The 285,399-nt window shown below is 37.5% G+C and overlaps 20 protein-coding genes, 1 long non-coding RNA gene and 2 pseudogenes across 51 annotated transcripts in view; 13 read left to right on the top strand and 10 right to left on the bottom strand.

Annotated features, from left to right (window-relative positions):
- LOC144660113 (uncharacterized) overlaps positions 1–10,507 on the top strand; it is a 24,129-nt gene extending 13,622 nt beyond the window's left edge. For 10 of the 12 annotated variants that reach the window (XM_078521143.1, XM_078521286.1, XM_078520920.1 and 7 more), the window contains 2 exons: positions 7,577–7,914; positions 9,228–10,507. In XM_078521143.1, coding sequence (XP_078377269.1) covers positions 7,596–7,914; positions 9,228–10,153 — 1,245 coding nt within the window. In that variant the 5' untranslated portion in view covers positions 7,577–7,595 and the 3' untranslated portion in view covers positions 10,154–10,507. Of the gene's footprint in view, positions 1–6,704; positions 6,791–7,576; positions 7,915–9,227 lie in introns of all 12 variants that reach the window. The other 2 variants (XM_078520703.1, XM_078520786.1) reach the window with 1 other exon arrangement.
- Positions 10,508–17,043: 6,536 nt separating this feature from the next.
- Positions 17,044–29,702, bottom strand: LOC144655507 (epithelial sodium channel subunit alpha-like). 4 transcript variants are annotated; one of them, XM_078515930.1, is made up of 14 exons: positions 26,183–26,269; positions 25,414–25,492; positions 23,730–24,029; positions 22,973–23,090; positions 22,325–22,649; positions 21,785–21,918; positions 21,187–21,350; positions 20,751–20,861; positions 20,380–20,494; positions 20,206–20,284; positions 20,002–20,059; positions 19,524–19,588; positions 18,574–18,649; positions 17,044–18,262 (listed from the first exon to the last, which is right to left on the bottom strand). In XM_078515930.1, exons 3-14 carry the CDS (start codon positions 23,994–23,996, stop codon positions 18,092–18,094), a joined length of 1,683 nt encoding a protein of 560 aa, XP_078372056.1. In that variant the 5' UTR covers positions 23,997–24,029; positions 25,414–25,492; positions 26,183–26,269; the 3' UTR covers positions 17,044–18,091. The 4 variants fall into 4 exon arrangements, with proteins under 4 accessions (XP_078372056.1, XP_078371907.1, XP_078371991.1 ...); XM_078515781.1 differs by lacking the exons at positions 25,414–25,492; positions 26,183–26,269 and adding an exon at positions 29,554–29,702; XM_078515865.1 differs by lacking the exons at positions 25,414–25,492; positions 26,183–26,269 and adding an exon at positions 28,098–28,454.
- A 2,143-nt stretch (positions 29,703–31,845) lies between these two features.
- LOC144656687 (epithelial sodium channel subunit alpha-like) lies at positions 31,846–41,217 on the bottom strand. 2 transcript variants are annotated; one of them, XM_078517023.1, is made up of 13 exons: positions 40,626–41,217; positions 39,905–40,210; positions 38,685–38,799; positions 38,112–38,364; positions 37,889–38,019; positions 37,449–37,612; positions 36,864–36,974; positions 36,505–36,616; positions 36,330–36,408; positions 36,160–36,217; positions 35,821–35,885; positions 34,751–34,826; positions 31,846–33,012 (listed from the first exon to the last, which is right to left on the bottom strand). In XM_078517023.1, the coding sequence occupies exons 2-13, from the start codon at positions 40,178–40,180 to the stop codon at positions 32,851–32,853; spliced, it is 1,602 nt and encodes a 533-aa protein (XP_078373149.1). In that variant the 5' UTR covers positions 40,181–40,210; positions 40,626–41,217; the 3' UTR covers positions 31,846–32,850. The 2 variants fall into 2 exon arrangements, with proteins under 2 accessions (XP_078373149.1, XP_078373085.1); XM_078516959.1 differs by having other exon boundaries at positions 39,905–40,207.
- Positions 41,218–41,918: 701 nt separating this feature from the next.
- Positions 41,919–55,300, bottom strand: LOC144658189 (epithelial sodium channel subunit alpha-like). Its single transcript, XM_078518594.1, has 13 exons — positions 55,283–55,300; positions 53,982–54,252; positions 53,146–53,215; positions 51,598–51,781; positions 51,072–51,208; positions 50,390–50,553; positions 50,165–50,275; positions 49,655–49,769; positions 48,812–48,890; positions 48,466–48,523; positions 45,592–45,635; positions 45,013–45,088; positions 41,919–43,643 (listed from the first exon to the last, which is right to left on the bottom strand). Exons 2-13 carry the CDS (start codon positions 54,225–54,227, stop codon positions 43,482–43,484), a joined length of 1,446 nt encoding a protein of 481 aa, XP_078374720.1. The 5' UTR covers positions 54,228–54,252; positions 55,283–55,300; the 3' UTR covers positions 41,919–43,481.
- A 1,592-nt stretch (positions 55,301–56,892) lies between these two features.
- Positions 56,893–57,891, top strand: LOC144644412 (uncharacterized; annotated as a pseudogene).
- A 2,916-nt stretch (positions 57,892–60,807) lies between these two features.
- LOC144656304 (epithelial sodium channel subunit alpha-like) lies at positions 60,808–73,847 on the top strand. Its single transcript, XM_078516567.1, has 12 exons — positions 60,808–61,100; positions 61,707–61,824; positions 62,192–62,498; positions 62,800–62,933; positions 63,343–63,506; positions 64,053–64,163; positions 66,214–66,328; positions 67,716–67,794; positions 68,274–68,331; positions 70,266–70,327; positions 71,380–71,455; positions 72,241–73,847. The coding sequence occupies exons 1-12, from the start codon at positions 60,858–60,860 to the stop codon at positions 72,418–72,420; spliced, it is 1,647 nt and encodes a 548-aa protein (XP_078372693.1). The 5' UTR covers positions 60,808–60,857; the 3' UTR covers positions 72,421–73,847.
- Positions 73,412–80,229, bottom strand: LOC144627932 (acid-sensing ion channel 2-like). Its single transcript, XM_078485991.1, has 8 exons — positions 80,176–80,229; positions 80,045–80,085; positions 78,596–78,871; positions 77,758–77,827; positions 76,413–76,597; positions 75,951–76,087; positions 75,203–75,366; positions 73,412–74,553 (listed from the first exon to the last, which is right to left on the bottom strand). The coding sequence occupies exons 5-8, from the start codon at positions 76,556–76,558 to the stop codon at positions 74,341–74,343; spliced, it is 660 nt and encodes a 219-aa protein (XP_078342117.1). The 5' UTR covers positions 76,559–76,597; positions 77,758–77,827; positions 78,596–78,871; positions 80,045–80,085; positions 80,176–80,229; the 3' UTR covers positions 73,412–74,340.
- Positions 80,230–80,742: 513 nt separating this feature from the next.
- LOC144656202 (epithelial sodium channel subunit alpha-like) lies at positions 80,743–94,340 on the top strand. Its single transcript, XM_078516478.1, has 14 exons — positions 80,743–80,830; positions 81,098–81,179; positions 85,517–85,843; positions 86,501–86,618; positions 86,799–87,108; positions 87,429–87,562; positions 88,136–88,299; positions 88,967–89,080; positions 89,732–89,846; positions 90,167–90,245; positions 91,007–91,064; positions 92,222–92,283; positions 93,017–93,092; positions 93,710–94,340. The coding sequence occupies exons 3-14, from the start codon at positions 85,601–85,603 to the stop codon at positions 93,887–93,889; spliced, it is 1,653 nt and encodes a 550-aa protein (XP_078372604.1). The 5' UTR covers positions 80,743–80,830; positions 81,098–81,179; positions 85,517–85,600; the 3' UTR covers positions 93,890–94,340.
- A 397-nt stretch (positions 94,341–94,737) lies between these two features.
- On the bottom strand, positions 94,738–140,671 carry LOC144655786 (epithelial sodium channel subunit alpha-like). 3 transcript variants are annotated; one of them, XM_078516032.1, is made up of 13 exons: positions 140,628–140,671; positions 107,910–108,202; positions 107,341–107,446; positions 106,592–106,913; positions 105,904–106,037; positions 100,766–100,929; positions 100,221–100,334; positions 98,910–99,021; positions 97,890–97,968; positions 97,314–97,371; positions 96,811–96,875; positions 96,288–96,363; positions 94,738–95,657 (listed from the first exon to the last, which is right to left on the bottom strand). In XM_078516032.1, exons 1-13 carry the CDS (start codon positions 140,632–140,634, stop codon positions 95,451–95,453), a joined length of 1,737 nt encoding a protein of 578 aa, XP_078372158.1. In that variant the 5' UTR covers positions 140,635–140,671; the 3' UTR covers positions 94,738–95,450. The 3 variants fall into 3 exon arrangements, with proteins under 3 accessions (XP_078372158.1, XP_078372217.1, XP_078372293.1); XM_078516091.1 differs by lacking the exon at positions 140,628–140,671 and adding an exon at positions 110,287–110,377; XM_078516167.1 differs by lacking the exon at positions 140,628–140,671 and adding an exon at positions 110,165–110,248.
- On the top strand, positions 118,521–134,931 carry LOC144657452 (acid-sensing ion channel 1C-like). The gene is made up of 13 exons (XM_078517826.1): positions 118,521–118,572; positions 122,363–122,636; positions 123,456–123,567; positions 124,250–124,457; positions 125,819–125,943; positions 126,280–126,443; positions 127,084–127,191; positions 127,963–128,074; positions 128,856–128,928; positions 130,805–130,862; positions 131,845–131,903; positions 132,265–132,340; positions 133,871–134,931. Exons 2-13 carry the CDS (start codon positions 122,376–122,378, stop codon positions 134,045–134,047), a joined length of 1,533 nt encoding a protein of 510 aa, XP_078373952.1. The 5' UTR covers positions 118,521–118,572; positions 122,363–122,375; the 3' UTR covers positions 134,048–134,931.
- Positions 137,848–153,865, top strand: LOC144657234 (epithelial sodium channel subunit alpha-like). 3 transcript variants are annotated; one of them, XM_078517658.1, is made up of 13 exons: positions 137,848–137,893; positions 141,864–142,168; positions 143,722–143,824; positions 145,782–145,992; positions 146,737–146,867; positions 149,139–149,302; positions 149,655–149,762; positions 150,601–150,712; positions 151,158–151,230; positions 151,602–151,659; positions 152,557–152,615; positions 152,775–152,850; positions 153,179–153,865. In XM_078517658.1, the coding sequence occupies exons 2-13, from the start codon at positions 141,908–141,910 to the stop codon at positions 153,362–153,364; spliced, it is 1,542 nt and encodes a 513-aa protein (XP_078373784.1). In that variant the 5' UTR covers positions 137,848–137,893; positions 141,864–141,907; the 3' UTR covers positions 153,365–153,865. The 3 variants fall into 3 exon arrangements, with proteins under 3 accessions (XP_078373784.1, XP_078373858.1, XP_078373707.1); XM_078517732.1 differs by having other exon boundaries at positions 145,779–145,992; positions 152,775–152,790; XM_078517581.1 differs by having other exon boundaries at positions 145,779–145,992.
- Positions 153,866–156,331: 2,466 nt separating this feature from the next.
- LOC144655200 (uncharacterized) lies at positions 156,332–171,628 on the bottom strand. 2 transcript variants are annotated; one of them, XM_078515454.1, is made up of 10 exons: positions 171,260–171,628; positions 165,074–165,435; positions 164,841–164,990; positions 164,285–164,405; positions 163,661–163,785; positions 163,351–163,473; positions 162,515–162,637; positions 162,190–162,312; positions 157,922–158,269; positions 156,332–157,146 (listed from the first exon to the last, which is right to left on the bottom strand). In XM_078515454.1, the coding sequence occupies exons 2-10, from the start codon at positions 165,399–165,401 to the stop codon at positions 156,821–156,823; spliced, it is 1,767 nt and encodes a 588-aa protein (XP_078371580.1). In that variant the 5' UTR covers positions 165,402–165,435; positions 171,260–171,628; the 3' UTR covers positions 156,332–156,820. The 2 variants fall into 2 exon arrangements, 1 of the variants encoding a protein (XP_078371580.1); XR_013571067.1 differs by lacking the exon at positions 156,332–157,146 and adding an exon at positions 158,475–158,600 and having other exon boundaries at positions 158,154–158,269.
- A 7,409-nt stretch (positions 171,629–179,037) lies between these two features.
- On the bottom strand, positions 179,038–179,394 carry LOC144644396 (uncharacterized). Its single transcript, XM_078503875.1, has one exon. It carries the CDS (start codon positions 179,392–179,394, stop codon positions 179,038–179,040), a length of 357 nt encoding a protein of 118 aa, XP_078360001.1.
- Positions 179,395–180,072: 678 nt separating this feature from the next.
- On the top strand, positions 180,073–181,667 carry LOC144647976 (adenosine receptor A3-like; annotated as a pseudogene).
- A 5,092-nt stretch (positions 181,668–186,759) lies between these two features.
- LOC144647965 (adenosine receptor A3-like) lies at positions 186,760–188,681 on the top strand. Its single transcript, XM_078507633.1, has one exon. It carries the CDS (start codon positions 187,581–187,583, stop codon positions 188,601–188,603), a length of 1,023 nt encoding a protein of 340 aa, XP_078363759.1. The 5' UTR covers positions 186,760–187,580; the 3' UTR covers positions 188,604–188,681.
- Positions 188,682–194,782: 6,101 nt separating this feature from the next.
- Positions 194,783–196,098, top strand: LOC144647955 (adenosine receptor A3-like). Its single transcript, XM_078507624.1, has one exon. It carries the CDS (start codon positions 195,008–195,010, stop codon positions 195,968–195,970), a length of 963 nt encoding a protein of 320 aa, XP_078363750.1. The 5' UTR covers positions 194,783–195,007; the 3' UTR covers positions 195,971–196,098.
- A 1,471-nt stretch (positions 196,099–197,569) lies between these two features.
- On the top strand, positions 197,570–198,838 carry LOC144647945 (adenosine receptor A3-like). The gene has a single exon (XM_078507616.1). The coding sequence runs from the start codon at positions 197,574–197,576 to the stop codon at positions 198,609–198,611; it is 1,038 nt and encodes a 345-aa protein (XP_078363742.1). The 5' UTR covers positions 197,570–197,573; the 3' UTR covers positions 198,612–198,838.
- Positions 198,839–202,906: 4,068 nt separating this feature from the next.
- On the bottom strand, positions 202,907–220,363 carry LOC144655046 (degenerin-like protein asic-1). Of its 2 annotated transcripts, XM_078515295.1 has the most exons (14): positions 220,278–220,363; positions 218,141–218,432; positions 214,892–215,027; positions 214,238–214,495; positions 213,042–213,177; positions 212,841–212,944; positions 210,143–210,306; positions 209,073–209,183; positions 208,363–208,483; positions 208,075–208,153; positions 206,958–207,015; positions 205,957–206,018; positions 204,851–204,926; positions 202,907–203,244 (listed from the first exon to the last, which is right to left on the bottom strand). In XM_078515295.1, the coding sequence occupies exons 1-14, from the start codon at positions 220,286–220,288 to the stop codon at positions 203,083–203,085; spliced, it is 1,770 nt and encodes a 589-aa protein (XP_078371421.1). In that variant the 5' UTR covers positions 220,289–220,363; the 3' UTR covers positions 202,907–203,082. The 2 variants fall into 2 exon arrangements, with proteins under 2 accessions (XP_078371421.1, XP_078371480.1); XM_078515354.1 differs by lacking the exon at positions 204,851–204,926 and having other exon boundaries at positions 203,158–203,244.
- Positions 213,057–218,353, top strand: LOC144632595 (uncharacterized). Its single transcript, XR_013566923.1, has 3 exons — positions 213,057–213,382; positions 214,686–214,745; positions 218,217–218,353. It is a non-coding gene; the product is annotated as an uncharacterized LOC144632595 (long non-coding RNA).
- Positions 220,364–242,053: 21,690 nt separating the features above from the next.
- LOC144652293 (histamine H2 receptor-like) lies at positions 242,054–253,779 on the top strand. Of its 9 annotated transcripts, XM_078512367.1 has the most exons (3): positions 249,615–249,723; positions 251,473–251,548; positions 251,915–253,779. In XM_078512367.1, the coding sequence occupies exon 3, from the start codon at positions 252,252–252,254 to the stop codon at positions 253,239–253,241; it is 990 nt and encodes a 329-aa protein (XP_078368493.1). In that variant the 5' UTR covers positions 249,615–249,723; positions 251,473–251,548; positions 251,915–252,251; the 3' UTR covers positions 253,242–253,779. The 9 variants fall into 9 exon arrangements, with proteins under 9 accessions (XP_078368508.1, XP_078368515.1, XP_078368461.1 ...); XM_078512382.1 differs by lacking the exons at positions 249,615–249,723; positions 251,473–251,548 and adding an exon at positions 242,054–242,158; XM_078512389.1 differs by lacking the exons at positions 249,615–249,723; positions 251,473–251,548 and adding an exon at positions 242,077–242,154.
- A 5,709-nt stretch (positions 253,780–259,488) lies between these two features.
- Positions 259,489–274,519, bottom strand: LOC144652278 (cartilage oligomeric matrix protein-like). 2 transcript variants are annotated; one of them, XM_078512319.1, is made up of 19 exons: positions 274,368–274,519; positions 273,651–274,222; positions 273,365–273,458; positions 271,554–271,681; positions 271,079–271,267; positions 270,477–270,581; positions 269,669–269,779; positions 268,581–268,716; positions 267,224–267,339; positions 266,452–266,504; positions 265,580–265,665; positions 264,604–264,699; positions 263,681–263,859; positions 263,300–263,348; positions 262,432–262,628; positions 261,183–261,257; positions 261,012–261,109; positions 260,525–260,664; positions 259,489–260,436 (listed from the first exon to the last, which is right to left on the bottom strand). In XM_078512319.1, the coding sequence occupies exons 1-19, from the start codon at positions 274,441–274,443 to the stop codon at positions 260,387–260,389; spliced, it is 2,550 nt and encodes an 849-aa protein (XP_078368445.1). In that variant the 5' UTR covers positions 274,444–274,519; the 3' UTR covers positions 259,489–260,386. The 2 variants fall into 2 exon arrangements, with proteins under 2 accessions (XP_078368445.1, XP_078368454.1); XM_078512328.1 differs by having other exon boundaries at positions 271,554–271,678.
- Positions 274,520–276,564: 2,045 nt separating this feature from the next.
- LOC144628840 (protein JTB-like) lies at positions 276,565–281,179 on the top strand. Its single transcript, XM_078486974.1, has 6 exons — positions 276,565–276,648; positions 276,721–276,854; positions 277,621–277,712; positions 278,320–278,399; positions 278,660–278,708; positions 279,426–281,179. The coding sequence occupies exons 1-6, from the start codon at positions 276,581–276,583 to the stop codon at positions 279,540–279,542; spliced, it is 540 nt and encodes a 179-aa protein (XP_078343100.1). The 5' UTR covers positions 276,565–276,580; the 3' UTR covers positions 279,543–281,179.
- Positions 280,021–285,399, bottom strand: part of LOC144667115 (protein HTATIP2-like) — a 10,349-nt gene continuing 4,970 nt past the window's right edge. Inside the window, exons 5-6 of the mRNA XM_078528538.1 lie at positions 285,049–285,151; positions 280,021–282,501 (exon numbers count right to left, since the gene is read on the bottom strand). Of these exons, the coding sequence (XP_078384664.1) occupies positions 282,338–282,501; positions 285,049–285,151 (267 nt within the window). The 3' untranslated portion in view covers positions 280,021–282,337. The remainder of the gene's footprint in view (positions 282,502–285,048; positions 285,152–285,399) is intronic.

The raw sequence follows: 285,399 nt of genomic DNA, 5'->3' as shown, positions 1-285,399 counted from the left end.
TCAAAAGTTTTCAACTGTGCGATCGCCTCTTCTGACAATAAAATCATTGTTTGATTGTTTTCTTTAGCAATTTTTTTATGTTGAAAAGTTTGTAAAGGTGGCCCAATAAACCTTTTAAATTTTTTTTTCCCACTTGTTATCAAAACTCCATTTCTTCCTCGGCCCATCTTTGTGTATATTTCAATGTCTGCAAATGTTCAATTGACATGAAGCCGCGAGCGGCATGCAAATTTGTGCGTGGGTGTCGGGGGTTTACCCGAATAATATTTTTAGACGTTGTAATATCATGACTCATCGCCAATAACAAAACACCGGCTGTGAAAAAAGCGTCGCGTGACGTGACAGTCAAGGGCTTGTTTGAACATGTCAAGGGCTTGCCTGAACATGGTATGCAAATTTTGTTTTTTTCCGCGTGGGTAAACAAAGTCGGGAAATTTACCGTGACTCATTAACACTTGTCAAAAAACGAACTCCAGCTGCGATAAAAGCGGTTACTTCTGAGGTGTTATTCATTTGACTCACCTATTACTACTCAAGCACTAAAAAATATGGGCAAATAACACTAAACACTAAACGTATATGGCACGTTTTGTGGTCATCATTTCGGACTCAAGGACATTGTTTTTCGGGCTACGTTCAATAACTATAGTGATGTCAGCTAAGCAATGCATACCTGAAAATAATTACGAGCCGCGGTCGATCGAGTTCTTCCACTTTTCAGAAAGGCCGATATTTCGACTAGTCAACTAGTCTTCTACAGCCCTTCTTCTCTGGCCCTGTAGAAGACTAGTTGACTAGTCGAAATATTGGCCAAATAAATTGTCCAATACAAGTGTCGTCGTACTAGCCGTGCATTTAAGGTGGCTCGATACAGTTTTTTCTGGGCCATACCTACAATTTGCAATTGGCCTTTAAACGATCTTCCCTGACTCGGATCGATATGAAAATTACACCATATATTGGCTTTAGATTGAAGTTTTCTTTAATATATATTTTAAGGTTATCGATATTTCCATGGCAACGATAAACAGAAAATCGCCAAATCAGTAAAACCTGATTTTTGCGTGAATCAGATTTGCCGCTTAAAAACTAATACCAGCATCTTAAACTATGATATACTGCAAATCAAATATTCAAGACTTAAAAAATTCTGTATGTTTGATTTCGAGTAAATCGCAAAAATGTTTCAAATTGTACTTTTTGCGTAGCAGTAATAAATGAGCCGAGACACAAACACTGCGTAGACGAAGTAATCTCAAATAACGCCAAAATGTGTATTAAAGTAATCTTTCGAAGTCGTGAAAGTTTTGTTGAGTTTCCACAACGCAATTCTGAGAATTTGTTTTTTTCTTGCGGCCACTCGTATTGTAATTTTCAGGTAATTTTCGGTTTTAAGCACTTTTTGAAAAATCTATAAAACGGCTCGATAGATTTTCTTTAAACTTTAAGCACGGAAGCTCGATTATGTAAACAATTTAATCGCAAAGTTTTATTATCATTGATTCACTGGAACGTTTTCTAATTAAACGATAAAGTAGGCCTTCGAATGAACGAAAATCTTGCGTTACAATTCACGGATTATAAAATCATGCTAAAATATTCAAATTAATGTACATGTGCACTACATTCCTTCGTGATGCATACATTTTTATTGACTTACTTTTATGCAAATTTCGCCCTCATTTTCTGTTGTTTTCGAACATGCCGGCCGTAAAAAAATCTCTTAAACGTAAAAGACGTTTAATAGACGAAATTAATCCGAAAAGGAAATGTCAGGGCGCAAATGTGGAAAATGATAAAGAAAGTGGCAAGGCTTGTCGGAGAGGATACAGGAATTCAAAACAGCTACTTGAATGTAAGAGGAAACGTTTAACAAGCCTCAGGGGAAAGCGGTGGGAGGCACCGACAAAGCCCTCTCAGAGTTTTCAAGTTGGTGATGGCCCTGTGCTCCGCTCTTCTAGTGTGCAAACTGTCGAAGCTCTTGATGAAAATTACATTGTAAATTTGATGCTATTACGCGATGGTTTACGCCAGTGCGTACAATGCAAAGAGGGCCCTCTCTTTCTCGATGATGTTTCTAAGCCACCTATACGGGTTGGCCTTGGAGTGGTTTTGCAGGTGAGGTGCAGGAACTGTAACAAAGAAAGCGCAATCAAAACATTTCACACGCATAGAACTGGAACGCGTGGACCAGAGGCAGTGACCTTAAATTCCAAAGCAGCACTAGCGATGCTCCATACTGGTCAAGGATATACTCATCTTAACGCAGATTTGTCTATTCTGGGCATCGGCTCGCTGTCAAGCGCGACATACAAGAAACGCGAGCGGGAGGTTGGTTCAGCAGTTGAATCTGTTTGTAAAGAAAGCTGTGAACGTTTCAGGGAAAAGGAAAGAGCAGAGTGTTCTACAGTTGACAAGGATGGGGATGCCTTGATATCTGTGGCGTATGACGGGGCGTGGCAAAAGCGCGGGAAAGCCCGGGATTCTAGCACAGGATTTGGTACAGTTATTGGAGAGTCCTCTGGAAAGGTACTGCACTATGGGGTGAAATCAACATGTTGCCGAAAATGCGAAAATGCTACTGGCACATCTAAGCCACTACCACATGACTGCAGAAGAAATCATTGCGGTTCTTCAAAGAGTATGGAACCCGAAATTGCCGTGGAGTGCTTCAACCGTGCGCCCACTTACGGTGTAAAGTATTCGACATATACCGGGGATGAAGATGCGACCACTGAGAATCATGTGAAATATCGCGTTTGCTATGAAACGAGCAAGAAAACCGACAAGAACCATGTCACCAGAACTCTAGGGAGTCGGTTATATAGTGCACAAAAGACTGTAAAGAGTCTTACCTCTGTGGTAATTAATTACATTACCAAGCTTTTTTCATATCTAATTTCCCAAAGTCAAGGAGATCCAGGCAAAATAAAAAATGGGCTGAATACGTTTGTGTGCAACGCTTTCGGTGACCATCGTGAATGCGATCCTAAGTGGTGTGGGCATCTAAAAGATCCCGCTAACTACAGCTACAAAGATCTTCCAGGCGGTAAACCTCTTTCCGGAGAAAACCTTCGTGCAGCCATTGAGTCTGCTATAAAACCTTTTGAAACCGAAGAGTGGTGTCAAAAGTTGGCTAACTGTGGTTCAAGTCAAGCCAACGAATGTGTGAACAGCGTCGTTGCAACAAAAGCACCGAAAATAAGACACTACGGGGGCTCAGAGAGCTTGAATTATCGTGTAGCTTCCGGAGTATCTCAGTTCAATGAAGGACATGACTATCTGAACCAGACAGCCAACGAACTAAGATTAGAGGAGTCAAATCTCACTACAATGTACGTGAAAAAGGAATCGCGAAAACGAAAGAAAGCCCGAGAAAGGAAACAGTCATTCAGAGTAAAGAGAAGAAAAAAGGAACTAAAGAAGGCCAAGACAAGAAAGAAGGAGCGACTAGAGGGGAAAGAAGGAAGCACGTATGAAAGTGGGATTGGAGTAACGGAAGAAGGGAAAGTTCTAAAGCCCCGGTCAAACGGTCATGATAGTTGATGATAGTTGATGAGAGTTCCAACTATCACGCGCGTTTGAACACAAACTATCATGCACTATCATCAACTATCATGCAGTTTGGACGTGCTCAAATTTGACATGATAGTTGATGATAGTTTTTACCGTTTAATCGCGGGTATGATAGCGCATGATAGTTTATCGGTCAGTGGTTCAGTCAAAGACGGGCTCAATCCAAGATTCATGGCTGCCGCAAAGGAAATTCTATCGTTCGGTGAAGAAGAAAATCGAAATTTAGATTAATATTTGGACTATAGTGAAGCTGAAAACGAGAAAGTGAGTGGGAAGAAGAAGAGTAAAAACAGCGTCCAGAAAGCACTGAAAATATCACTGCCAGAAGCAAGAGATGGTGTGAAAGCATCGGAAACAAGGAAAAAACATGAAAACATTTCTACACCGAGTGTTAGTGAAGTTGAGAACGAAAAAAGCAAAAATGAAATGCGCGAGCGCATTGCGTGATTTCAACAAACTATCGTCAACTATCACGGAGCGTTTGATCGCAAACATGATAGTCAATATGATAGTGAATGATAGTTGGAAGCAGCGAACTATCATCAACTATCATGACCGTTTGATCGAGGCTTAACGAAAGGAATTATTGACGGATTGTTGAGTAGCGTGACTGAAAAAGAGTTTCAAGAGATATCGACTTGCGTAGAAGAAGAATCATCATCGACAAAGAAAAGTTCTAAATTGAACACAGAGTTCAAGTGCTATACCTTTGATTTGGAAACCACAGGTCTCAAACGAGACAGCGAAATATTACAAATCGCGTGTGTCTCAGTACAAGACAGCACAGATTGTTTCAATGAATATTCCGTCCCAGATGGTGATATCTCCCCTCAAGCATCTTCCGTGAACAAGCTTCAAGTTTCTTATTCTGCAGGTAAAAAGGTTCTTCTAAAGGAGAACAAAGTTGTAGCTACCGGCGTTTCCAGTCAAGATGTTTAAACGAATTTTGTGAGCTACCTGGAAAAAATTTCAAAAAACAGTGGCGGGAACAAAATCGTTCTCATAGCCCACAACGGAGCTTTTGACTTCCCAGTCTTCATGAACTCTTTGTCGAAGTTTTCGCTTCTAGACCGATTGAAAACACTAGACCTCTCCTTTCTGGACAGTCTGAAGGCTATTAGAAGCCTGGATGTTTTTAAAAATGCAAAAACCAGTTTGAGCCTCTCGATTATTTTTAACAGTCTTTTTGCCAAAGAATTCAACGCGCATGATGCGCTTGCAGACTGCAAGGCGTTGTCAGAGATTTTGTGGGCAATCGTTCCAGACATGAATGTCAAGAATTTTGAAAATTACATAACTACCACTGAGGAACTGAAAAGGACCATCGACGCCAGGGAAAATTTTCGTGGAAATCTTATATCATTGCAAGCTTTGCCCAGCTCAAAGTCGATGAAAGAGAAAATAGCCAATGCTGGCATCGGATTCCACCAATTAAAAAAAGTTTTTTCAAAGTACGGTTCAAAAGGACTATTAGCTCTGCTCTCTTTGCCAACAGAAGGACTGTCGAAAAGGAATGCCAAAGCTCCACCACGGGCAACAAAGCACAGAAAGGTGCGGGGAAAAAAACTTAATTTTTTCCAGGAGAAAGCGAAAATGCCGAAATAATTATATTACGTTTTGGTTTAGCAAGCTGGTAAAATGTTTTACAGTTGTCAAACTGAGAGCAAAAGATAGATCATAATGTCAAGGAAACAATAGAACAGACGACTTCAACGAAATGTATTCAAATGAAATGTATTCATAATAACTAATCTCGGTGGAATGTAGTAGAATTGAATTATTTAGCATAATTTGCAAAGCGTGTTTTGTAACGCAAGATTTTCGTCCATACGAAGGCCTACTTTATCGTTAAATGTAAAAAGGTTCCAGTGAATCAATGATAATAAAACTTTGCGATTAAATTGTTTACATAATCGAGCTTCCGTGCTTAAAGTTTAAAGAAAATCTATCGAGCCGTTTTATAGATTTTTCAAAAAGTGCTTAAAACCGAAAATTACCTGAAAATTACAATACGAGTGGCCGCAAGAAAAAAACAAATTCTCAGAATTGCGTTGTGGAAACTCAACAAAACTTTCACGACTTCGAAAGATTACTTTAATACACATTTTGGCGTTATTTGAGATTACTTCGTCTACGCAGTGTTTGTGTCTCGGCTCATTTATTATTGCTACGCAAAAAGTACAATTTGAAACATTTTTGCGATTTACTCGAAATCAAACATACAGAATTTTTTAAGTCTTGAATATTTGATTTGCAGTACATCATAGTTTAAGATGCTGGTATTAGTTTTTAAGCGGCAAATCTGATTCACGCAAAAATCAGGTTTTACTGATTTGGCGATTTTCTGTTTATCGTTGCCATGGAAATATCGATTACCTTAAAATATATATTAAAGAAAACTTCAATCTAAAGCCAATATATGGTGTAATTTTCATATCGATCCGAGTCAGGGAAGATCGTTTAAAGGCCAATTGCAAATTGTAGGTATGGCCCAGAAAAAACTGTATCGAGCCACCTTAAAATTACTGATTTATACACCTCGAGTGAGTTCTAGTACATGCATCTCCAAGCTACGTGAGATCCGACAAAGAATTGTGCCATAGTCTTCCTAACGTTGTGTGGCTCTCTGCATTTAATCGTCCCACATAAGGTTTTAGTTTTTCAGTTATATTCTAGATACGTTTGTTTTGGAATGAATGGACGTTTTTGTAGTTCATACAAAAACACACTCTATATGATTGATATTGGTGAAAGTCTAAAATATGTCATGCAAGAAGGCTACTATTACAGCAAATTACAAGGACGCGCGTGCGAGGCAGGCACTAGTTTACCTTATTTTTACTTATTTTCGCGGTCACTAAAGGTCGCGGGGGACAGGTTCCGCTCATCAGTATGCATTTATAAAGAGTATGCACGAAGTGCGACGGCTGATACCGAAAATGCGCGAAATATTCACGAACAGGCTCCGTAATGTTTCTGTATCAATAATTGCACTTGCAAAGCGCTGTCTCATAAAATACACTATTTTGCAACGCATTGTTCTTTCTGCATAAAGTGTTGACAATAGCCCGTGGCTTAAAATTGGCAAAATTACCATAAACATATTTTTGTATTCGTGTTTCCTTGGGAAGCCTTCGGAAGCGTAAAAACAAGCAATTTTGTGTCCAAGAATTCAGCGACGATATAGAATTTCATGAGTCGACATGGAAGGGAGGTAAACTATGTGTATGGTAGATTGTCATATCTGACGCAAAATTTTTATATAGGCTTTCAAAGGGAAGATACGAGGCTTCAAACTCTAACATTGACAATTTTACTCTCTTAAAAGCTTATAACTTTTTATTAAAGATGGAATCAAAAAAGAAACATTAGAGGTTTTGATGGAGCAGTGAGTGGTGAAATCAACTTGCTTTGTGTTCTTCTCGAGGAGCAAACTTGGACAAAAAATCACGTTATATACTTATTTTATTCATTGAAAAAAATAGTACTGGTGAACTCCCATTATTCCCAAAATATCTGTCAAGTCATAGTTAATAGAGGGAAGTGGTTAGGAATCCTGGCAAAGTTCTTTGTTGTATGTTTTTGTTCGCTGTTTTGGAGTTTGACCCTGCACAAAACCTGACAAAATACAATAGGTGGTTACGTGTGTTCATGCAACTAACCAATAGAAACGTTGCGGTTACGTAATTCATGCATAGTGTATGAGCACAAACCTTCCAACATAAATCCTGGCCTCTTTGTTTGCTCCTTTGATGTTTGCCGGGCTTCTTAACCATTTCCCTCTAACAACTATGGTCAAGTTTTAGCGAAATCAACTTCCGTAAAGGCCCAAGCTTAAAAAATAAAGCTTGCCAAAATTTTGCCAAGGAGTTTTTATCACCTGAACAGTTTGCGAGATGGAGTTTTTTACAGCTTCTATTGAATAAACCTACTGTTGGCATTTAAACGGTTTTTAAACTCTTAAAATATTTTTTTTTATTCGATTTTCTCTGATCAACAGTCACGTCTTGTAAAGCAAAATGGAACCAGAAATCAAGAGATTCTACGCGTGGATTGGCCCAAGTAACGGTTATGCCGCTATTAACTGGCAGGCGAATCCACCCTTTTCTGGATATGATTGGGTCGGAATCTACGAGAACGATGGGAAAGGAGATGATGACTACCTGACTTGGCAATGGGTTAGTAAAGGTTCCCCTTATGTCACTAGCAACATCATCGCTAGTTTTCAAAACGTCAGATATTTCATCTGGGAGGCAGCTGCGGAAGGTTCAACAAAAGGCGCCCCACTTGTGTCACTTGATGAAGTCACCCCGGCATCACTACTTGCTTCCATTTCAGGTACGATATAACGTCTGACAACACGGTTGCAATACATACGATATTATCTTGAATATTTCAGTTCCTTATATAAACATATTAATATATGGATGAATTATGGATGAATAATGAAATAGTTTTAAATCTAAGTTAGTTAATGGTTTTTAATATTTTATTGTATTAGTTTTATTGCGGGCCCAAGAGAGGCCCGCAACCCTAATCTTGACAGTGACCAGCGGATTGCGTTTTACGCGTGCGCGCCACGTTTATAAACCGAAAAGAGAAGCGGAAGTTGAAAATTTTTGTTCTTCCACTAAGCACGATCGGAATGCTAAATTGTGTCAATCACGACAGTTTGTCGTAACACCGGAAGAGAAAAATCTGTTCTCCAAGAACGAATGCGAAAAATAAGTTAATCTCACAACAGCTTGTCACATAAGATCTAAACCTTCTGTCACATGGAAGGCGTTATGTGTTGCTTATTGTCGAGAAATTCGTTATAACACTGACAACATAGCGAGTTAACCGACTGAGAAAAATTCGCATCCCGATCAGTTCACACCGCGTGCTCGATTACAATTCCCAAATCGACAATCAAAAGATAACTTTTGATCGGTTCGCGGCAATAAGCAAAATTATTAACATGCATTCCCGTTACTCGGAATAATTGTCTTTTGTCCATTTTATCATTTATTTATCGACACAGATAAATTACGGGAAAGCGAATGATTCCAACAACGGTTATTGTCGAGAAATTCGTTATAACACTTACAACATAGCGAGTTTACTAGCCTGCGAAAACAGCCGCCTCTCATGCTCCGTAACAAGCGGATCGGAGCATGAGAGGCGGCTGTTTTCGCAGACTACGAGTTTACCGACTGAGAAAAATCACATCTCAATTCACACTGCACCGCAAAAATCCTTGCGTGACGCGTTACTCAGAATAACTGTCTTTTGTCCATTTTATCATTTCAGTCATTAATTTATCGGCACTGCCTACCGGTACCTTGTCTATGTGCGTCAAGGCCCGCACTTTTTAACCTGTGGTTACCACTAGTTTAGTTTTTAACATTTTTAACATTCATTTTAGGTTTAACGTTTGGTGTGATATCTCTAGATTTTTACCGACCTAATTAAATGTAGATGTAGATGTATGCGAGTAACACTTTCAGTTCAATTGGCTATAGTCTGAGTTCCCCTAATAATTGCAAAGCGATTTGGTAAGGAAATTCTGTTTTCCACCCTTCACATTCCAACCAGTCAAGGCCGAACTTAGTGATCTCAGGGGGCCTCTTCGTGGACAGATACATGACAATACTTGGCTTCTCTTTCAGGAGGGTACAAGGAAGTAATGCGTTCAAGTGGCTTGGATCTCGAAGGCCAAGTTAATGCTCAAGGGGAATACACGTTGCATCCTGGTTGCTGGGTAACCTGCTCTTCAGGTGGCTATGCAGAACTCAATTGGACAGCCGCAAAATCGCCAGACTCTTACGACTGGGTTGCACTTTACTCTGATGTTGACAAAAGCAACGATGATTATATCTCGGGTGCATGGCAGTGGGCTGAAAACAGTTCTCCATACGTCACTTCGCAGGGATATTCACCTGGCATGCACGCAAGGTACATCAAGGCGGGAAGTCCATATATTGCCCTCAGACGCTCCAAGCCCATCGCTAAAGGCTATTTTGACCTACAAAGCATGTACACACCAACGGATAGGCGACTCGTGAAAGCCACTGCCGCTGCGGACTTACAAAAGATCTTGAAAATCATGGCAGACCAACTTCAAAAGGCTGTAAATTGGGAGCCTTCTGTCTTTTCTCCAGGCCTTTGGCCGTTTCCAGAAAACCTGCTGTTCAAGAATCTCTCCTATGCCGAAATCGACGTCATTCGGCAAAAGCTCTATCCATCGCAATACTATGATGTCATCATGGTTTACTATGAAACCTACAGGATGGCAATCCAGATTGCCGATGATGGCGAACGCAATGCAAAACGTCACGCCTTCTGGCAGATATCAATGATGCAGAAATTTGGCCTGGACTTTGCCAAAGCAATTGGTAATGCCCATGAGATAGGACGCCCTGGTACAAAGGAAGACAACAGAGTGGATGACCTCAACAATGCAGCTGCTCTCAAGTATGCAAGTGAACACCCTGGAGTTGATCCTGCCACAGCTGCTAACACGATGTGGTCCGAAAGTTTGCTTTCCGATTACAATGATAAAGTTGCTCCTGAACATACCAAAGATGAATTGTAACTTTTTATTAGATTAAGAAAATCATTAGTTTTGATGAGATAAAATGATTAAAATGATTAGTTCCATAGCCTGTTTAAAATGAAACATTTGTGAATTTTGTGAACTTTTAAAGACATTTAGTCTGTTTTTAGTCTTTGAAGCAGTTTTACTCTTCGTCATTTTAGTTTTTTAAGCTTTTACATTTTTACTAACGTTTTATAGGATACATATTTTATCGCTGGCCCTGCGAGCGAGCTAGTGAAGAAAATCCTGCAATCTGATTGTTAATAACCAGCCATTTTCAGGGCAATAACGCATATATTTTGGATGAATTTGTAACCAGGTGGACTCTTAATAAAAGTAAATAAAACGTTATACTGGTTTAATTTTTTTAGTATAAAATATCCTTTGAATTCTGACGTTGCGAAATCAAGTGAATTCTCCAAGTAAATAAGTCAAAATTTGCACTCGTGTATAATTTTTTTTTTTCAAAAGACATAAAGTTTTCAACGCGCGTTTCATTCGTGTTCTTAACTTGTCCGCGCCTGACTGAAATGCAGTGCCTTATAGTATAAAACGTTAACGAGCTAGAGAGTGTAACAATAATGACTTTTTTGTTTCAAATTATCTTAATGGCTAGGATGAAATTGGATTGCAACTAGAAAAAACGCTATGTATGTATCTCAGGTTTTCGCCAGGTTTTCGCTTGAACTCGTGAAAAGCCCGAGTTCAAGCCTAGCCAGAAACCTTAACTTGAGTGGGCTTGGTGTCAACCATGGTATGGGGACCTTCATTCTCATTCACATAGCCATTCTTTTCTCTTAGTCGGATTGGCATGAGAAAACGGAAGGCTCTGGGGACATAGGATTTTTGAATTAATTGGGATGTTTTTGATTGGCTGTCTGAAACAAAGAATTCCTAAACGGCAGTCGAAAACGTGACGACTTTCTAATACATTCTTTTGAAACTTCATGACTACATACATGAAGACCGGAAGTCCTAGAATCTAGGACTGGAAATCCTTTGTCCCCAGAGCCCTTCGTTTCCTCGTGCCAAGGCTCAGCCGGCTAAGAGAAACGAAAGGGCTATGGGAACGAGAATGGGGGACCTTGCCCAGGCACTGGGCTATCTGCTGGTTTCCAGCTGGCGGGTAAACGTTGTACTGTCGTGAATTGTAATAACAGTTGTCGTGATTTGTAATAGCCGTCGCAAATTGTAATAACATACTGCCGTAATTTGTAATACTATGAGCTGTTGTAAATTGTAAAAACACATTGCCGTGTTTTGTAATAATTCTATAAAGACCTATAAAATGCAGGTCCGTAACCAGACCTTTGCCATTCGCTGTTTTCACCGTTCCCATAATACATCTTGTTTACCCCCCAAAATTTTTGCATAAGCATTGTTTTCAATTTCTCTTGGGATTTACAGTGACGTGCAATCGTCCCCAGAGAAATTGAAAACAATGCTTATGCAAAAATTTTGGGGGGTTATTTAAATAAAACAAGATGTATTATGGGATCGTGAAAAAAGCGAATAGATGAGGCAAAATCTTGCTAGTGGGTTTTGGGGGCATGCCCTCCAGAAAATTTGAAATCTAGAAGCTATGAATATCTTTCAGAGACATTTTTCATGAGGTATTTCTTGAGAAAAATATTTTGTTTTTAATTTTGGGTAAAAATTTAGACGAGGCAAGTGCCTCGTCTTGCCTCTTGCTAGTTATAGCCTTGAAATGAGAATTAGGAAATCAATCATTGAGAAATCTCATTTTCGTTATCTTAGGAATAACAGTATGGGGTGATATAAATTTATTTTACCGCTTGATATCGTCATGAGGGCTATCCAACATTATTAATCTTCTTACCGGAACAAATTTGCAGCAAAGCAAAGAAAAACGTGAGTTTTCATTGTGATTTCTCAAGTCGGTCCCTAACAAGTCATTAGTCTTTATTTTTTAAGGTGGATAATGGGTCTTATTTCAAATATTATATTCTTTTTGGAATGATTGTCTAGTGTAAAGTCACTCCCTTTTTTATCTTCCTTTGGTTTTTATCCTTCTTTAAAGGGACTGTGTCACGGATGAGTTAAGTTTATTTTAAGTTTTGCCAAACAATTGCTATGAAACTTTTATGTTTGCAAAGCAATTACTCCTATGCATCCAAATGACAAAACCATAGCTCCATTGCAACCAAATGTCTCCCAGACGTTATAATTGCCCCCGCAGGGTTTTGGCCCAGAGGCCAAAACCCGAGGAGGCATCATTGTAATCCGCGCGAATATAGAGTACCGTATATATAGTATATACCAGGAAAATTCTCGATTTGATCAATAGTCTCAGGAGTTGTAAAATGCCGACAAGCTGAAAGCTCGCAAGTAGGTATCGGGAGTTGTAAAATGCCGACATACGGTGATTGGTCAATGATGACGCAAGTAAACGATGATTGGGTAATGATGACAGCCCAAGCATGAGCACGTGCACGGATGACAACAAGCAAACAAACGACGCTTCTAAACGTTGATTGCAGTTGAGCAGAATTTTGAAAAAGATAATTTGAGGTTTTATTCGAGGCCTATTCATTTCACAATGTCTAAAAGCCGAAAGCAATGCAATTGTTGAAAAGACTTCGCGATAATTAACTAAGTAACTCGCAGAGAAGTAAGAAAATCCACATTTTTTACATCTGAGTGGCCGAAGTAGAAATATGTCTAGGAACACGTACGAACATATCAAGCCATATCTTCAAATTACGATAAGCAAGCCTTAGTCTAAAACCGCGATTTACCAAGCGCAAACTACTTGAACGGAGAAAAGCCTTGATCAGTCTATCTCCGGACGAGATTTACAAGAAACTTAAAAAAAAGATCTCGAGATAATTGTTTAAGACTCGCGGCAGGCGAAACCGGAAACCAGAAGCGAGCGACTTTTAGAAAGTCAAGCGTTTTCATTGTCAAAGGTGTATCCTTTCCTTTTAAAAAGTTGATCGTTGTCATGAAGCGTGATTTACGATAAGAAAGCCTTTGTCCAACTGACCGTGATTTACCAGGCACAAACTACTTAAATGGAGAAAACTTATGCGGCATCAAGAAAAAAAATTCAAAAGAGATCTCGAGATGCATTGTGATTATTTAAAACTCGCGGCAGGCGTGTTAGATTCGAGCCCGCAAAGCGGCCCATTCAAAGCGACGACGTCGCGAAAACGAGCCACGCAAGTCGCGATAGGTCGACCGTGTTAAATTAATAAAGACGACGGACTTTTTCTAAAGTCTAGCTTGAGTCTAGCTGAGATCCCCCACCACAGCAAAACATGACAAAATGATGTCAAGATGCTGTTGCGTTCTTGTAATTAAATGATTTACCGTATCATAATTAATAATCATCCAAAATAGAAAATTAATTTCTAATGAAATGTCTGAATTGTAGAAAAGGATGAACAGCAGAGAAAAACCGATAAACATCGTCGAAACTTCGGGGGCAACCTAGTGTCAGCTATTTCTAGTTTAAAGTTACAAGCAAACGAGACTAACTTTGAAAACTGTTCAGCCCAACAATATTTCAAAAACCCATATTGCAATCCGATTCAATCTTTATCACTATTAGCCATCCGTACCTTCTTTTGTATTTGCTGCGTTATTGAAATGTTCCTTCACTGTTTTAGGGGGTTATTATTATATTTCACCGAATTTGATGGTCATTTCCGATGCCTAATTCTGGCAAAAATCCATGACATAGTCCCTTTTATCAAACTAGAGTGATTTCACTAAACCCGTGAAATACTTATTACACTTTTTGGTACTATTAGACACTTATTCCATTGTTTTCTTTTGTTTATTACGCACTGACTGGTAGATAGTGTTTCACGGGTTAAATGAAATCACTCTAATGCACATTTTTATTAAAAAAAAATGCCGGAACCTCTTATTGACTCACTTCGCTATGAAATGCTTGCAATTAATAGGTTAACAGATTTCCAGAGTTAAATGGCAAAATAAAATATGATAATACTCTGGTTATTACAAAACACGGCAATGTGCTATTACAATTTACGACAGCTCAGAGTATTACAAATTACGACAGCATGTTATTACAATTTTCGATAGGTGCATTATTACAATTTACGACAACTGTTATTACAATTTACGACAGGTATTACAGGGTTCTCTGTAAAGAAGGCACCCTGCCGGTGTTGCAGCTGCCAGCTGGGCCCCGGCGGTGACAACCTTCTAGCCTGGGCGGAGGGCTAGGGCGTTGGGCGCCAGGTTCGCGGAAAATCGATCAGGTATTTGGGGCCCAAAAGCTACCGACTGGCGCCCACAACACCTGGGTTGCACTTTGGCTGCATGTCTGGGCCCCCGACTAGTGAATTTGGCTTCCTGGAGCCTTTCTGGGCCTGATATCTCAGAGATTTTGCAGAGCGCCCGAGTTCAAGCCTAGACAGCAACCTTATTTTGAGGGGGCTTGGTGTCAACCATGATCTTGCCCGGGCACTGGGCTAGCTGCTGGTGTCCAGCTGGCGGGTAGCCGTCAAAAGCTGGTGGAGGGGAGGATATCACTTTTAAAAGCTGGGTATAGCTAGGTTCTGGCCTCTTTGAGCAATTTTGTGTGAACTTTGAATGCGCCTGTGTAGTCTGTGAATATTTTGAATGAAACCGGTTCAGGGTTCTCTGTGTAGAAGGCACCCTGCCGGTGTTGCAGCTGCCAGCTGGGCTCCTGGGGTGACAACCGTCTAGCCTGGGGGGAGGGCTAGGGTCTTGTACTAGCCCGGGCTGTTTTGGGCGTTGGGCGCCAGGTTCTTGGAAAATCGATCAGATGTTGGGGGCCGAAAAGCTACCGACTGGCGCCCCCCCACACCTGGATTGCACTTTGGCTGCATTTGGCTTCCCGGAGCCTTTCTGGGCCTGATACCGTATTTATTCGATTAAGCGCCCAACCTCGAATAAGCGCCTACCTCGAATAAGCGCCCACCCTGAAGGTAGGAAAAGTTAATAAGCGCCCAGCCTCGAATAAGCGCCCACCCCCACCCTCCTAAAATGAGGGCACAAGAGGAATTTTGATTATTGTTGAAGTTGAGATTAAAATTGACTAAGTACTACTAAGAGACTATCTCAAAGACCGAGAATTTTTTTTTTACTGAAACTTTGAATGACCATTTAAAATTCAGCTTTCGTACACCTTCACGTTTAGTTATTATACATCGTTTTCTTGCAAAATAAACGTACAACTTGCTAAAAAATGGTGAAAATTTAATAAGCGCCCAGCCTCGAATAAGCGCCCACCTCGAATAAGCGCCCACCCTCAAGGTCAAAAAATTTAATAAGCGCCCAGGGCGCTTAATCGAATAAATACGGTAATTATTGGGGGCCCAAATGCTACCGACTTGCGTCCCCAACACCAGGCATCAGGCCCAATAATAAAACTGGGCCTGATAATCAGGCCCAGAAAGGCTCCAGGAAGCCAAATTCACTAGCCGGGGGCCCAGACATGCAGCCAAAGTGCAATCCGGGTGTTGGGGGCGCCAGTCGGTAGCTGTGGGCCCTCAATATTGCCGTTACCGATCAGGTTTGGTTTGTAACCGGCGTTGGAGAGACTGGTCTATAAAATAGAGGTCCCATAATAAAATTAGAGTTTCGTTTATGCGCTAATTTTTTTAAATAATCCCAGACGTTTCGGGACTTCTGTGCCTTCATCAGTGAAAAATTGCTGTTCAAAAGCCTGTGAAGGGGAGGATGTACTAGCCCGGGCTGTTTTGTACAAACATTAATTTGCCGCAGTGCGTGGAGCCCTAAAATGTTTGTCACAGAGCCCGGAACCGGATTTATTGTAGGGCGTGGAGCCCTGGAACCTTAAACCTTGACTGTTGCGTATGGTAAAGAGTTGACATAACAAATTCTTGAAATATTTCGAACACTGTATTAGTGAAGCGTAAAACACCGTTCACAATAGAACTTGTGAATACGTTTCGACTGAGAGCTTTCGGCCTTCTGTGATTTAAACCAATAAGTAAGCCCTAGTTTTTTTGCCATTTTTAAACTGAAGACTTAGGCCTAACGTTCTCGGTGGAAACGTCGTTTGTTACTTCATTTTACGATCTTCTTGGTGGGTTGGCATTATTTTGTATCGATTTCTATTTTTCTGACGTCATGAGAAAATTATAAGATCCAAAATATATGTGATCCAAGACGCGGGCTTTTTGACGTCATAACCAGTGAGTAACCATGTCATCTCGTAGAGTGAGCTACCTGGGTATTTGCGATTGTTTACCGTGTGATCTGCTTACTATTTGATAAAGTTATCCATTGCCAATAACTGAATGCGTGATGTGACATGTACCATTCAATACTATAAAAGCTGTTTTATTTATATTTAACAAATAAAAAAGCCTTGGCCGTGCTTTGTTCTGTTATAAAGCACGCAAGGAAGTGACGAGAGCACGAAAGAAGTGTAGGGTGAAACACAAGCCGCAGGCGAGTGTTTCTCCCTACTTCTTGAGTGCTATCGTCACTTCCTTGAGTGCTTGATAACAGAACAAAGCACGGCCAAGGCTTTTTTCATTTGTTTTATAATAAAGTTTTACTTAAAACTTTAGAGAAATTGGATTTAAACAAGAATTAATCTCAGGATGCGCGCGCGGAATGGCGTGACAGATCGTACGCCAAATTCTTTTTTTTCAAACACGCGTCTGAATTTTTGAAATAAAAGCACGTTAAGCACTCCTTGAGGTCTTATCATTAATTTTTGATAGATCTGAACCACTCAAACCTTGAAAATTCTCCTCGGTTTGCTAAAACAGCAAGATTTGAAATGATCCACGAGCTGCACGCGCACGCAAACGGTAAAAGATAACGAGAGCACTCGTAAGCAGCGTGCTTTATACTCTCATAAAGCACGCTGTTTAAACCAATCAGAACGCTCGTTAGATTGTCACTTTATTATAAATTACAATAAAGAATCTCAACACATCTTGCCTTACAATGAGAGGCATCGTATCGCTTCAACTCCCTAAAGTTTGGTTTTGGTCAATTGCAACAACATTTTGAGATCTTTCTGGTGATTCAGCAATAAAACAGCAAACACGAACAATTTCATTTTTGGCATTTGAATTCTCCACCGACATGGTTCCCTCCGAGCAGAAACTAATTTTCACGTTTTGCAAAATTATATTATTTAAATAAATGATCCTTAAGTCAAAGTGCGCAATGTCCAAACATCGTTTGTTCTTGTAACTGAACTTTTGTCGGTAACAGAATATTTCATATCCATTTTTAAATTCTATGGAGTTGTGTCGGTACGAGGCGTTTCACTGTCACTTGTCATTTTTTTAAATCTTAGCAACATGTCCCACATGCAAATAAATAGACACAACCTATGTTGGCCAGCTTATTTGTATATCTCCTCTACAATAGCCATTGGCACTGAGTAACTTTTCCGATTTTGGTATAATTACGTCTTTAGCTTAGTATATTCTATATTTCTAGTTCAGGTTGAAAAGTTATGTTTGATGCTTTTAAATTTTGGCAAGGAAAAAAATCTGTTCATATCTTTCTTTGATGGCATTAACGAATATCAAAATTCAAGCACAATTAATTATACGTGTACCTATCAGTTTCTTAAGCCTGTCTCCTAAAACTCATAAGGAAATTAAAACGAAACAACTTATAAAAAATCTTTTAAAAAATAATTATCAATTAACTTATCTAAGGCACTCGCAATTATCTTAACTCAGCTCTGCGAAAAATTGGTTTTTCCCTACTTAACTTATATATTTCAATCTTTACGTTTTCTTATTTGAACCATTAAAGTCGTTTAGTAATTTTCTTCCGTGTATAGTATTGGATAATCTGTCTTATTACACTTCTACAAAATAATAAATTAATTAGCGCATGCTTGCTTCCACGATATTATTCTGCTATGAACAAATAAATTAGAAACTCCATAGTGTATTTAGTTCCATCGCGTTCCTTCTAGATCCGCTGCGGAATCTGATTTGCCTTTGGTGTTTTCTTGGCTCTGCACGTTTTAAGCGTTGCGAGGAAGAGTAACATGAAAAGCTCCAAGAACTCAGCCGCAGTCAGCACAGAGAACCCAATCCACAGACCCAACTGGCCACCAATGTCGGACACAAAATCTTCAATCTGTTGATGAAAAATTCAAGTCTCAAAATTAAGTTCGGTATTTTTGGTCATTTTGAGCATTCGCGGTCTTATTTTTCAAACTTTTAATTACAGCTCTTTAACAAAAGGCATCAAGAGAAGTTGAGATGTAGAGCTGATAGGGTGCACACCTTCCACGTAGACGAGATTTTTCAATCAAAACTTCCATTCAGGTATAAATTACTAGCTTGTAATTCGAAGGATACTCCAAGGAGGTGGGTCGCTAGGATTGGAATCCAAAAATATGTCTTATATGCTTGTTGGGTTTTGTGATTTAACAAAGAAAGGCATACCTCATAGGATCGCTGTTCTGTTATCACCTCCAAGTTAAGCTCCTCATAGAAAACTTGCAACTTGCAAACATTTTTTCTACGTGATTAAATAAAAAAATAGGCGTGATTCATGTTAAAAACTTCTGATAATATATAAAAACGTAAATAAAAAAACATAATTAAAGAAAAACACCATTTACTAATTATTCCACAGCAGGTGATGGCCAGGAAAGAAAAGCAAATATGACGTTTGTGGAATATATTGAGGCGCCGAAGAAGAATGGACATCGATCGGGACAGGAGGGAAACCTCTTTACAGTCAAACCGGATGTTCTTTTGATGGGAACTTTGAAATGTTGCGGCCCAATGTTCCAATATTGATTGACAGTTTGCTCGTCGCAACTTGCAACTTTAAACTCAAATTTGCCTGAGCAAGTTGCCAAGTTCTGGCTTTCATTTTGCCGTATAAAACATTTTTATACGGCATTTTTAAGTGCAATTCCAAGTTTGGCGATTTCATCTAAGCCTGTCGCTAATTTATCGCAGTTTGTTGATAAGCAGTCGACCATAGGACAATTATTTCATCCTTCTTTGAGACAGAAGTGGAATAGTTATGTTTCATACGGGCAAAATGAAAACCGGAACTTGGCAACTTGCTCAGGCAAATTTGAATTGAAAGTTGCAAGTTGCGACGAGCAAACTGTCAATCAATATTGGAACATTGCGCCGCAACATTGCAAAGTTCCCATCAAAAGAACATCCGGTTTGACTGTAAAGAAAACATTTCGTCTATTAATTCGGCCAGCCGCGTCGGCCATACGGGATAAACCACAGTGGCAAACTATGACATGAATTCGTATTATAATAGTCCGCTCCGTCCGTGAGGTTCCAGTGTATTTAGAATATTATATGGCATATAGCAACGAACTTCAAGGCGTCCTTAGTGGAAACGTTATATCAATATTGTTTACCTGTGAGATTCATCCTTGCTAAGTAAAATTTTGTTTTCCTTCCTTAAATTATCCGTATAGATTGGCTAAAATGCAAGAAAAAAGAGCAACAAAATGAATGACGAAGAAAAGAAACAAATTAATCGATATCGTCATCTTGTGTTAAGATCATGTGAAACATATAGAATTGCATTCACTTTAAGATCATATTCAAAAACACAGAGTTGCTAGATCTTCTGAAACAGTGCATGCAGTAAGGGGTTTCGTTCTAGTTTCACGAAATTTTCCTACTGAATTTTACAATTAATAAATTCCCCAATTACGTTATGAAACCAAAACTTTGTCTCGGCGATTAAGCTTATGGTATTAAACACAGTTAAAGATAGAGAATGTGTTAGAGATATTAAAGAAAGCAATGTCACCTAAGTTTTGTAGGATCTTGACATTAATATCAAAAGAAACTTTACCAGAAAAGCCATATTTTTTTAACAAACTTTACCTCGTAATTCTCTGACGGCCAAATAGCGAACGAAGTACTCATCTTAAAACCCTGCTCACTGGTCAGTACATGTCAAAATAAAGAATTTCAGCGTTAGTTTACGTAATGCTATTCCTTCTGTCCGGCTTGTATTTAATAAATCAGCGAGCAAGAGTGTCAGTGATAAAGTAAATGTCTCTGCAATTGCAATTGCCTTTTGTTTACCTGCAGGGTGGTGGACAAGAATCGGTGCAATTCAACTTGTTTTCTCTGAACTTCTTTTGGACTTTGCTGAGACATTTGACTGCCAAAAAAATGAACAAAAAGTAAACCTTGAGAAATTAAAGGGATTTTAAAAAATGTAAATAAAACTGAATATAAGCATTGTGAAATGTTTACCTGTTTGTTTGTCTGTCACGCTGCAGATGCCATACACGGAGCTTCCTGGAAATCTGTACTCCATACATCCACACTTTTCAAGTTCATTGTACGCCAAACAGGATTCTTTACAAGCCTGAAAATACAATGAAAGGCTTCAATTGATATACGTAACAGCTACTGCAAGCAAGAGGGTAATAAAATGTAGGAAATACGAGGAGAGGGAATTACGAACAATTTTTTTTGAGAATGTTCATATCTACACAACAGGTTTGTTCACTTTAATTGTTTTGTTACTAAATTATGCATGGGATTTTTCTAACTATTGGAATTATTTACCATTTTAAGTCTATTTGCAAATATATACGTACAAGTTCGTAAAAAATGCTTACCGTTGAAGAGTAGACTGCTCCAAAGTGTTTTGTATACAAGTTAGATTCATCTTTGGAGACAGTTTGTAAACATCGCTTGCTCTCGAAGGGATCCTCTCGATTTATCATTTCCTTAAAACAAATAAAAGAGTTAGTTTCGTACAAAAGGCTTCCAAAAAAGTCTACTCTAGCAGCATCAATGATTTCCCACCACCAAATGCATGAATAGTTAATAGTACGTTGTCGGAAAACTTCAGGAAAAATGGGCAGCGAAATTCCCAATTGCTTAATTGAAGGGAAGCTGCAGTTAGGAAGCGCTCCATGCAAGATCCTCACTGTGACATAAACAACGTTAACCTGTGCTTTTTAAGCAGTCCGTGCAATAATAATTAAAAAGAAAAATTTCTATAGCGCAATTTATCAGATGCTCTTCACAATGCTCACAGGCAACCCTTACCTTTCTCAGACCAATCATTGTGGCGTATCCCGGAGCCAAACTGACTCCTCTCTCCAGCGGAAATGGCATCTGGCCCTGAGTGGAGATGTCCATTTTGATTCCTGCCTCTGGACTCAAAACACCGATGTATTCTTCTTGTTCAACGTTAAGCTCTAAGTTAAGTCCTGTATGAATGACACAAACGTGTATAAGTTAAGGCTTGTTTTCACTGGGTATAAGCCCAAGCATAAGCGCATAAGAAGAATTCATTCCATTCTTACGCTTTCCCCACTCGGCATAAACATTGAAGCGAGAGTACAAGAAAACAAAATTGCATGTTCTTCTTGTGCTTATGCTTATGCCTTTGCCACGTCACGACAAGCAAAAAGGATAGCTTTGTTCGTTCCTTCTTATTGCTGATACTTGCACTCGTCAGTAGTAAAAACAGCCCTTTATGATATGCACGGGTTGAAGTAGGTGCCAGGACAATTTGAATACACACAGAAAAAGTGCCCGCTGAAACACTGCCCTGGTTTAAATCAATCAGATGAGAATATTATCAGTGGCAGTATTATTTGCTTTAAATTGAAGATACTAAAAGTCAAATACTTAGACGAACCGTGTGATGGTCCTGGTTTGTTGGATTTCAGAATGGGTGCACTTGATCCTGTGGTTGTTTTTCCACCATTGAAAACATAACAGTTTCCATACTTGTAATGCCAAAAACTGCTCCAAAACGGCGAGGTGTAATTTCTGAAACAAAAAGAAAGGTAAATACCATATAAAAGCAGATGTCTTCTACAGATGAGCTACACTGTAACGGTTGTTTTTTTCTTGTTTAGTAGGGAAAAAGGAGATTGGAAATGAGCACTACATAGAGTTTTTAATGGGAAAAGTTCGTGCACCTTAAATTATTGCCTGCAACGGTAATTGCAGGACTACTTAACGAAGCGTTTGCATAGATTCTCGTTCTTTGCTTGTAAAGGACTAACGGGTGGCGTGACTATTAAAGACAAATCAGATTATCCAACCTCCTTAGTTAACAAAACCCTGTTAATGAAGACTGAGTTGTAGGTAGCTTTAGGTAGGCATTTGCCAAAACGTCTTAACGTTATACTAAGTAGATCCAGCTTTACAACAATAATAAATAATAACTTACCGACATGGTACGCCTCTGTATGTGCACGACAACACCATGTCCTCAAAACGATGACCCATGTTACCAAGAATTCCCTCGTCTTCCATAGCCATAAGCACGGACATGTGCTCGCTCTTGAGAAAAAGTGGATCTTTCTTAGATGGATCCTGAAATTCCCTATCGTCCTCATCTTCCCAGAAGTCATCATCATCTTCAGAATCATCGTTGTCATCATTATCATCATCATTAGAGAAAATGTCAAGAGTTGGCGGAGCGGTGCTTACAGAGGTTGGGTCATCATTGGCTCTTCGGTTTCTCCCGTGCAATTGTCTTGATGCATTTCTAGCTAGAGAAGAAAAAAAGTAAAATAGCTGGAACTCGCTGAGCCATTTATAAAACCATCTTTGTTTCATAGTAGTGATTCAGTGGCATTTATGGTTATTATTCTTTCTTTTAAACTAACCAGTGTTTTCTTAAAATTTTTATTGCGATGCTTTTTCTTCAATAAACTTATCCTTCGAACATGAGGTTTTTGCAACAAATCAGAAAATGACCCTTGTCAAGCAAACATGGAAACCTAAAACAATTATGACTCCGTTTTCAAACTAGACAACGATGTCATACCTTAAAGTCAGGAATATACCCAGGAATATATGTGTCTGCACTTACCAAGTTCACTTGCAAACACTTCTTCTAGAAATCCCGCGTTTCTTTGCGCCGCCGTTTGAAGTGAACTTCGTTTGATAGCATTAAAGTTGCAGAAAGTTACTGTTGGAAATGGAAGACTCTGTGGAAAAAAATATATTTCTCAGTTTTGTGTAAGCATGATGTCGATCTAGTTTGCTAGCATTCTTAGATTTATAATTAACCAGACATGCTTACATCCACGATCGTCGAACAAAACACTGTACGAACTATAGTTAGAATAGTTATTAGAGACAATAATACATTTGCGTCACAAATGTGTGCTGTCTTTTTTTTCCCATCTATATCAAATCGGTACCTCTTGTAGTGTATGCATGAATGAGTCTTTATTAAAATTAGAATCAACAGAAGTTTGGCTTTACAATCGAGGTAATATATTAAAAGTAGGCTGAATACAATTCATTTCGACCAAGATAATATATAAAAATAAGGGGGAAAAAAGGTGGTGGGGTCGAATCCCACTTTTATGCCGTGCCGAGCAATATTCAACTCATGCACCGGCTATTTTACATCAGTAAGGAAAAGAAAACCAGGGCATTAAAGCCTAGAAATTATAAAACTAAACGAATTCATTTTTAGTGTACAATGCACGCCATTATATTGTATCATTGTAGAATTCCTCATTCATTGCCATAGCGTGGGGCGCGTTCTTCATTTACAGCTGTGAGTGGAATCTAATGGTACTGGCTTCTACGGATTTAACTGTAAATTGATGCCATACCGTGGATGTTTCTACGGTCACTAATGTAGTGAGTGGACGTCTTTGGTACTTTCTGAACAGAGTGTGTACTTGAAGAGTCATGATCATCACTGCAGCAAGTAAAAGCAGTGTCCAGAACGCCGCCCGAGTCCAGTGTGTCGCGGCCATTATCCTTCCCAGGCCATGCGCGGATGTGTAGTCACAGAAGTCCTTGATGAGGGACCAAAGCTTGGTAGCTTTGTCATGTTTTTGTATTCCATCCTGGCTAACTGCGTCTTGCATTTCCATCTTGTGTATAATCGCTAAGTCATTTAAATTGTCCTGATGTATGAGGAAGAAAATATATTTTTAAGTAAGAATAATGTCACAGTTCCACTTAAAGTATAGGTTAGCTGAGGCTGCCTTTCAAGGTTGCCACTTCGTCGCTACTATTTTCAGCAAGGTTCATCTAACCAAAAGTACGTGAAAAAACAACTGACTTAGCTTATACGGCGGCCTAAACTGAAGTATTTTTTGTCAATTCTATCTGATAAACCGCTTTTCGAAAATAAGCCAGCCAATTCAAATAACTATTTAAAGCCTAAAGCCACTGAAACAGGGAATCAGGAAGCCTTTACCTAGTGTACGTTTTCAGACGAATTCAAACTTACCTACTTTCATAGGATCAACATATAATCCGACTTGGCCTTGACGTATTTTAAATTTTTCAATTCGTGTTTAAATAAAACGTTTCCACTTTTATACTCGGCAGATCAGATCGTAAATATTTTGCGTACCTCTCTTAACGTGTTTCGTTTAGAGCCAGCCGAGATCGGGCAATTATTTATCAACTTGCGAGCTCGAAACACGTCAAAGCGCTATTTCGAAACTACTGTGTGAGAAATTTTAAGCCTAGGCCCATATGTTCTCGGCTGGAATAATGTAAAGAACAATTGTTAAAACAATTGCACCATAATATTATTATTTTTTTAATACATTTCATTCCAAAGATACTTCCCTATAGCTTCGTCCTTGCATAAGGAGTAGTTGATCATGAGGTATTTGCTGTCTCGACCCCAAAGCGTCAAATAGTAAATGGTATGGGAAATTATAAGAAGCTTTACATTTTTCCTATGAAAATTTTATGCTCGAAAAGTGCCAGCGTATTGTGCATCATCGTTAAATTATTAAACCAAATGCAGAAATATGTTTTTTAAAAACATGTATACCATAATGTTTAAAGCAATTAAAAAGTAAAAAAGTGGCAATACCCTTTCAAATGCAAAACTGTCCAATTTTAACAGAGTTTGAATTAGATACCATTATCATGGAAAACAGTTTCCGTGATAATTTCCTTATTTCTTCGTGATCAAAAAGTATAATAATTATAATAATAAAGATATTTTAGCAGGGAGCCCACGTCACAAAAAGGTGGTTTTCAGTGGGGCCCTGCAAATTATATTTTCAGTAAGTACTAATAAGGGTTCTCCAGGAAGTATTTTCTATTATATCGTTGTTAAGCATAACACACTCTCAGCTGTACAGTTTTCAGTAGTTTCGCTGTAGGTTGAATAAAGAACACAGGTCGGTATTTTTCATTTCCAATAATTGAAACTGAAAACAAAATTCGTTTCATGATTAAAAAGTTGAAATCAAAATGGAGTATTTTTTGAGAATATTTAATTGAGAAACAGTTTATAACTAGGAAATTAAAATTAATACATACTGTTGAAATATCTGGATCTGTCTCTGCCTTTGTCTTTCTTTAGACATTTAAGCAACTATTGCTGTTTTTGCGAATTTCACTAAATGAAAAAAAAATTAAGACTCAAGAAAGGAAGATACCTTGTTTTCGCCATCCTTGTCTATGCCGTTATTTTCCCTTCTTCGAAGTTCCGTTCATCAGTATTTTCATAGTTAGTAGAGGGGATTAACTATGGTATTTTACGAAACACATTATTGTGCGTGTAGAGCGAAAGAGGTAATTCGAAGTACTCGTAGAAGAGATCATTTAAAGCAGTAACATATAGCTAGGTATTGGGTGAAAAATAATTAAGAGAGTCAGTTTATTATCAAGGCGTACATTGACGTGTAAAACCCTTCAAAAGAAAACTCCTACAATACATAAAGCAATAGATATCCTTGGTAGAAAGGCCATGAATGTAAGGTAACCCCTTTTTTGGCCCAGTCCAAAATAATAGTTATTTTTCTTTAATTAAGTGAAGGGGAAACGAATATTGCTGCTTCGTAATGCTCTGTAGTGCTATTAACTTATATTTTGGCCTGAACGAATATCCCACTTGAAATCCTCGGGAGTCAGTCCATCAGAGCCAAATTTGAATTCCTTTTCATTAAAATAGCCGAGCAAAGTTTCCGCCAAAACGTAGGATATAAAAAGTACAAACTACAGTTGTCGCTGCAATAGTGCGGATGCTTCGAAGAAAGCAACCATTGCTAAACTTCTTCAATCCTGCTCAATGTATTTTTACTCATACCTTTCTTTAAACGTCCTCTTCACTCAGTAGTCCTTACTATAAGCAATTGCTCGCGCATCTGCGCTTTCGACCGATTTTACCACATTAAACATTTCTTCGATCTTTTTATCAAAGCCTTTTCAAGAAAAATAGATTGCTACTGATTGGTTATTGAACTAATAGGAAATACGGGAAAACACTTGCCAAGACTGAAATAGACTACTGGACTGGACTGTGGACTGGTGGAATTAGTGTTAGCTAATTTGACTGCCCTCTATTGGTTGCAAAGTTAACAAATCTTTCAAATTTTGGTGATCAAGTAATGGATTGACAAGCTTTTGATAATCATGAATTAAATAAATTTCATTTGTGACAAAACATTTCAGAGTCGTATCGCATATTTACGGAAACGCATATTGTCTGTTTAGTCAAAAGCGGATGGCCTGATTTCCGACACACCTTCAGACATCACGTTTTGATCGGCACAAATATTTGCTAAGTATCTTGACTTTCCAGACTGTTAATACTCGAGAAATACAACTTCATACGATTTTTTTTTTTAATATCGAATCTCGGGTTATTTCCCCGTGTAAGAAACTGTAATTCACGACTTTTTTATCACACCGCGCACGGCCTATTTGTAAGTCAAACGCTGTTAAGGAATTGATCGAAATTCGATGTGTCAGATGACGAGAAGCTACAAATAAGTAAAATTACATAGGCTTTAGATAAACATGGCAAATTTGCATTTCGCGCTTCTTTTTTATGAATGAGTTCCACAATGGCACCTAGTAACAATCAAAAAAGCAAATACATGAATGAGGCGTAACTTCTTCAAAATAAAGCGCGGAAAATTTAAAATTAAACCAACTAAAGAATTACGCCGCATCACTAGAGCGACACTATACACCGTTGCCGCAACAAAACACATATTCTATGACCAACTTCCCTGAGTTATTTTCAGGCACTCTTTAATTTTTATAAATAGAGTACAAAATGTTGCGTTGGTCATTTGCAACGTTTTGACATAATTTCTCGTCAGGCCAAAGTAATTCTAAATGGTTGTATATAAGCAGAAATTCCACTAGCTAGACTCTAAAAAATCGTTAGTGCCATTCCAAACTGTCTTATTTCACAGCTGCATGTTTATTATTTAGACGGCCAAGGATGTTAACTTCATTAAGGAGGAGAACGTGCAGATATTCTGCCGCGGTTTCCGTGATTCCATATCGGGTTCCAATATTCATCGCCCTTTCAAGGTAGCAATTTACTAATTTTCGCTAATGTGTTTTACTTCACTTTAATTCAAAGCCAAAAAAGTAGATTGTACTAATTTGAAACTTTGTGTAAGAAAAAAAAAACATAATTTGGAATCACGAAAGCAAAATACAGGTTTATAAGATTTTGGAATTTCGTGATGTCTTTTGAAAATTGTTCAAAATAAGCATGACATAAACGATGAAATGTTCTCGATTATTTACTTTATCAAGTGTCAAAAGGCCTCAGAAAGCAATATTTAAATAAAGATAGTTACAATTTTTTTTATTAAGAGTGCTCATATTGTATTCATAGTAATCTCTAAAGATCTCCAAGACAACGATAATAGCAATCTTTTGTCTTAATAAAGCATGTTGACGTACTTTTATTCTGTTAATTTTAGCAAGTATAATAAGATTATTGATGGACTGAAAAACATAAGGTTTCTCCGTTCATATGCAAATTACATTTCTGGGCAAAGAAATAGGAAGCGTTTATTAAACTCGATAAAACTAATCTCCCAAGCAACCCACACAGACGTAAAATCAGTAATATAAGAAATTAAGCCAGAAAAATGAGAAAACAAATGAAGGTAGCTAAAATATACCTTTCGAAATAAGTAACTTAGTATATGTCAAATTGGTTTTTCTTCCGCAGTCTCATAAATAAAAGCACTTACCTGTGATAATTTACTCAGTTGAAATGTCCATGTTGCCGTCTTTGCTTGCAACGGCAAATCAGAAGACGAAATAACATTCGCAAACCTACACGATTGGAACTGTAGCTATAAACAGTGGTTCAGGTAAATGCCAGCACTTAACGTTGGCATGTTAGAAAATTTGTTTACGATAGGCTGAAGTGTTAACAATCACTAAGCCTCGTCGATCTTAGTAATTCTCCCAGGCGTAGCTTCCGACGGAGCAAATAAAGCAGTAAGTCATTTTGTTTAAAGAGAATTTTCTAGCCTAGAAACCACCAGATTACACCAAAATAACTCATCACGCGATAGCTTATAATAACTGTGCGTTGTGACAAGCTCTGACAAAGTGGTGCCTATATTTCATATAAAGGCTTAATCATATTGATAGGGGGTTAATTTTAAACGCTTCATTGACAACAAATCGGCGTTATTTGACCCCACAGCCTTCACTGATAGCGGGTCCGTTTTACCATTTTCCTAGCAGATAATTGAAAGCAAAAGATCAGCGAAGTGGAGAGTGGAGTCGAGAGCAAGTGGTATATACTGCTGAAGTTTAGGAAACTAAATTTTTGCCAGTCTTAATTTAGCTCAAAGTCACTACGCGGAACTAATTTTATGTTAAATAATTGACGACAAAAACATTGTTCAATAAACTACTTTCCTGATACATACCACATCAAATTGCTGTAATTGAGCATAGAAATTTGCTTTAATGTGTGCGAATACGGAATGTTCTTTTTGATAGCGTATTAAAGCAATTAGACACTGTTAAATGACACATTTACGATAGGACACTGAGAACTCAATATTACGCTAATTCACACAGGACAATATAATTATCGTAAAAAATTCAATAGCTTGAACAGCACGAGAACTAGACACCATTTCTTTTTTTTGTGTGAAAAGTAACCAAAAACATTACGAGTTGCTTGAATGGTATGTGGTAATGACAACTACTACAACGAAATGACAACAGACCTGATATTCAGATATAAATATGTGGTAAGAAGAGAAAAAAAACTTTAATTTTTATTCTATCGGCAGCGAAATTTCAGTATAAAGAAACAAATAGAACGTTTTTATGTAAGGACACCTTAGAATTCAAAACGTAGGTATCTCTCCAAAAATTGCGAGAAAACGTAGAAAAGTAACGTCCAAATGTGTCATCTAGCCCTCTATATTTTAACCACCTGTCCTATTAGAGAATTTAACGTAAAACAGTAAATCTGTGTTATCTACTGTTGCTTAAGAAAATAATACAGTTCAGGCAGATTTGGTGAGGGTAGCTAACGGTGGCAATTCGCAGACATGCAAAAAGCGAACACATATCCTCAGGATAGAGTTACCTGTAATAGATAGTAATTAACTACATGTTATACATGAGACTGATTTCTTGTGTAGCATTGATCTTACCCGAAATGAGGGTTTTCGTTACCTTGTAGATATATTTTCCTTCTTGCATCAAGGCGTTTTGGTGCAATCACTAAGTAAAGCGGGTACTACGTGAAAATGCGTTTTTCATTATCTGACGATTCGGCTTCACTATAACAAAGTGTTCGATTGAGTGACTGTCAGCATAATTCATCATTGGGTTTAACATCGATCGATTGCGTGATTAATAGCTGACAATTGTCAGAACAGTTGGATATATCTATTGTTAAACCCTTCAGGACAAATATAATTATATTGATTTGATATGCCACCAAATTGTCTGAACTGACTTAATAAAAACTATCGCAAGCAGTTTTTAATCTTAATTTAAAATATTTTTATCTTGTGATCAGAAATGGTTAATGACGATCGCAAATAACTTTTAAAAAACAAGTACCATGCAAATGTAGTTCTTTTAGACGTTAAATATGGTTAGTATCGGGTAATGATGGCAAGTAATAAAGCATTTGAAAGAGAAATGTGTTAGACAGTCTGGCAGCCCTTAACTCAAAAAAGTAAACTTTCTTACATTTAACATGGTCGCTTTATTGGTCACAACAAACCTTACAACGCATCGGTGACCAGGCTTAAAACTGTCTTTTTGCTCTGTTTATGAAGACAAAAACGGCTTATAAGTTTCCATTTTCGGGTTCGAACACTGACACACGAGCAATACTCCAGCGTTATTGTACTTGAAGTAGTGACGTAATAACATTTTTTCGTTGCAGCGTGGCTGCTTATGTTCCATGATCCTGCACTCCTCAAAAGTAACTGCAAAAATTGGGGCTATCATCACTGCACCAGATATTTACAAGAAAAAATACACTGCGGCCGTCAGACAGGGCTTGCAAAATTGCATGCCAACTTTAACGGAATGTTTAGTTACTTCGCTTTTCAAAATCTTGCAAAATAATATATAGATTTAGGCACGCCTAAAAGCGGAGCTCCCCATTTATTTAATTTTCACTGGAGCTTAAAATGTTTTCATTCTAGTGAATAAGCGGCCAAAGTACTAATGTTTATGGCGGTTTATAGGTTCAAGACAAATTTAAATAGCTCACGGTTAAACCGAATGTCAGCAGTACGACAAAAATAATAATCTTAAAGCGGGGCAAAATCATTACTCATGGCACGAAAAATTACTTTAGAGTACAGTAAATTATCTGCTTTCTAGCAATAGAAAATAGTTTCGCGATCCTGTAAAAGTTTCGCAGCAGTTTAGTAGACTCCAAAATATCCATTACATTGATATAGGATATATTCACGTGAATCGCTGAGTCTGTCGGATTAGCTCAATCGGTAAGGTGCCAGTCTGCGGATCGGAAGGTCGTGAGTTCAAATCCCAGAGCGTCAAGTATTTTTTTCTTTCTTTTTTTTGTTTTTTGTTTTTGTTTTTTACCCCGTAGCAATAAAATGGTTTGTTTATTATATCAAACCGATTTAGCTTTCGATACTCCTTCATGTACGATGCTGGCTTTACAGATAGACACGAAAGTCATCGATCGATTATGGCTCTCAATGTCCACTTTTTTGGCGGTCGATTACTTTCTACACATAATTTTCAGCCACATTTTGTTTCATTGCTTCTTGTTTTACTTTTCAAACCTCTTTAAATTTTAAAGGCCGCCTTTATACGGCCGCCTTTATACGGCCTTCTTGCTTCACTATTTTTTACCATCAAACTATGGCGGCCATGTTGCGCGACTCCGTACGTACGACGTACGCGCCCGCGAACCATGCCGCTATCCATGTTGACCATGAAAACTCATTTCGATAGTGTTCCTTCTTTCATGCGTATGGGGCTCTGCTCTGCAAACCTTAGAGCTCCGCTATGAAGTGTAAATCTAAACGTTAATCTTCTTAGGAGACCTCTCCATGAAACAAAAGTTCACTTTAAGGGGCTCAAAAGGTCACGTCGGTGAGTTGGTAGAGTTTTTCCAAGACTTAATTAAACTTCAGAATTTGAACGTAATCGTCGATACCTGCGAATATTTAAACTGAAAACAATTTAGGAAGGGACTCAGTGCCAACAATTTTTCAAGTGAAAAAAAAGTTTCCATAATGTGGTTTTGACAAGCTATGCCGTTGTTATGGCAATTATTACAAGGGAACAATATTTATTAACCAATGAGTGAGCCTCAAAACGTTAAAGCATCGATGTTACGTTAGGGCATCTATTCGTTAAGTACAGGGACTCGAGGGCTACAAGATGGGCCACCTTTAATAACTTGCATTCTGAACGTGTTCAAGAAATATGAGTGTTGACTGAATGAAATAATAACCATGGCACGGGTGATGGAAACTTCTCCCATTTAACGCATTTATTATTGACAGGTGATGAAGACATATCATTAAATTTACAATTTGCGTGAATTAAAATTGTTGCTATTTAAGTTCTAGAGAAGGTTAACTGACAAGTCAACTGACAAATAAGAGACACATTACTGGTAGAGTGCCTTTTTAACTAACTGCTCGAGAACGAAAAAAACACTTCTCCTTCAAGATATCGCGATGCCGGGTAACGGTTGGTAAGATTTGTGCAAGACTAAATGGATGACATTATCATCAGTAACCATTTGAGAGCTGCTTGGCACACTCAGTTGCCATTATCATCAAGTATCTTTGGCAACCGTTTGAGAGCTTCTTCGCACACTCGGTTGCCCGGCATCCCTATGCCAATGTCATTCGAAACTGTCATCTGCAGCAGTCTGTTTTCTCCCTCACACTATAGCGAAACAAACCTTAATCAACTAAATGTAAAACGATACAAAGGAACAACTGAAAATTAGTGGCCTTAGTAATTTTGACAAGAACAGATAAGAACATTTGCCAATTGAGACGAAATCACACAAGTTTTTAAAGGAAAACCCATAAAAGTCAGTTTTTCTTTTTTAGATTAAACTATGCTGGGCCCGTAACGACACATTTATGTCCTTATTTTTCTAGAAGAATATTCATTTCTGATCCTATTTACCAAAACTGTGCTACTATTTTCTAGCTGCTTCATTACGTACAACTCGTTTCCCGGTCCTGTTCTCTCTTTTAAAGCGGCTAACTGGAGATTGATTTTGAACCATACCTATACGCACGTCTTCTTTTAGCAGCAGTGAGTGTTAATAGCTCAATGAATAACCCGGCTTAGTACTTCTATCAGATATAATTTACAGAATTTTTTTTCTACAGAACAAAAGCTAAATTCGTGCAAAAGTAAAATATGGAAGTCCGTATCAACTTCATGTTAGGGTTAGCCATTACACAGCTGCATGGATTTATGGTCGGATGTTTCTCCTCTCATCTCATCTCATTCCTGTGGATTTTCTACCGACGTTTTCTTGGTTGAGCATTTTTTGATGACCAAATGACACAACAACATGATAAGCTCCAAGAACTCGGCTACGGTCAGTACAGAAAACCCAATCCACAGACCCAACTGGCCACCAATATCGGACACAAAGGCGGTAAGCTGTTAAAAAAATAACTGTAAGAATTCACGAACTTATAAAGCGAGAGTATTTACAGTTTACGATCATTCATTTGACGTTTGGACTGAAAACTGTCTGGGATTCAATGATATGTTTGTTGGGCATCACAAAAAAAGAACTAAAGTCAACGTAAAAATATTGACAAGGAAGTGTGCCTACCCTTAAATATATCGTTAGAAAAATATGATCAGACTGTTTTGCTGTTTATTTGACGTCAATTCGTTTTTGGTAGGGTAACGTGTGGTAAGCCTAGCCACCTCTGAGGTGCTTAGCCGTCAGAGCCCTACCAAGCGCCTGTGCCAATTCTGTTTACCGCAAAAATTTGGGGCAGATATTATTAAGCTTCCTTTTAAAGTAAACATCTTAAAGACGGCACTACTTCACTACTGCAGGAAGCAAAATATATCAACAGCTGATATTTAACATTACGTAATTTGGAAACAGTAAATTAATTACGTAACGTAAAACATCAGCTACAATACTGATATTTTGCTTTACCTGCAAGATAATGTATGTTTTCATTTGAAATTTTTACACGAATTTTGGGGGTGAATAGAATTGGCAAAGATTGCTGGCACGGCTTTTTTCTTATAAGCACCAAGAAGAATAAGTAGGCTTATAACATGCTACCTAAGCACTTTACATAATTAGGCCAATATTACTCGAGAAGGCTATTTTTTATTTTGGTTGTCTCGTGTAAAAAAAACAAAACCAGTTCAAATTGTGCGGCTTATGTTTTCTTGCTTAAAATAAATTTGAATGAATGGTAAATGTCAAATCATTTTCTTCACATTTTTCAGCTTTATAGTAGTCCTTTAGCTAACGATCTCTGCCAACAACACGAGGAATCTTCGGCTTCATTCTTGATTTCAGTTTTGTGCCATCGATGGAGCCAATGTTCGCGGGACAAGTTATGTCAAATAGCTGAAAACTCGAATCTCTTTTAGTCAATGTTACAGACTGTCAATATTTGAGAAAACAAACTTAACGAAAATGTATAGACGTCTGGTTCTTACAGGAAGAGACAAGATGGCGGATTGCCTAATAAATCTCGATCTAGTTTTTGAATAGATGGCAAAATAGTTTATTTTTCGCTTTAATTTACTTCCTTGCATGTTTACTTGGGAAATAATAAAGGAAACGTATTTTTTTTTCAAAAATGCACGTCAACTGAACGAACGATATTTTTAATTTGCTAGATTGATCCTTCTTTACGCTTGAGCACCAAACCAACAGACACCGCCAAGCAAGTTCAAGTTCACGTCATGACGTCATTACCAATCAGAGGCTTCTTGTGCAAAGAGTTTGTTTTACAACAGCAACTTCAACGTAAACAAATAAAATTCCGCCAAAATTCCTGATCGATTTTTTTTTTTGCTACGACAATGATTGCTTGAAGGTGCAACCTGTCCATAGAATCCTCTTTCCGTATTTATAGAATCTAGGTAACAAATAAGGCAACGAAGAGCTCACGTTTCAGTGGCAGCTGAAGCAACAAACAAGAACTGTTTTTACGGTCTCCAGATTTATGCTTGGCCATCATAAATAGCCCTCCCTCCCCCTCCACCCTCTCCCTTCCGTTCCCTACAGCTCCCAAGCATTTTGTTGGGTTTCACCAAATGCATGACCGCAAATGAATGACTCTTTCCGAAGGTCGAAAAGAGACACCCGTATAGATAAGTGTCCGGCCCAAGAACACAACACATGAACAGAACTCACCTCATAAGAACGCTGCTCTGAAATGAACTCGATGTCAAGATCCTCGTAGAAAACTTGTAGTTTTAAAACATTCTTTCTGTGTATCCAAGAAAGATTACCGTCACTAGTTTTAAAACAAATACCTTATTTTCCTACTTTATCAAAGTAACAGATATCTTGAGATTACAGTACGTCAGTCACGGAAAGCTCCACCAACATATAATTTTAACATTTTAAAGCAATACCAGCCTATAATACCATTATTTTAAAAGAAGCCTAAAATTTTAGCCTTTCCCTCGCTCATAGTGTCGCCCCTCTTTCCTCAACCCCGTTTATGCCCTTCATTAAAATGCAAACAGGCTACTTTTATGTTATTTTTTTTTGCTCACGCAGCTTTGTTTAGTTGCTTTCATCACAACTGGAGATGATAAGTATACTATTCTGCACTGCAACAGTTATGGCATTGCATTAAGTTTGGATTAAGATTGGGGATAAAATTCGGCGACGCGACAAGAGTCGCAGCGCAAGCTAAGTACATTATGGTGGCTGGGTGGTTAAGGTTGTACCAGCCGTAACATCCTCAAGCGGAATGAACACCCACAGCAGACTCCTAAAGCCAAAGATATTCTACAAACAACTAGCTGAATACTTATTGCACTTGGTATATTTCCTTCGCCGTTGCACTTGAAGAATGTCAATTTATTCATAATCTGTGCTATTTATATGAAATGTCGATAATTTATGCAGTGCGAATAGTATAGTCACAAAGAGCAACATTCTGTATTACGTTTTATAGCCTGAGAAACTCAATTGGTGAATGAAATCAATGGAAATCCAATAGTTTCTTTTATATGCCCGTTGAAACATTTTTATACTTAAAAGCTTGTTTACGCCAACATATTAGTTAACCCAGGTTTTAACCAAAAGAAGAAAAGTAGAAGTCTCAATTTCAAATGCGGTTGAAATGCATGAACGTCCGATTGGGTTTCATTTTGTTCAAAACTCTCAAATTAACATGTCTCCGCATACTAAAAAGGGTTTAAAACCGGCTCTAGCTAAACATTTTTTATCGTATTTAAGCTTTGGTTTACCTGTGAGATCCTGATTCGGTGAAGAGATATTTATTCTTCTTTTCGACGCTTTCTTGATAAAAAGGCTAATAGTAGAAAGAAAACACACAAAATGATACTAAATCGCCATAAAAGAGAATTTGGTATAGGGATACAATTCTGTAGGTCACGTAATCTTGCCCTCCGTCCCTCAAATGCCGCTGGTCAAGACAATTTTAAAATTGAGTTAAATAATCTTTCCGCCGGACGGGCCAGCTGACATATGGATAAGGGAATCAAAGAATATAGTAATAACATGTTATTCGCTAAAACAAAATTCTGCAAAACACACATACATTGTTTGGTGCTATAGAACAGTACCTCATATTTTTCGGAAGGCCAGATTGCGAACGAGGAACTTATTTTAAACTCTTCCAGTCTATAAAAGAATATAACATTAGTCTTCTAAATTACACTAAAATACTGTACATTTTATTTCAGACAATACGTAATTATCAAACGGGAACAATAATAGCGTTCTGTTTGTTTACCTGCATGGTGGGGGACACGACTTGGTGCAGTTTAATTTGTTGTCTTTAAACATGGTCTGGACCTTACTGAGACACTTCACTGTAAAACAAATATGATTTATAAACAAAAATTAAACAGAAAATTGATATAAAATGAGAGAATTTAACTGAGGCAGAAATTTTACAAGCAAATTACGTGATTTGATGTCTGTCACACTGCAGATCTTTTGTCCCTTAGCAGGAAATCTGTATTCCATACAGCCGCATGTTTCTAACTGATTGTACGCCAAGCAGGATTCTTTACAAGCCTTAAAGCAAAATAAAATGAAGTATTTTTAATTATTATTAATTTTTACTTGCACTTGTAGGAACCTTTCTACTAATAGTATCGGAATCAACTATATAATTTAATTATTTGTGAAGCAAAGTTTCCAAAACTTCGAATCGAACGCGTATGAAAGGTTTCGGAAGTTAGCACGACTCGCACTAAACATAAACAATAACCGTCTATTAAAATTAAACAAAACTGAATACATTAAAAATTTGTTTTCTTACCGTGGATGAATAGGAAACATTAAACAAGCGCGTGTATAAGTTATTTTCATCTCGATCGACTGTCTCGAGGCAGCGCTTGTTCTTAAATGGGTCCTTTCTCTCCATGATGACCTAAAAACGAATAGGCAAAATTTAATATCTTCAAAGCGAACTTTCCTGCTGGGGGAAATCGATAAAGCATGCATTTCTTTGTCAGTAGATAAAGTACAGTAGTAATTTACATTTAATAGCAAAAAAAAATAAGCTTAGGAAGGAACGAAAATTGCGTAAGAATATAACTAGTACATGAAACTATAGTTGGAAAGGAAAATTTGAAGTATGTAGGTTAATTTCCTCAACAGACCGGCACCTAACTAAGTTTTCCGAGAATGAAGCAAGCGACTAGGCATGGGTGGGGAGAGGCACTACCTAAGTACCCAACATCGGAAGTACCCTCGAAGACCTCAATATATAATTCCATGTAGTATAAGATTTCGTTATATTATTTTTATGAAAAATCATGTGCCCCTAGCTCTAAGGTGCTATCTACGGCACACAGAGTGAAGAGCCATAGTGGGTTTATACAACGAAAAAGACAACTTATACCTTTCTCATACCAATCTTTGTAGCATATCCCGGAGCCAAACTGACTCCCTTTTCCAGTGGAAATGGCATCTCGCCCTGAGCAGAAATGTCTACTCTGATTCCTGCCTCTGGAGTCAGTGGACCAATGTATTCTTCTTGTTCAATATTAATTTCGAGATTGAGACCTTTTGAAGTAATTGAAAAACAAAATAGTGTACATAACAGTAAAAGACATATCAGTGCATACCTTCGCCATCATCATGAACCTTGAGAAAGGAAATTACAAACTTCGAAACAAAGAAAATATAAAACAGCACAATTTTTAACGAAAAACACACATTTCAATTTCTCATAATATCGAAAGTCCATTGCAGTCTAAAGAAAGGCAGTTAATTCAATACTTTTACCGTTAAAATTAATTTAAAGGCACGCACATGCTGTTTTGTAATCTTTTAATCTACCTTGTGATGGCCCAGGATTGTTCGTCTTTAAAACGCTCACTTCTGTGCCATAAACCTCCCCACTGTTGAACACAAAGCAGTTTCCATACTTGTAATGCCAAAATGAAGTCCAAAACCATGTCGAATAGTTTCTAGAAAAAGAGTAATTCTGTTGAATTTCATACGAATAGCAAAAAATGCACGTATCTTATAAAAGGGAATAGCTAAATTGTCCATAACCTACCTACACGACACTCCCCTATAAGTACAAGACAACACCATTTCATCAAACTGATGGCCCAGCAAAGATAGAATATCTACATTTTCTCTTGCTAAATACGCAGCCATTTCCTCGCCTTGTAGAAATCTAGAGTCAAGTGCATCAGGATCCTCATAGTTGTCGTCTTCCCAGATTTCGCTCGTGTAGTTGTTGTCTGAAGAACTTTCATCGGGTTTGGATGTAGAATTATTCTGCGGTTTCTCACCTTCTGATCCGTCTGTAAAAGAAGAGAAAGGTCCATATTAATGCTTGTTGTTGGTTACACGAATGATTCTGCTAGATTACGTATCCATAGTTCAGGAAATGGTAAATGTTGGCCACCTTGGACTAAATAGGGTGGAGAGAAAAGTGATGAGTCTTGATATTGTTAATCAGTAGGAATGTTTAAAATGCAATTCAGCTAGTAACTTGAAATATTTGGATTTTAGGTATTTTTTTAAATTGCAGAGTTTTTAGGTTAAAGCATTGTCTTCGCCTATTTGTTTGACCTTTATATAGAATAAGTGATCCAAATTTAAGATTTATATAATTACTTACTTCGGTTGTGTAAATCTGTGACGATGGCCGTCAAATTCTTGTTCTTGTTTCCTTGAATTGAGAAGTTTTTAAGGGCATTGTAATTGCAGAACGTTACCACTGGAAAATCCAGACTCTGCAAAATGAATACAGAAACAACTGAAATGTAAATGTTCTGCATGAAGATCATTATTAACTGATGGTTAGTCAATCAACCACGGAAAAGACAGGGAAATTCCGCAGACCGAAGGACAATTTTAGACAATTTCATCTAAATAATTTCTATTGATTCTCGCTTTCATTGAAACCAAGGTTACCATAAGCGGTCGAGTGGCGTAATATTTAATGAAAAACCGTTAAATCAGCGCCAGAAATTTAAACAGAATTACTTTATCCAAATCTATTGGATCATCTATTGCCAAAGCACTTTAACTTTATTTATTAATGTTTTTTTTTCGAGAGGATCAAATGAAAATGGACTTTGGCGTGTACGAGTTTGAGGAGTTTTTGAGGAGTCTTTTGGAAGCAGTCGCTTTTTCGAGGATTTGTGCGTAGGTTTTGTTCTTACCGTGTTACCGTTTGGAGGCGTTGTTTTGGCCGATTAAACGTGCTTTCTATTTGAGGTGTTTTGCGTTACCGCTCACGAACAATTTTGCCATGTTGGGGGAACAGACAAAAGGAGCTAATTAGAAATGTTTTGTTATTGACCACCAACATAGCGGCAATGACGTCATTTGCAAAGCAAGAATACAGAAACTTCTTTTGATAAAACACCTGAGGGAAAATTCCAATATTCTGGGGAAACCGCGGGCTACAGGATGGCCGGGATCTACTGCAGTATCAGTTTAACATATCCAGAGACGTAACAGACAAAACTTGCTCCAACAGTAGACTTTACGCTAAGAATGTTACCAAACGGGATGTTTGTATAACCGGCGCCCCACCACCGGGCGGGGGGTGCCAGAACATAACCGAAACACTTTTTATAGTTATGATTTCACGGACAGTAAACACAAGAGCAGGTATTAGCTTGGACAAAAGCATTAGCCTGGCAAAACAATATTTCTGCGTTGGATTTTCTATTTTTTTTTTGACAGCTAAGCTTGTAGACAATTTTTCTCCTAACACAAAAGCTAGTCATACAGTCTCAAACTAGTTTAGCTTGACAGTGAACAAATAGTTTCTTAAGGAAGGCAGATTTTCGCCTTGGTCTTTCGTTGGCTTATGTTTTACGGACTTACCGTCTCTTTTTTGACAGTAACTAAGGTTGTTAGTGGTCGACTTTGATACTGTTGAAACAAAGTGTTGACTTGAATACAAAGCATGGTGACTGCTCCAATAAAAAGTAAGCTCCAAAATACTGTTCTAATCCAGTGTTTGACAGCAGATATCCGCCCCAGGCCGTGCGCAGATGTGTAGTCGCAAAAATCCCGGATAAGTGAACAGAAGGTAGTTTGGGTTCCATTTGTCTCTTTCTCTTGGATTTTCACTTCAGACGTTTCCATGGCAACTTTCATAGAATGTGGTCCAAGCCGATGTGGTTACTGCTTTACAAAGGAAATCGTTTTAAATTAAGGAAATAAAAATAACGACTTAAAAATTCCAAACCCATCTTCTAGAAAGCCAACCGCTAAGTTCTTTTCATCATGTAGAAACAATTTTTTTACTCGAAGAACGTTTATAAACATCTTCGCGTCATCGCCTCTTGGCCCGTTTGCATAGATATGGTAATGATATAATAAGAGGTCGAATTAAGTATCACAAATTAAAGTTATCATGTATCATCACACCTTTTTGACAACGGAGACTTAAAGTTGTATAATGTAACAAAATTCTCATTTTCATTGTTATGAGGAAAAACTTCAATCACATTTAAACGTTTTACCGTAACCTTTGAAAAACAAAGTTCACTGAAAATGGATCGATGCCATGATTAAGAATCTATTGTAAAACTGTATTTACCTTAAACTGCTACTTTTTTTCCTCGAGGATTTGTGACGACCTCACATTTCATAAAGTGAAGAGCGGCGAATTTCATGAGTCATCCCTACCTTTAAGTCAATGATAATTTAGAGCAATAATGACATCATTGACCTTATTAGACTCACAGCGAGATCTTTGTAGTTAATATATTAATATTTCAATGTGCAATCACCGGCTTTTTCAAACATTCTGCCTGCTATAAATAAATAATAAAGTACTGCCGGTATCAATAAAATGAAAGGGTACAGACTAAACACTCTTCCTCGTCGATTTTGGCATATTAATTGTTAAAGCAGCAATTTCAAACATTTACATGATAAAAAATAAGTTATATCTCACCTTTTCAGGCCATAGAAAGTAGAAAATAGTTGAAGCGGGCTAGCGGCTAAGTGAAGGTTGTTTACCAAGTGAATGTTGTTTGCCGAGAGAATTGTTTTGACTTTGTGTACAAGAACGGAAACTCCACTTCAATAGTCCTATGGTTGTAGCAAGAGTTATAGCGGGTATTGGAATCATACCAAGTTCAATATACTTATCTTTATTAAATGTATAGTGTGTTTCATCAGATTATTTGAATTTCAGCAGGAACTATATAATCAGAAATCTACCCTTTGGAGAATTAAATTAAATTTCGCACAATGCGAATGACCCTTGCATTGTTTTGTACTCCCATTTTTTTATACCCACTTAACTTCTCTCAATTAATTAGAATTTTGTTCAAGCATTCATGGGAAAATGGTAGGCGTTTACTTTAGCTAGTTACTCCTGATAATTTTTGTCCTGCCGCATTTATTCGTTATTGAAACATTCATGAATTGAAGATAATCACTGTTTTTCTTTAAAAAGAAAAAAAAAACGGTAAAACGTTCAGCCCCCACTGTGAAAAAACAAAACAAAACATAAAAACACACCAATTCTGTAGAATTTTCTCTCGCATGCTGATTAATCCGAAAAATATCAATTTATTGCGTCTTTCGTCAAAGATTAAATTAACGAAAAGGAAAGCATCACGCTATTCAGTGACACTGTTTAGTCAACAGAGTCAATACCTATTTTCGATTAACTGATTAATTTGCGCAAAAAGTAGGGAGACGTCACGGATTGGACTTGGCAGATTTCTTCTATATTTTAACAGTTTGATAAAAATTTGATAAGTGGTACTGAAAGCCAATTTCTGCATGCTGACTCTGTTTTTTTTTTTCTTTGTTTGAAGTTACGGTCAACTCTACGTAGATATTTGTAATTCCCACACGTGCAACACAATGCAATACAGCACATTACAAATATGACTTTATTAGCTGACAAAAATTTCCAGCACTGACAACTTTAACGTCAAGGAAAAGTCTATCTTTCCAACCTGGCCGCTACACAAAAGCATGCCTTACTACGTTAAGAAATATTCAAGGAGACAGACATTTCTACGCTTTCACTTTAAAATGCAATGGTTCGCCAAAACTGTGCTTCGAGAGCTTTGTGCAAACGATTAACCAAGCATATCTGAGCTGGCGTTATATGACCAAAATTTTATAAGCATGTATACTATCAGTTCTATAGCTATCTGTTTTGTGAACCATGCAGATTAAATACAGTGGTACCCCTTTCTACAGACGCCCGCTTAATACGGATACCCCGACACTGCCGACATTTTGGCATGCCTCTTGGTGTCCGTATTAACTGTACAACATTGGTATCCGAAAGCCCACCATTCCAAAGTAGGCATTTCATCTATGTAGCTATTCATTCCATAAATGCATTTATTTAGTAAGTCATGTATCTGTTTCGAAAAAAATTGTCCTGAAAAAGCAAAAAAGCCTATGCGACAATACCTACACATATGAAAGCATCAATACACGCAATGCAAGCTTTCTCCTTCTGTAACGCTAAATCACCACGAAATTTGATCAAGCGATAGTTTACTAACACTTCCCAAGATACCTTTCGCTTTGATGCTTTTGCAGGACAAGCTTTGTCGAAACAGCTATGTTCAGTAGCTTACTATTTATACTACTTATTGCGTCACAATTCCCTCCTTTCGTTATATTGCGCACTTATTTTCTTATATGGGCTTCCAGTTACCGTATTTATTCGATTAAGCGCCCTGGGCGCTTATTAAATTTTTGAACCTTGAGAGTGGGCGCTTATTCGAGGTGGGCACTTATTCGAGGCTGGTAGCTTATTAAATTTTCGCGATTTTCAGCAAATAGTAAGTTTATTTTGTAACAAAACAATAAATAATAGCAAAACGTAAAGATGTACCAAAGCAGAATTTTAACTGTTCATTAAAAGTTTAATCGAATAAATACGTATGTCAAAAATCTGCAAAGAATTTACTTGCTCCAAAAACGTGCTGTCCGCTTGTTTATATTTAGGCCACAAATACCACGTTTATACGTTTTCCTTCGAAAATCCGCATAATTATGTTATGTTCTAACTGTAATCTCTCATTCATGTCTACACGGTTAATTTAATTTTTTGTAATGTTTATCAGGTGTTGAAACTTCGTTTTCATGCTCATGTAATTACTTTATAGTTTTTTCTGTTTTAGGGAATATTCAGTGCGATTTAAAGCCAGGTTCCAACTTGTCGCACAACAATATTGCATTGCAAGTAGAATATCGTTAACGGGCGTATTACCATTAGACATGACTTTGTGTATGTTGCCGTAACTTACAGCACGGGTGGTGATACGCGCAATGACGCTTTTCCATTTGTAACACAACGCTGTTGCGCGACAAGTTGCAATAAAATGTTGCCCGTATTACTTGCTCTTTAGTGGTTAGTGAAAGTTACTAGTTGAACGTTATCCAGTATGATTGCCCACTTTTTGGCATTAAGTCAATCTGGAGTAACCATGGTAACTTGCTTCCTCTTTGTGCATTTGGTGACTACAAAGTGGCATAGTGACATTAAAAACTCCAAGAACTCGGCTACTGTCAACATAGAGAATCCAATCCACAAACCCAACTGACCTCCAAAGTCTGAAACGAAATCTTCGAGCTGTGAAAATAAAAAAAGCTTATTAACATAAACTTCAAAAGTTGACACTATTATCAAGACCATGAGGCACTTAGTGATTCTCTTTACAAGCAGAAAAATTGAAAAAAAAGCTTGGAGAAAAATGCCTATCAAAATACGGTTGCCTTAAATTTCGTAAACAGTCACATATCATACAAAATTAACCCCAGAGAAATTTTAGATAAAGACACAGTTTGGAGGCATTTGCTTTAATTTTAGCAGTTATAATTACGATGAATCGCTAATTATTTCGCAGCGCACAAACGCAGGAATGAAAATAACGCTTCAGGAAAGAAGGAAATTCCAGAGGGTTAGTTCATAGAACTATGCAACATGGAGGAATCAACCAGAATGAAAAATATGCTAGTTATGCAACGCTTTCGAGTGGTATACTATAAAACATCCCGCGCGGAGTCCTTGAAATCACTTGTATTTTCTTCTTATACCAAGAAAATACAAGTGACAAGTGGGATATTCAATAGTATACCACGAGAAAGTGTTGTGTAACTATTTTATACCACGCCATAGAAAGAACGCTTAAAAAATTTCGTTCCTGAAAAAGATCGCAGCGCACGATGAGAAGGCTGGGTTAAATACCATCTTATATACAACGGCTTTCATGTATTCTGATTGGCTGTATTTTCTATGGCATGGTATAAAAAGATTAATTGATCTAGAATAAAAGATTGATAACTCATACTGGCCGTTGAAGTTTCAGTTTTTTTTTTCTTGCTTCTTTTCAGGGGACAAGTCACTGCAACGTGTCCCCATTAATTTTCTTGTGTATGTGCACTACATGTTCCATCGTGTGTACCCACATTAAATATTTCCACGTCGATTAAAGCCGTACGCTGCCATTTTAAGTGGAGCGGGACATCTGGCGGGGGGAGGGGGGGGGGGGGGAGGCTGAACACCTCATTACCGCAAGGAATTCAGCAAATATATCGCAAAACCGCAAAAAATTCGGTAGATATCGCAATTTCGTAGTAAGCTTGCGTAGCTGACGAAATTGTTGACGGGGGGACAAGAAGCGATGCAAAAAATTGTAGATAAAAAATGACTGACAAAATTAGGCTGTTTCAGCTTGGTTCCGAAACGACCCTAAACGGCTAAATACGGTCGGACAAAGGTGAAGGATAAGTTTTAATAGCGACTATCGTCGACCAAAACGCTAAGAAAACGCATCCCGTAGGTTTGGAGAATACCGCAATACCGCAATTCAAGATAAAAATTACCGAAATACCGCGTGAAAAATCGGCCAATACCGCAATACCCCAAACCCCAATGTTCCCCTCTAAGTGCTCATGCACGACTTGCAATTTTAGCTTCAATTTAATAACAGCTTTCTTACCTTATAGGAAGCATGCTCAGCAATAACCTCTACGTCAAAGTCTTCGTAGAAAACGTACAGCTTCAACTTATTGATCCTGTATTGAAACGATTTGAACATAATTTACAGTCTGGTGCGTTACTTGCATATAAACTGAATTGGAAGAGTAGAGAAATACCCATTCAAACTCCTGTGAAAGGCACAATTTGTGCAAATGAATTAACCGTTTATGAAACTCAAACTAAAAACTCCATTGGAATGAAAATAATAAATTCATTCCTGATCAACGTGATTTAGGTAAATTATTGTTTTATTTATCGGTCAATTTCATGCCCTAAAAAATCATTCGCACCTACTCTCCCACTTTACATTCATATTTTAACCAACTGAAACACGAGTAAACCGCTATGCAAAACTTTGACAGTGTGCCAATTACACACTAGACTGTCCACAGCCTCTTAATGTTTAAACACGAGCGAAGCAAGCACAAGTGCCACTCGCGCCGGCGTCCAAGTCTCTCGCGATTCTTTTTCCGCGCTTAACGATCGAAGAAAAATACGAGAAAATCGAGGGCTGTGTACAATCTAATTAAACTCTAACCTGCCATAGTCCGATTCATTGAAATTGTCCCAGTCGTTGTACTCCTGAAGATTTAAAAACAGAAATTCATGTTTCCATTCCTGACAATTATTCAATATTATCTGAATAAATTAATGATATCAAATATTGCTATTCTAAAAGAGTATAGCACCTTAAAAATAATCATCAACGCCGGAAGCTAAGCTTGAATAGCTTAAGGTGGCTCCGTAGTTATTCCGGGCGTATTCATCAGTGACATACTTTGCGTCATATCTTTTTCGGCTTTAACGCGATGGCTTTGAAACTTTGGGAAGACTTTCATGTATCATTTGGCAATAACATGATAAAGTTTGATTGCAATGAAGAAATATATTTAAAATGCTATTGGCGTTTAACTGGACCCATGTTTTTGAACAAAATTGAATCCCAAAAAAAAATTTGCCGATAAATTTTTGCTAAATTTCTGGAATGAGCAAATATTGACTTAACACATGAGATAGCCAATTTTCAAGAAAATCGTTGGAGTAGAAATGAAAAACTACTGGGAAATATTAAACTCATCTAAACAAAACTCTTAAAATTTACTGTAATTTTATACAATTGCCGCTTCTTCACGAAATAATCTACAAACCCAATATTTTGCGAAAAGCCTCCCATAAACTTGCTAAATAAAAGTGCCTAACCGATTGTCGATCGAGCTAACCGTTAAAAAGCATTCGCAAGTCGTGTAGGTCTCTGTAAACATTATAAAATGATCGAAAATCCTCGCGGACGTCCAAGGTTGCGTTCTGCATTTATTTTCGAAAATTATACCGCAGTTTTCTCTCAAACTCCAATCACGTAAACTTCAGGGTACTACAAAAAATTTTGCATCGACTATTGCTGCTGTGCCGTGCTGTAATTTGGAGAATTGGCGTTGGGATTGTAAGCTACTCTGCAACTGTTCTCTGGCGAAGCGAACGAGCAGTTTTGTTTATATCATTATGAATACGAAATGAGCACGTGTGACATTCATGACAAGAATCCGCACCTCCAAAAGGGGGGGGGGGGGGGGGGGGCGGAGTCCATGATTTGCGCGTCAACGGCCCAGGGAGGAGAAGAAAGGAGCAGTTTCGTTTTAGTTTTTCCTTAATTTGTTTGTGTTCAGTTGAACCGCACAAATTTGAACTCGGTTATTTCGAGATCTCTGTTATTTTAAACTTAAACCCATTTCCCTTGGATTCGCCCTTCAGTCATTTACTATCGGCTTCTTCGAACTCCGCTAATCATCAAGCTATGTTTTGTTTTCCTTGACGGTGCAAAAGTTGTAAAATCTGATATAAAAAATGTAAATTTGAACGTTTGAGAAATTGTAAATACACTTCGATTATTAGTATAAAAAAGCTGAAATCCTAAAATTGACTAGTCCCCTCGTTTAATACTAACGCACCTCATGTTACTCCAATTCGAAAAATATCTTCCCTCCTCTCCTGGGATGGTCTGCGTGCATATAAATGGCACCCCATTTTAAAGGTGCGAATTCTTGTCATGAATGTCACACGTGCTCATTTCGTATTCATAATGATATAAACAAAACTGCTCGCTCGCTTCGCCAGAGAACAGTTGCAGAGTAGCTTACAATCCCAACGCCAATTCTCCAAATTACAGCACGGCACAGCAGCAATAGTCGATGCAAAATTTTTTGTAGTACCCTGAAGTTTACGTGATTGGAGTTTGAGAGAAAACTGCGGTATAATTTTCGAAAATAAATGCAGAACGCAACCTTGGAGGTCCGCGAGGATTTTCGATTATTTTATAATGTTTACAGAGACCTACAGAACTTGCGAATACTTTTTAACGGTTAGCTCGATCGACAATCGGTTAGGCACTTTTATTTAGCAAGTTTATGGGAGGCTCTTCGCAAAATATTGGGTTTGTAGATTATTTCGTGAAGAAGCGGCAATTGTATAAAATTACAGTAAATTTTAAGAGTTTTATTTAGATGAGTTTAATATTTCCCAGTAGTTCTTCATTTCTACTCCAACGATTTTCTTGAAAATTGGCTATCTCATGTGTTAAGTCAATATTAGCTTATTCCAGAAATTTAGCAAAAATTTATCGGCAAATTTTTTTTTGGGATTCAATTTTGTTCAAAAACATGGGTCCAGTTAAACGCCAATAGGATTTTAAATATATTTCTTCATTGCAATCAAACGTTATCATGTTATTGCCAAATGATACATGAAAGTCTTCCCAAAGTTTCAAAGCCATCGCGTTAAAGCCGAAAAAGATATGACGCAAAATATGTCACTGATGAATACGCCCGCAATAACTACGGAGCCACCTTAAAATAACAAAATAAGACTTGAAGACAAGGAAATCAATTTCAAACAAAAAATGCTTTCCATTTAGTCAACTGAATTTGTTTTGTGATCGGGTTTAAAGTGGCGTGAATCTGTTTTGGCTCTCTCTCTCTCACTCATACTTTGATGAATTAACACTACCGCTATTTATAGTTATTGTCTTGCGTCTTGAGCAATTATCGGTGAACACGATAATATGTTCATTTACGATACATAACAGATTGCCGTAACAACAGTATGAACTGTTTAAGACACCCTTAATGTTATCTCTTCGTTAAGTAAAAACACGCTCGATAATCCAATTTTTATTATCGATTTGTTATCAGCATGCTAAGATGGAACGTTTGCAAAGTTTAAAAAGAAATACGGAATGGAATAACAATTTACAATTTAAGGTGGGTCCAAACCCTTTCCAGCAGTTACATGAAACATAAGTAGCGCGAGGTCATAAACATAGCTTTTGTATGCATGGGCACGATTAATTGACCAATAGTTAGATTTACACCGACTTTCTTTGAAATTGCATTTCATTTCCATACCGTTCGCTTCATACCTTGTATATCTCAGACGGCCAAGCAGCAAATGAAGTACTCCTTTTAAAGTCGACTGATCTGAAAACAAGATTGAATCACATTTCTCAAAACACGATATTAAATATATGCGATGTTTGATCGCATTCCCTTCATACATTTTTCATATTTTAACCATTGCATTGAGTCTTAAAAACAGTGCGTGATTAAAAAAGCGTAAATTGCGATTTTAATTGTCTAAAAATTTTTTTAATACGATTAAATCATATCATAACAACATATTGGTTTCCTTTGCAAGAGGAAAAGTGGTTATCCAGTAAACACTAACACAGAGATACACTCTCTTGTAATTTCTGGCACAAATCGTACCTGCAAGGTGGCGGACACATATCTGAGCAGTTTAGTTTGTTTTCGTTGTACTGGTTCTGTATTTCTCTCACACATTTCACTGTATAGTCAAGAAAAATACATTTCATAATTTAAACGTAATACATGTACTGTGAAAAATACAAGACCCTGGTTTGGTAAAATTGGAAGGCTCTGCAAAGGTGGCCTATACCATTAGCTACTGTAAGGTAAATGTGACGTCCAGATTGGAAAAGCAACATGGCTCACTGATGCCAGCGCTTGACGGCCGTCTGTAGCTAAAGGAGTATTTCTTCTTCCCCTCCCCTTCACTTGAGCATTTTGTTGCTCGTACCCAATCAAACTCCTGGTAGATAAAGGCAGTGTAGGAATAGCTCCTTGTCCAAGAACACTGGAATGAACGACCCCGGCCAGCTCTCAAACTCGCACCGTTAAACCATTTTAAAAAGCCTTCACGCCTGTCGACATTGGAATGTGCGGAAATGGTAGCCCATCTTATTGACTAGAGTGTCTGGCTCAAAATCCAGAAGCCAGAGGCTCGTGTTGTGTTATTGTTGTTGCTGCTGTTGTTGTTGACGACGACGACGACGACGACGACGACGACGACGACGACGACGACGACGACGACGACGATGATGATGATGATGATGATGATGATGATGATGATGATGATGACGACGACGATGGTGACGGTGATGACGATGATGAATGTCGTCGCCGTCGCCTGGTAGTAATTTACCTCAAGCTGGAAATTTTAGAATGAGTATGACACGTGAACAATATTTATACAAAAGGTATTATATTCCATTAGTACAACCAAGAACTGAGAGAAGACAAGACACTTACTTTGTGTATGATTCTTAAGACTGCATACTGCCTCGTTCTCATCATGAGGGAATCTGTATTCCATGCAGCCACATTCACACCATTGGCTCCCAGCCAAGCAAGACTCTTTGCAGGACTGAAGTTAAGATATTAAACACAGAAAGTGAACTAAAGTGTGACTAACAAAAAATGATTTATTAATTGATTAATTGATTGATTGACTTTTTGACTGGTCCATAGATCGAATGGTTAAGTGTAGTGGGGTGCAATACAGTGCGCTGTGCCGTGGTGCGGAGTGGTCTGGTGAGTGTGACTCTGGGTTGGGTTTGAACCTGAATGCAAATTTTTCACATGGATATTGTCAATCTATCTAGCCGGGTTGGAAGCGGTTTTCGTGTAGACGCTAACAGAAGATTGACTGAAGAAAAGTCATCGATTGGGATGATTCAACCCGGGATCGTGTAACTGAGATGCCCTAAGTGATCGAGTAACAGTAACTCCAAGTAAATGAACAGTTTTCCGATTCCTTACCGTCAAGGAGTAAGTCGTGTTGAACATTTTAGTGTACACGTTATATTTATCCGTTGAAGTTTCTTTTGAACATCGGTAGGTGCCCCCAGGATCTGCTCGTTTTATCAAAATCTATAACATAATGCAACACTAATTAATTTTTAAACAAACTGGTAGAGATGTTCAAAAGGTTTACTCAAAAAAATGTATCAAACAATACCCTCCACGGGCCTTTTTTAACTATACCCTCTTAAGGCCAATCATTGTGGCATATCCTGGAGCGAGACTCATTCCTTTCTCTAGAGGAAATGGCATCTCTCCCTGATCGGAGATGTCTATTCTGATTCCTGCCTCTTCAGTCAGCTCTCCAAAGTATTCATCTTGTTCAATATTCAGCTCTATGGCTAACCCTTAAGAAACCAGTTAAAAATATAACAATTAGATGAAGTTTTACTTCGTTCCTCTGTTATTGATAAGGCCTAATTAATTTTTGTCGTTATAAAGAAGTTACACTGGCGAAGCCAATTGCATGACTCAGCTAGGCTTGCAAACAATACATTTCAGCTGAACCTAATGATGATGCAGAGGAACGCTGGATTACATGTGCGTGTGGAATGCCGTATGATGATGATCAGTTGTTAGTTTTTCATCAGCTAGAAGCTTCTTTCATCAAGTTAATAATAATAAAAATAGTATAGCGATGATGGTGATGATGATGTTGATGTTGATGACGATGTTGATGATGTTGATGTTGACGTTGACGTTGACGATGATGATGACGATGACGATGACGATGACGACGACGATGATGATGATGATGATGATGACGATGACGACGATGATGATGATGATTAAAATAAATAACGCACCTTTTCCATTCAAATATGATCAAAATATGAGATTTAATTTGAAGTTTGGCTTCTTTTACCATGTGACAGTCCGGGCTTGCTCGATTTGAGAACGCGCGGCTTGGTTCCGTTGTCCAGTTTTCTACCACTGTTAAAGATGAAACAGTTTCCAAACTTGTAATGCCAGAACTTAGTCCAGAACCACGAGCTTTCGTTTCTGTAAACAAACGTAATTTTCAGCTTATTAGTACTAGTGCATCTTCTTATTCGTTAATGCAACTTGTTGGATATGTTGCGTTATCTAAACATCACTTTAAACAAAATCGAAATTTCAAATAAAATTTGTTGCCTTCAAGATATTAATTGTAGAAGGGTTGTTACGATTTTTGCAATAATAATTATTTTTCGATAATTTTCCAAAACTCACACAAAATCAAGTGATGTTTCCACAGTTGAATAATTAAAAAGAGCACATGTTCACAAAAAGACAGACGATCAACACTATCAAAGCGAAAGAGGTAAAAAAAGTAAAAAACATAAACCATTTCTTAACGAAACTAGTTAATATAATATTTGTATGAAAGATTCATTTTTTTTTACACCTACCGACAGGAGCGTCCATTGAAAGTACAAGACTTTACCATGTCCTTGAACTGATGACCCATCGTAGAAAGATATTCGTTATCTTCTGCTGCTAAGTATGCCAAGATCTCCTCTTTTTTGAAATATTCCGCGTCGTACCGCCCATCGAAGGACTCAGAGCTTGCTTCTGATAAATAATCGAAATCACCTTGAAAAAATACACAACAAAAAAATGATAAAACATGCGGGGGACTTACGCGCTCACCTCCCGCCAAAGTGGCCCAAGTTCGAATCCTGACCCGACGTAAAATTTGGGTCAAGTTTGTTGTTGGTTCTCGTCCCTGCTCCGAGGGTTTTTCCCTGGTTCCCTCCCTCCAAAAGAGCCATCATTCAAATTTCCAATTTGATCTTTGATGTACGTACCCTTTCTAATGAGCTCGTGGGAGCTCTTCCGTGTAACGTGGGTAAATGAGTACCTTTTACTTTTTCTTACATTTGCAAATGTTTCTTTACATGTGTTACAAGAACTACATTTCTGTTCCATACATTTCAACGCAGTGGTCACCTCATTATTATTGAGGGGGAGCAGGCACGGGTTAGATTCCGGCCCGGTACCATATGTGGGTTGAGTTTGTTGTTGGTTCTCGTCCTTGCTCCGAGGTTTTTTCTCCGGTTTTCCTTACCCCACAAAAACCAACACTTCCAAATTTCAATTCGATCTGGAATCAGTGGGATCAAGACGAGCCACCTGGTGGAAGGTCCCACTGTAAATTCCCATTTATTTTATTATTATTTATTATTTTATTATTGCAGAAAGGTAAACAAATGTAAAGAAAACTGTCAATTTACCACTTCAGTGGACACGCACGCATCTTATACAAAGTACTAATACAGAGGAAACTTAAAATTTTAGGAAAGTATAAACATGTTAAAGAATCCCAGCTGTCAGGACTCTCTTCAGTGGACTATAAAAATATGACGTTGACTGTACGTGTCAACTGATTTTTCGCAAGTAGGTTAAAAAATAGTTTACTTCACTCGATCCATGCATTTTTATCCCGTAACAAAAAACAATAAAACCTGTTATATTGATTTTATGTCTTTATACTCTGAAAACTGAAAATATCAATCGATTAACCGACAGATCTCAGGAGCATTTATGGTCATATTTAGCCGGAATATAAAGAAAATTCAATGGAAAATAGGGGGCCATCCTATGGAATGCTGTTTCGTCGTATAATACAGGATCCCAATTTTCGGTTTTCTATCAAAAAGTGAAAAATGACAATTATATTAAGGAGCTTAATTTCAATGCTCAGTCGGTTCAGTCGCTCCCTAGGCATTACAATGACTTTAAATGTTACTGATTGTTATGTAATTAATTATTTTTATAGTACATACGATCCAATTTAGTATATAAGTATTTAGTTGTAATTTAGAAATCTATTACTTTATAAGTATTTTGTAATATTAAGTATAATACACGATCCCACAAGCATTGTGCTTTAAACCCTATCGTGTGCAAATAAAGGTTTTTGTTGTTGTTGACATCATCCTTAATTAAATGCTTACTTTTGTTGTATAGAAACGAACTTTTAATCATGTTAACATTGCAGATTGTGACTTCTGGAAAAAACAAGCTCTGTAGAACATAAATTAACAAAATATCAATTCCAGTAGGACAGACAAATAAAGCTATTTGGACTCCATTTTTCATGAAATATATCAAAAACGAGAGAAGTGTTTCATTATAGTACATTTCCAAACATCGAGAAAAAAATTGAAAATACGACGTGCAGCGGATTATTTTTGACGAACTTTTGAGGTGTTTGGAAATTTGATAAAACACTCTCTCGAGTATTTGATAACTCTTCTCAATCAAAACTAAAAGCAGATATACTATATAGGGAGAAAACGAAGAAATAGAATCGTAAAAAAATATATATGTTAATTTAAATCGCATATTCAGGGACCGCGGCGCCGAAGTTTTGATTCCCTTTGTTTTAATTTCATGAGTTTGAGAAAAAAAAGAAAATACTCATGTTCAGGTTGATATCCCAATCACTGGTCAATCGAGGTTTAATTTGGCGTTCTTTGAAAGTTTGTCTACGAACCTTCCTCGGTGATGGAAATAAAAAAGAGTAGGAGAGAAAAAAAATAGATGGAGTAAGGCAAAAAAGAAAGAAAATGTTCGGTATGGATAAAGAATCAAATACTTTGAACATAAACGGAATTCAGTGGAAACCCGATTCCTCGAGCTCTCGATTTTTTCGAACCAATTTTTTGTCTCCACTGGAGGTTTAATCCCTACATTAACACGTTTGAAAGGTTATCTGGAAGGTGGTTCATTTTTTTGGTTAAGGACAGTAAAACAGGTTGAAATAATATCTTGCTGACATAAATCTTACCGTCTTTGATTCCATTGTTATTAGAGTGGCAAGGGGTCGACTTTGAAATTTCCAAAGCAGGAGAGATACTTCAAATGAAAGCATCCCTACTGCTACCACAAAAAGAAAACTCCAGATAACTGTTCTCGCCCGGTTTTTCACTGGCAGAATTCGTCCCAATCCATGGGCGGACGTGTCATTGCAAAATTCTTCGACGATTGAGCAAGCAGACTTGCTGTTACTCATTTTTTCGTTCTGCGTATCCATAACAAATTCTTTCAGATTACTCTGACTTCACTAGAAAAAAAAAATATATTACTTCTTTAAAGTTTACATTGCATTTGTAAACTAAGCTCTTAAAAGTAACTGGGGTTTATGTGATCTACCTAGCTACAGCTATGATATAAAGAATATAGAATCATTAAATAATAAAAGAATTGACTAAAATAAATGACACTGTCAAATGTGAGGTCAGACCTGCAACAATGTGATTTTATGGCAGTTTATAGGTATCTGTGTTCAGAAATATAAAATTGTTTTGCGAACTAGACCACAGGCAAGAAATGTTGTTGCTGGGGTAAAACTCTGAACTAGACTTCCCTATTCATCGTGATAAATAGTCTGAAAATTCAAAGTTCCGTTTCAGAATTTGCCCATTGTAGCATGCAGAAAGTGCAGAAGTTACAGTAAGTTACAAAACTTTCGCACAGGCTAAGTGAAAGTGTATTTTTTTTTATAAGCATGCAGTTTGGTTGAAGACTTTTAATACAAACGGAAGGATTGATGACTTCCAGACATGGTTGAGTATATCGAAACTCGACATAAAAAAATCCTTCGCGTAAGAGCTATGCAGAGAAGTGATTAAGACATTCGTGCACAGAAGGCACTAACCTCTACAGAGGTTTCTGCTGAAACATGTTTTCTCACATCTTCACGTTCTGTTGTCACTATTTTTCTTAATTATCATTTTGCATGTCTACTTATATTATTCAACTTTCAACGCTTTTTATATCATTTAACTGAAGATGACAGAGGTTTATGTTGACACATGTTCTCTCACATTTTCACGTTCTGTTGTCACTATTTTTTTTGATAAAATATTCTTCGCAAAAATTTGATGGAACGCAATTTCATAGAGAATGGCGTAGCTCAATTAAAATTTAATTTTTTATCGGTCAGAAAATTTTTTATAGAACATCGTTAAAGCATCTTCTTTCCCAAGTCTTTGGCTAACAATTCTTTTTCGCAAAATTTTGTTGAATGTTGAAGGCGTTGAATAAAGTGAAACTGAATTTTATAAATAATCTCATTCTGCACTTTACCTTTCGATGTTTTTCAGATCTCTGCAGACAGTGAAGATCACCTGCGCCAGAAAAAAACACTTTAATTTTAGATAGGTGATCAAGATATATTGTTTAATACCAAAACTTATAATGAAGTTACATGGTATTTACCTGTTTGTGATCACATAGTTTGAGGTAAACTCGTCAAAAAAACGAACAACATTGTGTTATGCACTGTACCAAAATATAAATTACTTTTATAATGGTAGCAAGACCACTTTAGTGCCTTTGGTGAATATTTGGAAAAATAACAAAGAACGAATAAACAATCTTGAATAGGCCACTGTCAGTGACATATGTTGTTTCCCAGCTTATAACACGCAAAACTTGCTTATTTAAAAAAAAAAAAAAAAAAAAACACCTGTTTTCTTCTTAAAGAAATCTCCAATAGTTTAGACACTCAGTACTAGAAATAAACCTCAGAACGATGTATTTTACTTTTTTTAATAATAACGTATTTTTAATTAAATTTATACACAATTGCGTTTGTTGAAGTTTGTTTCACAATCGGAAAGGCATCAAAGATGCAAGTGTAATTAAACTATTTTAGTTCAGTTTTTTAACGGTTTTTGTTTGAATAACAAAGCAAGTTTTAACATATGAATGTACTGAACAAAGCACTGGATTTCAGTTTCTCTAGCCCACTGAGTGCCGAGGTTGCGAGACCGCATATTTTAAAAGGCAATCTTGGTATAATAGTGTTTGTAAGCCTTATGTAATTTAACAGCAGTTGAGAGTGTATTTGTAATGAATACGAAATGTCAGATCTAAGAATTATAAAATTATACAATATAAGTGAGGTATGATCAAAGAGTGACGAAAAGAGAATGAAGAAGAAAGACCATGAACGCGCCTGAAACATTAGTCGAAAGATAATATTTTAGCAGTATCAATTTTTTTAGAATAAAAATCAGCGAAAATAAATGACGTTTCGATGAATCGCGGTTCATCATTATCAAATTCTAAAAAAGTCAGATTCTGATGAGTTCAATATATATTAAGAGTGCGTGTGAAAATCTCGTTGCATAAGATTAAAGACTATACAATGTGAATTGTATAGAGTGTTAATTACGAACTAAATAGTTTTGCTTTAATGTAGTCAGATTGAGTGTTCAGTTTAGGTTTTAACTCCTGGATAAAGAGCATTTCGAAGATCAAGCATTCGAATTTCCCGCGACATTTCTTCAAGATTGTAAATTGCTTGTTAAGATCTTTGTTACTCTGGTTGTGGGCGTCACGCAGGTGGTTTCCAATAGCTGAGTGCTTATGTTCATCAATGCGTTGGAAAAGGTGTCGGCGAGTGTAGCCTACATAATCCGCATCACACGAATCACATTTAAATTTGTAAACAACACATTGTTGATTAATAAGCGGCGGTTTGGCCTCTGCTACATTGATGTCGTCGGCAATTTTCTTGCTTGTGAAAACTGGGCGTAGATCGCTGTTTATTTTCTTGGTAACTTATCCTCGCTTTCTAGTTTCTCCTCGATCGCACACATGAATGTGTTCGCCATGAGTGGCCCAAGGGGTGACCCCATCGCTACTCCATCAATTTGTTAAAAATTGATGGAGAAATTGATGGAGTAGCGATGGGGTCACCCCTTGGGCCACTCATGGCGAACACATTCATGTGTGCGATCGAGGAGAAACTAGAAAGCGAGGATAAGTTACCATCGTTTTATAAGAGATACGTGGATGACACTTTAGCCGCGGTTAAAGATATTCCAACTGCCACAGCTTTCCTGTCAACATTAAACGAGGCACACCCAGCAATCAGCTTCACGATGGAAGTTGCAAACAACAACAAACTACCTTTCATTGGAATGGAGCTCATAAAGATCGGAAAACAGCTGAAAACAGGTGTCTACAGGAAAGCAACAAACAAGGGCCTTCTTCTCCACTATCAAAGTCATGTTGATGCTCGCTAGAAACGATCCCTTCTGATGACTATGTTAAACCGTGCCCACCGTCTCTCGTCCTCACCAGATCTATTTGCTGAAGAATGTGAAACCTTGAGAGGGATCTTCTTGAAACTAAAGTACCCAGAGAAGCTCGTTAATTCCACCATAACTCCATTCACCGAGTCGCGAAGTCAACAGCAAGTTCGCGATGTTCAAGCAAATGCACCCGTTCGGATTATTCTGCCATTCAAAGACCAAAGATCAGCAGACGTTGTACGAAGACAGCTGTCCGATCTTGGCAAGAAAATAAACAGCGATCTACGCCCAGTTTTCACAAGCAAGAAAATTGCCGACGACATCAATGTAGCAGAGGCCAAACCGCCGCTTATAAATCAACAATGTGTTGTTTACAAATTTAAATGTGTTTCGTGTGATGCGGATTATGTAGGCTACACTCGCCGACACCTTTTCCAACGCATTGATGAACATAAGCACTCAGCTATTGGAAACCACCTGCGTGACGCCCACAACCAGAGTAACAAAGATCTTAACAAGCAATTTACAATCTTGAAGAAATGTCGCGGGAAATTCGAATGCTTGATCTTCGAAATGCTCTTTATCCAGGAGTTAAAACCTAAACTGAACACTCAATCTGACTCCATTAAAGCAAAACTATTTAGCTCGTAATTAACACTCTATACAATTCACATTGTATAGTCTTTAATCTTATGCAACGAGATTTTCACACGCACTCTTAATATATATTGAACTCATCAGAATCTGACTTTTTTAGAATTTGATAATGATGAACCGCGATTCATCGAAACGTCATTTATTTTCGCTGATTTTTATTCTAAATTGTATAACGAAAGCCTCCGTTATTAGAATCAATTTTTTCGAATAGATATTCATGATATTTGAAGAGGTTCTCATAACAATAATAACAATTAAAACAATAAACTTTATTTCACATTGTATAATTTTACTTGTATTTTCACCTCCTCAATTAGCATCGCTATTCGATGCTGGAGGCGAAGACAAAATGATATTACCACAGAGATAACATGTATAACAATAATTGAAAATAGTCCATATGCCAACTTTTGCTAAAGAACACCCCCGTAGGTATAATACGCGAAAACTTCTATTTATGAAGTTGGAAAAAATTAAATTAAAGTTCTGCTATGCGTGCAGCTTTTCCTTTGAACAATTTACTCAATTAACTGAAGTAATCCTCAAAGAAAAGGGTGGGAGGGTAATTAAATCGCAATTTGCAATCTTATGGGAAATTTTAAAAGGCTAAAACTAATAAACTATTTTCAAATGAGCTATAGTGTTCAAGGATAATCAACAGTCTCTTGAGGATCTTGCGTTGGAAGTGTAAAGGTGTGCCTAACGTTTTGTTTGAAATAACTCGCTGTTTGTGAGCTGAAATTCAAATCCTCGTGTTATAACACACTGCATTTCACAACTATTTTAATTTGGTTTCACAAATTTACTGTCGCTTTCTTTGTAGATCGCATTCAGTGATTATCCTTGTTTGCCATATAATCCAAAAAGGGTGCGTTATTCCAAAAGTCATTCAAATATTTAACTAGTCTTTACCTTTTACTCTTTCACATATTTTTGCAAGCGCAAATGTTTAAAATCTAAACTGTAATCGTATATAAACTTTCTTTTTATTTTAGGTGTGTATTTCTTTCATCGCCTGCATCAATATCGCTGTGAGTTTTAACGCCAACGCCACAATGGAAATATATCAAAAGATCCAATTTGGGAAGTGCCCAAATCAAATAGAACCGAAAAGAAACGAGTACTTTCGGCTTTAATCATGTCAATCATAATATTAATGTAATACATGCCAGAAGCTTAAGGTTTCTCAAGTTATTCACTACAATCTTTGTTACCTACGACTTATAGAAAGTAACTTCTCGGTGGCATTCGTGGCAATGAACCTGAACAAAACATCAAACTGGCCTATAATCAGTTAGCCATTTTTATACTCGCCACCTTTAGTGATCCTCACTTCTGGTCATTGCTGAGTACTACAAACTCAAACCAAAATCATGAAATCTGTAACTTTTACAAAAAGCTTGTTTATACCTAATAGATTTTATGGAACTAATGTTACCGAACTGTATAAATTTAAACAACGGCAAAGAAATTAGACTTCGGATTTTAGTTTTTACAAAAGAAAAGTATATTTGTAATAAATATGTATTTTTTTAAACAATCCATCAAATAAATAACTGAAATGACATGAAGAACTACTGCAAGAACTGTTAAGAACTGAAGGGTTGCCTTAGTTTTATTAATGCGGGCGTGCCCGACAAGTTTTTCGCCGTCAACAGAAGGTCTAAATTGTCCTAGCGATGACGACGTGAGAGTTTATTGTTATTTATCTTATTTTTAACCCTAGAGAAAATAATGTTTTCATTTACAAAACAATAATACCACATAGAGGGTATGGTCACAAGAGGCTGTCTTAGAATTTCAAAGGTTGTTTTTTCTTTTCTTTTGCAATTCTAAAGAATTGTTTTGTAAAGATATTTCGCAGAGTGAGTAAGGTTTTCACGAGCCCCCGCTATGTATCTGATCGTGATTATTTTTCAAAATAAGGCACACATGCATACGTGTGGTAGTTACATTGATTTTAAAAGTGAATTTGATTAAAAACATAATTTGTATCATACCTACCAACAGCTTGAAAGGACTGTGTCACGGATTTTTCAAGATTTTTAAACTGCCAAAATTTATATTTGTCGTTTGTTTTATTTAGAATGCTATATAAGAGCACTGAAACTATTAAAGAGCATCTTTGGCTGCGGATGGCACGGATGGAAACGGATTGCAATTTAAAAAAGTTCGGCTAATGTTTTCAAGTTGTTTCCGTGTGTGTTCAAAATATCGATATTTATAGCCGTAGCTTGATTTCTTTCAGCATATTTAAGTTATTCCTTTAGATGCTCAAAGATAATGTTTATTTACGGTTAAGTTGCCTACCACTAATTTCAGAACAGTTTAGACCAAAATCTGCGAAATCCCTGTGACACAGTCCCTGCTGAATGGTTTTTATTGTTTGTCGAAACGACATAATGAAATAAAAACAATTTATGAGTGCACGCAATGTCTTATTCACTTTATGGCCTCCCTAAATGCATTTGGAAAAAATATTTAGTTCTGAATAAAGGATTTTAACGTGAGAAACAGCACGCTTTCTGAAGGGTTTTATAACTATTTTTTCTGGTCGAGAAAATGTATTATTTTCTTTCCCTAGCGAACTAATTTAATTTAAATACAACAGTCATCATATTCAAACAAAGATTATGATCTCTAAATAACTACCCATCAATTATTAGAATAAAAATCATTTGTAATTAAAGTACCCACACGCACTCCGGAACTGTGAAAGTAAATACCCATCCAATTTTTAATAAGATCAGCAAAAATATTTGCAACTGCAAGATCAGCACCGTATCATAAATTTGAATTAATAAAGCTTACAGCTCAAAACAACCAATCAGGGGTTGTAAAATTATATTTTTTGAAGTAGTTTCCATTTATTCCAGTGTCAAATCCACAAATCCAAAAGACCTAAAGAGCTTTCGCTTCGTAGAGATCGACGTCTGTTTTTTTTAAAAGGACAAGTGAAAATGGCAAACGTTGCAGAGCAAGAAGACCGCCACTCTGTATCCTTTTTGCTTCGCAATTTTTTGGGGTACACTACAATGCATGGAGCGGGAAGAATTGTAGCATCTCGCCAGTGGACCAGGAAAATCTTCTGGATTATTTCAATAATGGCTACGCTGGCTGTTTTAACATGGCAGGTGCACACTCTGTACAGACTTTACCAGAATCGACCGCTCTCTACTCATGTAGCAATAGAGCATGACACGGTAATGAGCGAATGAATTTCCTTTTTACCCTTTTTCTTTAGGGGATTTTACTCTGCAACCATGGAACATATTTTAAACGCATATTTTGTCGGAATTGTTTTGTGTGTGTATGGGTGTCTGCTCGTCTTTCTAGCTCTTTTTGTTATTGTTTTCTTAAAATTTTGACCAGAAGGAGTTTCACGATAAACACCAATTCATTAGCATTATGTCAACATGAAAATTGGCTTCCAAGCAAAAATCTAAGTATGGTCAAAGAAGATCATCCTTTCTCTTCCCGGTTATTAATCGTTTGGAAGCTATTTGTCTTCGATAGCGGACACCTCCATAAAACGGATCCTCTTCCCTGTCTTTTTGATGTCAGTATTAAAGGGGTTCGTTTGTAATTACATCCTAAAGCTTTTTACCAGTCAGCAATCAGCAAATGCCTCAACAATGCCAGAGGCAAAAGAACAAAAGATGTAGCCTTACATGTTTTAAAATTTTGTATCAACAGTAGGTATTGTTTTTTAAATCATCTCTATTAAAGCGTCATAGAACTAATAGAAAGTGGCACTACAAAAACACATGAGACTAAACAATTGCTAATATGCCTTATTTTGTCTTCAGAGTTTATTTTTCCCTGCAATAACAATTTGTGGCATGAATGCTTTGAGAGCCGATGAAGTGGAAAGGTTCTTTTCAGAATCACTGAGACGTGAGATTGAGGAAAGATCTACAATGAACTGTAAGTTTAGATATCCCTTACAAAATCGACACCAGTACAAATGCCAATACATATGTTAAATGTTATAGTTGCAAAAGGTTGTCTCAGTATGTCAAATCCCACTTTGTGGATCTTTTTGGGAATGCTATTATGCTAGTACATTTGTTATGTTTCACAATACACCGCGCCCAATAGGCCATTTCCGAGTTACCCTTTGCCTCTGTCCCAAATCGAGTCTACGTGCGAAACCATTCAAATGAAAATGAGTTTGATTTGCATGAAAATGGACCTTTAGGTGAAACTCATTTTCATATGAATGTTTTCGCACGTAGACTCGTTTTAAAACAGAGGCAAAGGGTAACTCGGAAATGACCTATTTAATTTTCAGCATCGTCTGGTCGTGAAGGGCCTCAATCGAGTACGGATCCGCTGGAGGAGTTAACAGAAGAAGATGAAGAAGAAGAATATCAAGGAGAAGAAGATGGAGGACAAGGTTTAGATGGAGAAGAAGGCGAGAATGTAGGAGAAGGAGGCGATGAAGGAATGGAATCAGAGGAACAGACGGAAGGAGAGTTTAAAGACAGAGAATACCTGAGGGCAATAATTGCGCAGCAAGATGCTAGCTTGCTGAGACAAATAGGCCATCAGTTTGAAGACTTTGTTGTTTATTGTACCTTTCGAGGAGCGTATTGCGCGTAAGTAAAGTTATTTTTACAATCAATTGTAATACTAATGATGATTCATAACTGTCTTTTGGTGGTTCAAAAAATTTCCAGTTGCAGTAAATGTATTGACACCAATAACAAAATATTTTAAAATTTACTTATATTACAGCAATGTAAAAAACAAAATCAGTCATTTCATTACCACTTCGGTAATACATCTAAATTCAGTAATACAGCAGCCAGGTTAATGTGGGAATGTTAGTGTGATCCGTGTTCCACCGTATTATATCGTTTAATCGACAATAACTGCTATCTTTATTTTTCCATCCAGGAATTATTCCAGTGCTTTCTGGAGCCATTTCTGGCATTTTGCATACGGGAACTGCTACGTTTTCAATGGAGGAACTACAGAAAAAGGAAAGAATACCAAGATATTGAAATCAAATGAGCCGGGTCCATCTTATGGTTAGTCATTATTTTATGTGGTGTGATCATTTTGAAAGAAAAATTAAGACGCTCAAAGAATAGGCAAAAAACTGAACGAAAAATTTCAGCTGGTGTAACATTCAGGGTTTGATTTTTGGTTTGGGTTCAATGATTAGAGTGGGTTACTAAAACATGCTTTTGACAGCTATTTCTAAACCAGCAACATGTATTTCATCTCCAGCTTATTTTGTTTATTGTCTTTTGGTGCCAAGCCTGAGTTGTCCAACAATACCATATTGACGCGACCCGAGAAGGTTAACGCTGGTTAAACAGCTCTCCGTGTCAAGGACAACTGTTTGACCTTCTCGATCCCCGTACCGAATCTTGTGCATTCTTTCCTTTTCTTTTCTTTGGCAACATTGCAAAATTTCTTCCTCATCCTTTTCAGGATTAAGTCTTGAACTAAACATTGAACAAGATCAATACATTGGAGCTTTGACACAAAGCACAGGAGTAAGAATTGACATCTCAGACCAAGGAGAAATGCCCTTTCCTCTCGACAAGGGTCTGAGCCTTGCGCCAGGATATGAAACATCCATTGGAATGCGAAAGGTTGGTCTTTTTTAGAGTTTAACGGGTTTCCAAATGGGTTAGAGGCTTTAGTTCTACGATACAATTCAAAATCTTATAAATTTATCTACAGCTATAAACGTATAAAATTAACATTGCTTTTTAAAATAAATTAGATAGGCTGTCATCATGGGTAATACATAGTTCTAAATCATTTGAAATTAGTCCAACTTCTGCAAACTAATCGGTAACTGTTGTAAAACAGTCTCTTCTTTTGGTCTGGGATTTGTAATTCGGTAACGTGTTATTCTTCCTCTTCAAATTTGACTTATATTGGACGCAATTCCTTTGAGTTGTAACTCTTTAATGTTGTCTCTATCGTCGAAAAATATTTTTCGAGTAAACAGCATTAGACGTCTTCACGTCTCACTCGACCTCACTTCCGGCAAAATTTCTCGCATTAAATTTTCCCGTCATTATTCATTAGATTTCCACAGAACGTTTTACATATAAAGGATCATCATGAAAAACTTCATATTAAAGCGAAACTAATAACTATGTAATATTTGTGATGTTTTATTCTACAAGGTTGTCATCAATCGAAGGGATCCGTTTTCAAGAAATACGTGCGTGAATCATTCTACATCCGATGAGACCAACATATACAATCAGACGATGACAGTTAACTATTCAACAACTGTAAGTGTATTGGTTGTATATTTTAAGACTGAGGTGCTCGGTCACATTTGGTCACATGTTTTTCTAACTGGCATTTTTTTGTTTTAACTTGAAGCTAATGTCTTCTATTAGATACATTTCAAGTCTACTTGAATAAACATAAATTTTTTACAGTGTGCGTAGTTCCTTGTCCCCGGGTAAAATTATCTACTGTCAAATGGAAAACCTTAGGAAGGTTGTTTCGTTTCGTTTTCCGTAAGTGTAAAAAAGCACGTTAAAAAAGTATTAAAAATTATATTTTATTTAGCTAGTACAAACCGTAAAAGTCAAAACCCAGAGAAGAGAATCGTTCATACTTCCGTTGTAATTAGAAAATTACCACATTATAAAAAACACGCTAGCAACGGAAATACTTTGTGAAGTTGAAGTATTTTATATATTTTCTTAACATACAAAAATTAAATTAATTATAACAAAACAACTGCTGTATACTTGTAATGTACTATTTCTTTTTGGGTGTCCAGATAGCTCTGATCTTCATACGGCAACGTTAGGAGACTTTTTAATCTTACTTTTAACAATAAAAAAAGTTTGCCCAGAAATAAAGCTTTCATTTAAGGCAAGTGGGAAAAGCATTTTCCCATACATTCTCTCATATGAATTCTGAGCGACGTTCTCACAGCTTGCAAGGCAATTAACGAGGCGGTAGTCAGCGGAAGCCTCTAAGGCGCACGAGCAGATCCTCTCATTCTTTACTTGCCAAAACAATGGCCGTTTTCACACTAGAGACGGACTAATCGGCTAAACGGACAAATCGTCTGAGACGGACAAGTCCTCTTAGTCCGACAAGTCCGTCGATTTAGCCGTCTAGGAAGACAATTTATCGAGGACGACTTTGTCGTCTAGACGGACAAGTCATCTAAAAGCCGTCTTAAATTCTCACTAGACAAACAAATGGTCTGGGTTTTTTAACTTTAAAGGGAGGTGGCACTAGCAAAAAGCGTATTGGTTTGTGGGAAATCAAAATGGCGGCAACCACGACCTGTTCGCGAGAGCGTTAAATGTGATAAGAAAAAAATATATATCGCCAAGTGTATTCAAATGACACTAGATATCGAGTTAGGGCCCTTACTTTAGAAACGGTGGCTATAAAAAAAACTGTAAACGCGAGAGTGTCTTTGGGACGCTTCGTGACAAGTTCAAAGCCAGTATGAGCGCTGAAGGTTTAGATAATTCTGCTTTCTGAGTAGACCAGTTAGACGGAAGCACGCTTTTACCTGATTGCAGCTTTTTTCCACATGCAATTTAGCCAAGCCGGAGGCAGCCAATGCTGGTGTCAGGCCCTTTTCCTTTTAAAATCGTCTGTTTGTCCGTCTTGATATGAATTAAAGACGACCAAATCAAGACGACATTTTCGTCTTGTTTTCAAACTAGACGAACAAATTGTCAGACGACTTGTCCGTCTAGACGATTTGTCCGTCTTTTAGTGTGAAAACGACCAATGTCAACAACAACTGACAACAACATGGTAGCCAGTGGGAGAGCTCGGTTACTTTTTTTATAGCAGTAAAAGCAGCGAAAATGTCTCCAGAAAGGTTCTTGTTGTCAATATATGCATGTGGTGTTTGTTTTTTTCACAAACCACTACAGAAATGGAAATGAAAACGTGGCGATCGATTTTTCCCGTGCCGGTCAGATCGAGCTATTGTTTCGAGGTTGTTGGTTGACTTGGTCGTTCTTTGTTTTACGTCATTTTTGATCCCCACGTGCGTTGAAGCGTTAAAAAGTAACGCGACTTTACAAAATTTCGCGTTTTTATATCTATACGACGATGACGAAATTTTGGGATAAAAACGTTAACAGTGCACTTACATTTGTAAAGTTGTCACATAGTTGTGACCCCTTTACAATTACTGAATCCACGGCATCGTCATCGTCCAAAAACTGCTGTTCGGTCCCAGACCTCGTTTCTATCCCCTCTCCCCCTGAGTTAAACCTATATTGAATAAAAACAAACCGATGACCTTCTTCAGAGTAAATTAGTTCTGTCTTTATCCACTTTTCCTTGCAGGCATGCAAGAAATCTTGTTGGGCTTCAAATCAACTCAAATCGTGTGGATGCATGGAATATAAATTTCCAAGATCGGCGGACACCCCACTCTGTGACATTGTAAATAAAACAACTGGTAAGCATTATTTAAACGACCTTCGCATTGAATGTATTTGCTCTTTTTTCTCAGAGCTGAACGCGATCGGGATATCTTAGTTACAGATCCAGCAATTGGATCGGTTCCGGGATTGAGGGGTGTTTCTATTTTAATTATATAGCCGTCAGTAAATCCTATATTGTCAGCACAGCTATTTTTCCTTAATTTCTGGGAACTGTCCAATTTGGGATTAAATTTGGATAGTTTCAATTAGGATTTTTTGGTAAAATTCACAATCTGTCCAATTTAAGATAAATTGGACAGTTTCGTCTCGGCCAATCAAATCGAAGAAAACACAACATGTGATGGATATTAGCCAATTAGCACAAAGCATAGCGTCAGCGCTGTAAACTGGTCGCATTGTGAGTCGACAATGGCGGAATTTTATGGAGCAAGTTTGCTACGTTTTTCTATTCCTTTTGAGCTTTTCAGCAATAGAAACAACAAAGAGAAATTTTCTACGTTGTCAGAAGAGGAGCTTGCTACACTAAGAAGCAAAAACCAAGAGCAAAACACCTCCAATAGTACAAAACTTGGGTAAACGTAAATGCAGCGAAGCGAAGCAAGAAATCTGTCAGATATTCATCGCCATGAGGCATGAGCTAGATGCAATTCTTTGTCGTTTTTTGCTGAAATTCGAAAAGAAAAGACGGCGATGAAATACGAACGAGATAGTGGAAAGGAGTATGTCAGATTCAAGAAGTTGTAAAGCTCTTCGGACACTTTGTTTACGACTTTCATTGATTGATGCAGTGTTTTCACTCACTTTGTAGCAAGCTTCGCAAACTCAGGTGAATAAAATTGCACTGTTTTGTTTAAGTTTTATTTGTGAAGACAATGCTCTGAGTGAGTTGCATGTGCTGTGTTATGCCTACTATTGTTGAATGTTTTTCCCGTTCTGGACATAAGTTTATTGTTTATGCTGGATTGACTGACTACAAGCTATATAATTAATATGTAACCGGGCTACATGCTTGTCCAATTTTGGAAATAATTAGATTCAAAAAATTCCTCTGACAGCCAAATTGGACTCGGCCTACGGCCTCGTCCAATTTTGGCTGCCCTCGGAATTTTTTTCATCAAATTATTTCCAAATTGGACAGCATGTAGTCCAATTACGTATACTAATTCGAATTTAAGAGTAATGACTGTGCAAAATTCGTTTAATCCCGCATGCAAAGAGGATTTGTAAGAATTTGGAATTTTGGTAACAGAACCTCGCAATTATCAACCAACTCCTGACCTTTTTTCACGTCAGTGGACAAACAAGCAGACTAGTGGAATTATAGCAACACTAAGAAGCAACTCCAATAGCCATTTACGGAACTAATTGACCATTTGAGCACAATTTAACTTCCTATTGCAGAAAAGTGCCTCAAAAAAGTAAAGGATCGGTTTACGAATGGAAAATTGAGCTGTTCCAATTCATGTCCACCACCCTGCAGGTATATTTATATAGTCTAGCCTATATATAGTCTAGTCTAGTCTAGTCTGGTCTGGTCTAGTCTAGACTGGTCTAGTCTAGCCTAGTCTATTATAATGTAGTATAAACGTCTGTCGGACAAAGTACAGGGATTAAGTCACATAGTCAAATCAGGATAGGCACATGAATCATAACTGCATCGCGCAGTCCAGTAGCTCAGAGGTAGAGCATCCGACTAGATCACGGAGGGTCATGGGTTCAAATCCCATCTGGAACTGGGAATTTTTTTCCGAGTTTTTCAGTAAATGAAAAATGTATCATGCAATATTTCTTCGATAAGTGAGACTCACTTAATGTTAAGACAGCACGAGAAAAAAGGCAAACAACTTGGAGGAAAGTCTCTCAGCCAACATGGAAACCATCCCGCGACAAATAAAATCGTGATTAGGATATAATAGATGCTGACAAGAGAGCTTTTGTTTATCTTGAAATTTCTTGCAGAGAAAGCACCTTCAAGCTTACCACGTCTTATTCCCTTTGGCCCACCAAGACTTATGAGGTCAGTGTGATTGAAAGCTATTTCACAGTCAGTGTTGTAATATATTCATTACAATACATTAAGTACCGTTATGATTCGATTTAGCGCCCGGGACGCTTATTTACTTTTGGAACCTTAAGGGAGGGCGCTTATTCGAGACAGGGCGCTTATTTATTTTTTGTGAAACAACCAAATGTTCAAAACAAAACTTTAATATATTTTAAAATAACTAGCAATAACATAAACTGGAACAGAAACAAATTGTTGAAAATTCAGTTACTTTTACAAGAATTGTTCATTTTAGTAGTAAATATCTACATGTACGGTACGGTGAATGTTCATGAGTCAATCGACGTCGACGACTTCAGTAAGGTCAGTTATCCACAATAGGAGCGCTTTTAAGAATAAGGGCGCGTTTAAGAATGGGGGCGCTTATTGGAATAGGGGCGCTTTTTAAGAAAAACACATTCGAAGGGAGCGCTTATTCGGAAGGGGGCGTTTAATCGAATCATCACGGTAAGCATAAATGTTTACGCGGGCTTTCTGAAACCACGTAGGCTACTTCTTTTGGCAGTTGCAAAAACAAAAAATTTATGTTAATTAACAAAGATCTGAATTAAAGAAATGTGTAAAAAGTAAAAATCGTAATCATATTCGAACGACTTAATCTGAAATGTGGAATTTCTGCTTCTCAAACCCCTTTTCAGTTTCCCAAGAACTTTCTCTCTTTTTGTGTTGTTTTAAATTCTGCACCTGGTTTTAACTAATTAAACCTATCGTTGCTTTAACTTTACTTCTGACTACCTTTCATTTTAAAGTGCTATTTTCAACGATTGTAATTTTTGTTTGGTTTTGCTCAGTCTGGTTAGAATTTGACCATGAAATTATCACACGCAACCAGAAGGCATACCACAATCGAACGAATAGAGAAAATTTGCTTGGTTAGGCCATCCCCTTTTTTTCGTTTATCGTCGTATGTGTTTTCTGATTTTGGGTCGGCCGGTCGGAATTAAAAAACAAAACACAAAAAAAAGTGGATAAGGAGTCTGGAACAAGGAGGCCCGGTACCTCAGCATAATATCTGTGGAGCCTGGAAACAAGAAGATATGGTTACAAAGTCAACATGGCGGCAATTGAGGAAGGAAAAATCGACGTCGTGTTTTAACTCAAACAAGAACAGCGTAAAAAGGATGAACCATTATTTAAAATAATGTGCCATTGCCTTCATAACCTTCTGTATAACATTTTTTGGTGAAAACGCGAAAATCTGGGTCGGTCGGACGACGCTAAACAGAGAAAAAAGGGGATGGCCTTAAGCACGCAAACAAATTTTTTTTTGAAGCGCGAATATTTCAGCAGTCTTAATTGGCATATCGAACTATCTATTCTCTATTATATAGGAAGGCAAACAAAAACAGTTCAACAGGAAAGCAAACTTTTAATTTCAACTTTTTGCCTGTCACACAGAAGATGAACTCTAATAAAAACACGATTTTAAGTTTATACAAAAATCGTTCTACTTTGCTTTTGTTTTGGGCGGTTTGATGGTCGGCCCGGTGTTACTCGCTGGGGCGGCACCTGAATGGCCTGAGAAAAATCAACATTATAATCTGATTGGTTGGAACGAATCGAATGATCAACTAAGAATCAATGGAGTTGAACTGTCATTTAAAGCAAGTGTTTTGTTATGACAATAAAATATACCTTATTCTCGCTATTGGACTAGAACTAGCTTGCAATGGAGGCTAATGCGGGAGAATATCATTAAAATGAGCGTCATGTCATTATCATTTGAAAAGATTTCCCGCATTGGCCTCCATTGCAAGCTAGTCCAGTACAATTCCGAGAATACCAATACGGTCTATTGGTTTATAAAGATGTTTCGCCGTTTCACTTTCCGTTTAATAATCAATAACTATTTTATTCTCCTATATCCTTTTCCTTATGACTACCAGGATTATTACAAAATGGAACTGGCTAAACGGACCAAAGAAGTAGATGGAAATGATAACTTCAGGTAATGTCTAAAAAATGAGAACAGGAATACAGTGTAATTCTGGCTATCATGTGCAAATAGTCGAGCCTCTTTATTACCGACACCAAAAAGGTAGAGCTGAGTGTCCATATCATAGGGATACAAATTGAAGAGGCAGAGGGCCGCTCCATTAAGCATGCCACACAAACTCATTTAACTTACCCTGTAAGTGAATTCGAACTTTTATCCGAAACAAGTAAATTCCTAGGAAGATATAAAAATCAATTACAGCACAGCACTGGGGAGTGTGGGAGGCGAGGTGGCCTAATGGTTAGCGCGCTAAACTCTGAGTCGAACAGCCCAGGTTCGAGGCCTGACCGGGGTGCTGCGTTGCGTTCTTGGGCAAGACACTTTACTCTCACAGTGCCTCTCGAATTTACTGCTGGGGGGTAACCCTGCGATGGACTAGCATCCCATCCAGGGGGGGGGGGGGATAAGCTCCGGCTGTATGGGCCACTTGGCTCGGACACAGACTTAACCTTTTTAATGGCAACCGAAGAAAACGGAAGAAATAAACGAAATAGAAGAACAAACAATGAAAAAGACGGCTTACCAAATGCTGGAAGAACGAGGTTCAGGGAACCAAACAAAACACACGCACTAAACGATGGTCAACAATCTACTGACGTGAACAAATAATTATGGAAAATTTAACATGAAATATGCAGAACGAAATTTTCACGTTATTATTAAGAAGGAACAAAAGGAAAAAGCCGAAACACAGATTACATGAAGTCTGGTTTGTGTGGGACCGACTGAATTGTCCCCAATATAAAGTATCCGCATTATGGTGGTGTCGAATCCGTAAGGATCACCGAAATAACAAATCGGAAGTGATATGTCAGGTTCATTTAGTAGTAGATGGTTTCCATGAGTTCAACAACAACAACAACAACAACAAGCTTTATTTGCATGACTGTAAATTTGTTACAATATTGCAAAAGCGTAAACTTATTTAGTAATAATAATAATGATAATAATAATAATGAGTCGAACCCAAGAAAACTAACAAGGTAGCCTTCGTTGTGTTCTAGAGCCAACGTTCTCAAGGTGGACATATTTTTCGAAGAGCTAAATTATGAGGTTATTTCAGAGGAGCTGTCGTATGAGGCAAGTGGTACATTTTATTCCTGGGTCCGTAGTAGAAACGATGCTTTTAAAATTTGGTTTATCTAATAAATAGAGTGGCTTTGGTCAAAACTGTTCTGGCACAAATCCCTTAGTAAAACTAGTTCATTAAAACAGCCTAGTGTCGAAAAAGGCCATGTTTTCATAGGATATATATACCTGATATATTGGCAGGGTTGGTTTGTTGTTGACGGTTCTTGTTTTTTTTTGTGTTCTACTGGAAAACGTTTTAAAACAAATCAAACAAAAGCGCTCATGCGTGAAATGTTTGACCTCCAAAAATAAATTATAAGTTAACTTCTGTGCACTTTAAAACTATATTGCAGCTTCGTCTCTCCGCGCTAAGTTGTTAAAGAAAATGTAACAATTCCAACAGTAGGTGTTTTAGAAAAAACAAAACAAAACAAGAATGCCGTACATAACCCCTAAATAACATTAAGAAAGGACGAGATACCTCTCCTCCCTTGGCAAAAATGGGAAACGTATGCTAGGAGTGCTTAGAAATATTATTAAAACAGTTAGACGTTTAGTTTGTAGATGTCTCAACGACAAACATTTAAGCTCTCAGACATCTACAAGACACTAATCATGATTAAGGGGTTATCACAAAAAACGTCCGACTGTTTTAACCTTATTTTAAAGCACTCTTAAAATTCGTTTCACCGTTTATTTCAATTAAGTTAAAGTTACGTAGCAAAATCTATTTTGTGACATATACCACACTTATTGCCTTTCTTATTCTGATTAATTTTCTTATTTAATTGCAGCTACCCAACTTTATGTCTGACCTTGGAGGATCATTGGGTCTCTGGATAGGAGTGTCTGTTTTGACAGTTGCAGAGATTTTTGAGTTACTTGTACTCACATGTCTCGCCCTGGGATGGAAACTGAAGAAGGGAATGAACGCCAAGTCATCCACTATTGCTGTTGAAAAGTTTGCCGAGTAGCAGTTTGTGCCTTTTTGGCAAATAACTACCGTAAAGTGTCTGTAAATAGCAAACCCCGAAAGTAGCGAGTCCAAACCCTGATAATAAGGCTGGGCCGTGATTTTTTTTCTCATTAGAAAATTACTAAAAGAAGCGTCTCCAAAGCTAACGTCCTCGTAAAAAATTTCCTTTGTTAAAAAAGTCACTTTGATTTTTGTTTGAAACTAACTTGCAAAAAGAAGATACTATATAAAGTACTTTTCTTTGGTTAGGTTGCTTATTCCAGGAATGGGGCTTTATTGACCAAAAACCCTCCGCAACACTCTTATTTATCGAGGTTTACTGTCGATTGCCATTTACATGACGAAAAGAACTCGCTTCTTCATTAAATACTTTTCTGACATATTTATTCACTTGGTAAATATAGTGACAAGGGAATACTAGTAAACAGTATAAAGTCACAATGGTGCAATTTGATGACATGCACTGTACACTATATCCAAAATCATCTCTTATTGGTTTACACAGCTCTATCTTCAACATAACAGGACTGAGTAGAAACTAATCGGATCTGATCATAGAGCAGTTTTCACTTGAGTGTCGAAAGTAAATTGCGTTTGCTTTGGTTTTGCATTACTACGCATAGTGATTGGCTTAAAAATCTCGCGCCACTTTCTCAGCCAATCAGGAGTAAAAACAAAACCAATCGCGACTCGCTCGCGCACGCTTTCCCGCGCTTCGTGCTAGATACATGTATTTGCTTCGAGTTTTGATTGGTTCACTGGATTGTCTGCGTCCTTTGTGATTGGCCAGAGTAATTACTTTGGTTTTGGTTTTACGACACTCAATTGAAAACTGCTCTATAAAACACTTACGTACAAATACAAAGTACTCGAATCAAGAGTCCCATTGCTGAGCACAATATAAGAAAGGTGGCACATATACCGGGGTACTGAGGGGCACTGTTGGAATAAACACTTTTGTAATTATTATAGCAAAACCATTGCAACGGTGATTTTGGAATGCTTTATTCCCTAATCGTTTTCCTTTACAATTAAAATCATAACCATATACACAATAACCAGAACTGTAAACTAAAAATGTATCTAGATTGTTTTCACAAGAAAAATTAGGGGGAGTTGAAGGAGGTGCCTGGTTTAAAATCTTCAGCAGGTGAGTCGTTTTGTCGACGGAAGCGGCATCCAAAATGAAGCCGGAAGTGTTATTTATAGAAAGATAAATCGGAGTATGTAAAAATGTCCCCTTCAAAATGGGACCCGAGGCCGGAATTGCTATTTATAGAGAAATAAATCAGAGTATGTTAAATTTCCCCTTAATTTTTCTCTCTGAAATTCGATTTTTCCGAAGTCCCACAGTAGATTGTATCGATGATATAATTTTAAATTCCATGTACATATAAATAAACATTTAAATAAAACACTATAAAAACAAAACTTTTTTGTTTTTGTTTTTGTTTGTTTTTTCCATTCTGAGCGCCGTATAAGGCACCCAATGTTCCCCCTCCCCTATAAAAGATATGATTTTTAATTTGGATAAATATTTCGAGCTAATTCCACGAAATACAGCATAATAAAATTCGCCAATTCTGTTCAAGTTTACTAATACAAAATACAGTAAACTCTTTCTAAGACGGACACCGTTGGGACTGGCTCTAACTGTCCGTCTAAGAGAAGTGTCCATCTTATAGGGAATTTCGTTACGTAAAATGACTGGAAGGGGGATAAGATATAACGTCATCACGGTCTGTGTGCTGTGGTGCGGAGTGGCCTGGTTAGTGTGTTGGTGAGTGGGGGTGTCTTCACGACTCTGGGTTGGTTTTGAACCTGAATGCAAATTTTTCACATGGATATTGTCAATCTATCTAGCCGGGTTGGAAGCGGTTTTCGTGTAGACGCTAACAGAAGATTGACTGAAGAAAAGTTATCGGTTGGGATGATTCAACCCGGGATCGTGTAACTGAGATGCCCTAAGTAATCGAGTAACAGTAACTCCAAGTAAATGAACAGTTTTCCGATTCCTTACCGTCAAGGAGTAAGTCGTGTTGAACATTTTAGTGTACACGTTATATTTATCCGTTGAAGTTTCTTTTGAACATCGGTAGGTGCCCCCAGGATCTGCTCGTTTTATCAAAATCTATAACATAATGCAACACTAATTAATTTTTAACCCTCGGACGTTTTTTCCAAATTTTGAAAAAACGATTTACTCTACAATGCTGAAACTTTCAGTAGCTGTTCATTCATCCTTTGCGGAAATTTTGATATGTCAAAAATGTGTTCATGGTATTTGACGTTGCCATGGCAACGTCATAAATGCAAGCAGGTCTTGCCAAAAATCGTCATTTTTACCATTTTTCTTAATTTTTCCAGTTTTTTAACACAGAAGTGCAAAATGTGTTTATTTTTACATTCCGTAAGCCTTCTGGCTTGATTTTGCATCAATTTCCGTTATTTTTAGACTTTCTAAGAAAATGTTGAAATCCAAGATGGCGGATCCAGGATGGCGGCTCTAATGACGTCACAGCCAATTAAAATTATGTCATCTTTTAGAGTAAGTTAAGGGCTTTCTTCTCAGTTCAAAATAATTTCGCTACGCCTTAATATAACGAAAACTCCGGGGAGGGGTTCCATCCACCCCCACCCCCCCCCCCTTGTACGATGGTGGGGGTGTGAGTTTGCTTGTACGTCCGAGGGTTAAACAAACTGGTAGAGATGTTCAAAAGGTTTACTCAAAAAAATATATCAATCGATACCCTCCACGGGCCTTTTTTAACTATATATACCCTCTTAAGGCCAATCATTGTGGCATATCCTGGAGCGGGACTCATTCCTTTCTCTAGAGGAAATGGCATCTCTCCCTGATCGGAGATGTCTATTCTGATTCCTGCTTCTTCAGTCAGCTCTCCAAAGTATTCATCTTGTTCAATATTCAGCTCTATGGCTAACCCTTAAGACACCAATTAAAAATATAACAATTAGATGAAGTTTTACTTCGTTCCTCTGTTATTGACAAGGCCTAATTAATTTTTGTCGTTATATAAAGAAGTTACACTGGCGAAGCCAATTGCATGACTCAGCTAGGCTTGCAAACAATACATTTTAGCTGAACCTAATGATGATGCAAAGGAACGCTGGATTACATGTGCGTGTTGAATGCCGTATTGATGATGATCAGTTGTTAGTTTTTCATCAGCTAGAAGCTTCTTTCATCAAGTTAATAATAATAAAAATAGTATAGCGATGATGGTGATGATGATGTTGATGTTGATGACGATGTTGATGATGTTGATGTTGACGTTGATGTTGATGATGACGATGACGATGACGATGACGATGACGATGACGATGACGATGACGATGACGATGACGATGACGATGATGATGATGATGATGATGATGATGACGACGACGACGACGACGACGACGATGATGATGATGATGATGATGATGATGATTAAAATTAATAACGCACCTTTTCCATTCAAATATGATCAAAATATGAGATTTAATTTGAAGTTTGGCTTCTTTTACCATGTGACAGTCCGGGCTTGCTCGATTTGAGAACGCGCGGCTTGGTTCCGTTGGCCAGTTTTCTACCACTGTTAAAGATGAAACAGTTTCCAAACTTGTAATGCCAGAACTTAGTCCAGAACCACGATCTTTCGTTTCTGTAAACAAACGTAATTTTCAGCTTATTAGAGTACTAGTGCATTGTTGCCTTCAAGATATTAATTGTAGAAGGGTTGTTACGATTTTTGCAATAATAATTATTTTTCGATAATTTTCCAAAACTCACACAAAATCAAGTGATGTTTCCACAGTTGAATAATTAACAAGCGGTCTATAAAAAAGAGCACATGTTCACAAAAAGACAGACGATCAACACTATCAAAGCGAAAGAGGTAAAAAAAGTAAAAAACATAAACCATTTCTTAACGAAACTAGTTAATATAATATTTGTATGAAAGATTCATTTATTTTTTTTACACCTACCGACAGGAGCGTCCATTGAAAGTACAAGACTTTACCATGTCCTCGAACTGATGACCCATCGTAGAAAGATATTCGTTATCTTCTGCTGCTAAGTATGCCAAGATCTCCTCTTTTTTTGAAATATTCCGCGTCGTACCGCCCGTCATAGGACTCAGAGCTTGCTTCTGATAAATAATCGAAATCACCTTGAAAAAATACACAACAAAAAAATGATAAAACAAGCGGGGGACTTACAAGGGTACTATTTTTTCTTCGATTCAATTTGCATGCGAGTGTTTTCCACAGTACAACACTCGTTTACGGGAGCAGGAATAGTACAGTGGTGAGCGCGCTCACCTCCCGCCAAAGTGGCTCAAGTTCGAATCCTGACCCGGCGTAAATTTGGGTCAAGTTTGTTGTTGGTTCTCGTCCCTGCTCCGAGGGTTTTTTCCCTGGTTCCCTCCCTCCAAAAGAGTCATCATTCAAATTTCCAATTTGATCTTCGATGTACGTACCCTTTCTAATGAGCTCCTGGGAGCCCTCCGTGTAACGTGGGTAAATGGGTACCTTTTACTTTTTTCTTGCATTTGCAAATGTTTCTTTACATGTGTTACAAGAACTACATTTCTGTTCCATACATTTCAACGCAGTGGTCACCTCATTATTATTGAGGGGGAGCAGGGGTGGCACAGTGGTGAGAGCGCTCGCCACCCACCAATGTGGCCCGGGTTCGATTCCGGCCCGGTGCCATATGTGGGTTTGTTGTTGGTTTTCGTCCTTGCTCCGAGGGTTTTTCTTCGGGTTCTCCGGTTTTCCTCCCTCCACAAAATCCAACACTTCCAAATTCCAATTCGATCTGGAATCAGTGGGATCAAGAAGAGCCACCTTGTGGAAGATCCCACTGTAAATTCCCATTTATTTTATTATTATTTATTATTTTATTATTGCAAATGTAAAGAAAACTGTCAATGTGCCACTTCAGTGGACATGCGCGCATCTTATACAAAGTACTAATACAGACGAAACTTAAAATTTTAGGAAAGTATAAACATGTTTAAGAATCCCAGCTGTCAGGACTCTCTTCAGTGGGCTATAAAAATATGACGTTGACTATACGTTTCAACTGATTTTTCGCAAGCAGGTTAAAAAAAACCAATAGTTTACTTCACTCGATCCATGCATTTTTATCCTGTAACAATTATAAAACATAAAACTATAAAAAAAAAATATAAAACCTCTAATGTTGATTTTATGTCTTTATACGCTGAAAACTGAAAATGCCAATCGAATAACCGACCGATCTCAGGAGCATTTATGGTCATATATATTTAGAATATAAAGACATCTTCCTTAACTAAATGCTTACTTCTGTTGTATATAAACGAACTTTTAATCATGTTAACATTGCAGATAGTGACTTCTGGAAAAAACAAGCTCTGTAGAACAGAAATAAACAAAATATCAATTCCAGTAGTACAGACAAATAAAGCTATTTGGACTCCATTTTTTCATGAAATATATCAAAAACGAGAGAAATGTTTCATTATAGTACAATTCCAAACATCGAGAAGAAAATTGAAATACGACGCGCAGCGGATTAGTTTTGACGAACTTTGAGGTGTTTGGAAATTTGATGAAACACTCTCTCGAGTATTTGATATCTCTTCTCAATCGAAACTAAAGCTATATATACTACATAGGGAGAAAACGAAGAAATAGAATCGTAAAAAAATATATGTTAATTTAAATCGCATATTCAGGGACCACCGAAGTTTTAATTCCCTTTGTTTTAATTTCATGAGTTTGAGAAAAATTAAAAAGAAGAAAATACTCATGTTCAGGTTGATATCCCAATCACTGGTCAATCGAGGTTTAATTTGGCGTTCTTTGAAAGTTTGTCTACGAACCTTCCTCGGTGATGGAAATAAAAAAGAGTAGGAGAGAAAAAAATAGATGGAGTAAGGCAAAAAAGAAAGAAAATGTCCGGTATGGATAAAGAATCAAGGAATTTGAACATACACGGAATTCAGTGGAAAACAGATTTCTCGAGCTCTCGATTTTTTCGAACCATTTTTTTGTCTCCACTGGAGGTTTTTAAAATCCCTACATTAACACGTTTGAAAGTTTATCTGGAAGGTGGTTCATTTTTTTGGTTAAGGACAGTAAAACAGGTTGACATAACATCATGCTGACATAAATCTTACCGTGCTTGATTCCATTGTTATTAGAGTGGCAAGGGGTCGACTTTGATATTTACAAAGCAGGAGAGATACTTCAAATGAAAGCATCCCTACTGCTACCACGAAAAGAAAACTCCAGCTAACCGTTCTTGCCCGGTTTTTCACTGGCACGATTCGTCCCAATCCATGGGCGGACGTATCATTGCAAAATTCTTCGACGATTGAGCAAGCAGACTTATTGTTACTCATTTTTTCGTTCTGCATATCCATAACAAATTCTTTTAGATTGCTCTGATTTCACTAGGAGAAAAAACAACAAATATATTACTTCTTTGAAGTTAACATTGCTTTTTGTAAACTAAGCTCTTAAACGTAACGGGGGTTTATGTGATCTACATAGCTACAGCTATGATATAAAGACTATATAATCATTAAATATAAAAGAATTGACTAAAATAAGTGACACTGTCAAATGTGAGGTCAGACCTGCAATAATGTGATTTTATGGCAGTTTATAGGTATATGTGTTGAGAAACATAAAATTGTTTTGCGAACTAGACCACAGATAAGAAGTGTTATTAAGGTAAAGTCTGCTTCGAGCCTAGTGGCCCATACAGGCCGGAGCTTATCCCGGTTTCCGTAGCATTAAGCGACTAGGAGTATTGCTACGTACACCTGGGTAGAGAGAGGCACTGTGAGAGTAAAGTGTCTTGCCCAAGAACACAACGCAGCGCCCCGGCCAAGCCTCGAACCCGGGCCGTTCGACTCGGAGGCGAGCGCGCTAACCATTAGGCCACCGCGCCTCCCCAAGAAGTGTTGTTGCTGGGTTAAAACTCTGAACCAGACTTCCCTATTCATCGTGATAAATAGTCGGAAAATTTAAAGGTCCGTTTCAGAATTTGCCCATTGTGATATGCAGAAAGTGCAGGTGCTACAGTAAGTTACAAAACGTTCGCACAGACTAAGTGAAAGTGATTTTTTTTGTCATCAGCATGCAGTTTCGTTGAAGACTTTTCATGCACAGGAAAGAACTGGTGACTTCCAGACATGGTTGAGTTGATCGAAACTCGACATAAAAAAACTTCTACGCCTAAGAGCTATGGAGAAAACATCCTCACGTTCTGTTGTCACTATTTTTCTCAATTAGCATTTTGCATGTCTACTTATTATTCAACTTTTAACGCTTTGTACATCATTTAACTGAAGATGACAGAGGTTTCTGTTGACACATGTTTTCTCACATTTTCACGTTCTGTTGTCACTATTTTTTTTGATAAAATATTCTTCGCAAAAAATTGATGGAACGCAATTTCATAGAGAATGGCGTATCTCAATTAAAATTTAATTTGTTATCGGTTAGGAATTTTTTTATAGAACATCGTTAAAGCATCTTCTTTCCCAAGTCTTTGCCTAACAGTTCTTTTTCGCAAAAAGTGAACTGAATTCTATAAATAACCTTATTCTGCACTTTACCTTTCGATGTTTTTCGGATCTCTGCAGTCAGCGAAGATCACCTGCGCCAGATTAAGCACTTCAATATTAGTGAGGTGATCAAGATATATTGTCCAATACTAAACCTTATAATGAAGTTACATGGTATTTACCTGTTTGTGGTCATAGTTTGAGGTAAACTCGTTGAAGAAACGAACAACATTGTGTTATGCACTGTGCCCAAATATAAATTACTTTTATAATGGTAGCAAGACCACTTTAGTGCCTTTGGTGAATATTTGGAAAAATCACAAAGAACGAATAAACAATCTTGAATAGGCCACTGTCAGTGACATATGTTGCTTCCCAGCTTATAACACGCAAAACTTGCCTATTTTAAAGAAACCATCCCTGTTTTCTTCTTAAAGAAATCTTCAATAGTTTAGATACTTAGCACTTGAAATAAACCTCAGTCAAAAAGCACGATGTATATTTTACCTTTTTTTTTTTTAATAATAACGTATTTTTAATTAAATTTATACACAGTTGCGTTTGTTGAAGTTTGTTTCACAATCGGAAAGGCATCAAAGATGCAAAGCTAATCAAACTATTTTAGTTCAGTTTTTAACGGTTTTTGTTTGAATAACAAAGCAAGTTTTAACATATGAATGTACTGATCAAAGCATGAATTATGAAAAAGTTTAAAAGGCTTAAACTAATAAAATATTTTCAAATGTGCTTGAGTGTTCAAGGCTAATCAACAGTCCCTTCAGGATCTTGCGTTGAAAGTGTACTTTGTTTAAAAGATCGTCAGCATTCCGTGTAAAGGTTTGTTTGAAATATCTCGCTGGTTAGGAGCTGAAATTCAAATTCTCGTGTTCTAACACACGGCAACTCAGATTTATTTTAATTTGGTTTCACTAATATAGTGTCGCTTTCTTCGTAAATCGCATTCAATGATAAAAAAAGTGCGTTATTCCAACATTATTCAAGTATTTAACTGTAGTTTTTTGTCTTTTACTTTGTTACATGCTTCAGCAAGCGGAAATGTTCGAAATCTAAATTGTAGTCATATATTTTTTTCTATTATTTCAGGTGCCGGTGTATTTTTTCATCACCTACATCAATATCAACGAGAGTTTTTTTTTAATGGAAATATATCAAAAGATCCAATTTGGTAAGTGCCCAAATCGAAGAAAAACTCTGTTTCCTGTTAATCGAACAGAATAGAAACGAGTACTTTCGGTTTTAATCATAATCTTAATGTGGTATATGTCAAAAGGTTTCTCAAGGTATTCACTTCAATCTTTGATACCTATGAGAAAGTAAATTCTCGGTGGCATTCGTGGCAATGAACCTGAAAAAAAAAAAAAACATAAAACTTGCCTATAATGTTAGCCATTTTATCCTCGCCACCTTTAGTGACCCTCACTTCTGGTCTTTGCTGACTACTGTTCTACAAACTCAAACCAAAATCATGAAATCCGTAACTTTTACAAAAAGTCTGCTTAACTGAACCTTAATAGATTTTTTAGAAATAATGTCACCAAACTTATAAATTAATATAATACAACGGCAAAGAAATTCGACTTCGGATTTTAGTTTTGACAAAAGAAAAGATTTTTTTATATAAATATGTATTTCTTAAATCAATACATCAAATAAATAACTGAAATGATATCAAGAACCACTGCAAGAACTGTTAAAAGTCTGAAAGGTTGCCTTTGTATAATTAATGGAGGTGTGACTGAAAAATGTTTAGCCGTCAACAGAAGGTCTAAATAATTCTCCTAGCGATGACGACGTGAGATTTTGATTTTATTGTCATTTACCCTATTTTTAACCTTAGAGTAAATACATTTCTTATTTACAAAACAATAATACCACATAGAGGGTATGGGTCACAAGAGGTCGTCTTAGAAATTCAAAGGTTATTTTCTCTTTCTTTTATAATTCCAAAGAATTGTTTTGTAACGTTATTTCACACAGTGAGCAAGGTTTTCACGAGCCCCCGCTATGTTTCTAATTTTGATTAGCAGCGTCTAGGCTATCGGTAAGACTGAATGTGGCTATATAATCTCAATTTTTCCATAGCAACCTTCATAACATTTTGAGAGTTACCTATATGCATATGTTAAATACGTGCATACGTGTGGTATATAGGTTTCTAAAGACTTCAGTTACATTAATTTCTAAAGTGAATTTGATTTTAAAAAAAGCCCAAAAAAAACCATAGTTTGTATTAGACCTACCAACACCTTAAGTTACAGTCAAAACACCTCAAGCGTTCCTGTCAAGGGTGGATTAATGATAACATTATTGCAAATTTGATTTCATTCTTTGCTTCCATATTCCATTCTTTAATTGAATATTTCAATGTTCAATTGGCGATTCGATTCAAAACTCGAATGTTGATTTCATTTACGTGAGAATTTGAAAATGTTCCCCAATTTGCATAAAATGGATCAACGACATTTTTCCCACTTTTTCTTCTGCCAGTAGTATTTTTGTGCCTTTCAGTGCACCAAAATGTCTCTCCTCTCTTTTGGTATTATCATATGGTTGAAATAAAAGAACGTGAAGAAGAAAATGATAAGAAAATACCATGTGTGACACTTGACGGTTGACTAGTTTATGCAAGTTCAAGCCGAATTCCCACGTGCCTGTCTCGTGAAGGAGTTTCCCTAATGGTCGCGGGTCGCGGGTCGCGGGTTTCAAGTCGCGTGTCGCGGGTTTTAAATAAGTCGCGGGTTTTGAAAAAGTCGCGTGTTTTTAAAAAGTTGCGAGTTTTCAATAGAATGCATTTATTTCTCAGTAGAATTCATTCAAACAAATTTAAACCGGTTGCAAAGACGCCGGTTTTAAAATGATCGCGTTTTCTTAGGAACTACGTTACGAAGTAACGTTGCGATTTAGACAATCAAATTGTGAACTTCGGAACAAACTTCCCAAACTTTGCCGACTGAACTTCTGAACTTCCCAAGTTTGCAAGTTGAGGAGAACGAGACACGTTACAAAGTGGTGGCAGAAGTATTTCAGCTATTCTAGCTGCTCGAGTTTCAAATTAGTTGTTTGAACAAGCACGGCGTCGGTATCAACGTTCTGACCTACAGTGAGTATAAGGATAAGGATTATATATACCGTCCGTTGCATCACGTCCTGAAAAAAAAAACATGTTCAAATTGGGTATCAAACATTGCATGATTTGCAATCAAGCTTTTAAGTTTGAAAACAACGTTGCGCGCGAGCGATCATGAAGTTGAACCAAAGTATTCATGATTGAACGCGTACGGATGATAAATATATTTTACTAGTATTCTGTGGCAAAAACTCTTTAAAATATTTTTAACTGGCACAGATTTTAAAAACCCTTCTGTAGTTATGTTGACAGAAATGGTTTTGCTTCGCTAAACCATCGGAAGAAAACAAGTACCATAAAAATAGAATTGAGCCGTAAACGTGTCGCGACTTTTAATTCAAATTTGTCTGACTCTTTCGCATTTGTATAAAATTAATTTTACGTGAAGATCGGTAAAGCCGTCCAGTTTCTTCGGTTTTCAAACGCAAAAGACTTAACATTGAAGTTAAAGCCTCACAAAAATTTTAAAGATGTATTTGCTGTATATAAAAATTTAAATTTGACCAAATTTCAGCCGACGTAAAATTTATTTATCGGCAGATCGCTCATGCGAAACGACGTCAGGCTCTTCAAGTTCAAACAAATATTTTGTAACTCTAGCCACTGGAATCGCTAGAACATTATCGCTGCTGCCATGTTTTCTTCACCTGAATTTCCGACATGAACATGACTTTCGAGCAACATGTCTTGTTCCTCCTCAACTTGCAAACTTGGGAAGTCAAGCCGGACCAAAGTTGGGGAGTTTGTTTCGAAGTTCGTAATTTGATTGTTTAACCCGCAAAGTAATTGGCTACTTTGTAACGTAGTTCCCAAGAAAACGAGTTTAAATTTGTTTGAATGAATTTTACTGATAAATAAATGGTTTCTATCGAAAACTCGCAACTTTTTAAAAACACGCGACTTTTTTCAAAACCCGCGACTTTTTCAAAACCCGCGACTTATTTAAAACCCGCGACCCGCGACCCGCGACCCGTGACCATTAAGGAAACTCGTCGCGTGAAGCCAGACAACAATCCAAACGACATTCGAGTTTTGAATTGAGTCGCCGTTTGAACATTAAAAATATTCGATTCAAGAATGGAATATTGAAGCAAAGAATAAAATCAAATTTGCAATAATGGAATCATTAATCCACCCTTGACAGGAACGCTTGGGGGTGTTTTGACTGTAAATTTTAGTTGCCGAACGGTTTTATTAAAAAAAAAAAACAATCGAAGGTACGTGCACATTACTGATTATTTGTCCAAACGACAATATAAAATACAACCAATAATGAGTGCACGCAATATCTTATTCACTTAATGGCCTCCCTAGCAAGAATAATAATTGCATTTAGAAAAAAATATTCAGTTCTGAAGAAAGGATTTTATCGTCAGCAACATCAAGCTTTCTGTAGGGTTTTATAACTATTTTTTTCTGGCCGAGGAAAAGTATTATTCTCTTCCCCGAGCCAACTAATTTAATTTAAATACAACATTCATCAATATTCTTACAAAGATTATGATCGTTAAATGACTGCCACTTAGGTATTGGAATAAAAATAATTTATCCGCGCTCTCTGGAACCGTAAAAGTTAAATACGATCAAATACTCACCTAAATTCTAACAAGATCAGCTAAAAAGTTATTGGCAAATGCAAGACAAGTACCGCGGTATCATATAACATAAAAAGGTAAATTAAAGTTCATGTATCCGAGTATTAAGTGCCAAAATGTTTATATCATGCACGTGTGTGGTACAAAGACTTCTCTAAACTTCACTAATTTTAAAATGAGTTCGAATCAAAATATGCAAAAAAAAACATATTTTGGTTGGTGAACGGTTTTATGAAAAAAACATCACTGATTATTTGTCAAAACAACAAAATAAAGTACAACCAATAACGATTGCAGGCGATATCTTATTCACATTATGACCTCTCTAGCTAGAAAAATGACTGCATATAGAAAACATATTCAGTACTCGCGAAAAGTCGTCTGCAACAGCAAGCTTTCTGCAATGCCGACAGGTTTTTAAAAATATTTTTGTGGCCGAGGAAGATGGTCCCATGCATTATTTTGTTCCTCCAGCCAATTAATTTAATTTAAATACAACAGTCACCAATATTCAAACAAAGATTACGATCTCTAAATGACTATCCTCCAGTTATTGAAATAACAATTATTTGTAAATTTAATGCCCACGCGCTCCGGAACTGTGAATGTAAATACCATAGAATTTTTAATAAGATTAGCAAAAAAGATCAGCACGGTATCTTATAATGTCATTAGTTGGGTTTATTATGGTGGCTGTGCAATTAATAAAGCTTACAGCTCAAGACAACCAATCAGGGGTTGTAAAATTGTATTTTTTGAAGTGGTTTCCATTTATTTCAGTGTCAAATCCACAAATCCAAAAGGCCTTAAGAACTTTCGCTTCGTAGAGATCGACGTCTGTTAACTTCAAAAGGACAAGGGAAAATGGCAAACGTTGAAGAGCAAGAAGACCGCCACTCTGTATCCTTTTTGCTTCGCGATTTTTTGGGGTACACTACAATGCATGGAGCGGGAAGAATTGTAGCATCTCGCCAGTGGACCAGGAAAATCTTCTGGATTATTTCAATAATGGCTACGCTGGCAGTTTTAACGTGGCAGGTGCACACTCTGTACAGGCTTTACCAGAATCGACCGCTCTCTACTCATGTAGCAATAGAGCATGACACGGTAATGAGCGAATGAAATTTCCGTTTCACCCTTTTTCTTTAGGGGATTTTACTCTGCAAACATGGGACATATTTTAAATGCATTTATTTCATATTTCGTTATTGTTTTCTTAAAATTTTGACCAAAAGGAGTTTTACGGTAAGCACCAATTCATTAGCATTATTTCAACATGAATATTGGCTTCCAAGCAAGAACTAAGAATGTTAAAAAAATCGATCATCCTTTCTCTTTCCTGTAATTGATCGTTTGGAAGCCATTTGTCTTCGATAGTAATTCGGACACCTATACACAAAACGGACACTCTTCTCTGTCCATTTGATGTCAGTATTAAAGAGGTTCGTTTTTAATTACATCTTAAAGCTTTTTACCAGTCAGCAATTAGCAAATGCCTCAACAATTAGGCAAAAGAACAAAAGACGTAGCCTTACACGTTTTAAATGTTGTATCAACCGGTATCTGGGATGCCATGGGTTCGATTCCCGTTGGGGACTCAGAATTTTTCTTTGTCCCATGCTCGTGTCATGTTGAATACTTCATCTTCAATAGTAGGTATTGTTTTTTAAATCATCTCTATTAAGCGCCATTGAACTAATGGAAAATGACACTAAAAAACATACGCAACTAAACAATTGCTAATTTGCCACATTTTACCTTCAGAGCTTACTTTTCCCTGCAATAACAATTTGTGGCATGAATGCTTTGAGAGCCGATGAAGTGGAAAGATTCTTTTCAGAATCACTGAGACGCGAGATTGAGGAAAGATTTACAATGAACTGTAAGTTTAGAGATCCCTTACAAAATCGACACCAGTACAAATACCAATACATGTGTAAAATGTTATATTTGCAAAACGTTGTCTCAGTATGTCGAATCCCACTTTGTGGATCGGATCTTTTTTGGAACTGCAATTATGCTAATACATTTGTTATGTTTAACAAAACAACTTAATTTGCAGCATCATCTGGTCGTGAAGGGCCTCGCCCAAGTACGGATCCTCTGGAACAGTTAACTGAAGAAGATGAACAAGGAGGAGAATATGAAGGAGAACAAAATGGAGAACAAGGCGTAGGTGGAGAAGAAGGCGAACATGGAGGAGAAGGAGACGATGACGGAATGGTGCCAGATGAAAACACGGAAGGAGAGTTTATAGACAGAGAATATGTGAGGGCAATAATTGCGCAGCAAAATGCTAGCTTGCTGACACAAATAGGCCATCAGTTTGAAGACTTTGTTGTTTATTGCACCTTTCGTGGAGCGTATTGCGCGTAAGTAAAGTTATTTTTACAATCAATTGTAAAAACTAATTCATAACTGGCTTCATAACTGTCTTTTGGTGGATCAAAAAAAATCCCGGTTACAGTAAATGTATTTGACACCAATAACGATTTTTTTTAAAAAAATATTTTATTACAGCAATGTAAAAGACACAATCAGTCATTTCATTACCACTTCATTAGTACATCTAAATACAAAAATACAGCCACCAGGCTAATGTGAGAATGTTTGTGTGGTCCGTTCAGGTACGTGTTCCACCGCATTATATTGTTTAATCGACAATAATTGCTATCTTAAATTTTTCATCCAGGAATTATTCCAGTACTTTCTGGAGCCGTTTCTGGCATTTTGCATACGGGAACTGCTACGTTTTCAATGGGGGAGCTACAGAAAACGGAAAGAATGCCAAGATATTGAAATCAAATGAGCCGGGTCCATCATATGGTGAGTCATCGATCATTTTGAAATAAAAATTTGGACGCTCAAAGAATATGGGCGTAAATAAACTGGATTAAAAATTTCAGTTTATATAGCATTCAGGGTTTAATTTTTGTGGATTGATTTCAATGCTGTTTCTAAACCAGCTTTTGTGTATTGTTCAAAATACCATACTGACAGCTCTCCGTGTCAAGGACAGCTGTTTGACCTTCTCAATCCTCGTCAGTATGGCATTATTAAACAACTGTGGCTAATTACACTTGAGATTCTTTTTGCTTGGAATGGTACTGTTGAGAGCTTGATATTTTTTCTTCTTGTGCTTTAATTTCTTACCTCTCCTGTATCTTTTGAATTTTAGGCTGTTATCCCACCACTTTTACCGAAAGCAAAACGTGATTGGCTAATATTTTTCTCAGTCTTCCGCAACCCAGCTATTAAAATTAAAAGAGACAACATACTATAGTTTTCTAAGCATACGGGGAAAACGTCATGCTCAATAAGTCAGTTCAAATATTAGCAGGTACCTCATATCTACTTCCAAGGTATGACATTGTTTGTTTTCTTCCTCGTCCTTTTCAGGATTGAGTCTTGAACTAAACATCGAGCAAAATCAATACATTGAAGCTTTGACACAAAGTGCAGGAGTAAGAATTGACATCTCGGACCAAGGACAAATGCCATTTCCTCTCGACAAGGGACTGAGCCTTGCACCAGGATATGAAACGTCTATTGGAATGAGAAAGGTTGAGATATATTAAATTTAGGAGTTTCCAAAGGGGTTAGAGGTTTCAGGGGTACGGCCTTAAAGATACAAGGCTGAAAAACGAGAATGAACATTTTCTGGGCTCTAAGGAAAATCTTCCATTCCTTAAGCAATAACTACAGCAGAATTATCTTTTCATTAATTCTTATTAATTATTCTAAATGTATTGAAATTAACATTGTTTTAATATAATTTAGATAGGCTGTCATACACTCCTAAGCTATATGAATAAATACGCCAACCCATCTCATACAGGTAATAGACATACATATAAGTCACTTGAAAATTGTTCAACAGGTTCAAGTTAACCTCTAATTGTTGCAAAACAATATCTTCTTTTGCTCTGGAATTTGCAATTCGTCGACATGCTTTTCCGGATACGTGTTAATATTTTTCCCTCTCCAAATTTGTCAATTGGATGCATTTCCTTTGCGTTATAAATCTTTAAAGACGCCTCTATCGGCCCAAAATATATTGCAAGAAAACGGCATTAGAAGTCTTCAAACCTCACTTAATTACGGCAAAATATCCCGCATTGAATTTTCTATCAGAAGTTTTTACATATAAAAGATCATCATGGAAACTTAAGCAGAAAACAAAATAAACAAAATCTAATTTATAATATTTGTGACGTTTTATTTTACAAGGTTGTTATCAATCGAAGAGATCCGTTTTCAAGAAATACGTGCGTGAATCATTCTACATCTGATGGGGCCAACATATACAATCGGCAGACGATGAAAGTTAACTATTCAACTACTGTAAGTGTATTGGTTGTAAATCTTACAGTTCTTAAGATGGAGGTGCTGGTCACATTTATTTCTAATTGGCATTTTTTATTATAACTTGGAGCAAATTTGTCTTTACCTTAGTTACATTTCAAGTCCACTTGAAAAAACCTTACGGTTTTAAACAATTTTTGCAGCGAACTCTAACAAAATAATCTACTGCAAATTAAACCTTAAGAAGATTATTTCGTTGGGTTTTCTGTTTGTGTAAAAAAGTTCCATAGTATCAAAATTATATTTTCTTTAGCTATTACAAGTTGTCAAAGTCTAAACGCAGAGGAGAGAAGCGTTCTTTATTCAGTTGTAATTAGAAAATGACAACATTATTAAAAATTTATTTCAAGGGAAGTACTTAGTGAGGTTGTAGTATTCAGTTTTCTTAACATACATTTTTTAATTGAACTAATTTAACGAAGCAACTGTTGTGTACATGTAATAAACTATTGCTTTTACGGTCTTCACCTGGCAACTTTAGGAAATGTTTCGTGTTATCTAACTTTTAATAACAAATGAAGTTTGCCCAGAAGTAAATCGGCTATCAGTTAAAGCTTTCACTGATAGCTTTAGCAAAGCGAAGACCTTCTTCAAAGGAAGTTAGTTTTGATCTTTCACTTTCCCTTGCAGGCATGCAAGAAATCTTGTTGGGCTTCAAGTCAACACAAAATGTGTGGATGCATGGAATATAAATTTCCAAGGCCTGCGGATACCCCACTCTGTGACATTGTTAATAAAACAATCGGTAAGCATTTTTAAACGACTTTCGCATTAGATGTACTTGCTCTTTTTTATCGGAGCTGAACGCGAGTGGGGTATACTTACACATCCAGCAATGCGATCGGTTCCGAGATCGGAAAGTGTTTCCATATTAATCTAAGAGTTATGATTGTGCAATCTTTTTCACCAGCATGTTAAAGTTTTGGGGGAATTTTCGAAACAGAAGCCTACGATTCACGGCAACGTGGACAAAGAAGAATGGAATAGCCACATTAAGAAGCAACTCCCATTGCCATTTACAGCACTTATTGACCATTTGAGCATTATTCAAACTTTCTCTTGCAGAAAAATGCCTCAAGAAAGTAAAGGATAAGTTCACGAAAGGAAAATTGAGCTGTTCCAATTCATGTCCACCACCCTGCAGGTATATTTATATAGTCTAGCCTATATATAGTGTAGTCTAGTCTAGTCTGGTCTGGTGTAGTCTAGTCTATACTTGTCTAGTCCAGCCTAGTTTATTTTAATGTAGTAAAAACATCTGTCAAACAAAGTACATTGATTAAGTCACATAGTCAAATTAGATATTTGACTATTTGACTCGAACAGCATCGTGCAGTCCAGTAGCTCAGTGGTAGAGCATCCGACTAGATCACGGAGACTCGTGGGTTCAAATCCCATCTGGAACTCGGAATTTTTTTCCAAGTTTTTCAGTAAATGCAAAATTTATCATGCAATATTTTTTCAAAAAGACTCACTTGATGATTGGATGGTTGCATCTCAGGTATGCCTTAATGTGACTGCGCGATGCAGTTATGAGTTATATGTGCCTGTCCTGATTTGACTATGTGACTGCGCGATGCGGTTCTAGTTAAGACTCACATTTCACCCTTGCTCAGCAAGGAGTCTCCAGTAGCTCAGTGGTAGAGCATCCGACTAGTTCACGGAGGGTCTGGAACTGGGAATTTTTTTCCGAGTTTTTCAGTAAATGCAAAATTTATCATGCAATATTTCTTCGATCAGTAAGACTCACTTAATGTTAAGACAGCACGAGAAAAAAGGCAAACAACTTGAAGGAAAGTCTCTCGACCAACACTTATAACTGCATGGAAACCATCCCGCGACAAATAAAATCGCGATAAGGGATATAATAGATGCTGACAAGAGAGCTTTTGAAATTTCTTGCAGGGAAAGCACCTTTAAGCTTACCACGTCTTATTCCCTTTGGCCGACCAAGACTTACGAGGTCAGTATGATTCAAAGCTAACTTTCACAGTCAGTGTTGGAATATAATCATTACAATAAAGAAGGCATAAATGTTTACGCGGGATTTCTGAAACCACGTAGGCTACTTTTTTGGCCGTTGCAAAAACAAAAAATATTAATATGAAATTTATGTTTATTTAGAAAGATCTGAATAAAAGAAATGTGTAGAATGTAAAAATCATAATCATATTCTAACCACTTAATCTAAAAACTAGAATTTCTGCTTCTCAAACCCTTTTTAGTTTCGCAATAACTTTCTCCCTTTTTGTGTTGTTTTAAATTCTACATCTGGTTTTAACTTATTAAATCTATCGTTGCTTTAACTTACTTCTGACTTTTTTTTAGTGCCTTTATCAACGATTGATATTTTTGTTTGGTTTTGTTCAGTCTGGTTAGAATGATTTTCATTTGACCATGAAATTATCACACGCAACCAGAAGGCATACCACAACCGAAGGAATAGAGAAAATTTGCTTGGTTAAGCACGCAAAACAAATTTTATTTTGATGTCGCGAATATTTCAACAGTTTAATTGGCATATCGAACTATTTATTTTCTATCATATTGGAAGGCAAACGAATTCAAAACAGTTCAACAGGAAAGGAAACTTTTAATTTCAACTATTTGCCTGTCACACAGAAGATGAACTCCGATAAAAACACCATTTTAAGTTTATACAAAAATCGTTCTACTTTGCTTTTGTTTTGGGCGGTTTGATGGTCGACCCGGTGTTACTCGCTGGGACGGCACCTGAATGGCCTGAGAAAAATCAACATTATAATCTGATTGGTTGGAACGAATCGAATGATCAACTAAGAATCAATGGAGTTGAACTGTCATTTAGAACAAGTGTTTTGTTATGACAATTAAATAGACTATATTCGTATTCTCGCTATTGGACTGGAACTAGCTTGCAAAGGAGGCTAATGTACGTGAATATCATTACAAAGAGCGCCATGTCATTTTCATTTGAAAAGATTTCCCGCATTGGCCTCCATTGCAAGCTAGTCCAGTCCAATTCCGAGAATACGAATATGGTCTATTTGTTCATAAATTAAGATGTTTCGCTTTTTCACTTTACGTTTAATAATCAATAACTATTTTATTCTCCTATATCCTTTTCCTTATGTCTACCAGGATTATTACAAAATTGAACTTGTAAAACGGACCAAAGAAGTAGATTGGAGTGATAACTTCAGGTAATGTTTAAAAAAATGATAACAGAAAGACAGTGTAATTCTGGCTATCATGCGCAAATACTGATCGAGTAGAGATGAGTGTCCTTATCATAGAGATACAGAATGAAGAGGCAGAGGGCGGCTCCATTACACAAACTCATTTAACTTGTCCTGCGAGTGAATAAAACTTTAATCCGAAACAAGTAAATTCCTAGGATAAGATAAAAAATGAATTACAACACAACAACCAACCGAAAAAAACGGAAGAAATAAACGAAATACAAGAATAAACAATGAACATGACAGCTTACCAAATGCTGGAAGAACGAGGTTCAGAGAACCCCAAAACACACGCAATTAACGATAGTCAACGATATACTGACGCGAATAAATATGGAAAACTTAACATGAAATATGCAGGACAAAATTTACATAGGAATTATGAAATAGGAAACATGTTCAGTGTTTCTATCAAGTTGTATAGTTCACCACTAAATTTTTCTTCGATTCTGATTGGTTTAAGTTGATCACGTGACGCGAGTTAACGCAAGTGCACGAAAGTGAACGCAAGTTTTCAACTTGCGTATATTTGCGTTGTTGTTTGGTACGGTTTTATTATGGTGGTGTCAAATCCGTGAGGAGGGGATAACCGTAATAACAAATCAGAAGAGATATCTCAAGTTCATTAATTAGTACGTGGTTTCCATGAGTCGATCCCAATAAAACTAACAAGGTAGCCTCCGTTGTGTTCTAGAGCCAACGTTCTCAAGGTGGACATATTTTTTGAAGAGCTAAATTATGAGGTCATTTCAGAGGAACTGTCGTATGAGGCAAGTCGTACAATTTATTCCCGAGTCCGTAGTAGAAAAACGATGCTTTTAAAATTTGTTTCATCTGATAAAGTGGCGTTGGTCAAAACTGTTTTGGCACAAATCCCTTAGTAAAGTTAGTTTATTAAAAAATCCCAATGTAGATAAAGGCCATGTTTTCTTAGGATCAACCTGTTATATTGGTAGGGTTGGTTTGTTGTTGACAGTTCTTTTATGATCTACTGGAAGACGTTTTTAAACAAATCAAACAAAAACGCTCATGGGTGAAATATTTGACCTCCGAAAATAAATTGAAAGTTACCTTCTAAACACTTTAAAACTATATTCCAAAAGTAGGTGTTTTTGAAAAATAAAAAAGATGCCGTACATAACCCCTAAATAACATCAAAAACAGGACGAGATACCTCTCCTCCCTTGGCAAAAATGGGAAACGTATGCTAGGAGTGCTTAGAAATATTATTGAAACAGTTAGGCGTTTAATTTCGGGGTAAACTCCTTCGTCGGTTTTTTTTTTGTAGTTGTCTCAAAGACAAACATTTAAGCTCTCAGACATCTACAAGACAATGTGACATATACCAAATTTATTGCCTTTCTTATTTCTGATTTTTTATTTATAGCTACCAAACTTTATGTCTGATCTCGGAGGATCATTGGGTCTCTGGATAGGAGTGTCTGTTTTGACAGTTGCAGAGATTTTTGAGTTACTGTTACTTACATGTCTCGCTCTGGGAAGGAGACTGAAGAGAGGAATTAACGAAAAGTCATCCACTATTGCTGTTGAAAAGTTTGCCGAGTAGCAGTTTGCACCTTTTTGGCAAATAACTACCGTAAAGTTTCTGTTAATAGCAAAGCCCGAAAGTAGCGAGTCCAGACCCTAATAATAAGGCTGGACCGTGTTTTTGTAGTAATCAGGAGTAAAACCAAAACCAATCGTGACTAGCTCGCGCACGTTTTCCCGCGCTTTTTGCCTGCTACATGTATTTGCTTCGAGTTTTAATTGGTTCACTGGATTGTCTGTGGCCTTTATGATTGGCCAGAGTAATTACTTTGGTTTTGGTTTTACGACACTCAATTGAAAACTGCTCTAAAACACTTACAAATACAAAGTACTCGAATCAAGAGTCACATTGCTAAGCACAATATAAGAAAGGTAGCACATATACCGGGGTACTGAGGGGCACTGTTGGAATAAACACTTTTGTAATTATTATAGCAAAACCATTGCAACGGTGATTTTGGAATGCTTTATTCCTTAATCGTTTCCTTTACAATTAATATCATAACCATGTACACAATAACCAGCACTGTAAACTAAAAATGTATCGACCTTGTTTTCACAAGCAAAATTACGGGGGGTTGAAGGAGATGCCTGGTTTACAATCTTCAGCAGGTGAGTCGTTTTGTCGACGGAAGCGGCATCCAAAATGAAGCCGGAAGTGGTATTTATAGAAAGATAAATCAGAGAATGTAAAAATGTCCCCTTCAAAATGGGACCGGAGGCCGGAATTGCTATTTATAGAGAGATAAATCAGAGTATGTTAAATTTCCCCCTAATTTTTCTCTCTGAAATTCGATTTTTCCGTTAAGTCCCACAGTAGATTGTATCGATGATATAATTTTAAATTCCATGTACATATAAATAAACATTTAAATAAAACACTATAAAAACCAAACTTTTTTGTTTTTGTTTTTGTTTGTTTTTTCCATTCTGAGCGCCGTAAAAGGCACCCAATCTTCCCTCTCCCCTATAAAAGATATGATTTTTAATTTGGATAAATATTTCGAGCTAATTCCACGAAATACAGCATAATAAAATTCGCCAATTCTGTTCAAGTTTACTAATACAAAATACAGTAAACTCTTTCTAAGACGGACACCGTTGGGACTGGCTCTAACTGTCCGTCTAAGAAAAGTGTTCATCTTATAGGGAGTTTAGTTACGTAAAATGACTGAAAGGGGGATAAGATGGGACCAACACCAGGTGTCCGTCTTATAGAGGTGTCCGTCAAGAGAGAGTTGACTGTAGACTCCTTAGTGTAGTGTTTTTGGGCTCATAACCACCTCCTGTGTGATTATCCCAAAGAGCCCTTTAAAGCCGGCTAATCTTAAAACACCTTTTAAAAATTCTGTAGACGCTGCATCCAGTTCAAAAAGGTCTTTGCTTGTGTTGCTACAGTGGAGTTCCCATTTCTTAAACCTCCCAGGAAAAACAGGCTGTCAGAGTACTCGAGTATTTCCTTCCCTGCAGCTGCGCAACGTTCTGCAACATAGACACCTATAGTGATCACAGTCATCCCAGGATCTTTCTTGAAATTATCCATCGCTAGTTTGGCAACAGTATTGCAGTTATTCTAGTCTTTATCGCATACTCAGCGCTGGATTTGAGTAGGACGCTGTCCCCTTCATTTCCATAGTGGTGGACGTGACTTTGCTCCGCGATGAGCACTTTTTGACAAGAAGAAAAAACAACAACCCGAAAAACTCTAAAAACTCTGCTATTGTCAGCACAGAGAACCCAATCCACAGCCCCAGCTGACCACCGATGTCGGAAGCGAAATCTGCAAGCTGTTGAAGAAGTAATAGACAGTAAGCATAAACCAATTTATCTGAATTTAAAGGTAGTTTTAAAATTTAGTCAAATGGCTCTGTACTCTCTCGGGTTTTTTAAACTTTGCAAAATTTTCTCCGGTTGATGTGCTTAACTAATTATATTTATTACTGTAAAGATCTTGGCTTTTTTTCACATATTATTAAGGAAGAAGTTCACTCTAAAGTGGCCATTCCGTTTTTCCCTTACGCCAATCGAAATTTTATACAAAGATATGTTATTTACCAAAACTTCAGCTTCCAGCGAGTGCTCAAACCCCACGAAATCCTTTACTGAAGTAGCCCAAAACTCGATAACCGAACACCGCCATCTTGAAGCTGGAAATGTATGCGTGACGTCAAAGAGCTTCGCCTGAAGTTTGCCGGGAAAATTTTAATACTCGAACTCATTGTTTCTTTGTAGTGACTTTTGTTTGTCAATACTCCTTTAAAATTCATTTTGCAAAGATACTTGTAAGTCTTTAGCCGATCATGTCCCTTTCGCGAAAAATAAAAAAAAAAAAACAAGGAAATCGAAAGCAAAACTTCTATCGCAAATTTATTTCGAGGAATAAGCGAGCAGAATGAAAATAAATAGCAGTCACTTACTTCGTATGATCTTTCTTCTGTTATGAGTTCAACGTTAAGTTCTTCAAAGAAAACTTGAATCTTTAATACGTTTTTTCTGGAAAAGAATACAAAAAACTCTATTCTAATACAACTAAAAACATCGAACATAAAAAATTGCTTAATTGCTTCGCCCTGGTACCAATAGCTCTTTAAATTGAATTCACATTCATTGCTTGATTAAAATAAAAGTAACAAGGTGTGGATGGCTTGTGTTTAGAGTAAACAGTTAGATAAATAAGTTAAATTCTGATCTTTTTGTTGGCTAACAAATTACTCACGACTACTTAGTCTATAGAAGCCATTTCTGTCCACATCCCTTAAGCCGAAGGTTCAAGTCAAGTCCCGTTCTAACCGCCCAGCTTGTAAAATAGCCAACTGTTCCATCGTCTGCCAGTTTAAAATTCTTAATTTGTAAAGTTTTTTTGGGAGTATTGGTTTTATTATCCCTACAAAAGATATTTTAATAATAAATTAGTAATTAAAGCAATCAGTACTGAGTTACCTGTAAGAACCGACATCTGCCCAAACAAATTTACCACGCCTTTCGAGGTCGGCTTGATAGTAATCCTAGGGGTTAAAATATATTAGCCTTAATTTCATATACCAATTCTATTACCAGTAACAGAATCTCAAATGTACAGCAAAATGAATCGAAAATAGATCCGTGACTGACTATTTTTATATATTTAAAAGTCTTAAAGGAGCCTTCCTAAAATTCTGTATGTTGAACTTTTACTGTCTCACTCTGGATCTTCTAACTGTAAATGTTAATGGAGAATACTTTAAGCTAACATGGGAATTAATTTCGGGTTTGCCCTTTTCTCCCTCATGGAAGCATTCGAAGTCAATTGGGGCTCTTAAGAAAGTATGCAAAAATAAATTTTCTTCAGTTCGGCCTTTTTTTTCGCAATAGATTACTCAGCGATTACACTCCATTGTTTAATTTAGGTTCCAAAAGTCACTCACTAGGCAGTAGATATAACCATACAACAATTAACTCAGTACCTCGTAATGTTCCGACGGCCACACTGCATACGAAGTGCTGATCTTAAATTCTTCCTGACTGAAAATACAGTGTATCATTCCATTATTCAAGTAAACGAAGAAATAGTTATTACTTTTTGAATACTATTAGACACTAATTTCATTGCTTTTTTTTTATTAGTTTTGACTTTTGCGCGCTAATTGTTATATATTGTTCGACGGGATAAATGAAATCACTCTAGGAAAGGGAAAAACGTTATGAAACATTTACCAACGAGCTGGAAGTGAAAGAACAGATTATTGACCTAAGAAATGTGTTTTATATGACAATCTTATTCTATAGTTTGGTAATTTATTACATCTGCCAGGACGGTATGGTAATCAGCTTAGCTACATTAAGGACTAATAATGAGTTATACTTATACTCGATTTATTTCTTCCACAGCCGACCCGAATTGCTGTTCATGTCCCCTGCAGAATAATTTTCATATTCTACATGTAACATAAAGATTTCAGAAAGGTTTCATTAGCATTGATCGTTGCCCGCACTTGCTCTGTCTTAATTTGTTAAGCGATGGCATAACTTCAAGGTTTTACCTGCAGGGTGGTGGGCAGGAGGTGCTGCAGTTTAGTTTGTTGTCTCTATACATCTTTTGCACCTTGTTAAGACAGCTAACTACAATTAAAAAGAAACAATCACAAGCATGTTTACTTCAAACATTGGGTAGCAGCAGGGCCGTAACCAAACCTTTGTCATAGATCGGGGCGCATGCCCTCCACGAAACTTTGAAATCTACAAGCTATGAATCTCTTTCAGAGACATTTTTATGATATACTTCTTGAGAAAAATCAATCTTGTTCAACTGGGGATTATTTTGCAAACAAAACATTGGGTAAAAATTTAGACGAGGCAAATACCTTGTCTTGCCTCTTGCTAGTTACGGGCCTGAGCAGCCCTCTCAAAGTCTCAAATGAAAGGCTTGCTACTCGTCGAGAGATCAATTGAATAAACAACTGGAACAAAGCTTCTAGCCCAAAAAGTAATAGCAACTGCTTCACTTGAAGACCAATAGTGTAACAAGCTTACAAAAGCTGCTACACCACTGCCCTAATAAACGACGAAAAACAGAGTTTTATACAAAATTAACACCACGCGTATAGGACATGCGGGATGCATGCAGCTAAATATGATTTCAATACTATTGAGAGTGTGTTAGGTCAGCTGGAATAAAAAAAACACTGTCTTTAATACTACATTAGAAAATCCTCTTTTCTCGTTTACGTTATGTAGCCGAGCTTTTCGTTGCTGAATGGAAATTCAAAGCCATTATCCCAGCAAAGGTGCTAGAGAACACGCCACAGCCCGCACGAGGTTAGAGTGAGAGGGTAGTTCCTTTGTTCTGGTACAGGGGTTCAATTTTAATTCCATTTTAAGCAAAATAGACAATTTGCAGTCATTAATTTTGTATAAACCCACTTTGTTTATGAGTTCCTCAACTAATATGATATATCTAATGAACATGGCCACTAACATAGTTTGTGCATATAAATACTAGTTTGCTGAAGGTTTCAAGCATACGTTGTAAATAGACTTTGCAAATGTATGACAACACTTACTGACAGCTTTGTTTGTTATATCACAAACGGGCTCTTTATCCACAGGAAATCTGTACTCCATACAGCCACACTGTGAAAACTGATTGTTAGCCAAACAAGACTCCTTGCAGGCCTTAGATTTGAAAAACAGGCAAATTGAATTAGTAACTGATATAACGTGGTTGCGTGGAATATAATTGTCAGGCAGAACTCCGAGCTCGGCATTCGCAGGAAGCAGCATATGTGTATTCGAAAGGGAACGAAAGGAAACGCACAACTGGTAATAGTAGACACTCAGCTTGTTCTATAAGAAATGTGCATATCTGACAAGATCTATCGTCGTCGCCTATTTAACAATAGGCCATTTCCGATATATTAAAATTCTAACTTGGCCACGAGGCTTGGGGGAATAAAACAAAAGATATCACGTCGAGGTTCAGGGATGAATAAACATTTCTCTTGTTTTGTTCCCCCAAACCTCGCATCCAAGTTAGAATATTAATATATCGGAATTGGCCTACTGGATTTAATAAGAGCTTGGAATTTCTTTGGATAATAGTTGATGATGAAGCCAAGAACGAAGAATCAACTATCACCTCATAGAAATCGAAAGTGAGTAATCTAATTGTTTTTGTAGAATTCTAGCTAAATTTCCTTCAGATAACGAATTTCACTTATTTATCTACATATTTAAGGTAGTGTTAAACTTCACGCTTTAGCTAAAACGTGCGCGGGCTGAATTATCATTTCAAATGTGCAGCTGTGAGTTGGCGTTCATCCGTCTGTTCTTTTGACAATAGGCCTTATCACGGTTTTAGACGCCATCTTGACAGGTAGGCAACGCGGTTAGAAATTACAGTGTCTGTATGGAAATCCGACGGCAAGTATCTTTTACAAAAATTGAATTCTGGACAACTTATATTTTTTTTCCCGCAAATTGACGCGGATCGCGGGAAAAATTATAGACAAATGTATGAGACATTAAAAACGCAACTGAACGCTTTCTAGCCCAGCTACAGTCCTTCAAACTTGACGAATAAAAACTTTTGCCTAGTTTTTTAACTTTACAATTGATAAGTTGTCCAGAAGTCAATTTTTGTAAAAGATATTTGCCGTCAGATTCCCATACAAACACTGTAATTTCTACCCACTTTGCCTAATCGTCAAGATGGCGTCGAAAACCGAGATAAGGCCTATTTCGAGTTGACCGTTATTCCGTTATCTCTTTCGGGAACTTAATTTTTTTTGTGTTCTTAATAACAAAAACCGGGTCAAGAAATACTTATCTTGAATCCACAGAGCTCTTACTATTGGCATACAGCTATTCCTTACCGTTGAAGAATATGTCGCGTTAAACATTTTGGTGTACAAGTTTGATTTGTCTGTAGAAGTGTTGTCAGGATGACATCGGTGGTTGTTGAATGGATCCTCTCTTTTTAACTTGACCTACGGAAAATAAGAAAGAAAAGTACTGATACTGTATTCATGTCAACATTTGAAAACAAGAAAAGACAGTAATGACAGCTTTTTTAGTTGCAAAGCGTCTCGCACATGATGCTTCACTTTCACAATGAACTGAGAGAAGAGAAAAAAACAGTTGCGTTGTACTTTGCAAAATTCAAGGATTCAAAAGGTTTTATGCTGCTTTACAGTCCACTCAAGTTAATTAGTTGCTTAATATGACTAGGTGGGTTTTTTTTTCTGATTGCATTTATGGTCACAAGTCCGACAAAATAAAGTCACCAAAAGCCAGTGAGCCTGGGAAATACGACAAGAAATCATTTGCGTTAGAAAATGTTGGAGACAGTATAATTATTTCATTGTATTTCTTTTTTATTCTTTATATTTAAAAGTTGTGGCGTAGAAAAAGTATTCACCTTTCTGAGGCCTATTGTCGATGCAAATCCTACCGGCAAGCTTAAACCTCTTTCCAAGGGAAATGGCATATATCCCTGGCTCGAAATGTCAATCTTAATACCCGCTTCTGGGGTAAAAGAATCAAGGTATTCATCTTGTTCAATGTTTATCTCGAGGTTCAGTCCTAAAGAAGAGAGAAAAATTAAAATAGGTCATTTATACTGTACTGGTATATCAGATATTAGTTAGTTGAGGACGTCTACTATTGGACAGCCAGATTTAAACCAAATTATCGTAATCGTCAGAATCGTAGACGTTGCTTGAAAGCTCTCACGTGTTTGAACGCAAGGAATGCTTGCTTGCCTTCCTGCCTGCCAGATGCCTGTTTGCCTGACGGACTGACTGACTGGCTGACTGACTGACTGACTGACTGACTGACTGACTGACTGACTGACTGACTGACTAACTGACTGAATGACTGGCTGACTGGCTGCTGACTGACTGACTGACTGACTGAATGAATGAATGAATGAATGAATGAATGAATGAATGAATGAATGAATGAATGAATGAATGAATAATAGTAATAGTAATAGTATATCTTTATTGCGCCTTACTCTCCAAAGGGAGGTATTGGTCTGTTTACAACAAAGGTTTTAACATTTACTAATACATTTAAGAAATAACAAAAATTTGATTCTTATACAATTCATAATGTCAATATATGTAAAAATTAAATAAATTATAATGTTCATTGTGCTTGTAAGTTAAGAAGCTCTTTCCTTTTTTGAAACATTGAATGTATATATTTACCTACTACTTTTGATGTATGTTCATTGTCAGCTCTAAGTAGGTACTTAATCCTCTCGTTCTCACTTAAATATATGTACCTTACATCAACCTTAGAAATGTGAGAACATAATTCATGTCTTATGGTTGTAAATCCCTGGCAACACATCAAAAAATGCTTTTCGTCTTCTACGCAATTTTGTTTACATACAAAGCATGTTCTTTGCTCTACTGGGATTGATGCTCCTTTATTTTCATATTTTCCAGTCTGTATTCGTAATGTATGACATCCTAATCTAAGCTTTGTCAGGCTTATTCTGTGCGCTGGGTTTTTAATGAATGAATGAATGAATGAATGAATGACTAACAGTAACAGTACAGTAAATCTTTATTGCGCCTTACACTCCAAAGGGAGGTATTGGTCTAGTTACAATAAAGGTGTTATAACAACTATGCTAACAAATTACTTAATAACAAACACTTGAATTACAATGCAGACGTTTATGATAATAATTGAACTATTAATTATACAACTATTTATTAATATAACTTTCAATTTAAAATTGCTTTTCTTTTTTGAAATATGAGAAAGATATATTTAGCTATGATTCTAGAGGTAGCATTATTATCTAATTTAAGAAGGTACATTATTTTTTCATGATCAGTTAAATCTACAAAGCGAGGATCAGTTTGGGACACGATGGAATGAAGCTCTTTTCTAACATCATTATACCCTTTGCAATACATTAAAAAATGCTGTTCGTCCTCTATGTGGTTTTCCTTACATACCAAGCGCTTTCGTTCTTCAACTGGTATGGGTGCTCCTGCATTTTCATATTTTCCAGTTTGTATGCGAAGGAAATGTACCCCTAATCGTAGTTTAGTGAAACTTATTCAATGAGCTGGATTTTTAACTGTAGTGAGATACTCTTCTAATGGGTAATCCTTTTTAACTTCTTTGTGAGTGAATTTTTTTCTAGAGTTAACTGACCCGCAATTTCGGACCTTCGACCAATTTTGAAAATAATTTTTATGCCGAAACGTTGGTTAGGATAAGATTCGGGAGCTCTGTGTGAAGTCGCACTAGTTTGCTGAAGATTTTGAAAGAACAAGAACCAGATGACACACAAGTTGGCATTTCTTGGCCACTTAAATACAGTGGCGGTTTTAATGGATAATCAAGCGGACGGAAGTGAATTGCTTACAACGATAATGGTAATTAAAATATCATTTTCAGCAAAGGTGGGGCGGAAAAAGCGCCCCGCAAAATGACACAGCACAAATGCTAACCCGACAGGTGGTAATAAGGGAGCGGAGGGTGGGAAAATTGTCTTCCCAGCAGCTGTACTCGCTGTGATGGTGAAAGCAAGAGGGGATGCTTGACAATGTGACCCGTCATTTATACTCACGGACTTACTACGCCTTAACATCTGATTGGCTATTATGTCACATGACTGACCACCATCTTATGTTCTAATCTTTGAAAATAGCAGAAAATAGATGCTTTTATATCTATTGCTAAAGGGTATCGACCTAGTTCTGCTCTACATGCTACGTTTTCTGCATACCATGGTACATTTAATGCTTGTTTGCAAAACCGGATGTGAACTTGTTCAATTGTACTTTTATCGAAATGTGTTTTGTATGATAAAAGTTCGGGTCCCCATATTTCACATCCATACAAAAGTATGGGTTTAACTAGGGCATCAAAAAGTTTATTTCGTATCACAATTGTTGATGAATCAATGTTGGACAGAAAACGTTTAATGATAGAAATAACTTTGGTAGCCTTTTTGCTGATTATTTCTCTTGCATAGGTGTAACGACTAGAAGATGTCATTTCTATGCCTAGATATGTTTGTTTGTCAATAATATTTAAGGTTTAATTGTCGTATTTAAAAATTTTTTTGTGTTTTTTCTGACCGTTACCACTAAATACAATGATGTTTCATTTATTGGTGTTTACTTTTAGCTTCTATTCTTGAGCGTGCTTATGAATAACGTCAAGTGATTGTTGCAATCCTTCTGGAGAATCGCTTAATACTAATAGATCATCTGCGTACATTAAACAATTAAGTAATTGATTGCTTAATACTACCGCGTTGCATTTGTTTACTCTAAAATAATCTGGTAAATCATTCATAAACAAAGAATGACTGACTGACTGACTGACTGACTGACTGACTGACTGACTGACTGAGGACTGACTGACTGACTAACTGACTGACCCACTGACTGACTGACTAACTAACTGACTGACCCACTGACTGACTGACTGACTCCAGCAAATTACAGAGGAATCACTTTAACTAGCTGCTTAGGAAAACTGTTCACATCAATTTTGCAAAACAGATTGAATAAATTCATCGAACAACATGATGTTCTAAATCCTGAACAGTTTGGATTTAGACCAAACTACAGAACTACTGACAGTTTATTTATTTTCCAGCAATTACTCCATAAATACACCAAACAACACAAGAAGCTTTACGTTGGTTTTATTGACTACGAAAAAGCTTTCGATAGTGTATGGCAATCTGGAATGATACATAAATTACAAACATACGGAATACAAGGGAAATTCTTGAATGTTATTAAATCCATGTATTCGTCTATTAGGAGTTGTGTTAAAATTAACCAAAACGCACTTACTGAACTATTTTCATGTAACAAAGGGATAAGGCAAGGTGATGGTCTAAGTCCAGTTTTATTTTCTTTATTTATGAATGATCTACCGCAATATCTTAAACAGAGCAAATCTCCAGGTGTGATGTTAGGAAATCGAACTATAAATTGCTTAATGTATGCAGATGATTTGTTAATAATCAGTCCTTCTCCCGAAGGGTTGCAACAATCGCTTAATGTAATTCATAGACACGCTCAGCAATGGAAGCTCAAAGTTAATACCAAAAAGTCGAACATAATCATATTCAGCGGTAACGGACAAAAGAAAAATAATATAAATTTTAAATACGACAATGAATCTTTGCAAATTGTCGACAAACAAACATATTTAGGTATAGAAATGACCTCATCCGGTCGTTACACTTATGCAAGGGAAATTCTCAGCAAAAAAGCCACTAAGGTCCTCTCGATAATTAAACGATCCTTTTCTAACACGGATTCAGCAGCTATTGCGATTAAGAACAAACTTTTCAATGCCCTTGTTAAGCCCGTGTTACTTTATGCGTGCGAAATTTGGGGACCAGAACTATTGTCATATAAAACGCACTTCGATAAAAGCACAATTGAACAAGTCCACATCAAGTTCTGTAAACAAACGTTAAACGTCCCATGGTATACAGAAAACATTGCTTGCAGGGCAGAACTTGGGCGTTATCCTTTAATCATTGACATAAAAACGTCAATCTTCAGCTATTGGCAAAGACTGAAGTATTGTTGTAATAACGTTTTGATAAGTGAGGCATTTCAATATGCAACAACATCTACAACATTTTTTGATGTTGCAACTAACGAAGAAATGCATCAAGAAACAGAACCGATAACCCGGCAACACATCAATAACGGTCGATTAACCATGAGGAAAACCCTCAGAAATAAGTATTTACAAAACTGGCTGGGCACCCAGAATAGTTCATCGTCAACTTCAAGAGAAAAATTTACACACAAGGAAGTTAAAAAGAGCTATGAATTTGAGAATTACCTAACAACAGTTAAAAACCCAGCGCACAGAATAAGCCTGACAAAGCTTAGATTAGGATGTCATACATTACGAATACAGACTGGAAAGTATGAAAATAAAGGAGCATCAATCCCAGTAGAGCATAGAACATGCTTGGTATGTAAACAAAATTGCGTAGAAGACGAAAAGCATTTTTTGATGTGTTGCCAGGGATTTACAACCATAAGACATGAATTATGTTCTCACATTTCTAAGGTTGATGTAAGGTACATATATTTAAGTGAGAACGAGAGGATTAAGTACCTACTTAGAGCTGACAATGAACATACATCAAAAGTAGTAGGTAAATATATACATTCAATGTTTCAAAAAAGGAAAGAGCTTCTTAACTTACAAGCACAATGAACATTATAATTTATTTAATTTTTACATATATTGACATTATGAATTGTATAAGAATCAAATTTTTGTTATTTCTTAAATGTATTAGTAAATGTTAAAACCTTTGTTGTAAACAGACCAATACCTCCCTTTGGAGAGTAAGGCGCAATAAAGATATACTATTACTATTACTGACTGACTGACTGACTGACTGACTGACTGACTGACTGACTGACTAACTGACTGACCCACTGACTGACTGACTAACTGACTGACTAACTAATTGACTGACCCACTGACTGACTGACTGACTGACTGACTGACTGAATGAATGACAATATTTACCATGTGAGGGTCCCGCTTTGTTTGAATTCAATACTGGTCTTTTCAATCCAGAGCTTGTTAGACCCTTGTTGAATACGTAGCAATTGCCATACTTGTAGTGCCAAAACTTGCTCCAGAATTTGTCTGTGTAATTGCTAAATAAAAAAAAATGAAAATTGATTGACAACTTATAAAAACGTTGCTTTTGTCGTGGTTACCCCCCAAAATGGTAACATTTTTTGAAGGCACGTTCTTGGAAATCCAGTCAGATATTATAGCAAATATTTTTTTGGTGAGCTTCTTGCACGATGCTAATGCAGTGCAATAGTTTTACTTCGAAATTGGCATTTCTATCCGTTTTTTCCATCATCATCATCATCATTTATTAGCCACTCTTAAAAATAAAATATAACAACAATAACTATAGTTGGTAGGGGCAGGAGACCTTCAGGAAACCACCAGGCTTATAGGGGAGACCACCTCGGTTAGCAATATGTACGTAATATTTCGCTGTTAGTTAGTACAAACTAAAGAAACCATCAAGGCCTGTGCTAATGTATTCAAGCTGGTATAATCTTATCATTTTGGAGGTGTAAACGTCCTGGGAGGACTTTGTTAATAAGATGAAAGTGCAATTGTTAACGTGGGTTATAACTACAAACTCATCGGATTTTTATGTTTGGAGCATCGTTTGTATTAAAACAGCTACCTGCAAGGAATGCCTCGGTAGGTACATGACAGCACCATGTCTTCAAACTGATGGCCTAAAGATGACAGAAAACCTTCGTCTTTCCCTGCCAGCAGAAGGGCTACTTTCTCGCTCGCTAAGAATTCTGGGTCAAGATAGTCTGGATTGTCGACTTCGTCGTCTCCCCAAGGATCATAATCATCATCATATCCTGAATCGTCATCCCAGTAATCAGTAGGTGTTGGTTCGTAGTCAGTGGGATCGTAGTCAGTGGGACCGTAGGTGGTTGGCACTGCATCATTTGACCGCCGTTTTCTTGAAGATGTTGAGTTCGATGATGAATCTGAAAATCAATGAATTATTTGAATTTGTCTTATTATTACGTGCACGGTGTAGTTCTACCTAATAAAGTTGAAACAGCGGTGGCCTATCATTCCATCCATGGGAGAAGCAATACCTCTACTCCCTTTATGCCACGGAAAGTATTTACTGAATTACGTATTTGGAAATAAATGACCAGGATCCCAATGTGTGGCATTATAGTTCAGTCGGTGGAGCGGCATCGATGAGGTCACTGGTTTGAGTCTCGGTGAGCCCTTAATTTTGCAGGCTTCTTTCCGTTCACAGTCGATTTTTTTAGTGGGCTTACGGTGAGGATCATGCCATTTTTTGCTTATCTTTGCCGTGAAGAATAGTTTTATTCATTTCATAAAACACTTCCGCTAACAAGTAATAGCTTAGTAGTTGTTATGTATGAATTGCAGTCTTACTTTGTTTTTTTATGGTATCTATCAGATCCGTGAAGTTGCTTCCGAATAGCGCATTATATCTGATGGCATTGAAGTTGCACAGCGTGACAGCTGGGAATGGAAGACTCTGAAATAAAGAAAATGCATAATTAAGGTCTATTGATGTATAATGACAAAAGAAAGGTAATTAAAATGTTTAGGCAGCAATGTAGGAACACTTCAAATACTTTTTTTTTCTCTTTAGCGGATAATGTTTAGAAAAGTTTTGTTCAATTCAAAACTAAAAGCGATCAAACCAGTAGTCGTAATTTTAGACCACAATCAAATCGTGTATGAGGGACCCGCTGGCTTTTTTCTTTATATTGTCCGCTACTCGTCTCATCTTTAAAATATCATTGGTGAATAATAAAAATCGTTGAACTCGGTTACTCGAATATCACAAACTAATTTTTGACAGTAACTAGCAGATCATTTATGTACCTCTCTATTATCATCGGTAAATAATTGATTGCTCTCGACTGACAAATCAGATAATATTTCACTCAGCCTTGTCAAATATTTCAATCCTTATTGTGTATTACCGTTCTTACCGTGTCAGATTTTAATGTAATAAGTGTGGCAAGCGGTCGCCGCTGGTATTTCCCGAACAGCGTATAAACTTGAATGCCGAGCACGACGATGGCTGCAATAAAGAGTAAACTCCAGAACGCTTTTCGTATCCACTGTTTTGAAGACATTACTCTCTCAAAGCCATGTGCAGACGTGTAGCCACAGAAGTCCCTTGTTAGTGACATGAATGTCTCGTTGGCTGGTTCTTGCTCTTGTTTCTTCTTGGGCTGGCCTTCATCCTCCATGCCTAGTTTAAGTTGTTTCATTCCTTTTACTGTAAAGCAACATTGAAAATGTTTTTTCCAGAAAGTTATTGTTTTATTAGAGTCATTTGCGGATGTGTATTTTATGAAGGCTGACAACAGTTTCCAGCACTTTCCAGCTCTTATACTTTGTTGGGTCAGTGTCACAAATATTTATCCGTTGCTGCTACAAAAATGGTATCAAACAAATACTCAATCATTGTTAAACAAATTGGGTTTTTTTCTTGTCGTCATTAGAAACCATCGGAGCGGTTTCCGGGGCCCCTCTAGATAAATGATGACTTCAGGTTTCTTTGTATTTCAGCATTGGGATACGATTGGTTTCACATCGACTCGAAAGTGGCCACGGTCCGAAAAACGTATTTTGGTCTCTTTTTTTTATATCAGTGCTTATCGTGTTTTTTTTTTTAATATTATATGTTAATGTCGTAAGTTTGTTTATCAGTGCAAAATTCTGACGATTTTCCATTCCCGCAAACCGAGTGCATTTGTTCCCCAGAACTCCTCATTTGTTGTACCTTTGTCCGTTAACCCGAAAACGCTTCAACCCCAACAAACACTTGTCGCACACTAAAAAAAGAAGCGGTGCTCTTACCATGTAAATAAAAAATAGGTCAATGTGATTTAGCTGCGGTACGTATGTACGTAGCACCCAAAGTCATTGTCGGCTAAAGTTTAAGCCAACACGTAGACGGCTTACATTTGATCTAACAGATACGACATTTACGCTTCTTCTCTCCCTGTCAATTCACCGTCAGATATCATTCAAAGCGATGAAAGGTGCGTTTTAGAATCGTTATTAGTCAAATTATTCGGACAACCCTATTCTAAATGCATAGGCCGTTTACCCTGTTTGAAATTAAAATAATTCACTATTTATCATAACTTGTTTACAATCTTTGGCTAGTATATATAATGGGCTTTTTCGGCAAAATCACAGACATATATCAAATGCACATTTTATTCGGAAAGTCTAATTTATCCTTCTTGCCCCTATCCCATTATTGTTTTGTAAACAGGTCGTTGCCTGGAAATTAAAAGGTACTTGCAAAAATGTTTCTCCCCGATATACCTCTTTCATTTTTTTTGTTCGATTTACAAGAAAACCCGAAAAGCTTTCCGACATTAAATATTTGAAGAAAGTTGTCATTAACCATTTAGTATTTAGACACTTCATTCAGTTAATCCCTTGATAACAACATGTATTAACAGTTTAAATGAATACACAGGAGGTTCAAGGTGGCCATTCATCATAGTTGAAAGCGACAAAAAAAAAAACCGACTTATAAATTATTTTTACTCATCTTTGTTGGGGCTAAGTCGTTACACAAGTCGGTAAATAAACGCCCGTGAACCCAAATAAAGCTGGAGTTCAATCAGTTGTCAAAATCGCCGTTTTTATTCGACATTCAGATTAAAGCCAAACAAATCATAAACTGCGCAATCGTATTTGTTCTGAATGCTGTGCTCGCGATTGACAAGATCATTGGACTGTCTTTTTTAGATTGCACGCCGTTTTAGTGAGAGAATTAATATTCCCTATATAATTTTTGATAAAACTCAACTGATCGGCGCAGTAACAGCTAGCTGAACAGAGTTTATGCGACTTACGATGAATGAATAGCAGATCTGTCGAGTGCTTGATCATAAATTAAAGGAAAAACACTTGACGGACCATTTGTCACTTTTAAGAGCATACATTAGTTTACTACGAAGACTGACATTTGAGTTATCGAATCCAAAGTCAATATCATTACAAACTTCATGGAAAGCGGCTTATGGAGCTACTCATTTCCGCGAGCAGCATCCGTCGACCGGATGCTGTTTGAAAAATGTCTCCTTGAACGCGCTGAACGCGATATATTTCAGTAATAGATTTTAGTAGTCTCAAATAATTGCAACACACAGAATATGTATTAATGAAGATGTTGAGTAAAAGAACAGGTTTAACACACATATCAACATTTATCTACCTTGTGAAATCTTGTACTAGTTAGCTCGCTGTGTCGTAACAAGCACAAACCCATACGTATTCGGTTCATTGAACTGTAAAATAATGAAACACATCTGCAAGCTAAATATGAAAACGACTTACATTTGTACTGCGATGGAGTTATCTTGAAATCCACAACGTGCTTGTTGACCAAGTGTTAGTGTTTGGTAGTAACTGAAGTGTTACTACCAATGTGCTGCTTTTATTTATACTTTGCATTTATTTCGATCAATAGCATCCCACAGCGCTAAGCAGCAATAGCATGCTAAATAGGAACAAAATGTTTGACAGTTATACAATAGGGCCTGTCAGAGTACTAATGAATTATTTTTTATTCAATGCATGTTTGCATGTTATTCCTTAAAATTTCGTTTCTTATATTGTGGGCATGCTTTAGCATAGTTTACTGTGTTTAAACCCAAAAGTGAACTATTCAGAAAATATCAAAAATACATTTTGCGTTCAGTTTTATTTAAACCTTTTGCTCGCATTCAATGAATTCGTTCAACAAACAACACTGTTCGTTTATTAAACACGGGTTCATTTTAATGAGTTTCTTTTTGATGTGATGTTATTTTTTTTTTCTGAGTAAAATTTGGGTTATTTCAGGTTAACATCTATCTTTTTATAGTTCATCGACTGAAGGCCTGAAAATTGACGAAAAAGATGGCATTGTCTTCAAACAGCGACAGAGGCTTTAAACGTCGCCAAAGCAAGTTTCAGCTCGGCAAATAATTATAAATAAAACAATTAAAACATTTTAGCTTTTTTGGTCGCGATCTACATTCCAATTATCTACATGATCAAGTCAATTGTTATTTAAAACTCTTTTTCTCATGAAGACGTTTTACTGTATTCAACTTTTGTTAGAGTCCATCATTTTCAGTAATTCTTTGAATTCGTTTGTGGACACCGCTGCTCTTTTATTAAAGATAAGATTATTTTAAATGAGCTTCAAAGTGTGTAAATGGCTGATTGTTTAACAAAGTAAAAGTCGATATAAGCAAAATTCAGTTCGGTAAATAAATAAAAAAAATTCAAAAGATTTTATAACAGCCTCCGCACTCAGTTTTGGCCAGAAACACCATTTTACAAAATCAGCGAAAATATGAAAAACTTCAGTATGAACTTATCTGTGAAAAAAGGGACAAGGCAAGCCTCATAAAGAGTGAAATAAATAAAGTTTATGATCGTAAATCAATTGAACTGAGAAAAGGCAAATGCGAAAAGGATTTAAATGATGTTTACTTGCCAATTATTCTGATAATTACGTTTTCAAGATCCATCTTTAACTGTCCTTGTTTTGGCAAGTTTTGCTAAGTGTTATTTTCATTAAAGCTGGTTGGATCTGTTTGCAGTTGCATGCACGTAAGACATTTATGACGTTTATTTTCCAGCCAACGGCAAAAATTCAACTTCTGGCGTTCGTACGCGGAAATGATTAGTTTTGTGTTTGTCGTGATTATGTATTTTTTTCCCCTATTTTTATGAGGGATTAATTTTAGAATTCCATATAAAAAGGTATCGAAATGAAACTCGTTTTTGCCGTTGACCGTATAACGTCATGCTTAATCTCTGGAAAATTGAACGGCACCGGTATAACCATTCGTGGAATGTGACTTTTTCATTGCATAATTTGACCAGTCGTCTCAAAGGGTTAACCCTAATTACGACAATAATCAAAGCAGCAGCGACAATTTTTTTTTCGAAAATTATTAAAAAGATATTATTTGCCAGAATAGTAATAAGTCAACCATTTGCACCATTTTGAAAAAAATATATAATAAAAATAATTATAATTCCCAGAGTCAAGCCTTGAGTTATTGAACTGGTTTTTCCTTTGAAGTGAAGGTGTGCATGTGATCATAACCATTCAAATAAAAGGTATTGAGAAATACCTTCATTATTGTCTTTTTATGTTTTTTATTCAAATTTCGCAGAATGCCATGACAGTGGCAGCTTTGAAGATTCCAGTCGTCGCTGTAAATTTTTTAATGTTTTTTTAATGTTGTTAAGCTACAACAATAGTTTCCAGGCATGTCAATAAAACAGAGGAAACCAATATTGCTACTGTCACAGGTTACCAAAAGGGCGAACCAAGCTCAAGTGAAATTTTTAAAGCTAGTAAATTTTCTATTGATATTTTTGTTTTTAAAATGGAACATAAATAATCTCTATTCCATATTTTGGAAACTAAACCAAAGTGCTTATTAGTCAGCCAGTCCCTTGTAATGCCTTGTTCTTGACGTCGTGCTACGGTTCTTTATTAAAGGGCAACTCTCGGGAAATTTACCCCAATTTTTTATTTTTTTCTATAAGTTGTTTATAGCAACAGGAATCTTTAGCAGGTAATTTTTTAAAGATATCGGCCAAAATGAATTTACTACGAATTTTCTTTTACGCCAATTTGGCGGCCATTTTGAAAACGTTCGGATTTTGGTACGTCACGTGATGCTACGTCACAGGTGTGGAAGGCAGATTTGCTTTTGCTTCCGATAAGAGGAAAACACGCCAAGCTTCTCTTCATAAATGAGAATCACAAGGAGAGAAAGACCCTATGCTGTTCAATGATGTCCAAGATAAAAAAGGTAGTGCTTCAGTGCTTAAATACATGAAAGGAAATAAACTGAAATAGACTAAATCTTGTGTTTGTGAAACGAAACAAATCTGTCAGATCCATCGGCCTTCTGAGGTCAGGAAATGTTCATAGATTTATACTACAATGCATCCTCCCCTGCACCATATCATGATAAAGATTCCTTTCGTCTGGAGTAGATAATAAATTGAAAAGGGTTTGCGAGTGCTGACTCCCGTAATTTGTCAAGAATCTTTGCATAATTTGTAAGCAGGAAAAGCGTCTACGGTCGTCAATATGGGGCTATATATGAGCGAAATCCACGCGTTCGGAAAAAAGACAAATATATTTCGGTTCTAATGTTGAGAAATTTGCAGCCACCCCAAGATTTCTCCTGCTGTTAATTGGCAAAAATTAATAGAAAGCAATTCTCCCCAGCAAATGAAGTCTTTTAAAAGTTACAGCCTTCGAAAGGCGTGTATAATTGCGTGCAGGTCAGTATTGCGCAATACGAAGCCATACAAATTCACTACCCCGCGCGCTAGCAGAGGCGCTCTCGCAGGGTATAAAATCATGCGGAGAAATGGGGAATTTAAAGCAAATATAAAACAATATCCGAAGTAATTAAACAGAAGAAGATTGTGTTGGCGCGTAGTACTTATTCTGTGATTGCTTTTGAGAAGCTATTGTTGTAAATAAAAGCAACTTGTGGTGTAGTACAAAAGCATGTCACGCTTTCCCTTCTCTCTCCCTAGCCTGACCACGAAACAGTTTCGTGTGTGCAGATGTTTACGACATAACTTTAGAAAAACATGCCAAGGCTGTAAGACACGTACAGTGTAGAGCAGTTACAGCAAAACGATAATCTCAAATGCAAACCATGAATAAAAACGCACGCAAGCAAACGCGAATATTCTTAGAAGAGAAACAGCGCGGTCATAAAGAGCCAGGTAAACCACAATTTTCGTGGGGGCATTTTTCACAAAAAGATACGAAATTGCAAAATATAAACATGACAACTCAATTACACCGTAAAGTGTAAATATCACGCACTGTAGGGTCGTGTAATAGTCCAAGGTGGGACTGATAGTCAGTTTACAAAATCATTCTACACAAGCACGTCATGAACAACCTTGAACAAAGTTCCCTCGAGGCGAGTTGTTTCAACTACACAAAGCGGAACACCCTTCTTCCAACAAAAGAAATGAGTTGATAGCGATTGAGTAGTCCACCAAAGTCTAAGAGACCCAGCAGAGTTTTGTCCACATTAGTTCTGCAAACCCGAGTATGTCAGGTATGTTCTAAATATATTCTGGCACAGAATTTCGAGCAAAGTTTAGTTTCGTTAGCTGGCATTCCGCCGGCAGAATTCTTCGCTTTTGAGCAGAATTCAGAAAAATCGGTAACACAAAGGATGTAGCTAGCGTTTTGGTATTTGCAAGCTTTCAAACGCACAATGTAGATAGGAAACATTAGGCTAAAGCTCAAACCCATTATAACAAACATGAGCAAAAATGTTTGACGACCGAATGTAAACAGCAAAATGTAACAAACAGTTTGGTCGTATAATGTTTAATTAAGCTTCTCGAGTACATGTAAATAATCATAAGGCTTTTCAGGTTTGACTTAGTACACAATTCAGTGGCCGAGGTAATAGAGAAAGATTAGAAACTGTACATTTAGGACTTCAATTCACTCACCATTCCTCGCTGTCGAAATCACAGCGGCGGTGAGAAGGTTCGATATTTTCCTCTCTTTCTCGTGTCTCGCTGTTTTTCTATGGAGGCTCAAAACGCTAGGGTTGAAATACCATAGAAAATTCTAAATCATCCCCTGACATATCCCCTCCTATAGCTCTCTGAAAATCAGTGAAATCGCTAGCAGAAGTTGAGCTCTCACTGCTAGAATTTGAGTCAGCCATGTTCGTGACTTGTTGTGGTTCCACACCTGTGACGTATCACATCAGGTGACCACAATCGAAGCGTTCATGGCGAGATGTCACAAAAGCGGCAAAATTCGAAGTTTCACGTTAAAATTAACCGGTAAAAAAGCTTCTGAAGTCAAATTTTTTGCTTTCTGTATGATTTTGGGAACATTCGGAAGCTTTTAATGAAATATAGTTTTCTAGCCGAGAGTTGCCCATTAATGCCGACCTGCTTCTTGGAGAAAAACGCATCAGTGTTGTGATGCATCTTCTTATTAATGTTGGTAAACTTTTACTTATTAAAGCCTCCATTTACATTCATCTGTTATGAACAAAACCTTTATATTTATTTAGGACTAGGGTATACCCATTGCTGTGACCTGTCGTCTATTATAATAAGAACCAATGGCTTGCCTCGTATCGAGGGGTTGCGGGTGACTCTTTATTTTTCACTTCTTAGCGTTCTTTCCCTGCTAGACAACAAGGTAGTCTCGATTGTAAGACTCACTAAGAGTATTTTCGGCTTGTGCTCTTTATTATAGGTGCCCTGTGTATAGTTGTGCTGGAGGTTAGACGTTCGTTGGCTTGAGAAACAAGTAAAAAGTAAATTAAACGTTACCAAAATCATATCTCGTTCGATATTTTTAAAATTATTATTCACGCTCGACAAAATAAATCATGAATAAAGTTCATTATCGGAAAAATAATTTAAATGCAAATAAAAGCAATTACAATACAAAGTGAATCAGTTTCTAGCAAAACTAAATAGCTTAGTGTTAGAGAGGTTTCACGCACTGAATCACTACTATCTTTAGCGGCGTAAAATAGTTTTGTTTCTACCCATAAAAATTAAAAGAAGAACTGACAATCGTAGTCGAAAGCTTAATGAACAATTTTGAAAGATGCAAAAATTGTTGAGTGACACATATTCCCTTGCCTTGCCCTTGACGCGATAAACATTAACGGCATTCGCAAATTGCAAAAAACGTAATGATGTATGTAAGAACTATTTTATTTTTACAAATGGAGTCGTGGGAGCTCAATGTCAATCAACCTAAATGCAGTTTTGGCATTTCTCAGAGTGGATTTGGTGCTTGAAAACAAATTTTATTTGTAAATTTATGCAATGGTTTGTAAGTTAATGCTGTGAATGATTTAGTGGCAAATATTTCCCTTTCATTGCGGCAGATGAAATAAAATAATTTAAGAATTTCATAATTGCATGTATTATGTAAATCCTAAGCAGTCACCTGCCGGGTTATTATCTAAAAAGCGAACGGTTCGTTAGCACTCAACTATCATCGATCTGACAAATTCGACCATTTAGAAAAAATGAATACAGGTTTATGAGCCGTTCTTCATTAAGCAAAACTGACAAATAGTATCTTAGGAAGCTCATTATATCAAACCTACGTGATCTTTATTTTACTAATGTTGATTGTTTGTAATTATGACCAAAATAATATTTTAAAGTTTAACTAAAACATTTTAGGCATCTGATTCAGTCTGTACGATTATGACATTTTAAGTTTTGTGAAAACGGATGTACACAGAATTATCGAAAAAATGTCATACATTTCAAATTATTTGCACCATATGTGAGTTGCGCCATATCTGTATTAGTAACCGCTTATATCATTTTATTATCATGGAAGATAATTGTTTCGAAAGACCGCACGTTTAGCCGTTTTGGTACAATAAAGAGCTCAAGGCGGTTTTAAAATATGTTGCAAGTGTCGGGAGGCTTTAAACCTTTGCCAAAACAAAGGCTCGCAGGCTGAATAATTAGAGAGCTAAGAGTTACTATCAACCTCTCAGTGAATATAAAAACATCTTAGCATGATATAATTTTGAAAATGTAACTCTAGCATGCAATATTTTTAGATGTACTTTACAGTAATCTCAATCACTGATTCTTTCAAAGTTCAAAAGAAATCTCATGAATTAATATATCTTTTACAAATGTCGTTTGAAAGATAAAATAGTATTACCTTGTACAAAGGGCTAAACTCTGCTACCTCCTGTTGTTTATAATTCCCAAACGTTTGTGATCCAACAGCGCAGCTTGTCACTAATGACTGATATCAACTGAATTGCAAATCAACTGACTTGTTTTAACCAGTGTCACGTGATATCACCAGTGTCCCATGTGCTATCGTTCTCATTGTCTCTGTCTCCTGACTGTGGAGAATTGGGCCTCAGGCGGTACATTTGTCATTAATATAACTGTTGCAGATTGAACACAAAATAGTCAAATGCAGCTGACAACTAACGAAAACTAAGAATTCATGCCCAAAAGGTAACAATACATAAACTCAAATTGAGAAAAAAATGAGAGTTTCAATAATCACAAGGCACATAATCAATCATTTGTTTACCGTTTATTTCTTGTAGAAATATAGCTTGTTTTTTTTTTTTTTTCAAGATATTTGCTTTGCAAATTGCTTTCGACTTTAAATTTTTACCTCATGAAAAATCGACGTAAATGTCAGTGCTATTTTTAGGGATATTGATAAGAGAAGAAATCCCTGCTAGCCCCTCGTCGCACTTGAAGTAAAATTTCTTAAATAAAGTATTAATAAATCGGATTTTATCGGATGGCCCATGTTGAGTGGTAGAACATTTATTCGAAGAATGCTCAGCAGTAGTTTTTTATCATTGTTGTTGTTTAATGCTTATACTTCTCTCGAAATAAACATTCGATTTATTTCACTATTGAAAATGCCAGTCATGGTTTTCAGTTGCTACTATTTGATTGTATCGATCAGCCTGTTTACACGCAAAATTGTCAGAATGAGAATTTTGATGAATGAAAGATGAATCGGTACGATATTTTAAGTATACGAAGAATGTCGGAACATCTTTCTTCCTTTAACTTTAATGAAAACTATTAACTTGATTTTAGTCTAAAACCTGATTAAGAATCTTTCACAATTTTGCGTGTCATGAACATTTTTTTTTTTTTGTACCTTTGCTTACACTGTAACATGGACTGAACGATGAATTTTCACTCGCGGTTTATAGTTTCTAAACGATGCAATACATAAATAAGAAGATGAAGATGTTCATTTGGATCACTAGGCGATTCCTTTCTAGTCCAAAGATTTCTACAAAGCTTGTGATTGAACCCATGCCTCAAGCACAATACAGTTTTGGAGCAACCTTTCTCGTTTGAGTCAATTCTCGAGACAATTTTGCGTTCATTTGGAAAAATAATTGTTAAAACAGTTGTATTCTCACCTATAACTCAAATTCAAAATTTCAAAACAGTTCACTTCCTAAATAGCATGAATATTAATTATCAAAAAATTCATTATTATTTTGCACAGACGAGTTTTGCTCGTTTTGTTTTACTAGGAATCAAATTGTTCAAATAAGTTTCATATTTTTGGATAATCTTTGGTGCACATGCATAAACTCCTTTAGTTATTAAACTGTAAAAAATTGCATCAAAGTTGATGTTTTGGATTGCGAGGTGCATTTTTCAAGCATTATTTTCTTGAGGATTGAAACGTATTCGCATAGGTGACAAGGGAAGACAAAATGGCTCTGTTGAGAAAATAACCTGGACAATAAATAGTTTGCCTTAATTTCCGTCTTGATTGCTCCAATATTTTGTAATATTTATAATTTGTTACTTTCCTTGTCTTCTTTGCAATTTTAAAAGAAACAAATTAGTAGACCTCCTGTGTTTCATTTTGTGCCAGGCTGTCTGTTCTTTTAATTACTCGCCACATGGGTGCAGAAATGCAATTAGTTTGCCAAACCGTTACTTTCAAAATATAAATTATGCAACCCAATTTTAGATAAATTATTGATATTCGTTTTTTTCCGTGGTTGAAATAGTCATGAATTTTCCGTAGTGAAACTCGGGTTTGTAACATACAAGGTAAGAAACCATATTTTGCTCTCATTACTAGAAGAAGATTTGCAGTAAACTGATATAATTGTTTACGGAACAAAAGATTTCAAAGGTAGTTTAGTAATATAACACAATTTTATTCATTGCGTGTCAGTTGCTATGTTTTCTTATTTGTTTGTACTTTCGCTTTAACTTTAACATGGAATGAACGATGATTTTTTTTTTCGCGATTTATAGTTTCTAAACGATGCAATACAAAAATAAGAAGATGAAGATGTTCATTTTTCAAGGCAAATTTAATAATAATAAAGGCCGTACTTATGTGGAAAAAACGAGATTACAAGTACCCGTCTGAAATATTTTTGCCATTGTTGTATAATCCTGAATAGGTTCTTTCCGTTAACGTGTGACATTTTGTTTTTAACACAAAGTATCCTTGTCTAGGTCTTGTACACGCGCTTCTGCTAAAATTAAATTAAACCTATAACAAGCAAAGCGAGGCAGGAAATTTGAATGTAAAATTTCTAAATTTATTCAGTGTTGACCATTAACTCTTACCTGTAAAGTGAAGAGCTTTGACAGCGATTTGCTTTCAAGGTAAATATTAAAAATATAATCTAGAAGCTTCAAAACAAATTGGTATCTTTTATCGGGTAATGGATAAAAGCAACTGTTAAAACAAATGACAATGTGAATACGTAAATCAGACTGTCAGTGTATGCCCTACCTCGAAGCAACTTATCAACTGAAGGCACCTAGCCGGACATGAAGCTAAAATAGTCTGTTTCTATCATTAAACTGATGCAAAGAACGATTTGACTACCAATTCTGTAATGATCAAACGCCGATTCATAATTAGCATCGTATTCATGAGAGGAAATCATTTAATTCAGTTTCAGTTTCATCAGTTGCATAGAGCAGAATAAAAAAGAACAACCCCGGGGGAAACCAACACATGGATATACCTATGCTCTATCTTTGCTGCTAAACAATTAGTGCTGGCATATCAGTGCGAACGTAATTGCTTTAACAAATTAGTGTCAAACCTATAGCTTTCATTGCTATAAGCAAAACATATTCAATTTTCCCAGTGATTTGAGGTACACCGTTACTAATGACATAAGCTAAGCTACCAAATATGGCACAAAGAATACGTTGATAGGTCACACACGATATAAAATTCTAGACTTTTAGCTTTCGTGGTGTAATATTATTATAAAAATCGGTCTGAATAATTGCCAGACATACAAGATGCCTGGTAAGCTTGGAAATATTACGTTTTATGTTTTTTCATTGTGTTTCATTCTGTTTCATTTCTTTATTGATTTTTGTCTTTCTTGGAAATGATGTTATTTTGTTGAGTTCTTTTTTTTTTGAGTTCTTTTTTTCTTAAATATTTGTTACAATTCATTGTAAGAATACACGTATTCATTATTTAAAAACGTCATGTTACGTCGAATAGGATCCCCCTACGTGCGCGTAGACGTCCTCAAGAAGGATATTGACACGCACCCAAAATGAAAAAAAAAATTGGAATTTGTAACGGTATTTTTACATATTTTTCTCGAATTGTTTATGACATATTTTAGCAAATGTTTATTTCTAATTTCTTACAATGTTCATCATGGTGTAATCATGGTGTATTTTCCTCACAAACTGGATGTACAGATCTCCTTACGCACTTTAAAAAGAAATAAAGAAAGAACATCTATGCCAAGCTGTTTTCCGGGATTGTTCGTGTGGGGTTGTACCAATGTATAATCGAGATCGGCGCTTGCAAGGTTTTGGTTGCTTTCCTAATTAATATTAAACGACGTTTTTCCGCACTAACTTTATTTTGCCGTTATTGGATATTAAGGTGTCATCAGCAATGTACATGTTACGTAATCAATAAAATTTTATAAAAAAAGAAAGCAGCGTGCCACACTCTTTCATGCTGAGCCTCTTTCCGGGAGGTAAAAAAATAATTCGCCAAGTATTGTCAGTACATTTGTGCACCTTTCTGAGCTTATTAAGACGTATATTGGTGTCGTTTAATTCTCGCATTGTTTCAAGTTTGTTCCGGGCAAATAATGGAGAATTGATGTTTTTATCTAGTTATGTTATCATTACATTGACACACATGTGAACTGAACTATAAAGGGGGTTTCAGCAGAATATTCGAGCAATAAAAGCAAAAATTAAGTTACAAAAAGACCTTATAACATGGGCACAGATTTAATACACTAAAGAAGAACCTATCGACATTTTGGCTTTTAAGCTGATCCCGCGAGAGAAAAACGAATTTGAAGTTCTCCATATTTTAGTTAAAATGGACGTTTCACGTCAGTTCAAAGCAAAATAACACGCGTTTTAAGCTTTGAGATTTTGACATTAAATTTCTTGTGAATGGTTTAGAATTTTATAGCGGGGTCAATAAGAGAAACGAATTACAGTTAGATGTTTCAAACAGTATATAAAATGTTACTGTGCTATGAGTAGAATTTTAGAAATTAATTTTTTACACGTATTGCTCGAACATAACCTTGAAATTCGTCATAAAATACGGAAACGTATCCATCGGGTGGGCTTATTGTGTCCACTCCAACTTTGAAGAGGTGTGCATTCAAAATGATTCAAGCTATAACTACCAAACTTGGCGACTTTTCTCAAAATTAAACCGGCGACATTTTTTCGTTAGTGCCCCGTTTCCATAGCAACCAATTCGCACTTTTGGGGATTTTAATTAGTTACATTTCTGTGTTTTATGATGGCATTTGTAATTTTACACTAAGCAACAGTTTATCAAACTAGTTTTTAAATACATTTCAAAATGACGGACCAAGATGGCGGCTCTTTCAATAGTATTAAAATTACTGTCTACATTTTTCTTTGTTGATGTGATAGCCATAGGATAACCAGTTTTAAAGTTACAAAAAGGCTCAATGTGGCACGGGTATCAAAAGCCAACTTGAGCTGAAGTGGCTAGATATTAAATTGAACTCCCGTAAGCCTCAGAATGCTGTTAAGTTTTATTTGTAAGTAAGGGTGACACTAGATAATATGTTTGCAGTATGCACAGTTTGAACATTCTGCTCTGCAATATAATATTAATAGACCCAATGCAAATATGGCTGCCATTAATTTTCAGCTCCCAAAGAATTATTTCTTAACAAAATAAAATTACTTTAATTTAAAGATCAAGTCGGAGTAAATCAGTGTACGAAGTTTAAAGGCTACATTTTTATCTAATGGGAAGTTACAGGGACATTTAAATAGCCAAAAACATGAAAACGAGGCTAGGCAGGCCAGAGAGGCTTTTTCCATACAAATCTCTTTAATTTGTATGAGTCACAAGTCTGCAGCCTTTTAACCAATAACACTCAAACTTTGTATTGTAGCATTTTATTCCATATATTTTAAGGTGTCACCATCAGCATGTTAAGAAACTTTACCGGACAACAGAACTGAATGACAACCATTTTTGCATAAGGTCTTACGCCGGATTCTGTCCTTGGTTGTAATAATAATTTAGTACAATGTATAGGTAATCAAATGTTTTCGAGAACAATTTTTGATAAATAAACACAAGTCAATTTTTCAAAGGCTAACCAGTGCACTAGTCAGTAGGGCTCCACAATTTGAAGTCTTTGAAAAATTTACGAGTGCTGTTTTACTCCAAATTGGACGACAATCAGCTTGAATTCTTAATTTAAACTTACAGATACTAAGGCTGATATTTAACCTCGCTAACGCTTCCACTTCTCGCCTCTATGTTTATAACTTACAGTTTAAGTGAATTTGCACATTATTTACGAATATTTTTTCATTCCTAAAGTAACAAGGCTGATATGTGGCCATCAAACAAGTCCAGTACGTCTGACGAAGGTCTACCATCTAAATTAAAGAGCAGACTGTTGGACTGCTTTGGTTACACGACTGCGCATGGTTACGGACGAGTAGCCGCTGCATCTGAATCACGCCCGAGAAGATGGCTCTGGTTGCTGGCCTGTGCAGGCGCATTTGCCGTATTCACTTATCAGCTTCATGATTTAACAGTTCAATTTTTGTCAAAACCGCTGAAGACAACGACACAAATTCAACATGAAAAGGTGAGAATGTTCTAACAAAAAAACTTCATACAGGAGGTTAAAGTTTGTGCACGTGTTGAATACCGGTGAAACGAAGGGCAGAAAAGACGTAACTCGCGTAAGAGACGCCAATGAGTAAGTCTATACTAAATGATAAGAAATATTTACGTGAATAACTGAAATATTAAGCACTTATAACTGTAGTAAGAAAAGAAAAATACAATTTAGAGTGAATATACACATGTTGAATAGTGCCGCTGAAACTACTAATAAGTTAAAGTTTTTGTTATAGTCCTAAAAACTTATTTCTCAGTTTTAAATTATCTCAGTTTGATTAGTCTCGCTAAAGCCCTGAAATTATCCTCTAGTGAAAGAAAACGGAGAATTTCTGTTGATAGGGTGTGTCTAAACTTTTCTGTGCAGTTTTGTTAGCGAATGCGAGGAGCGTTAAAAGTAACTAATTTTGAGTTTGAAACTAGGCAAATGTGCGCATCCGACCACGAAAGGCCTATTTTCTTATTTTCCTCAAAATAAATAGGGCTTTTTACGAAAATAAACAACATCAGGTCTGCTTCCTGCCTAATAGTTACATTGACAAAAAATGAAAGAAATCGATTATTCAACTTCTTCCACGAAATCAAGATTTTGCTCGGTTTTTCCTTACCGTCACCGGACGAGTCGGGTAGGGCCTTGATTTGGTTGCGCACTTGGCCCTTTATTAAAAACTATTGTATATGTTACACATGGATATCTACAGACTATATAGTATTCACCTATGTAAAATGTAACAAAAGTAAGATTAAGTATAACGCAATCTTTATTTGTTAAAATTTTTTCTAGAAACTTGCCTTTCCTCAAGTTACCATCTGCAATCTTAATAAAATCCGACAGTCAAAAGTACCGGAGGAAATAAAGCAGGAGTTCCCAGAAATCATTAGTGGTATTATACGAAGTAAGATAATTATTTCTTAATAAATGTAAGAATTGCAATAAATTCGAATGCTCGTTATAATTAACACGTGTTTTCATTTATACCCATTTTCAGTGTTACGTGCATAGCTATCTTTCTTCGTCCATCTTTCGACAACGTCTTTCGCCGTGTTGTTTGAAATGAGCCAATTTAAAACGATGCATACCGGTTTTGGTTTCATGCAAATGAGCCCACGGAAGGTCATTCTAGAGGGCTGTGATTGGCTGAATTCGCTCCGTCTTGTTTGCTTAGCAGGTCGAAAGACGGGTGTTAAAAGAAAGCCTCTCTGCACGTAACACTGAAAGCGGGTGTAAAGATTAATCAATCTTTCCACAAACTTAGATTGAAATTATAGATTCACGTTAAGATGATTGGTAAATAGATCGATTTAGTCCTGAATCTGCTTTCGATTGAATTTTAACGTTATATTCAGCAAACTATATTTTATATGACGCTGAATTTGATTAGCGACACCAACAATATTATTTCCACACTGACGATTTATATACGCTTTGCAGACTATTAAATTACGAAACGTTTGTCTTTAAATCATTTACCATAAATTATATATGTTACTTAAGGTAAATGAAAGTATAGCTTAATAGTATCTGGAACAGTTTAAGCTAATTTGTTAATTTGTTATCATTTTTTAATATAAATCAAGCTGGGGCAAACAGCAGCTCTCCCAACCAAACCCCAAGTAACAATAATAATCCTGCAGTGACGAATTTGGAAGAGCTTTCTTATGCAAAACAAATGGTAGAGATGGTGCATCACAAGCTATCTGAGTACTCAGAGGAGGATCTACAGGAGGCAGGACATCAGCTTGACGACCTGATATTGTCGTGCGTTTATAATAGTTACGAATGCCTGTAAGTAAGAAAGGGGTAAAAAGTTTGCTTCAACTTTGAGCGATAAAGCGGCCTTCACTCGACAAACTATTGGCCAACTCGTGTTGGCAAACTCAAGTTGGTGTGTGTGAACGACGCAACAACGACAATTAAGTTGGCCAACTGTTGGTGACAGAATAGAACTTGTCTCTATTCTCACCAAGAGTTTGCAACTTGTTTGCAAACTGTTGTTGTGTCGTTCAAACACACCAACTTGAGTTTGCCAACATGAGTTTGCCTACTTAGTTAGTCGTGTGAAGGCCGCTTAAGGGTTTACACCGGGCTTAACTTATGGCTGGCAATTGGCCAACTGTCAATGGCGCGTTTTTTACTGATAGCTGAGATCTGAGATTTGTCACATTTACTGATGGCCGAGAAATAGGCTTAATTTTTAACTGAAAGCTAAGAGATCGTCATTTTTTGGTAAAATGAGATTCTAGCACTTCAGCCGAGACCTTCGACCTTATAGACAGTCCGCACAGAATGGTGTATTCAAAGCCATTCTAGCTCTCAGAGGCCGCTATCCTTCTTGTCGACCAGAGACAGCGTATTCATTTTAGGATATCAACAATCAGATTAAGAGTTTTCACACTGGACCTGGCCAATGTTTGCAGTTCTTGGTGCTGGCTAAATGAAACGCTGTCTCTAGGAACGAAAATGTATGTTGGGCCGTGTATGTATGTTGGTTATTACAGTGGAACCCCGTTAATACGGCCACCAACGGGCCATGGAAATTTGGCCGTATTAACGGGGTGGCCGTATTAACGGGGTAGGGTCAAATTTCATGACTGGTCTACTCCTGGGGTCTACTTCAATTGCACTTCTAAACAACTGTTCTTTAATAAACATTCCAACTGCAGATGTACAGTTATTAAAAAGCTAATGAAGATTCAATCAGCACATATACAATATGATGGAAAAATTAACATAACTGGATCGAAAAATGGGTATTTGGTTCGAGTGGCCGTACTAACGGGGTAAATTTATGAAGGATTATACAGGTTGGGATTTCAGAATGTGGCCGTTGGCCGTATTAACGGGGTGGCCGCATTAAAGGGGTTTTATTATAAGGAAATGTATGAGCGTTTAGCCGGGACAAAATAAAGTGATCGTAATAACGGGGTGGCCGTATTAACGAGGTGGCCGTAAGGCGGGGTTCCACTGTACTTCCCCCAGTGGCGCTTTTTCTTTAATTAATATTTTTATTAGATATTGAGAGGAAATGGCTTTACACTGTTTCAGCTGCCTTCACAGATCGAACACAGCATTGACAAAGTACTTTTTAAGTTAAGGATTACATATCAGTTGTTAGAGCTTATAAACCTGGCAAACATTTGTTTCAGCGATAGTACATGGACTCGTTTTTGGCATCACAAGTATGGTAACTGTTATATATTCAACCGAGGAAGGGACAACCATAATCGAAAAACTGAAGTGAAGACATCATCGATCCCTGGTCATGAAGGGGGTAAGTGATTCGTCAGACGGGTGTTTGAAAAACTGAGCGTATGTTATACATCTCATTGATCCTATACAATGTTTACATGTCACGTGCAATGAATTTCAGAGACAGGGAACAACACAAATGTTTTTGCTAAATCTGGTAAAAACGAAAAAGCAGCTCAAATAAGAGCTCCATAGTACAATAGCACGCAACCAAGAAATCTACCTCAAACATTTTTCTGCCAGAATTTTCATATAAAAATCTAGTATTTGAACTGATGATCCTTGTTCGTCCAAAAGCGGCTAGCTAAAGGACATAAAATTCGGCAGTGAAACGTATTGTATTATAACTTATCCACAGGTCTAACGTTAGAGTTGAACATTGAACAGTATGAGTATATAGCTCAGCTATCTCAGGAAGCTGGTGTTCGGATTTTCGTGTCAACTCAGAATGACATGCCATTTCCTTACGAACTGGGAATCAGCGCAGCTCCTGGTTTTTCTACAGCAATTCAGCTTCGAAAGGTAATCAAAATTTCCCGATAGCGAGATTTACTTAGCTCTAACTACTTATTGCCTAATTACATGCTTATTACTTACGCGTCTATCAGAAGGGGGGATAGCTTACAGGCCATCAGGAAGGTAGACGAAGAAACTGGCATGTAGGTAAGAAGACAAACCGATAGGCAGGAAGACAGACCCAGATGGATGAACAGAATTAGATCATGGGTTGAGGTTAAATAGAGAGGATAGACGCAAAAAAGACTTGCTAAACGTTTAAGGTTAAGTTAAAAAGATGGTAATGCTACATTGCCAGAAAACCTTCATCTTATTAAAGAAAAGGTGGGAGTCCCTGCTACCAAGTTTGTAAGGAGAGCTTTCCAGTGACTGTTTCTAATTACTTTCAGGCCACTTGCAAAATATTTCATTCTTATTTCATTCCTACACTTTTCCGTAAGACTACAATATTTGTTTCGTCTTTTAGCCTTGTTAATTAATTTTTTGTTTGCTGGTTTGTTGGTTGCTTGCTTGCTTGCTTGGTCGGTTAGTTTCATTGTTTGTTTGTTTATTTACTTTATCAAAGGCTTTATCAAATTGTTTGTCCTTTGATTAACATTAACAATAGCCAATAAATCTGCAAGAAATGCTAACAAGTATTTTACAGGTGGTGATTGGTAGGTTGGATCCCTTTGCTAATGGCAGCTGTGAACCAAGAGACAATCTCATTGACGATAATATATTTCTTCGCTACAATGTTTCTTATGGTGATATGGTAAGATATCAAACAAAGAACTAACTGGATAAAAACAATCATATGTAAAACAGTTGATAATGCCACAGCTGTGCTAAGGTATCTGTTTGACCTGCAAGGTTTAAGAATTTGTTTTTACTAAATGTGCATCTCAAACACTAATTTGGCACAACAATACAATGGAACTTTAAATAAAGGGGCAGTATTGCAGCAGGCATCACTTCAAAAAGTGAAAAATCAAAAGAAATATTTACATTAATGGAAACCTAGAGACTAGCTTTATTAAAAGTGACTATAACATTCCACTAAAGTAACAAAAGAGGTATTATCATGAGTTATACAGGTATGACATTTTTCTATCAAAAATTAAAAACGTCTGGCAGATGTTTTTCTACTCTGTCCATGTGTCTTGGATAAATCGTTAAAAACGTATTACACTTTGCTCTCCCTTGTATTATTCACTGCATGTCTTCACCTTGGTGTTCTAGGCGCATGTTGTGAATAAGCGAAGCTTTTTAGTCATTATTTTAGCTCCGTTGTTCATCAAAACGCATCAAAATCCCCATGATGCTGCTCGTTTAAAACAAAATTAACTTAACTGGAAGGCGCGGTGGCTTTATGGTTAGCGCGCTGGACTCCAGATCAGTTTGTCCGGTTTCGAACCCTTAAAACGAGTGTCATCCCTTTTCAACCACGTTTGAGGGAATTGTAATATACACAGAGGTTTAAAAGGAAAACAAAATCATTTTATCCCATCCTACCATTCTTATCTGATTGTTAATTGCTTTTCAGACCTGCAAGGTTTCATGCTTAGCAACTTTGATGAATAAAAACTGTGGTTGTATTTTATACACATTGAAGTATGCAAACATGGACGTATGTGATACCACAGTGAAGTCCATAGGTACGAATAACGGGTAAACGGAACGACTAAAATACACTCTTTCGTAAACTCTCGGTCCGCCCAATTTTTAAAATACTTAGGAAGTAAAACCCCTTCAGCCAGCCGGTATATGGGTGGATAATTCCTGAGCCTAAAGGTCCGTAAAATGAATAGATGGCCGGGAAGCGAAGCCGGCTTCGATGGCAACTGTGAAATTTTAAGGTGGGCAATCTTTCAGCTTCCGATATACCTAGCAAGACAGAAACCAAGCGACTGATTTTTACAACGCTCTTATCATAGCAAATGACAAAAAACTTCAGTGATAATCACGGCGTAGTGCGGGTGAAATTAATGCAAGTTGATTGGTTTACATTCTTTTTAATATTGCGATTTGATTAACAAAAGCTTAACCTAAAAATTTGACTTTCTAGTTTGTTTGGCAATCGTTAATAAATCAGATATATTATCTGATATTTATGATCCAATTGTGTACCATGTGATGTTTTTTGGTCAAATAAGAGTGGGTAGAGACACATCAATGGGCTAGGATAAATCCACAAAGTGTAAAATACGGTATTACATATGGCAACTGCGGTTCCCTTAGCCATGCCGTTCTAATTTTTTTTTTCCAGTCTTACTAAATTTAATTTTCTTAACGTTTCATTAAGAATGCAATCTAGTCTTGATTAAAATTTATATTTTTCTCCCAACCTGACAATGCGACCTTTTTTTTAGAGTATAAAATAAGCCTTGAACTTAATTCACTCGTAGTAGGAGAAACACAATAAGCTATTTCTTTCAGGTGATTGTGTTGACGATACATATGATAAATATTATGATGGAGCTTGTGACAAAGAGTGTCGAGAAAGATGCAGGTAAAGGATAAATGGTCCTTATTTGTTATGACCAATAATAAAAATATTTTTTTTGTACGCTTTGTATATAGGGCTAGTTGTAAATATGATCAACGTCGCCTTACATTTTAGGTACTTTAAGTTATTAACACTAATCTCAGATACGAAAATTTCGTTTAAGTAGCACTTTAGTTAAAAAAACAATAATTCATAATATTGAAAATCTCTTACCAAATAGCAAAAACCTGACCTTTTGCTCTTTTTCACTGATTCTATCGAATCCTTCAAATTAAACCTAAAGTTTTCAACAGTATTACTTGACATTTTTACAACACTGGTAACAAATCACTATTGCAGTAAGTATCATCAGTGAAATAATTGGTAGCTTTGGCACCATTTGTGGATGGAATTACATTTGTAATTGAATTACAATTGAAAATATTGGTTTCCTGCTCCGGATACATAGTTAAAAGGATTTAAAATGTTTTCAAACTCGGAGCGCAAATAAAATTTAAAAAGCGTGAAATATTTCGTCTGATATCATCCAGACTTCATCAGTCACTGAGGTGGTGTTTTTTTTATGGGGATGGGGTCCCCAATTTCTCCCATAGTGGCTAATCTCTACATGGAACAGTTTGAGAGTAGAGCACTGGACACCGCCCCGACCCCGCCAACTATGTGGTACCGATATGTTGACGACACGATGGCCAAGATTCACGAACATGCTGTCGATTCTTTCTCTGATCACTTGAACTCGATTGATCAGCACATCCAGTTCACTTCGGAACAAGAAAAGGAGGGTAAAATCCCGTTCCTTGACACCTGTGTACACGTAAACCAAGATGGTTCTACCAAGATCTCCGTGTACCGTAAACCTACGTACGCACACGGATCAGTACCTGAACTTTCACTCAAATCATCATCTTCAACACAAAAGAGCTGTAGTTAACACCCTGATGCTGCGAACCCAGACCTTGGTTACCGAGGACGAGGACAAAACAAGAGAAGCCCAACACGTGAAACAAGCTTTGAAAGTAAACAACTACCCAGATTGGATGCTAACAATACCGCATTCCAAGTCTGGAACGAAAGAGCCCGAAAACGAGAAGAAAATCTACGCTTCAGCGCCATACATCAAAGGAATTTCTGAACGCCTTCAAAGAGCGTTTAAGTCACACGAGGTCACACTTATTCATAAACCCGTAAATTCCCTGAGGTCGCAATTAGTACATGTCAAGGACAAAACGTCCAATCTAAAGAAATGCGGAACTGTGTACCAGGTTCAATGTGAACAGTGCAACAAGGAGTACGTTGGCGAAACGTCCCGTTTACTGGAAACCAGAATGAAAGAACATCAGTCGAGGAACTCGTCAGCCATTCATGAACATTGTCGACTGGAGGGCCACTCGGTAGACACAAGCAAGACAAAAGTGTTAGCCACCGAAATCAACACCTTTAAACGCCGGGTAAAAGAGGCCATTGAGATAAAACTCAGAAAACCTTTGTTAAATAGAGACAATGGTTTTGAATTAGCTCCAATTTATGACAGAATTTTAACTCCCCCCGAGGCAGTGAAATGTCTTCTTAACATTCATCTTAAAAAACACCACCTCAGTGACTGATGAAGTCTGGATGATATCAGACGAAATATTTCACGCTTTTTAAATTTTATTTGCGCTCCGAGTTTGAAAACATTTTAAATCCTTTTAACTGTAATTGAATTGGGAGTGTCATTGGTAACATCCATTGGAAGTATCATTGGTGACGTCATTTGTTGAACCATTGTTAACATTGTTGTCCCTTTTTCTTTCATTTCATATGCTTATGTCAGTTGCGCCCAAACCTTATATTTAAAACAGTCATTATTAACTTCATTAAACACTTCTTTTTTTACAAGGGAGGAATCTTTTAAGATGACACTTTCTGTTTCAAAATGGCCCTCTCAACATTATAAGGTAACACATGTATAACATTGTAGACAAATTATATAACATTGCAATACCATCAAAACCCTAATGTCCTGACCAGGTACACCCATCGTGGCAGCATCATCCTGCCATCTATATTACAACCGCTCTAACCTCCTAAGTCCAAATTTTGGCTTATGCGCATGCACCAAAGTAAAATATTGTACATTTTTACACAGAATCTTTATGAAAATGTTGCTGAAGTGTAAAAAAGTGCTTCTTTAGCAAAGTTGAGGTAAATTCTAGACCATAGCACCAAAATTTCAGTTAAGCGGCTAAAAAAACGCGTTTTTTTGAGGAAAATTTGGGGGTCAAAGGGTTAAGTGATGATCTCTTTTTGACTATCTTTAAACAACCTCTTTCAACGATTCATTATAACCCTATCTTGTCTGCTTATATACAGGGGGAGGGGGTAGACTTATTTTTACACGGTAATTTGCGTTACAAAACTGTTGGGTTTACCGTATTTTCTCGATTAAACGCCGGGCCCCGAATAAGCGCCGGGTCTCCAAGCTGTATTCGAAAATAAACCCCTTAAACAATTATTTAAGGTTTAACATGCTTTAAAAATAATGTCTAAATATATTGCTGTCAAAAATAATGAATAAAAACCATTTCTGAGAAACATAGGGCTTGAACAAACTCCTGGAATTAAATAAACGCCGGCTCTATCGGGCCAAGTTTGAAATAAACGCCGGGGGCGTTTAAACGAAAAAATACGGTATGCCGGTTTGGAACGGACATTGCGTCTTAAATTTTAGATACACCAACATCAACTCCCATTGCCTGTGCACATACTTCAATTAGTACCGTAGTTGCATGTATTTTATAAAACAAACAACTGCAATAGGGGTCTGTTAATCGAAAAAGTTATAAAATATAGTTTGATGCTCTGGCCGGCAAAAGACTATTCTTTGAATTATTAACTAAGCTTCATATACAATTATTCATTCTTTTCAAAAAATTACAGAGTACTTTTAAAAAAGAACTATATGAACACAAACTTGGAAATCACACCAGAGATCTAAGGTACGTATAACAACGTGGTTGCGTTTGATGCCTTTTGAGAGGGACTTTTTAGAAGTTTGCTTGAAGTAGCACGAACACTAAATAAATGACTTCCTACAACCTTTTTTTTCTTGTTTTAAAAATGTTGTCAAAAACGCAAGACATGAAAACAGCTTTCCAGGCATGAAAGGATCAATAATTTACGAAAATTACACTTACACGTGTAAATGAAAATTAGACGTGCTTAGCCTCTAACATAAAGTCGTGGAATGTTTTAAAACATACTTCTATGTAAGCCCTGGACTTAGATAAATAAGGCACCTTTTTACTATTACACATCGATTCTTGTTTTGGTAATTGTTACTATTATTGTTATTGTTAGTGAAAACTTTTTGAAGTTGAAGGTGTATTACGGAGAACTCAACTATGAAGTGCTAGAGGAACAGCTGGCTTATAACGTAAGGAAAGATTAATCTGAATAGTAAATCTTAATTTTGAACTCAGGTGAAAGAGGCAATGAATGGAATTGAGCTAATCGCGAATTTTATGCAAATCATCGCACAGGAAACCATCACAGGGATCGAGTCATTAACCAATTAAAACATCGATCAACGCTCATATGGCCAGAAATTTTTCACCATAGTTTGAGATATGGTCCAACCTAAAGACGATTTTAATCCTATTCAGACCGGGCTTTTTTTGGTCTTTTCAGACCGGGGGGGGGGGGCGGATTCCGCCCCCCCCCCCCTCCGTAACTTCCAGAATATATAAGCAATCACAATGAAACTTACAGGATATATAGTATGTTCCAAAATCTATCTTTTGCTATATGTCACGTTGGATGATGACGTCACATCACGTGACAATTACATCATCATGTCAAAACAGCCGCCATCTTGGATCCGCCATCTTGGATTTGGAAATTTTTCCAAAACGTCAGAAAACCGCCCAAAATTACTGGAAAATACTTAAAACCAATACAAATGTGCTAAAAACCCGTAAAAAGTGAAAGTAATTGCTTTAAAGTTATTTTTCATTAATAGAAACACGAAAAGTACAAATTTGGGATAACATGCCTGTCAAAATGCCGTTGCCATGGTGACGTCAAGTTCCTGACACAACAACCTACCCTACCAAATTATTCCCAGATAGATTTTAGATAAAGTCGCAAAGTTTGGCAGCGTTTGGTTGAATATTGAAAAAGTTATAAGCGTTCAAAGTCAGCGCGGGCACTTTCCGCCCCCCCCCCCCCCCCGGTCTGGATAGGGTTAAAGTGGAAAATTTTAAATCAATATTCTTCAATTGCTTAAAGGCTATGCTTATCACAAGATGTATTCTAAACATTTTCTAACTTTTCTAATCCAGGAGTATCAGTGGTTCATATAGTGTGATCGTTCAGGAAAGGAAGTTCTGAAAAAGAACTGTTTTGACAACCAGAGCGGAAGTCATCTTCATAGTGAGGTTCAGTTCAGTTCCGCTGAGGTAGTCAAAACGTCAGACACCAACAGTAAGGGTTCTTTTCAGAACTACTCTCGCCGATTTACTTTGTTAAATTTAATTGAACGACAGAGTGAATGATATATTTTCTTCAGTAATTTCTTAAATATAAATTGACGACCCCCTTTCGGCTGAGCTATTTCTCGGACAACAAACCGTAGGCCCCGACTCCTGCATCCTCAGTGTATATAGTCAGCAGCGGACGTTAAAGAACCCACACACTTATCGCAAGCAGTAGGGTATGGAGTTCCCGGTGTTGTGGTCTGGCCTATTCTTATGTATACATGGACGGATAGCGGTTGCCAAAGGCGCCTTTAATATGCAAATGTCCGATCTCGTCCCGTGCTGTAATTGTGATGCACAATGAGCTTCGAGAAATGCGCTATAGAAGTACCATTACCATTAGACAGACTGTTACGGACCCCCTGCGTGTTGGTCTTTCTTTATTTTTAGAAGACGCGCCTCATACATGTGATTGTTTTAACCAACAGTTTGCAAGATTCTTGTCGGACATCGGAGGGATCATGGGAATGTGGATTGGTATCTCAGCGCTGACGTGTGTGGAAGTTCTAGAGCTGATGGCTTCGCTGTGTTACACGATTTTCAAAAGGATTAAACAACAACGAGCGAATATCATTGAAGTCCAAGCGATCGAGAATCCTGCTTAAGAATTTCCACGATATGCACACCTTTGCAAATATACATTAGAAGACGCACATGAAAATAGCTGACTTCGTTATGCTCCACGATTTTAAAAGGATTAAACAACAACGAGCAAGTGTCATTGAAGTCCAAGCGAACGAGAATCTTGCTTAAGAATTTCCACGATACGCGCACTAACTTCAAATCATATATCAGCAGACGCACATTAAACAGATTACTTTTGACTTCTAATTTTTCTGTTTAGAAATGGTCAAAAGTGACATATATTTGCACAAAATGGCTTCATAGCCGTGTAGCAAAAATTTATCCAAAATTGCCACTTCAACTCGTTTCGACGAAAGGTGGTTGTTTCCAACCGATTTTATCCCAATCAAATGTAGCGGTAACAATTTACATGTTTTGCTTTTGCTTTACACTAGAATTCACGATTCTCAGTCTGAATTCTGTTTGGAAGGCTTATTTTTAAGACTCGTGTAAATGAAAATAAGTCGACCCTGTTTTCAGAGTTGGTGCAAAAATATTGTCGCAAAATTGTGTTGCAGTTTGTTTCACCTTTTCGTTTCTTCTCATAGCGTTTGCTAATTTTAATTATTTTTTTTTAAGTAATGTTAAAACACCTCAATACATTTTAAAAGTTCAGGTACATTTATTTAGAAAATTTAATGGATCAGGTGGTGTCTAGGTTTAAATAACCCTGTGGTTCCTGGAAACGACCTCCGCTACGGCAGTGCATCTAGTGCAAGGCGCTAAGTGTCTTGGTTTTTGCTAAAATTTTTATAGTAAACAGAATCACTCTGTGACAAGTGCACTCTATTACTGCACCCTGATCTAAAAAGTGAAAACTTCCTTGTACAAAGCCAGAGCTAAATAAAATAAATATTTCATCGAGTATTGATGTGTTCAATAGTTGTAACGAGTTTGTTATTTAAAAATGGAGGGTGATATTTCGCGACACACGATTTTAACAGAAATTTCCAAACCATGTCACTTTCAGTTTTCGTTATTTTATGAAAAATCGGCTCTCTGAAATACTTATAAATTTATAAATTTATAAATTTATAAACCAAAGATATCAGGCAAAAGTTTTAATAACCAAATTTAAGGTATCACGGAAGACCAAGGAAAATTGGCGTTTTCGTTCGAACCTAATGTTGCGCAACATCATAATAGCAAATAAAATGCTGACGTTGCTTATTATGGTCTATTTAATCAAAACAAAATCCAAAATTACAATCTTTATACAATTAGCTTTTAGAAAATACATATTTATTGGGGTTGCCATTGATTGTTTTCACACAATTTCACTTGGAACGAAAACGCCAATTTTCCTCCCACGATCCCTTAAGGGAGTGGAGTCATTTTCCAGTTTTAAAAATCGTGGCAACAAAGGACGGCGAGATATCTAGCTATTTTTAATCCCTTATTTTCCAACATTTGCATTATTCAGGACCACGTTTTACACGTCCCATGCATGGAGTAGTCTTTTGCCAGCGCTGCATAATAGCAATGTCAAAACAGCTACTCTTTCTGAACCGGTTTATGTTAAAATAAGTATTTTTCGCACAGCATGACGCCACAAGTGTCTTGGCATATCAAATTTAGTTAAAAGTGTAAAATAGCGTTCTCTGGTTTAAAAAGTTAAGAAAAAATATGAGCTTTCGGCTATTTTACTATAGCCTTTGACAGAGAATCAATGCTGGCATATTACATCTAAATTATTGATCTCCTTAAATTAAATTCGTTGCATCCAACTTGCCGGTGCTGTAAACACTTCATATTGTTCATAAAGGTTGTTAAATGGCGGTAATGTAAACTATGTAAGCAATTTGATTGTATTGCGTTTCCTCTCTATGTTTACATTTTTACCTCGTTTCGCACAAAATTGTTGGGAGAAAATTTATGACCTATCACTAATAATCTAGCAAATCGTAAATTCTTTTTGTCCAAAGTATTAACAACGCTTGAGGTGCTTTATGTGTAATCAAAACAATTTATGAAAAGCTAAACAAAGGAATAATTGATTATTTTGGAAGCCACTGATATTTTTAGTAAAGTAATATTACCAACAACATTTAGGGATACAAATAAATCCCTTTTTAAAAACGGGCTGAAATAAAGACGAATAAAATAATTTTTTCCATTGTCATCGATAACTGGGCAAGTTGCCTCAATGTGCACCAAACTGTGCAAGCGCAAGTACTGCATATGTGTTGCAGAGATTGTTTTGCCAACTCTTATTTTCTTATTCTTTTGGAGTTGATACCAGCCGACCTGAAACAATAACTATGCTTCTGTTTGACTAGTTATAAATAATTAAATAGTTAAATAAATGCTTACAACAAAACATTGATTACACATTATCTACGAAACACGAATTCACGCCAAAATTAAGCGGGGGATATATTCTAACCTTGACCGAGAAGCCTATACCATCGGTCACCATCATTTTGATGAGTACCAGACACGATTTCAATGCTGATTATTGACAAGAATGTACGTTTGTCAGGCCCTAAATCATTTGCGTAAACCTTATTTAACTAAACTAGATGTTTTGTCAACAAAAAATTATCATTTATAGGTCAACAGTCAAAATAATTTAAAAATGCTCAGTTTCGATGAGAGGCGATATGCCTCTCGACCGTTTGTCATCTCCTATCATGTTTACACTACGTTTGTGGACCATGGTCTTGGAAATGAAAGGCATTTATAAAAAGCCCCAGTTTCTTCCAGATGTCGGCCTTCGACAGGTCATCAGTCGACAAGCTAAGCTCGTTATTTTCATATTTTAATACTAGAGTTATTTTCATACAAGAGTTGTATGGGAGTTCAACGGATACCCATGAAAATAAAAACTCGTAGATAGGAACACTAACTCGATACAGCTAAACAGCGTTTGTCCTTGTCCTTTACCATTTGACTTTTCCAAAAATGTAATTCTCTCTCTTGCTATAGACAATATTTCAATGTTGTCAGTGTATTTTACAGTAAAACAAACTCCTGCGGTTGTTAATCACGCGCGATCCGCGACCTTCAGAACAAAGAAAGCGAACTTCACTCAGTCAACTCCAAACTCGAAAATGTATTAAATATTCTGTCATAGAATACATCCTACATCTGGACGAACAAATTTGACGAGAAAGGCTTCAAGAATTCTTCGAAATCTTCAATGTTCTATTTGTAACGGCATTTCTTCGACAGGTGGAAATTTGCAAATGTTAATGTCTGTACTTTTTCCCGTAGTTAAAGCTATTCCATTATAAATTATCCTACTTATTTTGGGCACTTATCATAGGTAATCGCTTAGTTAATGCAGCGAAATTCAATATATTTCAGTACATCCCCATCATTCGAATTTATAATAAAAAAATTTTCTGGGTTCATATACAGTTTTGCATGTTTGCATAAATGACCACAAAAATATCTGACAAATCTACACGTGTAGAAAACAAAACGTAAAGTTATTCAACAGCAAGTTATATAACAGCAAGAAAGTTATGTAACAAAAAGATTCGAATACAGAATTTATAGATTCTTCAGACTGGATACAAGCGAGTATTAAATGGCTCCCGCATAAGAGGCGGAGATGATTGACATGCACTAAAAAATGAAGGTCGCGTGTGACCATAGCAAGAGTCCGAACTGATTCGTCATGATTACTCAGGCAAATAGATGAAACAAAACAATGTGCATTTCTATTTTTTAAACACAGTATGAAGCTAGCGACATTTAACCATTACCAATGCAGTCTTAAAGGAGATAAAGCGTTGATGTATTCTCTATTAATTATTGATTCCCTTCAACTCGCTATACATCGGACTTGCAGATCCTAAGCCGCTATCCTCGATGTAACGGTAAGTGCCTAACAGCTTTCTTCTTTTAGAACTTATTCAGAGGGAATTTAAATTACTCTAACTGTCATTAAAACAGACTATCAGAATAGTTTTAATTGCAGTTTTAAGCAAACAAAAAGTAAAAAGCTAAGTATTACTTATTTTGAAAACAACCTCTGTTGGGTTTAGATTCACACATGAAGCACATGACGAAATTATACACTCAAACCGTAAAAATCATTGTGTGATTCATGGATTTTCGTGGGTGAACACAGCAACATTTTTCGTCTAACTGTTTTATCAATTATAAGTCTTCCCTTGTTTTACCTTATTTTTGTGTTTGTCTGTCTACGAGCCTCTTTACATGAGAGCCGAGATGAGTTTCGTCCCGGGATGAATTTCGTCCGGGGATGAAAAAAAAAATCATTTTATACATGAGCTTGTTCATCCCGGAATAAGTCGTCCCGCCCGAGTTGAATTCATCTCGCCCGTGCTTACATAACATTACATTTCATCCCGGGAAGGACTGTTTACATGGGGTTTTTCGTCACGTTTCATCCCGGGATGACATTTTATCCCAGTGAAATCATCCCGGGAAATCATGTATCATCATGTAAACAGAAACAAGAAAATGACCAGACACCGAGATGAATTCATCCCGGGACGAAAACTCTCATGTAAAGAGGCCCTAACATGTATAAAGAATTTTCTCTCGATGTTGTTTAAGTTGCTTGTTAGCTTGCAATAGTCAATATCTAACAAACATGGAAGTTCTCCGTCGCATTTACGCATCTATCTGCAGCCCAACATGTCGTCTGAATATGTGTAACTGCCTAATATTTACACTTAAAATATTTTTCAAATAATCTAGTATGACATTGTACACTGCAGGTCTGTTTTAGGAAAGTGTATGATGGCTCTCGCAATTTTCGAAAACATGGAGATTTCTTATTCGTAAAAAATGATTGCTTTGAAAAATTCATTCAACGATTTGCGGCAATTTGGGGCTTTATTAAAGGAAATGTAAATTTTGTAAACACTAGTTTCATTTTACGTTTTTATTTTGACTACAGAAATCCCTCAATTTGGCAGCTGTAACTTCAGGTAAAAGTGGGGAGGAACTTAATTACTTGGCCAACCCGTGAATATAGGTTTCAACAAATTTCAAAATTACAAAGATTTATCACTTTGACCATTGAAGCCTGAAGTCATTTTACTGGTCTTTATGAAATGAAAATGATTTAGTTGCAGGTTTAATTGCACCATTTTAATATAAAGTTGTTATGCTTGCCATTTATCTAAAAGCAAGAAAAAGCAATTAATTAATCTGCAGATTTACAAAAAGAGTTGTTGCAGGGTACAGCAGTCAAGCAGTGTTACATGTAGACCATAGGTAGCCAAGCTCGATATATTATTATACCATAACCGAGAGAATTCTCGCGCGCTGATTGGTCCAAAGTTATGGTCGATGAGAGTATAGACCATGAAAGTGACGTCAGATCACGCCACGCACACGCGCGGGCTAGAAATGTGTAAGTTTGGTTTCTATGGATGAAAGCGAACTGAAAGCAATTTTCATCTTGTTTTGTTTGAATCAAGGACGCATTTGTTTTCGGAATTCAGGATTGAACTTCTACTCAGGTGATGTGTCGAAAGAAAATTTACCAGGCTTTTGAATTTTTTTCTAACTGAGAAGAACGGTGCTAGCGAACCAACAGCGGACTCAGCGAACTGACAGTCGACGTTCAGTGAACGAGCGCTAACAAGATCTTCAGAAAGAAAAATCATCTTGCCAGCTTCTTTAAGTTAAGTTAGTTAGTCACTTTTAGGCATACTGTTGTGTTGTAAATGGACTTCTGCTGTCAATAGGTTGTGTTGATTATTTAAAAACAAAAATCTTGCCAGCTTCTAGCGATTGGCACACACTCAACGAGAGAATAAAAGGTAATTAAAATTGTTATTCTTTGAATTCTTGTCCATCTTCTTTTGTATTATTGTCGTTTTTAAATGTCGGGCAGGAATCTTTACGTCCCACCGGCGAAGTTTCTTCACGGTCAGGCATAACTTTTGATAAATACTTGTTCGAGTTTGTTATGGTATAAAACAAATCGACCATATTTTTCCATGGTCTACACTCTTATAGACCATTGAAATGACGCCATAAAATGTCCAAAACTTTGCAGTAAAACCACTCGCCTAACGGCTCGTGGTATTACTTGAGTTTTGAACATTTTCTGACGTCATTTCTATGGTCTATAAGAGTGTAGACCACGGAAAATGTGGTCGATTTGTTAAGTATCTGTTGTATGTGGTTATATGTGACACGAAATACCTTATTATAGGAAATTTTTGTCCCATGAAATTAATGCGAATTGTAAAAATTCGCGTTAATTTTGTCCTTGTTAATTTCCTCGACCTTAATTCCTGTTAATATTACCCCGCATTCTGGGTCCTGTCCTGTTATTTATGCCAGACACATTCAATGATAAAGAAATTGTTCTTGTTGTTACCTCAAACTGCGCTACCTTGGGTTAATCCACTTAATTGCCTCCATTTTAACAATTAACCTCCTCTTTCGTGTTAATTTCCTTTATTCAGGAGCAAGTTTTCCTCCAATTCGCGCTAATTTCAAATGTACCTTATTAACACGAGCGTTATTTTCCTATAATATGATATTAAGATTTATATAGAGAGAACGCTTATATTGAAAAAATGAAATAATAAAGGAAAAAACGTGTTACGTCGCTTCACTCACTGAGCATTTTTTCTTTCCGGCGAGGTTTCTGGGTCGATTTGCGCCTTTTGGGCTGTATTCAGTTGCATCGCTCTGCCCTCTAAATAAAAAAAGAAAAGCATATGACTTTGTTTAAGGCTGCTCTCTAATAATATTTGATTCGTTTATTCGGTGCTTGTCAAACTCCACAAAAGTCTGTACCGATATCATACAGACATCGATCCTGCTGCATGGCGCTCGATCCACCTTCCAGAAAAATGAAAAAAAAAATGGAAACAATAAAAATTTGAAAGCCTGGTCAACGCGAATTCGGTTTCGATTTAGTCGCGGTTTCCAACTTTTGATAGGGTTTTTTACCTCCATGCTGGCTTCTTGACTCCAAAAAAAATTTCAATATACATTTTCATTCATTGTAGGGCGCCCTCTCAGCAGTGTCCATAATTTTACAATCAAAGCCAATTATATTAACGAAGTTAAAATGCTTGTTAGTCAGTTGGGAGTATGAGCTGAAAATTATATTAACGCCAACAAAGACACGCGATCTCATTCAGCCAGCACATATGTCTGTTATTTATACAAAATTGCATATTTATTAGTCGTCAAGGACGCAACTGTCCATTTACTAAGGTAGGGCTATCTAAACCTTCCAGTATTGTCCTCTATATCCCTTCCCCTTACGGTGTTATAAGGTTGTCAACCTCCTGTAAGCGGGCAGTTGTACGAGCGAGGACCCCACGGTGTCCCATCACGAAAGGTTCTAATGTTAAAACAGTGCAATCCTGATTTCAAGACGTTCTACCGGAGAAAAAAATAGGTTCAAGAAATTGAGGAGTTCCAAAATTGCAGTATTTAACCTATGGAACAAAAACCAGTTTTGGATCCAGAGGTTCGAGAAATGGTTCTAAATTCATCAAAACATTGTCTATCTTTTTCATTTCATCTTAATATAAGGATTTCTTTCTTGTAGTTATGGCTGGTACGATTACGTTATTTTGGTTTCTTTTTGAAAAAATAAAAATATCTGTAAAAAAGGGATTCCCTGAGATTATGAATGTTTAAAAATACGGCGTTTTCGGCTGGCAGTTTTACTGCCTTTAGGTAATTGTAAAATGGCGGACTGTTGTTGTTGTTCTTGTGCACCTGCTCGGAGAATCCCGTTTTACACAGGTTGTTTATTTTATTTCAATCAGTCGTTTTATTATGAGAGGTTAAAAAAGTTTCAGAGAAACTATTAGTTTCTTTTTCTTTTCACTATAGATGTAACAAGAAGGGCATTGGCATCGCAGTAAAGACATCCAGACATGTCAGCAGTGTCTAAGTCGACTCCTGACGTCGGACACGGGCTATTATCTCAGTTAAAAACAAATGTTCTGAAATGCTTTGGTTACACCACTGCACATGGTTATGGACGAGTAGTTGACGCCGAATCACGACTTCACAGATTTTTCTGGCTATTTGTGTGCGCTCTGGCGTTTGGCACATTTACACAGCAGCTATATGTTATCACGCAGCAGTACATGTCCAAGCCGCTGAAAACTAGAACTAGTATTGGTCACGATGAGGTAAATTTGCTTGTAACAGAGTTTTTTTAACGTTGATTAGCAAAACCCAGTGATAGGAGCACCCAACAGACCGTTTCGGTGAATATCTGTTCGGAAGACCTATAATCACCTGCGATTTTCGGATTAAAGTTGGGACGAAAAACTGGAAGTTTTCCAGCCCAAACTTTCGTGGCATGGGAAAAGTAATGTCTGTTGTTTTCGGAGAGAAAAAAATGTCGTTTTCGGTACAAAAAAAGGCCAGCTACGATTTTCGAGAAGGCAATAGCGGCTCGTAAATTCGGGTAATTATATTTCGTTTCCTAAAAATTTCTGAAGATTGAAAGTTCAGCTAGCGAATCCGAAGAGATACACTTTTCTTAGCGTTCAAGAACATTGCTTTAAATCGCACAAAAGCGACACTTATGCCGTAAAAACGGTGTTCCGACACCTACAGTAAAATTTTCCCGTTGGGTGCCCCTGCAGTGACCGACTATTAGGTTAGCTCGCAATCTGATAGGCTATGCAAGGGCGTTCTAATTAACAATTATTCGCAGAAGGCGAAGTGATTATTGTTGGATAATCCCCGAGACGAAGTCTAGAGGATTATTCAACAATAATCACTGAGCCTGAGGCGAATAATTATTTTAGTATAATTTTCAGAGGTGAATAACAAAAACTGCAACATAACAATGAAAAAAAAACACGAAAACAACAAATACAAGTGCTCGCTTGCATACGTGTAAACCAGTTTAATTCATCGATTGAAATTGTAATTAACACACACGTTTTAGCAATAAAACGGAACAAAACAAACACTACGAAAAAGATAGATATCAGGTACCTTTGTTTAATCGTTGGTGACTTCTGAGCAATTGTGTGAATCCTCTCAAAAGTACATGTACTAGCTCCAGTGAGAAGAGAACTAAACAATGTTTTGACAGTCGATCTGTCTGAGTACATGGCCACGAGCGATCTTCAAAACCACCATGCTTACGATCAGTTGTAATGCCTGGAAAACCGTCTCTTGAAAATATTTTCGGTCCAAAAGCCTTGGTAGTTAATTTGCAAAATTCCCAATGTTTTAAATATCCAGGACTTGGAGTTATTTCTTTTAAATGAGAGAAATTTTCATTCAGCAAATGCCGCCATGTTCACTGGCCTGGATGGCAAACGTGGCATGGCTTAGTAGCCAAACCTTGGGATGCCATATTCACCGCCTAGCGCGGTGAATATTGCGACATAGTCCGAGCTTCTCGACCAATCAGAATTGAATTCACCTCTGGAAATTATACTAACAGCCGATAGAAACCTCAAGCTTGCCGTCTTATTGTTAAATGTCATACTTTAAGTTCCTACCACATCCGAAGCCTTGACTCTCGTACTTTTCAAAAATCACGCCCACAATCAATACCACTTCAGTATTCCGCGCATTATTAAATACCATATATGATATTAGAGCTTAAAGCGTTAATTATAAGTATATAGATGAGAAAGAAAGAAGGAAGGAAGGAACAGAGAAGTTAATCTTGCAATTTTTCTTATTTACTGATATTATATTTTGTATGCTCTTTCAGAAACTTGCCTTTCCTCAAGTTACCATCTGCAATCTAAACATGATTCGCCATTCAAAGTTTCCAAATAACATCCTAACAAAGTATCCTGAAGTATTAGGTGGACGTAAGTGTACACTATGTGTTATATCACATTATAATTAAGTTTTCATATAACGCACGCTCTGATTGGCTGAAACAGTGTACTTTATCAGAGTCCAGATGTACGGAGGAAATGTCACGCCATCGACCCAAATGGCCGACCACTATTCCCGAACGTCTTTCTCGGGTTTTGTCTTGACCCTGACATCTTCTTTGACCTGAAAAACGAGAATGAAAACGAGCTTTTAGCGTCAGTTAATTTAAAACGTCCTGTTCCTAACAGCACTAATTGCACGGCGATAGAAAGTGAAATTTCGGTACAAGTTACGGAAAAAAAACACCGAGCCGGAAAATAAGCTTAACAACAAAACAACCAACCAAAGATTTGTAAACAAGTCAAGGCCGAAATTGAAGGCATTATAACGAAAGCAGAAACGAAAAACACGAAAGATAGTACAAAATGGGCTATCTGAGTTGTTGACTCAGACTTCATATATATACTGAATAATTTTTTCTGGCGTTTTCAAAACAGCTTGGTGCCGTGAAAGAAAAATTGCCAGAAACCTTCACGAAATAACCAACAAAGAAGCTAGACAACAACCTCGGTAAATTCTACGCCGAAGCTCGAACAAAAGACGGTGAACTTTACTCAAGGTCATCGCTTCTTGGATTTCGCAACGCTATCGAGAGACACCAAAACAATCCACCCCTAAACCTAGGAATTTTTATTGCAAAAGTAGTTGAATTTCAAGCTTCAAACAAGCTGCTGCAAAGTTAGAAAAAATTGAACAAGCGCGAAAACAAAGAAAACATCGAACACAAGTTTACCTGTCATTCCAGCAGCAGACGTCCAGAAATTAAAAACCTCCAATGCAATTCAGGAAGACAATCCTGTTCCTTTATCCTTTCCAGTGCAGTGAATGGAAGGCCACAGCAACCACAACAGCCGACTCTAATTTTTCCCTTGAATCCGATGGTTGTAAATGATTCGCGAAACACGCCGCACGGACACGTTTTGTGAAGTACCAGCCACAAGCTTTGAGCAGTTTGTTTTTGTAGTTGTCAAGTTAACAACGTGCAAGTTTTCATGGGCCAGAATTCAGCCGGTTTTCATTACCTTTCTATCCTGTGTTGTACTGAAAGTCCTAAGAACTTCAAGGACTCGTGTTAAAATTCGGATTCCACTTGACATTTTCAGCTTGTGGATTTCTGAACTTTGATGGTTTCAAACTTGATGGTTTGACAGCTGTTGACAGCTGATGTCTTATTTAACCAATCAAATTCTTTTAACCATTCTAACAAGTTTTGTTATTGGCTAATTGTTGCGTACATTATCAGAGTACAGGTGTACGCTGACGCCACTTCTATTCGCTTCGTGCTCTAGCCTCTTCCTGCGTGCTTTGCAATAGAACAGAGCACAGTCGAGGCTTCTTTATTTGTTAATAAATTTCCCCAATCGAGAGTAACAGGAAATTGTTCACAGGGAATTGATGGTCTTGATTATGTGGTGGTCGCTTTTAAGAGGTCAGAACACAAAGGGGTCTAAATTTTGAGTCACAGCCTGTAAAAGTTTAAAAGGTTTAATCCATGCACAAATACGTCCGTATACCTAAAAATGCTTTCTTTAAACATATCATATAATTCTAAGAGCTTTTAGCGCGTCCACTGCTATTTCAAAGTTACAATATTATAGTAGTTGGTAGTATAGTGTGATCGTCTGGGTGATAGTAGTTCTGAGAAGAACTATTGTTGGTGACTGACGTTTCGTCAACCTGAGCGGAAGTCATCTTCAGAGTCAAGTGTCAAGTGACACGACCAATAATCACTAACGAACATCAAATATCAGGAATATAGTTGAATCCTCAATTTCTCGAACCTCCTGTGGCCGCTTGCAAGAGGTAGCCGTACTAGAGGTGGTGGAGGGGGGGGGGTTAGATTGTTTTTAGAGTTTTTTTAACAATTTCTTCTTCTTGTAAAAGGAGCAAAACGGAATACATCATCAAAACAGCGAACCACTCTTGGCTCAAGTGGAAATCAAGTCGTGCCGAATATTGAGGACCTTCCAGAAACAGAAAAACTGATTCAAGTTGTCGTTCAAAACCTTGCTGAGATGCCAGAAGAAGAGCTTAAGAGTTATGGGCATCAAATAGACGACATGATATTAACCTGCCACTTCAACAACTTGGAGTGTTTGTAAGTAGAATTACCATCATTTCTTCAAATAAAACGATAGACCGCAGACATGTTAGCTCAGGTGGTAGAGCTCCGGACTGTTGTGCGGGAGGTCTCGGGTTCTACTCCCAGACCAACACTCAGGGTCTTAAAATAACTGAGGAATGACATCTGCAAATGGTTAGATATTCTAGTCTTCTCGGATAAGAAAGATAAACCGAAGGTCCCGTCTTCTGCATCTTCTTCTGGTCAGCAGGGGACGTTAAAGAACCCACACACCTATTTGTATACTTTATTCGTCCATTGTATTTCTAATTTACAGAAATGTCATATATCTGCTAAAAATATTAATATATAATGACTGGAGATCTTAGCAAGCTCTACTGAGCTTTTTTAAAGAAGATCCCCATATGTTAAAAACTAACAATAATATAGCAGATGAATATAACTTCTATAAATGTAGTATCTAACACGGGTTTTGCTATTTTTAAAAATTTAATCTAGCTTAAGGAATACATATGATTTTTTTTTCCACCTATCACAAAGTGTAGGGCACGGAGTTCCCGGTGTTGTGGTCTTGCCTTGTTTCACTGGTTGGTGCTTCACACTAGGTTAACCTAATTACATTTTTACGTTTAATGTACTAAAACAAACCTTTAAATTCGAGGGGGCCAGTTTGATCGAGGACTGTTATTCGAATTATTATCCTAAGCCATTACAATAAGAATACTGTGTCACTGTTATGGACATTATGTCTCATTGCAGGGAGGGTGACATGAAAAAATTTTGGACCCAATTTTGGCATAATCGTTATGGTAATTGCTACACCTTCAACAAAGGACTGGATGCAAATGGATCACAAATGAATGTCTTGAATTCATCACAACCTGGTTTTGGTAAGTTTTAACGTAAAAGAAAAATGCTAGGCTTCTCTTTAGGATCAGAACACATAACTTCACCGTTTTTGTATGTTTGTTTTTACGATATTGGCCAGGTAGTAAAAATGTATCGACACTTTTGGAGAGAAGTACATTTAAACCGACTAACTTTTCAAACATTTAAGGTGGCTCTGAGACCGCTCCTAGAATTTTTTTTTAACTTTGCAAAAAGTTGTATCTTTACGTGCTAATTATCATTGAACATTACCAAATGGGGTTTACCAGACTCGTTTTTAGGTTATAAGAACTTATAGTGAAAAATAAGGGTGTTTTTACAGGTATTACTGTTACTATGGTAACCAGTGACGTCAAGTCAACAACGCAATTTGTGTACCAGTGACTGGGCATTGGTTTGATATCATTTTGGTATCGGTCACTGATGAATATTTGTAGCACTGACCCATCAAACTATAAGAGCGGGAAACTGCTGTCAGCCTCCTTAATCTAGGTTTAAATTGGGTAAACCACATTTGGAATCCGAACGAAGAGATATCAGCTATAGACTAGAATGGGCCATACGTTTAGATCTGGCAACGACATTAGGCTGCACATAAAAACTTTGCCAATGTAAAACGGAGCTAAATACCATACTGTAAATCAGGTAAAAGTATAGGTTTCTTTAAATCTAAAGCGCACCACCACATGTTCCTTCCAACCATGCACTCCCAATCACTATCTGGCTAAACAGATCAGTCTTAATTCAATGATGGGTGATTTCAGAGTTACAGTAAGCGTGGCCGAGTTGTTTAGGGCGCTGGTGTTGTAATCCGGAGGTCACCGGTTCGAGACCTGCCCTTGCCTCTAGCTGGATTTGTTTCTCGGTTGCCCTGAGTTCACTGAAATCCTCGACCACGCTTTGTATATAGCCAACTGGTCTGCCTCCTGCCAGTTGGGGTTTTTAATGTTATGTTCATTTATAAATTATTTATTTCCTCTGTTTCAGTGGCATGCCTGTAAACTAGCTATCTCGTTGAGATATGAAGCTAAGTGCATGACCACTATAAACACATATTTATTTTTTTTATTTTTATTTTTAATAATAATTATAATAATCTTTATTAGTATATACACACTCAGTGATCTTGGTGTTTCAAGCAATCTGATTGGTTCGCTATCTCGGGCTAATGAGCATTATTCACTCCCTACGGAGTGAATAATGCTTGATCCAAACTGAAACAAAATGGCCGGCGTAAACTCGCGTTTCGCCGGCGTTTCTGAATCGCGAATACTAAGAATACAAGAAGATGCTGAACCAGAAAAGACAAAAAAAGGCTAAGAAATTTGGCCTGATGGTTTTCAAAGTAAGAGAAGACTACATATTTCGCAATCTGCAGCACAATGTCCACACAACTCGAGTACTAAAACGATAAACAATTGCTTACCGTGAAGTCGCTCTTCGCCAGGCATCGGCAGAAATGAATACCGCAGATTTATCGGCAGCAACATCAAGTTTTATTCATCCAAGATCCTCCACAAATATTCAGGAAAAAGTCTTTGAGCAAGAAAACATCCAGTTTTCACCACAGTTCTGCAGACATTCAGTAAGCTTATAATCCAAACTTTCAGGTGGATCCTTCGCCAACTGCTTTTTCAATTTTCAATTCAAGTGAACTTCAAAAGCTTTGATTCAACGGTCAAAATGTTTTGCAAGCAGGTTTTTGATCAGATTGCAAAACATTAAAGTTAATTGCATTAACATTAAAGATTAAAGCGCCATGAGCAATTAGTTGATTTTGGCGCTATAAAAATACTTTTTATTTATTTATTTTATTTATTGCAGGTTTGAGAGGTGTTAAAGGACCATTTTGCTAGATTGTGACGAGGATTTTATCGAAGATTAACTAGATTTGCCATGTTTGAAGATTCTGTAAACTGTTTCGCGCATGTCGTTTATTGCCGCTTATATGTACGTTTTCCACGCATGAATTGAGAGGTCAATTAAATCGACTTTAAATGGTTTCCTTCTGAAAACTTTGAGATCGCTTGTTGTTGAGATCACTTCGTGTGTATATACTAAAACAATTATTAATATTCTTTGAAATCTCGGTGAATAGCGGCAGAATATTCTATCACTATTCACCTCGATTTCAAAGAATAATTGTTAATTGTTCTCAAGATAAAAAGTGCATATCTTAGGTTATTCTAAATGAGGTCTTATGCCAGAAAACTAGAAAATGTCCGTCATAGCTAGCTATAGCTCAAATAAATAGAGTTGATCTCTTCTTTCAGGTTTGACCCTAGAAATAAATATTGAGCAGAATGAGTATGTGAGTCAACTTTCTCAAGAAGCTGGTGTTCGGGTTTTGATCGGAGTACAGAAAGAGATGCCCTTCCCTTATGAACAAGGAATGAGTGTATCTCCTGGTTTTTCTACAGCCATTCAGCTTCGCAAGGTAGAATTTTCATTTCTTTGTGTTCCTATATTTCATATAACATCTAGGGGAAATAATTGTTTAGCCAGATAGTGATCGGAGTCTCATTTCCCTCAAAATGTTGGAAGAAGGACAAAGGTACGAATCATGAAAATAAATTAATAAGGAACAAAGCTTTCTTCGACATACACTGTTATATGCCAATTAACCTTAATAGTAGTAAACTATTCACTATTCAAACCGTGCTCTCAACAATCGGACCCTGGCTTAAGGTTTTGATAAGCTAACGGTACTAAAAGAATTTAAAATCTGAAAATGGTCAATAAATATTACAATAAGCTCTGACATTGTATTTACCTTGGTTATTGAACAGGTTATTATTGGAAGACTTGATCCATTTGAAAACAACAGCTGTGAAGCCAGAACTGATCAGTTCGACAACAGCATGTTTTCGCGATACAACATTACTTACACGACCATGGTAAGTTTATGAGTCTCTCTCTCTGTTGGTAAAAGCGCCTTGGCATTATCAGATTATAATTACAAACTAAGTTTTCCGCGCGCTGTGCTATAATCTAAACAGCGTTTTCTTGTCAAATTCTAAATTCCTCGAGTCAAGATAAATTAGAATCAAATTGAAATAATAAGATGAACGATAACATGAGAAAACTAAATAGGGAATTAAATAATGTTTAAAGTGAAAGTAAATAATAAAGATGGTAAATTTTAAGCTCGGTAATAAATAATGAAGATGAAGTATTCAACATGACACGAACATGGGACAAAGAAAAAATTCTGAGTCCCCGACGAGAATCGAACCCATGGCCTCCCAGATACCGGTTGGACGCTCTAAGCAACTGAGCTACTAGAGACTCGTTGTGAGCTGGGCCATTTTACTAGGTTGATAAGTGATACGCGTCCTGCATACTGCTAGGATCAGCAATGCCGAATTCATCAAGTTTGTAGTAAATAATAAAGATGGTGAATGTTAAGCTCGGTAATAAATAATGAAGATGAAGTATTCAACATGACACGAGCATGGGACGAAGAAAAATTCTGAGTCTCCGACGGGAATCGAACCCATGGTCTCCCAGATACCGGTTGGGCGCTCTAACCAACTAGTTGAATTGAGAGTTTTTTTTAAAAAAAATAGAATGTGGATTAGGAAGAGAATTTGATTTTTTTCCTTCAATGGTAATGGTCTTCATTAATATTGCATGCACTATTTTCACATTACGCCCAGCTCAAAAGACAGAGAGTGAAGACGATGCACTGAATTTATCATTTGTTAAAGGAACTTGATTTTGTGCTATATCCAGGCTTGTAAGGTGTCGTGCTTGGCCTCAATGATGGAGAACAGATGTGGGTGTATCATGCACATGCTGAAGTACGATGGCAAGCCCGTATGCAAAAGTGAAAACAGTTCTGTAGGTAAGCTACTGTTTTGCTTTAGTCGTGATGGTATATTTGGCCGTTTTTATACTAAAGACGTGTTACTCGTCTGGACGAGCTTCGGCAAACAATTTGGTGTTCGTTTGGTAATTCGTCTCTAGCATAAAGAAGAGCACAAGACGCGTCAGTAACACGTCTAGCCGAGCTACCTCTCGTAATTCGTCTTTAAAGACTCGTCCTGTGCCCGTCTTTATACTGGAGACGTATAACCAGACGAACAACAAAATGTTTGCCAAATCTCATCCAGACAGGTAACACGTCTCTAGTATAAAACGGTCTTTGCATTACAACCTTTTTGATGGGGTAGGGGGTGGTGGTTGGAACAATGGCCTTTTTTTCATGATAGCAGGCGCAAGCTCCAAGCGGCTACAAATTCAACAAGGTCCCGCGGTCATAGTACAAAACCATAATTCTTCTTTTACAGTAAAATGCGTCAACACTGTTTTCGAGGAATATGACAACGGAAGCTGTAATGAGTTTTGCCAAGAGAGATGCAGGTAGGCTTTTGTACATTTTTATCAAATGCTTACTTTGCTGGACGTCTTAAAGTTTTGGTGGTATATTGCTCTGTTACGGTATGACTTCTTTTCGAGATCTTATCCATTATGGTCCTTGTGTTTTGTTATTGGCCAATATCTTTATTCGTACATTACTTCTCGCCATCCAGTAGTATAAAAGGGTACCGCAACTTTTTGAGGCAATACAATTTGACTAAACGCTAAAAGTAACTTTCCATGTACAAGCATCTTTTCCAGAAGAGAAAGCAATACTCCTGGTATATCCAACTTTTTTTTAATTTTTAATTTTTATATTTCATGATACGAAAAGCAATGTAAAGTAATGGTCTTTGCTTACTTTCCTTTTAAAGGGAAGAAGGGTTCAAAACAACGGTATCCCTGGCAAAATGGCCCTCCAGTCAGTATAAGGTATCAAATATATTAAAATTTAATTGCCACTCAGAGACAACATATTAAAATGAGTTTAATTTGTTGCCTTTATTCCTTTCATTTTGGGGATAAGTCGAACAAGAGATTAATCATTAATACTTTTTTATTGATTCATACATTCATTCATTAGCATCTTATTCTCCTTAAAAACTTTAGGCATGTAGCTGACAACAAAAATAATCTGAACGCCAATACAATGAGGGAGTATATTAGTATTTAATCAACTTCTCCTAACTATTTAACAAATTGAGGTCAGTTTTTTATGTGTCTGTCCTCTTATTGATGATAAATTTCGTCATAACATTGTCAAAGTGTTGTGGATTCACGAGCCGCGGGCAAGTGGATCTAGAACACTTTGGATCTAGAACACATGCACTTTGGATCTAGAACACATGCAAAAAAAATATGGCTTCAATGGCGGGGTCAGGCAAAAAAATATGGTCAGTAAGGGGGGGGGGGGGGTCACTGAAAATAATTATACTTTTAAGTGCTGCAATGAGAGCTTCTGTAATAATTTAAGATCTTGCCAGAATGTCCAAAATAACATTCCTGAGGTTCTGAAAATTCAAATTTTCTTGGGGGAGCATGCCCCCGGACCCCCCTACTTTGTTATAAACTTCAACCCAACGGCTTATTGGTTACTAATGCAGTCAACCCATACTAATAACGGCATTCACGATAAACGGTCTAGGCAATGTAAAAATTTTCGATGAAGAAGGGGGGCCATTTTATATAACAGTGACTATCTATCAAAAAGAAAAATGATTTTATGGCTCAAATCAATTTTCAAGCCCTTTAGTCTCGTTAACTGATATCGAAGGTTACATTCTTTTCAATTAAACAGCTTTTAAATATAATAGATATATTCATTTTCAGAGCACGCTTGATGCCGAGATAGGGGACAAGGTTGGTGGTAATCACTCCAAAGAAACAAGGTGAAAACCGTTATTATCAAACTGTAACAGGCAGTTATTCCTGTATCTTTTTTTCTGACTGACTGCTGGCTTTTCTGTGCGTCTGTTTGTCTGTTTGTTTGTTTGTTTGTTTGTTTTTGTTTGTTTATCTCTCGTTTGTATGTCTCTGTTCTATTGCAGTGAACATTTTCTAAAGGTAAAGGTCTACTATGGAGAATTAAACTATGAAGTGATTGAAGAAGAATACGCGTATACGGTAGGTAGTTGAGACATAAAGACAGTGTTATAATATTCCTAGCCGCTTCATGCCACCAAAACCGTACGTGGGCACCGGAACGGCTAGAAAATGATCCTATCCTCTGCGATCCCGCGATCATGATTGCAGACGAGTGCAGAATTTCGTTTCCATATTGATCAACGCAAACGTTTTGACCTGTTATCATTTCAAACAGGCGTCCCCCTAACATATCAGTACTTTACCGAACAATTTCTTCATGGTGGTTGGAAACCGTCGCTTGTGTTATTTGTGTAAAGTTGTATGTTAAGAATAAATTATTGCAATTTCATGATTTATCTTTCAACAGAGCGCAAGCTTTCTCTCTGATATCGGAGGACTGATGGGAATGTGGATCGGAATCTCAGCGTTAACAATCGCAGAGCTATTGGAACTTATCGCGACTTTCCTCATTACAATCTTCAAAACGTACTCCAAGAAGAAAGATCGAGTGGTTAATGTGAAGCCGAAAGAAAACAGCGCGCAAACTTATTAAAAAACAAGCACTCGTGTAGGGCTGAGGACAGATCAGAAGGATTAGAGTTGAGTGTCGAAAGCAATTCGCATTTGTTTTAGTTTCGCATTATTACGCTCCGTGATTGGTTTAAAAATCTCTCAACTAATCAGAAACAAAACCAATCGTGACCTTTTCCACACATTTTCCCGCGCTTCGCGCCGGCTTCATGCATGTATTTTATGTAATTGCTGGATAGCCTACGGCCTTTTCGTTTGGCTAAGTGATTACTTTACTTTTGGAATTACAACACTGAAGTTAAAACCGTTCGAATGATCGCTTGAGGTTTTCGCAAATTTCCCAAATGCAATTTTGAAGATGTAATTTCATGTAATTTAACTTCTTCGCGCTTTGTTAATAGCCCATTGGTCAACCTCCTGCAAGGGAGGATTTTTTACAAAATTCTATTCTGTTTGCAATATTTGTTACTTATTTACAGTGTCCTCAATTAGCACAGCCATGTTTAATACATTGATACTTAAATAAAGTGATTTTTTTTTCTGAAAACTCAATCTGGTCGATGGTACTTTTGTAAAGTTTTTAGATCTCTGTGCTCTGTTTGTTCTATAAAAAAACTAAGGTTGGGGTTGTTCCTCATAGCCTAATGGTTAGTGAATAAGCCCTCGATTTCTGTGTCTTTGCAAAGCCTTTTTATACTGTTTCTCCAAGCATGTTGTGGCCCACTGGAGAACTTCCATACCAAACATTAATGCTCCCAATCCATGAAATCAAAACAAGATAAGGACAAGTTGTATGGGAGAAAAGGGGTAGGAGATGAAGTGCTCGAGTTGCCAATAGGAATCACGCAGGGTAACAAAGGTCAGCTGGTTGGCAACAAGAGGTTTAGGTCCTAATCCTCTTTCTGGGTTCCTTATCCCAAGGCCCCCTGGGAATAAACCAGAACAACATAATCAACCTGGTTGCCAGGTTACTGGAGGCCTAATTCCCAGCCCCCCTGGAAACAACCACAACAACATACCTTGGTTCCCAGGCTACTGGGAACCTCTAGCTAATCTCCATACCCCCTGGGAACCATCACAACAACCAACAACAACAACACTAGTACTGGGGGGGCCCACTCTACCAGGAAAGCTGACCCTATAGGAAAAAAGGGGCAACCTTACGGAGCACTTTGTCTCCTCCCATGGTTTATTTACCTCATAAAAATTAAAAATTAAATATGATAGTCTAAGCCCATTTAACAAACAGATCAGTAATGAAAATTAGCAAAAAAACGAACACGAAAATGCTTCAAATAGCATATGCCAGCTTGGCACTAATGGTAACAACTATAAAAATGTCTCAATAAGCAGACATGCTGCTTTTAAGTCCAACAGCTTAAAACTGATGGTAACATTTATAATATAACGATATCTCAATAAGCAGATAATGCTGCTTAACACAAATGGTAGCATTTATAACAATATCTCAATAAGCAGATATGCTGCTTTATAAGTTAAAAAAAGCTTAATACTTATGGTAAACAATTTTAAAAAATGTTTTAAAAAGCAGATAAGCTGCTTTATAAGTTCAAAAGCTTGACACAAATGGTAGCAATTTAACAATGTTTCAAAAGGCAGAAGTGCTTCTTAAGTCCAAAAGTTTGACACAAATGGTAACAATAATAACAATGTCTCAATAAGCAGACATGCTGCTTAACACAAATGGTAATAATTATAACAATGTCTCAATAAGCAGACATGCTGCTTGAGTCCAACAGCTCAAGGCTGGGAAACTACATCTACAACGTTTGGAACCAAGAAAAAAAACCTGTATATAGCAGTATAATTTTTTGTAGATATACAGTATTGCTAATACTATACCCAAATGACTACAAGAGGGTTGGGTGAGTGAGAATTTTTGTGACAACCCTTTTGGGAGTTCAGAGATTTGGAGTTGATTGACGTAAAGAGACAGCGGCAATGTGATTGGCTGGCCCGGAATAGCACGTCTTACCTGGTGCAAGGAGTGAATTTGACCTTTAGATGTAACGCAAGAGTGTTAGTCATGACAGCATATTGCGTGACAGATCTGTATATCTGAATGGAGAGATCTTATAACTTCTCTGAACTCCTTTTCATGGTTGTCACATTAACCTAAATTTATAACAACACTTTTTTAAGAACTGTTTAATTGTTTAAATAAGAATTATAAGTGTTCAATTTTGAGCATGCAGTGCATGGAAAAATAAGGCAGGTAGCAGAGGTCGCACCGAGCACTGCAGTCAAAATAATAGCTAAAGAGTAAGAGTAAGAATTCAATTATAAAACGGTTTTGAAATAAAAGTTTTGTACAGTTTTCCTTTAAACAAGATGTGTAAAAGAGGATTGCTCAGACCTATTCCTATTTATCCTACGTCACATTTCATTGTCATTTTGTTTTGGCGGGCAAAATTACCCTCGAATCATGGAATGCGGATTCCGTCTTAAACAGGATGTAACGTTAACTTTGAAATATCCCAGCAAATTACAAGGTCAAATAGAGTTTTCTGGTCTCGTGCGCATCTGTTGTCAGAAATTCTGTACCATGTAACCTAAAAAGCACAAAAACAAAGCAACCAAATAACAAAAAAAAAACCAGTCAGTTTCGGTTCAGTATCAAAAAATTGCATCTTCTTCTCATGCAAAAAAGCGGTATTTCTTTAGACACAACCATGTGTCAACCGTCATATCTGATTAAGCCAGTTATTGGATTCATCTATTTGGGTAAAGCTATTGCATACTAAATTGGAATGAAAAAAGAATTGACTAAAATCAGAAAGAGAAACAATATTCTCTGTTCGCTTGATCTCATATCATCATAAGGTAGATTTTGAAGAAGAAGAAAATGGCAATTGGGTTGAACACGTTGTTACTTGATTGGCAATACCAATCTTTAAAATGCTGACATGAAATTAAAAAAAAAATACTGCTACATTGCTAATATTTCTCAGAAAATTCACACTGTCACTCTTATAGCTACTTTAATTAACTGTGAGAGTAAACATCATTATCAATGCCAATTAGTACTTCTAAACAAATATCTTCGTTATTAAGTTCAATTCCTTTTTATTTGATAGGCTTGTTTTACTAAAGTGCATTGAATTTGTGTACCTAAATTTTCTCTAAGGATTAATTACACAGTATTGTTACACAGTTTTCACTTGAGTGTCGAAAGAAATTCGCGTTTGCATTAGTTCTGCATTAGTACGCGTAGTGATTGGTTTAAAACTCTCGCGCCACTTTTTCAGCCAATCAGAACCTGGAAGTAAATCCAAAACCAATCGTGACTCGCTTGCGCCCTTTTTCCCGCGCTTTCTGCTGGCTACATGTATTTGCTTCGAGTTTTGATTGGTGTACTGAATTGTCTGAGTTCTTTTCTTTGGTTTTGGTTTTACGACACTCAATTGAAAACTGCTCTTTAATGGCAAATGAAAAATGCGTTATGATGTATATTCGATCAAGGAATGGTAGAAGAGCACTGTACACTAGCGTCTTGGCTATGAATACAATCATTGTTTCCCCATCCACGGTGTCTGCATTCATAGATATACGACTCACTTCCCAAGCAGGCAACGTCATCCATCCATATCGGACCAGATCCCTGACCATGAGTTGCGCCGCGGTTTGCTTGAGAGGCTTGTGGGAAACCAAGCTGCCTGCAGACTACGTTAGCGTCATTCATATCCCAAGCATGGTCACAAATTGTACCCCACTGGCCGCCATAGAATACTTCAACCCTTCCAGCTAATGGTGTACTACCGACGAGGCGAATTGTGTCAGCGACTAAAACAAAACAACCATATACAATTGGGATCTACAGACATATTGTATTTGATTATATCAGCATTGCTTTGCGAACGTTACCCTATAAAGGTTTTGCCTCAGCTCTCGAAAGTTATACTGGAAATATTATATATTTATTTTAATGTATTACAATGTTTAAAAAATATAGTTATTGAAACACTCGCCGATCTATTGTCCAATCAGGCCATGTTAAATATGGTGTGGACCTCTTGTCGACCACAGACTATCATGCACGGCCAAATGCAGTGAGCCAAACGTTCCATAAATCGAGTCTTTTTATGTGTTTGTTTATTGTAGCTTTATTAGTTTTTGTTTTGATTTGTTGCTGTTGTCACTTTTTTGCACTGTATTATGTTTTTACATTTTTTAAAAACATATATGTAAACATCTTTATTCTTAACGACACTTACACAGAGAAGACAAGCATATTTGTTACATCAACCCAAAACGCGGACAGAAGCAGCGAAAGGCATTGTCTTATTATTTGGGATGCCTAACTTAAATATAATGTTATTCTTGTATTTTCCTATTTTACACAGATTTCATTTACTTTAGATCTAAGTATTTTTAAATATTGTAACTTTGTTAAAACTTAGACATACTGCTTCTTCTACCATCGGCCTACCTACGAAATAAAACCCTTGGTGGATTCTTAAAGAGTGGCCTGTTAAATACTTTTGTTGCTAAAATCGTGGAAAGAGTGGAAGGCATGTCATAAATTTTAATAATGGAATGCGTTTTCTATTTTTCTTACAATGATAACTTGCAGCAAATCCGGACTTTAAAACAGACCCATCAGTTGTAAACACAATAAAGAGCTTGTTAGATGTACTTCTTATCTTTGCAGGTAGAGAACTTCCATTATACTTGCCAACCAGGGGATCCGATGAAGATCCGCCATTGTACACATAAACAAAATCGTAATTTACTTCAGTGTCAAATCTGAAGAATTCAAGCTCCAAGTTTGCGTTCGCAGAGAGACTCCACTGGCAGTTCATTGAATTATTGTAGGTTCCATTCTTGTTTGAATATATCAAACCACTTGTGCTGGACCGAATGGTCAAGAGATTTGCGCAGGAACTTGTAGCCGTCAGGCGCACAACTGTTAAAACAATTTACTTTGATTAAAACAAGCAAAAACGCAGTTTTGAAATAATTCCGCAAAACTTAATAGTATGTTTCCTAACCAAGCTAAAACAGTGTCGATATTCGATTATCCTGACTACCAATTAACACTCTTCGAGAAAAAGAATAGAAGGAGTCCAATCGAGTCAAGAAATGTTACTTTTAGAATATTTGCACCTTACCAGCACAGTTAATTTTACCGTCTCCTACATATCCGGGCAAACATCTGCAGGTGTAGGAACCAGGAACATTCACACACTAAGCTTGTGCATGACAGGTAAATGATCCCGAACGACACTCGTTGATATCTGTTTGAATATAAAATTATAACCATTATTTATCATGCAAGCAAATCAAAAAAAACTTAGGAAGACTGGTGGAATGGGCACAGTCTTGAGGTCGTAATTGAACCACTTCGGAAGCATTTATTTGTATTAATGATTGTGCACCTAGGTTATAGTCGAGCTATTAACACAATGTAAATCATTTTATAGCAAACTGTCGAGTTAAAGAGAGCATATTACTGTTATATTCCAAATACCTATGCTGTAATAAGCCTGCATGGCAAAGGGCTTCTGTGACGATGCACAACAAACAAAAAGAATGGTTATGCTGTAATCAACCTGGATGACTGAGGGGCTGTGTGGCCATGCATAACAAATAGAATGATTGTTATGTTCGAATCGGAATACTTCATCCCTCCCAAACTAACAAAAAGCTCTTAACTCTAACAACATTCAAATGCAACAGTGCTAATGGATGTTCAAATCAAATAATGAATCAAAGAAAGTGCCTTTCTTGCTAAGCTAGCACATAGTCCTAAAAGTATGCCGGCTTGCATCTTTCCCATCTGAGTTGAGTTACTGCTGGTTAGTTCACTGGCTTGTCATGTTCTGCTACTTGTGTCGGTTCAGCCTTCATTTCTGGTAGCATCTTTGCATTGGGTGGTTCTTGCAGTGTCTCTGCATTGGCTGTAATCTGATTGGCTGGTACATTGAGTGGAGTTCTGCTTCCTGGAATCTTAAATCTGGAACTGTTGTTGCATGTGGTAGTTGTGTTTTCTCATTCATCTGTGGTGTTAATCATTGCGTCTGCTAGTTTAAATTGGCTGGCATCTCTGCAAACTGTTCTTCCATCTGTAACACGTCTGGCCGTTATTTGGGAACCCTGGATGCTGCACACAATATAGAATACAAGTTCGTAGGGTGTGCTCCACTTGTTTTTCTTTGGCTGCTTGACTAACACATAGTCACCTAGTAGTAGATTGTTTACTCTCGTCTTTCTTCCTTCTCTTTGTTGTTTTATTTTTGCGTGTACTCTGCATATCTACGGTCGATAATGTTATCCTTCTCGGTTGTCTACGGCTCAGGTTAAGAAGTGACTCCTGTTCCTGGGTGCGGTGTTGATCAGCAGGCTATAAGCATGCCTTGTATCGCTTTTCGCCTCTCAAGACGGTTTTTGCCTTGTAGACTTGCAATTTGTTCAGCCTTGTTTGGGGTTTGCATGAATCTCTCTACCTTGCCATTCGCTCTTGGATGAAGGGGTGTTACCCTACGGGGCTGGAATCCTTCCTGCTTTTCAAATTCCTCAAATTCTTTAGAGCTGGACAGGGTCAGACCGTCCAGTGTCGCTCTCTATTCTCTTTGGAGTTCCATAGGTGGGAAGAACTGCTTCAATCTCTCCTTTTTAGTCTAGAAGTCAGTTGATGGTTCTCTTGTCAATCGTGAAGAGATTGTAGTGACCATCTGGGTATGGTCCACCATGGTCTATGGATACTGTGTCTCAATTTCGGCTTAGAATTTTGGTCTCCTTGATGGGTTCTACTCTGCTTGCAATTATAAATACTTGGCACTCATAGCATAAGTCGATAGTTGTGTCCATCATGCTGTTCATAAGTGCGAACCAGTATTTCTCCCTTAGCATTTGCTTGGTCTTAGTTTTTCCTAAATGTCCTAGGCTGTGTCCTAGTTTGACTACTTTCCCCTGTAGTGCTGGGCCCAGTTCAAATGGTGGATAACGCTATCCACCGGATAAACCGCTATCCAGTGGAAAAGTGTTAATAAAACATACTGCGCTATCCACCGGAAAGTGATTTATCCGTTGGACACCGTTTTTTACCTTTTGAACAACTGGGACCTGGTGGTAGTGCTATTCGGTGTTCTCTGAAGATGAGTTTTTCTGCAACCGATAGCTCCTGTTCCACATGTAAGTAGGGTTCATGGTCTTTGTCCCTCTTGTGTTTCTCCCAGTCCCCTTCATCAATCCTCTTGGCTAATCGCTTTAAAAACTCATCTTTCTGATGTTCCTCTCTGATTATCTTCTCAGTCTTGTAACCTCCTGTCTCAGCCAGAGGGTGTCTGGAAAGGTTGTCTTTTCCTGGTTCGTTCACTAACTCATAATCCACGTATTGCATTTCCATGATCCTTTTCTCAATTCTGGGTGGCACCTTCGCCTTTACCTTGTTGAATAAAGGTACTAGCGGCTTGTGGGTGAATCTGGGTGCTCCGAGTCAGTAGATTCTCAACCTCTTCTTGGCCTATTTGATATTCCACTGTACCTTTTCTCGGTCTTTGCTGCTTCTTCTTGCTGCCCCCAGTGAAATTTCGTTTCTTCTCTGGTTAGCTGGTACAGCGGTGATGCTATCGCTCCATAGTTTCTTGAAGAAGCTGTCCACGTAGCCTGCCATTCCAAGAAAATTTCGCACAGCCTCTTTGTTCTCAGGCACTCCACACTCGTTGATTGCTCTTACTTTGAACTCGTTTTTTCCCAAACTGGCATTTCTCTCGGTTAAATTCGATTCCGTGATCTCTTGCTGCAGTACTTCTTTGTGCTCTGTCTCATCTCTTCCTCCCATGAGTATGTCATCTCTTTGGTTTAGGCAGTGGGGTATGTCTCTAAAGACTCTGAACATGGCTTCGCTGAAGACATCTTGCGAGGACTTTGCTCCAAACACCAGTCTCTGTGATCTGCAGTTTCCCTTAAGTTTGCTGAATGTTGCTACTTGATGTTGCTACTTGATGGTAACCTTGTCTGAGATCCAGCCTTGTAAAGATCGTGCAGTCATGTAGGCGGTAGATGAAGTCTTCTACTCTTTGTGACTGGACACACCGGCATCGTTTCAAAGTTTGGTTTGGAATTCTCATGTCAATGCCTGTCTTGATCAGGTGGTACTCTAATTCTTCATTCTTCTGATCTGTAAACTTGGGTTTTGGTTGAACAACTAGAGGTAAACACCGCGTTATTGCCTCTCTATCTGGAACTTTCTCAAATATCTCCTCCTTTACTCCCTCAGCAAGCCAGTCTTTAAGTGGTTTCTGCAGGAGATACGGTACAGGGCGTGGTTTCTGAGCCAGAGGGGTTGCGCTGGGGTCCATTTCTAGCTTGACTTCTATATTTTTGCCTGTAGTCTTGTCCCGAAAGCAACCAATCCCTTGGAATACGTCACTTTATTTGTTCAGTACTGCTTCAATTCTGTTCTCAGATTTCTTCGCGGTTTAATTTTCAGCTCATTGGTTTCTTTTAAGCGTTCCTTCCGGATCAATTCTCAGCATTCAAGCTCCAACAGCGTACCCTTGCTTAGAAGCCATTAGAAAAGCCAATACAATATAATTGGCGGATCGACCTTAAAATCTCCTGCTCTTCTACGACGAAATTCACTACGATTTCATCATCAATTCTTTGAAACAAAGATAACATCATTAAATCTAATAATAATCTTCGCAACAAAATATCCTTATAAAAATAAAAAAAATATCCTTATCTAGCCAAAGAAAACAAACTTAGCCTAATTACCGTCACGAGGCGAGTATTGGGCCCAGTAATGAAACAAAATTCGTTATCTAATCAAAATAGCCTCAAAACTCATTTTAAACTCTGTGTTATTTTTTATTCTCTCACCGGCACAAGTTTTTCCATCCCCAGTAAATCCAGCTTTGCAGGAACAAGCATAAGAACCGGGGGTGTTTTGACAATTGGCACTAGCGTCACAGACGGGGACAGAAGCACTGCATTCGTCAATGTCTATCGGAAAATATACAACAACAACTATAAATACGGGAAGAATATGATAAGATGTATTATTATCTAAAATGACCAAAGAGCAATAAATTATATCACAATAACCGTCAAGAATAAGCGAGTATTAGACCCAGTGAGGAAATCTATTTCATTATCTAATTAAAGAGCCTCACAAAACTACACTAAAACTTAAATCCCTACTAACCGGTACAAGTTGTCCCATCCCCAGTGAATCCAGCCTTGCAGGAACAAACATGAGATCCGGGAGTATTCTGACAGTTGGCATTGACGTCACAGACAGGACTGGAAGCACTGCACTCGTCGATGTCTATAATAAAGAAAAGAAGAACCATTAGTCGAGGCTCTCGTAAGCGGACACCCACGGGACGCAAAAAAACTGGAGCTGGCCGCTTACGAGAATGGTTCTCGTAAGCGGCTTCTAGAAGTGTAGGGCATTGATGGCTGCTTACGGAAGCTTGCCCAGCTAACAATAACCGGATGGACGCGGTTGACGACAAAACAAACACTAAAATATGGTTCGGTAATTACTGTAAAATCATTGTGACGAACGACGATGCGAATTTGATTGATAACAACAATATACAGAGGTTGTTAATAGGATTTTCTTTGGCTTGTCCGCTAACGGGAGCTTAAAACAAAGAAAAAGTCTAAGTCGCAATCTGTGAAGGTGACTGCGGCAGCTTAAGGGAATGTCCGCTTTGGAGAATGTAAAAATACAGAGTTTGTATGGGAGCGTAAAACGGGGTTTCAAACAAGGCCACCGTAGGTAGAGCTGCCCTCTTACGAGACTGTGCGCTAAAAGAGCTTTGACTGTAGGCAAAAAAATTATAACAGGATAATCAAAATATCATTATCAAAGATAATCAAAGAATCATAGCTTAGCCTAGACGTCGTCACGACGAGGCGTGTGCAAGGACCAGTAATGAAATGGAGATCTTTATCTTATCAGATTGGCCCTTAGAAAACTACACTGAGGCTTTAACCTCTACTAATCCTTGTATTATTCTACTATTCTCTCACCGGCACACGTTTTCCCATCTCCAGTAAATCCAGCTTTGCATGAACAACGATAATCTCCAGGAGTGTTGTGACAGTTGGCATTAGCGTCACAGACGGAGACAGAAGCACTGCATTCGTCAATGTCTATAGGAAAGTAAAATACAGGAAGAACATGATAAGGCATATCTTTATGTAAAATAACCAAAGAACAATACCTTATACCCTATTAGCCGTCCAGGGGAAGCGAGTGTTAGACCCGGTGAGGAAATCTATTCGTTTACCTCATTAAAGGCCCTCAGAAAGCTGCACTAAAACTTAAATCCCTACTAACCGGTACAAGTTTTCCCATCCCCAGTAAATCCAGCTTTGCAGGCACAAACATAAGAACCGGGAGTGTTCTGACAGTTGGCATTGACATCACAGACAGGATTGGAAGCACTGCACTCGTCAATGTCAAGGAGCCATTAGGAATACGCATAAAAATAATAACAGGATAATAAAAATATCGTTATCAAAGATAATGAGAGAATCATAGCTTAGCCTAGACGTCGTCAAGTTCCTGCCGAGTAGACTACTATAACGTATAAGAGAAAAGTCATTGGTGCGCCTTAATTTTTATCATCGTAACGGTTCCGAGCAGGGATGTGAGTTTATCAGGTAGAGAATGATTGTACACTTGGTACATAATGGAAGCGAGCCTTCGCTTTTAAATATAATTTAAAGGCTTTCATTTTACAATTTGAAGAACGTCAGAAGCACTGCACTTGTGTTTCACAGGTGTTTCACTGGGTAGCTTGTGGATTAATTTTGCAGCTTTGATGTGTAATTGTTCCAAGTTGTTAAATGTGGCCAAGAAACATGATCCCCAGACCGAGATGCAGTAGGTGATACTTGGAACGACACTTACTAATAACACCTCTAATAAACTTTGAATTTTTCTACTATTCTCTCACCAGCACAAGTTTTCCCATCTCCAGTGTATCCAGCATTGCATGAACAACGATAGGAGCCTCGAGTATTCTTACAATCGGCATTCGCATCACAGACGGGGATAGAAGCGCTGCACTCGTCCAAATCTGCAAAGTAAATTCAAAAGATTTGCAGGAGAAATCAGCAGCAAGAGTACAATATACCATTCCAGGTCGATCGCAAACAAAGCGTTCATTGCGGCTAACATTCATTGTGCCTATAGTTCGTATCTACGGTCATATTACGGTGTGACTACTCCAACCAAGGCCACCCAAGTAACTTCTTCACAAATTTACCAATAGTGTTTGCATGTTAAAGCAAAAAAAGTAGTTACAAAGTTATTGCTTTTGTAGCATGCAGCTGGTGTAGATCCACAATTTGTGGAAAATCTGTTGTTAACATACAAGGTTTTCATTCCCTTTTTTGCACAGTTTTGTCAGGTGGCCTTGGTTGAAGTAGTTGCACTGTAAGGCATTGGCTTTTTCACACTGCTCATCGTCACTACAGTAATAATGCAAAGATACGCTTGCAATTTCAGTTACCTTCTGTCTTCATGTCACAGTGAGCAAGTACAGTCTCGCCAGGTATAATGGAATCAAACCAGTATTCGCCACTGACCGCTTGGTCTCCTTCACTCAACTTGATTTCTTTGCACGTTTCAGCGGGCAGTTGACGAGTAGAACCCAGTGGTGCTGTAAAGCAAAATGCCACATAACTTGCTGTTTTTCAATTTCTTTTTGCAGCATTATTGTTTAGTTTAGTTGCATACACTAACCTCTATACATTTTTCGCCCAAAATAATATCTATCAGAGTCAGGAACGTAATCTTCAGGTCTGGCTTCCTTGGTGCGGTTGTTCAACTCACACATGTCCTTGGAGATGACGTAATTAAAGCTTTGACATATGACGTCATTAATACACGCGTACAAGCACACATCGCCCAAGGGTGCTCCTGTGATCCGTCTATAGATGTGTCGTCGTAGCATCATGCCAAGGATGGACGTTTCTTCCTCCTCTGGGACACACTGCTGAGCGACTATTCCACAGAACATTTGACTCAGGATAAGTAAAACCGGAATGCGGAAGATTTGTTTAATGGCCATTTCAGCACTGTTCTCGGTTATAGCATCCGAACGCCTGGAAATAAGATATTATCATGGCATGAATATTTGGTTAAATAACGCTTTCCCATCTGAGAACGTTATTTCATTTTCAAAAACCCGTAAAATATTTAGGCGCATGTTAAGTATCAATTTTCTGGATTTTGTCGAATTGAAAGTTCGGAAACGCCCATCTGGTAATAATAGCGTTCGTTTTATGTCCCATTTTGGTCATACAAAATCAGCCGTTTTTATTGCTATAGATCAACTTTTAAAGTTGTTATAAGTTTTTTATTTGTCAACTGAATTCAGAAGAAAAAGCTATAATTCAATTTTTCGCCTTCTTCAAAGTAGAACTCTTCACTTCCTGATTTTGTTCAAGCTGCTTATGTATACCACGTGGAGTAATAAGTTGCTTTAATTCTAAACCGTTTTTAGTTTTATCTCAAGCGTAACTCGATGATAAAATGCGATGGTCTCAAATATTCGACCATTCCGTCAATTTTAACATGCAGTTTCAATTCCGCCAATTTCGAAATTTAGCCATTCAGTCAATTTTAAGATGCAAGTTCAATTTTGTAAATTTTTAAATTTACTCATTCCGTCAGTTTTAAGATGCAGGTATTGTTTGCCTTTTAACCTAGTGTCGTTTATCATACAGCTTTTTGTTCACTTGAGCTAAAGTTTGTTCTTACTATAATCAATTATTTAAAAAGCATTATGCTAAATTATTCGTCGTTTTGTGGTTGTGTAGAAAAGCTCAAGGATGAATTTAATAAAGGAAACGGCCAAAAGGCCTGTGAAATTGGTGCAAAACACGTAAAACGTTAAATTTAACATAAAAAAGCTCTGGCAGTATATAGGCAACTTTCGGGAGTCCGTTTCAGACTCTTCCTTTACCTTCAATGAAAGATACAAGAGGACACAGTGCCGTATGAAACCAAAAAAATCACCTGCAATGATTTAAAGTCTTTAAACAACGGACAAACTCGACTGCTTTTTTATTCCTAAATTTAAAACAAATCTGTGTCGTTTGACATCCTTTGCCTTTTAAAGTACAAAACATTCTTAAGTTTTCTTCACTACCCTTTTTGGACCCCTGAAATGGACGATTCAATGATGTTTTCATCGAAAATGAGCTGAACTAGGATTGCGTGTTAAATGCGCGCTTCGATTCACATGATTCTTCACAGTGTTTTTTTTTTCTTTTCTATGACTGACTCATTTATTCACTTTTCAGTTTCTAATACGCGGCAATATTCACTTAGTGCCTTCAGCTAAAGGTAAATTTTAGTTTCAAGGATTTTCCAAAAATATAAAGTGCTTAATGTACTTTAAATGGACTCTGAATGTGTTAGGCATTGGTTTCATTGGTTGCATTAGAAATCATAAGCTTAAGTGTCATGGTCAGAAAAAATCAAAGAAATTTTGGCCACAGCCCAAAACTCATACTTTGTCAGTTTGAGGGCCTAGGTATGTAACTGAGAGATATGAAGTTAGTTTTTCGAAATATTCAAATTTACGGCAGAAAACCACGAATAACGGTAATCGTACCGGAAGCTCAAATTTCACTTCTCGACAATCCGAAATTTCATGCTTTTCAGCTTCTTGCTACTCAGACGTTTCAACCGCTGTAAATCTTTCCTTACCTTAGTTGCATAGATTGACTCTTCCTTTATCGAAATATAGTTAGTATTTTTATCTCTGATTATTTCTGAGCCAGCTGAGCCTCGATTAAGTAGACACATTTTTCTCATTTAGGAAAAAGGCTGAAATAATCCAAATTCAGTGAGAAAAAAAGCTGACCGGTAGTGCTTCAAATCTTCTGATATTTTAGCCAAAGAGAGTCCAGTCGTTGAATTTTAGGTTTATGGTTTCAAAAGTGTAGGATCTAGTAGCAGTTTTGAACAAAGGTCGATCAAAGGTCGACAAAATTACAATTCCGCGGCTTTGAAAAGAACAACTGAAACACGTGACACGAAACACGCAATAGAGTAAAGGGCCTGTTTACATGATTCCGGAATGACTTTCATTCCGGAACGAAACTCGTTCCGGAATGAGGTTCGTTCTGCATTTACATGACAGAGTCGACTGGTTCAACCAGAGGCATTTTCACGTGCGCGGTTTTCGCGCGAGATCAAAACAAGATTGCGCATGTTTCGCGCAAACATGTTTTTGTGCCTATTAATGGCCGTATCTGCAATTTTAACGAGTACTTTGACCATAGAGCTGCTTCATTGGGTTAAATAGTGAATTCTATTACGTTTTTCCGTCTGTATTCAAACTGTGGAGTCCGTATGTGGTTTCATGAGTTGTGATTTCATCTCGGAACGAAATTCGTTCTGCGTTTACATGATACCAGAATGAAATGTCATTCCAGAACGAAAGTTTCATTCCGGAATGAAAACCGGATGAACTCATTCCGGAATGACTTGACTTTCGTCTCGGTATCATGTAAACAGATACAGAGAAATGTATGGGGATGGAATGAACTCGTTCCGGAATGAAAGTCATTCCGGAATCATGTAAACAGGCCCTAATTTGTATATTTTTTGGGCAAAGACAACACGGTAAAATTAGTTTTGAAGTTTTATACGTTTGAGACTTAAGAAAAATAGTATTTATCCTAAAGATTGCCTACAATAGAAGAAATACCAAAAATAACAGCACTTGAACTCTCCCTGATGTTCGTCACGCACGAGCGACTTGGAGCCGCGAATGACAAAAATATTTTCCATTGATTCAAAGTAAGTCATATTCTGAAATAAGAAAAATCTATTTTCTTTAAACTTTGCCCACAAATCTGTCTTAACTAAAAAACGAAACAGCTTTCATTTTTGCAGATATCGCAAGAAATATTTTTTAAGAATTTTATTCAATTGGACCACGACCGGCCTATTTTTAGCAATGGCGACAAGTGAAAATAGGAAAAAAACGTCGAGTCACCGCTTCGAAAATTTATGCTCCAATTTTAGGAATTGTCTTAACTCTCCTGGACCAAATTGGAGCTTTATCTGTATAAAGCACGCAATTTTGGTTCGTTAAAAAGAAACAAACAATACGGAATATTTTTGATTTGAAGTGTACTTGGCCATTAACGCCAACGGCTCAAAAAAATTGCACATTTTCAACGGGTCATTGCTCAAAAGTCCAACTACTTCCGCATTACATTTGTTTCCATACCAACTAAAAAGAAGTCAAAGAGTATGGAAATGAAAAAATATGTTGTGGTTTAAGCGAGCTTTTAGTGCAACCAGGCGGCAACTTGGCTTATGTTGCGAACATGTTTTGTTTACATTGCAACAGCGGGCAGTTGCTCACGCGAAACCAATTTAGCTTAAACAACACAATATTTCGTAAACATTGTAACCTTACAAAACTTCTTTATATCAGCTGACACAATAAAACATCATTTAAAACTCGAAAACCTTAGCAGCTAGCGAGTCAGCAAAAAAAAAATACTGTCGCCTACCTGCAAGCCGGTGAGACAACAAAATTCATTGTCAGGTCCGCCATGGCCATGTTATTGGATTCCACATTTCTTTCTGGTTTTCGTCAACCATAGTATCCGCAGAAAGTTTCAAACGGTAAACATAACACACATAACATAACATTGAACATACCACATGATTGTGATAACTTAAACAAATGAAAGAAAGTTGCGGGCAACACATCCCAAGAAGTCAATCGATCACAACAGATCGGCTTGAACAGTTGATTGAAAGTTGCGTCACGCAATCTAACCTGAATCCAACTGCCTTATGGGCGAACTGAATAATTATTGTCCAAGAATCGGACTGTCCAAAATATCGGCTGTAAATATTTTTGACCGATGTATTTGTTTGACGCAGCTGGATTCAGGTTGGATTGCGTGACGCAACGTTTAATCCACCTTTCAAGCCGATCTATTGTGTTCGGTTAATTTCTTGGGATGTGTTTCCCGCTACTTTCTTTCATTTGTTTAAGTTATCACAATCATGTGGTATGTTCAATAAGATTTTATGTGTTATGTTTACCGTTTGAAACTTGCAGCGGATGGTTGACGAAAACCAGTAAGAAATGTGGAAATTTGAAATTTGTTGTCTTGCAGGTAGGGGACAGTATTTTTTGTTGTTGACTAGCTGCTAAGGTTTCCGAGTCTTAAATGATGTTTTATTGTGTCAGCTGATATAAAGAAGTTTTGTAAGGTTACAATGTTTACGAAATATTGTGTTGTTTATGCTAAATTCGTTTCGCGTGAGCAACTGCCCGCTGTTGCAATGTAAACAAAACATGTTCGCAACATAAGCCAAGTTGCCGCCTGGTTGCACTAAAAGCTCGCTTCAACCACAACATATTTTTCCATTTTCATACTCTTTGACTTCTTTTTAGTTGGTATGGAAACAAATGTAATGCGGAAGTAGTTGGACTTTTGCGCAGTGATCCGTTGAAAATGTGCCATTTTTTTGAGCCGTTCGCGTCAATGGCCAAGTAGACTTCAAATCAAAAATATTTCGTATTGTTAGTTTCTTTTAAACGAACCAAAATTGTGTGCTTTATACAGATAAAGGTCTAAAGTTGGAGCATAAATTTTTGAAGCGGTGACTCGATTTTCACTTGTCGCCATTGCTAAAAATAGGCCGGTTGCATTTTGTGGTCTAAATGAATAAAATCTTAAAAAATATATCTTACGATACTTGAGAAAATGAAAGCTGTTTCGTTTTTTAGTTAAGACAGATTTGTGGGCAAAGTTTAAAGAAAATAGATTTTTCCTTATTTCAGAATATGACTTACTTTGAATCAATGGAAAATATTTTTGTCATTCGCGGCTCCAACTCCAAGTCGCTCGTGCGTGACGAACATCAGGGAGAGTTCAAGTGCTGTTATTTTTGGTATTTCTTCTATTGTAGGCAATCTTTAGGATAAATACTATTTTTCTAAAGTCTCAAACGTATAAAACTTCAAAGCTAATTTTACCGTGTTGTCTTTGCCCAAAAAATATACAAATTACTCTATTGCGTGTTTCGTGTCACGTGTTTCAGTTGTTCTTTTCAAAGCCGCGGAATTGTAATTTTGTCGACCTTTGATCGACCTTTGTTCAAAACTGCTACTAGATCCTACACTTTTGAAGCCATAAACCTAAAATTCAACGACTGGACTCTCTTTGGCTAAAATATCAGAAGATTTGAAGCACTACCGGTCAGCTTTTTTCCTCACTGAATTTGGATTATTTTAGCCTTTTTCCTAAATGAGAAAAATGTGTCTACTTAATCGAGGCTCAGCTGGCTCAGAAATAATCAGAGATAAAAATACTAACTATATTTCGATAAAGGAAGAGTCAATCTATGCAACTAAGGTAAGGAAAGATTTACAGCGGTTGAAACGTCTGAGTAGCAAGAAGCTGAAGAGCGTGAAATTTCGGATTGTCAAGAAGTGAAATTTGAGCTTCCGGTACGATTACCGTTATTCGTGGTTTTCTGCCGTAAAATTGAATATTTCGAAAAACTAACTTCATATCTTTCAGTTAAATACCTAGGCCTTCAAATTGACAAAGTATGAGTTTTTGGACTGTGGCCAAAATTTCTTTGATTTCTTTGATTTTTTCTGACCATGACACTTAAGTCTTCTCTGAAATTAGATTAGGTCTTTGCTAAAGAAATTTTATAAGAACTCTGGATGCATTTATCTTTGGTTTTCAAAATAAAAATCACAAGCTTGAAGATTTTGTGACCAAATCAAGCAATCAAATCACGCCAAATCTTTTTCAAGTAATTATTTTCTTCAAAGGCTAAATACTCTCTCGTTTGGTTATTATAATCAAAATATTCCGAACCATGGGGTTTGAATCGCGATAATAACAAAACAGTGAAAGCCTTACTTACCAACTCCCAACGATTTTTTTTCTTCCAGATATATGAATATGACGCAAAACTTTTTTCTCTTTAAGGAGATTCCAGTTATCTGTTTTCAAGACTGGTATAGAACTCTTGAGGTTATGCCATTAAACGCTAGTGACTCTGGCTCTTGCACTGTAGCAGGTTTTCTTCGCTACGCCAATTTGAAATTATGTTCTTTGAGTTTTGGTGAACAGATATCTCAACGTTTTCGCGTCATATATTACGCAGGTAAACAGGTTCTAATGTCAACAGTATGTGTACCATTAATGCACTTTAGGCATGCAATATTGGAAGGTGAGCAAACATCCTAGCCGCCCTAAATTAGGTTAATGACCAATTTGTCTTTCTTATTGTGCAGAACCTAGGATGATATATTTTGCAAGAAAGCTCCCGGTGAATCTTGGCAATGCAATAGATACCGAACAAAAATTTACGGAAGTCTTTAGCTTTATTTATTTTGATCACATTCCTCGAGTGTCTGTGTTATCCAAAGTCCGAATTAAATTTAAAGAAGTCTTAAGCTTTATTTATTTTGATCACATACCTGGAGCGTCTGTGTTATTTAAAGTCTTCCGCCTTTATGAGAACGGTTTATTTTTCAACAAAATTTCAGCTCAAACTGCATGCAGTAAAACAGTATCTTTGAAGAAAGATTCATCTTTATAAAGATAATGAAATATTTTTTGTATCAATATATTAAAGTGAACGTTTCACTAATTAAATGCGAAAAAGTTAATTGACTTATGCCTACGCTTTCGACAGCAGAACTGCACTAATTTGTTTGAGAAGGATGCTTAGTCAAGAAATTTTGTCATTTCTGAAAAGTTGTATATTGTTGTTTTCTAGAACTCTAAAAATGAAATTTGCTCTAAACAAATGAATAGAAAAATCTCAAATGGTTAATTCACCAATTGAGCCTTTTAAAAACTCCAGATAAAGTTTAAAACTGAAAAGCGAATTGGTTTCTTTTCGTACCTGAATTACAGCGTTGAAGGTTTAGCAAACGTGCGTGAGTTTAGGAACATTTTGTAGTAGCAGGTGTCTGAATTTATTGTCTGGTTTGGACTTCCTCAATTTGATTATGGAATTAAATTTTCATGCTCTCTAATGGGTAAGCAAACAAGAGGAATCACTTTCGTAAGTGAGTGAAACACGAAAATTTTAAACGCAGCCAAATTCGATCGAGCAAACGAGAAAATGCTTAGGTTTTCAATTTTTCGTACTGTGTAAAAATCACTCCGTTTCGTTTTATCATTGGTCAATGATTTTCTCGAGGAATACGTGAAGGAACTCTCCAATAAGTTTTACCTTAAACATTAAAACAAACAAAGTCTTGGTTTGCCCAGATCGGGGAAAGTTTGACAGCGTTTATTGAATTATATCAAAAATTTGGCCACCCCTTTTTTTTAAAGTTGCAGAAAATTTACCATTTTGATATTTTCTGTTGCTCTCAATAATTCGGCCACAAACTTTGTCATACATAGATTATTTAAGAATTGGTTCATGCTTATCGTGCGTGTATCGAGTTATGGTGCACGCGGGAGGTTTAGAGAGCACGAAAGAAGCTTAAGAGTTGCTCGAGGCGATAGCCGAGAGCAACTCTAGCTTCTCGAGTGCTCTCCAAACTTTCGAATTCCAAGTGCATCCATAACTCGATGTACGCACAGCTAAAAGCATGAACCAATTCTTTTATAACATAGCTGCTCCAAAGTTGGCTGAAAACAGCAAATTTGGTGAGCTTCAAGCTTATAAACACAGTAATCGGCAGTGCCTTCCTTTAAACTACACTAAACCACAGAAATGCCATTGTTAACTCAACTACGCAAAAACAAACTGATTATTTGATGCGTAAAGTTTAATTGAAGATACTTGTAAATACTGGCAACAAGAGCGACTGAATGAAGAAGAACAGCAGCAAATAATTTACGGGAAGACCGGGAAATTGGCAGAATTTCATTCAGTGCACGACATAAAATTAAGCTCAACACTTCAGTAAAGTTTGTACCTTTCAATCTTGGTCTTGTCCTTTTATACATCAATTAACTTGTTAGACTCTGGGCTCAATTTCGTTTCAGTTTCAGCATAATAATTATAGTTCGTTCGACTTGTAAAGGCAGTATAATTTCCAGAAAAGTAATCGCTTTCGATCTTTCCGCAAACCTTAATTGTTGTCACAATTTTCCAGGATGTATAGACGACTTTCGAGGAGATTGTTCGAGGAAAACGTTCAGAAAGAAATACTCTCTCCTTCGCTTTACTTGAGTGTTTCATTTAACTAAAGAAGCGAACGCCGCACCACAAATTTTCCAGCTTCCTTGCACTATTACTTTGTTTACATCAAAATAAAATGTCCAGTCGATTTATACTTGAAGAAGAATTTAATAAAACAATTATTCCATTCGACCTTGTTGGATACAAGTGGTTATAATCAACTCGGAGTAAACGACGGGAACTTGCAGCTATAAAACTCGACTTAGCTAAAAACAAGCGCACACGCGCGTCATCGTATACAGTAAAAACCCGCGTATAATATAAGAACCTAGGTTTTTTCAAGTTAGCCTAAACAGTTTCTTATATAAATGGTATTTAGTGTAAAATTAGGCTAACTAGGTTCTTAATTAGGTTCTTAATTATAACTTTTGCTCAAGAAATAAAGTAGAATTTTTAAATGATCTGGTCTTTAATGTCCAATAACAGTATTCTTGGAGGCTTCGGTAAGCAAAATACTATACTATTTTAATCTGATTCTGTTAAAATCAATCCTATACTGTAACCTTTACTATAATTCCCAATAAATCTTGTATACAAAACAACATAACAAGATAAAATGTCAAAGTTCCTCTTTAAAAATGTCCACTGACAGAGGATTGGAAGAAGATAATTTTTTTTCTTTTTTGAAAATATGAACCTGTTTTAGAATTTTAGCCTAAAATGGTTCTTATGTGAAGGGAGCTTAAAAATGAAATTTTAGCCTAACAGGTTCTAAAATGTTAGGTTCTTATACGCGGGTTTTTACTGTATACGCACGTCATACTGTGTTGCGGTCTGAAAAATAGGCATGAAAAATAATCTTTTAAGGTTCAAAAAAAGTTTCGTCCACCCACAGCTTTGTCTCCTTTACGGGTTTATATCAAATTTTCAGACGATCATCCCCGTCTCATTCATATGAGAGTCCGCCCTCCGGAAATGGTTGCTCTTACTAACAATTAATTATTCCAGGAGCGATTGGATATGAGGTGATACTGAAATTATAAATAAACGAGCGCGCAGCGCGAGTTGGGTTATAATCATTTCATATCCAACAAGTGTGAATGAAATAATTGTTTAAGTTAATCCTCGCCTAGCTTAAGCTTGTTGTTGTAGGAACTTTTGAAAACGCACTTCTTCAGCTTTTCTTTAATATTGTTAAAGTGATGAATGAAATGGCGGCAAAATCGTTGGCGCGTTGTAAGCTGAACGAAAGACGTGAAGAAAGCGAGTAAGAAAAGACATTTCTTGGTAAATATTCCTCGCTTAATCTCCATTAAAAGTGAATATATCATGGAAAGATATGACGAACGTACAGTACGGAAACACAGGATCAGCATAAACAAGCCACAAAGACTGATTTGCACCGGTTGGTGTCATTTGAGGGATGCAACAGTGCGAAGATATCTGCATACATGTGGCCAACAAGAGCATACTGAATTGAAAGACTCCAAATTTTATGGCCTGTGAATACAGATGGATTTCGGCCGGAAAAAAAACATAAATGCAGCGGAACAAGCGATTAAATAAGTAGCTCGGCTACTTCAAATGAGACATCACATTGAAGCGCATTAAAAACAGGGCAGAACAAGGTCACCTGAAAGCTCCTCGCACGAGATCGATCCGTCTGAGGCTGAGACTCGCAAAATAAGTTCAAATGCAGGCAGCACTGATGTACATAGAAAATAGGCAAGCAAGTGTAAACACTGTGACGGTCAACAAAGAAAGAATTTTGCACAAAACACCCAAGGTCACAAAACTTAGTTCGGGTCCTCACTAGCATCCCACGCGGTCATTTGTAGGGGCGATCGTGTTCACCATCCGTCAAGTGTATTCAGAAGCACATTAGTGTAATTTTACTTCCTGTAAATCGCGTTCACTTCCGTTTCGCATGTCACGAGCTGTTTTCCCGTAAGATGGGTCGTCTTGCAGAAGAGACGACCCGTCTCATTTCGTGCAGATAAGAAACAGGTGACAAACACAACCGAAGATGAAATGAGGTACGCGAAGGATAAGCTAAGGATAGCGCATCCTAATAACTGAAAACTGAGTCAACGATGAAGGTGACGACGTGCACGTAATTAATTGGTGATCTACTCTAAATATAATAATTGTACCATAATCTGAATTATCTTCAGTTCTCCTTTATTGCAATGGTAATCCCTTTTCTAACAGCCTCACGAACATTGTAAATTAAGTGAAAATATGCACTGTAATCCCATCGTAAAATCAAACGTTATTTTATCGAACGGATTAATCGAAGATAAAAATTATTTCTTAATCCAAAAAGCAAAAATGTAGTAAGGCCGTCCCCTTTTTTTCCTCCGTTTACCGTCGTCCAATCGGCCCATATACTTTTGCGTTTTCACAAAAAAATACAGTCCGACCTCTATTATAGTTTAGAATCATCCTCAGTCATGACAAATAAATGAAATGAGACACTGTGAATCCTGGCCACTGACCTCTATTGAGCGGCCACCCTCCATTAAGCGGCCACTTTCCAAAGTCCCGATTTATTTGACATTAAACTGCTGTATTTGATACCTTTATTCAACGGCCACCTCTATTAAGCAGCCGCGGCCACCTTTTTGCTGTCGCAAGTGTATTATTTATATGGTGTTTTACCTCCATTAAGCGGTCAGCAAATTATATCTTTCCTAGCGAAATGGTAAAATATCTTGAGCACACTTTTTTCGCATACTTACTGTTGATGCAAAAAGGCCTAAGAAACTTTTCAACGATGTTTTGACGCATATTTTTCTGTACATTATCAACCCGAAGAAATACACTGTACATTTCAACTACATGCCCTCTGTGTTAAAGCTGGAACTATGCATGGGCTGGAAATGCACTTGATGTTTTGTTACAATGAATTTTGGATTTATTTTCATATATGTTCACTTTGTAAAAGCATTTTACTATATAGAGTCAATAGAACCATGTTTACTGCTATTCCTATCCAATTTATATTGTACCTCTATTAAGCGGCCAACCTCTATTAAGCGGCCAACCGTCCCGAGGGTGGTCGCTTAATAGAGGTCGGACTGTACTCATGGATGCTGCCGGATCGCAAGGAACCGTTTGTGGTTGATATTTTCTCGCTTTTCTCGTTGCCGCCATATTGATTTTGTAGCCACTTCTCGTTGTTTCCAGCATCCACGGCAATGATGCTTGGGTACAGGGCCTCCTATATGCTTACTTAATCCTCTTCTTCCTAAGTGGAACATAGGTCCTCAACTAGCGCGCACCACCTACCCTAATTTGTGCAGTGCCCTTTGCCTCATTCCACGTAAGGTGTCCCCCTCCAACTCTGCCATTCTCGTGCTTCTCCAGGTGTGCTGGGGTCTCCCTCTCTTTCGCTTCCCCTATGGGTTCCACTCTAATGCCCTCATGACTACATGTCCATCTGGTCTCTTCATCGTGTGGCCGATCCAATCCCAAGCTCTTTGTCTTGTCTCTTCCTCTATCGGTCGCTGGCCTGCTTGTCTTCAAAACTCCTTTTTGCTGGTATTTCTAGGCCACCAAATCTGCAGGATGTTCCTGAGGCTCTTATTGATGAACCCTTGCAACCTTCACTCCAATCCATTGTTTCAGAACCATACAGGAGCACCGCCTTAACATTTGACCCAAAGACTCTCAACTTGGTCTTGGTTGTTAGTGCCGTAGATCGCCATATTGGTTTCAGCATCGCAAATACCTGTCTTGCCTTTTCAATTGGTGCCTGAATCTACTCGTCAGTGCCTCCCTTCTTGCTTTCAATACCTCCGAGGTATGTGAACTTATCAATCACTTCCTCATTCCGCTCCCCTGCGACCGACACACCATCGCCAGGTTTGGTACCAATACGCATCAGCTTTGTCTTGGTGGCATTGATCTTTAGGCCTACCTTCGCATCTGGCACCTCCAAGGCCCATGTCTTATTCCTTATGTCCTGTATTCTGTACGACAGTAGAGCCAGATCATCGGAAAAGTCAAAGTCTTCTAAGGATGTCGTAAAGGTCCACTGAATACCTCTCTTCCTGTCAAAGGCTGTCCTCGTCACCCAGTCCAGGGCGACTAGAAACAGCAAGGGAGTTAGAAGGTAGCCTTGTCTTACCCCAGTCCTCATGTTAAATATTTGCGTCTTCTGTCCATCGTGTACCACCTGTGCGGGAAAACCCTCATAGAGAACTCTGATCATGGTGACTATCTAGTCAGGCATCCCGTAGTACTAGAACAACCTCCACAAAACCTCTCTGCTGATACTATATATAGTTATCGAAGGCCTTTTGAAATCTATAAAGATGATTACGAGGAGGAATGCCACTCGATGCCATGTTCCACAATAATCCGCAGTGTTTTTATTTGATCCGTACAGCTTCGACCAGCTCGGAAGCCCGCCTGTTCCCCCTCTCAGTTTTTCATTCAGCTCGATCTTGAGCGCTCCAGGATCACTCTGCAAAACACTTTACTTGCCATGTTCAGCAACATGATGCCACACCTGTTTTTACAGTAGCTCAAATCACCTTTCTTGGTAAGCTTAATAAGCAGACCTTTCCTCCACTCGTCTGGTATCTTTACCTCACTCCATATCCTGTTGCAGAGGCCCAGAAGAACATCCGCTGAAGTGTCCCCTCCCGCCTTAATTGCTTTTGATGGCATATTGTCACATCCTGCAGCCTTCCCGGTTTTTAACTTCTTTATAGCAATCTTGATTTCAATACGTGTGATGCAACCTGTCCTGATGTTAAGTTCGTCATTTGGCTTCTCCTCTGGCGGGTTGAGGGGCCTTTCATGGTTAAGCACTATTTAAAAGTCCTCCTTCCACAGGTACATCTCCTCCTCTGCTGTCCTGAGAAATACTCCTGCCTTGTTTCTCACTGGATTACTCGTATTCTGGAACCTCCCACTAAGCTTTCTGACGATCTTGTCCAAAGTCTGCACATTAACTCTCTTTCCAGCCTCCTCAGCTCTCTCAGCATCTGATTCCACATACACCCTCTTGTCTCTCCTTCACCTACTCTTCCCCTTGATATTCATCCTTCGATACCTCAGGCTTGTAGTTGCATCTCTCTTCTGATTTCTTGTTCTGGTAATGTTTGTGGTGTTTTTTGCATCCTTTCGCTGCTCGATTATCTCCCAGGTGGTCTTTGTTGATGCACTTCTTCCTGTTTGCCGTCGTTCACCAAGCACCTGCTCGAAGGTCTTCACGGAACTTTGTTCGATCTGTCTCCATTCATCATCCACTGACAGTTCCTCCTCCTCCATCAATTGCTGCAGACCCTCAAATATGTTTTGTAGCGCTAGCTTGAATGCGTTCCTAACCTCCAGATCTTTAAGCTTGCTGACCCCAAAACGCACTCGGCCACTTTTCCCCTTTCTCACTTTAACAATTTTTAGCCTGACTTTTGCCATCTTCAAGTGGTGGTCAGACCCAACGTCTGCCCCACGCAACACGCGAACGTCCCGCAGTGAGCTCCTCCATCTCTTGCGTAGAAATCATCCTTCTGCTCCTCCGTTGCCTCATTTGTTGATGCTTAGCATTGCAAGATGGTGACCTGCTGCCACCTCGAGTTGAACCCGGCTCTGATTTTCCTCTCAGACCCACTTTTCATTCCAGCAGACATTGTGCAACTTCTTTGGACAGCTCCTCTCTCATGATTTTCACCTTCATCCAGTCCTGAGTACAGCACAGTTTTTCCTATAGCTATCCTCAACTTCCTACAAGAGTTCCATCTCATTTCACCTACTTCCAGAATACTAATACCATACCTCTGCATTTCCTTGATCACCTGGGCACACTTACTAGTCTCAAACATTGTCCTTACGATACATTGCCCGATCTTCACATACGTTTTTGGTGACAGCAATTTCGTCGGCGGTTTATGCGTCATTCTTTGCTTCGAACGTTGCTCCAACTGGGTGTTAACGTCTTGTACCCCTGCTTCCCGATAGGGCGCAGTGGTAATTCTAGTTTCGGTTACTATAAATTAAATATGTTTCTTTTTCCGGTAGCGGGTTATCAGCCCGCCGTTAACCCCCAACCTGGAGGACCAGGGGGGGGCTGTTTTTCGTCTGGCCTCAACCCTACCACCAATCCCGCATGGTTAGATCTGCCAGGGACCAAAGTCCCCGCCGGCACAGCTCTCTGGATCACGGAGACACACAAGCTTCACCACCACGGTAAGAGTGTCAGCCCAAGGTGAAGACCGGCCCTCCTACTTCCAGTAAATTGCCCGTGATTATTTTATAAGGATTTTTTTTAATCCGACCGACCGACCTAAAATTAGGAAACACATTCGACGATAAACGGACAAAGAAGGGGGCACGACGTAAACACCTGCTTTCTTATTTCTATGTTAATTTATTTAAATTTTTAAAAAAAAAACACACATTTCCGTTATAATTCAGTCAGGCAGGTTGCGTCAAAAAGGCTTGGTGAGCGATGATTGGCTATCTTACAAAGTTAAAAAACTGTATAACTTACTATGAATGCTTTTAAGCCAAATCGGAAGTTTGGTCCACATCAACGAAACCACAAAACGTTTTCATCGGTCAGTTAAAACTCAAAAATGAACAACACGTCAGCGGCTAAGTCTGCATCAATGAATGTTCCTTCCAAGGCAGAAGGCATCGCCTGATGCTGCGCTTTCATCTTGGCATCTGTGTTTATTGTTTTTGGAAACTAGCTTACCATTGTTCTCTTTGCAGTTAATAAGACGCTTCGTAAAAAAAAGTTTATTTCTAGTCATCAATATGTCGTTTGCTGATCTGATGCTAGGAGCGTTGTCTCTGCCTGGCTACATTTTCATACTAGGGGATGATTTTCAGCTATGGACAGGAGTGAATATCACTACGTTTGAAACTTTCAACATAATCTTCGACACCGTTTTCTCCCAAGGCGCATTAATTTATGCGGCTTTTATATCTGGCTAGAGATTTTACGCCATATATTGGCCGTTTAGGCACCGAACACTGTCAATGCGAGTATACCGCATTGTTATATTTACGGTGTGGACCTTAGCTATCCTCATCTCCACAGTTTTCAACGTATTATTTAACTTCCTTTCATTCAAACATGCTGTGTTTGCATGGGCGCCATACACCTTGATTCTTACATTCACCATTTGCGGTTGTAATATCGGCATTTGGAGAAAATTTCAACGCGGAAGTGTTGCTTCCCAGCAGCAAAACAGAGCCTCACAAAACAAACGTTTAACAAAGACCTAGCTGTTTGTATCTGTTCTTGCTTTGCTGTCGTGGCTCCCTTTAGTTATTTTTAACTTTCTAATCATTGTCTTCCATGTCCCGATACCGTGGAGATTCTATTTAATGGTGAATGTTTTAAATTATTCGAACTCTTTTGTAAATCCAATTGTGTATGCATTAAGAATTCCAGAGTTTAAACAAGCGCTGGCTTTGTGCTGTCTTGGAAGGGAAGCGGCGACAAATGACGATGGAGATGAAAGAGAAAATAACGCGACTGCTGGTGTGACGCCGGTGACACAGCTAAGAACATTACAAACAAATTCCAGTCACATAAACCTGGCTTTTGAACTGGAAGTTATGGATACCACTGAAACTGTTATCAACTGAACGAGTAAAACACTGTATTGCGTGGTTGTTGTACGTTGTTATTACTGTCTTGTGAAACGAAATAGAATTTTGTACATAAATTTTATTGTCACTAACAGTAAATACTGCCGTTATTTAATCTTTGAGAGAATAATTTTTGCCAAAGAGTTCAAAACAAAGCGGTCGGGAGCGTCTAGACTGACTCTTTACCTTTGTGTAAAGGCCGTCTATACACAGCAAAAATGCCAAGGAATCGTAGCTTGATCGATGACCGTCTAGTATTTAACATTCAATTCTCCTAAAAATCGTCAAGCCGTCATGCTTTCAGGTATATCTGAACGAATGGTTATCCCGTTGAATGCTCTGTGGTTGATCAATATAATGATTGAATGATTATCAGGACCCGTTTTCCGTTACTTTTTTCCTTCGATCGATGCCGGCTACGTGTTCTTTTTCAGTTACCAACCTCGTTTAACGTTTGGGAAAGTTCATTCTAAAGTTGAACGTTTTTTTGGAAGAGAATCATTTATATACGTCGAAAAAACCGTCAGTTCATTATAACATTTTACGTTTGGCATCCACAGGGTGTATTTCTAAGTCGTTTATCAGCCGCCCTTAATTGTTAACTCATAGAAGCAGCAGAGTATACTATCCAACATTTTAATTTGAAATTTAAGACAAAAAAGTAGCAGATGGTTATTTGTTGATCAGTAGTCAAATTTGTGGAAGATAAAATTTACTTCGGGACGGATGGTGAAACTTAATTAACCATCTTTCCAACGTTTTCATTTACAAAAGCATTTAACTGATAAGAAACTTCATGTGAATTCAAAATTAGCTGTAATGTGAACTTTTAATCCATCGCTTGAATATAAATCGAAACGGGTTAAACGGGAACATGAAAATTGAATGTGAATATTCCTCGAAAATTAAAAAAAAAAAAAACAAGGGCGAAATGGTGAGGAGTATACACATGTTTCTTATACCTTTGTTTAGTTTAAGTCCAAAGAATTTCTTGGCACGCTTTCAGGCTTTTCCAACGGATGGTTCTTCCGTTGAATACTCGAATAGGTTTTCCGTTGTTTAATATCCGTTGGTCGATTCGAAAGGCATAACAATGTAAGTAAGATATTCATGCGTGCTTGACAGCCGTAATAAAGAAAAAGGCATAACCCCAAAATTAACATCTTTTGGAGCAATCAAAATATGATTCATATCCTAGAAATAGAAATGAGTTTATACTCAATAATGTATTTTAATGTTTATTCACATCATTGTCATTAACAAAGCTATAGTTTCTCTTTTCTGCAAAAAGGTTTTGTACGCAAATTACGCTCGAATTATTCTCCACTAAAGCTTCCCTTGTGCTTGTTTTATTTATCTGCGTGTTGTTTTAAGCGAATACCCGTTCAATGCTTTGAAAAATTTATTCCATAGTTCAACAGTTTCAGATGAGTACACCGTACTGCTAATATTTTTGGCCGACTGCTTATTAGTCCATTAAAAAATAAATAACTGGCGAGCGCCGCTTTGAGGCTTGCCTAAATCTAGTTTTTATGGCGTGCCTGCTGAACTCTATTCTATCTTCCCACGTACCAACCTACTTATAAACAAAACATGCATTGTTAGGATCACATTTGACGAGAATAAAGACAATTGCTATATTAATCTGTATGTACACAACGGATATTGTCTTCATTCAACAACAAATACTCTTAAACTAAAATTAAAAGAAATGTATGAGACCAACTGTAATAGAATCGGTGGACTAATGGTTAGTGCGCTGGACCCCTGATCGAGCGGTCCTGGCTCGAACCTTGGCCGGGGTCATTGTGTTGTATTCTTGAGCAAAACAGTTTACTTTCATAGTGCCTCTCGTGCTCTCTGCTCGTGTGAATAAATGGGTACCGAGGGAGGAGGGGCGGGACCAATATTGCGATGGACTAGCATTCCAGGTATCCTAGCCGCTTAATACCACAAGGTACTGAAACTGTGATAAGCTTTGGTGGTGTGAGACACTTGGCTCAACGCAGATTGTGGCGACCAGGAAGGAGAAGTAATAAATTCTACATTGTGTTTAACATAATTCGACCTTTAAGGAAGCCTCGAGCCAAGTGGCCCATATATATTTGCCGGACTTATCCCGGTTTCTGTAGCATTAAGCGGCTAGGAGTATTTCTACTCCCCCCTGATTTGGATGCTAGTCAATCGCCGGTACCCATTTACACACCTGGGTGGAGAGGGGCACTATGAGAGTTAAGTGCCTTGCCCAAGAACGCAACACAATGACCCCGGCCAGGCCTCGAACCCGGACCGCTCGATACGAAGTCCAGCGCACTAACGATTAGGCCACCGCACGTCCCAACTTTAAACTGTATTTAATAATGCAACGTCATCCTTTTGTTACAAAATGTACATTAATTACAATTAACAGTCAACTCTCTCTAAGACGAACACCGTCGGGACCGGCCTCAACTGTCCGTCTTAGAGAGGTGTCCGCCTTTAAGAGAGTCGAGGTAACGTGACACCAGAAATTTTGAGATGATAAAGCTAAAAGGCTATGCACAACGAATGCACGTCTGTTTTAAGTCGCTTACTTTAGCAAAACCTATAAAGTGAAGCAAAAATAATATCGAAATTCAACTCGTTTGTTTATTACAAACGGTTATACAGTGGAACCCCGATATAACGATGAGCCAAGGGGGCAGTAACATTATATCGTTATATCGAGGAATCGTTATATCGGGGTTCCGTCCCATACATTTTACTATTGCCGGGACATAACATATTCATCGTTATATCGGGAATATCGTTATATCGAAGATCGTTATATTGGGGTTCCACTGTACTATAAGTAGAAAACTACCTCTTTGGTGCCCATACACTTACGCAGAGAAGTAACACGTTATAGCGGATTGTTTTTGATAAGTTTGGTATTCTAAAGGCGCTGACTTAATATGCTATATGTCGATACCAAGTTTTGAAGTATTATTCACTAAGAAAATAATTTTTTGTGCGTGTGCGTTGGCGGTTTCAAAGTGTCCGTTGTCCGTCTTAGAGAGGTGTCCGTTTTACAGAGAGTTTTGTTACAGTGAAATGACTGAAAAACGGCAGGGACCAACACCAGGTGTCCGTCCAATGGAGGTGTCCGTCTTATAGAGCTCGAGGTGTCCGTTAACAGAGAGTTGACTGTATATCAGAGACGCTTTCCCAAAAAATTGCATCCCATTTGAAAAGCTATTGTTTATGTTGTTCTCTCCTTACATACACTGCGATGCGATGCGATACGATGCGATTGCTGACGACTGATCGCTTTGGTTTCCGGTTTTAATAAAGAAGAGATAACAATCGAAACGTCGGCTTTCGAAATTCGCCAAGGCGACATACCTTAATTTTCTTTACATTGATAATCAAGCCTTTCTCTTCCCCGTCAATGTAGCACAACAGATTATTTTTAAAACAACAGTTGAATTTCAATAACTCAAAGCTTCAAGAGGTTCGAATTATCGGGGAAACGAGTTATCAAGGGTAAAATTGGTAAGAAAATGACCAGGAGGGAAATCGAAAAAGGTTCGAGTAAGCGGGAGATTCGAGTTGTCGAGGGTTCGAGTTATCGGGACTCACTTGTAATGTTGTTTAACTTGCTGTACCGGTGAAGGCACTACAATCTCTGGATTCATATTTCGTGCTATGAAGGTGAATATAATAGACATTGAGCAGACAGGTATTCGATACATGTCCGGCTTTCGTATTGCCAAGACATCCTCTCAAGAACTACCGATCGTAAGTGATTACATAGAAACCAATATAATATGTGTCACCGAGACCGAGATACAACCGCTTCCAAAAGGAGTTAAACACATTGATATCTTGTGTCCCCACACCTCCCTCCTCCTTCAACTGATGATGTCTGAATATCACGATTACATTCGAACCTTAAAGCATCAACTTGGAAAGGGGGAGGGGTGTTCAGAGTAACGAGAGCATGTTTTTTTTTTAAAGGCAGTGGTATATGAGCTCATATACCATTGACCACAAAAATGGTAGCCGATACCCGTCAACGAAAACAGCTGGGGAGCTCAAATATTGCAATTCTTTGGGCGTTTTTAATAAAAAATTATTCCACTCGCGCTTGTTGGAAGTGAGATCCTACCACCTTATATCCAACGGGCGCTCGTGGAATAATTGTTAACTATTCACCTCCGAGCAACTCCCGCGCGAAAACTGTACTCGTTAACGTGATAAACTAGTCAAAAGTCATCCTTTTGGGCTATATTATCTCACTGTTTGAGTATATTTTGACTTATAATAGCGAAGCCTGGGGTGTCTTTGCTAAGTCAAATTTCAAGTCTTGGGACACTTCACCAATTAAAAAAAGTCACTTACAATTTTGCAAACGCAACTTACAAGTTAATAACAAGGCATCTAATATTGTATGCCGGGCTGAAATGGGTCGATTCTCTTTAACCTTTGATATAAATAAACGAATTCTTAAGAACAAAAGTTATCTTCAAAATAAAGATCAAAACTCCCTCGCCGTGCAATCACTGATAATGTCAATAGATCTTCATTGTAATGGTAAAAATAGTTTTTATTCCAATCTTATAAAGATCCTCAATTATTATGACATTTCCTTTAACTTTAATCATGACACTTAAGATGACACTAACATAACGTACCTTGTAGATCAAATGAAAAAGAAATATGTCGCTTATTGGAAACATTCCCTTTGTAATTCGCAAAAACTAGAATTTTGTAATACTTTTAAAGACAGTTATACACCTTCACCCTATTTAGATTTGACTAGAAAAATTCCTAATCGAAAAACGCTTGTGAAACTCAGAATAAGTAATCACAAACTCCTGATTGAAACAGGAAGATATATCAATATCTCCAGAAGTGACAGACTTTGCACTATTTGTGGGCATAATGTTGAAGATGAAACCCATTTTCTATTTCATTGTCCAAGATATTCATCAATTAGAGACATCTTTTTCAATAAAATAGATCATATAATTTCGAATCCCAAGCAGTTATCAATTTCAACCTTGATTGTGCAATTAATGAACTCCACTGACTATTATATTAATATGCAACTAGTGCAGTTTATATCGTCCTGTATTGAATTGAGAGACAAATTATTATCAAATTCTTGATCACTGATTATTTGATTAGTTTTGTTTAATGACTTTTTATTGTAATTATTACTATTATATATCACCTTATGCTTTTGCAATACTGTAATGTTTTGTGGTCATGCAAATATAGCTCAATTGTTGTTGTTGTTGTTTGTAGTGTCGGTGGCTAGTGGTGGATATTCCATTTCCACCACTAGCCACCTCCTCTTCGATGAATAGTTGTTAATTAACTGAGGGTATTGTATGGACATCCGCTATTCAAACATTTATTCTTCTGGCTCACTAAAACACCTTCCATAACCTTTAACTCAAATTACTCCGAAGATTTTTATATTATCGCCCAAGAAAAAAAAAGGCGCATATCCCCGATAATTTTCTTCAGGTATCGCACTATCGCTTCCAATGAGCAAAAATTACTTTATATTCGATCAGTTTTCAGATGGTTAAGTTGTTGTTTTACTAAATGGGTATTTATTTCGCTCTTTTATAACCAGTCAAGGGCTGCAACCAGTTGGCTATGAATCTTTGTCTGCAAAAGGGGTTTGTATGAAATAAATTCCATATTAGCTCGTACAGTTACTTTTCTTCTCGATGACTGCAGTTCTAGTTTTAAGTGACTTCCTGTTCAACGTCCAAAGAAGTTCCGTTGTAAAGTTTGCATGCGGATACTGATAAAGTTACTAAACACAATTTTTATTCACATCGCGTCCGCAGGCAAGAACTTGTCATAGATGTCAATTTAACCAATTTTAAAAGACGAGTTAATTAAAGATTTCATGGGTTGATCAGCGATGATTGGCCTTCCGACAGAGGAAAAACCTGCATAGTTTTATATGACGTGCTTCTGGATAAACAAGATAATGTTCTCCACGCATATTTACGCGTTCTCTTATAAACTTCCTGTTTAATTTTCGGGAAACTTCATGCTTTTAAAAAATAAATATTTACACAGCATTTACCTCATTAGACACATCCCACGATAAATGAGGTACGTCTCGGAGAAGTCATCTTCATCACTGAATTAAAACTGGCAATGGCAATCCCTCTACTAATAGCTTCAAGTAAATGGTAAATTAAACTGCAAAATGTGGTGTAATTCCATCATTACATAAAACATAAAAACATTCATCAAACTTTTTTTATACAAAAACTGTAGCAAACACCTTTTAATTTCTAATTTAAACAGCCGTTTGGCAGGTTACGTCAAGCTGTCTTAGTCAGCGATGATTATCTTACGAAGGCGAAAAAGCTATATAAATTACTGCGACTTGCTTTTCTTCTTGCCAGTCAAAACCGAAGTTTGAATTGGTTTACATCAACGAAACTACAAAGAGTAAACGTTTTCTTCTGCCAGTAAAATCTCAAAAATGAACAACACGTCAGTGGCCAACATCAGCTTGGAGAATGCGACTGATTCATCAATGACTGTTCCTTCCAAGGCAGAAGGTATCGCGTGGTGCAGCGCTTTTATCTTGACAAGTTTGTTTATTGTCGTAGGAAACTTGCTCACCATTATTCTCTTTGTACTTAACAAGACGCTTCGTAAGAAAAGTTTCTTTCTAGTCATCAACATGGCTTTTGCCGATCTGATGCTGGGAGCACTGTCTATTCCTTTCTACATCTGGTATCTCGGGTTGAATTTTCAGCTATGGACAGTAAGTATGAGCATGCATTTGGACTATTTCTTCGGTATCGTTGACAGCGTTTCGATAACAGCTACGTTAACTTCTGCGGCATTCATATCTGGCGAGAGATTTTACGCCGTATATTGGCCGTTTAGGCATCGAACACTATCAATACGAGCATACCGCATTGTTATGTTGACGACGTGGATCCTAGCTATCATTGAAACTAGTTTGAGTTTCCTGCTTTCGTCTAAACATTATTACCCTGTTTGGATATCATTCGGCTTGACTTTAACATTCATCATATGCGGTTGCAACATCGGCATTTGGAGAAAGTTCAAAAACGGAAGAGTCCCTTCACAGCAGGAAAACAGAGCCTTACAGAACAAACGCTTAACAAACACCTTGATGTTTGTATCTGTTCTTGCTTTGCTGTCGTGGCTCCCTATAATTATTGTAAATGCTTTAGTAGACTTTCTTTTAGATGTTCCCGTACCACGGAAGTATTTTTACATTGCCACCATATTAAATTATTCCAACTCTTATGTAAACCCAATTGTGTATGCATTAAGAATTCCTGAGTTTAAACAGGCGCTGGCTTTGTGCTGTCTTGAAAGGGGAGCGGCGATGAACGACAAAGGTGTTGAAAGAAGAAAAAACGGTATTGTTGCTGTAACGCCGGCGACACAGCTACGAACATTACGAACAGATCCCAGACACATTAACTTGGCGTTTAAACAGGAAGTTATGGTTACCAAACTGTAATCAACAGAGACGAGAGAAACGCTGAATTGCATAATGTTCACGGTTGCATCCTGAACTGGGTCTGTAAGGCGAAAACACTTTTTCTGTCTTAGATCTGTACATAAATTTTATTCTCATTCATTTTAGATGCTGTTTAAAAGAATAATTTCTTGCGAAAGAGTTTAACACGAAGCTATACTGACTTAGAGTCTGAGTTTCTAGTCCGTGAACTAAACATTGGTCGGCCTCTACACACAGAGCAAAAATGTCAAGAAACTGTAGCTTCATGGAGGACTATCTACATTATCCATTACCAAGTTGATCAAAATATACATGATTTAAGCAAATGTTAATAGATTAAAGAAGACAATATTAAAAAAATGAATGGTTGAAAATGGTTTCTTTGTTTTACTCGTATATTTTTGGCGTTATTTCGCGTAGTCGAGCACTGTTTTTGGTCTTTTTGCTTTTGCTAACGATTCTCCTATGAATGTTTTTGGATCCTCAGTTTAGCTGCGGTACTCCGCATTAAAAAACGTTTTGTTTTTCCGAATTGGAATCAGTTCTGTGACAAATCTACGAGAAGTACAGTGCTGACGGTCGCTGCAGCAAACCCCAAAACATGGTTGTGATATTAGTATCATTGTTTAGTTTTTCTACCATTTATTGTCAGTACGGACATGTACACACGAGGCCATATTTGGATGTTTATTTGGGTACTTATCACCCTGTTCCAAAACAGTTACAGGCTTGCCAAAACGTTCTTTGAGGTATCGAGCTGTACGTTTCCTTTGAGCAAAAATATTTCAGTGCTCAATCAGCTTGCAGCTGGTTAACTTGATTTTTTTTCACCTTTTTCTTCGATCGATGTCGGCTATGAGCTCCTCTTAAATTGCCAACTTCTTGGGAAAATTTATTTTACAGTTTTAAAGTTAAGTAGAATAGACAACCGTCAGTTCTTTATAAAATTTTACGTTTGGTCACTATATTTAAAGTGTATCGCTAATTATTATAAGTCGTTTTATCAGCCGCCCCATTTTAGTCCATTTGTTGAAGCAGCAGACAATACTTTCCACGTTTTCAGGCTTTTCCGAAGGATGGTTATTCCGTTGAATACTCGAAGAGGCTTTTGGTTGATCAAATATCGATAGGACAGGCTTAGAATTCATTAGTTGTGTTACAATGTAAGTAAGATATCCAGGAGACAGAGCTAGACAGTCGTTAAAAATAAAGGACAACGCATAACCTAAAAATTAACATACCGTGACAAATAAAAATACGGAATATTTTGATGTTTATTCACATCATTGTCAACCTGATATTATATTAACAAGGCTACAGAGTCGCTTTGTTTTAAAAAACTTATAACGAGAAATAATATTACAAGATAAATGATAAAAACTAAAATCTTCTTTCTTTACATCTTTTCCATTTCTTGCTGTTTTCTCCTCAATTTAAACAGCTATGTACTCAGCTCGTATACTCCAGCGCTGCTCTTTTTTGGACGATTCTCCTCGTTGTCCAATCGCTTGTTACAGTCAAAACACCTCAAGCGTTCCTGTCAAGGGTGGATTAATGATTCCATTATTGCAAATTTGATTTGATTCTTTGCTTCAATATTCCATTCTTAAATTGAATATTGCAATGGTCAAACGGCGACTCAATTCAAAACTTGAATGTTGATTGGATTGTTTTGTGCCTTCACGCATCACGCATTGCCTAAACTATTCAACCGTCAAATGTCACGCATCGTGTTTTCTCTTCATTTTCTTCTTCACGTTCTTTATTTCAACCCTATGAGAATACCAAAAGAGAGGCGAGACATTTTGGTACACTGAAAAGGCACAAAAATACTACTGGCAGAAGAAAAAGTGGGAAACATGTCGTCGACCCATTTTTTGCAAATTGGGGAACATTTTCAAATTCTCACGTGTCTGTCGCATGAATGAAATGAACATTCGAGTTTTGAATCGAGTCGCCGTTTGAACATTGCAATATTCAATTCAACAATGCAATACTGAAGCAAAGAATGAAATCAAATTTGCAATTCTGGAATCATTAATCATTGGCTTACCACTGACAAAAGCAAAGTTTAAACCATCTTGTCCACCACGGTAGTTGATGCAGCATTCATTAGAAAAGTTAAGTTGTTCTTTACGCATACAGAATAAAAATACAATCAGTTTCGTGACAAATTTTTGACGCCGGTAGACGGGCGTTGCATATCACACCGACCGTCGATAAAATATTACCGTATTTTCTCAATTAAACGCCCCGGCATCAAACTTCAAACTTGACTTCAAACTTGGCTTCGTGTATCCGGCGTTTATTTGAATTGTGCAGTTTATTTGAGCAAACTTCTTATTAAACAAGGGTTTGTAGTCATTATTTATGAAATGAATGTATCTTGCCATCATACCTAAAGCATCACCTCAAATAAATGCCTAAAAGGCTTAGTTACCACTCTACCTTGGAGACCCGGCGTTTATTCGGGGCCCGGCGTTTAATCGAGAAAATACGGTATATATATAAAGTCAAAATGGCAATCGAAACATCAGGCGCCATTTTGAAGCTCATTTCGGCATTAAGTTGCTGGCTTATAAGCTCTTGTAGTTAAAACTTTTGTTCAAATTCCCTTGAAGATTAGCACTTAGCAAAATGTGGAAGCGTATTCTTAAAAATGCTTTAAAATGTCCATTTACGATTTCACCGTGAGTAAACAAAACTCAGTTCTCAATCCGCTGGTTGCAGCTGGTTGATTTATAAAGGAATGTTTTATCGCTATTTTATACCTTATACAGACAGCACCGTTTCTAACGTTTTTTATTTGCAAAAGGGTTTTGTTTGCCAATATCACTTGAATGATTCTACATAGATGATTCTCTTACTTTTATTATTTATTTGCGTGTTGTTTTAATTTGCGAATTCCCGCTCAATGCTTTGGAAAATTTATTCCGTAGTTTAAAAGCTTTTTGATGAGTATATTTACTTACGTTTGTCACAATTTGTCACCTATCAGTACATCAAATTAGCTGTTCGATGGGCTTGTTTTTCCTTCACCTTTTATAGCTCTTAGAGATACCGAAAATTGTTTTTTCAAGGATGGATGGATGGATGGATGGATGGATGGATGGATGGATGGATGGATAATCTTTATTTAGAAACACGGTCAAGTGCGGATGGTTCGTCGCAACCTTACAAATTTTGACCGAAGCAGACAAATCTTCAAACGCACCGCCGACAAATTTTTCCCTGGCAAGAAACTGGACAAAATCGACAAAATAAACAAAAACGCGTTATTCTTGTCAGTCATCAGCAATTGGGCTGTCTGCAGTTTAACAAAGTCGCCTGGAGCACAGATCATATTTCAGTTTAAAACCAAAAATGAACCACACATTGGCAGCAAACACTGGCTTAGAGAATACGACTGGTTCAGCAATGATTGTTCTTTCCAAGGCAGAAGGAATCGCCTGGTGCAGCGCTTTCCTGTTGACATCTATTTTTATTGTCATAGGAAACTTGCTCACAATTGTTCACTTTGCACTGAACAAGAAACTTCGCAAGAAAAGTTTATTTCTAGTCATCAACATGGCGCTTGCTGATCTAAAGTTAGGAAGTCTCTCTCTACCTATTTACATTTTTGATGTCGGGTCTAACTTTTAGCTTTGGACAGGAGGATGGTCCAGGTCTCTGCGTATTTTCTACACAGTCAGTCGTTGACATTATTTTCTTCAACGCATCTTTAATTTCTGGGGCCTTTATATCTGGCGAGAGATTATTCGCTATTTATTGGCCACTTATTCACCGAAAACTATCAATACGAAAACTATACATATCGCTTTGTTATTTTTACGGTGTTGGCCTTAGCTTTATTTGTAGCTGCAGTTGTGACGGTATTACTGGTATTATAGTACTTAACTTCAGTTAAAATTGCCATGTATGCTTCAATTCCATTTGCCACAATTCTTACATTCACCATTTTAGGTTGTAACATCGGCATTTGGAAAACGTTTCAACACGGAATTGTCCCTTCACAGCATCAAAACAGAGCCTCACATGACAAAACAAACGTTTAACAAAGACCTTGCTGTTTGTATCTGTTCTCGCTTTGTTGTCGTGGCTTCCTTTAATTATTTTGAACTGTTTAATCTATGTCTATCGTGTGCAGATCCCTTGGCTATTTTATGACCTGGCGAACATTTTAAATTATTCGAACTTCTGTTGTCAATCCAGTTGTATATGCATTAAGAATTCCTGAGTTTAGAGAAGCACTGGCTTCGTGCTGTTTTAAGATGCAAGCTGCGATCAAAGCAGATTGCAAAATACTGGAAAGAAGAGAAAAGTAGAAACAAGATATAACATGACTACCGCTGACGCCGGCGACACGGCTACCATCATTACAAACTGAACACCTTACTCACTTTGAACTAGGAGTTATGGACACCAAACTGCAATCAACCGAGGCGAGAGAAATTTAGTATTGATGTTGTAGCTTGCTTTCTTTTGTGAAGCGAATCTGATTCTAATATTATACGGTCCTGTTATTTTAGCACCTTGTCAAAAATCACAAGAATTTGCAAGGATGCCCAGAGCTCTCAACCTTTGGATTTTGAATCAAGCGACTTGTCCATTACGGTGTCCGCAAGGCGTGAGTTGACTGTATACGTTTTTCCCTACCCTATTTCACACAGACCCTAACCAGAAGTTGCTTTGGACTGGAGTGTGCGTAAACATCTAAATACCCACTTTTTAAATCGTACTTCTCAAGGGATAAATAATAAAATAATAAAAATAGTTTATTCTAAAAATTATACCGTATTTCCAACCAAAGTGCACAAACCATACGATATTTCAGACCACATTTTATTTCCCCCGTGATGATAAGCGCCCTGAAAATTTGGGAAGCATATTCGCGAAAATTTATTTTCAATGTCAATTTATAATTTCACTGTGAGTCAAAATAACTCAGAACTTAATAAGTTTGCAGCTGGTTAATTCATAAAGGAGTTTTTTCTCTATTTTAAAACATACAGAGCAGCAACGTTTTTAATGTTTTGACACTTGAATTATTCTACTGAACATAGATGGCTCTCTTACCTTTATCATCGGTGGTGCGTGTCGTTAAAAGCCAATTCTCGTTCAATGCCTTACACAATTTATTCCCGGTAGTCTTACAGTTTTAAGATAAGTATGTTTGCATATGCTTGTCACAATTTGTGACAACTGACACTTCATTATAAATTTCCCCCATTTGCTGCCGCGAGAGGCACAAAGCTGAATACCACTGACTCAGCCTTTAAAATTTCGACGGCGGGTGGGGGAGTATTAAAGCATTTTTATTTCCACCATTTATCATCATTTATCATCAGGAGAAATGAGGTAGCCTTATGGTTAGTGCGCCGGACTCCGGATTGAGCTGTCCGGGTCGGAGCCTTGGCCGGGGCATTGCGTTGACTGTATTCTTAGGCAAAACACTTTATTCTCATAGTGCTTCTCTCCACCCAGGTGCTTATTTAATATCCTGTTCGCAATCCGGTACAGTTCAGGTATTCGTTTTCCAAAATTACACCGAAGTATCTAAGTAGAATGCTATGTAGATTTAAGCAAATAGCTCTATTTCGATAATTTAATTCAGCCTTAAACAATTGACATCACTAGGAGGCTCTGGGGAATAAACCCCCACAAACTCTACAGTTCATTCCCCGGAGCCTTGTACTGAGGTCTATAAATAAAATAAAAAATAAATGGGAATTTACAGTGGGATCTTCCACTAGGTGGCTCTTCTTGATCCCAATGATTCCAGGTCGAATTGGATTTGGAATTTGGAAGTGTTTTAGGCTGAATTTTAAGATATATCGAAATTAGGCTATCAAAAAATTTGGATTTTAATAGGCCATTTCCGAGTTACCCTTTGCCTCTGTTTCAAAACGAGTCTACGTGCGAAACCATTCAAATGAAAATGAGTTTGATTTGCATGAAAATGGACCTGTAGGTGAAACTCATTTTCATATGAATGGTTTCGCACGTAGACTCGTTTCGAAACGGAGGCAAAGGGTAACTCGGAAATGGCCTATTCCATTGTCTAAACATAAGATGCTTGTTTTAAAATTCATAAACAAAGAAACATGGAGTAAACATTTGCTTTCAACTTCTTTGTTTATTAACTGAGTCCAAACATTTCCGTGGAAGACAGTATTTTTTTCCCCAGGCCTATTTGTTTTTCTAATGAGGGCTCTAGAGACGAGAATTAATCACTTCAGATTCAGCGATGATTGGTTTTCTATTAAAGGAAAGGACTGAATAATTTGCATTGACGTTCATCTGTTTTGCTAATCAACACAGGAGTTCCCCCGCATCAACAAAACCACACGGTCCTTGTAAGATCAAAGACTAAACGTTTTTCATTGCTGAGTTTAAAGCCAAAAATGAATAACATATCTGCAGCTAACACTAGCTTGAAGAATGTGACCGAATCATCAATGACTGTTCCTTCTAAAGCAGAGGGAATTGCATTGTGCAGCGCTTTTATCTTGACATCTGTGTTTATTGTCGTTGGAAACTTGCTCACAATTGTTCTATTTGCAGCTAACAAGGGGCTGCGTAAGAAAAGTTTATTTCTTGTCATCAATATGGCGGTTGCTGATCTGATGTTAGGAACTGTTTCTCTACCAATTTACATTTACGATGTCGGGGCTTATTATCATCTATGGACGGGAGGATGGACGATGTCTTTGTCTATTTTCTACATGAGTGTTGACACTGTTTTCTCCCAGGCCTCGCTAATTTCTGCAGCTTTCATATCCGGCGAGAGATTTTACGCCATATATTGGCCGTTTAAGCACCGGACACTATCAATGCGAGCATACCGCATTGTTATTTTTGTGGTGTGGACACTTGCTCTCCTCAAGGCAGCTGTATGGACTGCATTAGATCGCTTTATTTCACAAGAACATGCTGTGCATGCTTGGAACGCATATGCCTTGTTTCTAATATTAATTGTTTGCGGTTGTAACATTGGCATTTGGAGAAAATTCCAACATGGCAGTGTCCCTTCACAGCAGCACAACAGAGCCTCACAAAACAAACGCTTAACAAAGACCTTGCTGCTTGTATCTGTTCTTGCTTTGCTGTCGTGGCTCCCTTTAATTATTATGAACTTTCTAATCATTGTCTTTCATGTGCAGATACCGTGGATATTCTATTTTATGGTGAACGTTGTAAATTATTCCAACTCTTTTGTAAATCCAGTTGTGTACGCATTAAGAATTCCTGAGTTTAAACAAGCGCTGGCTTTGTGCTCTCCCAGAAACAAAGCGGCTATGAACGAGGAAAGTAGCGAAGGAAAATATAACGCGACTGCTTGTCACGCAGGCTACACGGCTAGCTGAGAACTTTACAAACAGATCCAAGTCACCTACAAATGGCGTTTGAACAGGAAGTTACGAATACCAATTTGTTATCAGCCGAGACATCAGAAACTTTGTCCTGATGTTGTAGCTTGCACTGTTCGATGAAACGAATCTCTTTACATGTAACCCATTGACTCCTGGAGATTATTCAAAAAATCACACTTTTTAGACAATTTTGCATTGATAGTTTGGTCAGTTATGAGCTAAATAAACCTACTCAGAATGCTACTTGCACTGGATTTTATTGTCGGTGGCTAGTGGTGTATATTTATATACAAATTTCCTGGCTTTTAAGGTCTTATAGTAAACACTTGTAGTTAAAACGTTTGAATGTGTAAATTACCTTGAAGTTAAGTACTCGGCAAATTTGGAAGCGTATGCTCCTTGCCTTTAAATTAAAATTGCTTTAAAATGTCCATTTACAATTTCTCTGTGAGTAAAAATAACTCAGTACTCAATCCGTTTGCAGCTGGTTGATTAATAAAGAAGTTTTCGCTATTTTATAAGTAATGCAGGGCAGCACCGTTTCAAACGTTTTTTTTTTTTATCTGCTTGTGCTCAAATGATATTTGAATTATTCTACACAGATGCTTCTCTTACTTTTATTATTTATTTGCGTGTTGTTTGAATTCCCGCTCAATGCTTCTGAAAATTTATTTTGTAGTTAAACAGTTTTTTGATGATTATATTTACATACGCTTGTCACATCTCAGCACATCACAAGTTTTTCCCATTAGCTGCTGCGATGGGCTTGTTTTTCGTTCGCCTTTTATAGCTCTCAGAAATAAAGTATGTTCTACCAAAATTATGGCGTTTATATTCTAATTTTCCTTTCATCTTTAAATTGAGGTTAAAATTGAGCAAAAAGAATAAGATGGCTATATATTAATAAACGACCAAATTTGTGGAAGAAAAAAGGTGCTTCGAGACGGACGGCGTATCATATATGACGTAATCATTGAATTGTAAAGCCACGTTAACAATTCAATCGCGCTCAGAGTAATCAGTTCCGAGTTTCATAACTGAAACTGGTTTTGTCGACGTTCTAGCACGGGCGGATCCAGAAAATTCAGCGAGAAGGGACCTCGTGTCATACCCTCAACACAAACCTTATTTCTTAATATCCACTCAAAAAACGCAAATTTTAAAAAGCAAATCCAAGTAAAAATGGTGGGAGGGAGAAAACGGCCCGTTTCTCGCCCCCTAAATCTGCTCATGTATCGTGGCGTTACAATCTGGATTTTACAGTAATTTTAAGACAAAAGTGAGAGCTTTTCGTCAGCTGTATTTAAGCAATTTCACATTGTTTTTATTTAGTACTATTTAGGAGCGTCGTGATGAATAGAATGGCTATGATGTGAGTACTTATTACTACAAAATATTAAAACAGTCGGCAAATATGACATGATGAGATAATGTAATGTGATAATTGATCACCTGGATTGACTATATAAAAGAACATTTCCTGAAGTTCAACTTGAGCGGTCTGCAGTTCAACTAAGTGGTCGCAGAACTCTTTTCCTTGCGCCAAATAACAACAGCTCTGCACATATTTTTTTGATCTTTCAGTTGAAAATCAAAAATGAACCACACATTGGCAAAAAACACTAGCTTAGAGAATACGACTGGTTCATCAATGATTGTTCTTTCCAAGGCAGAAGGCATCGCCTGGTGCAGCGCTTTCATATTGACATCCTTCTTTATTGTCGTAGGAAACTTGCTCACTATTGTTCTCTTTGCATTTTACAAGCAGCTTCGCAAAAAAAGTTTATTTCTAGTCATTAACATGGCGTTTGCTGATCTGATGTTAGGAACTGTGTCTCTACCAATTTACATTTACGATGTCGGGGCTTACTTTCAGCTTTGGACAGGAGAATTGTCGAGGCCTTTGCGAATTTTCTACACAGTCGTTGACACTATTTTCTTCGACGCATCTTTAATTTCTGGGGCCTTTATATCTGGCGAGAGATTATTCGCTATTTATTGGCCATTTATTCACCGAACACTATCAATACGGACATATCGCTTTGCTATTTTTACGGTGTGGACGCTAGCTTTATTTGTAGCTGCAGTTGTGACAGTATTACAGTACTTAACTTCAGTTAAAATTGCTATGTACGCTTCGATTCCATTTGCCACGATTCTTACATTCACCATTTGCGGTTGTAACATTGGCATTTGGAAAAAGTTTCAACATGGAAGTGTAGCTTCACAGCATCAAAACAGAGCCTCACAAAACAAACGCTTAACAAAGACCTTGCTGTTTGTATCTGTTCTTGCTTTGTTGTCGTGGCTCCCTTTAATTATTTTAAACTGTTTAATCTATGTCTATCATGTGCAGTTCCCTTGGCTATTTTATGACCTGGCGAACGTTTTAAATTATTCGAACTCTTTTGTCAATCCAGTTGTATATGCATTAAGAATTCCTGAGTTTAGAGAAGCACTAGCTTCCTGCTGTTTTAGGATGCAAGCTGCGATCAAAACGACATGCAAAATACTGGAAAGAAGAGATATTAAAGTAGAAACAAGAAATAATATGGCTGCCGCTTTGACGCCGGTGACACGGCTACTGACATTACAAACTGATCCTACTGAACTACAATTGGCGTTTAAAAGCTAGAAAATAGGACTTAAAGTAATTCTTCTTAAATTTTCACACATTAATTTTTATTTTATTCAGCTTCACATTTGTAATCTATTTTTAAGGAAAGTTGGTGTGATGTCTAACGAGTTTACCGACTAAATTAAATGTAGATGTACGTAGATGTAGAAGTTATGGATATCAAACTACAATCAACCGAAACGAGAGAAATTCTGTGTTGGAGTTGTAGCTTGTTCTCTTTTGTGGAGCGAATCTGATTCTAATGCTATACGCTCATGTTATTTTAGCACCTTACCAAAAATCACAAGAAGCTGCATGGATGCCCAGAGCTTTCAGATCTCTTTCCGTCGTATTGCTCATATTTGCTTGTACTGTTTGACTTTACCGCTAACAAAAACACAGTTAATAAAACCATCTGGAACGCGGCACTTAGCTCTTTAAAATGGTTTGCGGTATTTGCATAAAACGTTTACTAAGTTTCCCGTTTACAGAAACTAAAATATTTTCGTGACAAATTTACGAGTAGTGCTGACAGGCATAACATGTAACATGCACTCAAACACAATTAATTTTGCGATAAACGTCGTTTACAATGAATGTAACACACCCAAACATAAGGCCCTATTAATTTTCATTTTGGTATTAATGCTGCCGGGTTATTAACAGTCGATTAAATTTCTCCCAAGATTAGAAAAGTCTGATCATATTACTTCTTACACAATTGTGGAAGACTGGACAATATCGGTGAGAATTTTAGAAGTAGTTAAAAATGGCACGGTTGTTAGCAGATCCTAAACTAAAATAACGACCAGTAAGGGTAATAACAGATACTTCATGTACGTATACATGCCGTGTATGATGTTCTTTAGAGCGCAATTTGTAAAGCAGTTTGTTCGGTGCACCTTGTATTGAAAATTTGGTCTGCAAGCTGCAGCTAACGTTCTCAAATTTTGCAAAAGGTCATCGCTTCAGAATTACCGTCTTAGGTTGCTTCTTTGAAGTACATTACCAATCAGAGCGGTATTTTGCTGATGGCAAATATTAAACCAATCTCTATTGGTTTTTTTAATTTTCAGCCAAACGTAACTGAAGGAAATACAAAAAATGAGACCCCTGGAAATAAACAGTTCCTGAAAATTTAGCGTGTAAGGAAGTGTTTGTGTTCCCTTAACTCGAGCTGCCCACTTATGTCGCCACAGAGGCGGCGGTCAGAAGGCGCTCGTTGCGACAAATGATAAAAAGCTTATATGCAAATAATACTTTTGTCAAATAACACTTACTATGATATTAAAATCCATTGACTATAAAGTAAATTTTCACAAACATTGAACAGAAGTTTGCTGAATTTTACACGCATCACAAGTCGAAGATGGACGAATGAAGAATTAAACTTTATCAAGTCTTTAACAAAAAGCTGTTTTTCGGGCAAAAATTAAATTGTACTGTACAAGTAATAAAACAGTGAAAGAGACATTGTTATAAAACAAATTTGCGCTATATTTTCTTTATCTGCAAGCAATTAAATTTATTTTATTTGTTGTCATTCAAAAGAACTTAATTTTGATAATACAATTCATGTTTTAGGGACCACTTTAGGCGGCGTTCGAAATTGCACTACAGTCGAGAAAAGAGTATAAAAGCTATTAGTGTTGATGAACCAGCTGAATCAGTACCGAAAAGAGCAATAAAGTACCGCCTCATTTTGACATGTGACGAGCCCTATAGCATATTTAATTTTCCAATTGCTGTTATAATATTTCACAACGAATCTTAGCAAAGTTGACTTGCCTTTTGTCTGTCTTTTGTTATTTTAATGTAGCGAAAGATAATTTTCCTGAGAGTGAAAAAATACCTCAGTACTCAATCAGACAATCCGCGCAGTTCTTTGTTATGAAAAGGTACATACAAGCCTTGAAACACCAAATAACTGGTGGTCGCCTAACTAATATTAGATTATGCAATTCGGACCCAAAGACAACCAAAGACAAAGTGCCTGCATTACTTTAAGGGGGGGTCCTTCTTAATTATAGATATAGAGCAGTTACTAAGGAATTGCTAACGATGGTTTTACGTAGCAAGTCATTTTGGAGCGTTTGGTAGTTCTTAATGTGTTTAATGGTGAATTTTTAGTGGGAATTTAAGATCCCTAAAACGTGGAGGATATAGCCGTGATTTAAAACACTTCAATCGAACAAAGTTGTGAAAAAACTTAAAAGTAGGAGGTCTAGTTTCCAAAAAATGACGGTAAATAAGAAGGACCCCCCTTTATCGGCAAAGTGTCAATCTTGATCATTTTGTTTCCTTTAGAGTTTCTTACTGGTTATCTCCGGCTACCATCGCGATATTTACTGCCATAAGTTCATTGGATGATTCTGCAAGTTTCTTCAATTGTCCGCCAGTTTTTTTTTTTTTTTTTTTCTTTTTTTTTTTCCTTTGGCGTCCTCCAAGCAAATAGATACGAATTAGAACTAGCTTTGGGACAAATGTACAAGGAATTCTGACAGTCGCTGCATATTGAACAAAAGATTATGCTATGATTAAAGTTACTTTATTTCTACCATTTATCGTTATTTATTAGTCCAGTAAAAATACTGAATAACTGGCGAGCTCTACTTTTAGGTGTGCCTTAATCTAAATTTTTTCGCCCGTGCCTGCTGAAATCAGTTCTAACCTCTCACGTACCATCCTAGTATAAACAAAACATTGCGTTGTAAACATAGGCGTACGAGGCGGGGGGGGCGAGGGGGGCTGCAGCCCCCCCCCAATGCCGAAATTTTTCGGGCAAAATGCTTAGAATTCGGGCAACAAGCCTAGAAAAAGAATAGAAAATAAGCCGACAAATCTCAACATTACGTTCGAAACGAATTACATCTATAGAAAAAAAGTATTGAAAATATACTGAATTTTGTGGTTCAAAAGTCCAAATTTCTCATTCATCTGTTTTCGTTTTCTCTCGCAAATTGCTATAATCATGGTCAATTTTTCGCGCAAATTTTGCGTGATCCCTCAGTTTGATTTAATTGCAATCACCTTTTCCATAGCTTGCGGACTTTGAGAAAGTCTATTTTTTTTCGGGCAATAAGGTGTCCGCCCCCCCAGGTCCGAAAGTGTCCGTACGCCTATGGTTGTAAAGCTCACATGTGACGAAAATAAAGACAATCGCTGTATTTGTCTGTTTGTACACAAAGGATATTGTCTTCATCCACCAACAAATGCTCTTTAACTAAAACTAAAAGAAATGTATGAGACCAGCTCTAAGAAAAGCGGTGGCCTAATGGTTAGTGCACTGAATTCCTGATCGAGCGGTCCTGGTTCGAGCCCTGGCCGGGACACTGCGTTGTGTTCTTGAGCAAGGCAGTTTACTCTTTTAGTGCCTTTCGTACTCTATGCTCATGTAAATAAATGGGTACCGGCGCATTTAATGTTAGGGGAAAGGGGTAAACCTGCGATGGACTAGCATTCCATTCAAAGGGAGTAAAAATCCTAGACTCTTAATACTACTAAAGCTGGGAAAAACTGTGATGGTGTGAGACACTTGGCTCGACACAGATTGTGGCTACCAGGCGTGAGTATTAATAAATTCTAAATTGACAAGAGGTCAGGCTTCAGTGTACCACGTTTTATTGCGACAAAGCTGTTTCGTATGGCCTGACCTCTTGTCAAGTTAATATTATTTATGCTCCTCGATCAAATGAGTTGAGCGCTCTTCAAAATACATTCTTCCCAAGAAAGAAAGAATTAAATTCTAAATTGTGTATATTATGATTCTCTGTGTATAATAATGCAATGTAATCTTTTGTTACAAAATGTATTTTAATTACAATTTATAAGAGAGACGCATTCGCAATAAAAAAAAAATGCGTCCCATTTGAATAGCCACATGTATATTGTTTATGTTGTTCTCTCCTCGCATACATTTTTTAAAGTTGGTTTCGATACGACTGCGGACGATAATTTTGGTTCCCGAAGAGCTAACAATTGAAACGACGGCTTTGGAAATTCGCCAAGGCAGCATATCTTAATTTTATTTACATTGATAATCAAGCGTTCTCTTCCCTGTCAAGGTAGCACAACAGTTTGTTCAGAAACTAATGTCTTTCCTTGTTTCATGGAATTCTCTCCAGAACTACCGATCGTAAGTGATAACAAAGAAACCAACCTTAAAAATTGAAAACATGTAGCAACAAGATACAATTGCTTGCAAAAAGAGTTGAAACAATCCAAGGTTGAGATGTCATTTTAGTTTTTCACATTGATGTCTTGTGTCCCCTCACCCCTCCCCCACCCACCCCTCCCTCTCTCCTACTGATCAGTGTTAGTTATATTTTACAATTGCATTCGAACATTAGACAACAACTTTGAAAGGGTGTTCAATATAACGAGAACATGTTTTTAAAGAGCATTGCAGTTTTAGGAGTATATTTTAACTAATTTGAAAGTGGTTGTATTAGAAGCCTCAAACGTTGTTGGTGTTAGAAATTATGTTTTGTTATTTTTTCATCGGTTTAATCTTGCTCTGGTGCTTGGCACAGTTTTTTATTATGTGATGGATCAGGATGCACAGTAGTTCCAGGATTTCTGCGCATGTCAGGATAGACACACCAATAAACATGCCCACGTTGCCTCCGATGTCTGAGATGAAGCTTACTATCTGAAAAGAAATATGTTAGCGCATGTTAGAGTTGGCTCGTTGAGAAATGTGAATTACAAATGAATTTAGACGTCATGATATGCTACTGGGGCTATTTACAATCTCGTTCCCAAAGCCTGCGTTCCCCTTGACCAGCGGTTGGGAAACTCAAAGGCTCTGGACGAATCCAAACCCGGAACCAGAAAATCCTGGTTCCGGGTTTGATTTTGCTCGTGTGCTGGAGATTGTGGTTAAACGAACAAGTTTTCAACAGCCCATCAGATTCAGACGCCTTTGTGGCGGCTTTTCAGAATAGCTCAGAGGTCCCGATCCCTGGCGCAGACCAGAAGGATCGCGGCCTCTAGGGACGAGATTGTGCTATTTAATGAACTCCAAAGTTTGATGAGCATTTTCAATCACGTGACCAGCGGCCATATTGGTTTGCTTAAACAAAAGATTACTAAAATAGAGTATAATTCCCGAAGGAATGGCTTGGTACACAAACACGTTTCTTTGTTTTGGAACACCAATATGGTTGCCGTGACGTCATATGAAAACGCTCTATTTATCAATCAGACGTCAACGAGACAATGGAAAAAAGTAATCATAAGTGAGGAAAACAAATTCAAAGTTTTGCTCTGGTGATAATTCTTAACCCAGCAGAATATTAATATCATTTTCTTCAGATGTTACCAGTAATCATTTGCCTTAAAATATCAAGTTATAAATATCAGCTTTGCATTGGAATTTCTGTTTCCCACGGGATTTGTCTCCCAATTTAGCATTTTTGACGTTAGATAAATAAAATAACAACAAATTTCAATGCTATGAGTCTCGCAAAATCCACGAAATTTGCGTAACGTAAACCTTTCAAAGTGTTTTCCTGTGGTGGAGAACGGTGTGATTGTCAGTCAACCACTCTTTCTTTTCAAACAGTCAATTCAACCAATCGATTAAAAAACCAAAACAAACACTGTAATTTTTCGCACCATATGCATCGGTATATTTCTAAAGCCTGGTTTCCATATGATCGCAGACGATCGCAGTGGATCGCAGACGATCGCAAAATCGCAAACGATCGCAAAAGTGTGTTTCCATATGATCGCAGATCGCAGAACCTACAATTCTGCGATCGTCTGCGATCCATTGCGATCGTCTGCGATCATATGGAAACCAGGCTTAAATGTGAAGATGATTTACCACAAAAAGGATACTTTTGGTAAGTTACGGTTGTTATATAAAGTAAAAGAAAAACTTCTACTGCTCTCTTTTGTTGTAAGCTAGATTGGCTGCATTTACAGTGTAATTTGTATTTCTCAAACCTCCAAGGAAAACGAAAATAAGTTCGAGAAATTTAAGATAAAATGTAGTCTTCAACTGAGAAAAGGGAAACGTCTTTTGGTTCTAGTCATCGGAGAACTCGAGTCGAAATCGAGGGTTCCACTGTGTGATCAGGTCACTTCGCTTTCAAGTGTAAACTTTTGGCTACAGCACTTAAAATCGTTTATCATGAGAAATTTCGCTCACTTCAGGTTGCTTTAGCTCCATAAATCAAATTTACATGAAAAGATCTACGTTTTGAATTAAATTGACCTTTCCTCTTCGAAGTGTAGAGAACAGCATTTACCCCATATCCCATGTTTTCCTCAATCACTTCGTAATTCAGTTCTTCGAAGAAAACATTCAGTTGAAGCAGATAAGAGCTGAAATTACAAACACAGACAATTAAAAACTACAGACTCTCGATCAGCTATTCATTCGTGATTTTTTATCAAAACCCGTTGTGATGCCTTTAAGGCAAGAGAGGAATTTTTAAAATTATTATATGATTTTAATATGATTTGAAAGTTTATTGCAGTCCAAGAGTTTGTCCCGTAATCCCGAAAGTCACTATCTTTGACCAAATTTCGACGACAGCTAACCCAAACTCTTAGTAGGAGAAACGGTGTGCGTACGCGTAACAGATTAATCATAAGGGTTCGTATACGAACATAATGTGGATCTAGAATTCCCAGTAAAATAACAACAGATTTACTTACCTTGCTTGTGCTGTGTTTACCTGTGTCTAAGACCGGTTCAATCAGCGAGTTTCATTTTACTATAGCCTCCTCTATTTACTTTACGCAACACGGTTTCTTACACAAGGAGCTTGGGTTGCCTGTGATGGGTTCTGTTTAATTTCACCAATAAAAATCTACGGTATCTGGAAAGGCGGATTTACCATTGCAATATGCGTCGGCGAGAAACAAACGGGAACCCAGCAATGTGCGGAGCCCGAGCGGTGCGCATCAGTGTAAGGGTGGTTCGTATAGTGTGATCGTCCGGGTGAGAGTAGTTCTTAGACGAACTGTTGTTGGTGACTGACGTTTCGACAACCTGAGCGGAAGTCTTCTTCAGAGTCAAGTGAAAAGTTGTTGTCACTCGATGATGTTATAAGTCTGGTCCGTTGAAGTTGATTGGTCAGTTTAGCCGTGATGTTATTGGCTGTAAGACTCGTGTAAAGTTTGTCAGCAGTAATTGGTCAGTTTTGATCCGTCTAGGGTGATTAAGGGTGATTAAAAATTAACCTCACTCAGTTCAAAAAGCAACTGAGTCCGACAATCATATCCTCTCTTCGGTTATAAAACTCGATTAAACACCATAGCTTTTATCTTTTTTTTAATTTAAAGACAAAATATGCTTTGCGGAGAAGAGGTATCTCGCCATATATCTCTGCTGCTAAACACCACATACCTGATGTCGTTAGGTGGAATTTTGGCTTTGCGCAATGCCTTTGCATCTGCTTGAATGATTCTCTGTGTACCAGAAGAAGAGTTAATAAACACCTAATACGAAATAAATCAATTGGTGTAATTTAAAGGAATTTGGACTCATTACAAAGCACTGATTGAAAATTTTTCTCGTGGTGCTTGTTACTTCATTTCTTGGTCAGGTTCGCAATACAACATACGCAACATGTTTGCAATGTGCTTTGTTCTATTGTACGACGCTTCAAAGCTATTCTCGTGCTGAATGAGTCCCACAATGCTAATGAAAGAAGACATGCCTGGTTGACTTGAGTTGCTCCGGAGATCGAGCGCAAACCCATGCCAGAGACCAGCTTCCCAATCCAATTATTTATTTAACAAAAGAGTAAATATACTAGAGTGTCCCCCCAGTTACTGAGTAACGTTTACGTTTATGTTTTTGGGCAAACAGTCGCCATATCATTAAGGCAACTCTTGGATTCTTGGAAACACTAGAAGATTTCCTTGGCTATGACCGATTAAATATATACATGGTAAGTATTCGCTAGTGTTTCCTAAGTTTTCATGTTAATTGTTTTGCCTTAGAATGGAAACTTCGAGTTGAAAATTGTGTTCAGCACCTGAATTAAAATCAGGGCGATGCTTTGGTCTCTTAGATTGGGCTGCACATATCTATAATTTTAATCGATTCAGTGAAGTTATAGAATAGAAGATATGTTTTGGGACAAAAAAAAACACGAAAAGCTACGAGATTTCCAAACACTTCTGCCTCTTGGGGTGAGAACTGAACAAGTTAATAATACCCTCAACCTAAAAATAGAGAAATTGATTATGACGGACGAATAAGAGGAAAGGAAGTTGTGAATTGCCGCTTTCGTGTGGGAAGATAGCTCGGCTTATCTGTAAGGTACATTATGTATTTGAGCTTATTTGCAGACGGTTATTTTCACCGATCATTCTACGCAGTGATTGCAGCCTATTGTTTACCTCATATGCCAAAGAAGGGAACCTTGAAGTAGAGATCGTCAGTTTGAAAACATCTTCACTGCAAAGTAAAACAAACAAGGACAACTTATAATGAAACTCCCGCAAATTGGATAAATAACACGTCCTTTTGATACAGCATGCAGTCCCTTGCCTTCTCAAAATAATTTCTTTGCGAGAACATTTGTAGCTATCTCCGTACCTCGCAAGGAAACTGGAGCGTGTCCTACCCTGCGTCTCGCAACAAAAATTTGCAACCTTTGTAATACGGCTGCTCGTCCAATTTCGTGACAAAAACGGACTGAAAGCATCGACCTTATTGTTACTTATTTTCGCGGGAACTTAATTTCGCGAAAATGGAACGGGCATATTTCGTGGGACTAACATTTCGCCATTTGGCCAAAAACGTACGTTTAAAGGACCTAAATTTCGCGAAAATTGTCAAAATACTGGTTTGCACTAACAAACAGTTAGTCTCAAATTTGGCAAAAGTGATTTTAATTTTCCACATTAATAGTTTCCAATGACACTGAACAAAACCATATAACAAAACGAAACTTAAAACAGCTTGACATGTCCCTTTATAAAAATAGAGCAGGTTTGATGACTGTACCACCAAGAACATTATGTAGAAAACTAACCGTAACGTTGATTAATTATAACGAATTATATAGAAGGGTATTAAAGTTCGCGTCGTTATCTTTCGCGAGAACCTTTATTCGCGGGTCTTTAATTTCGCGATTTTTTTGAAAATTGCGAAAATCGCGAAAATTAAGTAACAATAAGGTAGTCTCCGTCGCAGCCGTTGAGAGGGAGCGTTGCGTGACGAGCCAAAACAACGGTTGCGAACTGAAGGAGACTAGGAAGCATGTGCGTATGCTTTGCTGCTTAACTGGTTTGACTATTACGCTAACAGAAGGTGTTTTCGGCAGCTTGTATTTCAAGAACAATCCATTCGTCAAAAGAATTTCTGTGAATCCCGAGCTCTGTCTGCGAATACCTTAAAACAAAGGCACATAAAACAGCCTTGCACATGACGATGTCTTAATCAAACGTTTGCTATAGGCAAGAATTGTAGCTTTCACTTGTAAATGAGAAGAGTGAAACTTGTTCAACTTACTTGCAAGGTGAAGGGCACCTTCTCGCACAACCCAAGTTAGACCTCCTGTACTTTTTCATTAAGCCAGCTAAACATTTTGCTGAAACCAATGAAATACATTTCTCACATACAAGTGGCAGTATATTTTACACCAACTTTCTTTCGAACAGTAGAAAATAAATAGCCTTTTTAGCAAGAATTCCAATAAAAAATTTGAAAGCTGTAAAGTTATGCATTCTACCTTGCATCCTAATCGTATTTTTTATTTTGCATTTTTGAGGGACAAAATGATTGATCAAATATACATACCAACTGTTGCGTTCAGCACATCACACACACTTTCGTTCTTGCTCTCATCCTTGGGAAATCGGTACTCGCGGCATCCACATAAATCCTTTTGTTTGTCAGAAAGACAACTTTCTTTACACGCCTAATTAGATGGCGGAACAAAACCGATCAATTCATATTTTCTCCTTGACCTTTTTATAACAAATTCTAATAGGTAGGCGAGGAGAATGTGACCCTCGTATCTCAACGGCAGGTCTCAGAAAAAATGATGTCTCGTTCTAAACCAAATACCTTTTTGAAGAATTTAAGGAAACGAATGAGAAATGTTAGAAGAGTTAAGTGTTGATCTTTGGTCTTAAAACTTATTTTCTTGATACTCGGAATGTCAGCTAGTCTATAAATGTTGTCATCAAGTTCTTGTTGTCATTCACGAATCAAGTTGGTGTGATCTGTCTTATAGCATTTCTTTTATTACTTGCTGTTGAGCAATGTTAATGGTTACTGTCATTTCAGCCTGGTTTCGGTTATTCAAAGAATGGTAAACGCTATCCTCTGGATCAATCACTATCCAGTGAATAGAGAAGTTTGTTTGTCAACACATTTTCTAGCTGGATAACGATTTATTCGGTCTTTGAACAACCGGGCCCTGAGGGGTAGTCATCTTTAGAGTCAAGCCAAGCAACAATAAGACCGATCGCTAATTCATTTCAGATCTATTTGTTACCACTCACAGTTGTGGAGTATGAAGCGTTGTACTTCATTCGATACAAATTGTCTTCTGCCAAACCCTCCTCTCCCATGCAACTCCCATTACTGAAGGGATCCACGCGCTTAATTTGAACCTATGGAAGAAATGTTGATTTGGTTTTAACGCCGAAATTTTAATTACAATAACCTTTAATGTCAACTGACTGGTGCGAATAACCCACATACTCTAGACATACTATCAATCGTCAGGAGCATTGTTTAGGACCTTTTTAAGGGATGTTTGTATTAACTAACACAGTTAAAACTTTTGAATTTTCTAGCTGCATTTTAAAGTAGCAGAAACTATTATGGAACAAAAACTCATCACCCGATTTTGCGAGCTGTTGTAACCTTTCCGAAAATAGTAGCTGGCGTTTTCCCGCGAAAACAACAAGAATTATAATTCCTATATTATATTACGAAGGCTCGAGCTGAAATTTTGCTTAAGAAAATCTTAGAGGATAACAGGCCTTCCGAACAGATATTCACCGAAATGATTCGTTGGGTGCCCCTGAATCGTGTCTTGTTACCGCTAAGAATGTTCCATTTAAGGTACAAATACACAGCAACTTCTTGTCAATAAATGAGACTCGCATCCAATAGTCTCTTTTCTTTCTGGCAAAGCCGAACCTCTAAAATCTCAAAAATAACAGGAGCAATAATTGTTAACATCTACAGTCCATCCAGCCTTCTGTGTAATTCTTCAGTTTCCAACAATTATTTCCGAAATTTATGCGATTCGACTGATCAGAGCATATAACACAGAATCCGGCTTCAAATAAAATTACAGTCTAACCCCTCCTTACGCATATCTCCATAATACGGACACCACTATATTACGAACAGTTCAATTGCTCCCAGAGAAACCAGAATCCATATACACCATAATACGGACGCTCATCTCTGCCGCTTTAGTGTCCGTATAATAGAGATTCGATTGTTAGTAGCAAATAGCTCAAATCCTTCACAGCTGTGAACTTGACAGAGTAAATGAATGGGAAAACGGGAACTGAGATAAGATATATGGCATTAGAGTCTCAAAATAGTTTCCAACCTTTTTCATTCCCACGGAGGTTGCAGACCCAGGTCCTACGCTGAATCCTTTTTCGTAAGGAAATGGAACTTTTCCAGGGCTTCCAATGTGAACCCGTATGCCAGCATCCTTTGTCAGACCTCCAAGGTATTCGTTCTGCTCCACGTTTATTTCCACTAGCAAACCTAAATAATACGTAAAACTAACATAACTAACAATCTGAATTGCTATACAGGCATCGTCTTTTTAACAGTCAGATTATAGACTCGAATTGTCCACCACTGGATAAGAAAGAGATTCTTGTGTCACAGAAGTTACAATCGGTATGTGGGTTTTTTTTCCTAATATTAATTAAGAAGGATACTTCTTTTCAAATCCTAAATATGAATATGATGTGGCAAGGCGTTAGCACTATTTCTTCATCATGGTCGGAGAATAGATAGAAACATTGAGCGATAGAGAACTTGATCTCGATAGCTAACAGGTGAATAGACGCATGTGAGTTATTGCTTAACAACAAATGAGCCTAAACGTCGCATGAGGTGCAGCTGACTCGAGATTGTATATTTAGTGCCAATTCAGATACTATGTTGTTGTATTTATTTGACTACTATGGCTTATTTTCTCGCCGTCCTTTCGACCCAACCCCCCAACGGAGAGGCGCGGGCGGTGAGGCCCGCGCTCTTCCGTTGGGTCGAGAGGACGGCTGAATTTCAGACTAAATGACAGCCAGGCCCACGATCGATATGTTTTAATTGACACCAAAATGATAGCAGCAAAATGGAAAACATACATCGATTCCTACATGCACCGCATGCACCACAGCGAGACAGTGTTCTCAGTGTAGAAAAAAAACTCGTGTGTTCGCAGCATAAAGCCTGGCAAACTCAACATCGCACAAGTTTTGTCCGGAAAACGAATCTTTTTTTCCCCAGAAGTCCAGTTATCAGTTGTTATCCATCTCGGGTCTGATTTTTTTTTTTGGCGACTTCTTGACAAACAGGAAACATTTCGATTCGTTTCCAACATGGAACGGTTTGGAGCTGTGTTCTATGCTGGTAGTTTTGACCTAGTTTTGCATAATGAGAAAGAAGTGCCAAGAAAATTTAGGTGTTTAATCAACAGTTTTTACCGGTATTTATGATCTATTGTTCAATTTTAGTCATGCTCGCTAGATCGATCCGTTTGAGGCTATACAGGCATCGTCTTTTTAACAGTCAGATTATAGACTCGAATTGTCCACCACTGGATAAGAAAGAGATTCTTGTGTCACAGAAGTTACAATCGGTATGTGGGTTTTTTTTCCTAATATTAATTAAGAAGGATACTTCTTTTCAAATCCTAAATATGAATATGATGTGGCAAGGCGTTAGCACTATTTCTTCATCATGGTCGGAGAATAGATAGAAACATTGAGCGATAGAGAACTTGATCTCGATAGCTAACAGGTGAATAGACGCATGTGAGTTATTGCTTAACAACAAATGAGCCTAAACGTCGCATGAGGTGCAGCTGACTCGAGATTGTATATTTAGTGCCAATTCCGAGATACTATGTTGTTGTATTTATTTGACTACTATGGCTTATTTTCTCGCCGTCCTTTCGACCCAACCCCCCAACGGAGAGGCGCGGGCGGTGAGGCCCGCGCTCTTCCGTTGGGTCGAGAGGACGGCTGAATTTCAGACTAAATGACAGCCAGGCCCACGATCGATATGTTTTAATTGACACCAAAATGATAGCAGCAAAATGGAAAACATACATCGATTCCTACATGCACCGCATGCACCACAGCGAGACAGTGTTCTCAGTGTAGAAAAAAAACTCGTGTGTTCGCAGCATAAAGCCTGGCAAACTCAACATCGCACAAGTTTTGTCCGGAAAACGAATCTTTTTTTCCCCAGAAGTCCAGTTATCAGTTGTTATCCATCTCGGGTCTGATTTTTTTTTTTGGCGACTTCTTGACAAACAGGAAACATTTCGATTCGTTTCCAACATGGAACGGTTTGGAGCTGTGTTCTATGCTGGTAGTTTTGACCTAGTTTTGCATAATGAGAAAGAAGTGCCAAGAAAATTTAGGTGTTTAATCAACAGTTTTTACCGGTATTTATGATCTATTGTTCAATTTTAGTCATGCTCGCTAGATCGATCCGTTTGAGGCTATACAGGCATCGTCTTTTTAACAGTCAGATTATAGACTCGAATTGTCCACCACTGGATAAGAAAGAGATTCTTGTGTCACAGAAGTTACAATCGGTATGTGGGTTTTTTTTCCTAATATTAATTAAGAAGGATACTTCTTTTCAAATCCTAAATATGAATATGATGTGGCAAGGCGTTAGCACTATTTCTTCATCATGGTCGGAGGATAGATAAAAACATTGCGCGATAGAGAACTTGAGCTCGATAGCTAACAGTTGAATAGACGCATGTGGGTTATTGCTTAACAACAAATGAGCCTAAACGTCGCATGAGGTGCAGCTGACTCGAGATTGTATATTTAGTGCCAATTCCGATATACTATGTTGTTGTATTTATTTGACTACTATGGCTTATTTTCTCGTTTTCAACAGAGAATAATGACAGCTAGTCTGAAATTCAGCCGTCCTCTTGACCCAACCCCCCAACGGAGGGGCGCGGGCGGTGAGGCCCGCGCCCCTCCGTTTGGTCGAGACTCGAGAGGACGGCTGAATTTCAGACTAAATGACAGCCAGTAGCTCACCATTCCCAGGTCCCGCTCCTCCAGCCCTCAGGCCTAGCTCTTTGTTGAATGAAAAACAGTTTCCATACATGTAATGCCAAAAGCGAGTCCAATACCTATTCTTACTATAGAGAGAAACATGTTCATAGTCACTAAAAGATGTATAATCAGTAGGCACAAGAGTCATAAAGTGTCAGGATCATCTGTTTGTGTACTACTCACTTGCATGTTCGCCCTCGAAAAGTACATTCTCGAAATATGTCCTTCCTTATATGGCCCAGCTTCGACAGCTGCTCTTCGGGCCACGTAGCCAAGGCAACATGAAGGCGCTCTTGTCTGGCAACAAAGTCAGCCAGTGCTGTGAGGCAAAATGTTTAATAATGTCGGTGTGTCATAACTACTTACAAAATTCTCAGAATCAATGGCCGTATTAACCTTGAAAGAGCAATCAGATGTGCACGAGCGATCAGTTCCATTTGAGACAAGAAGTGATGTCTGGTTGTCGTGTCTAGTTGGCGGAGAACAGTAGGACTATATTCGGCGTAACAGATTGCTATATAAAGGTAACTCTCTAAAGAGAGGTCCTCTTTTGCATTTAGCCGTCTTATTTAATCTCTAACAAGGTTGTTGTCTTCATTCATCAACCGAGCTCGACGCCATCACGCAAAGAAAGGTTAAAACTTGTGACTGCAATAATACTTTTCTTCCTTCGAGCCGTAATATAAATACTAGTTATGCAACACTTTCTCGTGGTATACTATGGAATATCCCACGAGTCACTTGTATTTTCTCGGTATACACACGAGCCTTTAGGCGAGTGTGTATACCAAGAAAATACAAGTGACAAGTGGGATATTCCATAGTATACCACGAGAAAGTGTTGTGTAACTATTTTATACCATACCATAGAAAATACGCCTTCTAAATTTCGTCCAGAATACAATCGCAGCGCACGATGGGAAGGTTGGGTTGAATACCGTCGAATATACAACGGCTTTCCTGTATTCTGATTGGCTGTATTTTCTATGGTATGGTATAAACCTTTTTATAAGTCTCAGACATGGTATTTTCCTTCTACTATTAAAGGGGCTATGTCACCATGAATAGCCTTTGTGCATGTTTACGTCAGTCTGGCTAGTTTCACCACCAAGCCTCGGTTTTGAAGTGCAAACTTGTAAATTTTATCATGAACGAATGCCGAAAACAAAAAAGATGAAAAGAATACTCACGTGAAAACTGCATGAAGGTGGAAGAGGTTAGAGATTAATTCGCGTAAATGGGGTTTGGTGGTGAAATCTGAGCATGATAACGTCATCAATTAAGAATAAAAGTCAGCGATAATAATTTCGAATGACGTTTCGATGAATCGTTTATCATTTTCAATTTTCAAATTGTAAATATGCTCGTTTTTCACTTACGAGATTCTTCTTCCTCTTTTGCCGCCTTGTTTCTCTCTGTTTCCTGGGTCGTTGGTATTTCTGCTTTCTTTTGTTTTTCCTTGGTTTTCTTTCTTGACCTTGTTGATGATGACGTAGGCATTGCCGTGACGGATATTGACGCTGATGGCTGCACATGAGCAGTGGATGCGCTTGTAATACTTGCAACTTGTATGCTTTTGTTTAATTGGCTGTCGTCAGGCCGTTGTGGGAAAATATTTCGCTTTACCCTATCTTTCACTATAAAAGAAGACGAATCATAAGTGTTAGATCCTGGAGGATGATGCTGTTACACGAGGGGACTCTTGGTGGGACATGTCGTAGCGAGATGTAGCAGGGACGAAAAAAACACGAAAAATTTATTTAACCTTCGTAGTTCACGGTCACCAAAACACGCAGAATTTAGTTGTTTCACTTTATTTGTTTGCAGAGGACAGCTAAGAAATATACCGAGACGCACGTGCAGGCCCAGTGAGTGCACGGGCAAAAGGTACAGTAGGAGGGACTTCAAAAATGGAATAATAATAATACTTTATTCAAAAACACACAAATGGTCTTTATTCAAAAACACACAAATGGACTTTAGACCCCCTTGTCCCCTACAAGAAAAAAAAACTTCTTTAAAGTAGAACTAACCTTGGCTCGTTGTAGTTTTCAAATCGTTTAAAAAGTCTTTAAGAAACTGCTGAAGGAGATCTGAGTCGTTGGAAATGATTTTGCTCCGACGGATAATGTTGTGGTTGCAAATTGTAACAACAGGAAAGTCCATATCCTGGCAAGAAAAACAGAAGATTTGATCAATAAATTATTTGCAAAGTATCTGAGAAAGATTTTAATCAGTCAACAGTAACACAAAGTAGTACACTTGGGAAAAATCGCCATTGAGTACTCTCGACACGAATCGAAACTGCAATCATTAGAACTTGAGATAGACTAAACTAACCCGCATCCTCGGAGACCTAGGGGCAGTTAGTGGGGGCGACGGGCAGCTTATCGGGACAACGGGATTTTCGGGCGAAAGTTTGCAACATAGAGCGTAACAGCCCCTGGGCACTTTGTCTTACCGAACCAGTTCCAGAAGCGTTTGAACTCCTGCCCCTTGATTGGCCACAAAAATATTTTTGTGGCCAATCAGCGAGATTGACCAGAAGAGCGACTCTGACGTCTTCTTACACGAAGTTGTTTTCCTCATAGACTCGTCGTTGTTGTTAAGCCCGTCCATCGGATGATACTACGTGGGTCTCAGATAAAAAAGCAAAACAAAAACAAAACAACGAGGCCTGGGAATATGTTAAATGTAGCATAGCGCAAGGAAACCAAAAGTTTTTAAAGCTATACGCGAGCACCTCTTGTTTATAAGTTTTGTTTTTGTTATTTAAATATCCAACAAATTAAACAAAAACCCTTTGTTTTAACTGTCAAGCTGGCAACAAAATAACAATAGGTGACGACAGCGATATCTTCGCTAACGCGTGGCCCGTGCAGTGAAGTACCCAGACCGTGGCAAGTTCCAGAAGTCGGGCAACGACCGAGAAAAATAATAAGAATCGTTGTTTACTTGAATAAAGCCCCGATCAAACGGTTATGATAGTTGATGAGAGTTCCAACTATCACGCGCGTTTGAACACGAACTATCATGCACTATCATCAACTATCACCAACTATCACGCAGTTTGGACGTGCTCAAATTCGACATGATAGTTGATGATAGTTTTTACCGTTTGATCGCGGGGATGATAGCACATATAGAGATTACTCCATGGAAAATGCGCGCGTACGATTTTTATTCACGAGTTGAGTAGTATCAGAAAACGAACGAGTGAGCGTAGCGAACGAGTGAGTTTTCTGATACAACTTTACGAGTGAATAAAAATCGTACGAAGCATTTTCCATGGTGTAATTTGTTTATTTTATAGATACTGAGGTTTTTGAAAAGCAAATTATATCGCTCGACTTTTTATCAGTTACGCGCGTGTTTGGGAAACCCATTCATCTGCCATAAACTAAAATAACTAAAACATGTTTGTCTTTCAAAATCACATCTTTAATGAAGTAGCACAAGAAATGAGACGTCAGTTTATACTCTCACAACTTTTACAGAAACAACTTTTGATAGAAAACCTGACTGATTGAGACTTGTACAAAACTTGCAAGTTCCAGTTTAATGTTTTAACACAACAAAACAGCGCTAAACGCTGAATAACTCAACGCGAACTCGAGCGAACTTTTACCAAATTAAATCAAGAAAACGGTCTGCCAAAACCAAGGACAAACCTGCAGTGTCTTAGTCATCATCTGAATCAAAACTCGCTACAATCCCTCGGAGTGAAGACGGCCCGTATTCTTGTCCTTCCTTTGTGCGAATTTACTCAAAGGTTTATTCAACTCGGCAGGAGGAATTTCGGTTATCTCGCTTCGTGTTTCTCTTTTGTTTGAAGAGACGTTGTGACAACAAGGCCGTCTTGTTTCGTTTTCTTTATAGTATTTTGGTTTTCCTGTTCTGCAATATAAACGACTCAGTGGAGCCGTTAAAAACACAAACAAACCTTGAACGTGTCTCCGCCATGTCGCCGGTGTTTACGACGAGAATAAAAATGGCGATACGTGTTGTTCACAAGTGAGTTTTCGTCGTTCGCGCTTGTGATTGGACGAACGACGTTTTTTCACTAGTGAGTTTTCATCGTTCGCCTTTCCTATTGGCTAATGCATTTTACGTATCATTTGTACGCAATCGTTTTTTCGTGAGAAAATCTCAGTATCTATGATATAAGATAGTTTATCAGTCAGTGGTTAAGTCAAAGACGGGCTCAATCCAAGATTCATGGCTGCCGCAAAGGAGATTCTATCGTTCGGTGAAGAAGAAAACCGAAATTTGGACTATAGTGAAGCTGAAAACGAGAAAGTGAGTGGGAAGAAGAAGAGTAAAAACAACGTCGAGAAAGCACTGAAAATATCACTGCCAGAAGCAAGAGATGACGTGAAGTATCGGAAATAAGGAAAAAACATGAAAACATTTCTGCACCGAGTGATGGTGGAGTTGAGAACGAGAAACGCAAAAAATGAAACGAGCGAGCACATTGTGTGATTTCGACAAACTATCGTCAACTATCATGGAGCGTTTGATCGCAAACATGATAGTCAATATGATAGTGAATGATAGTTGGAAGCAGCGAACTATCATCAACTATCATGACCGTTTGATCGAGGCTTAACTATTAAAAAGCGCGCAACTAACAGTGTAGAACTGGCAGTCGTCTAAGGCTTATTTTTTTCTGAGACTCTCCATGTAATAGCATCCGATTGATGGGCAGAGCATCCACGACGAGTCTATGAGGAAAACAACTTCGTGTAAGAAGACATCAGAGTCTCCTGGCCGGTCCTCGTCGCTGATTGGCCACAAAAATATTTTTGTGGCCAATCAGGAGGAAGGAGTTCAAACGCTTCTGGAACTGGTTCGGTAAGACAAAGTGCCCAGGGGCTGTTACGCTCTATGTTGTAAACTTTCGCCCGAAAATCCCGTTGTCCGGATAAGCTGCACGTCGCCCCCACTAACTGCCCCTGGGTATCCGAGGATGACTAACCCGCTGCAAAGATAAAATTATACCTATGTCACGTTTTTAGCGTCCAGAACCTACAGTTTAATTCCTATTGGAAAAGCTTTGTTTTATAAGTAACTTTAGGCAGTTACAACTAATTTTGCTACTTTAAAGATTGAGAGTTTAAAATTTAACTGATTGGCTTTGTTTCACAAACAAATTTTGGATGGTTCAAACAAACTTTACACCTCCAAAGATTAAGGCTTTCAAAATAGTAAACCCATTGAAGAATTGTTCGCTTACTGGAAAACTGAATTACCCCATAGAAAATTTCCCCATTGAAACTTACCCTAACGTGTTTCATAGCAATGTAAGTTTCAACTGGTCTGCGTAAGTAATCCTGAGCCAGCCAAATGACTTGACAGGAAAACATAGTGAAGGCACCGAGGCAGGCCATTACCCAGAACAACTTGCGGACATAGCTCTTACTGTCAACCAGTCGAGCAAACCCATGAGCTGATGTATATCCACAGAAATCTCTCAGCTTTTCGATCACAGTTGATTCACCGTCCTTTTGATCAGCGCTACACAGGTTATTTTGTTTGATGGTTGGCGCGACTTGAAATTGATGAGTTTCTTTGCTGAAAATGCAATCAAAATGAAGGACCCATGTAAAAAGCCATGGAAACCATGGCAAAAGCTAGTGTAAGATTTTTAATTCTTGAATCAAATATTGTACGTGTGTAATCTCCATAATTATTTTATGCCATGGATTTACTGCTAATAAAAAGTAACATAGAGTTAGCTTACGTTTTTGTTTTTTTAATTAAAGTACCGATAACAACATTTTTGATTCTGATTGGTTCCCCCCGCGTGCTTATTTAGTAGTTATCCAATTTGAACAACTTCAAATTAATACCTGTAATTGGACACCTTCCTCGTTTACCCGTTAATTACGTGCATTTAAATGGGTTCTATCTCGATCGTTCTGTACTGTTTTGTAAAACTGCTTGAATAAACTGCTTACATTTTCACTAAGAATTTCCCGGCTCAGACTCAATTTAAATCTCGACTTTTGTTATTGATATATCATAAATTTGTAAATCGTCCTCCTGTCGTACAATTCAGAGAGTAATCGTGCTCGTAATTCCGAAATTACTCGCCTGTTTTAATCTTGTATTGGACTGCACTCGGTATCCCGGGCTCGCTACAAATTACCATTACTAATTCTTGTTACTGGTGAAACCCTACGCAAACTAAATTATTAATAAAGCATTCGTGAGGAAGTGATAAATATTAACCGTTACATGCAAAATATCCATGTGTGTTTAAAAGTTACTTAAACGCTCTGGCTAAAACTAGTTGCTATATGAATTGTATGAAGGCTGGGTCACTTATTTGGAGGTTGGCTTTCTCGATATTTTATTCACAATTGTATTTAATCAAAGTTCGATTTCACAAATAATCGTTATTAAAATTTTGCACGTTTAAAGAATAAAATGGAATGATTTGACAGCATGTGTTTTTCATTCAAAATTAACAAGTAGGTTATCACAGATTTACTTGTAATCGCTCGACCAAAGTGTTGATTGTAAAAAAAAATGAAAGCTTTCCACTTATGAACAGTCCAAAGCGAGGGCTTCTTATATTAAAAATGCCTGCCAAAATTAAACGATTTATTAAAGAAAGGCAAACAAAGTGTTTTATTCGCATCATATAAATAGATGTGGAACGCATGCAGTTTAAGCCGACCGCCGGGTCACCGTGGATACATTTGTGTCAAATTTCAAACCACCAAAACATCATTACAGAAGATTTTGATTAAATTTCCCAAACCCTTCTTTCAGTTTTAATAAAAAAAGGTAGAAGTTATCATGAATTCATAAAATAAAGTTTCCTATTCAAGTATGGAAGCCCATGAAAATCTTTCGTTAGTTCAAAAGACGAGTATTTCGCAAAAGCAAACCTAAATTTTCAGGGCCGTAGCCAGCAAGAATTGTGACTAGGTCCAAGATATTTACTTTTCCGCTTCAAAAAAACAAAACAACAAAAACAAAAACAATGACTGAGGCAAACGCCGTTTCCTAAAAGCGGCTACAGCCCTAAAGATATATTGGGGAAGTCTTTATTTATAACTTAGACTATATATATACGTTATCAAGAAAGACTTCCCCAATAATTCTGACACTATGTATATATCTTTAGGGCTATATGGGTTATCTATCTATCAATGCTACGAAGCTTGTTGCTTTTCAGTCCTCTCAGGCAATCCCTTTGCGTTGAAATCAGTCGTTTTTATATCTTATTATTTTCTAAATTTTAGCTACTTGGTTTCACTTCGTTACATTTTGGCCGAGGAACAAACTGTTATTATCAGACGGCGTACGATTAACAGTTGGTTAGTGAGAGCCACATCTTGCAAACACAAAACATAGCTCCGGCGAAAAATTCAAGGATGTTATCTGTTAGCTATAATGGATACTTACCGGTTATTCATTTTGGAGATGAACTTGGCAGATATTACATAAGTATAAAACCACCTCTTCAGATATTATTACATGTTAAATACTAAACAGCATTTTGAGATATTACTAGTATATTTCCAAGAATTGCAGCTGCTCTCTGTTAAACAAAAACAAAAGCATCATTTGATGAAGTTTCTTTTTATCCAAAATTTACATGTTATAATCAATTAAAAGATTTGCGTTGTCATTGGTAAGAATGGTTGCAAACAATTTTGGATAATTGCGCGCTTTAGGAGATTGCAGGTTGCTGGTTTAAAAATCGCCATGTACTGATTGTTGATTAGCATTTTAGAGAAGTAGAGGTATAAATCAATGCAAGGGCGTCTGTTGGTACTAACACACAAAAAGGCCGTGAGGAATGAGCGCGTTGGTCAGCCAGGCCCACGATCGATACGTTTTCATTGTCACCAATACGATAACAACAAATGGAAAAAATACATCGATATCCTACATGCACCGCATGCACCACAGCCGGACAGTGTTCTCACACATCTCTGAAATTCATTGGGCTATATATTACCAAAATATCGGCTGTATATACTTGGTAACCACCGGATACCTTATTGTTACTTATTTTCGCGGGACTTAATTTTCGCGATTTTCGCGATTTTCAAAAAATCGCGAAATTAAACACCCGCGAAAATTTATTTCAAACGTTTTCTATTGTATTTTTATGTGTTAATTACGTATTTTTGGTCAAATCGCGAAAATTAAGTCCCGCGAAATATTCCCGTTCCATTTTCGCGAAATTAAGTTCCCGCGAAAATAAGTAACAACAAGAACATTGAGAAGCTTGAGAAGCTTAAAATCGGGCGCTTTGCCTTGAAAGGCAGGGTTCAGTACAGCAGAAACCACGAAGCAGTTACTTAAGTAGCACTCAGTCCGACTGTGTTTGTGTAAGTCACAGGGCTTGCATGAGCTGTATTAGTGTGCATAATATAATATCTAGAACGTTGTCGAGATTGCATTATTACTTAATGACATGATGGTTTCAATTTATAAATGTATCTCACACAATACAAATAAACGATTGAAGTAGACGACTAGACAATGTAAAGTTTTAAGACTTAGCAAAGTGCAGTGTATTGGTAATACTGTAAGGTGCGGTTTCACCTGAAGGTCGTGTGCTTTTTGGTATTTTCCAGGCATTGCACTTTGATGGGACAGTACTACAACTGTTTACCGGGGAACTACTATTGTCAAGAAAATGATCACAACTTGTTGATGAATGATTGAACATTTGTTTCATACCATTACTGTAATAGCAATTGATGAAGGCTTTTAGTCCTGAACCAAAGTATAAGGACTGGGAAATACTGAAACCCATTATCAGCCACCTTAAACGGAAATATCTTGTTGGTGTTTTAAGGAATCCAAGGAAACTTCACTCATCCCATGTATCTATGTATTGCGGTATTTTGTAATTTTTTGAGTGATTTTTGGGGATGTTTGGCAGGTGATAGTTTTTTTAAAAGAATTAGTAAAATTTAGACAACTAAGAAATATTGAAAATTTAATGTGAATTTAACATTGGAATTTGAAGTTAGAAATTGGCAGACGGACACCAAACAGTCCCGTGACATCCTGGAGTGTTTTTGCATGGGGGTCAACTGTGTGATGATGTTTCCATTTTTTTCTTCAATCCCCACTGATAAAGAACTGTTGTTGGTGTTATGTTGGTGTTATCACATGTCAAGCCTTTAACAAGGTATGAAAGAACACAAGGATTTAAATTATTCTGGTGCTCAATTTTTGCGTAACTAAAATTAATGTTACTCAAATTCCTGATGGATTCTGTCTTAAACTGTTACGAGCTTAGTATTTCCAAATTATTGCATGTCAATGTAAGGCAAGACAAGACATGCCTTGGTTCTTATGTAATTCTCTTAAAAACACATAAGATATTGACTATAATTTTGTCTGTGCTATGGCAATTCACAGTGGGGTGGTCTTGATGTGTCTTTAACTTGTAGACTGGACTGGACTAGTAAAACGCGGACTAGTAAAACGCGGACTTGTAAAACGCCTCTAGACACTTGGAATTCCTTGGCTACAATCATCTTACGGCTCTCTTCAATACATAATGTCTCAAAAAAACAGTAACCTCAGAAAGAAGTCAGAAGCAAATAAGGTCGAAAGACCGAATTTGAACATATAACGGCAAATGTTCTAATGTCACGAACGTAGGAGTCGTGTAGGCCCGTCACCTTTATTTACCACATACTGCCCCCAAATTAAAACAGTACCCTCAGAAAGAAGTCAGAAGCAAATAAGGTCGAAATACCGAATTTAAACATTCAACGGCAAATATTCTAATGTCACGAACGTAGGAGTCGTGTAGGCCCGTCACCTTTATTTACGATTGACTGTTGATTTCTGGACGGGCCCCGTTCTACCTCGTGCGAGCAATACAAACGACTGCACTCAACAGACGTCAAGTAGTGGAAAGAAAGAAACATATGCAAACAACTCATAGCATCAATCCCGTTGTTTTAGTAGGGGTTTGCAGAACGAACATGTGCTATACTGCAAAAACATCTCCACGCTAAAACAGACCATAGAGTGCTCAAAAAAGCTAGAAATATGCCGTCGAAGAAACACACAAGAGCTTCAAACACAAATTGTTTCGCTCGCTAAACCGTTTAGTTTTATCCGATTTACAAGCGCTTGTTTTACAAGTCCGCGTTCTACAAGTCCGTGCTTAACAAGCCCTCGTTTTACAAGTCCGCGTTTTACAAGTCCGCGTTTTACTAGTCCTCGTTTTACAAGTCCGCGTTTTACTAGTCCGCGTTTTACTAGCCCACCTTTTACAAGTCCGCGTTTTACCTGAGTCCGCGTTTTACTAGTCCGCGTTCTACAAGTCCGCGTTTTACTAGTCCGCGTTATACTAGTCCGCGTTTTACAAGTCCGCGTTTTACTAGTCCGCGTTTTACTAGTCCAGTCCAGTCCTCGAAATACAGTATGCCAAAACTCCCCGCCCTCTAAAGATAAGTCCTTGACGGTTCTTGTCGTTTTTCGGTGCCTATTCATCTTCGACATCTCTCTCATCCACCTCTCGTTCTGTCCTGTGTCTGTCATCACACGAAAGAAAAGCTGATTCTCAAAAAATCTGCCACAAAAGGAAATTGACAAAAACAATATGAAAACCATATATCGAAAGTTTCTTATTCTAAAATTTTATCATACGTCTTAATTCAGAGCTACAAAGAAGTTCCTCCTTTTGAGTTATTGATACTGTTCTTACAGTACCTCTTTCCACTAGCGAAATTTTACAAAATTCCTTCGCGGCGAAAAGGTAGCGCGAATCCAGAACAGACTCCAATCGAGAGTGGGTTAATTCTAGATTACTATTAATTAACTATTACAACATTCATTTTTAAACTAGTTTCCCAAGCCGACTAAGCTAACTAAACGTCGAGTGTATCTTTCAGTAAACAAAACATGCCGTTATGACGCCGGAAATCCAGCTCACGCATACTATACCCCGTGACTCACGCAAACCTCCGACTTACGTGCTACTACAGTCATTCCTTTCTAAACATTTTTTTTTGACCACCACCGTACCTTTCTACCCAAAAAACTCATGAAACCTCCCGGTTTTAACCTGTTTTAACCTTTCAAAAATTAGAGCGTTCGAAACTAAATAAGATCCGTAATCACAAACAACATACAGCCGTTTACCAGCACTCTTTAAAACTCCTGAAACCCTTCAAAATCAGGCAAAATAAATCTTTGAAATAACCTTTATCAATGTTTCTTATTTTTTATTCAGTTCTATAAAATGCCTTTCATACACTACTGTCAAACAAAAATTTCAATTTCCTCAAAGTTTCAAGACAAAAGAATAACAAATATTTCGTGCACAATGTAATTTGATTAAGCCAATATTATCACGTCTAAAAATACTTCAAGCAATTCAGTGAAAACCCGTTTTTTTTTCGTATCAACGAAAACCACTTTCGAATAATCAATACATGAAAATAACAATAAGATCAAAAGGAAGAAAGGAACCTTTCTAATTATTTGAAGACTTTCAAAGCCGTGATATTATGCATCCAATCCGCGATAAAATTTAATTACAACAAAATCCAAGTTCTCATTTTGAAGTCCATTTTTTTCAGTTGATACCTTTATCCAACTTGTGAAAAATTCCATTCAAGTTCCTATTAATACTGTACATTCCCAATGTTTTGCTCAGGTCTTCAGAAGCGTCTTACTAACCAAATCTAAAATAATTCCAAAACATGCTGTACAAACATTCTACTCTTTGTGACAAACGACTTGACGACCAATTGTTCAGAAATGAAAATCGACACAGTTCTTGCTAAATAAAAAAAAAGTTTTACGGCGGAGTCAGGCTCAAAAAATATACCGCAAGATCACACCCCCATTCATAGTCAGAAACCAGCAAACCATCTAGTTTGCTAAAAAAAACACTGCGTGACATCAATGACGTTACCTTTTTCATTTACAAAAATAACTTTAACTTGTCAAAGTAAGTGCAATTTCACAATGGTGAATATCAGTACAGTATGGGGCCCAGTTCTCGGCCGGGTCCAGTTCTCGGCCACTTTGTGTTTAACGCGTTTTTTCACACTCCAGTTGAATCAAAAGAAAAAGGTATTTCCTTCAAACGATAGACTGATTCATGTGCTTTAAGTATCTTGAGTTTGATCGTTCAATTCGATATAGAAAGCTCACACGTCGAGTTTACGCGGAGGTAGGTGAATTTGCATTCCCGAAAAAGTTGTTTGTTTACGGCTCCAAATTCATGGATGTAGTTAAATTCGTATTTTATCCAAAAGCCCCCACCATACGAGCTAATTTTTGGCATGTGAAACGTAGAATAATTCAGCTTTCTGCTTTAGTTAACTTTTCGTTGAACCGTTGTATTTTTTGGTCTTAATTTACTTCGAAATTTTTTCTTGCGACGTTTGCGTATTTGCCAGTTCTCGGCCACCCTGCTCGCTATCACAGCTTAGCGCTTGGTTTTTAATATAATTTCATCTGCTGCTGCCAGAATGAAAGAAATAAATGTTTTAAAAATAAAGTTCAATCTTATCTCTAAGTTTTGAGCTGACTCTTGTCTTGTCTATTATTTCTACAACACCTAAATCTTTCAAGACCTTTTCACTGCAAAATAAACCATCTAAATGCACGGGTCACACAATGCGGTTTTGCCAGAACCTGCACATAGGCAACTAGGCGCGTTAAAATCCTTCTTTTCTAAAGTAAAACAAAGCATCATAAAAATAATTTGGGATCGATATAGTATAAATAGGTTTACAGAGTGATTTTATGACTGTGAAAATTAATTAAGCATTTTTTTACAGATAATTACGCACAAGCTTTTTAGTGGCCGAGAACTGGGCCAAGGTGGCCGAGAACTGGGCCCACAAATGGAGCTTTTATTTTTATTATTGCTCGGGAAAATTAATTTTTGACCGGTCGATAGCTTTACACCAAAAAGCTGAATAATGTAGCTAGCTCTGGGAGAAATTTCAAGTTCCTGCGGTTCTTCTGAGGTAAGAAATACAAGTTTACGTCAAAAGTGGCCGAGAACTGGGCCAAGGTGGCCGAGAACTGGGCCCACAAATGGAGCTTTTATTTTTATTATTGCTCGGGCAAATTAATTTTTGACCGGTCGATAGCTTTACACCAAAAAGCTGAATAATGTAGCTAGCTCTGGGAGAAATTTCAAGTTCCTGCGGTTCTTCTGAGGTAAGAAATACAAGTTTACGTCAAAAGTGGCCGAGAACTGGGCCCCATACTGTACTTTGCCCCGTAAGCTTTTTTCTCTGTCCTTCCGCCGAAGCAAAAAAACACAACCTGATTACACATTAACCCAAAAGTCGACCAAGTGTGCCTGCAACGATTTCCTGTCAAAACTAAAATGAAAACCATTGCGGTATGCGTCACCCGTAGCGGTTTTGTAGCAACCCCAAGCTATCCCCGTCTTTTTGGCCGCGCCAGGAGACTACGCTCTAGGAAGACCAAAGGGTAAACTATAAATCGGCCACGCCCGATTAATAAGGTATATGATCAGGCGGTGTGCGCACTGGGATCGCTATGCATTGTGGATGTAAAATTTTCAAGATGGCGGCGAAGCTGGGAAAATTTAGTAAGTTACAAGCTTCGTTTATCGATATAATTATTTCTTTTCTGAGCTCCTTTTCTACAGTTACAAAAACCTATACTCACTAAGATTGTATTTCTGTCAACAAAATAAGCAATGTATATTATTTTTAGCAAAAACGCGGACAACGAAAATTCGTCCCGTATGAGCATGTAATTTGAATCCGTCTTGTCGTGAGCTATAATTTTTCGTACATTGCACACTGAACGAAGAAATTGGTATAAACTGTTTCTACAATGCTTGTTCTAAGCCAGGGTATAAACGCTCCCAAACGCTCCCCTCGTTGTGTTGAAGATTTTCCGAATTAATACAGACATGTTTTGGTGGCAAATATGGCTTCGAAGAGGTGACAGATACAAGAAGTGATCTCATGGTGTGACTCGTTTAATCATGAGATAGCGACGAACCGTTTCCTCCAACATTGTTTAGATTACCAGCGGTGCTTAAAATGTTTTACATCGGTGCATGGCTGATAGAAATCAACAGGCTAACCCAAACTAAATAAAAAATAATGTATTGGCTTCTTGTGAAACTGGCAATTTGATGAAGTCATTTTAGTCAAAGGGAACGATTTATCGTTATTATAAGTCAAAGGTGTATTTAAAAGCTGAATCAAACTCTGTGGGGAAGTTCATTCAAGGGTATTTTGATGTTGAACACAAATTCCCAGATCATTTTCTTAGCTTCCAGGTTTCTAAAATAAAGATTAAATAAATTGAATGAAAGTCTGTATGCTTGACTTGTGTTCATTGTTTACATGTATAAAATGTGCCTATTGAAGACAGGTAATTGTTAAAAAAAGAAAAATACACCAATTTGTGAATTTTATAGGTGACGGCATGATATAGATCCTTAGATGACAACAGAGACACTCAGGGATTTGCTTATTTTGGTAGGCAGAATGTATACTGAGTGCTAAAATGGTCACCAGGTGAACCAAGGGCAGGGAAAACAGCTATTGCTATAAATAACTGGCATCAAAGCAAGTGCAGTCATTGAGATCAGTGCTAATATGTCAATGACGAGAGAATACATTCAGATGAGAGAAATGACTTGCAAAAAATTGCCTTAGATCACTACATTCCAAGATCCAGGTGCTGACACCATTTTATAATTCAATAAATGGGATGGGTAAGGGGTTAAAAGGCATGAAAGAAGACTTGCATCATAATTTCTGATCTGGTTGCTATTAATATTACACCTGATAATGTAGGCTGATCCAAAGCTGAAAGGTTCACGAGTATGCTATTCACTGTTTTACAATTCGAGCAAGCAATTGCATGCTCATTTATGTGCGAACCTGTTTCAGGAGGTATGTAAACATGGGAATGACTTGTAGGCGTTTTGGGACATGTTTTGATAGCCTAATATAACCATGAGAGAACTAACTAAACATAAACTATGAAATTCTCCCAAACTCTCCTGGTGACTCCATCAGGCTGTATAAGCACAAATGCCATTTGCTGTTTAATTTCATGGCTATAACAAAACAGTTAAACTACTTTCATAAGAATTGTACCAAAAAACTGGCAATGACAAATAAACATACAGTAAAATGCAGTTTTTCTTTTATTTGATTTAACACTTTCTAAACCACCTGTTACAAGTATTACTGAAGTGTTCTAGTTTAAAGGGAACAAGCCCATGGGAAATGTTGCTCAATAATTTTTAAAAAATGTATATGCAGCAGGAAGTCAAAACTCAACCGTAAATAACAAAAAAGAACTGCAACAAGCAGCAAAAAGCCTGCAAAAGCTTAAATTATAAAGGATCTTGTTCATAACATTTTGTGCCAACTTTTGATCAGTTTGTATAAACATAAACACTAGAATACATCAGTACAATAATTATTCTTATCATGCAGACTCGGTAGCTTATACACCAGGCAGCTATTAAATCAACCCTTTTTACGCAATATTTCTACAGTTGAAAGCTCGAAACGATCAAATCGATTTCAATACTCAAGGTGGCACTGAAGTGACTGAACGGACAGAGAAGTCAAAACATTCGAACAGGCCATCTTACCTTGAGTTTGCTCACGATTGTTTTCGGATTACTGACTTTAAGGAGAGTCAAAAAAGTGCTGACTGATCGTGAATGATCGAACAAAGTGATATTGGGCCCAGGTATTGAGTCGTCTTACAGTAGATGGTAGGCTATCGACCGCTATCGATGCACCGGCAGGGCAGATAATTTATCCTTCGCTCACATGGACCAACATGCGAATGCACGTATAAACAAACGGTATGTATCAAGAAGCGAAGACTGTTTTCGCAACCAAACTGAACTTGTTTGTTCATTAACGTTCTTTTAAAGAAAACATAGCAAATTCGCTGATTTTCGCAGCGTATTTAACGAATACAGCTCGCCTTCGTCGCCTGCCACGAGATGTGCACTTATCCACGACTTGACACAAATGACCAGAATTTTAATTTCGACCATGATGCATAGCGATCCCAGTGCGCACACCGCCTGGTATATGATTCTGACTGAGATCGAGTGCGCTCTCTGCCAGGTTGGATAAAATGGGCTCAGACTTTAAAAGGCTTTATCCAGCTCACTGTGGGGGGTTGGTTGGGGGGGGGGGGGCTGAACTTAGTAGAGCCTGACAAACTCAAGATCACATATGTTTTGTCCGGAAAACGAAATTTTTTTTGCTCCAGAAGTCCGTTATTAGTCGTTATCCAGCTTGGGTCTGATTTTTTTTTGGCCGACTTCTTGGCAAACAGGAAACACTTCGATTCGTTTCCAACACCGTATTCTATGCTGGTAGTTTTAATTTAGTTTCGCATGATGAGAAAGAAGTGCCAAGGAAATTTATGTGTTTAATCGACAGTTTTTATTTATGATCTATTGTTCAATTTTAGTCATTATCGCAAGATCGATCCGTTTGAGGCTGAGACTCACAAATAATTGCCCTGATGTAGAAGTTTAAACACTGTCACAGTAAGCAATGGACAAGAATTTAGCAGAAAGTAGCTACCATCACATGACCAACATGCACTTTTTTTTAAAAGATTTCCCAAACATTACAATAAACATTTACAACTAAAAAGATAAAATATATAATAATAATTATAAAAGTAATATATAATTATAATAAAGACCTTCCCAAAATCCTTTGCAACTGAAAAATCGTCAATGCCAAATAACTTGGTCAGTTTGAAGTCAGTAGAAGTAGTACGTCGTTTAGAAATATCCCTTACCATAAAGTACTTCTTGTATAAGTCGTATGTCAATGACGTCATTAGTCACGTGACTTTGCTCAGAAGTTTGTATTTGCTCACTGTGACGAAAATAGTTTGTTACTGAAAAAACAGTCATTGCAGTTTGAAGCACATTGGTGTAAGGCATTTTGGACTGCCGGGGTACCGAAGAAAATATTAATATTAAGGGGGCTCTGTACAATTTTCAAAAAATGGGAGTCTGGGTACAAGTGCGTATCTGGCGTTGCATTAAATGTGAGGACATTTTTATCACTTTTATTGTTATGACGTCATCAGTCACGTGACCAGAACGGACCGCAGTTTTAAATTCGCTTGAAAACTTTACCTGTATCTCTCTCTTAAGATTTTTTTAAGCCAAGTTGTAGCTTTTTAAATAGTGTTTTTAAAAATGGCCATTATTACTTTTTCCTAAAAAAGGACGGCAGTAAAAAATACAACTGAAAAGTTTGTTGGCTTTCTTCTCAACGATCATTTGCGTTAGGAATAAAAGAAAATTTTGCCAAAGGAAGGAGTGTATGCTCTTTATGATATCGTTGTCAGTTTTTTCTCATTTCAATTGGTTTTGGCGAGGTTGAACGTTATTTCTTTCAGACGAAAGGAGTGGGCCTGGGGAGAAGTTAAATAGCTGCCTCTCCCCCTCCCCCCTGCTGGGGGTCATCCCAGCGGATTCCCCGCGGACCCTATTGTGGGCTCATGTTATTTTCAAAATGGCGACTCTGCGGTCGACTCTGCAAATTATAGAGGACAGTTTTGTCGATGTTTTTCTTCTTGACGCGATCAAAACGAGTCCCCAAACGTAGGGTACACCTTCTTCATTTGTATTCCCGATAAAGAAGAATATGGAATGAGTAGAAACGTGCGAAAACTTAAAGGTGAGCGTTTCTCATTGAACAATGATTTTTTTAGACTGGTAAAAGCTGATGTCATCGACGTTTCTCATGATTATCAATTTAGCTTACTGGAATTAAAGCCGGGCTTGGCGTAATTTAAAAGAATAGATAGTGAGATTCGAACGAGGCGACAGTCACTTCGTCAAGGCATGCAACTGTTTATTTATGTTCGTCATCTGAATTTTAAGCTACTGTTTTTCAAATTAATAAGAATTGCATCCTTTCCTTATTTATACGTGCGGAAATGTTTCTCAAAATATTGAACAAGTGGCCATTCTAGGCTGCAAAGAAAAATTAAGTCAGGAAAATTTGATGTGTTCCCTTTGAAATTGGAAGAAACATTTCAGCTCAGTGTGATCTCTATTTTTTTAAGTTAGACTACAGACTTCTTGCAGTTAACCTGGTAGCTAATCTAGACTTCAATTAAACAGTCTACTCACGTTTTGGAATGCCTCTTTGGGCAAGTTTAATATCTGAGACCATTTCTTAACTTAATATTTGTTCTTCCCATGATGTTTTATTGTATATATATATTACCTTTCCTTTGCATTTTGTGGTCTACAGGTAATTTTTGGGACTAATAAAATGCCCAATGTTTTGACAGAACATTTTGGGTTACTATTCTCATTCATAATTATGACGCGGAATTCACAAGTGCGTGGATTACATAACCCTGTTTGTTTATAGATAGTTGTATTATGTAATGCCTAATCAGCATGTGCACAATCGCGGTATTTAAAGATCTCTTTGCTTAGTTTCGGGACATTTCGAAAGAGATACGCAAGCCGGGAAGTCCGGACGAATTTTCTTATACTCTCGCCGTACGTCGCCGAAGCCCAAGCAAGTAAATGGCTGTACCTACCCTGCTGCTGCTATAAAAACTACAGGACTTACACTGTATTTCAGCTTATATCCAGTCTCTGCCGCTTTTCCAGTTCCACTGCATTCCGGAGGAGCGGGACAACGTATACAACAATTACTCGGTATTTTAAAACATTTATATGCTTTCTTTTTCGCTTGCTATCTCGTTTGTTTATCGCGTAGTGTGCTTTATATCTAGTTCTGTTTATGGCAATTTATTAGCGGACCCCGTTTATTTCGGCTTTAGTAGCTTACGTTCGCTCGTGTGTCGAGCAGAGATTGGCAGACGCCGTGTGTTGGCTGTAGTAGCTTACGTTCGCTCGTGTGTCGAGCAGAAATTGGCAGATGCCGTTTGTCGGCTGTAATAGCTAAAACGTTCCGTCGCTCGTGTGTCGAGCAGAGATTGGCAGACGCCGTGTGTCGGCTGTAATAGCTAAAACGTTCCGTCGCTCGTGTGTCGAGCAGAGATTGGCAGACGCCGTGTGTCGGCTGTTATAGCTAAAACGTTCGCTCGTATGTCGAGCAGGAATTGGCAGATGCTGTCTGTTGGTTGTAGCTAAAACGTTCGCTCGTGTTTCGAGTAGAAATTGGAACATGCCGTGTGTCGGCTATAGCTATGTTCGCTCCTTTGTTGAGCACAATTTGTTTCACGACGTGTTTCGGTTTCGGTCTCAAATGTGCTCGTGTGTCGAGCTAAGTTGGCAAGAGCCATGCGTCGTCTTTCTTTAAAGTTTGAATTGGGTATCGAGGGTATTTGGCAACAGTGATGTGTCGGTCCTTTTAAGTGTTGGTGTGTTAGGTGCTTTGTTATGGTTTATCGGTCTGGAATTGATAAGCTTTCATGTCAAGAAAAATAGAGTAGTTGTGTGGACTTTTGTTTAAGAGCTTACTGCTGTTTGAGTGTTAATGAGCTTAGGTTAAAGTGTTAACACGTTGGGCTAACGTAAGGTTTGTTACCTAACACATCCCAGTGCGGAACTTTTAATAGACAATTGTATATTTCTGTAGGTTTAGTTTGTAATTATTAAAAGCTCGCCGGTCGGCCGTTTTTATCCACGGAGTTAAGCATTTTATCCACGTTTAGACGCTACAACCTGGGTTATACGGGAGTTATGTTTATCCTTTACTTCTCCCCTAGCTAGAATTTTAACAATTCAAAATATTATGTCATTTTAAAATAATTAAAAAATAGTCAGTCCACCCCCTCCACTGGCCTTGTCGCGATCAGAAGGGTATTCTAATTTACACCCTATAATCCGTTTACGACGGATTCCTGGTCCGGCTTGGCTAGTGGGGTTTTTCCCTTTTGTTCTTTTTTCGTTTTTGTCTTACGTTTTCCTTTCTCGGCAGACATCACTGGTGTTATTCTGTCCGCCTTAGGTCTTGGCGTTTTCTTTACTCTTAACTTCACTCTCATTATAAGCCACGATCTAAATACATGCTATGATATGGTATAGGGAAGTAACCCCACTAGCTGGGTTGGGCCTCTCTCGTGGTTATATACCGGTTGGGGTTTGAGGGGTTTTCTGAGTTTTGGGGAGAAGGTGTATTTTGTGGATTATTTCCTGTAAATGCGGAGATCTTTTGGCGTTTATACTGAAGCAGCAAGGTGCGTGAGCAGCCGTAGGCCACAATCTTTTCCCATATCTTATCCACGCCGGACAATGAGCGGCATAATTAATGAGTGAGAATGGTAAACTATTCTCATTCATAATTATGACGCGGAATTCACAAGTGCGTGGATTACATAACCCTGTTTGTTTATAGATAGTTGTATTATGTAATGCCTAATCAGCATGTGCACAATCGCGGTATTTAAAGATCTCTTTGCTTAGTTTCGGGACATTTCGAAAGAGATACGCAAGCCGGGAAGTCCGAACAAATTTTCGACCCTCCCACCTCCCCTTCGGCGACGTAATACACAGCTATAGTGCTTTCTCACCCAGTCGCTCATTGCCTCGGCCACAATCTTTTCCCATATCTTATCCACGCCGGACAATGAGCGGCATAATTAATGAGTGAGAATGGTAAACTGTTCAGTGAGTGAAACTATGGATTGTAACAAGTTCACTACAGGTAGTTGTTGATCTCTTAGTTTTACACATATTAATGTGACAGTCAATTCTAGCAATTCCCTTCCAGTTCTCTCTACACACATTCATTACCTGAGGCATTTAAGATCTGCTTTTTCACCAGACATTTGTCTACTTTATAAAAAATATGTTTGACATTTTTAAGGCCTGTATTTTCAGTTGTTGGATGACCTTCAGTAGCATTTTAAAGTAGCAATATAAAAATGTGTCAGGCCTTAAACTTAAGCAAGCCAGAAAACTCTAATCCCAATATAAAGCTAACTGCAAGCAACATGATGTATCCTTTGGCAACCAAAGTGCTTTTAAGGCTAACCAGAGTACTATGTAGGCTAACCGGAATCCTATGTAGGCTAACTGGAATGGCTTGCATGGCTTGCATGGCTCGCATGTTTCATGACACATAAGTGCCATCCAAGTCAGAAATACCTAACTTAAATAAAATTAATATCATAACCTCAAGCCACCTCATCAGCTAACTATACTCAGGCTAACTGGAGTACTGCTTAGGCTAACCAGGGAGCTTTTTAGGCTAACCAATGTCCTACTTATTTATGGTGGAATGGCTCTTTTTTAATACATGACATTCTTCTGCAATACTTTATGAAAGGAGGTGTGCAAAGAAAATTGATTTCTTCTTTTCATGATCCAGGAAGACTGGGCAAAGTAAAACCATTACATATAAGCTTAACCAAAGTCCCATGTTTCTTTCGAAACAAGCACAACAAAAAATTAAAATCCATAAATGTCATTTGGCTATCTAGCAAGTGGAAAAAAATATTGGACCCACTAGCCCAACATAGAAGCAGCCAGGTTTTTTCACACACTGAAAAAGGCCATTTAATTTTAATATACAGTCTGCATGCTGGAAAATAGCAATTTCATAAAAAAAATAGTTTTTTGTTTGTTTTGTTTCTATTTACAGGTGACTTGAAGACTTTGGAAGGGCATTCCTGTTAGTCAAAATGAACTCAAAAATACACACCGTGTCAATGTAATAGAATTGTCACATGATTGATTCCCACATGTTGCCAGTTTAAACTTGAATATACTTTAGTGACATTTATGGCTCTTTAAAGACCGGTCATTATTTATGTAGAGGGGGGCGGGGAGGGAAAAAAGAAGGGGGGGGGGGGTCAAGGCTATTTCAGAGTGGCAAGAGGGGGGGGGTAGAAATTTTTATAAAGAAGTTTAGGGGGGGGACCAGCAGTTTGAGGTGGGTAAAACAGTTAAATAGAAGAGTGCAAACACTATAAGTAAAACAGTGATGCTAAATTGTACAATTTTATGCTATTTCTATTGTTTTCTTTTGTTTAAACTCCACTATAGTTATGTACAACTTTAGTGATTTGTATTTTACAGAAATACTGTTTGCACTCTAAACTCCATTGTTATCTCAAATTTTAGTTAAATAAAGAATCCAGATCTATCTGCTTTAATATCTTGTTTGACTGAAATTATTTCTTTTTACAAAATGATTATCACTGCAATAGCCCAAGAAGTAATAAAACATGATATAACAACAAGAAAGTAGTTCTTTTACACTTTAGGAAAATCATTGGAAAAGAATTATATTTTGATGGTTATTACATTTGTGCTCACCATGAGAGCATAATTCGTAAAAACTATCACTTTTCCAAAGTTAAGGAGTTAATAATTGAGGTATGTTTACTATACACATAACTCATCCAAAATTTGCCCTATTGCTGGAATAGTATCCATAGCAAAGAAGTCTTGGCTGACTAAGTGTTGATCCAGCCTTTGTGCATCAGAACAAGTGTGCAATTAAGATTGTATGTAAAATGCATATAAAGGGAGATATGAGGTGAAGGGGGGGGGGGGTCATCACGTAAATACTGAATAAAGAAGGGGGGTCACTTGCTACTAACATGGCTTGGACGGGGGCCTTACAGAAATTTTGATCTTTCCAACATATTTTTCCCTCCCCCACTCTACATAAATAATGACCGGTCCCTTATATAATATGAACATTACAGAAACCAATAAGGCTACATGTAAATACTGACAATTACATGTAAGTTTTAAAACCATTCTGAGGTTTATGACAAAATTGTTTTGTTTCAATAAAAACATGCAAATTAAATAATGAAATAGAATAGAGAATTTACGTTATTATTATGGCAGACCATAAATGTTACTCCAGGTTAATGTGTCCAGTTAATGTGTCAAGTTTTTTTTGCAGCACAGGCTTGGTTCCACAGGGAGTCGTTTCAAAAAATATCCATACATGTACCTCCCCCAAGGATAGTTCTTTGGTTTGGACCCTCCCAACCCCTGGGATTTCCAGTTTAGCTTCATACTTTCTTTTAAACTATTGAGACCCCCATCCCCCTGGGAATTCCCAATGACCATCCTTGGGGTGGGTATGGATATTTTCTGGAACTGCAGAATGTAGGCATTTGCTTATGAAAGAAAGCTACAGATTAATCTGATTGATACACACAAATCTATTTTCACATTTAAACCTGTTTTCTATGGGATATATAATTATATATTGCTTTTACCGGTTTCACTTGTAATAATAATAATAATAATAATAATAATAAAAACTAGTGGGAGGATAACAGCAGGGGGAAACTGAATTCCCATGTAAAAGCTGTTATCCTATATTGATCCTTCCTTTTTTTCTGATGGTTTAAGGTATGTCTGCGAGGCAATGTGATGAAATACCTCGTCTTGACGAGTTCCACAAAATGGCGCAAACATGATCTTCGAAATTTGCTAAGTTGACACAGCTATAAATATTTCATTAAGACGATACCGCAAGGTTTTTTCTGTAGTAACATTTTATATTGTATCTATATAACTGAATCTATTCTTTTGTAGGTGTCATTACCATTGCGCTTTTAGCGAATATTTATAATGGGATATTGAAATTTATAACTGATCTGTCAGCGGATCCCTAGCAAATAGGATCGCGGCGAGCGATTAAATAAAGCCACAGTAAAGATAACGAACAGTAGGTAAGCTAAGGGAATAACCAAATACATAAACACTTTTACCACCATACTAAATACGGCTAAAAGAGATCCATCCAAGTTAAAGAGATCCGAAATAAAAGTCCTTGGTGAGTAGTAGATAATGTTGTTTTTAAGCCTTGTTCATGTCTTCCTCCATACTAATGAGTGTCTTCCTCCATACTAATGAGTGTCTTCCTGCATACTAATAAGTGTCTTCCTGCATACTAATGAGTGTCTTCCTGCATACTAATGAGTGTCTTCCTCCATACTAATGAGTGTCTTCCTCCATACTAATGAGTGTCTTCCTGCATACTAATAAGTGTCTTCCTGCATACTAATGAGTGTCTTCCTCCATACTAATGAGTGTCTTCCTGCATACTAATAAGTGTCTTCCTCCATACTAATGAAGTGTCTAGTCGCTTCTTTTCATATGATAATAAACTGTTTTCGGAGATTTGTCTTACAATGGGCCTGCTCTGATAGAGAATTTTATAAGAAGCTCCGTTTTTTTAGATTACTTAAAATATTTCCTTTAGCTTACTAGAGATTTTAAAGCTCAAATAGATCGAATAGTTATTCACGATCAAGCAGGCAGAGGCTTAACTATACATTGTTCTCATACAAAGCTGGCGAACGCGCTTGAGTGACCACGGATATAAACATTAGGATTTCAGCAGAATCGAATCGCTTATTATGTACAGAACGAGTCGCGTGAAGAAATATTAAAACTAATTGGTTGCACACACGGATTGTAAGTAAAAAAACTTTTATTTCAATAGTTCAATTTAACGAATTACAATGATTTTCAGTGATTTTAAATGAAAACACTGCGTTTTGAGCGGCGCGAAACTTAGACACTAAACAAACAAATTGTAAATCAAGCAAAACTTTATTTTAATCGCTCAACACATTACAATGATGAAATTTAAGAATCGTCTTCGTCCTCGTTATTTCTAGGGGGATAGTATGTAATTTTAGAAGTCTCTTCGTTCTTGTGTATGATAGCTCCACAATCATAACATCGACGCAAACTGTGTTTTCCGTGCTTTCGGTCTAGCGAAATCTCGTGCTCGCATATAGGACAAATTTTACAGTTATCTTCCCAAAAACACATAGGACATTTTATGACCGCAGTATCATGTACATTCGGACCTTTGCAGTGTTGGCATGGAGTATGAGCTTTTGCGTGAATTAAAGCTGAACTATCAGAATCGCTATTCTCAGTTTCTTCATCGCTGTCGCTGTCGCTCTCTTGAGATTTCTCAGCTCCAATACCCTCCTCAGAAGCTGTTTCCTCCTCTTCGTTACTGTCAGTGGAGTTACCGTCGTCAACCTCTTCCTCTTTATCGCGATAGGCTTGTTCTTTTTGTAATAGATCGCTTAGAATTTTCTTATTCTTTATCAAACGCTTATTAACCCCAAGCTCTGCCAGTCCCTCCAGGAAGGTATTGAGTGCCCGGGGTTTGGCTACATCATCGTTATGAGGAAGTAGAACATACTCAACCAGCTCTGAGATGTTTGTTACTGGTATTATACGTTGATTTCGGAGTAATTGTCCGCGGGGAGTCCAAAACAAGATATCTTTGGAGGTGGCCATACTATGCAGCAGTTCAGAAGCATATTTTCTTGAAACGGCTTTGGAGAGATTGTTTAAGACATCTTTTATACGGGGTTCTTCGCTGTCACTCTCGTCATCAGAGGATATATTGTCTTCTTTTCCACTTTCCTCCTCTTCATCATCCCAGTCTACCTTTCTCTTCATATCGATAAGCACTTGTTAAAAGCAAGATACAAATGATCAATTTTTAGGATGCGGCTTTGCTTTTATAACATAAGAAGCCCCAAACTACTTATAATAGGGGTCAGCAATTCTTGAATAAAGCCTCCACCCTCTTGTACAAGAATTTACTTCTTTGTCTTGAAGGGAACATTGGGTTCAGCGAGGTTGACAAAAGCATCCTTATATGGCATCAATTTACGCCTATCTTCTTCAGGGATCGGTATGTTTTCCGTGAGAACGTTATAAATAAGTTGCACTAATGCGTGCATCTGTTGTGGCGAGGCCGTCTTTAGAAGAAAGTGACGCTGATAAGAAGGACAGTCGGCTAAGAGTCGAAGGAAACCTCGATTGTTCTTTACTACACGAGACATAATCATAGAATGAACTTATGTTAGTAAGACATATCCTTTTATTGGTGGTGGTGGAGTTAAACAATAGAATTGTGGTGGTGGTGGTAGAGTTAAACAATAGAATTGTGGTGGTGGTGGTGGTGGCGGTGGAGTTAAACAGTAGAATTGTGGTGGTGGTGGTGGTGGCGGTGGAGTTAAACAATAGAATTGTGGTGGTGGTGGTGGTGGTGGAGTTAAACAGTAGAATTGTGGTGGTGGTGGTGGTGGTGGCGGTGGAGTTAAACAATAGAATTGTGGTGGTGGTGGTGGTGGCGGTGGAGTTAAACAATAGAATTGTGGTGGTGGTGGTGGAGTTAAACAATAGTATTGTGGTGGTGGTGGAGTTAAACAATAGATTGTGGTGGTGGTGGTGGTGGTGGTGGAGTTAAACAATAGAATTGTGGTGGTGGTAGTGGTGGTGGTGGAGTTAAACAATAGAATTGTGGTGGTGGTGGTGGTGGAGTTAAACAATAGAATAACGGTTTATATCATTGTGAAACATTACACATTTTGTCAGTTCGTGTAAACCTTTCGTTCAGTTGACATGAGTTGGCCCTGTCCTATTTGTCAAAAGAATTTTTCTAGGAAAGATAGCATGCGAAGACGCACTTCCGGTGTCCGTCCGTTTCAAGCTTTGTTGGTTTCTCCAGAAAAGTGTCAGCGGTTTCACTTGGGGCATCCGTTTACCTGTATGGTGGCGGGAATGACTGGTTCGGGAAAGACGATGTGGGTCAAATCTTTGTTGCAACAGGCTCACAAGCAATCCACCCACCTCCGGAGAGAATTGTTTGGTGTTATTCTCAATGGCAACCTACCTATCGCGAGTTATTACTGACGATACCAGGAATTGAATTTATCAAGGGTATACCCTCAACTCTTGAACAAGATTCCTTCTTTGATGTTAATATACGAAACTTGATTGTCATTGATGACCAAATGATTGAAGCTGGGAGTGATAATCGGATCGTGAACCTGTTCACAAAGGGTTCGCATCATCGAAACTTGAGTGTCGTATACATTGTGTAAAACCTATTCCATCAAGGCAAAGGTAACAGAAGCATCAGCTTAAACTGCCATTACTTGGTCCTTTTCAAGAATCCCCGCGACAAGCTACAGATTTTAACCCTAGCGAAACAAATGTATCCTGGAGAAACTGCTTGGTTTATAAAACAGTACGAAGAAGCGGTGCGGAGACCGTTTGGTTATCTGTTTATTGACCTTAAGCCAACCACTCAAGACAGTTGCAGATTGCGAACAAATGTATTACCTGGTGAAGAACGATTCGATAACGGGGAAGAAGAAGGTAGCGTTTCTAAAGAACTCTTGCAATATCTCAAGCAGCAAAACCTGATGGCTGCCCCAGTAATTCCGGAGATGCAACGCTTGCGGAATAATATGGATGGTCTTCTATCCCGTAACGACCTTGGAGAAGACGAAAAAGCTAGGCAGTATATGCAGCTACAAAACAGGTTTCTGACATACAAACACCAGCTTAATTCTATACCTGAGGCAACAAAGTGGGCCGAACCCCAAGAGAAGAAACAAATATCTACCACAGAGAATTTACCAACAGTACCAACTCCGAGTCCAGAACTGGCGACAGTACCAGCCACTCCAGTTCAAGCACCAGACCCACAAGTAATTACTTACATGGCAACCTCCACTCCCTTACCTCCCTCCCCTCCTCCATCGATCTTGACCCCTCCACCCACAGTGGAAATGTCCCCGCCTAAAAAGCGTAAACGCCCGCAAATTCGGTTAGTAAATTATTTGGATGATAAACCGAAGAGGCCTTCTAGACAATCACGGCGATTACACAGAACCTCACCTTACAAATATTCCAAGGGACATGAAGACGATTATTAAATTTCATCGTTGTAATACGTTTTGTCGAACGACCGAAGTAAATAAAGTTTCGCGCCGCTCAAAACGCAGTGATTACATTTAAAATCACTGAAAATCATTGTAATTCGTTAAATTGAACTATTGAAATAAAAGTTTTTTTACTTACAATCCGTGTGTGCAACCAATTAGTTTTAATATTTCTTCACGCGACTCGTTCTGTACATAATAAGCGATTCGATTCTGCTGAAATCCTAATGTTTATATCCGTGGTCACTCAAGCGCGTTCGCCAGCTTTGTATGAGAACAATGTATAGTTAAGCCTCTGTCTGCTTGATCGTGAATAACTATTCGATCTATTTGAGCTTTAAAATCTATTTGAGCTTTAAAAAACAACATTATCTACTACTTTGGTGCGTTCAAGATTCATATAAAATAGGGAATTCGGGAGAGAATAGGAAAAATAGTTGGTGGAAACTTTTTTTACGAATTTTTAATTTCGTGGACCACTTTAGCAACTTTTTATGAAATTTTATCACTGTCTTTCTTACTGTCTTTTTCTCGTCCCAGTGGTGGGGCCGTGCGCTTTTCTAGTACGGCCGTACGGCTTTTTCCGGCATTGTCAGATCAAGACGTGCGGCCCTCATCCAAGGGAATTGTGCGCGGGGCCGTACGGGTCAATAATATTAAACACGGGGGGGAGATGGCAGTTTCTAAGCATAAACTAGCCCGTTATCCTGGCTATCCCTTATTTCTCTCATACGCCAGCGTAAACCTGCCAACATGTTTTTCTCTCACTCAGTTCAACCCCAAACCCACTCTTTACACGGAAATGATGAAAGGTCGTCTTCATCAAATGTGTCTATAGCATTATTTCATTACTGTCAATATTTGGTACGTTTATTTGGACAATATCTCATAGACAGGCGGACAAATTTTAATATCCATCACATAATTCAACCCCGCTCCAGCGGAGGATAAATCAGGGGCTGGAATATGAACGTGATTCTCGAAACAATATTTTTCTAAATATCTGGTAGCCTTAGTAAACAGCATTTCCCTTCGTGCGGACAATTTATTTTCCGCTCGATAAATAATGAAAGTGCTCATCAGCCAAAACATGTCTGAAATATTTTCCCAATAACTGTCAATTTCCCTTACCTTTATTGCCTAAGTTGTTTACCTTCGATAAGAGAACAGAAATATGGAAAATTTACAACGGCATATAATAATGTTGCGGTGAAATTCACTGTTATTATGAATAAGGGGATTATAAAAATGAAACTGAAAAATACGAAAAAATATTATAATAATAATGTTGAAAATATTGCGGCATTAGAAATAAAAGCAGCCAAAATATAACACTCAGACAATTATATCGTTGAATCTGCGACTTCCAATTAAATGTCACTTTATGACGCATTACCATAGTGATAATTGTGAACTAAAGTTTGATTCCAGATGGCAATAACCTTTATCAATAAATTTCTCATTGTTAAACAGCATAAAATATTCATTCAGCAAAGCTTCTGCCACAAAGTCGGCCTTTATTTTCTTGCTGCAATTTTAAAAAGTCGAAAAAGTGAAAAGCTGTTGGCACCCAGAAAACTGGAGATGGTGAGGATTGCAATTACATAATTTTGTAGGTAGGAAAGTTCTATACGGTATTTTGAAGATTTTTCGATGATTTTTAGGTGAAATTATTACCTCCGTTCAAAAGACACCAAGTTGAAATTTAATACAGCCGCAAGTTCCAGGTTAAACATTGAGTAAGGTGAAATATTTTAAATTACTAAATTAAAGAGCATCAAAATAAGTATATGAATGAATCATATATATCAACACTGGAATAAAAAACGTAAAGTGAACTGAGAATTTATCCAAGCAGGCGTGTTTGCAATTTTAGCAATTGCAAAGAAGCCTAGCTAAAAAACGCAGAGGTCATGGGTTCACGTTCATTTGAAGCATTGAACTTTTTTCCGGACTTCTCTGCAATTTCTTAACCGTAAACGCTTCTGCGAGGATTATTTCTTCATTTAAAAACTTTCTAGAATTGATCTCCTTTTGTGCCAGACATTCAAAGGCTCGCCGCGTGGGTTTGTATTGACCAAACATGACAGACCGATTGGTAGAACTCTTAACCCGAGTTGAAGCCAAGTGTTTTCGCAACTTGAATAAGGCACGGAGTTTTAAAATCGAAACTAAGTGTAGATCCAAATGAATAGTTTTGTATTCGTTAGTACAACTGTAGATACATAAAGGGAGCTGAATTGACACGTCTGTTAATATACATTGTTTGTAATTAGCGCATCGATTGCCATGTTACTATATTGTTCCAATTAAAATCATTTGCCGCATTTCACAAAGCTTTTTTGTAATAAACCAGTGTATTCTTCTCAATATCTGAAAAATAACCAGTTTATTTCTGTTTTCTAGTATCTTGTGAAAATGATTATAAATGAAACCTTCTCATAAGCTCTCAATGTTGAATCTAAGCAGACACTTTTTAAAATTAAAACTGAATATGAGTATAAATTAGATTTTATACGTGAGATAGAGATAGTGTTTCAACACATTTCCAAACAAAGAAAAAGTGATTTTTGAAAATACCACGCGCAGTGGTATTCGAGACTTAAAAATCGTTTCAACCTTTCGACTTAAACTAAACTAACGGAAAAATATTATCGTAAAAATCTATGCAAATTAAGATCTAATATCTTCAGCTCCGTCGGGGTTGTGACTTCCTTTGTTTGAAGTTGGTGAATAATTAATGAGTTAAAAGACACGATGTTTTATGGTCCACTGTCAACGGAGATAAAAGAGCCATTTCACCGTCAACGGACAAACAAAGTAAACTAACACACATTTAATTGTCCATTTTAATTTACCGAACCCCCGGCAAAGTTTTAATTACAGACACATGTAGACAGATAAACTGTAATACTTCCATCAAATTTCAGTGACGGACCCAAAGGTACACAAAACAGGGTCCCGAAGCTAGTTACGAGGATGGGCCTTTTTTTAAATGTAGTATTGGGGTGGAGTTGGATTTTTTCTTGTTCAAAACTGAGAGGGGCCTACTTGTTTCGCTTATGGTTGTCCCTTCCCCAAGATTCACCACTTAATTTGAACAATAAAAAATTTTGTTAGGTAATTTTACTATGCCTGACGACAAGTATTTGACATCACATTCGGTAACAAACGCTTTTTGGTGCAATGCCTCCACTACTTTCAAAGAACGTCTGGTGGAGTCAGGGAAATCAAATAAGGCATAGCAGTCATAACACTTGCTACACACTTTGAGTATCCTCGCTTGCGCTTATGCGATTACTGGGGGGACCCTATTTTTAAAAGAAATGCTTTCAACAAGAATTGCTGCGTTCTTTTGTGTACGGATAGTTTTAAGAAATCACTATTGCATTCATCGTTCCTCTCAGCATTACGCTGTTTCCCATATTTGGAAATTGAGACTCTCCAAAAAGAATCCCATAAGTGCTTGCGCGGATAGTCTTGGTCCCAGGCTATTACCCTCGATTTTCAAAAATTTCGGACCGAGACATTCAGCTCGGATAGAACAATTACTTTCATTTAAGAAAAAGGACAAAGCTTTTTAGTTTTTAAAACATGTTTCGACAGCAGCGTTGCCCATCATCAGTTACTATATCTACGTTGAATGTGAATATTTTAGTTAATATACAAGCTTGTGAAAATAGGTGCTACACCACTGTACTTAGAATCGCTCACATAACTTATAAAACATCGATTGACAACAAAACAGCAAGCAACAGATGCAAGAAAACATGCAGAAAAAAAATAAAACAAGAAGGACAAAAGGTGAAGTTGCTTATTTGAAGCAGGCTTTTCCCAAACTAATAATTTTGAACTAAATCTTGTCGGGCGGCGGAGTTGCTGTCAAAACAAAAAGCCGTTGTCCTTTTTTCTTTAAATCATCGGCCGCCTGCAGCTAGCAAGTCGTGAATAATGGAGGTCGTAGACAAGCTTTTTCACAAAATTAGCTGCCACATTTTAAATCATTAACTTAATCGATTAGAACCTTGGGTTTCCGCGATACTGGAAAACCATTGGAAACACTCTTACTAACGACAACCTGACATAACTCAGATGTTATTATTTTAAAAAAATATTAGCAACCAGATCTATTTTGCTACAATCACGGTGCCTTTGAGGCCAAAACTGTTTTGTATTCAGACAATTCACAATGTAATGTACTTTGAAAAAAGACATAAAAAACGTTAAATAATTTAAATTCAGATCAACGACATCCTGTTGCTTTATTTATTGAACTCATGCGTAAATTTTTTAGATAGCTTTCGTGTTTAATTGAAAACGTTAATTTTTAAAAAGGATCCAGAATTTCTGGCGGACAGCATTAAGCTTTAAAGTCCTTAACTGCATGTTTTATCTTTGAAACATCGCCAATTCGTTTATCTGACAACAACTTAATTTTCGTGATTTTCGCAATTTTCAAAAATCGCGAAATTAGACCATCGAAAATTTATTTTAAACGTTTCTTTTGTACTTTTTATGTTTATTATGTATTTTTGACCAAATCGCGAAAATTTAAGTCCTGCGAAATATGCCCGTTCCATTTTCGGAAATTAAGTTCTCGCGAAAATAAGTAACAATAAGGTACATCAATATTCTGTACAAACGGACTCTTTGCAGTAATGTGCTAACTTTCAAATTAAAACAAAAATCGCGAACTCAAAACTCGAATTCCAATTTTTGCATAAAACGTTTTTATAGACAAAACATTACTGCTTTAAAAACATCTATCTATTGATCACTTTCATCGTTATTAGGAACATCGATTTGGAATATTTAATTGAAACTAACCAATCACAGTTCGCCATCGTATTTTCCAGACACGCGCCGACGATATATTCTCATGACAGCAGAATAAAAACAAACCGTAATGTAATTTAGTTTATTGCACGAAAACCTTGAATGGCGAAGGTAACCGATCGGGCAAGCTGTATTTCTAGATCACCTGGCAGACTCTTCGAAAATTGCTGTGCAAGCTAACCGAGGTACATTTTTTACCTTTTTTAAAAAAAATTCTTGCTCTGTGCTAAATTTTGACTGTATAATAATTTATACTGGCATAAATCTTCTACAGATTGTCTTTAATTATGTGGCTGTTTTTCCAGCTACACAAACTGTAACTCTCGATTTTGTTCACAGAAATATTCATAATAATTTAGGCGAAAAAAACATTTCGTTTTGGAAAAAGTTTGCGTCTCGCTATACAATATATTATGTTTTCGCTGTGAGCTGCTGCTTGTTATAGAAAGTTCTTAGTTCTCTTATTAATTTTCATCTGTCATTAAGTAGAAGTTATTTTCAGACAAACCACTGCGACGGTCTCGTGTTATGATGCATGTGCGACCCTAATAAACTGGTCGTAAAAGGAACGCCAACGATCTGGATTGTAATTACTTATTTTTACTAAAAAGAAGACAGTTGCCTTGCTTTATACGCTGCATTTTACCTTAATCCTTGCTTAAGCCTCTTGTTTTATTCACAATATTTATTTAATGTCTGCTGTTGGCAACAACTGGCAAAACTTTTTCAGTTGCTAACTAAGTGTGTGGAAATAATGTCGAAATCCATGCTGGGACATTTGCAGTTCTGGTCCATCATTTCAAGCGTTCTGCTTTCATTTTCTTTTAGACCTCCAGTTGTCGTACCATTAATTATAATACCTTTTCAGCAAGTTGGCTTTTCCCGCTGTCTGCAGCAGACATATGACAGCATTTATGCAATATATTAATATGCCTATTTTACGGAGATAACTTATTTTATCTTCATCATAATAGTGTAATATAGAAGCAAATGAAATTTCGTGCACAAACTGATGGAAACGTGGGCACGAACGAAAATCGGAGCCTGGATGTCGATTGCCTGTCGATTTACCTTAGTGGACTTATAATAAGGACAGTAGTTTAAAGAACAAAGATTTTAAAACGATCTTTGTTTTTGCTAATGTAGGCCTTCAAGCTGATTTTACTGTTTTGCTGAGTAAAGAGATAACGAAGTCTAGCTGTTTGTGTCTGAAAATTTCACGCTTACATTTTTAGCTGTATTGTAATGCAAATAGGAAAATTTTAATATCTCTGGAAGACTGGTTTATCTTATTTGCATTACAATACTGTCAAACACGAAGGTCGATATGTTTTATTGCACAGCCATCAAAATTGACAGTTTTACAAGCTGTTCCTTTAACAAATTTTCGATCTCACTCGCAGGGGAACAATGTTCATGTAAATGTTTTTAATGTCGGCTATATAAATTGAAGATAAAAGTTTTTTTAAAAAATTATTTCAAATTAAGTGACGGCCAATGTCGAAGTGTATCTTGAACATCATATAAACCGGTATTCTTGTCTTATTAAATTTTAAAACTGCGTCAGATTATAATAAACTTTTGAAAAGACTTTGTAGGCTAAACGTATCTTATATTGTGTTTGCTTCAAAAAGATCGTCGTATTGAACAAGTAACCAAATGAGAGTAACACTGCACCAATAGGGAGGCCGCCTATGCCTAAAGCTAAAACTGCAATGTATTTGTAACTAGGTAGGTTTTAATCATATTTTTTAAACTACATTGAACTCACTAACAGATTTGTCGAGTATGGCGCAACTGGAAAAATTAGCCAATTCGTTCAAATCTCTCGTTCGTAATCCGCCTTAATTTTTACGCAGTCGTAATCGACCTTTTCTGTTATCGGTTTTTTAATTATTTCTTTGGTGTTTTAAACACACACAAAAAAACACATTATTTTGAGGTTTTCTTTAACTTGAAAGTAATTAAGGGTATCAGAAAAAAAATGACTTAAGGTGGCTCACGATAGTTTAGACCTTTTATTCAGTTATTTCAATGATGTGGCCGAAAACGGTTCAGTTCAGTGGAATTCTATTACAGCTGACCAGACAATGCGGCTAAAAGACATTAATTGTAAACCAGTTAGGGAGTAATCTGTTTACAGAGTCATCACTAAATGACGTCAAAATTTGTTCCATGCAAACTCGAAAGAGGTCAACAATACCCCCACTTTGATCTATTTTGGGCCATTTTAGTCTAATAACTTAAACACTACTCGGTGAAAGTTTGTTATTTTGTCTAAACGGCAAAAGAAACATTCTTTAAGGCTTTTTGAAAATCGGTAGGGTTCAGAGCACTTAACCCTACTGACAGATTATTTTTAAAATTTGTAAAAAAATTTCTTATACTGATTAGACAAAGTATTTATTAAAAACAAAAGCTTTCGCCGAGGTTTTGAGTAATTAGCCTAAAAAGGCTAAACTAGGGTTTCTTAAACCTTTCTTGATGGTGCCATGGCAACGAATTTTGAAATCAAAGCACCATTAATTTGTTTATTGGTTATATCTGTACAAAGCTATACTAAAAATTATTTTTCAACATGATTGGTGTAGCTGCAAAAGAGAGCCGAAGATGAGAATATTTGAACCATTAAGAGCTACCTTATGGTCATTGCCCTGTATTGCATTGCGCATCCTTTCTGCGCAGAATTTTTCGCGTAATTAGCGCACACATAAACAAAATGGCGGCTTTTTTTTTCTATGCGGCCTAGTCCGCGAGAAAAATTTTTAGTCTTTTTCTCGTAAACGAGTATGGTGACCAATATGGTGACTCATATTTTGGGTACAGCGATCAAGATTTTTCTATAAAACGAAAATAGATCAATTCCTATGTTTAAAAAATAAATTATCACTGGAAATGTGTATTTTGCCACAGGCGGCCCAAGCTCACAATTAGAGGAGTTAAAATATTTAACATAATTCTCTTTTGTAACCGTACGCGAAACGTGACTCTCGACCGGCAGCATATGGAGGTGTTGTGTTATAACGGTTCTCATTTATAAAGGTTTGTATGGGAGAATACGCTTTCGAATTTATAGCTAAATATAATGAGATTTTGACAATAAAATCAACTTACCTCAATGTCCTGTCGTTATGTCTGTTGTTATCTCGGTTCTCAGGCCGATCCGAGGCGTTTTAAGCGAGTTATGCAATTTTTGGTTTCCACTGCTTTCTTCTTAGCAGTGGAAACCAAAAATTGCATAACTCGCTTAAAACGCCTCGGATCGGCCTGAGAACCGAGATAACAACAGATATAACGACAGGACATTGAGGTAAGTTGATTTTATTGTCAAAATCTCATTATATTTAGCTATAAATTCGAAAGCGTATTCTCCCATACAAACCTTTATAAATGAGAACCGTTGTAACACAACACCTCCATATGCTGCCGGTCGAGAGTCACGTTTCGCGTACGGTTACAAAAGAGAATTATGTTAAATATTTTAACTCCTCTAATTGTGAGCTTGGGCCGCCTGTGATTTTGCCAGTACTCGCAAGGGAATTATTAAGGAATTACATGGTATATACAAGGTCCGCGTGCTCCTAAACGAATATGGCGACCCCACTTTTTTATTTCAAAATTTAAGCCTCTTTGAGGTAATCAACAAATAGGCAAAGTTTAGCTGAAAATCTATGTTCAGTTCTATTTCGGGGCAATGACCTTAAATGCAATGAACATGTACTAAATCCAGGAACACTGGTACAACTGGAACACTTTCAATTAAGGACTTTATAAAGTTTACTCCAACCACATATCACTAACCACCTAATTAGTTGATTTTATAAAATAACTGAGGTACTACGCGCGCTCTGATGGTAAAAACCTATGTGCTATTGTGCAACCGCTAAAAAGTAATTACTTTAGATAGTGCTATTGAAAGCGTAGTTCACGCGTGAAAAATTCGTCATTCGAGGGCGCGATTTGAACATCTTGTGAGTAGGTAATACAAATGACACAGCTTTTTTAGCCTATGAAGAAGGTTAGTTTCAGTTTGTCTAGCCGAAGTATTGGGCAATTAAATTTATTTAGCCTTTTAAGCTGTCCCATCAGCCTTGCATTTGGTTTAACGTTTTATTCAATATTGCTGATCCTGCTCTACGCCAAGGTTCGGCTTCACTTCGTTGCTGTTTGTACAAGTGGTCCTTGCATTGTTTCAGTAATACAAATGATTAACTGTTCGTCAGTGAAATCACTGAGTATAAATCATGTAGGAATGATTAGTGTTTCAACTGCATGGATGACTGTAATCTGTAGCTGGTGATGACGTATTTGGAGCATTTGTAGTGTGCTCTTTTTTACGTAAAAGGTAATTATTTTAACTCTCGTAAACGATAAAGAATTTCCTCTTTTTAATATTCAGATTGGCGAGACATTATCGATCAAAAATGCTAAACTGCAGATAGTTCAGTTCACTTTTCTCATCTCCGAGTTATTGTCTATACAATCGCATTAAAGGGAAGTTATTATTTTACATGTAATGTTATTTCAAAGTTAATAACATTTGATGCCAAGTTATTAACATTTACCGGCAACGACCACTTCCTGGTAACTCAAATTTATGTGTGCGTGTACGTGGGGCGTTTGCATGCGTTCGTGCGCACGTGTCGTGCGTGTCGTGCGTGCGTGCGTGCGTGTAATCTATCCACAGCAAGGCGAAAAGTAATTCTTAAGGAACAGATCCGACAATTAACACAGGCTTGTTGAAAAGTAGCAGTGAAAACCATAAACTAGTTACTGCCTGAAGTAAAATAGCTATTAGATTTTTGAAAACTGGCAATAAAATTAATAAAATAGTAATTTAATTTACAGTGTCTTTATTGATGGTGAAAATAAAAACATGAAAAAAGAAAATTAATTTCCGCCTGGGATTTATCTTATGTCTTACCGAATTGTCACCGTGCGATTTACATGACAATTGTAGCAGTCGCCGTTAGAGCGTTCTATTTATATTAAAAGTACTAATAAGGGCTAGGAAATAATACATGATGAGTTTGACATTGAATTTTAAGGAAAGCTTTTATTAGCTTCCAAGATTGTATGTCTACCTTAATAAGCGATTTTTATTCAATGCATTAGTTTTTGGAGGGGGATCGGGACGTTGTTAGAGTTGAGATGAACAAAATGCAGCTTTTGGATGCAACTAAAGCGTCGTTTTAACATAAACATTTTATAACGTATTCATATGGTTTACATCTTTTTAAGAGTGATAAAGACGAAAAGCTTCCTAGACCTTAAAAACAACATGACTAAAATGTACGCGCGCTTATGGTGCAAATTGGATAATTTGAACTTCACGCGAAAAATCAGCCAGGAAAATTGCCGGCTGAAAAACATTAAAAATGGCGAACACACTTTGTAGCTATATGATAAAGAGACTTACAAGTATTTCTTAAAATCATTCTTTCTTGTCGGTGGCGAACGCATGCGCATGTGATCATAAGTATTAAAATTGGACAATTAAAAAAAAACAGAATCGACGTTTTCCCATTGACGGAAATCTATAGTTTTCATACTGTTTTATTTTTAACTCCAGAGAAAAAGAAATACGTGCAACGTTAATGTTCCTGTCAAATTCGACGTAAATAATCTTTTTATAAAGTTGCATTTTATGCAATGAAACATGTTTTATTTTTTGATCTTGTGACTTTATCTACGGCTGCCGAAAACTTTGTTTCGAATAAAAAAAATGATAATCTATATGAGCCATTCTTGAGCCAATAAGAGACTTTGAAATGAAGTATTTTTATTCCTTGCAGCTGAAGCATAGCACGGAGAGTTCCGATAAATAAGTTAAAAAGCGATTTCCTTGGATTTACTTTTTCCAGATGTTATCGACTTAGACACTCCAATCGTTGAAGCACGATTTTAAAACAACGCTTAAGATGTTGCGAAATCTATGCGTTTCAATGATTAATCTCGAAACAGGATTTAAGATTCAAAGTTTTATCAGACCCTGATTTAAATGGGTTTTTTCATCAGCTTAAAGCAGCAAAAAATTATATGCAAACATAAGGAAAAGATCAACAAAACACAAAAGTTGCTTTATTAATTTCAGCCTCATTCGCCACAGAACACAGTATACAAGAGGACGCCTAGGAGATTTAAACGAACGGTCAGGGAAATATAGTGTGGTAATGATATGTATACATACATGTACGTGTATTTTAGCCTTTAGGGAATATTCAGTTTTCAGTAATAGGAAGATTGTCATTAGCAATTTCAGCCCTGTACTTCCATTTAGCCGCAGCTCTGTACACAGAATACAAAACTGCAACTTTACGAATCGTCCGGCTGTCTTTCGAATACTAACTTAAAACTGGAAAAAAATGTTCAAATGACAACAGCGTGGGAAGGTAGGAAGTGAAGAAACGTGTTTTTTTTTTTTTTAAGAAAAAAACAAAAGCAACGTTTAAAAAGCCTTGTAAATAGGTGACAGTTGAATAATTTAAAAATTGCTTCTCAAATAGCCACTAATTTTTCTTTTTTTGTTTTATTAGTAGCGAGGGACCTCCTCAGTTATTGAAAGTTTTTTCGGATGATGTGGCCAGGCTTTTGACGGAAGACGGATTTTGTGTCAATTGCAAATAAGGACTTACGCGAGAGTTTGCTAATTCAACAAAGAAAAATCCACCTAAGACATTGGCAGATGTAGATTGTGAGAAAGACTCGTAGATAATAAAAGCGTTGTATTTGATCAGCTGTCAGCTCAGGTTTAAAAGACTACTTCTCAAAGATTGCATTTGATTTGAATACACCGCTCACTCAAGACAACACTGTGAAACGAGAGGCGAATTGTCTGCGGGCAACGGTTCATGAAACCGAACACGAGAGACCATGGAGAATGGAACAGCAAACGGCGAAAAATCTGAATGGGGCCAGGGCAAAGCTGAATTGCATGTAATCTTTCTGTGCTCTGTTGTACTTGTGTTAGCAGCAGTCATTGTAGCCGGAAATTCCTTGGTGATTGCTTCGGTGGTTTCCAACAGAAGACTTCAAACCAAAACAAGCGCATTCATTACAAGTCTCGCTGTCGGAGATCTCATGATTGGACTGGTCGTTATGCCGTTGATTGTGGTTTCTAACACCGTAGGACCCAGCGTGGAAAATGGACTTAAATACTGTCATTTTACCATCTCTGTTGCGGTGATGCTTATGTTTAATTCGGTGGCGAATCTCGGTGCTGTGACGTTTGATCGATTTTTTGCTGTGGTCGTTCCTCTCCGCTACAAATCTATTATGACTAAACGAGTGATTGTACCTATCATTGCCTTTGTGTGGGTTTTTTCAACGATTTTTGGATTTATACCCTTCATGGGCTGGCGTACTGTTATTCAGCCTAAACGTTCCTCGGGGCTTTTTTGTCAAGTGCCCCTAAATCTCGCCCAGGGCTATATCATAACTGTGTGTGTCGTGGGATGTCTTCCATCGATCTTTGTGCTTGCAGCGTACGTCAAAATCTTTCAGACAGCGTATCATCACGAATTACGCATCGCTGCGGCCATTAACAGCGTTCTTCGCAATCAGAACGATATGAAACTGAACATGATAAAGGAAATGAAGGCAGCTAAAATGGTGGCTCTCGTTTTGGGTGCTTTTATCTTCTCGTGGGGGCCTCTTTTTGTAATCATGATTGTAGATATCGCGATGAAAAATGCTGTGAACTCGTACATTTACGCCGGAGGAGTAATATTCGCTACGCTCAACTCAGCGCTTAACCCTGTGATATATGCCTCGATGAATTCGGAGTTTCGAGACACTTTCAAAGCGTTGCTTCAATGTCAGGGTGTAAACGCGAACAGGGTTGGCCCCGTTGGCACAGTTTAAAGTCCACGAAAAGCAACGGAGTTTCTTTAATATGAAATTAACTTCTCCGCAATTTCTTAATTGCAGGTAAAATTTTACCGAGAGTTTTGACGCGTATAACTTTTCTATAGCGATAACTACTGTGTATATTTGACCTTTGAGATCGCGCGCAACAAACCCTGCGGGCAAATTGATTCCAAGTCGCCATGTTTGTAAATTGTACTAGTCAGAGCGCCTAATATTTTCAAATGAGTAATACGATATTTTTTCTTATTCCGAAAGGCAATTAAAAGGAAGGAAGATGTCTGCTCTAAGTATACGAGTTGTTCAGGCGTAATTATTCTTTGAATAAATGAAATCGAAACCAAAACGTTTCTCGCCGTCTCGTTGATGCGAACTGTACTTGAGTAACAATAAAATGGGGAAATTAGTCAACACGGCTCGCCGCTACAATGCCGGTAAAAACCAGCCCACGGAGTTCGTTAGTTTGTTGATGTGCTGATTAAAACGAAACACGAAGCTGCCTTGCTGTGCGCTGTTACTGTTATTGTTATATTCAATTCATTTAAAAATATTAAAAAATCTTGATCACTCTCAAATATTTATTTCCGAATTTACACCCAAGAAAATGAAAAAATTCAACTTGAAGTTCGAACGATTCGATCAATTAAAAAATCCTCTTTGTAGTTTTATTATTTCTGAACTCATTCGCACTTGAAAGAGAAAAAGAGAAAAAGTTGCTTTGTTTTTCCCTATATCTATTCAGCTGTACAGCGAATCACGTTGGTCGCTTGTGCACTTTGCAGTTTGTCGTTATCGGACTAACCTTTTGTTTTTGTGTGGCCCAACACTTTTCGAATCATTAACAAGCTTTTATTTTATGAATCGGTGTGATTAGTTTCCGACGGAACAATAAAAGCGTAGGTTTTCCCCCCAACTTTCATATTTCCTGAATCGCAATGTTCGGTCGTCCGGATTCACCTAAAATTAACTGATTTTTTTTATCACTCCGTATAAAGCGCGGTAGAATAAGTTCATGTTCTTTTACTTAGCATTTCTTTAATTTCAAAGCGTCTCCTAAATCTATTTCGTAAAATATCCTGCAAATTACATGCAAATTTTCGCCACAGTTTTACGGACAATGCCATTTATTTGCAACAAGAAATTTCTGTCGCGCCAATTTGAAATCTCATTTGATGCTCTTGTCAAACCATTTGAATAAAGATTTCTCTTAATTAGCAGAATGTTTAATTTGGCGGAGGAAGCAGTTGATATATTTCAACATGACAGGAAAGACTAGTTTTAAATTTGACACTTGAAAAGAAGGGAAGTTAAATGTATTTAATAATTATTCATTTATATTCGCAAAATAATTCTTAAAAAGGGCTACTGCGAATTTAAATCTTTCATTCTCCAGTGCATGACAACTGCAAAATTGATCCTCAGCAAAATCTTAATCCCTTTGAATATGCGCAGGGCCGTACGTATACCTAGTTGTACTAGCAAGGGGCAAGAGGAGGAACTTGCCTCGACTAGGTTTACACGAAAAATTTATTAAAAAGCGTTTAATTTGGAAAAAATCCACAGTTGAACGAGATTGACTTTTCGGAAGAAATACCTTGTAAGATGCAAAAATAGCGTTTGTGCATCTAGATTTCTCAATTTCTGGGGACCATGGTGCCCCCATACCTCCCTCGCGGCTCGCGCCATCGGCGATCGCCGATCTTGCCTCGTCTATGCCAAAAGTCTGGTTACGGCCTTGTACGCGTACATAATCAAGCGACCAGATGACAAAATACGTAAAAAATCGTCTATTTAACAATTATTTCACGAGCGCGCGTTGGATATGAGATGGTAGATAGCCAACGAGGCGCCTAGCGCCGAGTTGGCTATAACGAGCTCCATCCAACAAGCGCGAGTGGAATAATTGTTTTATTAAAAACGCCCTAAGAATTGCAATATTGACGTGTTTCGGCTACCACATTTGAGGTCAGTGGTATATGAGCTCATATACCATTGCCTGTTAGCCAATCAAAACGCAGGAATTGCAATATACCATTGCTAGTTTTTAATTATATATAGTGAATGTCACCTAGATTTAACACCAAATTCTTACGCGACAATGGGTATTTCCAACTTTAAAACCCGGTTTTTGCGTAGCGCACAATTTTTTTTTGCAATCCAGTTGTTTGACGTTTGGCGAATGTCATTTTTTAACTCACTGTACCATTCTGCTTTCAACCTATCAATCATCTACGATCATTCTCAAGAAAAAAAAATTAACTTGCGTTTAAATAAGGAAAACATCTAAATGGGACTGAGATTTGCGTTTTGTAACAAAATAAGGTTCCAATTTAATTCATCAAGTGGTACCTCATTAAACATTTCCGGTGCAGAGAAAAGCGAGGAATACAAAAATCAGACAATAAAAATGAAAAGGATACAGACAGACTATGAGCGGTCGCTATTTTTCTTTTATTGGATCGCAGTGTAGCCACTTTTCAAAAGGAACATCCCTCGCTTTCTCGAGCTTTTCTTTCAAAGAAAGAAAAATTAGCGCCCCTTCCAGTCTGGAAACTTGGATTTTTGTAAAGAATAAGGCATGCAGTGAGTCGCAAGAACTTCCCGTGTTGAACATCTCCAAAGTAAGTGTAGGCCTAATGAATAATTCACAGACAACAATAGACGAAGAGGAACCCATTAAAAATTGTAGTTGTCTTTCAACTCATAAGGTGACAACAACGCATATTTAACTTGAGGGGGAGTTTTTTCCTAAGCTAGGGCGGTGATTTTCTAATTATTGGTTGTCATGTAGTGATCCCTTTTTTGTTATTTTCTGGGGTAGGCTTCGAAAGAGTAATTATTGTTGCAGAGATGATTAAGAAGTTGTAAGGAGCTAATATTGAGTTAGGATTTGGTGGGCGGCTCCCTGCCAATTGTCCTTAGACAAGCTGAATACACATGGAAGGCGCCATTGCAATTAAAAACTAAATACAAGGCCATGGAATGAATGAATGAATGAAATACTTTATTAAAGTGTCTGAAGTATTTAGCTTAAAAAAAACTAATTGTGGACACTATTTACATTATTATATATCTAAGCTATTTAAAGTTAAAATATTTACACTTAAATTCTAAGAAGAAGAAAAACTGAAGAATCGTACTACATAGATTAATAAATAAATAAACTACAATAGAATATAAAATTTTATCATAAAAGTAGGTGAAAGATAAAAATTGCAGTTAAGAGTTAAAAATTAAAAATTTAAAAATGTATATCGGCTAGCTGCATATGTCACATTTACACTCAGTTTGTATAAGACGGGTTAGGTCTTTTCTCCCAATACTGTTTTTAAAACTCGTGACATTATGTTTTTCTCTATCACTGTGGTCTAGTTTGCTCCATAGATAAGGCCCGAAATATCGTAAAGAATGTTTTCCATAATGTACTGTGCGAAAACGTGGAATATTAAAATCAGCGTTCCTCAGATTATATCGTTTCGGGGCTGTATTAAATATTTCTGTTATATAAGTGGGCACAAGTCCGTGTTTTACTTTATACATAAGAATGGCAATGTTTTGTAGACGTCTTTGGTACAGACTTGGTAGACCTGCTCTTTTCAGTAGCTCACTGTAGGTCTCCGATTGGGATTTAAAGACTGCCCTGAGTGCGCGCTCTTGAACTCTCTCCATTTTCTTCTTATCGGATGATTTGCAAAAGTGCCATACAATATCACAATATGTAAGGTGAGGCAAAATACTAGATTTGTACAGCTGTAACTTTGCAGACCATGGAATTAGATTACGTAGTCTCATTAACACCCCAACCTTACAACTCGTTTTCTTGCAAATATCACTAATGTGTTCACTAAATGTCAGTTTGTTGTCGATGGTTACACCAAGAATTTTAAGATACTCCGATGATTTGACTTCATGACCATCGAATTCCATCTTCAGTGCATATTCAGGGGTTCTCTTGGAAGGTTGTGGATCAAGGGTAAGGATCTGGTATTTCTGAGGGTTGGCTTGCAGTAGGTTCTCCTTGTACCACTGTGACACTGCCTCTGTTTCTCTCCTAAGAGTTTGGGCGGCCTTCTGTATATCATTATCATTGGCGTATATTTGGTGATCATCAGCATACATAAATAGACTAGCAGACTGCCTATGTAGCGAGAGATCATTTTGGAACAGATTCCAGAGAAGAGGCCCGAAGGAGGAGCCTTGTGGACACCCCCTTTTTTGTTCTTTCCATGCGCTGTGCGCTTCTTGTAGTTTGACTCTGTTTCTTCTACGCTCAAGAAAGGATCGCAAAAGATTTAGTGCTCTTTCAGAGAAGCCGTATGCTTTAAGTTTCTGGATCATTAGTGCAGGGTGCAATGAGTCAAAAGCTTTGCTCATATCGGTGGATAGAACAGTCACGTACTCCTTATTATCAGCAGCCATTTTCCAGTCCTCAGTTAGCCTTATCAACGTAGTTTCACAGCTATGTGTCTTTCTGTAGGCAGACATTTTCTGATATAGATGTGGATTCATGGTTTCCATGATTTGCTTGGAAAGTAATGACTCAAATACTTTATCAACAGAGTTCAGTACTGTTATAGGTCGGTAATTTCCCGGATCGGTTTTATCTCCTTTCTTGAAAACAGGAGTCCATTCTCCCATTTTCCACGTGTTAGGCCAATTTCCCTTTCTAATAATGCTGTTGTAGGATAAAAACGTGTTTTTTAACGAGTATTGTTTTGTTTCGTTTATTTTCTTTTCCCACGGTTATCTGTACCATGCAACATTTTCTTATAGTTCAAACTAGGGTTTACTGTGTTGTGAAATTTTTATATATCTCCAGATTCTAACGGAGCGTTAAAAGGTTAATTGGCTACATTAATTATATTTTTCGGCTTTTAAATCATTTTTTTGTTGTTTTCTTTTTATTTCTTTTTTTCTGAAAGCTATTAAATGAACCTCAGTGTGAAGAGGTTTTACGGGTACAGCGATATGCAAACTTCATTTTGGTTCTCCAAAAGCTGTTTAAAGTCAGCTTACGTTTTCTACAAACAAAACCTTATCACGTTTATTTGACTTCGACCAATAAGAAATACGTGCAAATGAAGGAAAAAATTACGTTTCTGTTAGATGCGTTTATCAACTTCTCCACTTCACTAAGGTTCGGTTTTTGGCTCTTTTTTTTCAAGACATGAATTCCTTCAATGAAAATATAATACCCAGTGTCTATAATGTCAAGAGCGGCGTTGGGAAGCAGAGAGCGCGGGGCATGATGGTTAGGCGGCTTAACAAGTTTTCCGAATGCAACCCGTCAACAACTCCAAGCGCACCGCGCTCCAGCGTGGGAACGAGGCGGCAGGTCTCGTGCGTTTTCCCACCTTTGGACGGTGCCATATTTGTAAGGATGGGCCGATACAGGTTTTTCAAAACGATACGATATCGATACGATATTTGCCTTTTTTCTCGATATCGATATCGATATCGATACTATGACGTCACTTCCATACTGACGTCATTGGTATGTCACGTGATTTGTTTGACCATACAAAGGACAGTCCTGGCATTATAAATATTTGCCAGGAATGTTGATTTTTGGTCTTTTTGTTTCACTGTGGACTAGATCAAGTCAAGGCAATAGAAAAATCCAAATATTGACAAGAAAATCAATATTTGTTTGCGCAAAAGTGCATTTTTAAACCTCAGGTGCTGACCAGAAGACCGCAAGCTCAGGTCACGTGTGCAGTATCGAAAACGTATCGAAAGTGCGATATTTTTCGAAAGTATCGATACTTTTTAAAATTGTCAAAATATCGATGTATCGAATATTTGGTATCGAGTATCGGCCCATCCTTACATATTTGCTGTGAGTTCCTGTTGGGTAGCTGTGTTAATTTGTTGTGAAGGGCAATTGCAACTGCTTTGTTTGGTTTAACAAGACACCTGTAAAAACCCCTCTATTTTGAGATCTCGGCCTTTAAGTGCGTTTTTGTAGCTTTTTTATGTCTACTTTTCGAAAAGCCAAAAAAAGAATAAATGTCAGAGAGAAAGAAATCGGATTTTTTGCCGCCTAAAGCGGCCTTTGTTCGTCAAATTAGTAAATAAACAACTTGGGTTATTACTCAGAATACTTGAAAATCACTCGCGAACGAGATTCATGATGTAAAAATCCGACTGGTTTATTTGGCATAAAAAAGAGATGCAAACTCTATTGCTTAAAGCTATAAAAATATAAAAAAAAAAACAGTAGAACAATGTAGGACTAACAGAATCAGTTCAACAACAAATTTATTATGTTTTCAGTTAGCTGCAAATAGGCTAAATTGTAGAAAATTTCGTCAATCTAAACGTACGTTAAATATCGCTAATATGAACGCCAAAGCAAACTTGTAGTCAGCCCGCAGGCAAAATTGAGAACAAACAAACTGCAAGTATATTGCCTTATCTCAAGAACTATAAAGATAACCACACAACAAACATCTCTCGCCTCGCCACTCCTCACGGCCACAATTTTCTTGCGCATATTTTTGCTTCTCGTTCAAAAGGAGAACAAATTACTGTTTTGATAGCAGAACAGTATATTGCATGATGACAGTTAACTCAACAAGCTATTTTTACCTTGAAATCTTTGAATTGTGACTACTTTGAGTCATTTCTAGCCGAGTGTAACATCGATCACTCCTGACAATATTGGGACGCAACAATAACCGGTTTACCGACCACCTGCAGGCTGATAGAAAAGGTTTTTGCTGACTGTCAAAAGATGAAGTGCATTTGCTCTAGTTTTGTGTTTGTTAAGCTTGTGCAATGTGCTCTGGTCAACCACAGCAAAAATGTTGTGTTTTTAACAAATCAGGTGCAGCAGCGACAAACCAATAGCAACTTTAAAATGCACGCGTTTTCCGCGCTTTGCAAGGATTGCAAATTTTCCCGCGCTTTTGCACGGGTAATAAATTTTCCCGCGCTTTGCACCGGTTGCCAGTTTTCTTTTTGTCAACTGATTGGTTCACCCTGAACCAATGAGCTGCGTTATTTGCGTTGTGACTGACAGATTATATGGAACTTTGTTTGGTTTCTTGGCAGTCATTTAAAAACCTCTTCTTTACAGCACCGACCACGTTCACGACAACCTCCTTTACAACCACAAATTTAATACAATGTCAGCTACTTCAGTTCAGCTTGCTTTTTTTAGTAAAGTTAAAGAACTCAGGAATTTTTTCTGAAAAAGAAAAACAAAAGGCACCATTTAGTATAAAATGAGGAAAACAATGGAAAACTTCACAATAAGATGACGAACCATTTATTACCTGAGCATATGTGTCGAATGTTTGACCAAATGATTTTTGCCTGCGAGAAGCAAAACACACCCAGCCTACCCCCGGGGTGAGTGTGGTCCTCAATGTTCCCAGAATCAGTTATTAGCTCTGAACCACGGAACACTCGCAGCCTGTAGAGAGTGAGTGATAAAATAAAGGAAATTGCAAATTGTTTTTTGTTTATAAAGGTATTAAAAGGTATATAAAGGTACATTGTCTCATCAAAATAACGAGTATCCGCAGTTCGTTATATAACGAATATAGTCAGTCTAAAACTGTTCGAACTTAACCAAGTGGACGAGGCGTTTATTTGACTCCTGCAGTTTATTCGAACCCAGTGATCATTAAGCAAGGATTTTTTATTCATTTTTTTTTTTTGTGACATACATATCTTGCTAATATACCTGCAGCTTATAATACCGCAAATTAATGCACCTATTTTCAACTTCACCTTGGAGACATAGAGAAAATACGGTACCTAATAAGTCCATCAGCAGGCCGATGGTACACTTCCCACCTATATGCCGTCTTATTCCGCCAGGGAGTCTGCGAGGGATCTGACCACAGCACTTTCACCTGAAACAAGAACGCGCTGAGATAATTTCTTTATATAACACATGCGATGAATAATATCAGTTACCATAGTTACCTCCTCTGGAGTAGATTTGGAGTTCCACAAAGCGTTCCGGAGAGTTTGACTCGGACCAGTCTTTGAATACACTGCCTGTGTCAACGAAAAAACAAACAACAGTAACAAATAACAGTAACTGCTGTAAGCACTGTGGTTCATAGAAAATATTGTAAATATTAGCTTTTAGTTAAAGGGACCGTGTCACGGATTTTAGCCAAACTTAGACCAAATTCGTTTAAATATATAAAATAACATCTTAAAACAGTGAAGGAATATTTACATAACACACCAAACGCGAAAGAAGGTATGGATGGCCAAAATTGACGAAGATTGAGACGGATTACGATATGGGTTTTTAAAAACGGTGATCCGGCGGAACAGTTTTCAAAGTTAATCTTGTTTGCTTGTAACTTTAAATTATAACGCCGGGAAACACATTTGGCTGCAGTGAAGCTATGGTTTTTTCATTTAGAATCATAAAATTAATTTCTTTGCAAACATTTAGTTTCATAGCGGGTGTTTGACAAAATTTAATAACATAAAACTAACTTAGCCGTGACACAGTCCCTTTAAGTATTTTAAATGATTTAAGGCTAAGTATTTTTTAAGTAATGATAATAGTATGTATTTTTAATTGGTGTCCCCAATTAGCCAACAAGGGCTTAATACATAGACACGGAAATAACGTTTTTTCTTACTAACGTACTTACTTTAATAAGTTAACCTAGTTTCATTTTTCATTTTCTTTATTTATTCCATTCCAGAGAGAAATATAAAGCAAAACAAGTAGAAGAAGAGAACTGGAAAGGGCAAAATATAGCTGGCTTATTTGATACCTTTGTTTCAATAACAATAATAATTTAGGATAAAAATAGTAAACTTGATGTAACGTAAGAATTCCGTTAGTAACGTATTGTAAGTTTTGTGCAAATAATCCCTGTAAGAAGTGTTGTAATAAGGGACGGACCATTATTTTCTTGGAGGGGGCGGGTATGAAAAAGTTTCCTCTGCAAACTTTTTTTTTAGTTTATGCACCTCTGCAAACATTGTTTTCGAAATTCTTACTATTTTTTGTTATACATATCGTTTTTGCAAACAATTAATTTTGTCTTTCCAGGCCCTGCAAACAATTTTTTTCAATATTTTTCATCCCCCCCCCCCCCCCCCTCCAAAAAAATAATGGTCCGTCCCTAACGCTGTTAATGCAATATTTGTAAATGTGCGAGCAATCAATAAAAAAATCATTAAAAGAAAACAGTTAACCGACCTTCAATTGCAGTCCTGGCTCAGCCACAGCAGGGAATGGAGTTTTCTTCCAATATGTCTGACGCTTCTTCTTCCACGTGATCACATAGAATGCGCTGCTGCTCTGATAACTGAACACGACTCCCACGAAATCATCATCGTCATCATTGTTTACAAACAGCGTGCCAGAGAAATTAACACCAGAAAAGCGAGCGTGACCTGTTTAGGAACGTGATGCGTTGTAAATGGATGCTATTTGACTAATTTGTCGCCTCCCCCCCAGTTTATACAATCTTAATTAGTCATCTTTCTTTCTTTATCTCGACACAGGACACTTTTGACATGGCTGATCTTAGAAAAATGCAGTAACCTATGAAACTGTTAAATGGCCTAGCTCGCAACGCTTCTCTCTGTAGATCAGTGGTTAGAACAGCCAACTACTGCGCGGAGGGTCGGGGGGTTCATGCAGTTTTTTTTATATTATTATTTTTGTGTGAGAACTGATTTTCGCATTCCGTTTCGAAGGTGGTAATTTCTATAAAACAGTTAGAGAAGGCAGATGTAGTGAATAGGCCATTTCTGAGTTACCCTTTGCCTCTGTTTCAAAACAATTCTACATGCGAACCCATTCATATGAAAATGTGTTTCACCTACAGGTCCATTTTCACCATTTGTATGGTTTCGCACGTAGACTCGTTTTGAAACAGAGGTAAAGGGTAACTCGGAAATTGTCTATTCTCTTCATGTTATGTTTCGACTATTTTATTGGCGGGGTTAATGGACTTTCTGCCACCTTTGACTTAGTTTGCTGAGCAACTTAAAAAAAATTAAGCTTGCTGAACTGTACACCAAGGTGTATTCAAAGTGACAGTACTATTCTTTGATCTTACCAATAGCTAATCCTGGATCGCTGTTCTTTAATTCCCAAATGTCTGCGCCCTGTAAGGTTGAATACATATTAGACATATATTCTAAACATTGGATTATAAATAGAAAAGCGTGTTAAATCTTATTCATATTCATTGCCCAGTAGACCCGGCCCTCGCCTTTAAGAGAAGAAGCGGAGCTCGCAGCCAGTTTGACTCACCATAATGTATTTGTAAATTATCGTTCTCTAATTGTAATTCATTCCTATTTTATTCCACTTTGCTTCGTACTCAAGCGTTTAATTCACGCTACAACCCTCCTTCAACGAGACCCCTGTATAAATGTACCGAACCAGTTAATGCACTAATGTACAGGATAGTACCAATATTACCGCGGCAATGTACCTCGTTGTTGATTTTCCACTCTGGGTCCACTTGTGAGTCGCCATAAGGATCCAAAACCACAGTCTGGAGCTCTCTGAAGTCAGCTCGACTGATTTGATTGTTGTTTGGACACAAGTCTTCTGTGTCGGGGATACGGTCACCATCATAATCTGATGAACAGCTATCTCCCACGCCGTCACCTTGGGATTAACAAACAGGACTAGTTGAACGTAAGAAAATGAGATCGTTGCAGATAAGAACGAAAGAGAAAAGGACTTTCGTAGTTCTCAAGTTCTAAAGGTCGCGGGGACACACTAGGCGACAAGTCCCAGTGACAGGTCTCTGCGACAAGACGCTTCGTGTGTAGTGCTACAAAACAAGTCGCTGCGACAAGGCGCTAGTCCGGTACACACGCAGCGAATTTGAAAGAGTGGGAATGTGAACTAGTTTTCCAATTCAATATGGCGAAAATACATGACGCTCTCTCATTGGTTAGTTTATTTTGTTGCAGAAGTGCGCACATGATGCGACAACGCTGCTTTCACTCATTTTTTCGCTACAATCAGCCGCACAAATGCAAACCAGTTTGAATATTGCGATAGGTCGCAGCGACAAAATTCTGTCGCAGCGACATAGATTGTCGCAAGAATGCACCATGTCAGACGAGGCAACATGTTGCCGCAACTTGTCCCCGCGACATGTTGCAGCGACTTGTCACCTCAGTAGAGTGTCCCGACCGTAAAGAAAGTCTAAAACAAAAAACAAATCGGGCTCCAAAGGAATTAGAACAATTGTGTTATCATGAACCATTATGAAATGAATGGTTTTCTGAAGACAAAGTTTGTAAACGGAAGGGATTTCGAAGTTTTGAATCAACTTAAGCAGTGGTTTTTCCAAAGAGAGCCAAACATATTGTCGTGTCAAGCAAAGCACGCAGCACTTACCATCGGTATCTTGTTGATCTCGGTTGTAAACCAACGGACAGTTGTCTTTTTCATCAAAAATTTTATCGTTGTCATCGTCATAATCACAGGCATCGCCTAGCATAAGAAACAATATCTACAGATAACTGGGTTTTTACGAAAACTACAGCTTTACCATTTATCAAGTAATTTATTGGCTAGTGGCGACTTCGACTCCTCTTTTTCCCGAATCCCTTTTATTGTTATTGCTTGAGTAGCTTGGAAACCTTAGCCAGTGAGCAGGCTCGCTAGTGGGGCGAAAAAAAGATATTGGAGACCCGAACGAGCTAAGGGGGGTGGAGGGTGGTCTCAGGAGCCTGTTCATAAGCTAGGAAACCGCACGCTCGTCAATTTTCGGAGACGAGGATTTGACTCAAAACGTTTCATGTTCTCTCGACCCTTTTAGACGTTAGGCTTGAAGTGTTACATTTTTCTTACTGCTCTCGCAAATACTTGAGTCGCTTTTCAACTGAATCGGGAGCAAGAACAAATAACTCATACATACATACATACATACATACATACATACATACATACATACATACATACATACATACATACATACATACATACATACATACATACATACATACATACATACATACATACAACAAACAAACAAACAAACAAACAAACAAACAAACAAACAAACAAACAAACAAACAAACAAACAAACAAACAAACAAACATACATACATACATACATACATACATACATACATACATACATACATACATACATACATACATACATACATACATACATACATACATACATACATACATACATACATACATACATACATACATACATACATACATACATACGTTGCTGATTTGAAATAGGTTAAAAACTACAGGCAGCCAGAGGCTGATGTGGACCTACATTAATCTAATGCTTTTAAACGTTTTTCCTGTGGGTCCAAATAGAGAGATTACTCTTTGAAGAGCACCGTACCTATTTGATCGCCATCAGTGTCCAACTGATCAGGGTTTGCTGTCCGAGGGCAGTTGTCCATATTATTTTGAACTCCATCTTTATCCCTACAATGTTATATAACGAGAAAATGACAGAACGAGTTGTACCATCATCACTGCAACGTACTAGAACTTTTACAACTCTGCTCTGTACACGCACTTTACAGACAAGTTGCAACTTGGAGTGTCCCTTGATCATAAATTTACAAGAAATTATAGTTGTCCTCGAGAAAACTGCACAGGCGGCGGAGCGTTGTGGAACGTGAGGGGGGGGGGGGGGGGGGGCGCTAAGACTGTCCAAAAAAAAACATGGCAGGTTTTCGTATTTGGAGAAACTTTTTTTTTCGTTCTAGCAACTTTTGGATTTCTGAGCAGTTTCTAGACTGAAGATTTTCAAAGATTCTTCGATTGTTGTTCGAAGGTCATACGAACGTTTCCGATCGTTTTTCGAATTTTGCCGAAGATAAACAAAGTTTCCCGAGACTTCCAAGGAAGTTTCGAAGATGTTTGCACTTACACATAACACAGAATATCTTGACAAACCAATTTAATGCTGCGCTCGCGATATTTTCGGCACCAAAACATGGAGGGGCTGAGCCCACCAAATTTTTGTTGAGGCGGGGGCTACAGCCCTCTCCCCCGTCCCCCCCCCCTCCCCGTGTTCCGCTGCCTACGAACTGTTAGTGGCGATAAAGGTGCATGGACGTTTATTATACAAGTAGCTTTTGGCGACTGGCGATTACTTGAAGGAGGTGTTACAATAGGCATTGTTGTGGAGTCTATTGACTCAAAAGTTCTCAACACAACCAAACAAAGTTTAAAAGTTGGCAGTTTATCAGCAGAAACACTCACGTGTCATAATTATTGTCACATGCATCGCCCACCAGATCATTATCAGCGTCAAGCTGCGGGAAAAACCAGCAATAAACATAATGAGCAGAAACAGCATTTTATCCAACAATGCGTTTATCCTTAATTTATAAAGAGGTGTATCAAGGGGTCATAAACAACTCTACCCGGTGGACTAACCCCTGCAAAATAAATGAACGGCACGCATTGCCTGTAGAAGCGATGACGTTTCACTAGGTGGTCTTAAATAATTTCCAGGAAAATCGTCAAAAGAATAAACAGAAATAAAAGTAGCTGAGAACTTCTGTGCTGAATGATTGTTCAAAAAAAGTTGCATTATCTGATAGCGTGACATCCGATATAAGATCTACGATAGAGCAAGTTCGAACACCGGCGCTTTGTATTAAAAAAATTCTGTTTACTAATCTAATATAATTAGAAAATATAATTTGTCTGTTTCTTTTATACTTTGTATTAGTCGTTTCTAACTTGCTGGGAATATTTTGCTTTGTGTTATACGCAGCGATTTCTTGTTGAGTAAAACTTGATTTTGGTTCACATCACGTAACATTAATTGCTGTAGTTAGTTCCCAGTCCTATTCGGTTCTATTGATCGGTCGATTGCGGCGAAACTGACAAACAGATCGACGTACGGATGCGGTCCACTCGTCTGATGACATGGAGCGATGGCGTCATCGCTTAAAAAAAGACAAAAAGTTTTCAAATGTATAAAACAAAAAAGAAATCATTTCTTTCCGTTTTAACTGGTGGGTACCTGACTGGGGTTGTGTTTGTTCTGACAGTTATCACAAGCATCTCCAACTCGATCCTGATCCGCGTCTCTCTGATCTGGGTTGGCTACATTAGGGCAGTTGTCCTTTTCACCGACACCTGGAGGAGCACAAGTAAAACAGAGGTTAGACGAAGTTAACTAGCTTAAGGAATATTCTCAACTAGCGCTGATATTGGTATACGGCGATCTGACGTCATTGTCTACATTTTGCCTCATTGGCATACGACTGTGTGTGGAGAAGGCGTCCTGCTATATCCAAAAAAACTCCAAAATTTAAAGAACTTATGAAACTTTATAATCGGCGAAATGTTCTGCTCTTTACGTGAATTATTGGAGGTATTAGCTTTTAAAAACTGCTAAACTGATTTCTGGAGGCAAAAGCGCTAATGCGCCCATGTTTTCTTTGTAAAATGTGGAGTTTTCGAACCCATGTAGAGAAAAAGTTTTCAATATATCAGGCTTAAATTTATAGCGAAAGTTAGTCGCGTCATGCTCTTTCAAAATACATAACTGCTATTATTTTAGCTCTATCAGAAAGTGAAGCTCTTATGCTAATGGGGCAAATATTGTAAACAAAGACTTCCCCATATTCTTGAACGACGAGCGGCAAGCTTGAATAACTAAAAGTGGCTATAAGCCACTAAACTCGGAAAAGTTATTATGAAACAAGAATCGAAAACAACAAACTGACAAATAAAGGTTTGCTAATACAAATGATGTTATACTATCCAAACTTCTGTTTACTTCACTTTGATTGTCATCAAATACTGATCGAGAGCAGACCGAAAGGCCAAGAGATAGAGTTCCCATCTGTTGCAAATTGATTTCTTTCTTTTTATTTTTCCTTTTTGTTATTTGAAGGTTACGAAAAATAATAATAATAATAATATCATTGGCTATAAGTCGAGCGATTTTTTTTCACCAAATCGTACTGAAATAAATTCATCTTTAGCTGAGTGTTTTGGGTTAGTTTTTTTCTAACTGGCTCTAAAAAACCAAAGGTTTACGGTCTCGGCTTATAGCTGAATAAATATCATAATATTATTTCAAGAAAACTGACATTAATACAATATTTCGGTTGGTGACAAGCATGTTAATTTTATGTAATTTAAAAAGAAATGTAGGTATCAGAGAAAAGGTCTAATCCTCTAGAGGCCTTAAAACACTTGCACGCAATGCGTGCATATGTCTAACAGGAAACGAGTGAAGGAGTGATGGAGTGAAGGAGTGAATTCACTTCGCCCACTACAACTCTTTTCCGAGTTAAAAATGAGAGCGGATCCTTACCGTGTTTGGATCACCTGCAGGTTTCTATATAATGGCAATGATCTTCACTCACCGTCATTGTCTCTATCAACAAGACAAATTGCCTCCTGGTTTGTGTTTTCTGTAAAAGGACAGTTATCACACTCATCTCCTATCCAGTCCCTGTCGGTATCCCGCTGATCGGGATTGGGAGTAAACGGACAGTTGTCCTAAAACCAAACGAAAAAACAAACCAGTTGCTGAGTATTAGCCTCGAGTTAAGGACTTGTCGTGTTGAGAAAGCAATCGAGCATTGCAACTTGATTTGTAACAAAAAATATAGTCCTTTCCAATTCCAGAGATCGGAAAAAGTAAAATCTTAGGCTCATCAGTGCAGGCGCTCGTCATGGCTCATCAGTGATCTTCGGTTTTCTGTTGTATGAAGCAGCCAGGGGAACTGTTACTTTCCTTTTGGATGACACGCTAGTAGCTCAGAGACGGTACCCTTTCCACCCTCCAACAAATTGCTGGCGATACGCGGTACCCTTTTATACTTGTAAGACCTGGCCAAACGGTAACGCAAGTATACGTAAGTAGTCGCAAGTTGAACTTACGTACAGACTTGTGTTGGCTGGCCAAACGGTCTCGCAAGTTAACTCGCAAGTGCACGCAAGTTGTCAAAAAAAAAAGCCATTTCAATCAGTTCGCGCGCTACAATTCAGCAACTTGAAGTAAAATGCAAGACTTGCGTTGACTTGTGTTGGGTGGCCAAACGGTGAAAAACTTGCGTTGACTTGCGTTGACTTGTGTTAAATTGCGTGTAAATTTGATCTCGACTAAAGTGAATGCAAGTCATCGCAAGTCAACACAAGTGCAAGCAATGTCTGGCCAAACGGATCGAAACACAAGTGGGCGTAAGTTGAAAACTTGCGACTACTTGCGTCTCCGTTTGGCCAGGCCTTTATTCCGGGGTTGAGAGGGGCGCTGTGACAGAAGTGATTTGCCTACGACGTCACTGATTACACCAACCAGCGTCCCACTGCATTCATGTGACCTTTGTCTACCGAACAGATTTCAGTTCCTTGCCAAAAATAGTAAGGTTGTTTACTACTTCAAAATGAAAATTGCTTCGTTAGTGAATTAGAGCACTTATTTGTTTAGAGAAGACGTATTAACACCAACCGGCCTGTCATTGAGTATGCCATCATTGTCTGCGTCAGAATCACAATCATCACCCTTGAGGTCTTCATCAACATCTTCTTGTCCTGCGTTAGGAATATTAGGACAGTTGTCCTGATGAAAGAAAATTCAAATAAATTAGATAATTAAATAGTTTATGAGCAAAGCTTAAGGTCATTCCCCAGTATTGCACTGCGTATCCCAACTGCGCATAATTTCACGCGAGATTAGCGCGCGCACACTAAAATTGGCGGCTTAATTTATTTATTTATAGTTGTGGCGTTCCAAATTATTTCAGCGTGCGGCGAGCATTCGAACTTTACAGCCTTTTGCGTCTCACTTGTTTCTGAAGGGCACAATAATAAATGATATACAGTATTATTTAAACCAGGACAAGTTGGAAAGAGCCGTAGTTTGGTGAAGACCGTGGTCTCGAAATTTTCTGCGCTGTAGTTTGAAACCTCTAACATTTGCCACATCTTTCGTTAGTGCGGTTTGTTTTCGCTCCTAAACGAGCATGGGTCACTCGTATTTTTATTTAAAAAATTAAGTTCGTATAAGAGAAACAATCAACAAAAATCATGACATCGCATGAAATCTCAGTGCAGGTTCTATTTTCAGTGGAATAACCAAACGAAAAAGGGTATCTGTATCGAGGAAAGAAAACAGGTGTCGTTTCCTAGTCTAGCGAGATAAAGAAAATAGACAGCCAAGTACAGAGATGCGATTTCACAGCTATCTTGCACTCTTTTAAGGTATGAACGGTTCAGTTTTTCTAGGGAACTGATGTTTTCTCAAACATGGCTCTCACCTTGAGACACGAGCGATCGTCGCAGGGTAGTTTAGCATCTGGGATGCCATCCAAGTCAGTGTCTATTCCGCAGTATTTTCCGTTACCTCCATAACCAATTTTACACTGAAAATAAACGCGAAAGCGAAAACTAAAAATAAAACGCGAAAGAAATACTATACACAGTTTCAGAATATAAGTTATAAAATAGCAAAAAGAAACAGAAGAACAGAGAAGTAAAATGAAATGGACAAACAGGGCGAAAAATAGAAGGAGCAAAATGAACAACCCAGTGAACGAACGAACGAACGAACGAACGAACGAACGAACGAACGAACGAACGAACGAACGAACGAACGAACGAACGAACGAACGAACGAACGAACGAACGAACGAACGAAGTAACGAGCGAGCGAGCGAACGAACGAACGAACGAACGAACGAACGAACGAACGAACGAACGAACGAACGAACGAACGAACGAACGAACGAACGAAAGAAGGAACGAGCGAACGAACGAACGAAAGGGCGAGGGAGTGAGGAAGAAAAGAAAGCGGAAGAATTAAAAACTTGAGAAGAGGAAATACAAGATAAGTATTCTTGCAAACTGAAGTTTGTAATACCTGACAAATAAAGGCTCTTCCTCCTTCAGTCAGTATACAGTCAGCATTCTTGTCACAAGAATCGTTTTCTTCAGAGCAGAAGTCAGTTTGTTGTTGGTTTGTTATGGATGGTCCAGCTCCTTTGTGACCATCGCCATTACAGTAACCACACTCTTCCAGATATCGCCTGATGGATTGAGAATCAGTGGACTGAAACAGAAAAAATGATCAGCACCGATGAGCCAACTTAGGGATGCCCTCCCATCCTGGTACTGGAACAAACCTTCCAAAGAGAAAATGCAAATCATGATGACAATGTTTAGATTTCACCAGACAATTTTTCAAGCTCTTTTCAAAAGAAAGCATATCGAAAAGACCTAATGTCATAATGATAGAAGTTAGGAAAATCAACTGTTACATTTGTGGAAGTTTCAACAAAACTTCATTTATAAAACTAGCACACAAAGTTTGATGATACACAAACAGAGCATCTTACTTGTAAGGATATATCTCTTTTGATGTCATCAAGAGCCTCCTCCAGTCCCTGCATCATTCCTGATAGCTTATCTATCTTTTCTCTGTTATCTGTACTAGGACAGGACTGTTCTTGAGGCAAAGCTGCTGCTGTAATGAATGGAATTCTTACAATTACTGGTGAACTTGGCGAATTCTACTAGGTTCTGGTTATGACAATTCTAAAAAATCACTGAAGGGTAATTGAAAACCGATCCCTTTTATGAGATCTGGAGTATGTAATGGGGGTTTAGGGCGGGCTTATAAATAGGGGAGGTCTTCTATCCGGTGGGGTGGGGGCTTATATCCAGTGGGGGAGGGGGTTGAGAGGGCTTAGAAGTGGTATGAAAAAACCTTTCGAAATTAAGATTATTTGAATTGAGCTAAGGCTAACTGGAGGACATTCCATTTTTATCCCCCCCCCCCCCCCTAACGATAGCAGGAATCCGAACCATCAATTTTTGTCAGGCCCACTTGAAAAATGAAATCCGACGGGTTTATTTTTTGTCGGCACCTTTGAAAAAAATGTCCGAGAGGTCCACATTTTGTGGGGTTCAGTTACATCTACATCTACAGTTATGGTAAAAAGTCGGTAAAAAGTCCATACGGATATCACACCAACGTCTAAAAATAAGTAAAAATACAATATGTACATATATAATAACTGAAAAATTCTAAATTAAAAAAAAAATCTAAAAATCTAAAAAAGAAAAATCTGAAACAAACCCCAAACCCCCACACCCTCCTCCTTAGCAAAACCCACCATCCTAAGGGGGAGTGCAGATAAAAAATGGAATGTCCCAAGATACGTTTAACATTTACATTTCTTTTAGACTACGAGCAGTCCCTATTTTTTCGCAGAGTCCGACGAGCTTGAAGCGAAATTTTTTTTCGAAGAGTTCGTCGAGCTTATAGCGAAAAAATTACGCGCGGGGGGAGGAGGCGGGGCAAGGCGAGAAGCTTCTCGCCTTGCCCCGCCTCCTCCCCCGACGCGTAATTTTTTTTTTTCGCTATAAGGCCATCCCAATAAAATGTTTCGTTTCCCATCGCCCGACCGACCCATTTTTTTCGAAAAGTAAAAAAAAAAAAAAAAAAAAAATTCCAGATTCACTAGTTAAAGAAGCAAGTACTTCAATTTACAAGCACACGATCTTGTTTTATTAACAACGATTGGTATATGATGTCTTTGTCTTTAATAAACATCGATACTACGTTATTTAAAGACTGTTTAGACATTTGATAAGGAATAACGAACGAAAAGACCACGTTTTCGAGTTGACTTTGTAATCAGGCTTTCTTACTTAGCAGCCCGGCCTTCTCTGGAACCCAAGTGTTTTTTCTTTTTTGCCCGACCGACCGACCCATCATCACAAAAGACGGGGCGATGGGAAACGAAACATTTTATTGGGATGGCCTAAGCTCGACGAACTCTTCGAAAAAAAATTCGCTTCAAGCTCGACGGACTCTGCGAAAAAATAGGGACTGCTCGTAGTCTACATTTCTTTTAGCTTTCAATAACTTAATCAGTCGACAGACTATTGAATCAGTGTATTGGGCAACTTTGACATGGGGTTGAGGGAAAATGACACATATCAGATAAACAGAAATGCATTAAACCCTTTTTATTTTTTTACTCAACTGTTTTGTGAAGATCTGATAAGAAATGCGGGAAGATGGGCCCAAAACCCAGCAGTTTATAAGCGAGAGGGTAGGTGAGGGGTGAGAGGTGGAGGTAGGGCGCGGTCAGTTTTGCATGCACAAAATGCGAAAATAAAACTTTTCTGCAATACTCACGAGAAAATGCTGTGGTACCCTGCTTGCACCGTGAGGGATTCACGTACCAGGAATGATTTCTATTGAAAATCAGTCGCAGATCTTTCAAACTACCCTGAAAAAAAAAACAGAGCTAAGATCTCAGAAAAGTTCCGCTTCGTGCTTTCAATAGTTTTTTAACAAGACAGGATTAAGTTGAATCAACAAATTTATGCTTTCTCTTGTGCAGGAAAAAGGTTAAGTACCTAAAAATGGTTCATTACAAACCATACAAATTGAGAAAACACTGTAAATAAAATTCACTTACATTCCACTTTGACCAGGATGCCTTGTCGCCGCGCCCTCTTTGTCCGAGAAGAAAGCGAAGCGAGCGATTCTGGGCAGTAACTGACAATCTCGAATGCATATTCAATGTTCCAACAGATTCACAATTTATGAACAGTTCAACAGCTGAGTGAGTATCATTGGAATTCTTTTTCTTGAAGATACGTGCTACAATATTGTACCACTGATCTGTATGAACGTTCAAATGTTTAAAAGGCACTCCTTTCTCACGGCCTGCGTTCGTCAACACTTTGAGCCCGAGTTTGCGTCGTTTCGCATCCGTCCAAAACGCCAAAATTGCTTTTCCTGAATGTTTGTCCTCTAAAGAGAATACCGTGTCTGTACCAGAACGTTGTGAGTTCATTTTCAAGTTTATAATTATCAAGAATTCTTCGTGATGTTGTAAAAGAGCGGCGACTTCTTGAACCACGTTTACAGGAGCTGAAATTCTCGGAATTGAGTCCGTCAAACGAAATTCAGTGAAACCAAGTTGCATCTCACGATAAACTCCTGGAATCTGAGTATCCACCTGAAAGGCCTCCAGTAAATTCACCTCTAAAAGATCAAAAAATAATACAAGCTTAAGGTCAACTAAAAAGGAAAAATAAGACGGCCATTCTAAAAGTTAACCAGCCGCCATTTTTAATTTGCTTACCTAGCAAGTTAAAATAAAGATTACAAGCCGATTTATGTGACCTACCCAATGAATTGGTGAGTCGGAATAGAAGGAAACTCAAGGAGTAGCCAAGAAAGACTGGCAAAAAGATTAAATTCATCTCTTCGCCTTTACAAACAGCTGTAAACTGCTAGAAAACAACGTACAATTTTGAACTTGCTGCGTCTTTTGCTCGTCTCTTCTGCGAGTCAACAGTCATTTTGCATGCTGGAATTTGAGTGGTGCTTGTGCTGAAAATGACAACGCCAAGCATTCAATAGGTTTCCTGGAATAGTATAGAAGTAAAGGTATAAATTGGGTTGCTTTTGTTTTGTTTGCTTTATTGTTTTGTCGCTGTTCAATATAAAAAATAGCGCGAGAAAAGCATGATTTCGTATTTTAATACTTTCCAATTAGGAAAAAAGATTCGCATTTATTAAAGAAGTTGCGATCTCACTCAAGACACATTCTACCCATATTTTCTTTTTTTTTTTTTTACAGCCGGCTTCTGATGAGAGCTGTATCACCCTGAACTAAACGTATTGCATGTCGTTACAGCATAGTCTTCCCTATATAAAACACCGGAAATATTTAACAGTAATTATTTCTTGTGATTTTTCAGTTTTTGCGCCATCACACTTGATACAAAATTTAGACCATTAATTGATTTTTTTCCCGCCTTTTTAAAAAGGGTGAAAACATAGCGCGAATCCATGCATGAAATATTTTTTAAGTCTTTTTGTTAACGTTTTGGAGAGAAACCTTTTTCGTCAGTGGGAAGATGAATCCTGGCGGACGTGGAATAAATGACGTAGAGATTTTTGTGAGAAAATAACGGAAACTGGCAATGACATTTTTTCTATAAATAGCCTTGGGTAACTGGACACTAAACGGTCAGGCATGAAATCGAGTCATTAGAAGATGAAGCAATGGCGGGTTGTTGCTATTGTAGTTAGTTTGATAATTGTACTACTCATAGCGAATTTCAGGTGAGTTTAATACATCTGTCTTTAAACTATATTACAATTTAAATCATGTTGCTTATTTCTCTTCAACCCTAGCATTCAAATTAAGAAAAGAAGCAGACGAAATGACAAGGTAGATATTCCTAGCAAGGCTTCTGTGGTCGATTTAACAGATTTGAATGGCACAGCTGGGCTAAAATTCAGTGAAACCAAGTTGCATTTCACGATAAACTCCTGGAATCTGAGTATCCACCTGAAAGGCCTCCAGTAAATTCACCTCTAAAAGATCAAAAAATAATTCAAGCTTGAGGTCAACTAAAAAGGAAACATAAGACGGCCATTCTAAAAGTTAACCAGCCGCCATTTTTAATTTGCTTACCTAGCAAGTTAAAATAAAGATTACAAGCCGATTTATGTGACCTACCCAATGAATTGGTGAGTCGGAATAGAAGGAAACCCAAGGAGTAGCCAAGAAAGACTCGCAAAAAGATTAAATTCATCTCTTCGCCTTTACAAACAGCTGTAAACTGCTAGAAAACAACGTACAATTTGAACCTGCTGCGTCTTTTGCTCGTCTCTTCTGCGAGTCAACAGTCATTTTGCATGCTAGAATTTGAGTGGTGCTTGTGCTGAAAATGACAACGCCAAGCATTCAATAGGTTTCCTGGAATAGTATAGAAGTAAAGGTATAAATTGGGTTGCTTTTGTTTTGTTTGCTTTATTGTTTTGTCGCTGTCCAACATAAAAAATTGCGTGAGAAAAGCGTGATTTGCATTTTATTACCTTCAAATTAGGAAAAAAGATTCGCATATATTAAAGAAGTTGCGATCTCACTCAAGACACATTCTACCCATATTTTCTTTTTTTTACAGCCGGCTTCTGATGAGAGCTGGATCACCCTGAACTAAACGTATTGCATGTCGTTACAGCATAGTCTTCCCTATATAAAACACTTGAAATATTTAACAGTAATAATTTCTTGTGATTTTCCAGTTTTTGCGCCATCACACTTGATACAAAATTTAGACCATTGATTGATTTTTTTTCCCGCCTTTTTAAAAAGGGTGAAAACATAGCGCGAATCCATGCATGAAATATTTTTTAAGTCTTTTTGTTAACGTTTCGGAGAGAAACCTTTTTCGTCAGTGGGAAGATGAATCCTGGCGGACGTGGAACAAATGACGGAGAGATTTTTGTGAGAAAATAACGGAAACTGGCAATGACATTTTTTCTATAAATAGCCTTGGGGAACTGGACACTAAACGGTCAGGCATGAAATCGAGTCACTAGAAGATGAAGCAATGGCGGGTTGTTGCTATTGTAGTTAGTTTGATAATTGTACTACTCATAGCGAATTTCAGGTGAGTTTAATACATCTGTCTTTAAACTATATTACAATTTAAATCATGTGGCTTATTCCTCTTCCACCTTAGCATTCAAATTAAGAAAAGAAGCAGACGAAATGACAAGGTAGAAATTCCGAGCAAGGCTTCTGTGGTCGATTTAACAGATTTAAATGGCACAGCTGGGCTAAAAACTTCGAAAAACACTAACACAAGCTCTGTGGGTAAGTCGATTTAATGCTGTTAGCCAACAAAAAATTATATTAAAATTAAATTTAATTATAGGCTTTAAGTCACTAGAATACCGCACGAGAACGGACACGTTTAAAAAAGTTTGAGAGTTCAACGAGTATGTACGAGTATGTACCCGAGTATAAACAGAAGTGTCGATTGCAAATTAATGTCTTCTGGAATTTTTAAAAAGCATAAATTATATGATAAGTATTGCCACCGTCACGAGACAGCTAGCACAGGACATAAAAATAGTTGTAAGAAATGTTTTATTTCTAAAATGCATAGTTACAAACAGCGTTAAACAAAAGATAAATGCAGTAGAGTAAACTATAGCTATAAGATTGCTCCTATAAACATGGCATTCATGTTACAATGTTTTGTTTTTCATATGTTACGTGAAAAGCCAAACATTTTTAATAGGCCATTTTACAGATATCGGCTTTGCCCCCAGAGCATTCTATAATTTTTGTTGTTGTTGTTTTATGATGGTAATTGCAGAATTATCACAATAAAAGAATAAATCATTTCAATGAGCATTATAGAATGCCAAGGGGGCAAAATCAGTATGGCTGCCGTATCCGTAAAACGCCTATGGGTATCATTGGCCTATTACAGTTTAAATTAAAAGCTGGTTACTGAGTTCAAAAAGGGAAAAGTAATGTACTTTTTAAATTTATTGGACAGAAACATAAATTAATTAGTTAATTTTGTAAGCTTAAATAAAGTGTAATCTTGGTTGTTTTATTCTGTATATAGAAAATGCCAAGATGGAACCAAATTCAAATTGTTGGAAGACAGAAGAGACACGCAGTCTTGCAGAATGTGTTCAATGTAGCGATTATGAGAAGGTAAATCATTTGCTGTTAAATTCTGACAGTATCAAACAAAGTTAACAACTCCCAAAAATTTAACCATGAATTTCGTAGCCCACCCCATTTCCCTTTTACCTTGTGGGTTCCAGGGGCCCGGTTTTTGATAGAGCCGGAAATTTTCGTGCCCGCTAAGCTATTTTTACATATCTGTTTCTTGAAAACAGAGAAGTGTAAAGGCCTGACAATTTGTATCAAGGGAACCTTTGTGTATATAATATTTAAAAAATATGTCAAATAAAACAGCTCTGTAATTATAAGGGTTTGGGATTTTGCTGTGGCTTTCCGGGTGCAAAAACTTTTTAGGACCTTTGAGAAATGGGCCTCAGGACAGGGCTTGCCTTGGTTACACAAAATTAGTGATCCCCCAAAAAGCAACCCCCAAACACAGTGCTGATAAATCCAATGGTAACAAGGGTTATATCATTGCTTTCAAGACATTTGTACACTGAATGCTGACAGAAATAGACTTCCACAAAATGTGACAGGTAGTCCCCTGGGAGATAATTGGTAAAACGGACAATCTGGACTTGGAATATTTGACGTAATCTGTTTAATTTTTTGTTTTGGCTCATATTTTCCACAGAGGACAATCAAAGGATGTTTAGAGACTGGAAATATACAGCTTTCACTCTGTGTTGATACAAATGTGAAATTTTATGCAAGGTAATTTTACTGTTTGTGTACACAACTCATAGACAGTGCTTCGCGTCATTTAGTACCATGTAATTTTTATTATACACAAGTTGATTTGAATTGGTTAATTTACTTTATACCTTTTTCTTCTCTATTCATTTAATTGCTCAATAACATCTTTAATTGAGTGCTTTTAATCTATTTTAAATTTTTAACACAGTACAAAATGCTAGTATTTATAGAATGTACACTTACTGTTTACCAAATCAAGGAATCTCTTTGTTTTCCAGTTGTAAATATATTGTGCAATGGGAAGAGAAAAAGTTCTGGATGTTTGAGGTATTGTTTGTGAGAACATGTGAAAATACATGTACTGGTAATTTGTAAATTCTTTGTTAGTATTCACAATGAAATATTATTCATCCTAAAATTTTTTACATGCAAATGTGCTGAAACCAGTAAGTTAACATAGAACATGCCATAACACCAGTAAGCAGCTAATTTATGGTTGCCGAGATTACCAGCTGAGGGTGTTCACCCAAGTTCTTGTGTTTGTGGTTTAAGTACATGTTCAGTGTACATGCCTTAAAACTCTTCTGAATGTGCTGTTTTTTGAAATAAGTGCATGCCAAAAATGTATAAAAATTCAATCACTAATAATTGCTTATTAAAGAATTAAAAAACGAACCAAGTGCATTGTTGAGTTATATAGGCATGGGGGAATTTTTAAGAACACAAGAGAAGTGCAGCGCCTTGTGCTTCTCACATTTCTCAAGTGTTCTTAAAAATTCCCAAAGGATTAATAATATATAACTCAACATTGCACAAGTAGAAAGTTTTTTATTTCTAATATAAAATGTAAAAGAAATTACATGCCCTCATTCCTCAAACTCACAATGTAGGCGGTGTGCATTATAACTCAATGAAGCATGCGAGTGATGGAGCTATAATTAAGTCAAACTGACCAATCTTAGTGCACATAATTCCTCGGACATTTTATGTTGGATATTCAACAATGAAATGGCTTTCAAATAATTGTTTGTTCTCTCTCAACAGGGTTTAGTGGTTATCATGTTAATATGTTCCTCCTCCATGGTTTGGTACAGACAAAGACAGCTTGACAGCGTGTTTTATCAAAAACTTCAAAAACAAGTGGAGAGCGACACAATATAGCAGTACATGAATGATATAAGAACAATGAAATGCCTTTGGAGTCATGCTAGCCATCCTCTTGTACAGTACGGACAAGAATTTTTTTATTTATTAAATTTGGAGGATCTTGCGAGGTACTAACTTCATTTACTAACAAAAGTAAGGCAAAACAGCAACTACTGGAAAGCCTGTTATTGAAAAGTAACTAAAGATGAATTACTGGTCAAGTACAATGTACAATGCAGACGATATGCCAAAGAAGGACACTGTTGGGCACAGATTGTTCATGGCTGAAAAGCAAAATAGCTCTTCCCAGTGAGTGGCGATTTACACTTGTCTTGCATCTCACGCTGGATTGGGAAAATTAATTTGCGTATCATGAAGGCTAAATGACAAAGTTGAATTGTTCCCAAGGATTTACCAGCAGGTGTATGAGAATATTTTTTTTATATATATAATAAACAGCATTGAAAGCTGATTTCTTGTCGCCATCATCATCGTCATCATCATCATCATCATTGACTTCGATGTTTGTTTATTGCAACATTCCCTCATCCTCTACCAGACTTTAGATGTCTGCATTATTTGTACAATTGTTTTATCATAACTTCGAAAAATAGAAATTGGACAATTGCTGAACTGTAATAGCAGTGAAAAATGTCTTAAGTTTGTAATTAATTGTGCTTTATTTAACATAAATTAAATTAAAACCTCTATCAAGTTTTTATTGTAGTTCAATTGGATTGCTACATATTTTATTGTTTTTTCTTTTTGTCTGTCATTTTCTAAAATGACTGTCCTCAACTGTAACTACAAAAAATTAGATCAGTTTCTGACTAGACAAAGTCAAAATTCATTGGCAAAGTAATTTAGATTTTGCCTCAGTTTTGAATTAGAAATTATTTCTTTCAAGATTTCTATTTACAACCCACATCTTGTATTTACTGTACTGTTCCAGAAACTCATAAGGGTTGAAACGTGTAACTCACGTTCACAGCGTTTGAATATTCACTTTTGCCAAGTACCATATTTGGAGACACGAAGAGTTTGTATGCCGGCGAATGCTTTATACGCGCAAGGACACATGCAACAACATTTTCAGTTTTGCGGTGAGTTACTTAAATTCCGACCTAAGCGCCGTAATTTTCTTACAGAAACTTCAGGAAGAAATTCATAAAGTGTATCTAATTGAAGTTCTCCAGACTACTTCATGAGGATAAAAACAGGAGAACTTAACGAGATAAAACTTTATTCAACCAAGCTTGTTCAACAACAAAATAACACAATCTAGCAATAGCTAGTGCGCGCTGTGATTTTAATCCAAATATTGCAATTTTGATTGGTTAATTTTTCTCCTAATTTTCCAAATATGGTACTTAATGGAATCGAATGTGCAAACGCTTTGTACAATGCAACCCTTATGGGGTCTTTATTTAACGAGGGTAGCACTAAAATAGCATAAAAACACTAACAAACCAGTGGCCCTCAATAATTATTTACAATAAAATATAAAAATACACAGAACAATACGAATATTAAAACTATGGATAAACTATGAAATATTACGAATAAAAATACAAGAAATACGAAATAAAATATTAAAAAGGTAAAAAGAGTAAAAGTGTAACTAAATTACAGAATAAAATGATTTAAAAGCTGCTGTTCTTACTATATTTACTATATTTTGTAGTATAACTGAACATCCCTAGTGATCCCTCTGTAAAAGCAACCCTCACATAAAGTACCACATGCAAAACTTGTGAATTTGTTGTGCAACCAAGTACTACAAGTGAAACACAATAAATTACTGCAGACCTTTTTTAGCTAATTTTATGGACCTAAATTACACTGACATACAGGAAGTAAAAGCTAAACTAATGGACCACAGTTACCAGTGAAATGTCTGTCTACCTGTTAATTTTTTATCTTATATTACCTATAAATTATGTGTATGTGTAACTGTTACATTTCAATAGCTTGTTTACACAGTCACTTCTTGTGCCAACTCAAGTTTCCTTTACAAGAGAGGTCTGCAATTCAATACTGTTGTCTGTTCACTAAAAGACTTGTGTAGTGTCTCTGATTAGCTGCTACTTTGCAAGTGAAAATTCATAACCGACCAATGACTAGAGACATGACATGGAATTTTGTAAAGCAACACTATCGCTATAAATTTTCACGTCAGATCTTAGATGTCACTGTTGCAAAAAAGGATTGAGCTTGGGAAGAGAGATGTCTGTCACAAAGCTATTCACACTAACAACAAAAAAGGTTTTATAAGAAAAAGTACAGCAATGGATGTATAAATTATACACATAGTGGTATCATAAGTCAGAGCAGTTTTCAATTGAGTGTCATAAAAACAAAACAGAACTAGAACTCTGGCCAATCACAAAGAACAAACTAAGACAAACCAGTTAACCAATCAAAACTTAAAGCAAATGCATGTAGACAACATGAAGTACAGGAAAAGTGTGCAAGCTATGTTTTTAACACGAGGGAAAATCTAATTTATAAAACAAACAAAGTTGTAATGAAGAGAGTAACATAGTTATTTAAAATAAAAAGAAAACTATCTATTCTAATGAACCACATTACATGTCATTTTTGCTAGTAAGAATATATACCTTCATGTATAAAGGGGAACTGTATCTTGGAATGCATTTTTAAAACCATCTTTTATAAATGATATAATTCCTGTATACATGTGGGAGAATTAAATACTTCACTGTGCCAGAATCACACAAGATTGTTATTTCAAATTTTGCACTAGATTATGAACCAACAACTGTACAAAATTAATTTCAAACTGTTCTTTAACTTGTAGACAATAATGCTAAGATCTCTGCATTTCCGCAAGTGACAGCTGAAGGTGTCGCTTGCTGGGCACCCTCGTTCTTTCTGCTCCTTGCATAGTTCTCAGCATCAGCAAGTATTCCTTTTGCGACTTTCGCCACAGAAATCGAAGACATCACCCAACCTGAAAACAAAAATATAAAATTAGCAAATTTATTCCTAAAGACTAAAGGACAAAACTATAAAATTTGCATTTTAGTGGAAGTGTGGTGGTGTTGTGGTTAGTTCACTGGGCTTGAAAGTTTGAGCAGATCCAGTGTCCTAATGGCCCGTCTGTTCTTAGGCAAAACACTTTACTCTCATTGTTCTAAGAACCAGAATAGATGCTGGGAGCTTCCTTCAACAATTTCTGATTATTTCTATTGAAAGAGCTCATTCAAAAAGTTGCATTTTTATTAAGCTAATTATAATAAAGGGAAGCCTCGAGCCAAGCGGCCCATACTGCCGGAGCTTATCCCGGTTTCTGTAGCATTAAGCAGCTAGGAATATTTCTATTCCCCCCTGAATGGGATGCTAGTCCATCGCAGGGTACCCCTCCCCCCCCCCCCCCCAAGCATTATGTCACCGGTACCCATTTATACACCTGGGTGGAGAGAGACACTATGAGAGTAAAGTGTCTTGCCCAAGAACACAACACAATGACCCCGGCCAGGGCTCGAACCCGGACCACTCGATCCCGAGTCCGGCGCACTAACCATTAGGCCACCACGCCTCCCTTATTATAATAAACTCTTTTAAAGCCATTTGAACTACAGTCTAGTGAAACCCTGTTAATCTGGTCACTGACTACTGAGCCACCAAAACATTGCTTAGAATTAATAAATAATGAGTAGAAACTCAGCAGAGCTGTGTTCTACTGGAAATCTGTGAATCTAACTGCTTCTACCACTGTTTTCTATTCTCTGATAGAACTTGATCGATCGTGCATGAATGTGTTGCTCTTTATAGGGTTATTTTTTTTATATATTTGGCTTAAAAGTACACAAAATTGTAGGTTTCGGACTGTAATCCTGTAGAGTTTCTACTGCAACAATTAGACTACTTGCCCTCGTTTTCTATGAGCAATAGTCAACTCGGCTGCTCCTTGTTGACTATTTGTTCTTATAGTTCATCACTAAATTTTCTCCGATTCTGATTGGTTTAAATTGATCACGTGATGCGATAGTGTTCGTCCCCCGGAGGGCACTATCAGCCCATAGTGCCCGGGCATCTTTCTTCGGCGGGCACTATCAGCCCATAGTGCCCGCCGAAGAATGATGCCCGGATCGATAGTGCCCGCCCGTGACTTTTTTTTGTAAAAAAGCGTGCCTGCAGACAAAAAAAAACAGCCAAATCCACTGCATTTAGTGGGTTTTTTGTCTGGTTTTATTTCGTTTGTTAAATTTTGGCTTTCAATTGAGTTTTTTATCCTGAAAAGTAAAAATAATTCACGATGCTCGTTTTTGTATGTGCGCGCGGAAGAAAATTTAGTGGTGAACAATAAAGACAATAGAGTGTTTCTGTCTTGGAACTATCGGTCTGATAGTTGCCCCTTGGAAATTTGATGTTCTTAAAACTAGCATATTAGCCCTCGAAGCTTCGCTTCTCAGGCTAATATTTGTTTTAAGAACATCAAATTTCCGCGGGGCAACTATCAGCCGATAGTTCCTCGACAGAAACACTCTTGTTAAAATAGAAAACTTGGACTCATGGTCTAATTGTTAAATAATGACTACTTGATGCTATTGTTTTGACCATTGTGTAGTTCCATAAAATATCCATACCTCCCCCACGGAAGGGATTTTTTAAAAGAACCCCCCACCCCTCTGGAAATTCCAGTTAAATTTCATACATTTTAAAATTTTTGGTCTTTGAGACCCCTCTCCCCCCCCCAGGAAATTTCCAATCCCTTCTGTGGGAGGAGTATGGATATTTTCTGGAATTACACATTGTAAAGTTGCTATTACAAGGTAGGTAGGTAGGTAGGTAAAACTTTATTTTGACACGATAATAATAAAAGCTTAAAGCTTGTGGGGTCGTGTATTTAAATTAACTATGCTAAGATTAAAATTACAATTCTTATATTTACAGTAAAATTAATTATTTAATTAAATACTAACTAGACTGTTGCTATGTATACTAAATGATCACAATAAACTAACTAAAAACTAATTATATATAAAATCACTGTGTCTGTGGCGGGTTGTTGAAGCCGACAGCGCGTTAAAATTAAAATCTTTAAAATATGCTCTATTTACAACATGCTTTCTTAGCTCTAAAAAACTTGAAAAACTCTTCTGTTGATTGTGGTATTTAACAATGTTCCAAAGAACAGATCCCTTGTATCTGAGTGAATCCTTTATGAATCGCGAGTTGAATCTTGGTATCGAAGATAGTTGTTTTCCTCGGAGCGAATAGCCATGACTGGAGTTGTCTAGTATCGATTTCGTCAGGGGCTCGGGCAGGCTGCCGTTGTTTGCCTTATAAAATAGCCTAAGGATATCGAGCTTATAATACAGGGAAAAGGTAGACAAGACAGACAGACAGACAAGGTGGACAGACAAGACAGACAGACAAGGTGGCTCTCTTTTGTTATAACAATTTTATAATAAGAGCTGTACTCTCTGCAAAGATTTTACAAGGCTGATTTAAATTTATTAATTTTCTTTGATATCTAAGTGGCATTGCTTACCTGCCATTTTTTCTACAGTTCTTTTTTTGTTCCCCCGATCAAGAAATCCTGGTCTGAAAATACTTGTTTTTGGAAAATTCATCTCCTTCAAGGCATCCTCTACCTAAAGTAATTGAAGTAAAATCTTCTCAACAACAGGCACATCTACATGTTTCATGACATGGGAAATAGGGCCTTGACATTCAAGAGACCCTTTCTATTATGTCAACTTGCCAGCTTTAGGCAATGAAAAAAAAAATTCATATTGACCACAGTTTCCTTTGCAGCTATTGTTTGGGCTTGTCAGACAAAGCTCCAGTGGGGAAAAACATTGCATGATGACCCAAATAATAGCTGCGAAGGAGACTAATA

Source organism: Oculina patagonica, chromosome 1, assembly GCF_052425735.1.
Source record: "Oculina patagonica isolate OP01 chromosome 1, crgOcupat, whole genome shotgun sequence".
In the NCBI taxonomy this organism is placed as follows: Eukaryota; Metazoa; Cnidaria; class Anthozoa; order Scleractinia; family Oculinidae; genus Oculina; species Oculina patagonica.
Note: the sequence above shows the minus strand (reverse complement) of the source record. Positions and strands in the feature narration are given on the sequence as shown.

Bases quoted from the DNA above. Each gene is read 5' to 3' on its own strand.
- LOC144655507 (XM_078515781.1), bottom strand. From the start codon at position 29,580: ATGCAAGAAGGAAAATATATCTACAAG. The intron at 20,060-20,205 runs GTAAACAAAAGG...TGTACTGACCAG, and splicing joins TCTTGTCCACCACCCTGCAG to TGAGCAGGGTTTTAAGATGA. The intron at 19,589-20,001 runs GTAAAGTTTGTT...CTTGCATTTTAG, and splicing joins GGCCGTCAGAGAATTACGAG to CCAATCTATACGGATAATTT.
- LOC144656687 (XM_078517023.1), bottom strand. From the start codon at position 40,180: ATGAAAGTTGCCATGGAAACGTCTGAAGTGAAAATCCAAGAGAAAGAG. The intron at 37,613-37,888 runs GTAGATTAAAAG...TTACTTCAAAAG, and splicing joins CAATCCTGGGCCATCACAAG to GTCTCAATCTCGAAATTAAT. The intron at 34,827-35,820 runs GTAAACCAAAGC...TTGGATACACAG, and splicing joins ACCGAATCAGGATCTCACAG to AAAGAATGTTTTAAAACTAC.
- LOC144658189 (XM_078518594.1), bottom strand. From the start codon at position 54,227: ATGGATACGCAGAACGAAAAAATGAGTAACAGCAAGTCTGCTTGCTCA. The intron at 51,782-53,145 runs GTAAGCATTTAA...TATTTTTTCAAG, and splicing joins TTCGTTTCTATACAACAAAA to GTGATTTCGATTATTTATCA. The intron at 48,891-49,654 runs GTAAGTGTCTTG...TTGACTATACAG, and splicing joins TCTTAAGAATCATACACAAA to TGAAATGTGTGAGAGAAATA.
- LOC144656304 (XM_078516567.1), top strand. From the start codon at position 60,858: ATGGCAAACGTTGCAGAGCAAGAAGACCGCCACTCTGTATCCTTTTTG. The intron at 63,507-64,052 runs GTTGGTCTTTTT...TTATTCTACAAG, and splicing joins CATCCATTGGAATGCGAAAG to GTTGTCATCAATCGAAGGGA. The intron at 67,795-68,273 runs GTATATTTATAT...AATTTCTTGCAG, and splicing joins TCATGTCCACCACCCTGCAG to AGAAAGCACCTTCAAGCTTA.
- LOC144627932 (XM_078485991.1), bottom strand. From the start codon at position 76,558: ATGACGGGCGGTACGACGCGGAATATTTCAAAAAAAGAGGAGATCTTG. The intron at 76,088-76,412 runs GTAGGTGTAAAA...GTTTGTTTACAG, and splicing joins TTCAATGGACGCTCCTGTCG to AAACGAAAGATCGTGGTTCT. The intron at 75,367-75,950 runs GTAAAAGAAGCC...TGGTGTCTTAAG, and splicing joins CAAGCCCGGACTGTCACATG to GGTTAGCCATAGAGCTGAAT.
- LOC144656202 (XM_078516478.1), top strand. From the start codon at position 85,601: ATGGCAAACGTTGAAGAGCAAGAAGACCGCCACTCTGTATCCTTTTTG. The intron at 86,619-86,798 runs GTAAGTTTAGAG...CTTAATTTGCAG, and splicing joins GGAAAGATTTACAATGAACT to CATCATCTGGTCGTGAAGGG. The intron at 91,065-92,221 runs GTCAGTATGATT...TATGTCTACCAG, and splicing joins GGCCGACCAAGACTTACGAG to GATTATTACAAAATTGAACT.
- LOC144657452 (XM_078517826.1), top strand. From the start codon at position 122,376: ATGTGGCCATCAAACAAGTCCAGTACGTCTGACGAAGGTCTACCATCT. The intron at 122,637-123,455 runs GTGAGAATGTTC...AATTTTTTCTAG, and splicing joins CACAAATTCAACATGAAAAG to AAACTTGCCTTTCCTCAAGT. The intron at 128,075-128,855 runs GTACGAATAACG...TATTTCTTTCAG, and splicing joins TACCACAGTGAAGTCCATAG to GTGATTGTGTTGACGATACA.
- LOC144655786 (XM_078516032.1), bottom strand. The intron at 100,930-105,903 runs GTAAATATTGTC...TCTCTTCTTTAG, and splicing joins CAAAGCGGGACCCTCACATG to GACTGAACCTCGAGATAAAC. The intron at 95,658-96,287 runs GTAAGTGACTGC...CTTCTTCAACAG, and splicing joins CAGAAGAAAGATCATACGAA to CTTGCAGATTTCGCTTCCGA.
- LOC144657234 (XM_078517581.1), top strand. From the start codon at position 141,908: ATGTCAGCAGTGTCTAAGTCGACTCCTGACGTCGGACACGGGCTATTA. The intron at 146,868-149,138 runs GTAAGTTTTAAC...CTCTTCTTTCAG, and splicing joins TTCATCACAACCTGGTTTTG to GTTTGACCCTAGAAATAAAT. The intron at 150,713-151,157 runs GTAAGCTACTGT...CTTCTTTTACAG, and splicing joins AAGTGAAAACAGTTCTGTAG to TAAAATGCGTCAACACTGTT.
- LOC144655200 (XM_078515454.1), bottom strand. From the start codon at position 165,401: ATGGCCATTAAACAAATCTTCCGCATTCCGGTTTTACTTATCCTGAGT. The intron at 164,406-164,840 runs GTAACTGAAATT...TTTACTTTGCAG, and splicing joins CTGTGACATGAAGACAGAAG to ATTTGGACGAGTGCAGCGCT. The intron at 157,147-157,921 runs GTAAGAAAAATA...GTTTTGTTTTAG, and splicing joins ATTTGCTGCAAGTTATCATT to TCGCTGACACAATTCGCCTC.
- LOC144644396 (XM_078503875.1), bottom strand. From the start codon at position 179,394: ATGACGCATAAACCGCCGACGAAATTGCTGTCACCAAAAACGTATGTG.
- LOC144647965 (XM_078507633.1), top strand. From the start codon at position 187,581: ATGAACAACACGTCAGTGGCCAACATCAGCTTGGAGAATGCGACTGAT.
- LOC144647955 (XM_078507624.1), top strand. From the start codon at position 195,008: ATGAATAACATATCTGCAGCTAACACTAGCTTGAAGAATGTGACCGAA.
- LOC144647945 (XM_078507616.1), top strand. From the start codon at position 197,574: ATGAACCACACATTGGCAAAAAACACTAGCTTAGAGAATACGACTGGT.
- LOC144655046 (XM_078515295.1), bottom strand. The intron at 208,484-209,072 runs GTGAGTGGTAAC...CCATCTAATTAG, and splicing joins ACGCTTCATACTCCACAACT to GCGTGTAAAGAAAGTTGTCT. The intron at 208,154-208,362 runs GTATGTATATTT...CATTGGTTTCAG, and splicing joins TGTGCTGAACGCAACAGTTG to CAAAATGTTTAGCTGGCTTA.
- LOC144652293 (XM_078512382.1), top strand. From the start codon at position 252,252: ATGGAGAATGGAACAGCAAACGGCGAAAAATCTGAATGGGGCCAGGGC.
- LOC144652278 (XM_078512319.1), bottom strand. From the start codon at position 274,443: ATGAATTTAATCTTTTTGCCAGTCTTTCTTGGCTACTCCTTGAGTTTC. The intron at 273,459-273,650 runs GTAAGTGAATTT...TTTTTTTTTCAG, and splicing joins CATCCTGGTCAAAGTGGAAT to GGTAGTTTGAAAGATCTGCG. The intron at 261,110-261,182 runs GTAACTATGGTA...TTCTTGTTTCAG, and splicing joins CCAAATCTACTCCAGAGGAG to GTGAAAGTGCTGTGGTCAGA.
- LOC144628840 (XM_078486974.1), top strand. From the start codon at position 276,581: ATGAAGCAATGGCGGGTTGTTGCTATTGTAGTTAGTTTGATAATTGTA. The intron at 276,649-276,720 runs GTGAGTTTAATA...CTTCCACCTTAG, and splicing joins CTACTCATAGCGAATTTCAG to CATTCAAATTAAGAAAAGAA. The intron at 276,855-277,620 runs GTAAGTCGATTT...TTCTGTATATAG, and splicing joins CACTAACACAAGCTCTGTGG to AAAATGCCAAGATGGAACCA.